Source organism: Panthera onca, chromosome B4 (genome assembly GCF_046562875.1).
Source record: "Panthera onca isolate mPanOnc1 chromosome B4, mPanOnc1 haplotype 2, whole genome shotgun sequence".
NCBI classification, from domain to species: Eukaryota; Metazoa; Chordata; class Mammalia; order Carnivora; family Felidae; genus Panthera; species Panthera onca.
The window spans coordinates 49308105-49596462 of record NC_138345.1 but is presented as its reverse complement, the minus strand read 5'-3'; the positions used below and the strand labels follow the sequence as shown (position 1 = coordinate 49596462).

The window sequence follows — 288358 nt, the reverse complement described above, 5'->3', positions numbered from 1 at the left end:
AGTTTCTATGTCTGCATAATAGGGTAAGAACATATTCTTCACAGTACTTCACAATACTTTCTATGACCAACAAAAATTAGTTACCTACTATTTTTTCCTCCTCTTTAACCAGCAATTATTTACTGGACATCTCCTATACTCCCCAAACCATTCACAGATATGTATTAATTAATATGATATTCCTCACTATTATTTCAGGAAAATTAAAAGGATTCCACCTTTCCTATTTATTTTATTGAAAATAAAATTATTAATACCAATCACCTTGATACCAGACCCTGAATTCTTCCAATTTGGGAGCTAGAAGAGATGGAGAAGTAGAAATCTCATTTATCAGAACAAAAAGGCCCTGTTGATTCATCATAACAAGACTGCATGGAATTTGGAATTTCTCCAGATACACAATTAACATGTCTTCACTTCCTCAGTACTCATAATTGAATTATAAATGGAGTTGGAATGTCATACAGATAATCAGTATATAAGATGGAAAGAAACTGTGATGGTTAATTTTATGTGTCAACTTGACTGGGTCACAAAATGCCCAGATTGAACATTATTTCTAGGCGTGTCTATGAGGATGTTTTCAGATGAGATTAACATTTAAACCAGTGGACTTAGTAAAGTAGATTGTCTTCCCTGATGTGAATAGACATCATTCAATCCATCGAGGGCCTACATTAAACACAAAAGGAGAAGGGGAGGATTCCTTCCCTTCCTACTTGCCTACTGAGCTGGAACATTGGTCCTGCCTCCAGACTGAGATATACACCATTGCACCTCTGGTTCTTGGGCCTTTGGACTTGGACTGGAATCACACCACTGGCTTTCATGGGTCTCCAACTTATAGACAACAGGTTGTGGGATTTCTCAGCCTCCATAATTGTGCGAGCCAGTTCTTCATAACAAATCTCCATATGTATATCTTATTGGCTCTGTTTCTCTACAGAACCCTGACGAATAAAGATTTTAGTACTGAAAGTGATTCTAGAGAAACAGAATGTTAAGAATGAGTTTCTTGAATTGATCCCAGGTTTTCTGGAATTGGTTCTCTAACCTGACTAGATTTAAAGATGCAAATGACTCTGTTTCCAATAGTAAAGAGAACACTGATAGTCCACAGCATGACCTACCCAAAACACCTGCACAGGATACACCTAATCAACCACTTATAAGAATCAAGAAGTGAGGTAACTCTGTAACGATATTTTTTAGTATTTTTGAAAAACTAATGAATATAATGATGTTGGTTGGTTACTCCTAATGTTGCTGGACAAAGTAGTACAAGAAAAAGATGAGCTAAGAGGTTCGAATTCCCAATTAAAGCATCCAATAAATGACCTAAGAGTTTCTTTATGTCCCCCAAAGGAGTCCTCTATATTCTGCAGCTGCAGAGCTGAAATTGCTGAAAATCAAATGCAGAACCATCCTGTGATTTTGATGATTGAGTTACAAAGCAAGTGGAACTCAGAGCCTCACAGGGTGTCTACTATTAATGTGAGGTCATTTATTGGGAAAGAATGAGATCCTGTAGATTGAAATGGGGACATGTGGGAAGACTTTGATGAAACTGGGGACATTGAAACAAAGTCTGAAGTCTTTGCCAGTGGAAGAGGGCTTCTCCCCACCCTCAGTGGAATCAACCTCTTCAGCATAAGAGCATTGACGTTTCCCATTCAGTCTGCATTGCCTGAAGAAACTGCAATGGCCTCCCCTGAGGCAGTTTCTTTGCAAGCTAATGCTGAGCATCCTCGAGACCTGCCCAACCGCCCCTCTCTACTTCTAGATCTATAAGCATATCAAGTACCAGTAGACCCCTTAAGATGAGGTATAATATGTATCCCATGAAGAGATTCACTACATTCCAGAAGGACTACATGAGTTTTCTAATTTATACAGACAGAAAATCAGGACACATCTGTGGCTATGGACACTAAGGATATGAGACAATGATAGAAGGAATATAAAGTCGGGTTAGGTAGAATTTATTGATATGGGTTCACTCAGCCAAGATTCTGCATACATCTCAGAAAGTTGCACCTCAGAAAGTTGCATCTCAGAAAGTTAGAAAAGGCTTTATAACAGTTTCTTCAGTTAGTTGGCTGAAACACAAACCAAATATGGCCCATAATGAACAAACTGGAGAAGTACAGCCTGCTTTGGCTTAATGTGTAAGAAGGGATTCAAGGGCTTAGGGAGACTGCAATATTAATGTGGATTTGTCATTTAAGACCAACTCACACACAGTGGAAGGATCCAGGATACATACCTTTCACCAATACTATGAGAAATAAGTTTATGAGGGAGCTCCAATATCCTTGAAGGGCTCTGTGATCACTCTTCTCAGTAGGTAAAAATCTACAGTGAGAACTGTCATTGGGAAACCTAAATGTGATAGGAGTGATTGGGTTTCAGCATGTCAGGGGCCAAGTGGCAGCACTCAGTGTCTATGCCACCAAAGACAAGAGGGGCATAGTTACCATAACGGACAGCAGAGTCAAAGTGACAATCGTAATAGCCTGAACAATTGGGACACTGAGTAACTGATCTCATGATGTTCTTATACATTAAATGCCAAATACATATTCAACCTCTATAATTCTAGGTCAAGTGAACAAAAATCTAACCTGGATTGTAAAACAGAGAGTCACAGCCATTCAGTCAATTTTCAGGCTTAAGCCAGTTTACGGACTCGGAAGAACTTGGATGAAGGGGAGTCCAGGTCCCCTTGAGAAAGAACCACAGTACACTACAGAAATGCAACACTGTTAATTTTCCTCCCTTCCAGCTCTCCCAAAAAGGGACTTACTGCCTTTTACCAGAGTACTTGTACATGAGGGAAAAGGAAATACTCACACGCTAGGGGGACTACTGGATACTGACTTTGAATTGATTGGTCCAAGAGACCCAAAATATCACTTTGGCCCACAAGACAGAGTAGGGACTAACAGATGCCAGATGATCAATGGAGCTTTTAATTCAGGTCTATCTCACAGTGGGAACTGTGAGTCCCCAGGCCCATCCTGTGGTATTTCTCCAGTACCAGAATGCATAATTGGAAAAGACATACTTACCAGCTGGCATAATGCCCACATTAGGTCTATGATTTGTAGAGAAAGGGTTATTACGGTGAGAAAGGCCAAGTGGAAACCATTAGAATGGCCTCTATGGAGGAAAATAGTAAACCAAAAGCAATACTACATTCCTAGAGGAACTGAAGAAATTAGAGCCACAATCAAGAACTTGAAAGACACAGTGTGGTGATTACCAACACATCCTCATTCAACTATCTTATTTGTCCTGTGCAAAAGACAGATATCAATATAAAAAAATCAACAAGACACAAAAGAATATGGCAAGAGAAGAACAAGGAGACAAAGAACTAAAAGACTGACAGAAAAAAAAATTAAATGACAGTAACAAATCCTTCCTACTCAATAATTACTTTAAATGTAAATAGATTAAATTCTCCAAACAAAAGACATAGAGAAGCTGAATGGATAAAGAACAAGATGCAACTGTATGCTGTCTATTAGAAAAAGATATTACATGCAAATGGTAAGCAAAATAAAACAGAGATGGCTATACATATATCAGTCAAATTAGATTTTAAGACAAAAACTGTCACAAGAAACAAAGAATGACATTTCATAGTGAAAAAAGGGTCAATTCAACATAGAGATATAACAACTATAAATATATATGCACCCAACATCAGAGCACTTAAATATATCAAACAAACAATGACAGAACTGAAAAGAAAAACAGACATCAATACAATAATAGTAGGATACTTCAATACCTTACTTCCAATACTGGATAGAATATCCAAACAGAAGATCAATAAGGAAACAAAGTAGTTGAGTAACCCTATTGACTAACTGGACCTATACAGAACATTGAACCCAAAAGCAGCAAAATACACATTTTTCTCAAGTGCACATGTGGATCTTTTTACAGGATAGATCACGTTAGGTCACAAAATAAGTCTTAACAAATTTAAAAATGATTACAGTTTTGCCATATGTTTTCTGACTGCATGGAATTAAACTAGATATCAATAGCTGAAGGAAAACTGGAAAACTCACAAACATGTAAAAATTAAACAACAAGGTCCTTTTTTGTTAAAGTATAGTTGACACACAATGTTACATTAATTTAAGGTGTGCAACATAGTGATTTGACAATTTTATACATCATGTTATACAAACAACACAATCTTGAACAACCATTGGGTCAAAGAAAAAAAATTTTTAATTAGAAACTATATCGAGACAAATGAAAGCAAAAACACAACATACCCAAACTTAGGGAATGCAACAAAAGCAGCACAAAGGGGAATTCATAGCAACAAATGCCTACAGTAAGGCAGATGCCTCTGCCAGGGAAAATAATGAAGACACATTACCAATGGGGTCACATAAATAAAGACAAAATAAGAGATTATCATGTATAATTATGCACCAACAAACTGGATGACCTAGAGGAAATGGATACATTTCTAGAAACATACAACCCACCAAGACTAAGTCATACAGAAACAGAAAGTCTGAAGAGACCTATAACTGGTATGGAGGTTGAATCAGTAATCAAAAATTTCCCAACAAAGAAAAGCTCAGGACCAGATGGTTTCACTGGTGAAATCCACCAAACATTTAAAGAATTAACACCAATGCTTCTTATACTTTCAAATACTTGCAGAGGAGAGAATACGTCAAACTCATTTCATGGAGCCAAATTACCCTGTCAACAAAGCCAAAGAGCACAGAAAAATTTATAGGCCAATATTCCAAATAAATGTACATGCAAAAATCCTCAGTAAAATACTAGCAAGACAAATCCAAGAGCAACATTAAAAAGGTCACCATAACAAAGTGATATTTATCCCTGGGATACAAGGATACTTTAACATATGAAAATGAATTAATTTGATATATCACATTAGCATAATAAAGGATGAAAATGACATGATTGTCTCAAAAGAAGCAGCAAAAGCATTTGAAAAAAATTCAACATCCTTTCATGATAAAAATTCTCAACAAACTAGGAATAGAAAGGAATTACTTCAACAAAATAAAAGCCATATATGAAAAGTCCACAGATAACATCAATTCATGGTGAAACACAGAAAACTTTTCCTCTAAGATCAAGAACGAGACAAGGATGCTCACTTTCACCATTTCTATTCAATGTAATATTAGAAATTGTAGCCAGACCAAATAGGAAAGAATGAGTAATAAAATTATCTAAATCAAAAAAGAAGATGTAAAACTGTTTTTGTTTGCAGATGGAATGCTCTTACATATGGAAAATCCCAAAGACTCCACAAAAAAACTTTTAGAATAAACCAATTCAATAAATTTGCAGGATACAAAATCAACAAATAAAAATTAGTTCTGTTTCCATATGCTAACAACAAACTATCTGAAAAGGAAATTTGAAAAACAGTCCCATTTACAATAACAAAAAAAGAATAAGATACTTTTAGTAATAAACTTAATTAAGGAAGGGAAAGACTTGTATACTAAAAACAAGACATTGATGAAAAAATTAAACAAAAAATAAACAAATGGAAAGAAATACCATATTCATGGATTGGAAAACTTAATATTATTGAATGTAATGCCTATCAAAATCCCAATAGCAATTTTTACAGCAATAGAAAAAAAAATCTAAAATTTACTGGAACACAAAATACCATCAATAGCCAAATCAAACTAAAAAAAAGAACAAACCTGGAGGCATCACACTTCCTGGTTTCAAAATATGTCACAAAACCACAGTATTCCCACCCATGAAATTGAGTACAGTGCCCAGAAATAAATCCACACATCTAGGGTCAGCTGATCCTTGACGAGGGTGCCAATAGCAAACAATGAGAAAAGGATAGTCTCTTCAACAAATGGGTATCCACATGCAAAAGAATGAAGTTGGATTTTTAGCTTACAGTAAACACAAAAATCAACTCAGAATGAATTAAACACTTAAATGTAAGACCTCTATCTGTGAAACATCCTAAGAAAAAACATGGGAACAGTTTAATGACATTTGTTTTGGCAATAATTGTATGGAAATGACATCAAAAACACAGGTAACAAAAACAAAAATAAACAAATGGGACCATATTAAACTAAATTTCTACACACCAAAGGAAACTATACACAAAATGAAAAAGCAACCTACAGAATGGGATAGAGTATCAAAAATAGTCAAACTCATAGAATACAAAGAATGGAATGGTGATTACCAGGGATGGAGGGAAGTGGAAGTGGGGAGTTATTAATCAGCATAAAATTTCAGTTAAACAGATGAATATTCTCTAGAGATCTGCTGTCAAACACTGCACCAATTATCAACAATAATGTATTGTACACTTAATTTGTTAAGAGGATAGGTCCCATGTTAGTGTTCTTACTACAACAAAAGTTTTAAAAAGAAAGTTAAAAATCATATCAATTCCAGTGTTTGCACTTACTTAGATCCCGATTCAATACACAAATATAAAGAAATGAGGTAAACTGAACACTGACAATATTTGATAATATAAGAAATATTGTTAATTTTTAGGTATAATATTGACATGATGTGATTTTTAAAAAATAATTCTTATCTTTTTAAATATCCACATAGAAATACAGATGGATGAAATGCCATATTGTCTAGTATTTGCTTCAAAATAACTTAAGGTGAGGGGAAATGGTGAGAATTTAGATCAATCAAATTTGGTTATCAGTTGATATATATTGGAGCTGGGATTATGTGCATAAGAGTTCATTACACCATCCTCACTATTTTTGTGTATGTTTAAAATATTCCAAACTAAAACTTTTGTTTATTTTTTTAATTTTTTTTTTAACGTTTTATTTATTTTTGAGACAGAGAGAGACAGAGCATGAACGGGGGAGGGTCAGAGAGAGAGGGAGACACAGAATCTGAAGCAGGCTCCAGGCTCTGAGCTGTCAGCACAGAGCCCGACGCGGGGCTCGAACTCGTGGACTGCGAGATCATGACCTGAGCCAAAGTCGGACGCTTAACCGACTGAGCCACCCAGGCGCCCCCTAAAACTTTTGTTTAAAGTGTGCTATAAATATTATCAGTATGTCAGCAACATGTACAATTAGTAGCCTAAAGGTGCTTCTTGATAATCCAGGTTTTTGGGTTTTTTTTCATCTCCTTGGTAGATCCTCTGTCAAAAAGAAATAGAAAAAAGAAATAAGAAAAGAAATAAGAAAAAATAAGAAATAAGAAAAAAAAATTGAATGCATGTCTGCCCCAGTGAAAGAAGCTCCAGATTTCAAAACTATAGTTCAATAATCTTTCCCAAATCTAAGATAAAGGACTGACATCTAATTCCCATCCTTCATGTTGACTGTGCTGTGTCATTGTGATTGACCCAAATTAATCAAGATGGAATATTGCATGCCAATAATAAATTTTTGTCTTTACTCTGAGGATACATAATAACTCTCTGACTTTGGTAACTGATAAAAGGAAGAAAATCCCAGACAACAGTTATCTTCCTTGAAATATAATCTTTATCCTTAAAAAAATTTAGCTCCCATGTATAGCTGAGTTGAATATGGATGTGGTTTAAACAAGTGGATATAAGCACTATTCTCTCCCCATCATATGCCAATCACGTAGAATTACTTCTGTGCAAATCTTGTTAACTAGGCTAAAGACACAGTGGCTACAAGTATGATAGGGAAAATAAAAATAAAGAAGAAAGGAACAAATGAAAGAAAAACTAGAGGGAGGAAAGGAGGGAGGGAGAAAGAAAAGAAGAAACCGAGGAAGGAAGAAAGACAAAAGTTGACCCTTCTTAGCAAAATGCAGAACATTTCAATTTAGTAAGCGTGGTGCAGCTGTTCTTCATAAACCCATGAAGAGTGCAGCCAATTGCCCATTAAAGATTTACCAGCCATTCCTAATCTTCACTGTGCAAAGTGTCCATTGGAGATTTCCCTGTACTAGTTGGTGAGGATTACTCTTCCTTTCAAAGTCATTTATTGTCACTGAGGAATCTGGACTGTAAGAAATGGATTGTTGGTTATATAACCAAAAATTTACATATGATTACTGACTTTATCAGATCTCAAGTTGTCCCAGAGCACTCTAATAAGACCTTAAATGTATGCAAAAATAAATTTGTTAACTAACTACCTGAAAAGTTAAATAAATGGCATCTTAAAACCGGATCATGTCCCTGAGTTTTGAGCTCAATAAGGGGTATTAACTTGGGAATAGTAACACTTCCCTCTTAATCCACTATCTCCAGATTTGCAAAGATGTAGCCAGGACTAAGACAATAATTCCAGTCTTCTTATATAACTGAACTACCAAATCTAGAAAATACCACCAACCTCTGAAATGTCCAAATATACTGGTTCAAATAGTTCAGTTATTCATATTTACATTAATTATTTCAAAGATGTGTATTGGCTGCTCATATGCCAAGTACAGTACCTGGTAATACAAAGGTGATAAGAACAGAAAAGTCTCATGGAACATACAGTCTAGAGGGGAACTAAGGGATAGGCCTCATCTAGACCTTAAAAGGTAAGTATCCTTTAAGCAAACAAGATGGGACTCTTGGCAGCCTCCTCAAATGACTACATTGATCCAGAGAGTCCTTGGAGATCTAGAATTATTCTTTCCAGGTTTCTTAGAAGGGCCCTCATCCTCTTCCCTCTATTCCCATTTCAGAAATAGTTACAAAGAGAATGCAGAAAAGAATAGAACCTGTGTTTAGTTTGGGGAATCCAAAAGAAGAGAAAACATATTCCCTACTTCCCTTCTGGAACTCTGGGAAACAACATCTGCATTCATTCAGTCAGTGGTTTCATAGGGATCCTTGCTTTGGGGCAGGCACATCTTTATATGGCTTTTTCCTCCCCACACCACTAAAGCAAGACAGCAGTGGAGCTAAATGGTTTCATGGGATGCCTGGGGTAGAGGGTCCCAGATTTCTCCAAGTCTGCAACACTCCAAAAGGTGTGGGAGGTACACTGACTCTTGCTTCTTCCTTACCTTTTCAGGATACTGATGTTAGCTCTGAAAGAGAGAAGAGAATGTGAGAGAGAGAGAAAGAGAGAGAACAAGGGTCCCCAAATGGATCCTGCAGTCTGATGGTAGGGCACAGAAGTATGAAGCAGCATGGAAGACGGAATAGGACAACTGCATATTTCAGGAGAGACCAGTGCAGGACAGGTAAAGACCAACACGTAAATAGCATCTCTATCGCTATCAGACTGTTGAAACATCACAGCTTAGATTAGCCCCAGGGAAAAACAGAAATTATGACTGGATGGCGCTTAGACTAGAAATGGAGAAAACTCAGAATTGACTTAGCTTGTAATGTTTATAACCAGGGAGTAATGGTGTCCTTGAATGTATATTTAGTCGAATCATATAAACTTACATTTTTTTACACAACTAAGACAATTGAAAATGGTACAACCTGTATGCAAGCTCTGTGTGTATTTGTATATATATGTGTGTGTTTGCAAAAATAACCAAATGTACTTGAATATTAGACCCTTCGTAATAGCCACCTTCAGAAGTTCTATTTTTGCTGTTGTCATCGTTCAACTCTTTCTTAAGCTTTCAGCATCGTTTTGTGAACCATATAAGAATATCAATTCCATTAGTTTACATTGACTTTCCATGTTTAATTAGCAATTGTACAATAAAAAAAACAAGAAAAAATATGATTTGCTTAAATCATGACTTTATTCACCAAACTTGGCATTTGTAAGCTTGTGGCAGTTTCCAGAAATCAACAGACACATGTTTATTAGTTCTGAATATATTCAAGGAATAAAGACAATCCCAAAGATGTTTTAAGCAATGGCTACTATGTTATCATGCACACATTGTTAAGGTGACTATTTTGAATTAAAACATTAATTTGGATGTATTAACATATTTGTGGAAAACCAGACCTAAGCCAAAAAAAAAAAAAAAAAAAAAAGATTACTTTATAGTCAGACGTATTTAGGACAATGACAAATATCTCAACTTTGACCAAATGGTCATTTCCCTTGAAATCACATTCCATCACTGTCTCACTTTCCACAATGCCATATATTATTCTGTACTTTAGAAAGAGCTCCTTTAAGGAGTCCACAGCATTAGTGCCATCATGCAAGAAGTGAGGGAGCTTGAAAGAGTCAGTCACGCAGCCTCCACTGTCTCTCAAGCAGCTATCTTAGTATTTTTACAAACATTACTCTTAATCTCATTTTTCATTCCCATCTTGCAACTTTATGCCTTCCTATTGATCTAAGTGCTGCTGCTTAGAGACACCAATGAGAAATGCTGAGAACATTCAATAAATAAAAAATATCCATCCACCCTGTACGTGATTCCTCTTTAAAAATTGTGCAAGTAAAATAGTGTTTTTCTGCTCCCTGTTCGTTCTTGAGACCAAAGTCTATGCCCTGCATGTGGAATTAACTCCAGGGGATGAGTAGAGGGTGTTCTAAATTTCAAATCTCAATCCTAGTTCTGAAGCCCAATATTGCCTTAGAGAAGTTGCCTTCTATAATTATTGATTACCTTGCACATACTGTAATTGAAGTCACATCTACAAAGATCTCAGTTTAGATTGTAGCTCTTATGATTTTTCCTCGATGAGAAATTCATTTATTTGCATTACTTCTATAAAAGAAGTTGTTTTTTTAAAAAAATGAGAAAAAACTCTTTTATTGCACATATTTAGCTAGTTAGAATTTAGCCGGAGATCTTGGTACATTTTTGTACACTTGACACATTTTTTCATTCAAATGATTGTTTGTTTTAAAAATTTCCAAAGGCCACCTGGGAGGTGAGGTTTTTATCAAGTAGGTGAGCCAATTCAGGCAGGGATCAGAGTTATATGCTTCATCTCTGTTTATAGACGTTGAAGGTGAGTATCACTGAGCAGGATGGAAAGAATCCTGACCTAGGCATCAGGAGATGTGGGTTCTAGTATTCGCTTACCAAGCTATCTGGATTTAATTTGACTTCCACAAACTCTGATTCTACTATCTATGAAAATGAAGGAGCTGATACCTGATCTCCACTACCATTAGTCTTTTCTGGGCTTCATGCACGAAGTGTGAAGGTGTATTTTCATAAACAGCTGGTTGCACTTTATGGCAACATTATCTGTCTCTGCTCCCTCATTTCCAAGTCCCTTAAGAACACTAAAATTATTTTGTCCACGGAGAACAGAATACTGAGGAGAAGGACCCGAGAGTTTGCACTGGGAAGCAGTCTCAATTAGGCTCTCTTAAGTTCTTAGTGACCAAAAAAACAAAACAAAACAACAACAACAACAAAACCTAACTTGATGTGATGAGCAAACAGCTACTTTGAGGTGCTGCCTTGGCATTTACTGTATGACCAGCTCATACCCAGAGTCTGGACATTTGGATAAGTATCTGAGCTTAGGATTCCCGCCACAAGTTCCTGCTTTGGTTTTCCCAGGACATCTGTTCAAATAATCACTATGGTTGAGCCCACGAAAAGCTGACCTCTGCCCTGACCACCTTAGAAGTAATGGGTGCTTGCTTCTCTGCTCTCTATCCCCTGCTTGCTCATGACCTGGGATGGAGGCCTGCTCTTCCCCAGGCTCATGCGCTCTGCTCCTCTTCTGGGATTTCTGTATAACAAATCTTGTGACTTTATTTCTTTTGAGTGAGTATATGGAAACTGAACCTTCAATCAAAATGACTCTGGGGTTTTTACTTCCCTTAAGTGGGAGCTCAGATGCTGAGGAAGCTACCTGCGACCCCCATGTGTGAAGCCGATCTCTCCTCATTCAGCAGGCCATAATCTACGTATTCTTAATTTAATATACTGGCTCCAAGCACCCTCCAGCACACTTGACATAAAAAAAAACGGGGGGGTGGTGGTGGAATTTATTGCTCATGTCATTGAAAAGTCTAGCTCTGGATTGAATTGTAGCCTTTCAAAATTCATACACTGAAGCCTTGACCCTCAGCATCTCAGAATGTGACTATATTTGGAGAGGTGGTTTACAGGGGTCTTTAAGGTTAAATGAGGTCATTAGGTTAATGGGCCTTAATCCAACTTGACTGGTGTCTTTATAAGAAGAGGAAATTTGGATACACAAAGAGACACCAGGACGACACATGCACAGAGGGCCAATCACATGAAGAGGCAGCAAGAGGGTGGCCATCTGCAAACCAAGGGAAAAGGCCTCAGAGGAAACCAACCATAATAACACCTTGACCTTGGACTTTCAGACTCCAGAACTGTAAGAAAATAATTTCTGTAGTTTAAGCCACCAAATCCAGTGTTTTGTTACAGCAGCCCTAGCTAACTAATACCAGTCTCTTGCAGGGCTGGATATATCATTTGCAAATCCTCGTGAGAAAAAAAATGTGGTGCCCCGGGTTCAAAAAGCAAGAAAAAAAAGTGTCACTAATGATACTAAACATGAGGCTTTTTTTCCCTTCTCTAGTGTCCCTCTGACTTGTCATAGTTGTTTTGTTGTTTAGGTTTGGGGGGTATTTTTGTTCCTACTTTTTGCTATTTCAGTAATTCTAAGCAGAGGAAAATCGAAATGTTAAATTATTAGCATGAATTTTACCATTCATCTCTGTATTGTGCAATGCCAGTTTTAAATGCAAATGTAAGAGCACTTATCTCACATGCAGGATCACCAAAATTGCACAACTCCTATTTCGTAGCCTATACACACATAGACACATCAATCTTAGGTGAATAGTGGAAACATGACAGAAACTAACTCAACTGTTTTTATTTCACTTCTTGAGACACATAAATTCTACCAACACTCTATCCTACATTTATTGATAAGTATGGAAGAACTGAAAGGAAAAGCAACTAAAAGTTGCTCTTTCTTTCCCTTTCCTTCTAGTGATTATTTTCAAAGTGGTTAACTAATATGGGGAAGTAACAACACAAGCAAGAAAAGTTCTGACGGAGTCGTTTGGTTGTTTGTGGGGTTTTTTTCTTTTCTTTCTTTCTTTCTTTCTTTCTTTCTTTCTTTCTTTCTTTCTTTTCCTTCCTTCTTTCTTTCTTTTTTTTTAGAATGCTCTTGTTTACTTTCTGCATTCCAAGCCAGTTCTGATTCAGAGGGAAGACATGGCCTCCCTGGACGGTCAGCGCCCCTGCTTACTCAGTCAGAGACATGTCAGGCTTACCTTGTACTCACTTTGAGTCTCACTGAGCCTCTACACATTGTGGAGTTCACTGGAACTCTGTGCTTCTGGCTCATCGTGAATGCTGTATGCAAGTGGGGGGCAAGGGAAGCAGACAGGTGTACAAGCACTCCTGTGTTCACACATATGTTCCATTGTTCCACTGGACTTTACTCACAGAATACAAGTTCAAGAACAAAATGAATTTTTTCAAGGCAACAGCAGTGCATTAAATCAAGCTCATCATCCTTCTGAGCATGGGGCCCTGTGCACCTGCACAGGACATATGCCCATAAAACTAGTCCTAGTCCTTTGATATGATGCTATAGAAAGCTCAAGATAGCATCAAAAGTCAATGTCTCTTCTTCCATTATCTGCTTCTACTTGCCCCCATGTTGGCTTTACTCTCAGCCAGGCTCTTATTTCATTCATGGTTACTAGATGGCTGCAGAAAACAAGCCAGATAGAGTTCTTTCTCAAATACTCCAACGATTTTTCTCAGTACATCTCATTGATTCCATTGGATCATATGCCCATTTCTGAGCCAATCACTGCAACTAGAGTAATACAATTGTCTAATTACCTGAGCTCTATCCCATTCCCCATCGCTGAAGCTGGAGATTGAGACCACTCAATTAGAATGAAGGACATGTACAGAAAGTCAAGAATAGAGTAGTCTGTCAGAGGAAAATTGGGGTACGGTCACCAAAAGAAGGATAAATGGATTCAAAAAAGCAAAAATAAAATAAAGGTCAGAGACCATTCTAGTGGTCCTGATCTAGGATGTCAGTGTAGAAAGCTCAGTGCAATTAAGAAACCATACTTGATTTTGAAACTGGAAGTCACAGAACCTAGGTTGATTATTTTTCTGTTGCAAGCTAGGACCACCAGGTAAGGTTGTATAGCACACCACATATTATGGTTCTTTTCCAAGAAGCTATGATGTGTACAAGTTCTATTCTAGGATATTCCATTTGGATGCTTCTTTCAGCATTCTCCCTGCATTCTACCATTATCATCCAAAACTTACAATCAAATTATCTTATACTCCCCAAAAGCATTTCTATTTCTCACTATTATATAAGAAATGCCTTCATACATGCAGTAACCAACAATGCAACTACTTTAACTCGGTTCTCTTCAGACTTCCGACCGAGTGGTTTTCAGCTCGGAGAATAGGAGGTGGTTAGAAGGAGGAGGCTGGTGTGGAGGGGTGCTATTGGAGGGAAAGGAGGGAGAATGAAAACAGGGGGGCACATTTACAGTTATACACTACGTTGTCCAATCGCCCCCTGGACCTGTGATTGTTGGAGCTTCTTCCCTATTCAAAGTCCCCCCCGCCAAGGGGCCTGACAGATTATCCACCTTATGTGGAGTACACATTGTTGTGTAACATCTCTTCCGTACACACATACCCCTTAAAAGGCCACTCAAGAAGATCTCACTGGCACAGCTGCAGCATGTACCCACAGAGAGGCCACCAACCACAAAGGTCCTCCTTCCCAGAGTACCGAAGATCACTCCAGGTATCACCACTGCCAGATCCCCTTGTCAGAGCCCCTGGGTGTCTTGACAGCTCCTGAGAGTGTAACTGCTAGAGCCTGTATTCTGACTCCCTCGATTCACAGAAATCCCACTTCAGTTCCCTACCAAAGGCCTTGCGCATTTTGTGTTACACTCTGCCACACAAATACCAAAGCAGAGCAGTCAGGCATTCTTAGTTCTCATGGAGTTGTTAGTGGGAACAGAAGAGAAAAAATAATGAACACCATTAGGTACTCAAAACCTTTTCAACTACCAAGGCTAATAAAACAAGCGTGGGTGCCTAGAGCTCTCTTCTCCAAGAATTTTCTCCCTAGACAGAGAATACATAGAGTTTACAGGTCTCTATGCAAATAGGCTTCTAATGAGTGGGTGACCTCACTGGCTACGTTTCGCCAAAAGGAGCGGATGTGTCCTACTGTCTTGGAGTGACAGCAGCTTGGACTTAAGCTTGGAACTCACTAGCAGTAGATTAATTCTGATGATGAATTCAGCCAAAAGAAGGTCCAAGCTCAAAATTGGGGAGTCCCAGAGGTATGGATTACAGAAATGTTACTCTATTTCTCACAGAAATTTCTGTCACAGAAAGTTGTTTGGGATTCTTCTTGGCATATGAAGAACCTTTTTTTTTTCCAGCTAGCGAGTGGCAAAGCTGGAGCTAGAATCCAGATAATTCTTTCTTTAGTCTCCTCATGGAAAAATCACAAAACAACAGGGCAAAGATTACTGACACTCTTATAGCCTTGGCATCTACCACATTTGTCCCAGATTATGGAAAACTTGCCCTCATACAATCCAGATGACTTCTTATTCTGTACTCTCATGAGAAATGTTAGAGAGAAACTGTCAAAATTCTGTGAACTTTGATTGGCATCTATTCCCTAGCTTTATATGACAAAGCCAAAGTCTTACATCTTATTTTCCATAGCAGGTACCCTGGCTCTTGCAAGCTTTTTTCACTGAATTTTTTCTCATCTGTGATCCATCTAAAAGGAATGTTCTCATCATCTAAATGACTTTCTCTCCCATACTTTATTTCCCCCAGAAAACCAGGATAGAACTCTAGAAAGCTAATGAACTCATGTCTCTTTAAACTTCACAGTTCTCTCTAATGTTAGCCTCCCCTCAAAATGTAGTTCTGCAGAGGTATGGGAGAGTTTTCACAGAACAGAAAACAATAAAGGCTTAGGTCATTTTAATAATGGAGAAACTGAAGAAAAGTTAAGTAAGAGTCACACAAAAACACTCTAGGGACCCAACTGAGACACATGTGATCTTGTCCCCAGGCTACTAAACAGAACCTATATATTATTCAAAGAATAATCCTGCTGACCCTCTGATCTCTGTGTATAATTAGGTAGAGCTCAGATTCTCCTTAAGAGAAGTGTGTGTGTGTGTGTGTGTGTGTGTGTGTGTGTGTGTGTTTGGCTCATGGCATTTAGCCCAGATAAATAGTTTTCCAACTGCTTACAACAAATGTAATGCTTCCTGAAAACTAATAATAATCTCATTCAATTCTGCCTCCCTCTTCTTCATTCATAAGACTAAACAAGGACCTGTGAGACTAGTCCCCAGGTCACCACCATGAGTGATTGAGTTGTCAGCCTTTCTACTAAAGCTCCTACCTGGATCTCAATTAGTGCTAATTATTATAGGGACTCCATTACCCAAGTGAGGAAATGTCTCCCCTGATAAAATCCATGCTATAAAAAAGAAATTTAAACTTTCCTGCTTCTGAATCAAACATCCAAATTTTTAGTGATCCTAACACCTGACCTATGAGCGGAGTAAATAGTAAGACAACATGGCGGGAGTGTACCCCGATAGCACCAAGTCTCCGAAGACCCAAAGACAGTGTTGACAGGAGTATTCTATACATAAACAAATATTAGCTGCCATTGGCATCTAGCATTGTGCTGACAGGAACCCCATACTATTGTTAAAGGAACAGCCCAAAAGGAAACGAACTTGTCCTCAACTCTGCTGCTTCTCACTAAGTACCCAGCTCCACCAGATCTGCCTCCAGTCCCCAGCTGGGCTTCCTTTGATCTTAACTCTAAGACAATGTTTCTCAACCTTGACATTATTGACACTTCAGATTGGATAATTCTTTGTTGTGAGTGGCTGTCCTATTCAGTTAGGATATTTTGTAGCATCCCTGGTCTCTACCCACTGCATGCTAGTAGCACCCACTACTTGTAAAACCAAAACTATCTCAAGATATTGCCACCAGGCAGAGGGAGCAAAGCTACCCTTGGTTGACAACCACTCATCTAGAGTCACAGAAAGTGGGGTGAGGAAGAAGTCACAGGTAAGCTGACTCTCAGAGGATTATTGTTAACCTTTCTGGCATCCTAGTACTCTCCCTGAATTTGATAGGGGAAAATTTCTTACCTGGAATCCACCAAAGCATATAAGTACATATAGGTAAAATTTTACTTCAGAGACCCCCTCAAGCCCAAGAACTAAAGCTGTAGGGCATTAATTTCTTTACATCAATGTTAAAATTATTTCATGCCGGACTTTGCCAAGAAGCAAAATAAAAAATTTAAAAAACCCAAATACTTCAAATGTAGTTCAAACACAGACAAGTTTACAAGATAGAGATATCTTAAAATAACTGAAATCTAGTCACAAAATGGTTTGGCACAATTTAAGAGTTCACAAGCTCTATACTTTTTTCTTCTATTCTGAGTAACCTCATTTTCCCAGCTCTACCTGCATCCCCTTTCCTTCCCAAAGAAGCACTGAGTTGGAAGTAAGAGTAGTAAGAGCTAACTTCTATCTGGCACTGACTAAGGGCCAGGCCTTAATTCTGGGCACTGTTCTGAACGCTTTTACTTACACTCTCCCATGTCTTCCTCATAGCAGCTCTATGGCATAGATATTATTATTCCCACTTTACAGATAAGGAGACATTAAGAGAGTAAGTAACTTTCTCAAAGTCACACAGCTAAAACGTGGCAGAACCAAGAGTCAAACTCAGACAGGCTGGTGTCAGAGCTCATGCTCTTTGACCCCTTTACCATCCAAACTATGTGTGGTCCACAGTCCTAACCAGACAATGGGTAGTAGTCATTTCCCATAGAAAGTCATACATTTCCAAGATGTATGATTTTCACAGTCAATACTAGAGACATCTAACCAACTACCTTAACTCCGTGTCCCCCTTTCTCCCTCAGTTGCCATGTCCCTTATCACCTCCTTTCTCTTAGGAGGAAGGTAAAGCTTTGTTTCTTTATTACATCCTGACTAGTTTTCAGTGAATTCAAATGATTCGGGTATCATTTGAATTTTAGGCCCTCGAAGTTTGGCCCAAGAGCCACCTGAGGATGAATCACCAGTAGTACTTACTAAAAATGCAGATTCTTAGGTCCTACCATAGATCCGCTGAATTACAATTTTGAAGGATGATGCCCAAAGCTGTACTTTAAACAGCTCCTTAGATGATTCTGATACATACAAAAGTTCGAGTTTAGTTTAGGCATCTATGATTGGTTAGCTCAGCTAGTTAGAGCTAATTAGACTGCAGTTCAGTTCTCAGAGACAAGAGCCAACTTTGCTCCACGGTTCTACTTCTATCCTTTCCTTATTTAGTCAGCATTCCAGCTGAATAAAAAAATTCCCAGCTACAAACAGCTAAACAATATGGGGAAACAGGAAACAGTCTGGATAGATTATTACCCAAACTTACTACCTCAAGCTTATAACCCCAACTGGAAAACTAATTTCAAGGGCATCATTTTTATTCACAATGGGCAATATTTTTTTCCATGGGTATTTCGTGAATGAGTAACAATGCCCAACTAATAATCAAGACATAGTTTCCAAAAAATAAACAAGAAAAAAACCATCAGTAAGACTTATCCCAGTTCTTGGCTAATTCATGTCTGGGGCTTAGGTCCAAAGATCTTGAGCATCTCGTATAGTTACATTGTGGGTGGATTTTTATAAATATGGTCAGTAAAAGCTCTCAAAGGGCTAAACAAAGCCAATTTACAAAGTTACATCTTGGCGGTAAACACTGGGTAGTAGTATTTCTTCATCCGCCTAACTCCTGAACTAGCGAACCTCTCAGCAGTTCAGAAGCACTTTCAACCAAGCCAAAGTTAATAAAAGCCCTTGAATCTTACTCTCAGTCATTCAAATCAGACAGTATCTCTGAAATAACTTTTACTTAAGCTGCCAATGCCAGAAATACTATCGGATTTTTTTTTTTTTTTTTGGCTTCACTACATAGAAACACTGGTACTATTGTAAAGAATATATAACAAAAAAAAAAAAAAAAAGAGTCCATTTCCTCCTTTGAGAAATCCTAATTAGTAGCCTGGTAGTCAGTGCTTGGAAGTGAGCACAAGAAAGTGTCTCCCAGTAGATGAGCTCCGATACTGTTTTCCCAGCAGGAACCGTGTGCCAGGACTGCTCTTTAGTTACAAGCAAGTTTTATTGTTTTCCCTAAACGAAAATAAAATAGTCTGGTGGTAGAATGGAATTAGAGAAATGGAACTTCGTTGGGGAGCCTTTCCAAACCCAGTTCAGAGAGGAAAGTTCCCGATGTTCCATAGTATTCTCTGGACGTTTCAGACCGTGGTTCCAGAACAAACGTTCATAAATTCTACCGCACTTCATTCCCTCAATTTGACTTTGACACAGTCGTGTGATTAATGGTGCAAAAGCATGCCTCAATTTTGCACAGCATTCTGTGCTTCAGCTTCTTACCGTTAAAAAAAAAAAAAAAAAAAAAAAAAACTCATTTCATTTTCACTCCCCTTCTCTCTCTATAGAATCCTAAGAATTAACTAAGTATCTACAGCAGTTTTTTAAAAAGAGGGTTCTACTTTCCAAGGACTTTTTCTAGGTGAAACATTAAGTAGTTTGCATGATTCTCCTTCCCTGACACTTTAAAGGGAGAGCTGATGTGGTTAAACAAATTTTCATTAATTCCAAGTAGATAATAAAATGTATTGTAAGTAAAACTAAATCCTTCTGTTTTCCATTTTAACTCAACCTAGATCTTTTGAAGATTTAAAGTCCCTTTTTAACTTTCAATTGCATCTCAAATTTCTAATATATTTGACATTTATTCTGTAACCACCATGTCCTAGGCTCCTTCATATATATAACATATCATTTAAGCTTCTCAACAAATCTGAGGACAGTACTATTATCTCCATTTTACAAACAAAATCCTGGGGTTCAGAAAAATAAAGCATACTTGTCTAATGTCATTGAGCTAGTAAGTAATAGAAATAAGATTCAAATCCTGGTCTCCTAACTCCAAATTTAAAGTTCAGGCAGTTGTCCCATAGCTATACCTGGTTAAGTACAACTGCTCCGAATAAATGAGTGATCAAAATTTAGAGTTTCTAGCGTGCCAAAGAATCTCATATGCTTTATATCTTGCACTCCCATGAGGCAGTTTTTCATGTATTTTGCAAGGTGGGCATGCCCCCATGTTCTCACCCTTCCCAAGTCATACTTGTTTCACCTGCAGGAATTATAATAGAAGTATCCATAGACTTACTTCCTTTTTAAGGCTTTTTAGAAAAACAAGTCATTGGAGAGGATATGGAAGTAAATATGCATGACACAGAGTGACATGACCCAAAGAATTCCTTCTACTCAACTCAGTCTCTTAAGTCACCATTTCTAGTCCACCTTGCTGTTGCCTGGGGCAAACAATGCTACTAAGCACACCAGAACTCTTGCAGGATCTTTCTAAAGGTTCCCTGCAAAATACATTGTTTTTATAACTGCCAGTTAAGTGATGCCTTGGCTGCATTTGAGGAGGACTGGGGACATCCAGTGGCCACCTACGTTGATAACAACTGAATTATCACTACAACGACACGTTATGATGAATTTGATATAAACTCTTGTGCTGCAAAGACTGTTAAAAGATTTCTGGTTTTAACAATTTTTAAACTATTATGAATGGGATCCTTTGGTAGTCAGCTACTTGTATATTTCCCCCAAATAAATTTAGTTTTGTATACCTGGGTCATAGGCCACCGCCCAAATTATCTACCACATTAAGCCAAAGTACATGATTACGTTAACTTCCAAAAAATAAAAAAGATTCCGAACATAAGAAACCGTTTGACTCAGTCCATTTCCATGGATGGCCTTCTGGCCTCGGGGTATGCATGGTATACCTATACTGACGAAGTCTTCTTTTTGGCAGTCGGAAGAAAAATTAAAAAGTTGGAGGGATCAAGAGGTCTCATTGACCAGCTAGTGCAATTTGGGAATTGAAATTTTTTCAGAGAGGAAAGAACACATGTGTCTTTTAACCTCGCTAGAATAATATTATTGAAAGTTACTTGGCGTTGTCCTGACATGAGATGAAAGAGTTTGGCCGATAAAAAATACCAAATAATATTGTTCTCCTAGAATGCAATTTAATTATTATGCTTGTAATTTTTCTTCCCATCACATGGAAAATTTTAAACCCACTTAAAACTCAACATTCATATTCTTATCTGAATAGAACAGGTAAAGGTGGAGGACAAGGTGTACAGATCAAGGACAAGTACAAGTGAATTCCTAAGATGGAATCTTTGGATCGTGCATTGTTATAACTGTCCCCCAAGCTGCTTAACTCAGCAGAAGTCACCCTCAAAAAAGTTGCATATGGGTGCATCTAGCTTTGAGGCTTCCTCAGTCCTGGTCTATGTCCTGGCTTTCTACAATAGTCACTGCAGGTCTGTAAGCTGTTCTCCAACCTTCCTTAACTTTTCCATCAATCATCAACAAACCATGGTATACCATCGCAGGAACCTGCTCCAGGTGAGATGCTCCTAAGAAGAAAGGAAATTAATGCCTCTTTGGTAATTTAAGGGTAAAAGGCAGAGATGCTAGTTCACAGTGTTACTATTCCCAAAGAATTTTTCCCTAACAGAAGACAATGCCTTATCTATAAAAATAACTTGCAAAGTTGAAATTTCAAACATAATGGCAGGTGTTCAAGCTGTCCATCTCAGAGTTTTGTAAATCCTACCATGTAGAATCTCAGCTATAAATAAAACCAATCCTGATTTTTATCCATTAAAAGTAATCAGAAGAAATGAAATCCTGCATTCTGGCATCCTCATAAATCTCTAGATTGTTGTTTGACAACCAAAAAATATACATACATACACTGTGTTTAACCATACGTCACTCACATTTACCTTGAATACAAAGCTCATGTACACAGTTGATCACCTAATGATTCTCCCTAGTATTCCCTTTTTGAACTCTGTCATCTGTTTTGTAGTAACATAGTGTTATATTCTGGGGTTGCTTTGGAAGGACGAACATCAAGAGACCAGTGTTCCAGCTCTGATTCTCTCACTTACAAATCATCTGAGCCCACATTAGTCAATGCACACTTCAAGTCTGGCTTTCCCATCTGTGAAATGAGTGAAAATTTCCTCATACCATTTCGTTGTTTGTAATTGATCTGTTCATCCAGTGTTATGACCAGGCAAAAGTCATCTGACACCTTGAGGTTTTTGTAGCTGATTCTCTCCTTCCAGAAGAAACAACCACCCAAAGTTTCACTAACACAAAAAAACTCTGTACTTAGTTAATTATATGCCAACATTTAGGCTGGATGACGCGTGGCACAGAAATGCCCCAGATCCTACCTCTAAACTCCCAAAGTACTTTATTTTCCCTCCTATTTCTGTGAGATGTAGAAAAGGGGAGGATGAAATGCGAACCCAGGAATCTTACATCTCATTTTCTGCTCTAAAAAGTAATTATAATGCTTTCTGAAGACAGCAGAAAAAATGAGCAAATGAGCGGCGCTGCCGCTCACGCCATGGTTCTCCACAGTGCGCCATCATATGCATTTGAAGATCTTTCCTTATTTTTTTTTTCCTGCCGACACAGGAATAGGAGGCAGATCAGCAAGGAGGGCTATCACAGGAATTTGCTTTCTCTGTTTTAAGAAGAACCATTCCATTTCTTGCCTGAAGTTTAACTTGATTATGCATTCATTAAAGGCGAGTGATGGCAATGATTAAACAAAAACATCTTTAAAATGCAGAGTTCATTCCAGCCCATTTGGTTGTGTTACACACAAATTGGATTTGCATTGCATCCTGCACAGCAGGTACTCCACTTGAAATCAAAGACAGATGCTTTTATGGGATTAAAAAGAAAACCGAGGGGGAGGGGGAGAGGGAGAGATATTGAGATATTTTGCATTTCAGTAATAATGGCTCCGAAATGAAATAGTGATCGTCCTGCCGCTTTATCCATGTAAGTGTTTGGGCTATAATTAAAAGGAAACAAGAACCCCCCCATCATAACTTGAATCGTTGTCACAGAAGAACATTTAATTTGCAGGGGAAAAATGATTTTTCCCATAAATGTCTAATAATACCTTAGCATATTTGAAATTTAATCATAAGTGGCTTAGAATTAAACCATTTGAATTATTACTGAAACATTTCAAGTGGTGACATTAAATGCTTTGTTTGAAATTAGCCATTAATTCAAAAGTCTTCTCTAGTGCTGCTGTGAGAGTTTAACTCTTTGTCTGTAAACAGAGGTCCCTGGTTCTCACGCTATATAATTAATCGGCACACCTCTAGAACATTCACATTGCTGGCTATTTACTCTGGCACCTCCGGTTAAATTACTCTGGGCACTATAATTCTACAGTTGATATCATCTGCTGTTTTAAAATTTTTATATATTTGTCAGCTTCTTGGACATCTCTCAGAAGCACTGTATGAGTAAAAAAACAATCAGACTGGAAGAGCCCCAGTGTGACTTACCTTTCCATTGCTTCCGAGAAGCTTTGTACAGTGAATATGGCTAATCTCTTACAATGTCTTGCAGTGTCTGACTCTATAACAGGTCATGTTATATGAGCATTTCTTATCTATTTGATGATGGCATCTTCTGGTGGACCGAATGTACTGATGGCCCCAATCATTGGCTTCGCTCGTATCTATGCCGTTTTCGATGTGAATTTGCAGATCTTCCCATGAAGTGGTGGAATCTGTTTCTCCATGTCTTGAATCTGGGCCGGGCTTGTGATTTGATTTGGTCAACAGAGTCTGGTGAAAAGAATGATGTGTCAGTTCTAAGCCTAGGCTCTGGAGGTCCTTCTCATGAACTCTGATTCTGCAGAGCTGAAAGCCCAGGCTGGTCTGATGTAAAATGAGAGATATGTGACTCTGTCACCCATAACTCCTATCGACAGTCCAACTACATCCAGAAGCAGAGCTTCCTAGCCAAGATAAAGCTAACCCCAACTGACACAAGAAGAACTGCCTGAGTACAAAACAAATCATTAATTTGAGGGTGCTTTGTTATACCACAATGGGTAATGATACATTTCTGGATTCGGTTTTGTTTTGTTTTGTTTTGTTTTGTTTTTAGTATTTAACTCGGACTTTAAATGAGGAGTAGGTTTCCAATGCTTTGCACAATGTTCATGTCAGCATGCATCCTACAAGTATTTACTAAGTCATAGTTGAGTGGAGATTTCTTTATTTTAGACTGTTAGTCAATATATCCTAATAAACTGTCATAGCATGTAGCTATGCTTTTTTGTACAATGCTTGGGAAACAACAACAACAAAAAGGTATTGTGTCCCACTCTTTTTCTCACTGAGAATAGCACACATGAAAAGTAACCCAGGAACAATGGATAAAGGACTTGTTGGAGAGAAAAGCCAACCTCATCTGTAAGTATTTTAGCCTGAAGAGTCATGTGAAATCAGACCCACGTGAGACTTATGATTTCAAAATCTTCATGGAAGAGAATTCCATTTCAAGGCCAGATGTCACTTTCCAATGATCTGTAAACCTCTAAAAAGAAGGTTGTTTCCCCACTATGGTGAATCTATGAAATACAGGATTGGAAGAAATTGTAGAGATCATCTTGTCCAGCCTCCTACTTCACACAGAAATCTCCACCTCAGTTCCCCAGAAAGGTAATAATTGTAACTAGTAGCTACCATTTAACATACATTTACTAAGTGCTAGATCCTGTTCTAAGTACCATCTGTGAATTAGTTCTTCACAAAAATATTATAAGGTAAGTGCAATTCGAAAGTTGGGGGAAATGAGCTTCAGGTTAAGCAACATGTCCGAAGTCATGTAGCTAGCAGTACATGACAGAGACAGAATTCAAACTCTACAGTCTACTCTCTTAACTATGAACCAGTACTCCCTGTTAATAATTAGATCCATTCATTGAAGATTGAGCTACCCTATGGTGAGGTGAGTTCTCCCTCTTCCCCAGAAATACTCCAGCAGAAGCAAAACATCTGAAAACCCACATAACATAATGGGTTAAGCCCAAACCCCCCACACTGTAATTTCTACCCATTGGCTTTGTTTCTAGCATGAGGGCTGCAAAGAAAAATTCTGTATTCTTTTCTACATGACAAACTTTCAAATATTTAACCATTTTCTCTTCGCATTCATTCTTCAGTCAGTATACTTTTGATGTTCTTCACTAATCTGATCAGCCTCCTAATGAAATCTCCACAACCTCCCCAGTCCCTACCTCACCATTTTAGTTCAGAGACTATTATCTTTGCAATGTAAGATAGCATCTAGTTTTTATGGTGTGGTTGGTTGGTGTGTGGTTGATTGATTATATGACTTTAACTAGAAAAATTAATACTGAAAATATATCAAACATTGAATTACAAAAACTACAAATATTTTTCAAGTCATCCAACCCTATAAACATTTTGTAGAGTTTTGTTCTTTACCTAAGTGTAAGACCTCAGTAGTACTTGGAAAGGCACATGAGTCAAGTCTGTTACCAGATTCAGAATAATGTCATTGTTAGCCTATCATAAACATTTAGAACCCAGAAGATGGTAGGAATCCATAATGCTATTTTTTTGGATGGATTGCCTTCTAATTCATTCCAAGTCTGCCTCAGAAAGCTGTCCAGCATCACTTCTTACCACTGGCCCACTCCCAAGTTTCTACCTCCATTTTGGTAATACCTCTGTACCTGAGGTCATAATAATCATACTCATAGTATGGATATGGCACCAGTACATAGTAAAGGATGTCTTCCAGATTCTTCAAAATGAAGCATCTGAAGGAAAAGTAATATAGTCAATTAATCTTTGACAAAGCAGGAAAGAATATTCCATGGAAAAAAGACAGTTTTAAACAAATGGTGTTGGGAAAACTGGTCAGCAACATGCAAAACAATGAAACTGACCCACTTTCTTACACCCTACACAAAAATAAATTCAGAATGGATTAAAGACCTAAATCTGAGACCTGCAATCATGAAAAGCCTAGAAGAGAGCATAGGCAAAAATGTCTCTGACATTAGCTATACACAACATTTTTCTGGATATGTTTCTTGAGGCAAGGGAAATAAAAGCTATTTTATTTATCTCCAAACTATAATGAGATATCACCTCACACCTGTCAGAATGGCTAAAATAAAAAATACAAGAAACAATAAGTGTTGGCAAGGATGTAGAGAAAAAGGAACCCTCTTACACTATTGGTAGAAATGCAAACTGGTACAGCCACTGTGGGAAATAATATGGAGATCTCTCAAAAAGCTAAAAACAATACTACTCTGTGATCTGATAATCATACTCCTGGATATTTAACGAAAGAAAGAAAGAAAGAAAGAAAGAAAGAAAGAAAGAAAGAAAGGAAAAAAAACCACTAATTCAAAGGGATACATGTACCCTATATTTATAGCAGCATTACTTACAATAGCCAAGATATAGAAGCAGCCCAAGAATCTATCAATAGATGAATGGATAAAGAAGATGTGATATGTACACACACACACACGCACACACACACACACATGGAAAAACATGGAATATTATTCAGCCATAAAAAAAGAATGAAATCTTGCCATTTGCAACAATATGGATGGATCTAGAGATTACAATGCTAAGTGAAATAAATCAGTCAGAGAAAGACAAATACCATAAGATTTCCCTTATATGTGGAATTTAAGAAATAAAACAAATGAGCAAATGAAAAAAGAAAGAGAGACAAACTAAGAAACTGGCTCTCAACTATAGAGAACAAAATGATGGTTACCAAAGGGGAGGTAGGCGGGGAGATGGGTTAATTAGGCCATTGGGATTAAGGAGTGCGATTGTGATGAGCACGGGGTAATATATGGAATTGTTGATTTACTATATTGCACATCTGAAACTAATATAACACTGTATGTTAACTACACTGGAATAAAATAAAATTTAAAAAGGACAGATAAACCTCTTTTTTTGCTAATGTTGACCAGCTTTCTGTGAAGAACTTAAATATTGTTATGCTAACAAAATATATGTTTGTTCATTTATGTGGGGGTTTGTTTGTTTTAACCAAAGTCTGTCCATAATTGCTGGCATTTTATAATGATCATTGCTCATATTCTTGTATTTCATTCAAAGTGCCCTAATGATAACTGTAAGAAATGACAAAATACACATTTCATTCATTTATTTGTATTTTGTTGCTATATGCAAGACACTTGCTATATATTTATATAATATATACTTATACTGCATGTGTGTATAATTATTATCTCACAGCAGTTATAAGAGGCAGGATTTTTTTGAAGTTAACTATATTGAGAGATAATTTCAAACAATAATATGTATTCATTTTAAGTGTAGAGTTTGATGAGTGTTGATAAATGAATGCATCAGGTGGCCACCATCTAAATCAAAGTATAAAACATATCAAAATATTCCCTTGGACCCCGCTTAACTCAATTTCACATCCAGGCAATCGCTGATCTGATTTCTGTCACATAGATTATGTTTGCTGGTTCTAGAATTTCACTTAAACGGAATTATACAATTCCAAACTCTTTTGTGTCTGTTTTCTTTTTCTCAGTATTATTTTTAAGAGTCATCAATGTTGCTGTATGAGTACTTTAGTCCTTTCACCTGTTGGGTACTTGCTCATTGTATGGCTATAACACAATTACTTTTTTCATTTATCTGTGGATAGATATTTGAGTTTTTTCCCAGGTGAGGGCTATTACCAAAAAAGGTTCTTATGAGCACTTGTGTATGAACATTTTGTGGACATCTGTTTTTATTTCTCTTGGACATATACCTAAGGTGTGGTATTTTAGGGTATATGGTTAGTGTATATTTAACTTTATACAAAACTGTCAAACTGTTTTCCAAAGTGGTTGTACCATTTTACATTCCCACAAAACAGGTTTGGGTTTTTGAGGTTTTCTTTGTTTTCGTTTTCAGTTTTTGTTTTTTCTGTTGCTGCACATCCTTACCAACACTAGGAATTATCAGTCTTTTTCATTTTAACCACTCAGATGGGTGTGAAATCATATTAATTTCAGTTTTAATTTGAATTTCCCTAATAAATAATGATGCCAGTATATTTGCATGTGTTTATTAACCATTATATATCTTCTTTAAAAAAAAAAAAAAACATTTGTTCAAGTCTTTGCTCATTTTGAAGGGTTGTTTGTCTCTTAGTGAGTTATAAGAGTAATCAATCTATTCTGGATTCTAGTTCTTTGTTAGAAATTGCAAATATTTTTCCTTCTTTTGTTGCTTTCCTTTTCATTCACTCAGTGATGTCTTTTGAAGAGCAGAAACTTTTACTTTTGATGCAGTCCAATTTATTATATATTTTCTTGTATGTTTTTTGTGTCCTAAGAAATCTTTGTCTACTCAATGTTTAAAAGATTTTTTTGTATGTTTTCCTCTAGGTGTTTTATAGTTTTATTACTTGTCTTTAGATCTATGCTCCATCTCCAGTTTATTTCAGTATATGTTGCAAAATAAGGGAGGAGCTTCATTTTTCTCTCCATACAGATAACCACTCTTCCAGCACCATTTGTTAAAAAGACTGATTTTTTTTCTCCCTTGAATTATCTTGGCACCTTTGTCAAAAATCAATTGACAATATATGTCTGGACTCTATGTTGCTCCGTTGATCTATATATCTATCCTTACACCAATATCACAGTGTATGGATTACTACAGTTTTATAGTAAGTCTTAAAACCAGGTGGTGTAAGTTGTCTGTCTTCCTTTCTGTTTTTCAAAATTGTTTTTATCTAGTCCAGATCTTTTGCATCTCCTTATAAATTTTAGAATCAATTTGTCATTTTCTATAAAAATCATAGAGTAAGATTTTTATTAACACTGGATTGACTCTATATATCAATTTAAGGAGAATTGCTCCTAACTACATTAAATCTTCCAATCTATAAATGTGATATATCTTTCCTCTTATTCAGGTTTTCTTTAATATCTTTTATCAGTGTTCTTTGATTTTTACCAAACAGGCCTAGTACATATTTCATCAAATTTTGTCTAAGTATTGCAGAAATTATTAACTAAACTTTTGCAAATGAGAGAACGAGATGATCAAAGAGGTTATGCAGTTCATCCAAAGTCACAGATCTAGCAACTGGTTGAATCGAGAAGTGACTGAATCTAAAGACGATGTTCTTAACCACTAGGCCAGCAATTTTCAGAACAAAGATAGGAGTTGGGCCAACCAGGAAGCTTTTTCAAACCTTACATGCCCATTGCCCCGCTAGACATCCTGATAACTCATTAGAGAAAGGAAAAGTGGGCCCGGATAGGTTAAAAATCTCCCAAGATGCTTTCTGTTAGAACCTGCTGGTTGAGAACTACTGAGTAAGGCTTTTTTGCATTCTTCAGTCTCAGCATGGTCAATCTCAGCTGGCCACCATTTGAATCCCATCCGATTTGGTTTCTCTCCTGGCCTACTTGATTAGGCCAGGAGAGAACGATTCTGTATGACTGGAGAGCCAGACAGATCTTACACTATGTAGCTTCATAAACAGCAAAATAGGTGTTGCTCCCACATTCTGGTCTCACCTAAGCTTCTATTCTGTGAATAAGTTTATAGTCTAGTCATTAGAGATGAGACATGCAATCTAATTTTAAATACACGCAATGTTTTAAAATCTAACAATTATTTAATTTATTTCACTTCACTCATTCCACTTTAACCTACTTTATTTTGCCTCCAGTCTCTCCTTTCTTTAATAAGCTAAATATTTAGTTTTGAAATACAAAGTTTGAAGAATATGAAGAGTGGGGAAGGTAACAAGAAAAAGAAATGGGATAGTGAATTGCAGATTAGAGGCGCCATGTGCTAATTCGAGAGAAAAGAGGATCATGGTCCTGGGTGACAAGTCAGCAAGGAGCCATGCTCAGGAATTTCCATGCCTGCAGAGTTTTGCCATGATGTGCTGGTCATAGGATACAGCAGAGGAATCTAGCAGCATGGAAAAGAAATGAGCTTTGTAATGAAACCTGCATATATCTGTTAGAGAGAGAAGGAATGACAGCCATTCATGAATAAGCTATTTGAATGGAAAGCAAATCTTAGTAGATACTTTTATTATAGTACTAATAATTACTAAAATGTATTTATCTAGTCTACCAGGTACAAATACTGCCCTTGGAGCTGTATCAATGAAAAGGGAGAATAATAAGATCATGTTTATTGCTCTCAAGGAGGGTTCACTTCATAAGGAAGAAAACACACACGTGCAAAACAACAATTCAAAGCATCCTGTAGCAAATGCTGTTGATTACCCAGAAACAATTTCTGCCCCCCAGTCCACTCTGCACAGCACCCTGCTATCCTGGGACGCTGACTAAAGGGTTAATCATCTTGTACAAAATGACAGAGGATGTGGATTTTACAGGAGCTAAGTCAATTTATTTGTAATCATGGCCTTAGACTAGTGACTAGATTTAACTGAATGTATACTTTTTATCTGTAAAATGGAGTAAGTGCTTTACAACTTTTTAATGAGTATTAACAGAGATAATGGGGAATACTTGGTAAACTGTCAACATATAGTTATTGGTGCTGTTGGTAATGGTAGTTGTAGTAATAGTATCATAATTATCATCTTTGTCACCCAGCCCTTTGTCTATGTGCCCTACCTCAAATCAATTACTTCTGTCTTCACATGGTTTTAGCAACAACCATGATAACACTTTATCTATAAACTCATCCTGTTCCTTAGCTCCCATTCAGTGAAACTCCAACTATTGTCAGAACACCAGAACAAAGATTCAGATGCCTGCATGGTGACTGCTAGGACCGTTCATTGACCTTGGAACAAGTTTATTTGTTGCTGGTCAGATTCAGAACCCCGTACCTTGGGGATTCTTACAATCGCTTGGGATCTGCACTGCCTCCAAGCCAAAACACTTCCAGTCTTCTTTGGTCTGTCCAACTATACAGAGACTTCTGTCTTGACCTCTGATTCAAATCATTGATGTAATTTCCCTCAGGGTAGCTGGCATTTTGCCATGACTAGCACTCTTGATTTACCCATTCTGGAAAGGCTACGTTGCTTTGTTCCTGACAGAGCCACTTACCTTTAAATGTTGCTGTATAATGAGGAATATTGGGATCATATTTGTAATAATGACTAACATCTAAATAGTATTTCAGATTAGAAAGCACTTTCACATCCATCCTAATAGCAACCTTATAAGAAAGATATTTTATGCCCATGGTGAGAAAAATTGAGACTGGAAAAGGTTAAGTGAATTTTCAGTATCATATTATATATCTAAGCTAAAACTTAAAACCAGGGCTTCTGACCCCCGCACCTATGGATTTATCATACCCAAACTTCTATTTGGTAAAAGAATCCTTTATTTGCCAACTTGACCAAAACACACATTTATTTATTCATTCAGAAAACGTTTAGTGAGTACCTATATGCTATAAATACCTTTCCCTTCAAAGATGTTCACCGTATAGCAAGAACACAATTCTATAAACATAGGAGCTGTTTCTTATTCATCTTGGAATTATCAACTCCTGATACAGTATCTGGCACAGAGCATATCTTTTGAGTGAATGAATGGTATATGAATGAATATATTAAATATTGAGTTACTTTTTAAGGCAAATGCTAATACAATGAGAAATTACTCTGTAAAGCACAAAGTGCTACCTAAATTTTAAGCATTATAACGGTAGTCAATTTTAGGTGGAATTTTAATTTCAATTAGAATGCCACAGTGAGTTCTTAGATAATCTTAATACTGTCCTTTTTTATCCTATTTAACATTATTTCCTTCATATTCAACATACCATCAGTAGGAAGACTGTTTTAAGTCTCTACTTCAAGAGTTCTTTAATTCTCTGACCTGATTGCAATCACTTCAGTAAATTCACCCACACCCTGATTCTGTCATTGCCAAAATTCCCATATGGAAGGGGAGGAGTCCTCTCAGAGGACTTGGCACAAATCCTTATAATAGCACTTATCACATTTTATTGTAATTATCTGTTGACATGTCTTTTTCACCCTCAAATCAATGCCACTTGATTATTCACCTACTAAAAGTTTTCAAGATCTCAAAACACAACTCAGATTCCTTTTAAGTAAAATTTTCTCCCGAAAGAATTAACCCAAAACAAAGTTCCTTAATATTTAGAAATATTTAATAATGTTTCACCATTTGATTCCATTTCCTTAATATACGTCTTTCACTAAAGTCTTAAATCAATATGTAACATCGTAAAATGAATATTCAATTTTTGAAACACACACAAGCTGATTTGAGAGGCTAGTTTTGAACTAGAAGGCCCTCTGCTTCCAACTGGTGGTAATGATGCCCAGGCTAATATATTTCACTATAAAAGGTCAGTCTACTCAGTAATTACCGAGTTGCTAGTTAAAATTGGTATTGTATGGCTAAGAATTCCACAAGGCACTTTCAAACAGAAGTCATGGACCTTCTGCTGATTTTTTTTTCTACAAGACGTAAATACTTTAAATAAAGTAACTTCTTTTAATTTAAGAAAAATAGTGAAAGATTGGGTAAAACCCACTGTTTTAATAAGAGATGGCCATTAGTTCAAGTTCATTTTCTTATGTGCTGGATTTGCTTATCGTTTTATGTAATATTTGTGTACATATGCTCAGAGACTCCAAATTTTGTTAGGATCTGATTACTGCCGATTCCTCAGAAAAAGAGAAGGAGCAATATCTCGGAAGCTCGGGATCTGAAATAGTTGGAATATTTCCTAGAGTGATCTGCTACTCAGACCCTTGCAAGGCCAAGATTTTTCTGCTTTACATAAATACACCACAAGCAGATGTTTAGAGTTTATGCTGAGTACTGGCATCTCTAGACATTTGGATTTGCTTGGGGCTTATGAGAGGGACAAGCCCAGAAACAATATTTGACTCTCCGAATTGAGCTAAGTAAACTTGTAGTTAATTTGAAGTAAAACTTGGAACAAAGTATTACATAATTAGGATAGTATGTGGCATTCATTGTTTCGTTGTGCGCTACCTTTGTACAATTTCTGAACAGAAATTCTCAAGTCTATCACTTCCATTCATTACTCCCCAAAACTATTTTCAAAAGGGAAATGATAATTCCAGGCTATGAGGTTTGGAAAGTGAATGTTAATCGTAAATACAGTCACAGGCATAAAAGGTTCACAAACAAGCTAAAGACAAAATTTAGAGTAGGAATATTCTGTCAAAAGAATTCCAGCCACATTGGCAGTAGCTCAGTGACAGCGGTTACTCCTGATAGCCTACTGTCGAAGGCAGGGTTGCTGGAAAATGACTGACACATTTCATCAAAGCTTCCACTCAGCTGCCTTAGCCAACTGTCGCTGGTAAATGACTTAATCTTTGCTAAACTTTCATGCAGGAAAAGCGGAGTCGTTGAAATGCACCCACATATAGACCTGAAACTCTAATGAGATCATTTGACATTCTGATTGATACGAAATCTACACTGTGTTTTGACTTGCCTGCCACCATTGATATGGTGTATTTCCAGTTTGAAAGGTTCCAAAGTGATAGTAAATCATCCTGACTGTAACTGAGAATGAAGAAATGTGGAAATGAATTAGTTAATTGCCAGTTATTTGTTACAAGGTAAATTTTTAATCACATTTCATACGTACTATTTTTTTTCTAAGGGAAAGTAATTGGTTAGGAGGACAGTGGGACATAAATATTTTATGTAATCTCCTAAAAATAAAAAGTCGTGTGGGTTCTTTCATGAATGTGTGTTTATATGCCTTAGGTTGAGGGAATGTATTCACGAATGTTGAAATGCAAGAGAATACCGGTTCCAACATCTGCCACCCTAAGACATCCATAACTTTCTTACTAGGATTTCAGATTGGTTTGTATTTTATGGTAAACCCACATACTTTCCAAAAGCGTTAGTGTGGCTGTAACTTTCTCTGCTTAATACTGATCTTTTTTACAAACCTATGTAGTAGTCTCCGTGAGCAGGGATGGGAACCAAAATGAATTCTGGGCACCTCCACTATACTGTACTGCTAAGTCAGGTAAATCCTATTATAACATTTACATAGGAGGTGGGCAGAGAGGTCTGGCATCTGCATTCATGTACATTCCTCCGTTTCCACCACTGCTTGAAAAAGATAAATTGCTATTACCAGGAGAATTAAGAGGAAAAATGTTTGGCTTATGTCATCCAAAGCTTCTTTACCAGGGGAAATCGGCCTAAGCTTGTTAGTCACCCAACACACTAAGGCTCTTTGATCAAAGGCAACAACCTCCAAATTGCATTCTGCCAATCACTGTTTTCCCTTTGTTTTCCCTTCCACCTCTTAAGACATCAGTCCATCTGTTTCTGATTCTTTACAGTTAACTCCGCACATTGGCGCGCGCTCCATTTCCCCTCCTCCCTCCCTCTCCCCTCCTCCTTCCCTCTCCCCTCCTCCTTCCCTCTCCCCTCCTCCTTCCCTCTCCCCTCCTCCTTCCCTCTCCCCTCCTCCTTCCCTCTCCCCTCCCCCCACCCCAGCTTTCTTCCTCCTTCTCTCAAGTCTTAAGAACTGATTTTCCTTTAACTGGGAAATTTTATCTTGCCAGCAATCAGAGCTCAAATACAGACATACACAAGTTTCAGTCGAAACTCTCAATACGTAAAATTTGAATTGCTTCTAAATTTGGCAAAATGCCTTGCTTTCTCCAAATTCATAAGACAGATGAGACACAAAAGTGAGATAAGTGACACAGTCCTGCTATTTCAAGTGCCATATTGATATAGTCATTATTTGTGCCAATAAGGCTCACTGTCATCTAATTTTAACCTGTGTCTGTGTTAATTATGCTCAATTTTTGTCTTTCCTTTCTTTGGACATATTATGTGCCTCATTTAATAGAATCTAAGTTTGTGAACGACTGTATCTTCCAAACAACTTACTGAGTGTCTGTTAGGTGCAAAGCACTATACTTGTTATCTTAGGTGGGGGCAGGGAAGTACTAAAAGATGAACCAGACATACCTGGCATATAGTATCGGCTCAATAAAATGTGTGAAGAAAGGAAAGAAGAAAAGGACAGCAAGAGAAAGGGAGGGAGAAAAAATAAAACTGTCTAATAATTCATTCTATATGGGAAAGTGTCTACTCTGTCCCAACAGTCCACTGTAATCTCTTTATAGCAGAGGTTATTTCCTCACATTGCCTTGGTTATTTGCGTGATTATCTTTCTCCTTAACCAAAAAGTAAGGATGATGAGAGAAGCAAACTTGTTGGTCTGACTCACAATTTTGAAAGAGTGGTTTTGCCTAGAACCTGTGAAATACCAAAGAAATGTGAAATTAAAGAAAAATGAATAAATCCCCTGCCTTTAGAAGGACAAGAACACTTTTCCACTTTGCACAATTATCCAGAACAAACAGACTTCCTTCCAGAATTTTTACTCCCACCACAGTAAGGCAGCCTACTCTGAGTATATCCTGTTTGCCCAGTAATCAACTGAGGTGTAAAACAACCTAAAAGCTGAATTTCTCCCCATTGAGTGAAGGATTTTCTAGTGAAGTCCATGTTGGAAATTGATTGCTTTTGACTGGACTTCCCCTACCAGGTTGGTGATATAATCCTTATCCCTCCTTTTTTTTTTTTTTTTAAGCATTTTTTTTAAGTTTATTTATTTAGTTAGTTTGAGAGAGAGAGAGAGAGAGAGAGAGAGCACAAGCATGAGCCAGAGAGGGGCAGAGAGAGCACAGAGCCAGACGTGGGGCTCGATCTCACAAACGAAACTGAGATCATGACCTGAGCCGAAACCAAGAGTCAGATGCTTAACCTACTGCTCCATCCAGGCACCCCTCCTAGCTCTCCTTTTCAGCGCTGATTCTCTATCTACCCCTTCCTCTCATTTCACATTTATTTGGGTCTTTCTTTTCTCTTTTTATTTTTTTTTAATTTTATTTTTTATTTATTTTGAGAAAGAGATACAGAGCAAACTAGGGAGGGGCAGAGACAGAAACAGAATCCCAAGCACACTTCGCTCTACCAGCACAGAGCCCAAAGTGGGGCTCAAACTTATTCATGAACCGTGAGTTCAAGACCTGAGCCGAAGTCAAGAGTCGGATGCTTAACTGACTGAGCCACCCAGGCACCCCAGGTCTTTCTTTTATTTAGTTCTTCTTCCAAAATTCCCCCACCTTTTCCTGACTCGGGAATCCTTACAGCAACTTTCTTGGAGTCTTATCTCCCTTCTTTCCCACTTTGTTGTATACCCTTTTTTTTTCATACACAAGTTGATTTACCACAAACAGTAATCTATTTCCTCCTGGGAAAAGTGTGGTTGCCTCAGAGAACACACTGCTAAAATAATGGAAAGTTCATAGTTGATTATTTGTACTTAATTATAGTTCAGCTACTCATGAAAAATTCTTTACTCCTCTTTGCAATTAGGTGTAGTGATTAGAAAACCTTATATATCACTCTCCAGTTATCCTTTAAAAGCCCTCCTCTGTTTGACGGTGCTGTAATTGGCTCTTAATTTTATATTGCATAGGTAGATTAAAAAGAGGCAGCTTACCCTCGAGAGATCTGGATGAATAGGTTTAAAAAAAAAAAAGGGAGATAAAGGAATTAAGACCATACTGCCTGTTGCCCCAAATAGGTCTGGGGTCTCCTCATGATGAGTAAATCAATAGCTCTAAACCAAACTTGAGCAAATGCCTTCAGCTGTGTTCCTGACTCTGCAAGTTCATTAATTAAAGCCTCATTTATAGTCCTATAGGTGGAGAATAACTTTTATTTATTTATTTATTTATTTATTTACTTACTTACTTACTTACTTAAATAAGATCCTCTACCTTCCTGAAAACTGTCATTTTGTAAAAATCTTGCCGTAGGGCCGGCCCCTCCTGAGAAATGTAAGACATGTGCACTTCACACATCCTTGTGAGAAGCAAATGCCTGTGAACTCTGACAGGCTATAATTACTGGCAGGCAGCATTGACTGTCAGTTACTAGTATGATTTTAGTGGGGTAAAATGCTTCATGCCTGCGATTTCTTCCTGTGTTGCTTTTAGCAGACACCTGAAATTCCCCTATGAGACATTTATATGTTTAGGTCAATGATTCTCAAGAAGGTGGGAAGGGGGACCTCAGGAGGCAATGAGGGAGAAAGACAATATGAACATCTTCATGTAGTTTGGAAAGCACAGCTAATAGTTCATTGTTTGGTTGCACAAGTACTAGAACTAAATCTCTTGGTTTTATCTTTCTTAGCTTAGAAAATATAGGAGAAAAGCACTGAAAGACACCAGAGTTTTGCATTGTTGAATGATAATAATTTAGGTAGAAATTTGCCTTCTCCGTGGTCCCACGAACGAATGGAAATGCCTCAGGAGTAATTAGTTGATCTACTTAACTTTCTTCAACAGGATCACCCTAGTGGAGCTCTATGATGATTCGGAAAAGTGGCAGAGCAAGATCGCATTTGCTCACGCCTAGAACCTTCCCCCAACCTTTCTTTGGTTCCAGTGGATCCTGCAGTGCATTCCTGGGCCTTGGCAAACAGTTGTGCAGGTCATGCCCCGCACACCTCCAGAGAGTGTCATTCACATGGACTACAGTATATGGTGGCCTTCATCCTACTTCTTTTTACTCCCCTCACTTCCTTTTTCCTCTCTTCCCTCCTTTTCCAGATGAGATTCCATGATTCATTATTAAAATTACCTCTGACATACACCCTCAACTTTCTTGCCCCCTTCCGTCTACCTTGGGCTCACTTGGGATTGTTGTGCCAATTACTGTTGTTGACTTTCAGCTCCAAACCCACCCTTCTTTGCTTTGCTTTGTGATACTGGAGCTGGATTCTGCGGACATCATTTCCTCTTCGCCTCTTACTCCAGGATGGGCTCTGCCAATGGAGGGTGCTGGAGGGAGACTGCAGGGTTGGAGGAGAAGGGAGGCACTTTTTCTTCTTTTGGGGCTGTGTCGACACCCAGATACAAGTGTATTGGCATGTTGGCCTCCCAGCAGCCTCCATCACATGGCATGGTTCGCCAGCAGGCGTCACTTTTCAGCACATAACTCCTCCAGTGGCCACGTGCCTTCCCAGAGATTGGAATCTCCCTCATGTGTGTGGCCTTCCTCCAGGTTTCCAGATCGCTTCCACCTTCACTTTTCCTTCTTCCAGAGAACTGGAAGCCACTCTCTGCAGATGCTAACTCTGTATAGAATGATCCTTTTACTCCTTTGTAATAGTTAGCCATTGTTCACCTAAGTATTGGTGTTTATATTAACTTTTCTATGTTCTAGTTCCTGGTGTGGTTCGTCTTCTGACTGAACCCTGCCTCCAGTGCTAATTAAACCAACTCTGTCTAATTTGCACCTAGAACCTCAAAGCTGAACAAAGTTGTTGAAAGCATTGAATTCTTTTTACTATCTCACTCTAAATCCATAATCACCTATATCAAGAAACAATTCTACATTGGGTGACTCCCTTTATAGCCTCATCTTCTAGATGCCTATTTTAAGTCTTGCCATCTCTCCACAACCCCAATGCCTTTCTCCTGGTCCTCACTCTCAGATGATGATCCTGCTTTCTATGTTGATAAAGCAGAAGCCATCAGAAGAGAATGCCCACACTTCTACTCTCAATGTCTGTCAACTTACTTCCATCTAATTCCATTTATCCTGCAGTTGTCTCTGTTATGATGGATGAACTGTCTTCCTATTTAAGACCAAGATCCACACTTGAACACGAGGTCTCATTTTCTATGGCCACACTAACAATTATCTTTCCTTCTTATACATCATGATATTTTTTTTCTACCAAAACATTCCTGTCAACGTAAGACCTGTTTTGATATCTCTCACCTTACAAGACCCTTCTCATGTTCCTACAGTCTCCCTCCAGTTACAACCCCAGTTCACCACTCCCCTTTATATTCCAACTGTATTTGAAGTTAGGGCTTTTAAGGAAGTAAAATTTAAATGAGGTCATAAGAGCGGGTGCTGTGGACTAGTGTCCTTATCAGAAGGACAAGGGGTTTAGGGAAACTTTGTCTGTTTAGTCTTTACTTTCACTTTTCCCATTCTCTCTTCAACTCACCCCAGTCCAATGAAACAGCTTTGTCAAGGTCACCAGTGACCAATCACCACATTGCCAGTCAGTGTCAGTTTCAACTTCATTGATATATCAGCAACATCTGACATAGTCTGCCACTTCTTCCCTTTGCTTTAGCAGCTGACATTACCTCTTGCATCAGCCTACTAGGGCTACCATGATAAAATACCACACTGTGGCTTAAACCACAGAAATTTCTTTTCTCATAGTTCTGGAGGCTAGAAGTTCAAGATCAAGGTGGTATTAGAGTTGATTTTTGGTGAGGCATCTTTTCCTGGCTTGTTGAAGCCTGCCTTCTTGCTGTGTCATCATATAGTCTTTCCACAATGCCTACAAGGAGAAAGAGGTTTGTTTTGTCTCTTCCTCTTCCCATCAGGACACTAGTCCACAGCAACCACTCTTATGACCTCATTTAACTTTAATTACCTCCTTAAAAGCCCTAACTCCAAATACAGTCATTTAAGGCTTCAATGTATAAGTTTGGATGATACAATTCAGTACATAACAACCCTAAAACTATCATCTACTTTCCACAGAGTTTTCAGAGTATTCCTTTTAATCTGTCAGTCAATCTTTGGTTGGAAGCTCTCTAATGGATTTTTATCTCCATAAAAGCCAAAACTTTACAATGCTCTCCCCTGAGCTGATCCTACCCTACCCCCATTATTTCCTCTGATCTCATTTTCTACCATTATGTCCCTTGTTCCCACCACTCTAGCAGCAAGGGACTCCTTATTCTTTGTACATATTCTCACCTCTCTACTTTCTGCTATTCCATTAAACTTAATCTCATTTTACCCAAATATCCACACTGCTGGTTCCTTCCCTTCCTTAAACTCAATGATCAAATATTATTTTATTAAAGAAACTTTCCATGACTACCATACAGAAAAAAGTAATGCCCCACTCCCAGCTTTCTATCTACCCTTTACCTGTCTTATTGACATTTCTTTATATGTACAGTTTCTCTCTAAAGACTAAAATATAGTCTTTATAAAAGAAAGACATTTGTTTTATTCACTCTAGTATCCTCAGCACCCAAAAGAGACCTGGCACTTTGTAGATTTGAAAGTTAGGCACATGAAATGTTATTTGAATGAGTAAATGAATATTCCAGGCTCATGTATCATGGAGAAATAGAACTCCATTCACTAAATAGACTAGACACAAATTTTGGGACTCTCATCAGCCCAGATAGGGTCATAAGCTCACTTCCAAATGAAACACTGTGACCAGGAGTATGGCCCTATAACAGATGGTTTAAAAGATGGAAGGAAGTCATCAGGAGGAAAGGAGTTTATGACTTGGGTAATTGGGTTAATGATGATGATACAGTAAACCAAGATAGAGAACACAGTAAGTGGAACAGGACCAGAGATAATGAGTATAGTATTAAATATAATGGGTTTGAGATGCCAGTAAGAATTAAATTATAGCTTGGATCTAGAAAATAAATCTCTTGTGGAGAAACATGTGAATAGCATCTCTCCACATATGACTTTATTCAAAGTTTTAGAAGTGGATGATCTCCTGTCACACAAAGACCAAGAAAGACCATAAGAAACCAACCATTTACTGATATTGGTGCCAGATTAATGATGTCCCTTGTGCCTAAAACTATCCTTATGGTGGTATCATGTTTATCTTAGGTCCAACTCTGACTCTGAAACCAGGATAACTCCCCAATGGACAACATCCCAATAAGCTGATACCAGGCCTTCAACTTTCTTGATGGCTACAAAACAAAAAAGAAAAAGGAAAGTGTAGTATAGGAAATGATAGCGTTTCATACATTTATATATTTTCAGGTTAGCAGCTCATTTCACAGAGTTGAAATTTCTATTCTCCAAGGAGCTGACAAGAAAAGGTCTTCCAATTAGTGCAATTAGACCCGGTATGGCACACTGGGTCTTTCAATGAATAACTTAGTGAGTTAATTCCTATTCCAATTAAATCTATGTCTTTAGTCTTTGGAGGGAGCTGGGCTTCATGATCTCTTCAATAAGCCTACACAACTGTGTATTAGACATTGTGGTCTTTTGGCCATGCATCTTCCACTATGCCTCTGTGGTATCAGTGTTTGCTCATTTCTTTTACTTCACTCCCTTCTCCATTCTCCTAGTATTAAATTCTTATGTAGTTGACATCACCCGGCCCAGGGATGAGCATGTGATTCAGACTACACAAGAAGAAAATTCCATCCGTTGGTCCCAAAACTTGTGTCTAGTCTATTTAGTGAATGGAGTTCTATTTCTCTGTGAGACATGAGCTTTAGAAGATGCTGATCTATGGGAATGCAAGCTGGTGCAGCCACCCTGGAAAACAGTATGGAGGTTCCTCAAAAAACTAAAAATGGAACTACGCTATGACCCAGCAATTGCACTACTAGACATTTATCCATGGGATACAGGTGTGCTGTTTCAAAGGGACACATGTACCCCAATGTTTATAGCAGCACTATCAACAATAGCCAAAGTTGGAAAAAGCCCAAATGTCCATTTATGGATGAATGGATAAAGAAGATGTTGTGTGTGTGTGTGTGTGTGTGTGTGTGTGTGTGTATATATATATATGGAGTATTACTCCATAATATGGAGTAATACAATGGAGTATTACTCGGCAGTCAAAAAGAATGAAATCTTGCCATTTACAACTGTGTGGATGGAACTGGAGGGTATTATGCTAAGTGAAATTAGTCAGAGAAAGACAAATACCATATGACTTCACTCATATGAAGACTTTAAGAGACAAAACAGGTTAACAGAAGGGAAGGGAAACAAAAATAATGTCAAAACAGAGAGGGGGACAAAACATAAGAGACTCATAAATACGGAGAACAAACAGAGGGTTAATGGAGAGGATGTGGGAGGGGGGATGGGCTAAATGGTTAAGGGGCATTAAGGAATCTATTCATGAAATCATTGTTGCACTATATGCTAACTAATTTGGATGTAAATTAAAAAATAAATAAATAAAAAGAAGAAGAAGCAGCAGCAGGAACAGGAGGAGGAGGAGGAGGAGGAGGAGAAGAAGTAGGAGTTGATCTGGAGCTACAAGTTTCCCACTGGCTTTTAAAAAGAGCTATGAATGAAGCTAATAAAGAAGGCAGAATGAAGAAATGATGGGAATATTGGTAGCATCATTTTAGCCTCTGGATCAAGGTATATCAAAAGTTAGTTCTAGTCTGACATTTTTCAGTTCCCAGGCCAATAAATTCTTTTCCCTCTGTTTAAGTTGACTTGAATTGGGTTTTCTGTTATTTATAAATCAAAGAATCTAATACAGAGAAGATAATCAGAATTAAGATACTCATAGGAAGAAAATTCCAGACCACAATCAATCTGTAGATGGTCTGTGGGGAGATAAAACTCTTGCATCGTGCCCATAGCCCCATCTAGAACAGGGCTACACATGAACTCTGAATCTGCCTCTCAGTTTCTTTATTGTTTTCAGGTGCAATTGACACTTAAATCTGCCCCATCTAGTAGAGGCGAGATTTGTTCAGCTCTCACGGTTCCAGGGAGTACAATCTCAGGATTTCCTTAGAGATGGGAAGACGATTTGAATCGGGTTGTCCAGCTCTATTTTACTTCTTAGAATAATTTGTGGCTATGAGCAATGCCATTGCAATTCCAGGACCTAGGGTTTATTTAAGCAAACTTAATAAACTTTTCCCCAGGTTTCCTGCTTTCCAGCTTGGAGGTTTGATTAGTGTCATAATCAATTTATCAACGATCTGGGACCAAAGGGATTTTGATCTCAATCTTATCCTGCTTCAGCTTCCTCTCATTTAAGCAGAAAATTAAGGAAATGTGTTGATTAAATAGGTTTTTCAAATAAATCTGTTATCTTTTTATACAGATCAATTAATAGCAGGTCAGCTAAAATTTCACTATACATATATGACAAACTACTGGAAGAGGTAACTTTGTGGGGTTTTTTTTGTGGTTTGTTTATTTGTTTTTTGTTTTGTTTTTGTTTTTGTTTTTTTGAAGGAAATAGAAGCTGGGCACTGCCTACATCAACCTTGTTCTTTTCATCCTCTGACAAGGATTCCCAAAGGAAGATCCTGTGGGACACTATCTATCCCAGCAGGAAAACACACAAAAGCCCATCCTGCTTTTGAAGTTTATCACTTTTAAAATATTGCTATTATGCTGATAAGCCCTTTTGAGATTGGCTTTTTTTTTTTCTCTCATGGATATTCTGATAGTGTTCAAATCAGAAGCAAAACAAAGTCACCTTTGGATTTCTTTTTTTGAGAAGTGTATTTCACTGAAAACTAAACACCTCAGTTCAAGAAGAGACCAACAAGGTAGTCTGGCATTTAGCTCCAAAATCAGGTAGCCCTAGTGGTACAGCTTGATGGTCTCCATAAGAAAGTCTGTCCAAACTTTAGTGTATGCCATTGGACACAGTCCCAAGCATTGTCTAATCTACCAGCAGTGCTTTTCCTCCACTCCTGCTCTCTAGAAAAATGTATGTTATAGCTCAGCCTATTGAGAAAATGTTTGTTTTATTTCCTAACCCTCGTGACTAATTTGAAAATAAGAGATAATGCTTCAGGAGGAAGTGGGTAGAGAAAGAATTTCTTGCTGCTATTGGAATATAAGTGGGATATTCCTAGCCTTTCCATAGCAAGAGGCATTCAGCAGAATCGAAGTAGTGTTCTTACACATTTAACAAGTAACTGTTGGAGACCCATAATTGTACAGACATTCATTAGCCCTCAGACTTAAGAAAGAACATCAGGAACAGTATTATTGACTGAATATTATTTACCACTTATAAATCCTGTTCTGGTGTTTACAGGAGAAAAGTTTGCTTTGTCCTGTTCCCATATAGCCCAGTTGCAATATTTTCATGTAAGTTGTGAATGCCAGTGGAACAGGATCTGAGTAGATAATTCACGGAAGAAAATTGAACAGCCAAAAAAATTAAAAACCGTATGAAAAAAATGTTCAGCCTCATAACTAATAAAAAAATCCAACTTTGAGCATCAATGATATATAACCCAATTTAGTCTTCACAGGGGAAAGCCTAAATCCTTCCTAATGCCTTTGAATTTCTTCAGAATCACTTACAATTCTTTATAAATCTCATTCCACTTTGCCTCCACGAATTCAGTGCATGAATGGAGCATCTTGCCATTTCATAATGCTGTCTTTTTTTGCAAACAATGTGCCACAGGCATGGACCATATCCTCTTTTCTTAATTTTCACATAAAGAACAGATTTACTGAAGATTCGTAGGGACAGAGAGGTTGTGAGTCACTATTTTTCTAAGCCCTACATACTCCATCTATTTTCCGAATCCCTATCCTCAAACTCAACCCAACCCCCACTCCTTAACCCATACCCCTCCTCCCCTGCCCTGAATCTTCTACCTACATACATTAAAACTCAACTTCCCCCAATTTTTCCTGCAGTTGTTCACCCCCTACTTGGCTCAAGGCATCCTGAGTCACTGATTTTTTCCTAAATAATAAATCTCTATTCTGTGTCCCACCTTCACAGAAAAACCAACTGACAGAGACTTTACAATTTCCTGCCATGCCTTTCTGTCAACTCCACAAGGTTCTCTGAAAAGAATGGAAGGGTTAGATGTTTGTTTTCTCATCCATTTGAATTATGCCACTTCCTTTAAAAAGCAGGATCTGGTGCGATTAGTTCTGACTTTAAGTAACACTTTTTTCTCCTTTATATTAAATTAAGTAAGATTTTCACAGTAATAATACTCAATGCCACTGAGGGCATAGTAATATAGTCACATTCACACATAAGTACTAGGTGCACAAACTGATAAAAAAAAATTTCTGGAAAGCAACATAAAAAGAGTATTAAAGTCAAGACATTTTAAAGAATCTATACTTTCAAGGCTAGTAATTCACTTCTAGAAGTTTATGCTAGAAATAGCAATTAATGAATTAAGTCTTATCTGTAGGGGTGTTTCTTGCAGTATAGTTTATAATAAAAAATTAAAACATCCAATGATAAAAGAATAATTGAATAAATCATGGTATATTCATACAAAATACAACCATTAAAACTTGTTGTTTTGAGGAAACGGTAAGGCATGGGAAAATGTGTTATTCCTTGTTGCTGGACTTCAGCTCTCTAACAACATGGTTAGTTGATGACTGATTTATATTTGTACCTCCCAGAGTTCCAGCACAGAATCTTCCATGTGATAACTGCACAACAGATATTTGTTGAATGATGAATAAATAAATGAATGAACAAGTGAGTTTTGGCTTGGTGAAATCCCCTTTCTTTTCTTCTAATGCTCTGTGATTCTACACGATCTTTTCTCTTTCAGAGTATATAATTTAAATGGGGAGACAAGGTAAACACAGATAGTAACAGTGAACAAAAGAACACTCTACAGTGAAGTACTGACTTCTGGTTTCCGGTTCTGCATGTAAACAGCTTGAAAGTTGCCTGTCTATCCTAACAAAAAGTAAAAAAGCTGAACAGACTGAAACATCAACAACTCTTCTCAAATCTGTTAGAGAGGGGAGGACACAGGGCAAACAGCTGCCCCAAGATTACAAAGACAGATAGGTAAACAGAGGGAGTCAGAGCTTCCCAGAGCACAGACTCACAAGCAGAAATCATGGGAACAAGCGCCAGAAAGGAAAATCTGAACTGTAATTGACAAATTGCTGGAGGCTCAGTGCAGACAACCCTGAAAGTTACAATAAAGTACTGAATTATGTTCATACTATGGGGAAACGAGGGAGGGGGTGCGCAAGAAAATGTCTTGATGAAAACTCATAAACCCATCTCCACTGTTTGAGTAAACAGACCTAAGAATATTAACCACTAATCTTCCAACAGTTACATAGCATTTACAATAAAAGGACAGCACATTTGTCCAAAAAGATGAACATCTTCCACTCATACTCTTATTCACTCCAGCAGTTTGAGGAGAGGAACATAGCTAAGTAATCCATGAAGAATTCTGACTTACACCTTCAAGCCTATACACACTCTTCTTTTGTTGAGTTGTTAGTCTTGAAACCAAGGTTTTCAACAGAGCACAGTCTTTGTAAAATTACCTGGTGGAATATCCTGCAATATGACATATTCAACAAAGAAAAATTTCAATAGTTAAGGTGAAATTAAAATAAAAGACACTGTATATCTATATATGTACCATAGCCCTTTGAAGAATCATAAACTATAATATCCGATATTATTTTTGCTCCCCCCCAAGACAATTTTTACTCCCTTGGGGACAATATCATCCCCACTGAGAATGAATAGTCTGCACTATTCCTATGGGGGGGGGGGGAAGCAATTTAAAGTGCAATGGTCTTAAAATGGAGCACTGGATATGTAGGGTTATCTTTGTATGAAAGATTTACAGAGCATGTAAAAGGCAGCACATGATTTTCTTAAGCATTTGATCCAGTCAGTTCATTATTTTTCCCCCTAATCGTTCCTATTTCTTTGAAACTTTGAGGAGGCAGAGTGAGAAGTAACATTTACAAAGGAAACAAAACTTTGAGAACAGAAAAACAACAAATGATTAAATTAGAGATGAAATTTGCCATCTATTCTAGCACTCCCGACATGCCTTTGATAGATTGCTATTGGCAGTTCTATACATAGTCTCTTGCATTTCTCACTCTGCCCCCTCCCCATTCTCTCTCAATCATTCATTCTGCATATAACATACACAGCCACATATCTATATTACTGAGAAAGGATCAATCATTTTTTTCCCCTATGCTGCAGAGACATACAATATTTATCACAGGTTATAGAAGAGAAGAAAAGAAAAATCTAAGAATATTCCCTTCAGCTGTATTTCTGTTGTGGAACCAGGAGCATCCCAGTCCTCTTCGTTTTGCTTCGTTGTCAGCTTGGTCCAGAACAATCTGTAGTGCAACAGGGCTGATAAAGTTAGGTACCCACTGGCCATTGGAAAGAAACACAGACCTGGTTATTGGTGATCTTCCTCACTGTATTAAATACATCTCCCATTAGGCAAACTCCCTTCCATTCCTTTAAACCTCTCAATACCTTGTAAATCAAATATTTATCAACTGAGAACCTCTTTTCTAGCTGTCTGATGTTTCAGCTCTGACAAAGTTGGACACTAGCCAATTGGTAAAGAAACCTGTGAAAGGGAATCAGCCACAATAAAAAAGAAAACTCTATTTCATTTTTATTTAACAGGAACAAACTGCCAACAACCCTCTGCCCTGATTTTTTCTTTCAAATTTCCCTTATAAAAACACTTGCCTGAAATGAGCAGGACTGGCCATTCATTTACTCAACACATATTTACTGAACCTTCATCAGCCGGCCATACATCTCTGAGCCCCTGTCATCCCTATTAAAAAGTTGCTGAGCTGCTGTAAAGGCAGCCGTGGTGACTAGTAAGCGACTCATAAAAGTATGTGCACAAGACATTGCAATTGACAAAGGTGGACCAGAATCAGTTTGACAAACCGTATGCTTAGAGAGCTATTTATGGAAATCTTTCTGAAGGAGACAAGTCCTGAACCCTGACTTACAACAGGAGAAGAAATCCATATGGTGAGTGGGCAGAGAGAGGGGACAAATCTACATGAAGGCACAATTGGCATACTTCCAGGAAAAGTCATCGCTGCAACAAAATTACCACGTAGATGGACCACGTTTAAAATAAGTCAGAACCATTTCTGGTTAAGAGAAATTTTAGACAGTTCTGACATAAGTCAGAAACGTTAGAGCTGTTCTGACTATAACCTATCATCCAGACGGTAGCCGAAAGTAATACTATCAGCGATTTTCTACAAAATATCTTCAGTTAAACAATGGGCATAATCCTGTGTTCACTGCAGTTACTGGCTTATTGACTTTCAAAAGGACATGCTTAACACCTTGAACACAAATTTGGTTATCCAGGACCAAAGTTCTTTCCCTATTTTTTTCTAAATTCTGGTATACAACAAATGACAAGTGGCAATTTTTAAACATATGTACTCCCAGAAACCACCCCTGGAGTTTCTTTCTTTCTTTTTTTGTATGTTTATTTATTTTTTTTTAATCTTTTTTTCTAAATGTTTATTTTATTTTTGAAAGAGAGAGAGAGAGAGAGAGAGAGAGACAGCGTGAGCAGGGTAGGGGCAGAGAGGGAGGGAGACACAGAATCGGAAGCAGGGTCCAGGCTCTGAGCTGTCAGCACAGAGCCCGACGCGGGGCTCGAACTCACGAACTGTGAGATCATGACCTGAGCCAAAGTCAGATGCCTAACCAACTGAGCCACCCAGGCATCCCTATGTTTATTTATTTTTGAGAGAGAGAGACAGGGTGTGAGCGGGGGAGGGGCAGAGAGAGAGGAAGACACAGAATCTGAAACAGGCTCCAGGCTCTGAGCTGGCAGCACAGAGCCTGACACGGGGCTCAAACTCACAGACAGTAAGATCATGACCTAAGCCAGTCAGATGCTTGACCAACTGAGCCACCCAAGTGCCCCTCACCACGGAGTTTCTCCTCCGACAGATCCAGGGGTAGAACCAGGACATCTGTGTTTTTCAAAAACTCTGCAGACGATCCTAAATTGCACCACAATTGCGGACTATGGCTCAGCACAGTCTCTTATCACAACCAAGATCCAAAATACCCAGCTTCAGCTTACTACATGAGCCATGTTCACATACTGTTTTGAAAGTTGGTTCTTTAGCTTACCATCAGTTTTCCATTTTCAGAATCTACATTCCCCATCAGGAAAGGAAAAATAGTGACCGCTCCACTTCCCAGATGCTACAGCTAATGATTTCTGCATAAGTGTATCAGTCCCTTGCAAATAACACTAACGTGAGAACCCCTATGTGGTCTGAGTATATAACACTATTTGCAAAAGCCTAATGGCAGTCACATGACCAAGAATTTTAGATAAACAATGTTGCTAGTTTATATCAGGAATGTGTGAAGGGGGAGCCAAAAAAAGAATGTGTGTGTGTGCACGCATGCACATGTGTGTGTGCACGCATGCACATGTGTGTGCACGCATGCACATGTGTGTGTAACTAAAGAAGAGACAAGAGAAAGTTCTGGTTGAAGCTCTTATATCAAATGCCCACACAGCATCAGGCACCTTGCTGAGCACTGGGTGATGGCTGGTTCTATTACCAACCTTGCCCTCATGAATCTTACAGTGTAGCAGAAAAGGCAGAAAATGAAGTAGTTCACAGCATATTCTGACTCATACAACAAGGGCTGGGAAGAAAATCAAGAATGTACCCTGATGGGGAAGGACAAAGGGCCTTCCCAGAAAGGAGAGTCAGAGAATGTCTTTTTTTTTTTTTAATTTTTTTTTTTTAACTTTTATTTATTTTTGAGAGACAAAGAGAGACAGTGTGAGCAGGGAAGGGGCAGAGAAAGAGGGAGACACAGAATCCGAAGCAGGCTCCAGGCACCCAGCTGTCAGCACAGAGCCCCACGTGGGGCTCGAACTCACGAACCGCGAGATCATGACACAATCCAAAGCCGGATGCTTAACCGACAAAGCCACCCAGGTTCCCCAGAGAACGTCTTTTTAAAGTGATGACATTTAACATCTAAGCTATCAGCTAAAGGTAAGAAGACAATAGCCATATAAAGAATGAGGAGGAAAGTGCTTCAGGCATGTAAGAAAACCTGAATCTGGAAAGAACCTAACCATCCTGGGCCATCTGTAAAATGATGAAATTGAGCTACATGGTTTTAAATGATACTTCCTGCTCTCAAATTCTATAAAGAACAGACTCGAGTAATTAGTGGGTAAGTAGGGAAATGAAAAGCATTAAGCAAAGCATTTTACTCCAATCTGATAGACATTCTAAAGTTAGAGATGGAAAAGATCTGTTTGTCTAATTCCAATTCCACCAATTGGTTTAATGACCCAGAAATAAGGTTACTCACCCTTTCATATTAGTATAACCAGGAACTTCTATTCACAGATCATCTATATGGCATTTTTTGCAAACATCACTTTAAAAGAGAAAGCTTAATGGACAAAAAATACATAATGTATAAAGAAGACAGGAATCAATTATTCTCATTAGTCAAAAAGACAGAACAAGAAGTAATGGCTTTTAAGCTATAGTAGAAAAACTTGGGTTAAATAGAGCAGAACCTCACTAATTCTCACTTCAATAATTTTCAACCCTATAATTTCCAGAAAGAAAACTGGTAGTCTTAGTTATGTTTCAATAAACATTTAAAAGCGCAAAGGTAGATGGAGAGCTCTGGTGAATTAGGTTCCATTACTCTCCAAATTATACTACATGAACATTTGCTAGATAGAGTCCTATGTAATGTGTCTAGTAAAGGAAGTCCTATATCAAAAGTAATAAGATGAACATAAATTTGGTTATGGCAGTCTTCTGTTCTTATAGAACTTTCCCTCTCGTTGAGCTCTTATTCTCAAAAATCAATAAATCATCGGGCAGGTTTCCATATCGCAGTATGAATTAAAAATCAGATATCAAAGTATCCTCTTTCCATCAGGAAGGATAAGGTTTGTTTTGTAACATTTTCCATTATATGTATTTGACACTGATATATAGATCATATAGAAAGATGAAAATTGCCCTACAATATCATCTTTCCTATATATTCAGAATACAAATGAAAACACCAGTTAAATATAAAACAAAAAGTAAATGATGTCAAAAAATAATAAATGATGTCACGTCTATTTTAGCATTTAAGAGGCTAACCATTTGTCCTCTTCAGCTAGAAAGTTCATGCCTACGTTTGGGCATGGGGTTATCCATCACTGGATCAGTGCTTCTTTTTTTTTTAATTCTTTAATGTTTATTTATTTTTGAGAGAGAGACAGAGTGTGAGCAGGGGAGGGGCAGAGAGAGAGAGGGAGAGAGGGAGAGAGAGAGAGACATAGAATCCAAAGCAGGCTCCAGGCTCTCAGCTGTCAGCACAGAGCCCGGCTTGGGGCTCGAACTCACGAACTGCAAGATCATGACCTGAGCCGGAGTCGGCTGTGTAACCTAACTGAGCCACCCATGCATCCCTGGATCAGTGCTTCTTAATCGGTCTTTCACCACATGCTGATGGACTGCCAACCCTCCATGGGCATAACAGCAATATGTGATCCAAATGTGAGAAGCATCTGTATTAAAACTGAAGATATATACTATTGTGTGACAGGCAATGTCTTGTCAGATAAAATGCCGTAGAGAACTGCAATTTACTGGGAGTAAAAAAAAAAAAAAAAGTAAAAGGTATAGAATAATAACAAAGCAGGTTATGCCACACAAATGCTACTAGTAATGTCTGACAACATTTACTGAGCAATCACTATGTGCCTGGTGCTCTTGAAACACTTTGACTACTTCCTTAAATCTTCACAAGAACCCTCTGGGAGGTATTTATATTATTCTTATTTTCAAGATCAGGAAATAGAGGCTCAGAAAGATTAAGTAACTTTCCCAATTTCAAACAGAAAATGGTAGAGCTAAGGATTGAACCCAGGCTAGCTCACTCCAAAGCCCATTCTCTTAACTTATACATTGCAATTCAAGTTATTAGGGCATAAGATAGCATTTCTTGTCATATGAAACCAATCTACTTGGTTATGTTTGGTTATGCTCCATTTAAAGACATCTTGTGGCCCCCATATTAAACCCATGCCTGGGGGACACAAATCACAGGGATTCCTTCCAAACTGAAAAGGGCATACCCCTTCCTCCGTGATCATCAGGCAATGGGGTTTATTGCCCACTAAGGTAGAAGGCCTATTTGACACATAGGGAAAAAAGGTCCATCCCTTTCAGACTAAGGAATTGTGGAAAGAATTCGGAAGACTGAGGTAGAAAAGGACAGCAGATAACAGAACCCTTTATTATTTTCTTCTCCTACCTCTGCCTTCTCAAAACCTTCTGGAGAAACCCATAGTTAGTTATGTAAGAGCCCAAGAGTAGAGAGGTTTTTTACTCTGCCTCCTATTTATGAGTCTGGGAAGAAACTGCCTTATGCATTGCCTTTTGTCTGTGAGTGCCTGCGGTAATGTAATGTCAATGACTCATCACAGCTAGCCAAAAGGAAAGCCAGAATTCAGTTCTCCTGAGAGAACCCTCAGTCTCATCAGAGAACCCTCAGTCTCTGATGATAGAGATGGGATTGAGAAGCTGGACTGCAAATGTTCCACATGGTCCCAAAGGAAAACCAGGATATTAGTTGAGTTTTACCCAAACAGAGAGAGAATGGGTCAAACCAATACCACATTTCAGCAGAGGACACCATTAGGACAAGAAAATAGGAAAAGCTGTACTTTAGCACACAGGCCCAAAGGCAACTGTGAACAGCCACCCCTCAGCCGACACCAGCAAGGATGCAAAAGATAGTGACCCACCGTCAGGTAAGCAATTACCCTCTTTCATGTACCTCAATTCCATCTTCAAGAAAAGATGGGTATTGTGGTTTCAGTTGTGTCTCCCCCAAGAAAGATATGTTGAATTCCTACCCCCCCACCCAGTACCTCTGAATATGACCTTTTTTGGAAATAAAGTCATTGCATAGTAATTGTTTAAGTTGAAGTGATGTTGGAATAGGTTGAACCCCTACTATAATTTGAATGGTGTCCTTATAAGAAGACAGCCCTGTGAGGACAGAGACACACAGGTAGAACACCATGTGATGACGAAGCACAGATTGGAATTATGAGCTGCAAGCTGAGGAATGCCAAAAGGCTGCTAACATATGACCAGAAATTAGGAATAAGCCTGGAAGGAGTCCCCTAAAGTTACAGATGGAGCATGGCCCTGCTAGCACCTTGATTTGGGCCTTCAGAACCGTGACCCAATACATTTCTTTAAAAAAAAAGTTTATGTATTTATTTTGAGGAAAGAGAGATGGAGTATGGGAGGGGCAGAGAGAGAGGGAGGGAGAGGATCCCAAGCAAGCTCTGCACTGTCAATACAGAGCCCAGTGAGGGGCTCTATATCACAAACCATGAGATCATGACCTGAGCCTAAATCAAGAGACAGCCCGGTGCCCCAAGTGAACCAATACCTTTCTATGTTTTAAAGCACCCAGTTTGTGGCGCATTGTCATGGTGGTCCTAGAAAACTAAAATAACGGGTATAGAGATGGAATTCCAAAAGATGGGGCATTTTATTTGAGTCATCTATACAGAGGTCAATTTCCATGGAGACTCTAAACACTAGACTAAAATATAGGTGGGTTTTTCCCTGCCACAATCCAGTGGACAGAAAGCTTGTGAAGAACAGATTACTATCGTAAATTTAAGAATTTATGTTTTCTTTGCATATCTAAATATATTTGTGACTTCACATCATGTGACTCCCAAAATTGTCAGAACTTTCCTTGCTTCATACGTAAATAAGAAAACACAGTAAGGGCAGGAAACAGTCCTGTTGTTGAATGGCACCAAGTGAATAGCATGATAACGATGAGCATTTTTTTTTCTCAGTTTTCCCAATTTGCTTATTTGAACAACTTTTTGTTTTAATCCCTTTCAGTGCATTGCCAGAAATTCTTGTATTGCAAAGGGTGTTGACACACAGATGTCTGACAACCTCTGCTCATTATTCTCTCCTTTGGACACACTGTCACCAGACTCACTTATTAAACACACATGATTGGGCACCACAGATATGAAATCAGAATGTTATAATCACTCTGTTTAAGAAACAGTCAAGTAAATCATGGACTATGAAGAGTGTGTTAATCATGTGGCAGGATGTTATTTGTTAAATAACTTTGCCAAACTGAAGGACAGTGCAGAAGGAGAAAAGGGAGACAGTGAGAGCCTACAGAAACCAGAAAGATTTCCTATCTAGCAAGGCCTGGTAGTAGCAGGGGCCTGAAGGGTCCATGTGGATGATGGAGTAGATTCATTTCCTGGGGATCCCGTAACTACACACCACAGACAAGGTGACTTACAACAACAGAAATGCATTCTATCATGGTTCTGGACACCAGAAGTCTAAAATCAGAGTCTCAGCAGGGCCATGCTTCCTCTGAAGGCTCTAAGGAAGATCTGGTCCATGCTCTCTCCTAGCTTCTGATGGTTGCCGGCAATCTTTGGCATATCTTCGTTTGTAGACACTTCACTCCAAAATCTGCCCCTATTTTCACATGGCTTTCTTCCCTGTGTCTTCAAATTTCTCTCTTTTTGTAAGGATTTAGGTCCCACCCTAATCCAGTATGACCCCATTTTAATTTGACTTGTATCTGTAAAGATCCTATTTCCAAATTAGGTCACGCTCACAGCTACTATGGGTTATGACTTTAACATATCTTTTGGGGGGGCACAATTCAACCCAGAACACAGGGTGATAGATGTTTAGTAGATGCTGGTTTTTAGAGAGAACATCAGGGATCCTTTTTTGTCCCTCTCCAGACCCTCCCCTCTGATCAAGCTTTAGTACCATATAAGCCCCTAAAAGTCAGCCTCTACTCCAGGGACAATAGAATAAATCTCAAGTTGACTGACATTAATTGTCTGTCTTCCTTGGGAGGATGGGTCTTAATATATAAATTAAGGTGCACCATATGTATACTTTTTCCTTTCTTAGGAAAGGAAATTCAGACAATGCAATACATTTGAGGAGGTGTAAAAAGTATTTTTGGACCCCAGAGAATATCAGGGAAACCAGAGTGATGGGCTTGGGACTGTTTATCAGAAGCAGTCTTGACTCAAACCCCATAAGAAGAATAATAATTAAATACATAGCAATGAGGGATTTAAAAAAATACAAGAGGCTTCCAGGCAGAGGACATGACCTTGGACACAGAGGCAAGAAAGAGCATCCAGGGCACTGACATTCTTTTAGTAAGACTGATGGAAGAGCTGTATGAGAAGTAGAAGGAGTAGAAGGAAGTGGGGCCAGAGAAGTGAGCTGGGGCCAGAGAAGTGCGCTGCAGCTAAACCATTCATGTCAGCAGGATGGCTCCAGCAAATACATGAAGGAGGGTGTGAGAAAGACACTCCAGGAGACAGAGATTAGTGAGCATATTACTGCAATTAATCTCACTAAAACAATGGAGACCTGAATGAAAGCAGTGGTGGAAGGGATGGAAAGGAAATGTAGCTAATCAGAAGAAGAAAGTTAATGGGACTCCCAGATTTCTCAGCTGGATAACAAAGAACAGAAGCTTTCAAAAAAAAATTTTTTTATTGTGACCCACTAAAAATATTTTACATTGAGACCCAGTGTACACACACATATACACACCCATGTAGGACAGATACAGGGGTTTCATGGAACAACATTTAACCTTACTATATGCAAGGCACTGTGGTGTGTTTGTTCTTCTCTAGTTTTGTTTTAAATTCACATCACAACCCACCAAATTGATTTTTTTTTGTTGTTTACTTATTATTGAGAGAGAGAGAAAGACAGCGTGTGAGTGGGGGGGGGGGGGGACAGAGAGAGAGGGAGACACAGAATCCAAAGTAGGCTCCAGGCTCTGAGCTGTCAGCATAGAGCCTGATGTGGGTCTCGAGCTCACAAACCGTGAGATCATGACCTGAGCCGAAGTTGGACACTTAACCGACTGAGCCATCCCCTGCCAAATTGATTTTACAGCCATTAATGGGTCACAACTGAAGAAGCACTTAGAAAATCACTCACTGAGGGGTGGTGATGCTATCATAGAGAAGTAAATACAAGATGAGAAGTTGAAAGGAAGGAGGAATGATGAAGAATCAAGTTTCAGATATGTTGCTTGTAGGGGACTAAAACTTGCCGAGGCTGTTTTTGTTGCAATACAATTGCCTGATGGCCTGACTTTGGCTCCTATAGCTGACCTTCCAGGGAGGTTTATCTATAGAGGATTTGCTGGATCCACAAGAGGCAGCTCCACACTTCTCACTGGTGTGACCTCGCTGCCCCACAAGAGGAGGAAATACTTTTCCCTGATCTTGTATATGTGTTTATGCAAGAGTTGGACAAACAGTGAAGTCGATAAATGTTTGATGGAAAATTAATAAATGAACCCAAAGAAGGAAATGTACTCTCATGTGTTAAATTTCTCAAATTTTAAATGCATACTGATGGTGAAGAGAAACGTTGGAGGTATAATTTTAAACTTCATAGTAATGCTTTTACTAGGTGGATGATGCATGTGATCAAAGAATCAAGTCCATAACCAGTTATTTTTGGAGTATATTTCTGTTCACTGTATTAGTTTGTTTATAAATGACTGCTAAGTATAAGGGATACTCACTGAATATTCTGCAGCTCCAAATGCATACACACACACACACACACACACACACACACCTCTATCTTTCCCTCCTTTTCAGCATATTTTTCTCTTTCATTTTCCCACAGTCTGGTCCCCTGACTCCCTCACACACAAATTTCTAAGCAATCTTGGACTCTGAAATATTCCCTATTTTGCCACCGACCACCACTAATTGAACCGTCTGTCTTAGAGTATAATTTATGAAGATGGCTGAAATGTTATCATGGCTTAGACCAGCAGGAAGTTTCTATCTCAATTGCAGTGGGGAACCATGTGTTCTGGTGGTGAATTTCTTGTACTGATTTTCGTGTGAACACCACCACAAGAACTTGGTGCATTATTGGTCATATAATGTCAACTGCCATCTACACCCATAAGAGCCAAGTCTCTGTCTTCAGCTTATACCTCTCTTCTGAGTTCCCGGAGCTATTTCTTAACCCATCTACTAGATATCTCCTCATGGAGCACTTCAATTTCAGGATGTCCAGACAGAATTCATTTTTCATGCGCCTCTCCCAATGTACCACCCTAAAATTGTTCCATCTTTTGCATTCTTAATCTTAGTTAATTGGAGGGGAGAGGTGTTTTACAGTAAAGAGATAGAAGTCAAAATAGCCACCGTCCCAGAATTGCCCTAACAGAAACTGCTCATCCTCATGTGAGAGGGGGAGATTTAGGACTTTTGATCCAGAGAGCAGGTTGTATCAGACCCTTTCAATAGCAGACCATGTCGACCACCAAGCAAAAGCACCTCGCATGCTTACTGGAAAAAATCCTTTGGACTACCACATTCAGCACAATCCCTCTCTTTGTTTCCCTTGTTTTGCTATGAATTCTATGAATTCCAGCATGCCAGATGAGTCAAGTCTATCTAAAATGTGGAAACATAAAGTTTCGCTGAAGACCTCAAATCCCTTTCACCCAAAGATAAGACTCTTAAAAAAAAAAAAACCAATCCCGGAAAAATCAGATCTGTAATCCCAGTGTGTTCACCTAACATCCAGGTGCTCATTTTAAGCATCTGTGTTCTTCACAAAACACCTTCTAGGCAGGCACTCAAGGAAAGCTTTTGTTTGACTGTCACAGTCTGATTAGATAAGACACATCTAGCCTGTTAATTGGTCTCTAGGCTTTATTCATCTATCTCTTATCACTAAACTTGCTGTTCCTAAGAAGGAAAAACAGAAAAAATTCTCAAGAGCTGGTGAGTAGCTGCATCAGGTCTTTTAGCATTCTGTCCAAGCCTTTGATACTCAGCTGCTGGGCTAAACTGTAGAGTACCAAACTTTGATTTAAAAGTATGGGATGATGCTGAATCTCTTTAGTGAGGCAGAAGGCATTTCTTTTCCCGTCTGTTATAGACTGAATGTTTGTGTCTCCCCCTCTCCCAGTCATATGCTGAAATCCTAACCCCCAACGTAATGGTATTAGGAAGTAGGGCTTTGGGGAGATGATTCGGTCAAGAGGAGCCCTCACAAATGGGTTTACTGCTCTAATAGAAGAGACCCCAGTGAGCTTTCCCACTGCTCCCACCTGTGAGGACACAGTGTAAAGATGGGTGTCTATGAGCCAGGAAACAGGCCCTCATCAGATACCAAAGCCGCCGCCTCCTTGATCTTAGACCTCTCAGCCTCCAGAACTGTAAGAAACATGTTTGCTGTTTAAGCCATCCATTCTTTGGTGCTTTTGTTATAGCAGCCCAAAATGACTACAATACCACCGAAAGATATCGCCCAGCTCAGAGAAATACAAAGTGATTTTTAAAATTATTACCACTTAATCTGAAAACAATAAATTAATCTCAATGTCCAGCAATCACTGGAGTTGGAAAAGAAAGAACCAGACTATACGGTTTAATTTTCTAAAATGTAAAATGTCTGAGGCAGTGTTTGACAAACAGCAGATGTCCAATAAATGTTACTGTCTTTTCTCTCACCTTCCATCCCTTCCTTCTCTGTCCCCTCCCTTTCCTTCCCTTCCCATCTGTTTCTATTACCACCTTATTGTACATGTACTGTACATATACAGGAATAAAAAATAGGCAGATGTGTATCTTATAAACCCAATTACTTTAGTCAAATAGGAAATCCTATTCAAGACATGAATAGTTAGAAGTCTCCATGTTTTTTTCCAGAAATGTTGGAAGGCTAAAGGAAGGAATATGGTTTTCTGCCCAGGTAGTCTTTTATACATCCCATGGAAGAAAATATTTCTACATCTCAAATAGGTGCCACTCCCCAAATCTGAAAACTCTAAAATCACTTTTTTCTTCAGTAGACTAAATGCGACTGGCCCTATCAGGTGAGAGGAATTAAACACTAGACAAAGACTGAGCAAAACTGGAAGTGCGGAAAACTTATATGTTGCCTTTTTACCCCTCCTGTTAGAGGTATAACCTTACCCTTTCCACCTGCCTGATCCCAGGAGTCTATCCTGAGCAATTTGTTCGCCATCAAATAACAACTGTCCTACTTCATTCTTTAAAACCACTGATGTTTGCCACAGTACTACTGCCTTGCATCAGCATAAAGCTTTGGAGTTTGACCAGCATTATAACTGATATTTACCACTTGTAGGCTTCACAGCTCTGCAAAGCAAGTAAAGTGGTTGTATCATTTTACAAATAGATGAACTGAAGCTCAGAGTTTCAAGGTCATGTGGCCATAAAGAAAAAAATAATGTAAAGCAGCCTTCCTATTGGCCTCAACGAAGATGACAACATGACAGGGGTGCTATTTGGAAGTGTCTCTATTGAACAGAGAGAAATACTGAGACATGGCTCCAAAATGAAAGTTCTACTCTCTTGGCATTAATCTTTTCTGGATATTTCTGGTTGACCTTCATGATTTATCTATATAGCACTAGTATACTGAATTTTGAGAATTCTTTATAATACTCCAAAAAATAGACTATCCCATGGGGTGCCAGGGTGGCTCAGTCAGTTAAGTGTCTGACTCTTGATTTCAACTCAGCTCATAACCTCACAGTTCGTAGGATTGAGCCTCACATTGGGCTCTGAGCTGACAGTGTGGAGCCTATTGGGATTGTCTCTCTCTCCCTCTCTCTCTGCCCATTCCCCACTCAGGCTCTCTCTTTCTCTCAAAATAAATACATAAAACTTAAAAAAAAAAAAAAATTCTAAAAATATACTAGCCCATGATTTAAGTTGGGAACTTGGATTTGTTTTGTTAAAACTTCTCAATTTTCCCTGAGGTGTATGCCCAGATTCTACTAATTGAGGAAGTTAATGAATAGATAAGAGAAATTTAGTGACTATTTCAACAATATAGAAGGCAATCTAGAAAGGAAGAAAAGAAGGAGGGAGGGAGAGAGGGAAAAGGAAGGAAAGAATGAGGGCCGAAGGGAGGGAGAGGAAAGAAGGAAGGAAGGAAGGAAGGTAGGAAGGAAGGAAGGAAGGAAAGAAATCTCCAACCTTTATCTAAATACTCAGTATTAAATAAGTCATTTTGAGAACTAGATAGCAGAGTCAAATCGCTTTTTTGAATCTTGAAGTAAATTATCAGCCTAGTACAGACCCAGGCTAAGACAGATATAGCATTTAACTTCACGGGTGGCTATAATTTCTGGATTTGTGAGAGAGTGATTCCTGCTTAGTATATTCCAAAAAGGACATGAAGTTTCTTAAAGGCCCTGTATAAATCAATTCACAATCATACTGAGGTAGTTTGACTGTGACTCCAAAATGTCTGAGTTTCATTTTCTCCCTGTTAGAGATGAAACCACTGACATTCATCTTTTATGGACATTTCCAGCTAAAGACTTTTTTTGGTAAGTTAAAATTTGAAGAGCATGAAAGAGAAATTATTCTGATTTATGATGGCTTCCAATCAGGACCAATTAAGAGAAAATGAACCAGGGAAATTGGAGTGGGGAAGGGAAATAAGATCCAGCAAAGTGAAAGAATTTAAACCTAAGTTTTCTTTCACTGTGATCCCCTGGGTAGAATCGAGCAAAGACAGTCAGGATCAAGGGTCCCCATGCCCCCAGGCCTCGCCCACATCAGGCTTTTTCACTTCTAAGCTTGCTCTAGGCACAAACAACTTTGCCTGGGATTAGTCTACACATGCTCTACCCTGTATTCAGGAGTCTGTCAGATGTACAGAAATGTTTGCCTTTATTACAATATTCAAGTAGAAATGTAAACCAAATTCTTCTAATATTACCATATGCTCCATTCATTTCTGACTTGGTTCGCACCTAAACACCTTGTGGTTTCAAGCTGAGAATCCAAGGCCTCAAATTTTACACTTTTTTTTTTTTTTAAGTATTTATTTCAGTACTGCCTTTAGATGTGAGCTAGGGGCTTCTGTGCTGGGTAGGTGCATTAGAGAGTCCCCATAGCACACTGTGCTCACGTACAAATAAATGTTTTAAGGGCTGCGTGGGTGCCTTTCTGTCCCTTGGGATCTGGCATGGGCATAGCACCTCTTATATCCTAAACTTCCACCTGCATGACCAACACTTTTAAGACCCCAGAGAAACACCCTTCATCCACCATATCTGCCACACATACAGTAACTTCGTTCACTTGCTATAAAAGTTTGTGGGTTGGGGCATCTGGATGGCTCAGTCAGTGAAGCGTCTGACTCTTGATTTCAGCTCAGGTCATGATCTTACCATCGTGGGATCGAGCCCTGCATCAGGCTCTGTGCTGACAATGTGGAGGCTGCTTGGGATTCTCTCCCTCTCTCTCTGCCCTTCCCCCACTTGTGTGCTCTCTCTCTCTCTCTCTCTCTCTCTATGTGTCTCTCTCTCTCAATATAAATAAACATTAAATAAATAAATAAATAAATAAATAGGGGCACCTGGGTGGCTCAGTCAGTTAAGCATCCAACTTTGGCTCAGATCGTGATCTCACCGTTGGTGAATTCGAACCCCACGTCAGGCTCTGTGCTGACAGCTCAGAGCCTGGAGCCTGTTTCCTCTTCTCTCCGCCCCTCCCCTGCTCACACTCTCTGTCTCTCTGTCTCTCAAAAATAAATAAAGATTTAAAAAAATTTTTTAATAAATAAATAAATGAAGTTTGTGGGTTATGCCACTGCTGATGAATAGGCTTTGCTTTGGAGTATGAAGATTTCAGTGGCAGAGGTGCTGACAAGACAAGACAAATTAATTAACCTGTCAGATGTTTCCTCTGAGGTAGTGTGAACACCAAAGATTATTGCATAACAAAGTATTATTTCTCAGTAATGCTAAGTGTTTTCTTGATTTTCTTTGTGTTCCAATTCATGGTTCCAGAGGTACTCACAAATTAGTACAATATAGGCAACCATTGTACATGATAGCTGAGAAACAGTCTTAAACGATGCATATTACTCTTCCATCTGTGTGTGTATAATTAATATAAACATACACACACACACAGCTGTAGAAATAGACATACACCAAGATTTCTCAACCCTTGAGCTATTTACATTTGGGATAGGATATTTCTTTTAGTTGTTTTTAGTCTTTTATTTATTTATTTATTTATTAACAGAGAAGGGGTTACTTTTCTGTGCATTGTAAGATATCTAGATTTAGCAGCATCTCAAGTTTCCATCCACTAGAAGCCAGTAGTTTCTCTCTAGCCCCACACCAAAAATGTCTACAGATACTGCCAAATCTCCCCAGTTGAGAACCCCTAGGCTAGACATTATGCACATGCAACATGACGTTGTTTCATTACATTTGCAACCTGAAGGATATTGAACTCCAGGATTGGGAATAGTTCTGTCTAAAAATACTTAATAATATTTAATTAAATATTTTAAAAATTAAATTTAAAATGTCAGCACTACTAAGTAACATTTTAAATTTTGATATCCATTCATTATAATTTGTGTTTTGTCTTTTGATTTTAATAGGTTTTTAATATTTTAGGAGAATATAGTTTTTTGCAAGCATATATGAAAAAAGTTTTAATTTTTGTTTTATACATTCACTTGAATTTATATTTTTTGATAAAAATATATTGAAGTGTGCCTTATATGGATTACATTTTATTGTTAATCTTTTAAGTTAATTGAAAAAATGATAAAAATAGAAAATACCAAAGCAAATCTCAGAAAATGAAACAAAAGCCTAAAAACATAAAGAGAAAATCTTTAAAAGGTAGACTGCTTAAATTTTTTACAACGAGGAACAATGAAAGTGAGTAGACGTCTGTTAAATATCACTCACCGTTTTAACCTTACCATTTTGAGTGAGGTATGGTAAGGCCAGATGCAGATTAAGAGAGATAAACCAAGAAGAGTTTACAGTTTTGCTACACAGTTCCCTGGGGAGAGTGCAGCATGCCACAGAGGACCCCAGAGGAGAACTAACCAGGTCAATCATGTGGTCTAAGGGGGATATTGGAAACGAGCACCTTCTTGTGGTTTCTGTGGGAAGGAAAGCATGAGGAGGGACAAGCTGATTTCGGATTTGCTAATTTGAATAAATTCTTCAGGCTCTGGGGCAGATAGGCTATCTCTGGTTATGTGGCATCCAGCCTTGGGGCAATTAAACCACGTATATAGTGGTCTAGAGTGTGACAGACCCATATACAGCAGGTGATTGTGGATGTGAACTTAGCCACTCAAGATGGGGAACTTCCAGCCTCTAGCCAGGGGCTCAAAACTAGGCCTAAACAGAATTTTTAAAAACTATATTACACCACACATAGAATTCAGAAACAGGATCCTACAAATTCTTTATTTGATAAAGATGTAATTACTGACAATAACAATTAAATGAGCAAGAAAGTATTTTTTTTTTTTTTGTCTTCAAAAGACAGTAAATGGGGGGTGGCACCTTGGTGACTCAGTCAGTTAAGCATCCGACTTTGTCTGAGGTCATGATCTCATGGCTCATGGGTTTGAGCCCTGCATTGGGCTCTGTGCTGACAGCTGAGAGCCTGGAGCCTGCTTCGGATTCTTTGTCTCCCTCTCTCTCTGCCCCTCCCCCTCTCATGCTCTCTCTCTCTCAAAAATAAATAAATATTTAAAAAAATTTTTGTAAGACAGTAAATGGAACAGACCATATGAAATCCTTGCAACTTCATCTTCTTCAATAAGTGATGATTTTATTACTGGATCTAGACAGGCTCTAGACACAGAAAATGGCCTCTATGTTGGCTTCTATATGTTAACAGGCATCCTATCATTGAACAAATGATGTTATAGTCAGAAATTAGAGAAAGAGCCATGACATGTATACATTTCAAATCACATATTTTTGCTCAATAAAATTAAATGCTTCTATTATCTCTAGAGCAAACATCACAAAATAACAAACCCAGTGGGAGAACAGAGAGTGTATTACATTATCATTCTTTTCAGAACCACACTTTTATATCCAGTTAAACTCATTGCAGGTGAATATTCTAACAATTCTCACCAATGCACATTTCAAGTTACCACTTCAGTACAATTTGTTTAAATTATTGGTATTACAAAGGGCCTTCCAAATCATGTCCTGGGGAGGACTGACAAAGTTTTCTGTCAAGTACATACTGGCCCGGTAGGCAATTTCCAATTTGGCCTCACAACACTACAGGAAGTCAATTTCCTAGTGATACTGGTTGGGGAAGAAGACATTCCTATGCTCTTCAAGATCCTTCTAGCTGGACTTAGACTCAAGTTGACATGAGACAGATTAACAGAAAAAAAGTCAAATTTAATAGGCATATGTGTGGGGAATCCACACAGACACAGAAATTCTAAAGACAATGAGGCAACCTGCAGCTAATATGAGCTAAGGAGAGGGGTAGAGTCTGAGGATACAAAGAGGAGAATGCTCACTCATTAGCAAGAAGGTGAAAGGAATGGTTTAGAAAAACAAAGTTTGCCTTATTGAACAGATAAGTTTCTTAGGTAAAGGTTCCCTATTAGTTGCTCTCTTCCTGGTACAGGCTCTCTTTTCCAATGCAAATTTAGGCAGTTTGAGGACCAGGAAGAGAGCTTTTCCTGCATCTGCTGGGTTTTGATTACTTTTAATTCAAAATAATGTTCATGGCAAAGTGGCCTGTCTTGGGGCAGCCTGCCCTTGATTCCTACAAACCAAATATATGAACCCTACATGCTTTTTAGGTTCTGTATGAGCTGCATGTCCACACTGGACCACCTACTCTAGGCTACTTGCTGTAACTCTTGTTTTTCCCCGTTGTGAAAAATTTTTTAAAGGCATTCATTGATCTTTGATAAGTCTTCTAAAAATCTCAACTCTAAAACAAACAAAAGAGTGATCTATCTCTAAAAGCCTTGGTATTATACAAAATTTATTTTCAGGATGGCTATAATCCTCCATCTATTTCCCCTAAGTCTAATTTATTTATTGCTTTTGTTGTGTTTAACAACTATTCATATTTAGTGAATGCCTAGTCTTTCTGGTCCCTGTCTTGAGTGCTTTGTTTCACATGCATTATGTCATTTTATATTCAGGAAAACCCTATAAAATGATCTCTATTTTATAAATAAGGAAACTGAATTTTGAATGAGCTGAAAAATTTGGACAAGGTAACCAAAATAAGATCTAGAATTCAAATTGAAGTTTATCTTGAACACAGACCCTCCATCTTTGACCATTATGCATCTAAACAATTAAGCCAAATCTTAGTATTGCAGATGCATGGTTCACTGCTTTAATCAAATGTGTGTATGTATACATACTTATATATTTATATATACATGCATACACATATTTGTACTGTATTTCCGGTACATCATGGGTTAAATAAACTTTTCTTTAATGTTTATTTTTTTTGAGAGGGAGAGACAGAGTGCGAGGAGAGGAGAGGCAGAGAGAGAGGAAGACACAGAACCCGAAGCAGGCTCCAGGCTCCAAGTTGTCAGCACAGAGCCCAATGCAGGGCTTGAACTCACGGACCATGAGATCACGACCTGAGCCGAAGTCAGATGCTTAACATATTGAGCCACCCAGGTGCCCCTAAATTTTTGACACTAGCCAAGGAATCTTTCAACTATGCTCGCATTAATTTTTAAAATAGGGTGTATTGGAGTTTTCAATTTGAATATAACATATATTCATTAGAGAAATTTGGGAATGTGCACCAAAGAAAAACATCATCTAATTCTTATGTTTAAAGATGAACATTTTCTGGGGTGCCTGTGTGGCTGTCACTCAAGCCTCTGTCTCTGGCTCAGCTCACGATCTCACAGTTCATGAGTTGGAGGCCCCGCATCAGGCTCTATGCTGACAGCTCAGAGCCTGGAGCCTGCTTTGGGTTCTATGTCTCCCTCTCTCTCTGCACCTCCCTTGCTTGCACTCTGTCTCTCAAAAATAAATAAACATGAAATAAAATTCAAAGATGAACATTTTCTGATATTTTTTTTACCATTAATTACAACCATTTGGTTAGGAAAACATTCTGTAGGAATGCATATTTTAAAGAATTGATTTTTAAAATTTTTTTATTTTTTTATTGTTTATTTATTTTTGAGAGAGAGAAACAGAGTGCAAGCATGGGAGGGACAGAGAGATAGGGGGACACAGAATCCAAAGCAGGCTCCAGGCTCCAAGCTATCAGCACAGAGCCCCACGCAGGGCTCAAACTAACAAACCGTGAGATCATGACCTGAGCCAAAGTTGGCCACTTAACCAACTGAGCCACCCAGATGCCCCATGATTTTAAAATATTTTTTACATAAAGGTTACCTGACTTAGGAATCAAGCAGACATAGGTCTAAATTCTAACACTACCAGTTGCTGATCAGGGGACCTTACAAAACCATTTGACACCTTGACCCTGAGTTTTCTTGTATGCGAAATAAGAATAATTATTCCTATGCCACTGGAACATCCTGAAAATGGAATGAGACGATATATGTAGAGTGCTTGGCAAATATTTAGTGCTAGGGAGAAGAGGATGGCAGTTGACATGGTCTACTTTTTTTTTTTAATTTTATTTTTCTTAACGTTTATTTATTATTGAGAGACAGAAAGAGACAGAGCATGAGCAGGGGAGGGGCAGAGAGAGAAGGAGACACAGAATCTGAAGCAGGCTCCAGGCTCTGAGCTGGCAGCACAGAGCCCGACGCGCCTGAACTCACAAACTGCGATATCATAACCTGAGCCAAAGTCGGACGCTCAACAGACCCAGGTGCCCCTCTACTTTTCTTTTATATCTACATTAAAACAGATAAATCAATTAAACAGCAAACCGAAACGCAAACCAAAATTCAATATTTACAATGAAACTAGATAATTACATTTCTTTACAAACCTCAGAATACCAGCTGGTAGGGATAAACTACCACAGTCGCAACACCAGTAAGTATGGTATCAGGGTCTGTGCAGAAGAAAGTAGATATAAGCAAAGACAAAACACTGTGAACACATTTGGCGATAGCCACCGAATCCAAGAGAGTTTTATCCAATCCAGTAATCGGGTGAGTGCAAAGAGCGCTCTCTGTGAGGACTAGAGACCCTGGAGGAATCTAGCACTTTTAAGCTTTCTTCCATGACAAGGTTCACTTTCAGGAAAGAGACCTGCAATAAGGAAACGTTGCTGGAATGTAATCAAATTGAACGGAATAGGCCCGATAGAGACAAAAGAAAGAAAAGATACAAATAAAAGTGGAGGAGGAGAACAGAAGCATTGGAAAAGCCTTGGAAGTCTTGGAAAAAACAACAGAAGAGTGAACTTTCTGAGCCAGAAAATCGACTCCAAGCCAGGCCTTTAAAATTTCAGAAATCTGATTTCACACAAAAAGGAGCAGCAGAAAAGTATCGAAGTCAAGTCCTATGCAAAGTTATTATAAGATAAAAGAGAATAAAGAGCAGAATAACATCACTACAGATAATAAAAGCATATCAGAAAGACAGGGACAGATCAAAACTGTAACTTATTTCAAAATGAGCTAAAACATTAAGAAATGATACAAGATGTAAAAGAACAATATAAGTCAGAATTAGAAAAACTCGGAAATTAGGTGACAGAGCATAGGAAAGTATTATAAATAAATGAAAAGACATTTCAGAAATGAAGACTACATTAGAAGGAACACAAAAGCAAATAAGCACAAAATATGCCTCAAGAAAATAGAAGGTGAAAAGGAGAAAGATTTTAAAAATCAAAAAGAAATAAAGAGATAAAAAGGATGAAAAAAGACATGACAAAAAGATAGACAAAGAAGATTCAAATTCCGTAATACAGAAATCCCTGAGGAAGAAAAACCAAAACAAGGAAGAGAACAAACACTAAAATAGTAATTCAAGAAACTTTCTTACAATTAAAAAAGGAATTGAGACTATGTATTGAAAGAACACACCACACATTTGCGATTATCAACTCAGCATGACAAATGCCAAGGCATATTCTAATAAAATCATAGGGTTTTAAAGAAAAAAAAATATTTGAGCATCTAGGGGCTAAAGGCAAGTGACTTATAAGGGGGAAAATTAAACTACTATCATACTTTACAACAGCAATGTTTTATGACAAAAGAAAAACACAGCAACCTAATTAATGTACTCAAGAAATGTCTAAAGGAAATATAAAGAAAAGGATTTTTTATCCAGCAAAACTGACTTTCAGATATGAAGAGAATAAGCAAATTGCTATCAACACGTAAGAACTGAAGGAACATTACTCCCATGAGCCCTTCCTGAGGAATATACTGTAAATGAGCTGCAGAATATACTATAAGTGAGAATAAAAATCACTAGAAAGACAGAGACACAAAGGCTGATGGTGAGGACTAAATATATAAATATAGTATAAAATATTACAGAACTAAGATCAAATGAGCTTTAACAGGAGAAAGTATAGGATTAACGGCTATCTGCTTCGGCAATGTAGATATGATGTAACTAAAAATTCAAGTGAGATGGCAATAGTGTATGCCAAAAAAAAAACATTTTAGTTACTCTCAGTGATCATATTGCCAGTGGTAGTATGTGCATATATATCAGAATTGAGTAAATGAACAATGGTGCAGTATTCTGATTCTGTCATCCCCTGTGTCTTGAAGAACTAAGATTTGGGGTATGGAAGAAAAGAAATAGAGGAATAACAGAAGTTAAGAAAAAAAAACCCCTGTGTTCCTGAATCCAAATTAGACCTATCAGTATGAATTCATAAAGTAACTCTGTCCACTGAAGAGACCTAGAAACAATCACCACCCCTAGTAAACAGATGGTGGTTTTCAAGTACTACTATCCCTTACTCCCCCGCCCCACCCCAACCCCCCCACGACCCCAAAACACTCAATGCTCCCTAGAGAAGTGACTATTTTCATGTCTGGGACTGGAAATGTACAAGATGAGCCTGGAAACCTTGTTATACCAAAGAGCAAAGAAGTTATCAAAGAGTAGGTTGAGGGGCGCCTGGGTGGCTCGGTCGGTTAAGTGTCCAACTTCGGCTCAGGTCATGATCTCGGGGTCCGTGAGTTCGAGCCCCACGTGGGGCCCTGTGTTGACAGCTCAGAGCCTGGAGCCTGTTTCAGATTCTGTGTCTCCTTCTCTCTCTGACCCTCCCCCCGTTCATGCTCTGTCTCTGTCTCAAAAATAAATAAACGTTTAAAAAAAAAAGAGTAGGTTGAAAGGACTCAGAAGTGGAAGCTCCCACTAGCCAAATACAGGACAATTTGAGCTTCAATAAAGACATTCAAATGGACAAATTGGGGTTGAGTTTCCTTTCTTTGCAGAAGGGATCAAATCTAGCTGCCTATTCATAGGGACTATAGAAGAGACAAGAAAGTATTAAAGTGAAAAATCTAGATTGTGAGAAACTGGAGATCTGATACCTCGGGTTCTTCAGCAGAGAATTTGTGAGGAAAAGAAAGGGATGCAAGGCGAACTGTAGATTAAAAGAGATTTGGAGGAGCCTGGGTAGCTCGGTCAATTAAGAGTCCGATTCCCGATTTCCGCTCAGGTCATGATCTCACAGTTTTTGGGACTGAGCTCCTCGGAGCCTGCTTGAGATTCTGTCTGGCCCTCTCTCTCTCTTTGCCCTTCTCCCGCTTGAGAGCACAAGTGCTCTCTCTCTCTCTCTCTCTCTCTCTCTCTCAAAATAAGTAAACTTTAAAAAACAAAAAGGAGAGATTGAAAGGACTTAGATTTTTTAAATAGGCAAGACAAAATTACAGTTTAGAGATGCATACTCTTTGAGAAAACTATAAAGAAATGCAAAGAAGCCATTATATAGACTCAGATTGGTGACTACTTTGGGGAGGAGGCCTGCTGAAATTGGGTTGGGGTCCATGGAGGGGCTTGTGGGGTAGCCAGAAAAGTCCTATTCCTAAACCCAAGTAGGGGTTACAAAAACAAACACACAAGCTCACTAATGTACGCATTTTTGTGGGATTTTTGTATCAGGGTTTTATTTTTTTTTTAATTTTTTTTAACGTTTTATTTATTTTTGAGACAGAGAGAGACAGAGCATGAACGGGGGAGGGGCAGAGAGAGAGGGAGACACAGAATCGGAAGCAGGCTCCAGGCTCTGAGCCATCAGCCCAGAGCCCGACGCGGGGCTCGAACTCATGGACCGCGAGATCGTGACCTGAGCCAAAGTCGGACGCTTAACCGACTGAGCTACCCAGGCGCCCCTCAGGGTTTTATTTTAAATAGAAATGCCACACAAATAAATAATAAGTGCTAAATAAATATTGTCAATACTTAAAATTAAACAGAAAATATCTTTAAATGTTTGTTTTTTTGATGTTGGGGCATCATAATAAGCAATAAGGTGGTAGTAATGAGAGATTCAAAATTAAGACATGCTAAGAGTCTCAGAAAATACCTAGATTCGGATCTAGTCTTGAGAATGGACCCCAGCGAAGATATGAAATTCAAGAGTTTTGGTTTTCTCCTGGGTCAGAAAGAGAAGTTGCCTAATACTCAGAATTAGAGCTCGCGTAAGAATAAAAAAATTAACTCTAAGTGCTCAGAACAACAGAAACAAAAGGGGAATAATCTTTGGGAGAACTAGGATAAGAACATGAGAACATTAGCAAGGTATGTTTGGTGCCAGATGGCGGAGACATGCAGCATTCAGCAGTCGTGTGCTACAAGAGCAAGGAAGCAGCCTCTTCTGTGTGACAGGACAAAGACACTCGTTCTGATCTATACAAGCCACTCCAGCCCTCTGTGACTCCATTTTTAATTTTTTGGAATACATGGGAACCTAGCACTGAGCTGGAATGGAACCAAGGCCCTTAGCCCAATTCTCCCTGGAAAGTTTTAGCTCTTAAAAGAATGTCCTCTTGTCTCTCTGGAAATAATAAGTGGCACAGAACGTCTCTGGACAGGCTCCATAGCAGGCCAACTCAGACAGAGGACTGCATGTTGTAAGGTTTCTATGGTTTGCTCATGGGGACCAACGTCTGTGAAGGAGTGAAAGAATTGGGCAAAGCAAAGAATGGAACTGCAGTACAGGCAAAACACAGACCTCAGACAATCCTAGGGAAATCCCTGAAGCTAGAATAGCCATTCAGAGTGGTTTCCCATTGAGGCACGGGGCGTGGGGCGTGACCCCTGTCACTGGATGTGGGCTGCTCCTGGGGAAGCAGCGTGGCCTTCGGCTAAATAGCTCTCTCTTCCTTTGAGGGTAATTCCCTGAGAATCACTCAGCTAAGAGCTGTCAGCCACCAATATTCCCAAGTGTTAGGACATTAGGGCCTCAGTCTTAAGGGGAACTGGACAGTGTACCACAGCATCCACTATAGAGAGCAATTCAACCACCTCACTTCTCGTTAGTCAAGCCATGTTTCAGGCACACTTTGTTTCCGTAAGCCTGCATCTCACTTTGCCCCTTTGGTACCTTTTGGACTTAGGTTCTGAAGAAGAGTTTTCCTTCAAAGTTCCAAATACATCTAGGCACTTGGCCTTCAAAGAATTTTCTTTGTACGTTGAAATTCAATGTAAGTAAAGACTTGCAATGCATTCCTAACAGCACAACACTCTCATTCACTCATTCAACCAATACTTACTGAACGCTTTCTAGGTGCCAAGTCCTGGTAGCTAAGCAATAGGAAGACAGTAATGATTAGAAGAGAGTCCTCTTTTGGCTAAAGCTTACTATGATTCAATGTTGTTCAATCCTGCATAATAATGACATTCTGCATATACGTTCAGTAATCTTACAATTCACTTCCATTCTGGGGTTGAATGCTACATAAGATAATTATGTCATTCTTGAAAAATCTATCACACTTCGAGATTTTTCTGTGACATTTCTTCTCCGAGCTAAGTAGCTTCTTTGACTTGATATCTGTTTGAGATTGTAGCCAGACGAATTAGGCAGGGGCTTTAGATAGCAATTCAAGATAGTGTTCCTGACACCTTTATAATGATCAGGTTTCACACTCTGGGCAGTTGAACACAAAATCACACCACCTGTGTTTGTAATCACTTGATATTATTCATTTTCTTGCATAAATGCATAGAACATGTGTTGGGAGATAATTCTCCATGGATCTTTCACATCTCTGAATGTTTGAAGCCTAAATCTAATACTTGGACAATGGAACATATTTCTTACTTTACATTATTATCGTTATTATTATTATCATTAGGCTGCTTTATTTTCTAGTTATTTGCATATAAACCTCATTCTTTCTGGCCTCCCTCAATATCCTGTCCTAGTCAATTATTTCTTCTTTTCATGTTTCACTTCAATCACTTATTCTTCACAAGTGCCTGTCTCAGCCAATAAATATTAAACATACTCAAATTTCCTTCACCTTAAAGAAAAAATTCCTCCTCAACTTATGTTCCTCCTGAATTTATTGCTTTATCTTTTCTTTCTGGGACAGTCAACTAACTTTCTTTGAATGAGAAGCCTTCCCCTACTGTCTCCACTTATTCACCTCCTTGTTTATTTCTCAATCCTTTGATATCTGGATATCACCAGAACTCATGCTGAGTTTGCTGGTCATTAATGAGTTTTCACTGCTGTCATAGTACATGCTATATATTAGCTTCCCTGGATCATGGGTTGCCCAGCTATTTGGTTAAACATTATTCTGGGTATGTTGGTGAGGTTGTTTCTGGATAAGATTAACTTTTGAATTGGTAGATGGAGTAAAGCAGATTGCCCTCCCCGAGTGGGTGGGCCTCATCCAACCCAGGGAAGGCCTAAACAGAACAAAAAGACTGAGTGAAAAAGAGTTCTCTCAGGGTGCCTGGGTGGCTCAGTCAGTTGAGCGTCTGACTTCAGCTCAGGTCATGATCTCACGGTTTGTGAGTTTGAGCCCCGCATCAGGCTCACTATTGTCAGAGTGGAGCCTGCTCTGGGTCCTCTGTCCACCTCTCTCTGTCCCTACCCCACTTATGCTCTCTCTCTCTCAAAAATAAATTTTAAAAATACTTTAAAAACTTGAACATTTAGCAAAAATAGTAGATACTTATTTAGGTTACCTATGGCTTTTAGTTTGTGTGTGTGTGTGTGTGTGTGTGTGTGTGTGTGTGTGTGTGTGTGTGTGTTTAAAAAGAGAGAGAGAGAGTATGCATGCACATACTCATGCATGCACAAGCGAGAAAGAGGCAGAGGAAGAGAGAGAGGGAGAATCTTAAGCAGGCTCCAAGCTCAAGGCAGAGTCCAATGCAGGGATCAGTCTCATGATGGTGAGATCATGACCTGAGCCATAATCAAGAGTTGGGTGCTTAACTGACTGAGTCACTCAGGCGTCCTCTATTGTTATTACTACACAGAGATTTTAGGAATCTTAACAAGTGTATGAATGAACACTTAATAGATGTAGTTTTGATCCATTATGACACTGTTCTCCTAATGTACCTTCCCAGCTCCTGTAGGCCCTTCCCTCCTCTAGTCACAACCTCGTTATTTGGTCTGTATATCTGTTGGGAGACAATGTTCGTTCTCTTTAATTAGAAGCAAAAATTTTACCAGATTTTTGCAAAAATGAATGAAGTGTAGAAGACAGCCTACAATTGTTCTGCGATGCTGCTTTACTACAACAGGGTTCCATGGGGAGTGTCTCAGAACTAAGGAGGGCAAGATGGGAGATCTGGAGAAGGAGTGGACACACTGGGAATCTTGGTGTAATTTCTTGGTGGACTGTGGGTGCCTGGTGGCTGCTCTACTCTCCTAGCTGCCAACTAACTATAGAGAAGAGGATCAGCAAAGACTCTCCTAAGATTTCCTGGAATAATCCTCTCCCCCTCCTGGCTTTCTATCCAAGTGAGTGCCAACAGGGCTGTCTCTAAACATTCTGAACTTGAGTCAGGTTAAACTGTGTATCAACCCCAATCTCCATCACCACCCCCCACCAGGAGCACTCACTCTAGGCCCAGCCTATGACCAACACCACCCTTGCCTTACCCTCTGGCATGCCTGAGCCCTGGGCCTAGTGGTAGTAAGGGTGGTATTTAGCTTCACAGTCATCAGCTGCTTCCAGAAGATGAGTGTGTGAGGAGATCATCCTTAGTCTCATTTAATAGCAAATAAGTCCAAATTTGAAAATGGCTTTCTTCTGCAGAGAAGCAAATTCTTCTAAGGAGTTTATTTTAGAGCACTGTTAATCCCTGGAGCTAGGCAAGGGTGTTATTTCATGCTGTTCCTGAGAAAGAGCCTATCTCAGGGCATCAGCATTTCCTTCCTTGCCTCTGAAATATAAAAGCTCTCTGGAGGAGGCCTGTACAGTTTCACCATGGCTGCCCCCTCTGGGCAGAGCCTGGAGGAATGTCCTTTCTACTTCTCTTGAGCATATCAGCAGATCAGCCCCAAAATGGATAGGAATATAATAGGAGCAGGACAGGATGTGGATAGGACAGTTCAGGAACTCCACAGCTTGATAAAACTGAGCCATTTCATGGGCTCTGAATAAATCAATACATGTATGCCTGACTTCAATTCTATTTTCTTTAACCCATGGAATTACAGGAGGATGTTCCATAGTTACAGAGGGTACAAAATTTCAGAGTCATGGCCTTAGGGATAAGTGCACAAATTTCCGTTGTGTTTCACAATATTGCAGTACAGGGGCCACCTGTAGCTATAGAAATACTCAACGTCACTTTGGTCAGGGTCTCTTTAAGGGAGGAAAGAGAAGATAACAATCCCTTAACACAGCTATTTGTGGGAAAAGACAAGAGCATATGATGAAAACTTATAAAGACAAAAGCATCAATTCATGCAACCAATATTTGTTTTTATTTTTTTTAACGTTTATTTATTTTTGAGACAGAGAGAGACAGAGCATGAACGGGGGAGAGTCAGAGATAGAGGGAGACACAGACTCTGAAGCAGGCTCCAGGCTCTGAGCTGTCAGCACAGAGCCCGTCGCGGGGCTGGAACTCACATACCACGAGATCGTGACCTGAGCCGAAGTCGGACGCTCAACCGACTGAGCCACCCAGGCACCCCTCATGCAACCAATATTATCTGCAAGTCAGAAAAAGGGGAAGTGCTCATGGAGTTAAGTTTTGAAAGATGAATAGGTACCAAGATGAGGAAGAGCATTTGGGTCACAGAGAACAGCATGAAAGAAGTTGGGGAAGGGTGAATGAGCAAGCATGGTTCAGGAAGCCAGGGACATTCGTATTCATCTTGGTGAACAGGGATAAGTTACCTGAGAATGAGTTACCTGAGGAGACAAGCAGGGACCAAGGGGTCTTTTGGCCATACCGAAGACTTCCCTTTGCCTTCACAACTTGGGCACTGGGAACTCAGGCCATCTATTACAGGATGAACTGAAATGTAACTAGTAGTTGCAGAAATTTAAAAATAGAGAAACACAATGTGCTATAGTGGAACGGGAGAGAGCCACATCCTCACAAGGGAGAGCATAAAAACCCACCCTTCCACTGCCCTAGAACCAGCCTTGTGTAGAGGCTCCTGTTGTAGAGCCTTCATCCTTCAAAGTGGGGATATTTCTGTTTTACAACATTATCATAGCAACTAAATGAGCCTATATCATAGGTGAAAGCATTTACAACACAGTGCCTGGCATATAATTGCTCAGTAAATGCTATTTTCTTTTTTCCCTTCTTTTCTCCTTGTACATTTTTGCATGTTACCATAACACTACTGGAATGAATTTCTACTCCTCCACCTATTCAAATCTTACTTGACTTATTTATTCGCTTATTCATTAGTCCATTCATTCAGCAATGGTTATTGAGTGCTTGTCAGGTACCGAGAAATGTGATACAAGTTAAGATGAATATGGCAGTGCCTACTCTATTGGAAAGGAGAAATAAATAAATACACAAAGGCAATGTAAGAATAATATGAAATCTTCCTTGACTACTCCAGTTGTAAGTAATCAATCATTTCTCTGATTCCTTATGCCACTTTCATCACTTATGGCAAAATTACCTTGTAACCTAGTTAACTTTTCAAGTGGCTATGATTCATCTCCCCAACCAGACGTAAGTTCCATAAGGATGGGCACCATATCTCATCAGTTTTGCAATCTCTTCAGTGCTTTGATCACAAGAATTTAATAAACACACATTAATGATGGTGATGAGCTAGGGAGGCAGGACCTTATTCACTCACACATTTGTGCAGGTAAATTCCAATCGACACACTAATACTCTGCTCCTCTTTTTTTTGTTTGTTTTTTTTTTTGTCTTATCATGGAATTATAGGAAAGGAAACAAGGCTTACACTGTAACTTTTCATTCATAAGACTGATGTGTCATTCCCCACCCCTTACAAGCTGTCCTGTTCCTAAACTCCAACCCTTCTCAAAAGTCTTCAGTCCCAACCATGCTCCATTTATGTTCTGTAGATGGCTGATCTAGTTTTTTTCTTTCATAGAGAAAGTAAAATGCATTGAATGAACATTTCTCAAACTTTCTCTCTCCTGTCCCTCACCTATACACTATTTATATCCCCACCTATTTCTTTCTTTCTCCATTCCACCTTCATGTTTGCTTAACATTATACTCTTCATCTCTTCACTGGACCTAATTTTCTTCCAACTTCAAATGAATTCTGCTTCCTGACTTAATCTTCTCTACCCAATGCTCAATCCTCAGTATTTTAAGCCTTTCTCTACTGCCCCCTTCCCCAAGCAAATAAGTATGTTCCAGTGCCTTCAATTAAAGAGTAAGGAGGAGAATAGAGGAGAAAGGGGAAGATGAAGAAAAAAAACAAAAACAAAAATGAAAACAAATATTCCTTGACTGATCCCCTCCACTAACTAACTGTCTTATCCCTTCCCTGCCTTCATAGCCAGGCTCAGTTTGGATATAGACAGCATTTTTAATGACTTTCCCCCAAATCCAAAAAAATGAATGCAGTCCCAATGCAGAAGTCTTAGAAAACATACTTCATAAAAATTTTTTTGTCTGTACATTTTATTCAATATAACTTTAGGGGTGGAATTTTTTTCATCACATGACTAAATCATAAATTACTTAGCTGGTGCTTTATAACTGAACATTAACAGTATTTCCAAAATTTTGTCATTATAAATAAGGCTCTGATTAGTATCTGCATATATACATTTTTGTGCATGTCTCTGATAATTTCCTTAGTAACAAAGTGCAATTTTTTGGCCAGAGACCACATTTTAGAGGGGCTTACTAGAGTCATAGCTAACTGGCCTTTGAAGATAGCATTTAGGAGTTACATTTCTTTCCCTGACATTCCCTCTTTAACCCACTGAAGTGTGACTTCCTGAATATGTTTGAATTGTTCTCCAGTTTCCAATTTCTAGATTGACCATGATTGACCACACTAACCCAATCAAAGCATTTGACATCATTGACAATCACTTCCCACCTCCCATGACATTTTCTCCTCTCTTGGTTTCTGTCACATCACTGTCCCTTTGCTTCTTTCTTGCCTTTCTGTGCCTTTATGTCCCAATTCAGGTTTTCTGCATTGGCCTGTGCTGTCCATTGAAGTTATTATACTTTCTTTGACCTTCTTTTCAATGTATTTTATCTTCTGGGTCAATCCCATCAAACAGCATATTAAACTATTACCTAGTGACAGATAAATCCAAAATCTCTACTTCTAGTTTAAAAATGTCTCTCTTTAGGGCTGCCTGGGTGGCTCAGTCTGTTGGGCATCCACTTTGGCTCACGTCATGATCTCGTGACTCGTGGGTTCAGGCCCCATGTCGGGCTCAGAACCTGGAGCCTGTTTCTGATTTTGTGTTTCCCTCTCTCTCTGCTCCTTCCTTCATTGTGCTTTGTCTTTCTCTCTCAAAAATAAATAAACATTAAACAATTTTGAGGGGGTGCCTGGGTGGCTCAGTCAGTTAAGCGTCCAACTTCGGCTCAGGTCATGATCTTGCAGTTTGTGAGTTTAGGCCCCACATCAGGCTCTGTGCTGACAGCTCAGGGCCTGGAGCCTGCTTCAGAGTCTGTGTCTCCCTCTATCTCTGCCCCTCCCTCCCTCATGCTCTGTTCTCTCTAATCTCTCTCTCTCTCTCAAGAATAAACACTAAATATATAACACTAAATATATATATTTAAACACTAAATATAAACATATAAACACTAAATATATATATTAAATTTATATATTTATTATTATTATATTACATATATTATATATATAATATATATATTATATGTAATATATATTATATATATTACATATATATTATGTATAATATATATATTATATATGTAATATATATATTATATAATATATATTATATATTATATTATTATTAAATATATATATATTATATATATATATATATATATATAATATATATATATATAATATATATATATATATATATATTAAAAAAAAAGTCTCTCTTTAGCTCCAGGCCCAGAATATCCAACCACCAAATGGACGTTACCTTCAAACTCAATAGTTCTAAAACTGACTCATTGTCTTTCCCCCAGATGTGCTTTTTTGCCTGCATTTTGTATCTCTGTTATGATGATTCTTACTTGCCCAAACTAGAAATCTTGGGGCCATCCTCACAAAATCCTACAGATTTTTCCTAGAGTTCTCCTTTCTTCTGAACTGTGCCTGTGATACATTCATTTATATAACACTTTACACTTTGAACGATCGGTCTTTCTTTCACGTTTTTCTATAACTTGTTATTCTGTAGTTTTTGGGTGTATGTCATGTCTCTGTGGAGAACTGGGTTGGTGCCACTAGTCCATAACACAATAATTCCTTTTTGGTAAGAAGAAGGATAGAAAAGAATAAATTGTTTACACTCAATAAATGTTTGTTGAGTTGAATAAATAAATGAATGAGTGATGGCATTACTTCCCCCTACCAAAATTCTAAAGCAGGAGGTATGTTTTTGATTCCTGTCTTATTTTCCTATATCCCTTCTATTATTCCTTCCTATCCCAAGGCATTCAGGCCTCTTATATTGACCATTCTTCTGTGAAAGGGGGGAAAATGATCTGATAAAAAACCCTCACTGTGAGATGTATGATATCTCTCCCAGGATTATCTGCATGTTGAGAGGTCAATGGGATGCCACAATTTAACAAAATGGATCAAAATTTGGGATTCATCAGAGGATGTTTGCAACCATGTGATGTTGGCTGTGTATAGCAGACCAGAATTTTTACATGATGTAGAAGTAATTATTTTTATTTGAAAAAATATATTAGGGTAGATTCCAGGGCTTGTCATGCTCTATATAGAAACCACAGTCTTAGCTCATCCTCTTGCCAAGTTGCCAACTTGGTGACATGGGCTATGTTATGGAAGTCAGTAGAGAAGAAGTCTCTCCCTGAGAGATAAAAGCAAAGCTATTTTCCCATTGTCTAAAATAGTCCTTGTGGTACATGGTTTTTATGTCAATAAGCCACATATCGCAATCTCAGAAACTATCATCCTTTATTCAGTAGTTTAAAGGAGAAAAAAAATTTTCAGACATGCTAATTTTATGCACAGTTCTTATATTAAGTCATTAAAATCCTTTCTTAAAGCTTTTCTGGTATTTAAGTGGATTTAAAAGAAAAGTGCAGGGCAGTTTGTATCTCAAGAATTATATAATACTACGTTGGCTTAGTCTGTGCTTTTTTAAAAACTAGCAGTGGCCCCTAGCTCTATGTGGAGAATAATGTGCTCACAGTAATGCTGGTAGGCACAGCGGTCTCCCATTTTTTCAGGCTGCAGGATTCCTCATTACACACAGCTAAAATGATGTTTTACATTGACACACTGGGCTCTCCCAAACATCCCCCACATTCATGCAATACGTTGTTTCATTGGTGAAGAAAGAAAAAAATTTCAGGGTGGGATCAGGGCTGCAAGACACTGGTCTTTGAAGTGCTGTGACATTATTTCACAAACTGCATATCTCAATCCAAAGATATTTTACACTGCAGATACTATAAATCTCATCCACTTTTTTAGTATCTGTTAAAATATTTTCTCTTATTCCTATAAAGACATTACCATGAAAAATTGAAGTGTTTGCATTCTACTAAATAGTAATGCTTCATTTCGCTGGCATCTACACCTGCCACTGTTGCTTTGAAAACCTGTATGCCTGATAAATGGCATAACTGAAGGTTTTATTTCTGTTATCCCCACCAACAAGATGTGGTGTGAAGATGGCAAACACAATCCTGCTTCTCTTTTTCCTTTTCATTTCTCCTCAGAAGTATCTCTTCCAAGCATAGTTCTTCATTTATTTACCTGTGTAACATTAAATATCAGTTGTAAGAAATAGGTATTCTTCACCATTATTCAATTCTCTGCTACGGCCTTTTTGTTTCTCTTGGTGGTGGTAGTAAAATTTGAAAGAGTGGTCAAGAATGACATAGAGACGTCCACTTCCAGCCAAAATGAATAACAGTGACCAGACACCCCTCTGCCTAAAGCAACTAAAGAAACAGACAAAATATATTAAAGAAGTGGTTTTCCAGGAATTGAACATCAGAATTTAAGGACAATGATCGCTGGAAGACAAGAAAGAAATGAGGTGAACCTTATGATTGCCCCAGCTTCCTAACAGGGGAGAGTTTCCCATCTGTAACACAGAAAAGGCGACCCTAAGGAGAGCCCAGAGATGTTCCTGAGTTGAAGAAACAGAACCAGAAGTCTGGGTAAGCCAAGGCAGCTAGAATTCTCGGGGAAGAAGGATCTGTGGGCAGCATTGTGGAGATCTACAACAGGTCTCCAAGGAGTATACAAGAATTTTCCTCCATAACAGAACTCTACCCAGAAACCACACAGATGATGGGATTAGTAGACAGGGACATTGTAACAGTTATTTTAACTATTTGATATATTTACTAAATCAGAGGAAAAATTGAACATGTTCAGTAGAGACATGAAATATATAAAAGATGCAAAGCAAACTTCTAAGAATGAAACTACAATGGCTGAAATGACAAATGCCCCTTATGGGAATAGCAACAGATCAGATACTGCAGATAAAAATATTATTGAATTTTCAGACATAGAATTATAAACTGTACAGAAGGAAACATAGGGGAAAGAAAAGACTGAAAAAAAAAGTGAACAGATCTTCCATGAGCTGTGGAACATCTTCAAGTGGCTCAATATACATCTAATTGGTATCCATAAAAGACAGGGGGCAGATAAAATATTTAAAGGTATAGTGATCAATTTTTCTTCCAAATTTGATGAAAATTATAAACCCATAAATCCTAGAAGCCCCAAGCACAGTACAAGAAATGAAGAAAACTCCAGCAAGGAACATCATAATCAAGAGACCTAAGACCAGTTGTAAATGGAAAAATTTTTTTTAAAGAGAAAAGGAAAAAAGTCACATTATGTACAGAAGAACAAAGGAAAGGAGAACAACCGACTTCTCATTGGAAACAAGACAACTGAGAAGAGGGTGGAACATCATCTTTAAAGTACTGCAAGAATAAAGCTGCCAACCTAGAATTTTATATCCAGTGAAAACTCTTTCAAAAATTAAGGTGAAATATTTTTTTTCTAAATTTTTTAATGTTTATTTATTTTTGAGAGGGAGAGAGACAGAGCGCGAGCAGGGGAGGGGCAGAGAGAGAGGGAGACACAGAATCCGAGGCAGACTCTAGGCTCTGAGTTGTCAGCATGCACAGAGCCCTATGTGGGGCTCAAACTCAGAAACAGTGAGATCATGAACTGAGCCAAAGTCGGACACTTAACCGACTAAGCCACCCAGGCGCCCCAAGGCACAATATTTTTTTAAATGCACAAGCAGAAATAATGCATTAGAAACTATGACTAATTTAAAAAAAAAAAACATTTTGTCCTATTATTTAACTCCTCTTATAAGATAATTAGTATGTAAAGCAAAAATAGTAAAAATGTATTGAACAGATTGTAATCATTAGCAGTTAGGGAAGTGTCAATTAAAACCACAATGAAATGCCATTACACACCTATTAAAATCTCTGAAATTAAAAATACTGATTGTGTGAAGCAACTGGAACTCTCATGTCCTGATGGAGGGAATGTAAAATGGAACAACCACTATGAAAAACAGTTTAAATGTTCTCAAAAAAGTTAAACATAGGGACGCCCAAGTGTCTCAGTTGAAAAACGTTCAATTTGGGCTCAGGTCATGATCTCATGGTTCGTGAGTTCAAGCCCCACATCAGGCTCTGTGCTGACAGCTCAGAGCCTGGAGCCTGTTTCAGATTCTGTGTCTCCCTCTCTCTGTTCCTCCCCTGCTTACACTCTGTCTCTTTCGATCTCTCAAAAATGAATAAATGTTTAAAAAAATTTTTTTTAAGTTAAACATATACCTGCCAGCCCCCATGAGCAGCAAATGTTTCAATAAATGAAAAGGTTTCAAACCATCATCCAGTAGACCTGCAACCATCCATAGTGGGAGGTAAGTAGTAGAAGATAAGATTTAGTCATTCTTTTTCTAACCCAAAGTAAAAGGCTTAGAGAGATACCAATTGAGAGAAATTAGTTTTGCCCATAAGCCAGATTCCATTCCACCAGACAGTACCATTACCTTGGAAGATAAGTATACATTCTCATAATAGAAAAAAGATACTATTTTGAATCCTACTGTAAAAATCTTACAGAAATAACTATAACATACCTGTATACTAATAAGCCTAAAGTAGTATGATAATCATACATTGTATAGCAGGGCTTTCAAGTTCAACAGCTGAAGCAATAATCATTTTTAATTACTATAATTTATTTTGCATCTAAATAAGCAATTTTAACAGCAAAACATTTTTTAATTATCCACATGTAGAAACTATACAAATCAGCTTAAGCCCCCATTTTCCTAAACTCAAGAGATTTCTGAAAGCCCTGCCAAAGCTCAGACATGGTCTTTGATAAGTCCAACGTTTTAACTTCCCTTTCCTCACATTGAAAAACAAATCACTGGACCCTAGCAGCAACAAGCTACTCTAAAGTATCACTTCTCTACTTTCTTTTAATTTTTTAAACACAAGATATATACAAAACATGCACAAATAATAAGTATGCAGCCCCGTGATCTATCTCAATGGGAACACACCCATGTAACCACTTCCCAAGTTAAGAATTAGTATAGGGGCGCCTGGGTGGCGCAGTTGGTTAAGCGTCCGACTTCAGCCAGGTCACAATCTCGCGGTCTGTGAGTTCGAGCCCCGCGTCAGGCTCTGGGCTGATGGCTCGGAGCCTGGAGCCTGTTTCCGATTCTGTGTCTCCCTCTCTCTCTGCCCCTCCCCCGTTCATGCTCTGTCTCTCTCTGTCCCAAAAATAAATAAAAAAAAAAAAAAAAAAAACGTTGAAAAAAAAAAAAAAAAAAGAATTAGTATAGTCTTAGACCTCAGTCCACTTGTGTCCCCTGCCAATTATAATCCCTGCAGCCCTTCCCTGAGGTTATGAATATCCTAACATCTCTTTTTGAACTTTATATAAATAGAATTATACCATATGTATTGTTTGTTCTCCCAATTTTTTAAACCTACAGAAAAGTTATGATTGTATCAAAAAATACCCATATATCATTAACCTAGATTTAGTAGATGCAAATATTTGACCATCCTTCTCAATCTATCTTTCTCTCTTCTGATAGATAGATAGATAGATTATTGATTAATAGATGATAGATAACTAGATGATAGAGAGATGAATCATTAGAAACTAAATTACAAATTATGGACATGACACCTAATTTTTAAGTACTTCACCATGCATTTCCTAAGAATAAAGCCATTCTGCCACAAACCATAATATTATAACACTTAAGAAAATTAACAATAATTCCATAATATCTAATATCCAGTTCATATTTAATTTTCTTCAATTTTGCCAAGTAAACTCTTTTTATAAGCAATATTCAGTCTAGCCTCATTTATTGTATGTGGTTGTTAATTGTCTCTTTAGTCTCTTTTAATCTAGTGCCTAGTCCCTGCTTCTTTTTTTCTCCATGACATTTCCTTTTTGGAAAGTCCAGACCAATTTGTCTTTTAGAGTATCCCACCCTCTACATTTGTCTGTTTCTCTATGGTGTCATTTAACTTGTGCCTCTATCTGTATTTCCTCTACACTACAGAATAGGTCTATAACCTTGATGAGTTCAGGTTAAATATTTGGGGCAAGAAGTCTTCAAAGAAGTATACCCTGTTTTTACATCTATCCAATATACTTTCATTTTCCTTCCTTTCATATAATCTCCCTCCGAAGTCTCTGTGGCTGTTTCCAAGAAGAGCAGCAGTTAAGCCCCAGGAACCCTCTATAGTAAAACTATAGAGGTTCACAGAAAATGTGAAGAAAAGCATGTCAGTGTGCGTGGCAGTGCGTGAATGGTTTATGTCCTAGAGTTGGGGGAAAATGCATTAGGCTGGCTAAGCTAAGTGTTTAGCAAAGAAATGAGGAAGGATTGGAGTAATAGTAACAGCATAACTGAGTAGAGAATATCTATTATATTTTAATTATTCAAGCCAGTTATCTCCTTCAGCTTTAGAATTTTATGAAGATCAACTAGAGTCAAAAAACCTGAATTTGATTCTTGCTTAACTATTTTTAGCCAGATTACCTTGAGCAGGTCCCTTAGACTTTTCTGAGATTATATTCCTCCTCTGTGAAACAAAGATAACGTCAACAAGTTCCCTGAGTTGTTGTAGAGGTTAAAGGCGAAAGGGAACGTGAAAAGGCCTAGCGCTAAGCAACAAATGAACACTGTAATATGGTTCTGAGGAGTGAGACCAAAAACCATAGCACAGATTCCCTTTTGCTTGAAGAAATCAGGTTAAGTAAATCATGTGAGCTTTTGGAATCATTTTAGAGGCGCCTCATTGCCCTGATAAACCATCACTTCTATGTTTCAGACTATCTGCTGAAGAGTAGGTCAGACGGTGAGAAGCACCGGACAAAAAAAGGATCTCAGTACATACCTAAATCCTCTCAGAGTAACACAGTTCTTGGATCAAGAAATGTTGGAAATTGGCACAAATGACCGACCAGCCCGGATGATGTGAAATTCCTGCCATGAAAATAGTAACTAAAAACCAGTAAAATGATTTAAATTTATGCTGGTTTATTCCTCTAAGCGGATGTGTCTCACTTATCATTTGTTTTAATTATTCCTGATGTGTTGCCTATCACATCACAAGCTTCTTCAAAGGGAAAGGAATAAGCAGTTGTCATAACAACAAAGCTCTTCATTACCCTGGGAACCTTCGACAGCTTTATTTAAAATGAAGGAGAAAAAAGAACCCTAACCAATTAGCTTTATCAGTCTGATTCATGTTCTTAAACTGATAACAGTGTTTCCTGAAGACTGTTACAATTTGATGGGGAATGTGTCATGAATATTTATGGTAACATAAAACTCAGGAAAAAATTGGCTAGCTAATTATCACTTGGAAGGTGTTTCTGGTCAAATTCCTGCCCAGTGATCCATTTGATTTTTTTAAATGACTTTTATTAAACAAATCAAAGAATTAGTGGGACTTTTGCCAACAACTATCCATTGGTTCGAGAACAGCAATGAGACCTATTTAGGTTTAAACTTTAAAACCAAGGCTTCACCCTCAGCTAATTTGATTTGCGTTAATTTTGCATTCAGTTAAACCAGAAATGTTCTTGCCTGCCTCTATACCCTTCCTTCTCTGTGCCAGAGATACAGCCCAAGTCCCTAGAGAGCTTTAATTCTGCCCTTCTCTGCAGAATTAAAAAAGCAGATGTTTTCTTCTGGCTGCAGGAGATAAGACTGAGAAGTAATTATTGTTCTGGTCCCAAATCCCACAGGTGTTTTCATTCCTGCCCTGTGACCACGGGAAGAATAAACAGTAAATCTGAGAAGGTCTAGTTGGGGTGCTCTTCAAGTTCAGATCTGAAGCCAAATGTTTGAATATCTCCTGCAAATGAAAAACTGCAGAAGTAGGCAAAGTTTTTTTTGTAAAGAAGTAGATACTAAATATATTTTACTTCGTGGGACCTAAGGTTTCGTTCACAACTAATCAGCATTGCCATAGTTGAGTGAAGCAGCCATAGACAATATGTAAACTAATGGGCTTGGCCCAATTGGATCCAGCCATTGTTTGCTGACTCAGAAGAGTTCCCAAGAAATTAAATATCTACCACCAAAGGAACAAGTGCACAAGTTCTTTAAATAAACAATAATGAACACTTGGAAAGCATGCTCACAAAAGGTTTTCACATACAGTATTTTCAATAATCTTAAAATAAGGATTACTCTAAGAGGTAGGCATACCATCTTTTTATCTTACACGTGAGAAAAGTAGACTCAGGGTGCTCGGGTAACTTCCTTTCTTTTCAAGATCAAATGGCGGATCTCTTGGTTTCAGTTCCAAGGATCTTTCTACCACAAACCCAACTGTCTCATAAACAATGCACTCTACACAGATCAAACAGAAGAAGTATGAACTGTAACAATTTCTAAATAATGCTCTACGGATAAGTGTAGTTAGTGCTCAAGAGAATGAGAAAAAATTCATCAACACTCCTCAAGATCTGTTGAGTCCTCCATGATACTCACTCAAGCATTAAGCCAAGCTGTGAGTAACCACAAAAGCAAGAAAATTCTGTGTCCTGAGTTCCAGGTCATTTCAGGAATTAACCATTTAGGCCCAGTTCACTTTAAACTGCCTGCCTTTCAAAAAAATGAAACCAAACAGAACTTCCCCAATTTGGGGGGGTCAGAGAAGGAAATCCACTCAGAAACAGTCCATACTGAATCAAATGCTCGTAGGAACCCTTATTGATCAGGACTTGATACTTGACTGATACTTCAAGGCCACAGAGAGAAAAGCTTCTTGTTACCAAAGCCTGCGCAGGCAGCTATTACTTAATTATGACAACTATACGCAGTCAGGATATTGCATTAGGAAACACAGATGCACCATCTGTTAAGGAAACATGATTTAACTGAGGTTTTTTTTTTTTTTCACTAGACTTTAGCATTGGAAATATTAACTCTACATTGTTCAGCTCAAATGAAAGTCTCCATGAAAAATATTGCTGATGGATTATCTCTAAATGATACCCTCCATATCCAGTTCAATTTAATTCTGCAAGCATTTACTGAATGTCTCCCAAGTGTCAAGCATAGTACAATATCTCTGCCTTCAGGGAGTTTATAGTGTTAGCAATAAGGATGAAACACATAAGATACAAGGCAGAATTTGGTGTAGAAGGGGTTTATTACTCAGATTCAGCGAAAAAAAGAGATCTGAAGATAGAGAAGAGAGGTTTCACAAAGAAGGGGATCAAGGGAAGTTTTCAAGCAAAGTGATGGGAAAAGAGGGAAGGCAGCTGTCTTGGCTCATGAACTGTCAGGAACAAAAAGATTGGGGCAGAAAATTGAATTAGGGTTGGGGATTTAGTTGGTTTAGAATTTGCCACAGAGGTTACAACTAATAGTCCATAGGCCATATTCAGCCTGGAAGCTTTTTATTGTCCTTGGGGGTTTACAGCATTTTCAAAAATATTTTTATGTTTATTTATTTTGAGAGAGAGAGAGAGAGAGAGAGAGAGAGAGATGAAAAGAGAAAGCATGGTGGGGCGGGCAGAGAGAGAGAATCAGAGAGAATCCCAAGCAGGCTCCACGCTGTCAGCACAGAGGTGGACGTGGGGCTTGAACTCAGGAACCATGAGATCATGACCTGAGCTGAAATCAAGAGTGAGACACTTAACCCGCTGAGCCACCCAGGCACCCCTACAGCATTTTTATTTGAACAAATTCTCACATTTAAAAGTTGGAAATTTCACATAAGAGTAATTTCTAGCTCCTCTTTAAAAAGTGGAACAACAGGGACGTGCCTGGGTGGCTCAGTAGGTTGAGCGTCGGACTTCAGCTCAGGTCATGATGTCGTGGTTCGTGAGTTCGAGCCCCGCGTCGGGCTCTGTGCTGACAGCTCGGAGCCTGGAGCCTGCTTCCGATTCTGTGTCTCCCTCTCTCTCTGCCCCTAACCCACTCACGTTCTGTCTCTGTCTCTCTCAAAAGAAAATAAACATTAAAAAAAATTTTTTTTTAAAAAGTGGAACAGCTGGCAATCCGGGACATCACTGCTGCAATGTGAACAGTCAAAAGTGTGTAGAGGCTGACCATTAGACAGGGTGTGTTTGCATCCATTGGTCTGGGCCTCTCCAGATTTACCGAACCTATTTATGTTAACTTGGTAGGCATCTGAATTTGGAAGAACTATCCAGAAGAAACACATGAAATAGCTTCTAAGAATCAGAAACAATGTCAACATGATTAGGAAAGTGCTTACAATTATTCTATTCACTTCAAAAAGAAGTGACCAACTATTAAGTTATAAGTCATGAATTATTGAAATAGGAAAAGTAGATTGAGTCATCTATACCATGGAGAAGACAAAAAGGTAATTGAGTTGCCCATAAGCCAAAAAATGTTAATTTAATTCAACAAACAATGGTGAGCAATCAAAGTTTTTATATAGAAGAGTGATATGATTGTAGCTAATTCTGGCTTTTTCAAAAGATGTTAATTCTAACTAAGATAAATTTCAAAACGTATATGCTTTGTTTCAGCAAGTAAACAGGTTATTTTATGAACTACGTTGGAAATAAATGTACTGTGAAGTACATTTATGTTTTGATTTATAACTTGGTTGACCTCAATTTGAATCATTTGTCCTATAACTTTTTTTTTCAGTGCTCTGCATGAATTTCAAAACACTTCCCATAAACTCAAGCATAAATATATGTGGAACCACAGCCATTAAAATACTTTAGTTTTATTATAAGTTGTGTGTTTGCCTATAATTTTCCTTTTCTTTATATCGCTTATAGGCAATTATTTCCAAATGGAAAATAATTCATCTTGAATATATTCTAAAGTCCATTTATAAATAAAAGGTAATCGTTTCCAAGCTCTGTGTTTTCTAAAATTCTCCACGTTTGCTGTTGACTTTTGGGCAATACACTGTAAAATGCCAAAATGTCAGTTGATTACATAAAGAATGTAAAGTTATTTCTTTCATAACATTTATATGTGCATAGTCAGCCTTTTGAATAAACGGGATTTTTGTAAAAAGGACTATTTTTGTCCTATATTTAAAACAGTCATGTTTTGTAATATAGTCACACAATAAATTCAGTAATTTGTGCCTTATAATATAGTTCTCATTTTTTAAATGAACAAGGTAAATTTATGCACTTCCTGATGATAATTAAATTAGTTCACACTCTTTCACCTTTTCTAAGAAACCATGTCACTGAATGGACACATCTCATCCTTTGGCCTTTTTATTTTCCCCCAATTTCTTTTTTCCATTCTATTACCTCTCCTTTCCTAAGGTTGTTAGTCACCTTTGCCTTTAAGATAATATATTTATAAAATTTCAAACTCTGCACATGGGCTATTGGCCAGGAATAAGTTCAGCAACAACTACTAGTTATCTATCAGCCAGGGTTATTTTTCATTTCTATTGCCACCAGAACCATTTGTTTTTAGAACTATAGTCTCTTTAGTTTATTACAAATGAGCTTGAATTTGACAATTGTATGTGAATTGCACACATTTTTATATCCTGGATAGGGCCTGCCTGATGACACATTTTAAAATAATCTCCTTCTCAAGGTAAGGGATTTTACTTAAGCCAACAAATGCTTATCCCTAAAAATAGAACTGAGAAAGGAGACTATAATTATTTTGATAATCATTGGCTTTCTGTAAGAGATACTCACATATATGCACATATTTAGGTGGTCATTCTGCCATTCATACCTCATAAATCAATCTGGCAGGTCCTTATAATCACTTGTGCTTTTCACATCTGAATCTTCTTTGTTTTTCAACATCTTTCTTATGCTGAAATCCTGAGATCATTTGTATTATTCCAAAAGTGTTCCACTAAGAAGATATAAACAGACTTGTCTATATTTTTCTTGATCTATAATATGATTCCTTTGTGTAGTTTACCTAAAGTCATGCTACCTTTTTTTTCTGCACCCTCTTGCATTACATGTTTATAAAAATTTGCTGCTGGTTATCACCCCAGTCCATTTAGCATTACTACTTTCCAAGTTTTTCTTCCTATATGAGTATCTGTGTTTCATTTTACATTTCCCAAATACATTAGCCCCATTTATCAAAACATCACTATTTGGAACAATTCTGTGTGTGTCATTAGTCAGCAAATTTTCTTTTAACATTTTATGCTCAGACATGCCCCAGTAGAAATTTGGTGATGATTTTGACAGCCCCTCTAACAAATAACTGCATCCAATTTCAAAAATGTTACTGATACTGAATTTCTTTTATATCATTTGGATCTATAACTTATTCTTGCTTAAGGTACTAAGTTCACCTAGTATCACTGAAATTACATGATTTCAACATCTTCATGATCTATAGACTAAAGCTATCTCTATGTGAAAGAAGGAATCAAAAACTAAATTATTCACAGCAGAGATTAATAATGTGATGTGCTAAATGCGTAAGGAATATCATTGAATGCATATTATAAACAGCTTGAATATGTATCTTATGATGGTGTCTTCTATTGCCATTCAACTCTGACATTTAATTTTTTATGTCTTGTCCCTCAAATGGATTCTAAATGCTTGAGAACACGGAGTGAGTGAGTGTGTTTGTGTGTGTGTGCGTGTGTGTGTGTGTGTTTCTTGGGATTTTCCACAGGTTCTAGCACCATACAATACACATAATAAAGACTTAGAAATAAATTAGGAAGGAAAGAAGAGAGGGAAAGGGGGGACGAAGTAGGCAGTGAGCCTAAGAACCCTAAAACAGCATTCCTAAGATGGGAAAAGCAAGAGACCCAAGGCTTATTGACTGTCCCAGCAACTCACCTGTCACTAAAAATTTATAGGCAGTGGGAGAGGTAGTCCAATCATATACTGCTTATGCTTTTTGGAATGAAAAGTTACTATTACTGCAAAGTAAGGGAAAACATCAGCTTTTAAATAGACTGAAGTTAACATGAAATATAACACACAGTAAGATAGCTACAGCAGGATATTCAGTGCATTTTAGACAGGCACTTAGTACACAGCAGGGACCCGACACACGTTTGCAGGGTCTGTTAATAGTAATAACTCATCATTTGTATAAACTCCATCATATGCCAGTCACTACACAAGAGCTTTTTATGTGAATAATCTATTTTTGAAAACTCATTAAATTTATGCAAAGAGGTAATAATTCATTTCATATGGATACTTATTTACTGTGTTATGATTCACCTTACTGAATTCTTGCTACAGCTCTATGATATAAGTACTATTACAGTTTATCTATATTTGTACCTTTCTACAGATGAGGAAGCTGAAGCTAAAAATGATGAGTAACTAACCCAAGCCTTTACAACTAGCTAATAAATGGCCTGGCAGAGTTCAAAACGAGGTGCTCCAACCACAGTGCCTGCATTTTGGCATCACTCCAGAACTCCAGGGACTCTGTTACTTAAGTAACATGCCTTATTAAGACAGGATTATGCAAATCGGTTTGCATATTCTTTATTTTAATGTTTATTTTTGAGAGAGAGAATGAAGCATGCCAGCAAGGGAGGGACAGAGAAGGAGACAGAGAATCCCAAACAGGCTCCATGTTGTCAGCACAAAACCATACAAGGGGCTCCAACCCACTAACCATGAGATCATGATCTGAGCAGAAGTCAGATTCTCAACTGACTGAGCCACCCACGTGTCCCTCTTTGCATGTTCTTACCCATGTTAGGCACCGTGATCCTAACACTAATACCCAGAAGAACAGCAAAGCCTATGGGCTTCATTAAGAGATTCCTGGGGAATGCTTGAATCGACACATGGGAATGAGACCTATGTACATTTTGCTCTTCTTAGGTCTGATTATAGACAACAAATTATAAGCACTGTTAACTGGAGATGACACACCAGTTCCTCTTTGGAACCTTAACCTAGTGTGAGATAAAGAACAGCTTCTCTGTTTTGTTCTAGTCCTGATTCTTTTTCTCTGCGTGTTGCCCCAGTTCTTCTACACTCTTGTGCTCTAGGAGTGTCTTCTCTTTGTGTTGAGGTATCTGGGATCAAATCTTGGTCTTTTCATTTGCAAATACCTGTAGTTCTTGTCAGGTACTCCTATAGCTTCCCCAGATGCCTCCATTCCTCATTTGTGTTTGGCCAGTGTCTGTCCTCCTAGAGGTCTGTCTGCCAGTCACCGTCTGTTTGACAGAGAGGATCAAAGTGTAGATTTTAAACTACACTCTGGTTGGCAACGAGAATGGTTTCCTGCTTTGAAAACATATTTCCCAGTGTCAGTCTCTACATCCTGTTATAAACAGTGGCTCAGAGGTATTACTCTTGATTATTTCATATCCAGTGTTGTGTGAGCTCCTTACCTACTCTACGATCCACCTTTCACATACTCAAATCCTTTCCTTGTGTTCCTTAGGACTAGTTTTTACTACTGGCCCACATCAGAGTCCTTTGTTCCTTTTCCATCCTTTGAGATTTCTTAGGACTGTGGTCCTAGGCCAGAGAACAAGCCTTAGATAAGCCTGAATTCAAATCTGTGGCACAGCATGCTGTCAGTCTCTGCTGTGAATAATTCAATGATTCTGCAGTGGTTCCAGTCCTTTCATTTACACTGAGATCATCTTTCATTAATCTTTTGGGTGTTTGAAAAATATGAAGTGCCCCAAATGCTTTATTCTAAGATGTGAGTGAGAGCATTTGTGATCTGAACTAGAGAAGCTGTAACTTCAGTCATTCAACAGATGTTTCTAAGAACCTCTGTGTACCAGAGAAATGGCAGTGAATGAGACGAACAAGGACTCCACTCTGATGGAATTTACATCCTATGACTTTGTCATTATTTAATATTTATCAACTACACTTGATATGGAAAACATATGTTAGGTGTTTCGGCCAGCCAATAAATAACATCTCTCTTTCCCAATTGAACTCAGAACCAATTTAAAGATAGAAGAGATAGACAGATGGAGATCAAACCAACAGCTTTATTACTGTTAAAGCTGATTGGAGAATGTGACTTTAGATCTGCCTTTATCACTGAATTTAAAAGACTTGTTTCCTTATTCACTGGTGTAGTTTGACAGCCGCAGGCCATTTCCCCCTAGAAACAGAGCCCTTAGCACATGGAAGAGGGCTCATGGGAATGCACGAATCCTGTGGACATGTTCATTTTGAAAAAGAAAAGTCCAGAAGGGGCTGGGTCCAGCATATTTGATTTCTTCTCTTGAATTCACAAATCAGGTAGCTGAACACAGAGGCTAGGAGTATCATTCTAGCAGAAATCCCATCACATGGAAACAGGAAAGCAGAGTGACTATTAATACAAATAAGAATTGAGACTCTGGGGGCACTTGGGTGGCTCAGTTGGTTGAGCATCCAACTCTTGATTTCGGTTCAGGTCATGATCTCATGATGGTGAGATCAAGCCCCACATTGGGCTCCATGCTGAGCATAGAGCCTGCTTCAGATTCTCTCTCCCTCTCCCTCTATCTCTCTCTCTCTGTCCCTCCCTGGATTGTGCACTCTCCACCCCACCCCCCCTTTCTCTCAAAAAAAAAAAAAAATTGAGACCCTGAAAACTATTTGAGTTAGGGAAAACTTATTTGTCCTTGGAACACTAAAGATTTATGGAAACTTAGAAAAAGCTCCCTAAGAGTCATGGGCCCATGGGTTAATTAACACTGATTTTGAGAGTTTGTGCCATGTAATGGTTTCAGTAAATGGTCCTAATACTAATGGTGACTTTCATTTTGAAAGCAAAAATTGCAGGTGAGATCAGGAGTTGCAAGCTTTCCATCCACATCTGAATTAAAATAAACAGCAATTTAAAATACAGTCTATATAATAATGAAGAGTAATTATGACAGTAATTGGAAGAAATATTTTTAAAGAAGCATTACATGCGGAGTCAAGTTGCTTGAATAAGCCTATCATTGAAAATTCAGTATCACCCTCTTGCAGGTTTGGACTTATTAAACTATTGTCCATTATAATCTTAAAAGAGACAAATGGTTTTCAACCATAACAACTTGAGTAATCACCAATAAGACCTCAAGTAACTTTGGATGATGACTCTCTCACTCCAGAGGCTACTGAAAACACAAGAGTCAGTCATATTCCAAAGCTGTTGCTTGTTCCTAAGAGATCAGGTCACACTGTTGAGTCCCCCAATTTATTTAAATCTGTTATTTTATTTCAAGTGCTAATTGTCTCTCACAACAAACAGAGACTCCTCTCAGCTGCAATTATTGGCATTACAATAGATAATCAACAGGAAAGCCTGAACGCAGAGCAGGAGAAGTTGCCTTGGTTACAAACCTGAGATGCTTTGGGTATTACAGTTCTAGCTATGTTTCAAAATTTCCTAAAACACCCCAAGAGCAAAGTGTTCCATCTTTTCTTCTTTGTGGCTCATCTAAATTAGTTTTAGCCAATATAGAGTCTTAGTCTTATACAGATATTTTTATGAGGTCTTTTCAATAAATAACCTTGAAAAACAGGGCTTTCATTTAGAACATTTGTATTGCGTGTTCATGCACTTAAAGAATAATGAGAAGGAATCAGTTATTATTTTGTGTTAGAGAAACATATTATTATATTTGTTCTATCCACAAGCACACAATGCAGCCATTACTCTACATTATGCTCTCATCTCTCTCTCTCTTTTTTTAAAGCAAACAGAAAAATAAATCACCTTACAGCCCATCAGAATTCCAGTACCAAAGTGGTATTTTCCTTCCTGAGTATGGATTGAGTAGGGCCACTAAAGTTAGAGCTCCATAACAGAGCTCTTTTAGTAATTGCTTTGTTTTGTTGCTTCCTCATTTATTTAGGAGATTGAGATTTTAAAAGTTAAGATGATTTTTCTGATAATGATCTTAATATAACTAGCCATTTAGAAAGCACATCATAAAATCCATGCTATCCTTCATAGAACAGCTTGTTGTTTATCAGGCAGTATGACATCCCCTTTCACTCATTCATCTTGGTTACAGGAGATATATTTGCTTATTTCCAAAATATCACATGCACCCACAGATGACTTACATTTCACCTATCTCAGTAATGTGTTCAGATACATGACAGACTGTACTCGTACTTTTTACAAATACTGTATTATCTAAACTTTACAACAATCCCATCATGAAGGAATTATTAGCCATATTTATAAAGAAAGAAACTAAGGCGTTTAATTCAACTTGAAGGGGTTTTTTAAATCCAACAATGCTTTTTTTTTTTTTTTTTCCTCAACAATGTAGAGTGGAATGCTTAAGAAAATACTGGAGTAAAATCCTAGTTCTGCCTCTTAGGGCTGTGTTATTATTGGCAAATTACTTAACTTCTCTGTGTCATGGGTTTTTTTTTTTTTTATTAATCTATAAAATGGGAAAATAAAAGAAATAATTACAGTGAGAACTAAGTGAGTTAATACATGTAAAACACTTAAAACACTGCCAGATACATATAATTATCCAATGTTAACTCTAAATATTTGAAAATTGTATAATTCCCCAAGAGATATGTTTTAATGTTTCAGTTATATTACTATAGCTATTTCTTGTATCTATAATAATTTAATCATTTTTACAAAGTTATTAAAGATTACAAAATAACCATGTGGCTATAAAGTATTTCTATACCATGCTTAGCTTAGTTGGATGGGCAATACAGATTGTAAGCATAAATATACATTATTATTTTGTTATTTATATACCTGCTAATATTTACAACTAGCTTTAACCTTTCTTTGTGAACATTATTACCTAGAGGCATCAAATATCTCAAAGCTGACACTGTGCAAAAGGCTAGCTTCCCGTTCTCTGTTTACCCTCCTAGTAATTTCATTCATGTTCCCCTCTAATTCCATTAGAATCTATCTCCCTAGGTTTTCTTCTCTGTCAAAACCAGTTTTCAAATTTTTCCATTCATAATAAGCTTGCTGGTTGTTAAGGAAATTAAAAAAAATATTTTTTAATGTTTGCTTATTTTTGAGAGAGAGACAGATAGAGAAGGAGACACCATCTGAAGCAAGCTCCAGGCTCTGAGCGTCAGCACAGAGCCTGATGTGGGGCTCAAACTCACAAACTGAGATCATAACCTAAGCCGAAGTTAGACGCTTAACCGACTGAGCCACCCAGGTGCTCCAAGGAACTGTCTTTTAGATCAAAACCCATCCTTCTCTACTCTGTATTGCTAGGGCTCAGATGAAGCAAAAACTATGGTAGTTGCCCATTTTTTCCAAGATGTTCCAAGACCCCCAGAGGATGCCTGAAACCATGGATAGGACTGAATCCAAATGTACTATGTTTTATACATACATACCTATGATAAAGTTTAATTTGTAAATTAGGCACAGTAAGAGACTAGCAACAAAAATAACAAACTAAAGCAATTATAACAATATACTGTAATGAAAGTTACATAATGTGGCCTCTCACTCTCTCTATAAATACTGTACTGAACTGTACTCATCTCTTTGTGATGATGTAAGATAGTAAAATGCCTACATCACTAGATGAAGTGAGGTGAAAGACGTAAGCATTGTGACACAGCTTTAGGCTACTAGTGACCTTCTGACAATAAGTCACAAGAAAATTATCTACTTCCAGACCAAGGTTGACCACAGGTAACTGAAACCACAGAAAGTGAAACCAAAACCACAGATAATGGAGGACAAGTACTATATTTCTCCTTCGTCTGTAGAGATGACCGATAGAAGGCAGTGGAGAGAGAGAATAGAGACGTGCTTTTTCTATGCCAATTGTTCACTTCTTGCCAACAATAGCCTAGTGATAGTGTTCCTTTCTCCAGCTAGCTTCCTCACTCCCAGATACCACCAGCTGGGAAATGTCTTTCCACCAAGTTCTCAGTCCAAAATCCATGGGGCCTCTCTGACTTTCTGAGATACCAGAAGCTGCTGGATAGCTCTCCCTTCTGAGAAGCCCGAATTCTAACTTGGCAGGGCCTCTTCTGTAAGCTTCTAGGTTTGGACAACTCCAGCCTCTTTCCTTTGTTCCAGAGCCCAGAATGGTGGCTACCTACTGTAATTACTATCTCTGTGTTACTTAATGTTGTTCACATTTGGCTTTTTCTCTTTTTCAGTGTTTGTTTAAGCAATACTTTATTTTAAATTCCCTCTGTTGAAATACCTAATGTGGTTTCTGATGTCCTATCTGGATCCCAACAGATCCAAAAATGCTATAAATCACTGTTTGAAATGTTATATTCTTAGAAGTTTGGGAAATGTATCAAGAAAAAAAAAGAATGAAGAACTTTGAGCACCTTTCAGTGGATAGAGACAAGTTTATGAGGTTAGAAAGAGAGAAGTTTTTCCTGTCCCACTCCACCCTCAAAATAATTACATTCTACCTAGGCAGCCAGTACTGCCCACAGGCAGAAGGAATTTTCTCTTACTTAGGGGAGAGTAAGTCTTTTTGTTCTAGTCAGGCCCTCAACTGACTGGATGAGGCCCACCCACATTAGGGGAGACAATCTTCTTTATTCATTGTACCAACTTAAATGTTAATCTCATCCAAAAACATCCTTCTAGAAATATGCAGAATAATGTTTGACCACCTCTCTGTGCCGGTCAAGTCAACACATAAAATTAACTGTCATATTTGCTAACGAACTACATGACCAATTGAGATTTTGCCCACAGTCAACTCAAATAGCTGTAATTGAGGAAGAGAACTTCGGGGTAATTTAGTGTCCTTCAGAGCGTTCACCCTCCCCCCAACCCTGCCTTGTGAACTCCTCTGCATCTTTCCTGTGTAGGAGTTTTGCCCATCAGCCAGGGCTTCCTATATCTCTCTCAGCTGCTGGAAAGGCTCCTCAGTGCTTAGGTCTCTACAGATCATGAGTAAAAGTCAGTAGCAAAGCACTGAGAAAACATTTAAGAAACCAAGAAATGTCTGGGGCACCTGGGTGGCTCAGTCAGTTAAGTGTCTGACTTCAGCTCAGCTCATGTGAGTTTGAGCCCAGCATCAGGCTCTGTGCTGACAGCTAAGAGCCTGGAGCTGCTTCAGATTGTGTGTCTCCCTCTGTCTCTCTGCCCCTCCACTGTTTGCATTCTCTCTCTCTTTCTCAAAAATAAATAAACATTAAAAAAATTTTTTTAAAGAAACCAAGAAATATCTTAGAAAGAGTAGACTGAATAAGGAGGCAGAAGACCCCAAGGTAACTTTTAAAAAGAATTTTTTTTAATGGACAGTGTATTTTAAATGTGTCTTTGCATTTTCTAAGAGCTATACTAGTCCAGTTAGAGTACTTCTGGAAAAAAAATTAGACCAGGGATCAGCAATAAGGACTTCCTCTTCGTTAAGAGTTTTTTGATGACTCTTCCCTTTGTTATCTGAATCATGTCAATAGCAAGTAAAACACAGAGTCTAGTAGCACACGAAATTTTAAATTATTCAGAGACTGATTATATGGCTTGTAAATTACTGAATCGCTTTTCATATCTCACACTTCCCACATCCATTAGCATCTCCAATAAGAGTATGGCTTTGAAAAATGAAATTTATAAAATGGGATCTTTTCAATCTGAAAGAGACATAAAGGCTCACCATGCCTATTCCTTAGCTTCGTGGGTTAGCCAAGTGTCTTAAGAAGGGAAGGCAAATTAGCAAGGCACGTGAATGAGTTAGTGGGAGAGACTGAAATTAGGCAATTTGCTCCTTGTAAACTGACTTGCTTACACCTCTGAAGTGCTTCAAGAGAAGAAAATGACAATAGTAATGAAAGTAAGTTTGGAGGGTCATGTAAGGATTTTAATTTTCTGTCTTATGCCTACTCCTTCTTCTGTGGAAAACTAGAAATTGACTTTAATGGATTGTTTCTGTTTCTAGAAGAGACAGATAATGTTTCCTAGTCCCGGGTCCCAGGCCTAACTGATGTGTGTGTGTGTGTGTGTGTGTGTGTGTGTGTGTGTGTGTGTGTGTAGTTGTCCTCCAACTTTTAAAATGCTAATGCTGACAGTATTATTTTTCTTGCTTATGATTATAGCTGAAAAGCCTGAAGCATTCCCAGCTGACCTGCCACATTGACACATGTATAAAGGTCCTTTCAGAGCGATGATGTCCCTTGACTCAAGCACTGTCACTGACTAAGGCTGATATCATTTGGTCATTTTCGACCAGTGTCTCCACAACACCCACAGCTAGGCAGCAGGCCTTTAAAGGGGATTTTTTCAGTACTATTGAAATCTGGAACATAACTTCTCAGTTTTCTCTGGCCATGCCCCTTACGCTTCAGATGTGTTTAAAGAGAAGAAAACTGGAGAAAGAACAAAGAAGAAAAGCAGGAAGTCCACAATGAAGGCATTTGACCCTGCTTCTAAGAAGAGTTGGAGGGGTGTCTGGATGACTCAGTCAGTTAAGTGTCTGACTTCAGCTGAGGTCATGATCTCACGTCCATGAGTTTGAGCCCCAAACCAGGCTCTGTGCTGACAGCTCAGAGCCTGGAGCTTGCTTCAGATTCTGTGTCTTCCTCTCCCTCTGCTACTCCCCCTTCACACTCTGTCTCTGAAAAATGAATAAACTTTAAGAAAAAAATTTTTTTAAAGAAGAGTTGGAAATTAATACTGTAATAGGTACACTGAATCTGGGTGGCTTCCTTTTGAGATGCAAGTATGGTAAAATCTTGGATTGCGAGTAACTTGTTCTGCAAGTGTTCTGAAAGATGAGCAAACATTTCTAATAAATTTTAACTTGATAAACGAGCAATTTCTTGCAATACGAGTAGTGCGTGATGATGAACATCACATGATCACAACTGAGCCAATGGTTCTTCTCTCTCTCTCTCTCTCTCTCTCTCTCTCTCTGCGGGGTTGTGGGTGATCGTCTCCCATGGTCAGATGCTCAGTCTCAGGCCACAGTGTTTGGCAGAAATCAGTGATTTTTCAGAACGTTGGAAGATGCCCACAACTGGCACTGGTGTATTTTTTGTCACTTCAAAGCACCTATGCACGGTCCTTTGCTTTTCCATACAAGAATAAGCCTAGTAATGTTTTGCTTCATTCCAGGTCAGGCTCCTGACAGATACAGACCCTTTCTTCTGCTGCCTTATTGCTGGTTACATTAAATAGAATATATGCAGGAGTTTATTAATACTGTACTGAAGTCAACATTGTGCGAGCATATACAATGGCTCCCATGCAGAAAAAGATTTCATTGAGCCAATAGATAGCAGTGATTCTGGGGCGCCTGGGTGGCTCAATCGGTTAAGTGTCCAACTTTGGCTCAGGTCATGATCTCATGGTTCGTGAGTTCAAGCCCCACATCGGGCTCTGTGCTGACAGCTCAGAGCCTGGAGGCTGCTTCAGATTCTGTGTCTCCCTCTCTTTTCCCCTCCCCCACTTGTGCTCTGTCTCTCTCTCAAAAATAAACATTTTTAAAAACACTTTTAAATAAATAAAAATAAAAATAGATAGCAGTGACTCCATGAGTGATAGTGAAAGTCATCCTACACAATAACCCTCCCTTCTTGTCTCCCTCACACCAGCCATGAAGGCTTTCATAGGTAAGTATAGGTTAATTTATTTATTTTTCTTTATATTTTGAATTTTCTTTATTATTTATTGTATTACAGTATTGTAATCGTTTTTATATGAATACTTTTGGGTTGTAGAATGAATCTTCCGAGTTTCCGTTATTTCTTCTGGGGAAATTCACTCTGATATACAAGTGCTTTGAATTACAAGCATGTTTCTAGAATGAATTATGTTCGCACACCAAGGTTTTACTGTATTTGGAAATATTATCCTGATTAAAATCAGTTCATAACTACCCGTATCCTCTAAGCAAAATGCCAAACAAGGTGCTTTCTGATTTTACCTGATGATTTATACAGAATCGTTTCTCAGTGCATTTGCCCAGCACCACCCTGCTACCTCAAAACACTGAATCCTACAACAAAGCGGCATTAAAACACTTTACCTTTTCCTCTTCCCGTACCTTTCCACATACCTCTGCTTGGAACACCTTCCCCCTCTACATCCCTTGCTACCACAGCCCCCTAAACTCAGCTCCAGTGTTCTCTCCTGCAGGAAGATTTCTTCCTTCTGGCTTGTTCTGGGGAATCTGCAGTAGCTGGGCTTTATGATGGCCCACAATGATCTTGCCTCCTGTGATCTCCTCCTAAGCTGAATAAAGTTGAACTGTGTAACCTATAAGAAATTGTCAAATTTGTGACTTTTGAGGCTAGCTCATAATAAAACCAGTAAATCCTTCCTTGCTCTTTTTCATCACTTACTCTGGCCAAAGCCTACTGCCACATTTTGAAATCAAGGTCAATGTGGTGAGGACTTGTGCCAACAGCTGGAGCCAACTTGCCAGCTACGTGACTGAGCCATCAGAGCAGCATTTCCTGTAGCCCTAGCTGCCCCTTCAAACTGATGGGGTTTTGGAGTGGTGGTGGTCCGGAGTCAACAGCCAAGAAAGAATTCTTGAGACGTCTTTGGAGCAAAAAGTTGATTTTATTAAAGCACGGGGACTGCACTGGGGTTGTGAAGAGTGTCTGGTTATATACCATGGAGTTGGGGGAGGTAAAGACAAAAGGGAGGCCTCCAAAAGGGGTTTTCATATGCAAAGGAGACTCTTAAAGATGCCTAGCTGTTGTCAAGCTAAGGTTGTTTTTCCCTCCAGGAAAGCATTAACATTAAGACCCTAGGGAGTTCCTGGAGAAATGTTATACTCTGCCTGCCTCAAGTATTTGTCAATGGGCTGCATGTTATGAGGAAATGTAATTTTCTCTGCCATTTCCTTTTGTCTTTGCTGCCCATATCACTATGGAGATCAGGGTGATGTTGGGACCATAGGTTTCTGGAGATCAGGCTATTGATAAGATTGCCTTTTTCTTATAATTTACGAAGACATTTGTAAACTGATGGAGACTCATGTCCTGCATGACTGTGATCTCTATCAGTTAACCATGTGTTTTCTTTCCTTTCCTTTGTCTTTGGGCAGCCAGGAGTGCCAAAGGAGTGTCACACACATCCCACCTGAGGGGGTGGTGTCTACTTGGTGTCAGCTTGCTTTATGCTCCCTCATCAAAATGACTGCATCCTGGCTGACACCTTGACTATAACCTAGGAGATCCCAAGCCAGAATCATTCCACGAAGCTACTCCCAAATTCCTGACTCATAGAAGCTGTGTAAGATAATACTTATTGTTGTTTTAAGCCTCTATGTTTTGGAGTAATTTGTTATGCGGCAATAAAAACAAGGTCCCTCTCCTATACTTTTCCACAGTACCCTGTGTTTCTCTCCATCAAAGCCTATTCCCCATTGTCTATTTACTTGTCGGTCTCTTCCACTATGCTGAGGCCATCTTGAGAGCAGAGCCTTCGCATTTCATCTTCTTCTCAAGTTCCAGTCTAGCAGGGCAGTGAAGCGGGGGTCTGTGGTTGAGAGGCCATAGGTTGATAACTGGCACATCCAACTAGAAAGCAGCCTTTTTCTATTTTATCCATCTCCAGGAATGTTTCTTTCAGACTCTCACAAAGTCACTCGATGGACCTGGTGGTTTGTTGGGGTCATGGAAACATGGTTTGAGATACCTACCTAGTGTTCAAGAGTTGTTCTTAGCTTGGTTTGCTCTCAACAACTGTCCCGCTCAGATGGCTGCTTCTCAGAGACAAATTTGTATTATTATAATCTCTTAGTTATTTGTATTGGCCATGCCTTCAAACTGAATGTAGTAGCCTTCTGGCACTCCTTCGTGTCTCACATTTGACTGGGTTCACCTATATGGCCATTGATGTCCTATCCTGGTGACTTCCTTTCCCATGTCACAGTAGCCTATATCCTCTGAGTATTATGTCAGTAGAATACCTAGACATCTTGTTATTACAAATGTGGGCCTTGAAATTGATGTTATGTCCATCAAGTAAGAGTGACAGATGAAAGATGAAACTTCTCTTAACACCGAATCTGATGAGGATACAGGACTTTTGTCATTTTGAGGCTGACTGGCTCTTATAAGCAGTTTGGCTTATAATATCTGTCAGAGAGGAGTAATGTTATGTGACATCAAATCACAATAGCATCTCTACTAATAAGGATATAATAGTAATAGATAATTGCATTGAGTTACACAGCATGAAGCTATGACTTATCATCTCTTCCTATTTGTATTATTTCTCTATAAAATGAAATGATAGCATTGCTATAAACACCTCGCAGTCTCTGTTTATCCTGCTGCTCTGAAGAAATACACTAATTATATGTTGAAGGAAAAGTTCTGTTTCTAATGTATTAAGGGCAGAATCAATGTCAGTTAGTTCAGTCAACATTTATTAAGTCTGGGGAAGCTACAAAGAAAGAAGAACATATTATAACCTTGCCCTAAAGTAACATACAATCTAATATTTCCTGTCATGGCTTTCTGTTGGATTCTGTATTCTGCACTTTTTTTTTACATTATTTCTCCTTTTTTCTATGATACTTTGATATTAAATGAAAGAAGAACACTGGAGAGCTGCACCATAAGACTATCCAGAGTTTGTTGAGCATTACTATAAAAAACCATCTCCTTTATCTTGAGATGTACATCCTCATTTACTAAAGAAACTTGGAAAAGGTAAACAGTTGGAAAGTAAATTTAAATCTAGTTCTATTAAAATGTCTTTGGTAAGCAATTCTTTATATGCTAGGAAAGTGTCACACAAAACAAAAATCTATAGAAAAGCTTTGAGTGTTTCGCTATATTTCTTGGAGAAATACAGAAAAAAATAAGATTTGCAAGCAAATAAGATGTACTGGGCCTAATAACCATTACTTTTAAGGAAAGAAACAAATCAAATTTACTCACCAATGATGTCTTTCTACAGAATTTTTAAAATAAGCTTGGTTAGTACTAATCCAAAGAACGTAGGAATGATGCCATTGATAAAGAAAAGGGGTCAGAGGTATAACAACAATAGTAAGAATTATAATTAATATGAACATTCCCTGAATTCTTTTGGTGAGCCAGGTACTGTTCTAAGCCTCTAGGTAGTATATTCAGTCAGAATTCCCTATAGAAACAGAACTAATGTGATGACAGATAAATAGGTAGGGAGGGAAGTAGGAAGGTAGGTAGGTAGAATGGTATGTAGGTAGATAGGTAGAGATTATTCTAGGCATTAGCTCACATAATTAATGAGGCTAAGAAGTCCCATGCTCTGCTGTCTGCAAGTTGGAGACCCAGAAAAGCTGGTGGTATAGTTCAGTCCTCATCTGGAGACCTCAGAACCCAGAGAGCCAATGTCTGAGGTAAGGAGGAACTAGATCTCAGCTCAAGCAGAGTGAATTTGCCCTTCTACCACCTTTTCATTCTATTCAGGCTCCCAACATATTGGATGATGTCTACCCACACTGGTGAGGGTGATTTTCTTTATTCAGCCTACCCATTTAAATGCCAGTCTCTTTTAGAAAACCCTATGGACACACACAGAAATAATGTGTTACCAGTTATCTGGGCATCCCTGAACCAGGTTAAGTAGACATAAAATTAACCATCACAGGCAGGTACTGTTATTATCAGCCAGTCTGACTCCCCTTTTAACCATTGCTCTTCTGCTTATTTCCCTAGTTGAGAATAGACACACTTTAACATGTGTTAACATATTACAGAACAACATGGTCACTGAATAAGTGGAAATTAAAATAAAACAAACATTTTTTAGGAGACTCTGATGTGCCTAAGCACCATGGTAGGTGATTTGACATACACTGACTTGTTCAAATTTATCCCCAGTCTTGTCAGTAGTAAGCAGTACCTGGCATCTTTATTTTCACCCTTTGTTAATTCTGTCTTCTGATGACAGTATCAATACTGGGGGAGTAAAACAGATGTTTTAGAAACCCCTGAAGAACACATATTTTGGTATAGCAATTCAGAGTGGTTTGGGGTGAAGCAGAGGAGAAGACTCTCAAAGAAGAAATGCAGTTTTCTTAAGAATCATTTGGTTGTAAGGGCACCTGGGTGGCTCAGTCAGTTGAGCATCTGACTTCAACTCAGATCATGATCTCAGGGTTTGTGAGTTCGAGCCCTGCATCGGGCTCACTGTTGTCAGCACAGAGCCTGCTTCGGATCCTGTGTCCCCCTCTCTCTGCCCCTCCCCTGCTTGTTCTCTCTCAAAAATAAATAAAAATTTAAAAAGTTATTTGGTTGTGTATTGCAGAAACCCACTCAAACATGGTTAAGAAAAATAAAAACGGTTTTAGTAGGAAGCCACAGGATTCTGCCATGGAACTCTATTGCAAGAAGTACATTGAGCTTTCCTGCAGATAAGAATTGGGGAGTAAAATATTGGTAACAGAATTGCACTTTCTTTCTCACCAAGGGTCCCTCACAACTTCACTGCTCCCTACAGTGGTTTTCTCTCTTTCAGCCTACTGCCCTCTTCACCTCACTCAGGTGTCCTGGGCCACTCAGACCCTAAGAACAGTCCAACAGCCTCAGGAGAAAGGAAATGCTTGGCCCAGCCTTTGGATGATCCACTCTTACATCCAACCATCTATAACCTGAAAGAGAGAGACAGTCAGAGTCTAACATAAGTATAAATGTGGGGCTATAATGGTTTAACCTCGGGCTGATGAGTGTATGGCGGCAGAGGAGGAGCTGAAGGTTTTGCAAGCAAATTAACCAACATCTATTCTACATGAGTACTAGAAGGACATTACTGCTATACTACTTACCAGGGGGACTTGAGTAAAATACTTGACCTCCGTGCACTTCAATGTCCTCATTTGTTAAATGCAGATAGTAAGTTTTTTTGTGAGGATTATATGATTTAATTTACATGACGCTGCTTATATGCAATACATTTTACCTATCATTATTATTATTTATTGTTATTTCTGGAGTCAACTCCCAACACCTGTAAGTTCAATATCTAGAGATTCAACATGAATCAGCACACTCCTTCTTTCACTGGATGTTTCTCCTTTCCTACATGAAAATCTGTATTCCATAGATTTGGGGGGTAAAAATACAGAAAAGTTCCAGAATAAGAGAAAATGAGAAGTTCAGCTCTTTTTTTTTTAATTTTTTTAAATGTTTATTTACTTTTGAAAGAGAGACAGAGACAGAGAGACAGAGGATGAGCGGGGGAAGGGCAGAGAGAGGGGGACACCGAATTTGAGGCAGACTCCAGGCTCCAAGCTGTCAGCACGAGGGGCTCGAACCCACAAACCATGAGATCATGACCTGAGCCAAAGTGGGCGCTTAACCAACTGAGCCACCCAGGAGCCCTGAGGTTCAGCTCTTTTTAAAAACACATCATTTTAAGTCAGTTAGACTTCTTCTGCATCCTTTAGGCATACAGTTCCACTAAAAATTTTTGTGGTTGAGGGGTGCCTGAGTGGCTCAGTCAGTTAAGCCTACAACTCTTGATTTTGGCTCAGGTCATGATATCACAGTTGGTGAGACTGAGCCGCTCGTCAGGCTCTGCACTGACAGTGTGGAGCCTGCTTGGGATTCTCTCCCTGGCTCTCTGCCCCTCCCCCAGTCGTATGAGTGTACACACTCTCTCTGTCAAAGATAAATAAATAAACTTGAAAAAAATTTGTGGTTGATAAATATGAAAAGTTTTTAGATTCCAAGGAGTCTTGGGCAGCTTTTTACAGCAATTGGCTGAACTGCTGTGATGGGACTGGCCAGTCAATTGGTTCCAGCAACCAATTCCTCTGGCTTTCCATGTAATTGACTGCTGGCTTGACCACTGTAGGGAAACTCTCTGCAGTGTGTCATTTTTGAACACAGCAAAACCAAGTGACCCATTAATTTAGGTTGCAACGAAAGAAATTTGGTTCTGTTACGAGCTGGTTTTAAATAAGCTGCCCCACTTTAAATACTAGAGGCTTTCTTTTCAAGTCTTTATTATTTGGAGATATTTTGTGATTTCTGATGTAGATAAAATTTTGGCACTATTCTCTAACCCATGAAACAATCTCCCCTCCATTTCTAAGCTTCTGTGTAACAGACTTGACAATTCTAATTCCAGTCAGTTTCTTAATTCTTATTCTTTCTCTGACATTGTACACTCTGTTTTAAGAATTTAGATAACTTCCTGGTTTGTTCTATAAAAGGGAAAACTTCTTTTTTTTTTTCCTTTGCTAGATTGGTGTCTTTGCCCCTCCACCTCCCTGAATTAACTTATCATTCACTTTGTACTGCCTTCTCACTGTCAAAAAAAAAAAAAACCAACTATTTTTTTTAGTCATTTCCCTCTGTACTGTCACTTCAAATTCACAGTTGCTAAGTGTTCCAGGAGCCCACCAGAGGGACTTTCTCATGGTGTGATTTGCAAACTTTGAAATAACACCCACCAGCAGAAGCACCATATGCTATGGAGTTACACAGTAAACTGACAGGAGCATCTCATTTGTCATTTGAAATTCAGAAAATGTCAGCAATTTTCATACCCAGCAATTGCCTAAATGCCTCTCTGGTTAGCAAAGAGTAACATTTACTATAAATGTACATGAAAATATGGAATTTTATATTGTGGTTCTAAGGGAACAATAATGGCACAGCCAGTATTAAGACCTATGCAACCCAATGAGCATATGGACAGACATATCAAATTTCTACACTCATTTTATATCATGTACGTGCATCTCTAGGTGAATGGCTTTATCTATAAGGTTTATAGCATTTGTCTTATTCACATTCTATAACATTGGTGATTCAAATGTGCCTTTTTATGATAAAATGTAATACCAAAGAATATTTTTTAATCCATTGAAGGCAAATTTCACATAAACCACATGATATTCCCTTTGTGATTAAGCAGAATTTTCATCCAGCTGCCCTTAGCTACAACAAAGCCAAGAGAGAAAACTACTTGGCAATTCTTCTTAATTAAGGGATGTTAATTACTGCTAAATACTACATACTTTTGATGTTATAAAGGTTCATCTAAATCAATGTTATTACAGTATTAAAGAAATTAATAATGATTTCAAATCTAGCAAGTGTAGCCAAACTACCCATTAGTGTGTACCCATTCATATTTTTAAATGACTTCACAGTGAAATTTCTGAACTTGTATCGTATAAAGACTGAATGTCCACGGCTTTGCACATTTAGCACATCTTTTATACATTAAACATAGTACATGATGGCATGTCCTCCTCATACCTAAATACTGATAACATGATAGATTCAGAGTCAGAGATCATAGGAAGATGAAGAATGGAACATAAGACTCTAGGTGTTTCCTTCACTCTGAACTCTCCTTTCGCCAGAATGGCCTTCTTGGAATAAAGAATGTTAGACTGAGTTCTCCAGTATCTGTAGAGCAGTAGATCACAAGTAGGAACAGAAAAAGTAACAGTTACTGAGCCCTAAGCCCCAGAAGTTTCCTTATTTAATACAATAATGATTTGGGGTCAGTATAAATACCCCTTATTCAGAGGCTCAGAAGTGAAAATTCCCAAGTTTCTCCAATTAAGTGATAGCCGTAAAGTCCAGTCTCTCTGAACTCAATTCACCAGTTTTGCCCACTAAATTATGCTCTCCGTCATGTAAAGGAAATCTGAAAACCTCATTTTGCATTTTGAGCCAATATTCCCTTATCACCTGTCCACAAGTCCTGCTGTGTTTGAGTTTTGGCTCAAGAGTTGACTTGTAAAGGTAGAACAACAGACTTCGCCCCAACCTTGATGGAAATAGTAGCCTAGAGAAGTCACTCCATACATTTGAGCCCCAATTTCCTCACCTAAAAATGAGTAGCAACTCCCAGTCCCTCCTGGAATTGTGATATGATCAAATAAGGTCATGTATTAGGAAAGAAAGTATTTAGAAAAATATAAAACACACTGCAAGGTAGGGTACTTCGGCCAAGTGCTACATGGGAGAATGAGTAGAAAGGGTGAACCATTTGGACTTTTTATGACCCACACAGTGATCATTATTTTTAGATTTCTAAAGTCCGCCAATCGTTATGGGCAGTTGCATAGCAGAGTTATTACAGTACTGAATTGTTAGGAATGTGAGTTCTGGGATCAGACAAACAAACCAGAGCTCAAAACCTAGCTCCTCCCATTTCTGTTTATTTGAGCTTACATATGTTATTTCTTCTCCCATCATCACTACCTCATCTGAAAATAAAAAAGTAAGTATTACTTCAAACCCAGGGCCAACTTCATAAACCTGCAACCTGGGCACTAACACAGAAGGGCCCAATACTTGGTTTAGCGCTCTGCTGTCACTAACTTGAAATTCTTAATCATTTTATCTTTGCCTTTGTGCTTTGTAAGTGAAGTGCAATGTGACAGTTGGAGCCTGCACGTGGGCAGAGGAGATATGATATGTACAGCGTATGTGCCTGCGTGAATTCCTTGTTTGGTCCACAAGCACATGACGTTCAGGATGCCCCAGGAGCACAGGGTTCCAGTGGACCCACCATGAATGGGAGTTCAGTGAGATTCAAAGCAAGAATAAGATAAGTGTGTTAGGTCTATAACTGGATAAATGGATATTTTTAAGGAAAAATACCTTTAAGGAAAGAATACCTTTCCTTTCTGAACCAGAACTGGTTTGAAATTAAAAAAAAAAAAACAAAAAACAAAAAACAAAAAACAGATGTTCTTGTCACAAGAAAAAAAAACTGTAATTACGTATGGTGAAGGATGTTACCTAGACTTATTGTGGTGATCATTTCACAATATATACAAATATAGAATCATATGTTATACATCTGAAACTAATATAGTGTTATATGTCAATTACACCTCAATTAAAGAAAAGAAGGCAGGGCATACAAAAAACAGGAACAACCAAGGAACCCTATCATATCTTTCCTTGCCTGGATGTCACTTTCCTGTGTTAGGCAACCACTTATGCTGAAAATTATAAGGCTAAGGAAAGGGAAAGATAGAGCAGCTCATAATTCCTCTTCTTTCAGCCCTTCGTTACTCAACAGTAAACCAAATATGGAGAGTGTTGGTAGGATGTACACATCTCAAGAAGTGAAATAACAACACTTGAACTAGTTTTGCACAGCATTCTACTATTCTGATAAGAACAAAAACAGTAAAATAAAAGATAATACAACAAAATCCATAGGCAATACAAGTTGTGTAATTTTGGTGGTTCCGCATATGAGTTAAATATTCTCTTGTTTTAGAGAGAGAGAGAGAGAGAGAGAGAGAGAAGAAGCGGGGGAGAGGGAATGGGGGAGGAGAGAGAGAGAGAGAGAGAGAGAGAGAGAGAGAGAGAGAGAATCTCAGAAAGTCTCCATACTCAGCACAGAGCCTGACACAGGGCTCAACCCCACAAACCCCACAGAGCCTGACACAGGGCTCAACCCCACAAATCATGACCTCAGCTGAAATCAAGAGTCAGACGCTCAGCCGACTGAGCCACCCAGGCACCCCAAGTGTTAAACATTCTTATGTTTGCACTTAAAATTGGCACACATAAATATGAAGATAAATGGTACATTTATGCTATTAATTAATAAATATTTTTAGCCACAGTGACATTCTGTAGCAAAGGAAAGAATACCATGACCAAGTCAGGAAGAGACCATGGAAAAAAAGGATAAAGCTTTATATTTTAGTGCCTTTTTGAATAAAGGACTCCCAATTTCATTTTACACTCAGTTCCACAAATTGTGTAGCCATCCCTGCACTTAGCATTTGTGATTGTGAAACCACAAATTGTGATCATGTATTTAATACATACTCCTTACCCATTAGAAGTTGGCGACTAAAGTTGTAATCATCCCTGAAGTTTTATGCTGTTAAAAGTGTAAACGAGATGCAGTAGAGGGTTCAGGTTAAGAATGTATGCTCTAGGGTCTCCTGGGTGGCTCAGTTGGTTAAACGTCTGATGACTTCAGCTCACGAGTTTGAGCCCCGCGTTGGGCTCTGTGCTGATGACTCAGAGCCTGGAGCTTGCTTTAGATTTTGTTTCTCCCTCTCTCTCTCTGCCCCTCCCTTGCTTGTACTCTGCCTCTTGTCTCTCAAAAATAAATAATCATTAAAAAAAATTTTTTTAAGAATGCATGCTCTAAATATTGTCATAACTTTGGTGACAGATGGTAACATAGACTTATTGTGAGGATCATTTCATAACGTATAAGAATATCGAATCACTACAAGGTACACCTGAAACTAATAAGATATTGCATGTCATTAACAAATAATCACAATAAAAATAATTCACGCTCTAGAGTTACCCTACTTGTGTATAGGTTAAAAATCATGTTCTACTGGGGCGCCTGGGTGGCGCAGTCGGTTAAGCGTCCGACTTCAGCCAGGTCACGATCTCGCGGTCCGTGAGTTCGAGCCCCGCGTCGGGCTCTGGGCTGATGGCTCAGAGCCTGGAGCCTGTTTCCGATTCTGTGTCTCCCTCTCTCTGCCCCTCCCCCGTTCATGCTCTGTCTCTCTCTGTCCCAAAAATAAATAAAAAACGTTGAAAAAAAAAAAATTAAAAAAAAAAAAAAATCATGTTCTACTTTTAGCTGTGTGATCTTGGGCAAGTCACTTAACTATTCTGGGCCTCAGAAAATGACAGTGCAGACATCACAGGGTTGTTGTAGAGAATCAGTGGGTCAGTGAGCATAGAATAATGCTTATTGAACATGTAAGTGTTCATTAAAATTTTGCAACTATTTTGTTGCTGTTGCTGTTGCTCCTGCTGTTGGGATACAGAAGAGGGAGAAATGAATTCAGTCTTGTGGAAATTAAGGGAAGCTTTACAGAAGACATATTTGAGCTTTCCTTTATGAACTTTACATTCATAAGTAAAACAAATAGAAATGAAAGGTCAGCCACATAAACAACTTGAAAGGGTCTACGCTACTTACTGACTTTGATGGCCACACCACATTAATCAGAGTCATCTCCGAACTTTCAAACAACTTTTGTAGAACTATTTAGGCTAGCATGCTATTCTTTCTACGTGTTGATTTATGCTCTTAGGAAGACCATTATATAAAAAAATAAAACTCTTTAAAAACACATAGTTGTCAGAAACAATCCAAGATTCCCTCACTGGAAGACTGCATAAGAGAACCTCTTAGCAGAATAAAATTGCTCCTAATGTACAGGCGTACACGGGAATCAATCAGCCCTTCCCGCAGCTCTTGTCTGTTCATTTTATACAGTTGCCCAGTTTGACAAGAAATCCAGAGAAGGGCTGAGGAGTGTTGTCAGCATAAAGATGGGAGAGAAGTGATGTACTAGGCTAATAAAAGGACTCACAAAGGTCCCCGAAGTCATAAATCCTTCTTGCGGCTTTTAAAATCTGTTTCCTTTGTAGGATTTCGATGATGGAGCTTTGACAGAGTGCCCTTTCTATCCTCTCCCCTGCATGTCGAACCGAGCTAAGTGCGTGGAGAGAAGACAAAATGCAATATAACTTCCTACCTTAACTCTTTTGCTCTTCTTCCATGACGGTATGTTGCAGCCTTGCTGATGGAGACCAGAGCAGTGTTGCCCGGCTACACTGCCCTCCCTGTAAACTCATGACTGCTCCCTTCCCACATGCACTTAGAGAATGACCTGATTCTCTTATGCATCAGTAAACCCCGACACTAATCCATAGCACTTTCCTTAAGTGGGTAGGTTTCTTTTTGGTTTTAAGTCAGATTCTTCAGGTGGATCAGGCATGGAAACATTGCAAATCATGCACTGGGTTTTGACTTACCCCAACATATGAGCAGTGTCCAGGGATTCCACAAACAGGTCATCTTTGAACACGAACAACGACCACAGTGTTGGAGGAGGTCCTTGAAGGGGACGTGATCTCTGGCTGACCTGGGAGCTGGACCTGGGAAGTTAGAGGCTCCCCACCCCTTCTCTGTCTTTGGAATGTTTGTTCCGCCCACCATTCCCAGAGCCTGAGCAGGTTCAAGGATGCAACCTTGAGAGTAAGATGTTGCTGAGTCCACCTGAGCCACTTATGTGACTGAGCCTCATTAAGGTCTCCATGTAAAGTTAAGATTCTGAAAGTTGGGTGTGGAGATTTACTTGTCTTGCAGCCACTGGATGCAAGGCTTCTGTGTAAATTCCCTTGCTTATTATTAAAACTGCCACTTAGCAATCAGGAATGGTCTGCCTCTTTGATCTCTCCTTGCCCTCCAGGTCTGGGTCCAGTTTGATTTCCCTCTGGGGAATTCCTGAGGTTGCCAACAAACACACAGCTTCCATTTTTCTATATTTGGGATAATCCGCTTTCCTGCACTTGGAAAATACAACCCATGTTTATATTAATTAAGGTAAAATGCAATTAGGAAAATAACTTGGTAAATGTCATTATAAAAATGTACTATCTAAAAGAAAATACTAACGTATTTTTTTAAGTTTATTTATTTATTTTGAGAGAGAGAGAGAGAGAGAACACAAGTGGGGGAGGGACAGAGAGAGACTCCCAAGCAGGCTCTGCACTGTCACTGCAGAGCCTAATGCGGGGCTTGAACTCACAAACTGTAAGATCATGACCTGAGCCAAAGTCGGATGCTTAACAAGCTGAGCCAACCAGGTGCCCCGCTAATGTATTTTTATGGGTGGCATTATTATTTACTCATCCATTAGTTTTCCTTATACAGAATAAGTATTTCAATTGCTGATGATATATAGGAACATAAATGTGCTCCACACAATGAAGATATTTAAAACAAAACCAACAAAAATCTACCCTTAAAAAATAAATCTGCAGGGCACCTCGGTGGCTCAGTCAGTTGAGCATTCAATTTGGGCTCAGGTCATGATCTCAAGGTTTGTGAACTTGAGCCCCACATCGGGCTCACTGCTGTCAGCATAGAGCCTGTTTCAGATTCTCTGTCTCCCTCTCTCTGCTCCTCCCCTGCTTGCTCTCTGTCTCTCAAAAATAAACAAAGCATGCTTAAAATGTTTAAATAAATGAATCTAGGGGCACCTGGGTGACTCAGTCAGTTGAACGACCAACTCTTGATTTCGTCTCAGGTCATGATCCCAGGGTCATGAGATCGAGTCCCACATCAGGCTCCACACTAAGCGTGGAGCTTTCTTGAGATTCTTTCTCTCTCTCTTTCTCTCTCTCACTCTCTCTCTCTCTCTCTCTCTCTCTCTCCCTCCCACCCTCCCTCCCTCTCTCCATCCCTCCCTCCCCCTTTCCCCCACTCCTTCTCTAAAAAAATAAAATAATAAATAAATAATAAATAAATAAATGTTTTCCCTTCAAATAACTATTACAAGCAGTATATTTATTCCAATTCTGCCGTCAGTGCCCTGAATGTGAGGGTGTGTTTCACTGTGTTTCACTTTCCTCTATCAAGAGACAGGTCCCATCAGGGTGGGTCCCAGAGAGAAGGCACGGAGCAGAGCCATAGCTCAACCAAATCTAGTGAGAGCCAAGACATGAACCTTCTGTACCTGAGAGGAGCATTCCTTCAGCAACTGTGAGTCAGTGCAGCATTCAGAGCCATAGGATAAATCCAGTCCCACCACCTTATAGCCATTTCTCAACCTTTATTTTCCTGTTGTGGCTTAAACCTACATGTCATTCACTACATGGCAGTCATCGGTACCAAATGAGTTGGGTTCATTTTTAACAAGTTGACTTTGCTCCGAGAGGACAAGAATTACTGCCACTGAGTCTTTACTGCGCTTGGGGATGATGGGCGCACTGGATGATGTGTAGCCCTGTACCTTGGGGTTGGGCAGGATAATTGCTCCTGGCATCAGGCTGGACCAAGAGAGTTTTCACCTGGAGCTACCGAGAGCATCTCAGACAAAAAAAAAAAAAAAAAAATCAAGATTCTGGTCAAGAAGAAAAGTGAGGGTTGCAGCTAAGACTGTGGAGCTAATTGTCGTGCCTGAATTATAAGATGAGTAAGAAGAGACCCAAGATAAGGAGCCTAAGACTTAAGACAATAAAATGGTGAGAGAATATTTGAAGCATACTTTTTATATGGAGCCACAGAATCCCAAAGATATTCAAACGAATGTTCCTGAGGCTCTGAAGGCAATTCCAAAAATGTTTTCATCAGTGACAAAGTGACATGGAGGTAAGTGTATAAACATCCCTAGATGCCTACTTTGGAGAAAAAAGCACCTATTTGGGTGTGTGGATTCTGGCATATTTGTTAAACATCACACATATTACTTGAGAGTGACTCTTTAAATATGCAATATGTTCAGATGCAGGAAAAAAACCAACCTGGAACACTGGTGTGTTTTATTTCTTTATTGCTAGAGGTCCTATCTTTTTCTTTGTTGTTTTTTTCAAAACACAGCCTTCTTATTTGAAAATATTTATGTGTGTATGAGAGGATAGGAGATTTTTGTACATTGTTCTTTGAAACTTTTTTCCCCTACATTACTGCATTCTCACACATCTTTTTCCATGGGGCAGAATGACTCTGTTTTTCTTTATAACTATCAGTTCACAAATCCACAGGGACTCTACATGGCACGGCTTATGATAACTTTCCAGTTCTGAAAGATTTGGGGGAAAACTATATTAACTTTATATCAGCAGATGAAGCAACCTAACTTTATTTGAAACCTTTATCAGTCTGACCCCATAAGGAGACCTACCGTGGTTTACCAGGTGGCAGTAGGTCTGGTGACATATCTGACGACGGTGAGTCAAGTTACAGTCTGGATTTCACCATTTCTCTTTGAGATTTGGACTAAGTCTCTTGGCCTCCTGAAATTTCAGTTTCTTTTTCCAGTGCTTCCCACCCACTTCACAAAGACGTGGTGAATATTAACTTCAAAGGGCTTTGAGTGCTCCTGAAGAAAGACATGCCCCCAAATCCAAGGCATTAGGTAATCTGAAAGGCTCCACTTCATGATTATCATATACGTAATCAGGAGGATTTTACCAAGAGAGCAGTTACTTTATGCTAAATCCAGCTAGATTATAATAGTGATAATAAAATGCGCAGAAAAGGCAGAAACTACCGTATGTCCTAAAGGTGTATGCAAGATAGCACTTCAACTGGGGTGTGAATAAAAGTAAACCAATAAGCAAACCGTAGGAGGCTCTTTACACTGTTGATGTGCCTGATTTTTGGTTATTGTCATCCCCATTTGATTGAGGACACAGGGTTAGTGCAGAGGACAAAAATCTGACAAAATGCTCAATACTATTGGTCACCAGAGCAACGCAAATTAAACCCCAATGAATTAAGTACACACCCAGTTGAATGGATAAAAGTAAAAAGATCACTGTTACCAAAGACTGGTGGAGAGGTAAAGCAATCAGAACACAAATAAATTGCTGGTGGGAATGTTTAATGGTACAACTGCTCTGAAATGGGTGTGGGGTTTCTTATAAAATTAAATCTAACCTATACAATGACCCCACAATTCCACTTCTAAGTATTTACTCAATAAAAATGAAAATGTATGTCCACAAAAAGACTTGTTGTACAAGAAAGTTCATAGCAAATTTATTCATAAAAGTTTACACTGGAGGGGTGTCTGGGTGGCTCAGTCGGTTAAGCATTCGACTTCGCTCAGGTCACGATCTCGCAGTTCATGGGTTTGAGCCCCGGGTCAGGATCAGTGCTGACAGCTCAGAGCCCAGAGACTGCTTCAGATTCTGTGTCTCCCTCTGTCTGTGTCCCTCCTGGGCCTGTACTCTGTCTCTCTCTCACTCTCTCTCAAAAATGAATAAACATTAAAAAAATATTTTTTTAAGTTTACACTGGAAATAACCCAAATGTCCATCCACAGGTGAATAAATTGTGGTACAGTCATACAATTGAATACTATTGCTCAATAGAAAGAAGGAAACTCCTAATACAGCAACAATATGGATTTATCTCACAGACATTATCTTTTGTGAATGAAACCAGATAACAGAGCCTATCATCAGCTTGGCAATAACCATTCTGCTATTATATCCACAAAGATTGGTTCTCCTTTCGATAGCATATTTATTGTCTCACCACACACACATGCATGTACACGCACACACACAATCTGTGGCATGCAAGAATATAAAGTCATTACATTAAGGTTAAATCCATAAAAATAATTTTAAAGTTTTGAGTGGTTTGTATATGTGGTACGTGTTTTATATGCATTGTATCATTTAATGGATATGTTACTATTATTATCCCCATTTTATAGACAAGGAAACTGAGGGTTAGCACAGGCAACTGCTATCACATGGCTGAAAATGAAGAGTTGGGACTCACACTTGTAGAGTCTAAATGTGATGTCTCTCCCAATCAGATCAGATGGGGGCCCCCAAATGTGGGGGTAGGAGCCAATAGCATGGCCTTGCAAAAAGAATTCACCTGAGGCAGAGCCAAGGAGATAGAAATGTATTGAATACGCCACAAGGGAGCAGTAGGCAGGACAGCAGAGACACTGTCTGCAAGGAGGCAGTGGGTGGGGACTGTCCTTAAAGACAAAGGGTGAGGAGATGTGGGGATGTATGGAATGTTCCCTTTTTTGGTAACTGTGCCTGGTTGTAACTAACCTGATGGTTAGTGCCTATGAATATTCTGAAGTGGGTCGCCTGATGGACCAGTCTGTATTCAGCCAGGGGGTCACCGTGGGCCTTTTGCCTTGATCAAGCTTCCATTGCTCAAGCCTGTTCTCTAAAATTAGCCTCTACAACACTCACATCCATCTCAGTCAAAGACTATAGGAAAAACAGTGCCCTCAGCTGGTCCTCAATGTTAAGTGCTACCCTTGTTTTTACAAAATACGAAACCTAATCTATCAGCACTTACTAACCTATGGTGATTTATCACATTGTGATAGAGAAGAAATGAATCACAGTGCATGGATTATTTACTACATTTCTACATTCATCAGGACCTAGTTGTCAAGAAGGAAGAGAAAGCCCTATCCAATCTGAAAACAAAGAACACAGGTCGCTTGCAAGGAAAGGTCTAGGCATAGACATGGCATAGGAGAGGGCATAGGAGAATTTACTGTGGCGGTCACATATATGAGCTGGATTCAGTTGGGTTTCAGATTTCATACACCTACTTTAGTTCTTCACTTTCTGCCTCCCCCAGAATCTCAGAGTTAAATCAGCTCGTCTTCATTTTCACACCGCACTGCCAAGTCAGATGATCTTTGTGCCCACATAACACACAAAGACTCACACTTCAGTTCCTTTGGGAATTAAGGCAAGACGTAAGGAGAATTTAAATAGTCGCAACTCCATTCCCCCTACAACATACTTATGCACACATGCATACATGTATACATGCATACATGTATATTTAGGAGGACTTAATATCAGTCATTCTCCCATGTACTCTGATACTGACCAAGGGGCTTCATGTGTCCCTCTTTTGGCCCTAAGTCCTCAAATCTGGTGGCCTAGGGGCAATCACTGGCATCCCCTATGGGTGAAGTTCTCCTTGCCCCCATGTTTGAGGTCTCAGGAATGGGTTACCACCTTGATCACCTCTGCCCTGTTCTTCTCTTCCTGGTCCCCCTTCTTTGGGGATGAAAGTCTTGCCTCTTAGCCTCATAAAGTGGCTCAAGTCTGCTGTACCATAGAGATACCCCTAGTTAACCATACTTTCTGCCTACCTGGCCATAAATCCCACAAACCAGATTATTTCCCAGGGATCTCTATGTATGGGAAGACACTCTCTTTTTGAGAGCAGTGGTGTTCTCATAATGTTTAAAAATGGATTCTCCTGGTGGTGCCTGGGTGACTCACTCAATGGAGCATGCAATTGTTGATTTCAGGGTTGTGGGTTCAAGCCCAACGTTGGGTGTAGAGATTACTTAAAAATAAAATCTGGGACACCTGAGTAGCTCAGTCGGTTAAGCATCCAACTCTTAATCTCGACTTAGGTCACGATCTCACAGTTCATGAGATTGAGTCGCACATCGGGCTCTGTGCTGACAGCACAGGGCCTGCTTGGGATTCTCTCTCCCTCTGTCTCTGCCCCTCCCCTGCTTGTGCTCTCTGTCTCAAAATAAATAAACTTTAAAATAAATAAATAAATAAATAAATAAATAAATAAATAATCTTAAAAAATAAACAAATTTTAAGAATTTAAAAATAAACATAGATTCTCCTGGAGAAAAAAAACACAACCTGATTTACAACATTCATCAATTTCTGTGGTATAGATAATTCCACCACAACCAAACTCACACTACCAACATGACATCATTATCATGAAGTTGGGAACAGATGAGCAGTGATACTCATTATATAGTATTGCTGCTCTACAGACACAATGGAATAAAGAACCTCAAAAGCATCAGTGATAGTAAAATGTAACTGAACTGGGAAGTAAGATGTTTGAGAGTTTATTACCTTTATTTATAATATACTATATTTGTAAAGTCATGTAATTTAATTTTTTACAATGGCTCTTTTTAATGAAATTCCTCCAAATCGAACAGTTGACTCTCACGAGTAAGTGCAAGCTGGTTCCAACACACCACTGCTTGAGGACACGGCTCACCTTGTTATTTGTTACTTTAAGCTTTACTTTAAGGTACACGTAGGCATTCAATAAATCTATTACCGTCAATGAATGAACAAATGAATAAATAAAGCACTTCTGACTAGGGCAATAAAAAGAAGTTGTATTAATAAACATTCCACATGAATAAATACTATAATTTAACATTTGTTCATTCCATAAATATTCAGTGAGTACCTACCAGGTGCAATGCACTGTTCTAGGAGCTGAGGTACAAGACTGAACTGGACAGACAGGTGCCTTCCCTCAAGAAGCATAAATCCAGGGGCACCTGGGTGGCTCAGTTGGTTAAGCATCCAACTTCAGCTCAGGTTTGATCTTGCAGTTGTGAGTTCGAGCCCACATCGGGCTCTGTGCTGACAGCTCAGAGACTGGAGCCTGCTTCAGATTCTGTGTCTCCCTCTTCCTCTGCCCCTCCCCACTCCCACTCTGTCTCTCAAAAATAAATAAATGAAAAAAAAAATGTTTTTAATTATATTAAAAAAAGGAAGCATAAATCCAGTGGGACAGTAATAAGTATTTTAGCAGGTTTCCGATTTCTCTTCCTACCACAATCCCTCCCCACCCCACAATCAGAAGCTCTACTTCACTCAGATGGCAGCTCTTTTGCATTTCAGTCTTTGTTGGTACACTTCTTTCTCCCCCACAACAGCCACCCCACCCTACCTGACTCCACCAGAATAAACTATGACCTCTTACCTCTTGTGTTTTTATTTTTCTCTTTCCAAACTTCCCAAGATGTACTTCCTTTATTACCACAACTCTCTTTAGGAAAGGAAACTTACAATTATTGAACATATTTTGTATATTAGGCATTTATATACCTATTTCATTTACTTCTCATTATAGCTCAGATGATGTAATATTATCCCCATTCTTAGATGAGAAAACTGAGTTGTTGTTTTTTTTAATCAGTAAAGGTAGGATTTGGGGCCAGACCTGATTGTCTGCCAAGTTCATGTTCTTCATTTACAGATTTTGTCTTCACTCTCCTATAGCACTTTCCTTGATTCCTGCCTGTTAGATGTTCCTACCATCTTATGTTAGTTTATCTTTGAGATTATAAGCTCTAAAAATATAAAACAGTATTGTTGCTGTATCACCAAGACTAATGGGAGTTTAATAAATTTGTTGACAGATTTTATTTAAGTTTGTTTTATTTGTTGCTGTTATAAAAGTAATACCTGATCAGCGCACCTGGCTGGCTCAGTCAGTACAGCATGTGACTCTTCATCCCCCAGTTGTGAGTTTGAGCCCCATGTGGGGTGTAGAGATTGCTTAAAAATAAAATCTTAAAAAAAATAAAAAGTAATACATGATCAATGCTTTAAAACAAAACTTAGACAACTGTAGGGAAGAAAATAAATCATACATGATCCTGCTACCCCAGGACATCCAATCATTGCTATTTTGTTATTTCCATGTTTTCTATGTATAACCTTTGCAGATAAAATTGACATCATACTTTGTATAGCCTTTCATTTTTTTTACACTATTAAGAGTACAAACGGGGGCGCCTGGGTGGCTCAGTCAGTTAAGCGTCCGACTTCAGCTCAGGTCATGATCTCCCAGTTCACGAGTTTGAGCTCCGCATCAGGCTCTGGAGTGACAGCTCAGAACCTGGAGCCTGCTTCGGATTCTGTGTCTCCCTCTTTCTCTGCTCTTCCCCTGCTCATGCTCTGTCTCTCTTTGTCTCTCAAAAATAAGTGAAACGTTAAAAAGAAAAAAAAAGAGTACCAAAATAATCACAGTACAAATATATGGATAATATATTTTCCTATATGCATGTAATTGAATACTCTACAGCTATGAAAATATATTATTGTTGCATGAAACATGGATAAAATACAAAATTATAAAACTGAATGACAAAAACCATACATTGTTATATATATACTGTATGAATGCATTTCAAGTTTAGCAAAACTAAGCTATACTATTAGAAGTCAAGATAGTGGTTGCATTTGTGGAAGAGGTGTTGTGTAGTGAACTATTGGAGGCATGAAGAGAGCTTTTGGAATACATCCTTTCGTATTTTTCAAATTTGATTTTTTTATAGCGGACATCATTTTTCCATACCATTTAATATTCTTCTACAGTGATGATCTCTTGTATTTAATCATTTTCCTATTACTATTCCTTAAGATTCCTTTTTATAAATAACGCTTGATGAACATTCTCATAGAGGTATTTGTACCATCCTTATTTCTTTAAATACCTGTATATTAATTTTGCAACTTTTTGACTTTGTGTGTTACCAAATTGGCTTCCTACAAAATTGTGCCAACTTACTTTTCTACTAGCACTAGATGGAGTGTCCAACTACCCATACACTTGGCCAATTTGGTATTTATTATGTTCATTGTTAACCATTATCAGGCTGATAAATAGATAGAGGTAAGTCTTCTATTTGCTGTTTCTTGACTATTAGTGAGTTTAAACAACTTTTCATAAATTTAGCTATGTTTTGCAAAATACTTATTTATGACTTTTGCCCACTTTTCTACTATTATGTATTTTTCTTACCTTACCTTTGGTAAGGTTTTTATATATGAAGTCTTTGAATTTTTCCCTTCTTGAGCTGTGAATGTTTTTTCTAACTGTATTTACTTTAAAAAAAATTTATTTTTAAGTAGTTATAGATTCACAAAATGTTGCAAAATATACTACAGAAATCCTGTGTGCCAAGGTTCCTGCACTGTTAACGTCTTACATTAAATGTAGTATATTATCAAAACCAAGAAACTAAGGCACCTGAGTGGCTCAGTTGGATGAACGTCTGACTCTTAATTTTGTCTCAGGTCATGATCTCACGGTCCTGAGATCAAGCCCCAAGTTGGTCTCCACACTGGGCATGGAGCCTACTTAAGATTCTCTCTTCTTCTTCCTCTGCCCCTTCCCTGCTCATGTGTATGCACTGCCCATACACACACTCTCTGTCTCTCTCTCTCTCTCAAAACAAAACAAAAAAACACCAAGGAACTAACATTGATAAAAAGTGATTACATAGATTAGAGACCTATATGAATTTCTTCATTTATTTTTAAATGTACTCGTGGAGATCTTTAACATAAATTTTAATGCATTTATTCTTATCTTTTTAAAGCCTTTACAGTTCTGGTTTCTGGTTTCCAATAGAAGAAGCTTGGAAGTCGCCCTCCATCTTAACAACAAGTAAGAAGCTGAAAAGAATGAAAAATCAACAACTCTTCTTGGATCTGTAAGAGAAAGGACGACCCAAGGCAAACCACTGCCCTTAAGAGTGGAGAGACAAACAGGCAAATACAAAGACTTGTGGTACAGAACAGAAACTCCCAAACAGGAACCATTGTGGGAACAAGTGCCAGGGTAGGAAAATATGAACTATCACTGATGAATCCTAAAGGTTCAGTGCAGACAAATCTGACTACAAGTTAAAAATTCCAAAGGGACTCAGTCATAGGGGAGCCCTAACAATATTGTGAGATTTACCCCCAGGAGCACAACCAGATTCCCACAGTAAATATGGGAGAAAAATCCCCTTGGGCTTCCATAGCGTACATAGCGTAAGGGGGAAAGGAATTACGTACTTTGAAATACCTCAGAGGATTCTCCTTTTAACAAAACCTACCCTCAGGAGAAATAGTTAACTGGATTCTAACCTAGTCAAGTATTAACAAAGCATAACTGACCTGAGGAAAGGAAATACCCAACTCCAGCCTGCCCTAGCCATCCTATCCCACCTAAGGAGAGAAAGCAAAACTTAGAAACACTTGTGAAATTCACAGTACAGAGGCATAGTCTCACTAAAAGCCTGAGACCTAAAAGAAGTCCATTCCTAAGACTATGGAAATCTTTCCCTGCCCCCACACTTCACCTCTACATCACTACAGGCCTGTTTATGATAGTTCATCTTACCCAATATATTAGGTCTGGCTCTCAAGAAACAATACGAAGCCATATCAAAAGGCAAAAAAACACAATTTGAAGGGACATATTAAGCATGAGAAGCAGACATGACAGAGATGTTGGAATTATTAGATAGGAAATTTAAAATAATTATGATTAAGAATAAGTAAATGAATAAATTAATTAACTAAATAAAACAATGATGATTAGTATGCTAAGGGTGCTAACAGATAAAATAGACAATATGCAAGAATAGATGGGCAATGTAGGGGCGCCTGGGTGGCTCAGTCGGTTGAGCGACCGACTTCAGCTCAGGTCACGGTCTCGTGGTCCGTGAGTTCGAGCCCTGCGTCGGGCTCTGGGCTGATAGCTCAGAGCCTGGAGACTGCTTCCGATTCTGTGTCTCCCTCTCTCTCTGCCCCTCCCCCATTCATGCTCTGTCTCTCTCTGCCTCAAAAATAAATAAATGTTAAAAAAATTAAAAAAAAAGAAAACATCTTAAAAAAAAGAATAGATGGGCAATGTAAGCAGAGGGATAGAAGTTCCAAGGGAAAAAACAAAACAAAATAAAACGCTAGAGATAAAAAAAAAACCACAGAAATGTAACAGAAATGATGGATGTCTTTGAGGGTCTTCTTCTGGACACAGCTGAAGAAATAACCTCTATGTATCTGAGTACTATTGATATATATTGATATATCCTCTAATATTCATGACATTTTGCGGAATAAAATGCTGAAAAACATATTAAACCAATAAAAAACCAACAACTTGATTTTAATGTTCAGTGTGTTGTGATGAAGAGACAAAAATCAAAGTATTTCTAAGCCACCTGTCACAACATGTAAAAATGGTAGAAGAAAAATTGGGCTACAGTTAGAAATCTGAAATGTTCACTTTCCCAGAAAAGATAGTTACAAATGTGGATTTCTTATTGTAATAGGGAGGTAACACTTGGGCACTGCGATATTCCATGCTTTCCTTTCTATATGGGAGTGAAAAAATTACAAATTTGAATTAGAGGGAAATATTAAATCTACTAACCATCTGCAAAAGGATCAGGATAAGGGAAAAAAAAAAAAAAAAGGTTACCCTATCTCCCATCTGTATCATGGGGCGGTAACCTGGGCTGCATAAGACTTGGGAATACATACATTTGTTTGCACACTGTCCACCCACCTTCACCATCACAGCCACCCCCTACACCCAAGCACTATTATTTCTTGGCAGCCAAGTGATATGGCCCCCTAACCAACCACCCCTTCTCCCGCCAGCCCCACTACAATTTATTCTCAGTCCAGGAAAAGTAATCATTTTAAAACCTGATTTGGATCATGTCACTCCTCTGCTTGTTCTTGCAATGGCTTCCTATTGCCTTACCTACTTAGAATTAGGTAGAAAAGACCAGCACCCTTACCATGGCCTACAAGGCCCTCCACCCACCTCTTCAATCTCCTCTCTCTCAAAACCCTTTTCTCATTTATCCTCTTGCTCCAGTCAACCCCTCCAGGTAGCCTTTGCTTGCTGTTCTTTCTGGAACACTTTTCCTGTGGATCTTCCCAGGCCACCTCCTTTTCATCATCCAGGTCTTTAGGTAATATACCTATAGTATCTTTGAAAACCAAAAAGCAAAGAGAACAAAGTCTGAGAAAAACAACAGACTATCCAAGGACTTGGAGACAACTGCACAAGGTGTAACATACTCATAATGAGAATACCTGAGGAGAAGAAAGACAGGAAGGAACAGAAGAAATATTTGAAACAATAATGACTGAAAATATCCTCAAATAATTATCAGACACCAAACCACAGATCCAGGAATCTCAGAAAATACCAGAACAGTACACCTAGGCATATCATTTTCAAACCAGAGAAAATCAAAGATAAAGAAAAAAATCCTGAAAGAAACAGGAAGGTGAAAAAAATCTTACCTATAGAGGCACAAAGTTAAGAATTACATCTTTCTTCATCTTGACATTACTAGTAGCCTTTCCATACCAGAAATTTGCTAATTCCCTATTGTTGGATTATTGCTGGGTTTCTTAGAAAAATATTAAATGGCCTTGAAAATTCTGGTGCCAACCATGTACATTTCCTTTTCTTCTTGTGGGAACATATCTAATATTGTCAAGGGTCACTGTACTCTTACACTAAGAAATTTGTGTATTTGCACTGTGGTAAAATGAGTCACTTCAGCAAATCCTTTGACTAGAGCTTGTGCAGTTTATGAACTGTGTTCCTTTTTAAAAAAATATGTCTTCATAAGAAGTCATATGAGTGACAAACTCATATGTTTACCTCCTAAATAGGGCAATAAGAAGGTGTAAAAGAATTTTATCGTTTTACCCCAGGAAAGTTTTATCCCAGTTTTATCCCAGGAAAGGTAGCCTGGTCACATCTGCAGATGTAGAACTGTGTCATCTTTCTATCTCTGCTGTCTTGCAGGCCATGGAGGAACAATGCCAGCTCTGCATGTCTGGATCCTTTGGACTTTTAAGTCTCTCACCTTGAAGCAGATGGCTAAAGGCAGTGAAGTCTGGAGCATTATTTGGGCACTGAGTTGGATAAAGAATAAAGGGCACATGGAAACCTTTCATGAGCCTCTGTCTCTTGAAAGATGGAAGTCTCTGTCTCATTACAATTAAAAGAAAGAATCAAGGCTCAGTGTGGTTCATGCAGTGGAGTGATATCCAAAACCAGCAGAACCTAAAACGTGAGCATTTAGGATTTTTTTTTTAATATTTACTTATTTTTGTGTGTGTGAGAGAGAGAGACAGAGCATGAGTGGGGGAGGGGTAGAGAGAGAGAGGCAGACACAGAATCCAAACCAGGCTCCAGGCTCTAAGCTGTCAGCACAGAGCCCAACACAGGGCTTGAACTTGTGAACCACGAGATCATGATCTGAGCTGAAGTCAGATGCTTAACCGACTGAGCAACCCAGGTGCCCCTATGTTGTTTTTTAATCTTTTAATCATTATAAACAATACGACAATAAATATTAATATGTGGTGTTTATATCTTTAACATTTGTTCAGTTATTTCCTTAGGATAAATCCCTAAAAGTGGAATTTCTAAGCCAAAGAAAATGCTCTTTTACAATCATTTGGCACACATTGCCAAAACACCCATTTGAAGGCTATACCAGTTCATATTCCTACCAGTGGAACATAAGAATGCTCATTTCCTACATCTTTACCAACAGTGGGCATGGACATTCTTTGTAACTTTTGAAGAATTAAATGTCTAATATGAAACAGATCATGTTGCTCCTCTACTTTCAAATCTCCAGTTTCCCCATTGTCCATAGGAGTCAATTTCAAACTTTCAGGTAGCAGGACCTCTTCACGGTCTTAAAAATTATTAAGTGCCCTGGGTGGCTCAGTTGGTTAAGCGTCCAACTTCGGCTCAGGTCATGATCTCACAGTTCAGGGGTTCGAGCCCCATATTGGGCTCTGTGCTGACAGCTGAGAGCCTGGAGCCTGCTTTGAATTCTGTGTCTCCCTCTCTCTCTCTGTCCCTTCCCTGATCATGTTTTGTCTCTCTCTATATCAAAAATAAACACTAAAATTTTTTTAAAAATAAAAAATAATAATAAAAAAATTATTAAGGGCCCCAAAGAGGTTTTATTTACATGGGTTATATATATTAATATTTGCTATGTTATAAATTAATATTATATTTAAAGTTAATATAAACAAAAATTCGAATTTTTTAAGTCATTAAAAATAAACCCATTATGTGTTAACATAAATAATATGTTTATGAGATAACTATTTTTAAAAAATCCACTAGTAAGACATATGGTATTGCTTTACATTTTTGCAGATCTTTTTAATCACTGGCTTGAAAGATATTCTATTATAGTAGAAGCAGAAGTCTCATATCTGTTTCGGCATTCAGTTGGTTGCAATATTGCACATCATGTAGCCTTTAGAAAACTCTCCTGTACACTCATGAGAAAATGAAAATGATACAAGTAAACAATGTCTTAGTATTATTGTGAATGTATTTTTGGCTTCATGGACCCCCTGAAAGGTTCTTAGAGACCCTAGACAGTACTTAGAGAACCATAAAGTCGAAAGGATCAACTCTAACTCTTTAGCATGCCCCAAGTCCTTTCCTCACTCAACCCTAAACTTTCCTCAATTATTCTCTCTGTCACGCTCATTCTTACCACGATACAGAATTCTGACTCTTTCCCAAACACATGAAGCATTTTCAGTTCTATACGCTTTCATAAATACTGTTCTCTCTTCTAGGAATGCCCGTCCCTAGTAGTTATGTTGAGATTCGAGGGAACCCAATAAATTATAACCCTCCCCAAGCTCTTAATAAACTAAGACATAAAAGAAAAAATCAAGCAGAAAGAGGACCAAGTATCACTTTTATTACCAATAGGGCTGATTGCAAAGAAAACAGCTAGCTTACTATATGGCAGCAATGAGCTTCTTGATATCTACCCCCAGAACTTTACAGATACACCTGCCCAGATGCAGACAGGGCGGGGCAAAACTTCAAGCCTCCAACAGTCCCCCTGCTCCATTATTACATTTTGAGAAAGGAGAAAAGGCTCACTTCTAAGAGGAGAAAGGAGAAAGGTGTGAACTACAAGCAACGTGCAGTTCCTTATCTCAGAGCCAACAAGTAGCTACGTCACTCTGTCTTAACTGAAGGAAGAGGACTGAGGGAGAAACTGGGAGAAACTAGGGGGAGTGGTGTGGCTTTCTTTCTGTGAAAGAAAATAGTGGGGAAGAAACTTGCCCCACTCCACTTCCGCACACACACCCCACAAACAAGCTCTATCTACAAAACCCCTTCTCACACTCAAACGTTACCAAATGGGTGACATTTTACCTTCCTGACATATTCTCCTATCTGCTTACATAACATTTTGTGCACATAAATAAATTCAACAAGTGGTATTAAGACTATTACACGCAAGGCACAAAGAATACAAATACAAGGTACTATTTCTGCCTTCAAGAACGTTGGGGAAATGATACCCATGACAGCATCTCTCATGTAGCTCTCAGATTCTTATCCCCTGCATTTATTCTGTCAGTATATTCGGAAGTACCAAGTACCCAGGCACCCTTTCTCTATGAAATAATTCACACGTGTCATCGCACCATCTGAAATCTGTCTCCATCATTTGACCCTGACAAATCTGTACTCAACTTTCATGATGCCCCTGAAATCTTTCCAAACTACTCTTGCTTCTTATCAAGTTCTAGCCAGACCAGTGTCACCAGTAATTACCCCTCAAACCTAACAATCCATTTTTTTTATCCTTCCCATTTCCATGGTAATTCTATACTTGGGTGGATGCCTTCGTGTGTTTGTGTGTTTTGTATTTATAGCTATAATGGCAGAAATGTGCAGTAGCACAGCTCATTATATAAGGATTTGGAAAGAACATGGGTCAAATCCGAGATCCTAAGACCCAGCAATAAATATAATAAAAGCCTGATATAATATGTTTAACCTATAAGGAGGGCATCATTTCTGTCCCTGAGCAGCTCATTAAAGAGATTCCACTACTTTGCTGTTTCTCCCCATCGCTATGACAGCCTGCAGACTCCTTGGGAGCACGATCATAGGCAGGATGGTTAGAGTAAATGACTCTTGGGGGGCCTGTTTCACCCCCTGAAATCCTATAATTCTGGTGAGTTTCCTCTTCTTGGAAGTATGGCACAAAAATGTCATTTTACCAAAGTACCCAGCACGCAGTCTGTCACAGTAGTTAAAAGTAGAGGTGCTGAAACCATGAGTAACTGGCTTCAAATCCCAGCTCTATGTGTGACTTTAAAACAAACCATTTCTCTATGTTTCCATCAAATCATCTGTAAAATGATAATCATAATCATACCTGCCTCATAGGCATGCTGTGAGCATTAAATAGTTAATATATATAAAGCCCTCAGAACAGTGCCTACAACTTACTAAGTGTACAATTAACTATCAATTACTCGTTAGTATGAGCAGATATGTGTTCGGAGAATTCTACAATTCCATGAATTCCCAGTAACTTAAAATATACATTTAATGGGCACTCAGGAAGTTCTGTAGACTGATCTTGGGGCTGAATTTTATAGTCTTATCCAAATTCTTTTAAATACCCTGTCTCACTAAAATTAAAAAAGAAAAAGTTCAGGGGCGCCTGGGTGGCTCAGTCGGTTGAGCGGCTGACTTCGGCTCAGGTCATGATCTCACCGTCCGTGGGTTCGAGCCCCGCGTCGGGCCCTGTGCTGACAGCTCAGAGCCTGGAGCCTGTTTCGGATTCTGTGTCTCCCTCTCTCTGACCCTCCCCCATTCATGCTCTGTCTTTCTCTGTATCAAAAATAAATAAACGTTAAAAAAAAAAAAAAAAGTTGGGGCGCCTGGGTGGCGCAGTCGGTTAAGCGTCCGACTTCAGCCAGGTCACGATCTCGCGGTCCGTGAGTTCGAGCCCCGCGTCAGGCTCTGGGCTGATGGCTCGGAGCCTGGAGCCTGTTTCCGATTCTGTGTCTCCCTCTCTCTCTGCCCCTCCCCCGTTCATGCTCTGTCTCTCTGTCCCAAAAATAAATAAAAAACGTTGAAAAAAAAAAAATTAAAAAAAAAAAAAAAAAAAGAAAGAAAGAAAAAGTTCAAATTAGAAAGGCAGTTTGTCTTTTCTGAAAACTGATTCCCAGCATATAGACCAGGTATATATATGCTCAATCTACCAATGAAATCCTATTATAAGACCATGTTTGCATAATTCTATTTGAAAATATTCATATCCATTTTTAGAGCTTCAATCAAGCATTTACACAATATCTGTAATATCTCTTCTTTGCAAATCTTGCTGTAGGTGTGTCAAATGTTCTAATCATACCACCAGGTACAGACACTGACTGCAGTTTAACAGATATAATCAAAGAACATATTAAATAGTTCCATAAAGCTTAAAAAGTGAAGCTAACTGTCAACCATGGAATGGCTTAAAAAGTGGGTACATTTGGCACATTTGCTCTTAAGTCATTTTAAAAGCATTAAAACATATTTCAAAGATTTCAAACACACAATTATTTTTCTGCCACTCGAAACATGAAATAAACATCGCTTTAAAAAGATATGTGTTTTTTTTACCTATCAAAACAAACAACTTAATGAATAAAAATTGTTTTCCCAAACCATTTTTCATACATTTGCAACTCATCCAGTAAATCCCAGGTCTGAAATTACAGAATGGCAAAATGTATCACTGTCTCTCCAAATTAAAATGCAAGAAACTCAAGGTGTGGTTATTCTATGAAAAACTACTCTAAAAATATGTATCACTTTGGAACTGCATTCACTAGCAAAACTGCACTTTTGCCTGCGTGGATGGCATTATTTTATGCTTATTTTGGGGATCGGTGTTATTTTAAATCATATCTTCCCTGTATTTATCCAAAGTTATAATTATCTTTTAAATTAAAAAATAACTCTGGATCACCTACTCTTTATAAGGTATTTAGCTGGATAGCATAAGGAGAGTTCAGCTGGTTACAATAAGCTTACCCTTCAGGGTCCCCACTTAGGGAGGTCAGAAAGGTAATGCAAATAAATAAATCAAGTACAAGACTATCTGCTCTGTCCCTGTCCCTTTACAAGTTCCAGGCCTAGTGTGTAATCATGATGAAGGCTTAGACCTCTGTCCTAGACAACTCCTGTTTGAGTTGTTTGCCGTTGCCTCCAACTTCTTATTCTGCAATCTCTTAGTTTAAAATCTGTTTCCCTATACCTACCCCAGGCTGGTGCATTTGGTAAAAGACATACTTAAAGCCTCTTTGTTGACTTGGATTTTTCTCCACTCTTGAGTCCCAGACTTGCAAAGCTCCAGGTAAGAGCTGTGCTGCTCATTCTGCATTGTAGGACTGACACTACTTAGCCTAGACCTCTCCCCATTCCTTCCTTCCCCCTCTCCTTACAATCTGCCTGGCATAGAAGGGAACTCAGAAAAAAATACTAGACAATAATTTTATTATAAAAACTACATACAGAATGATAGAAACCAGGCATTACGGTAAGTCACAAGCTTGAGAAATGGCTGCTCATGTGGCATCTTTTTTGATGCTGCTTAGTGATGGCTTCAGTGATGCCCCATAGGAAGAACTAGAGCAGAAGCATGTTTATACTTATAAAAAAGATTAGATTTTTATTACCAAAATAGGATATGTTTAAATGTGTGATTTTCTACCTTTTTTTAAATAGTGTAATGATGATGGTAGAGAGAAGAACTGGATCTTTTTTTAACAGTTTTCTACATGCCAGACACTTTCCAAGTTCAGTTTCATCTATTATCTCCTTCCATATTCCAACTGGAAAGATGTTTTATCTGAGAGGGAATACTAAATAAATGCTAGCTGCCGCAGGCACTATAGCTTCAACCCCCCATTTGTTGGCACTGTCCGGTTTAAAATTATTATTGCTTTTGCTAATAATTTCAAAGTGACTCAGAATTTAATTCACCCCAATGAATAAAGAAGATATGAGATTTATATATATATTATATGATATATATGTATATATAATGAAATATTACTCAGCAATCAAAGAATGAAATCTTGCCATTTGCAACAACATGGATGGAACTATATAGTGCGTTATACCAAGTGAAATCAGTCAGAGAAACAAATACGCGATTTCACTCATATGTGGAATTTAAGAAACCCAACAAATGAACATAGGGCAAGGAAAGAACTAAGATGAAAACACAGAGGGAAGCAAACCATGGAGACTCTAAAATACAGAGAACAGGGAGGAGCCAAGATGGCAGAACAGCATGAAAGTTTTTTGTGTGTCTCGCGTCCATGAAATACAGCCAGACCAACACTAAACCATCCTGCACACCTAGAAAACTGATCTGAGGATGAACGCAACAATCTGCACAACCTGAACCACAGAATTCGGCAGGTATGCGGCACAGAGAGGTGAACTTAGGGAGCGAGAAGGCGCGGGAAGGGAGGTGCTTTTGCGAGCAGAGAGAGGACGGAGACTGGGAGTGGGGGGGCAGAATACGGGGAAAGCACCCCTCCCCAAAAGCAGCTGGAGAGAAAGTGGAAAATTAGAAACAGCCACAGGGACGAAAAAGGGAAAAAGGAGAAATTTTAAATTCCATTAAGACCGTAAACAAGGGGAGTGCAAAGTCTCCAACTACGCAGCTCCATACCTGGCAGTGCTCTGGTAGGAAGGGCCAATCCCCAGGAACAGAGTAGGGTCCGGGAGGTTCTCAGGCCACACGCGGAAAAGCAGTTCCACTGCTGGAAGAATGTTTGGTAGACTGTTGAAGGCACCTGGTCCCAGCAGACCCCAGAGAACGGCCACATTCACTGGTGCTGGAACAAGGGTGTTAAGGGTGAAGCCTGGTGCCAGATGTGTGTGGTGATTTTCCATAATCCCTGAAACGCTGCTGCTACAGTGTTTCCCAAACTTTCTCAGGCAGGCTGGCACCTGGCCGCAGTCTCAGGGCACTGGCAGCAGCAGAATCCAGCAAGTGTTCCTGGGTGCAGCCGACATCCGGCCATTGTTCGTCCATTGCTCGGTGAGACCCTCCCGCAGAGGGGCGGAACGGGTCAAAGCCACAGTCCTTTGGAAGGGGCCAGAGAAAACAGCCGCATGTGACACAAAACTCGGGAAAGAGGTTCTGCCTGGGGCCAGGTCACAGACAGTGAAAAAGCAGGGAGTGGACGAGAGCTGAAGACAGAGTATGGGTGCTCGATTGCTGATCTGGGAGAACAGACTGGGTCTGTTTTCACCGCTGGCATCATTTTCACCGCTCCCGCGCATGCTCCCGCGCATGCTCCCGCACATGCACACCTACACGCACCTCAACACTCCAGCCCAGTAGACTAGCAGCACCATCTAGTGGAGAATGGAGCTGTTACACTGAGCCCCGCCCAAATGGGCCAACCTCGCTCTTCAAGGACACAAGTCTCACCACCTAATTAGTTTATGGACTATAAAGCACTACATAGTCTGACTTCTAGGGGAAAACGAAGTAATTTCAGTCCTATTTCAATCTGTTACCAGGTCCATCTATTCAATTTTCTTTCTTTTTTTTTTTCTCTTTTATACTTCTTTTCTTGAAAACAGAGAGAAAAAATTCATTTTTATTTTCAATTTTTATTAAAAATATTTTTCTTTAATTTTTTTACTATATTTTTTAATGTTGTGTAAATTTTTTCAAATTCTATTTTACTTCCATCATTTTATTTTAGTCTACTACAGTGTATTCACTTTTCAAATTTTCAAACAATTTCTTTTTTTTCTCTTTTTTGTTTCTTTTCTTTTTCTTGAGCACAGAAAGAGAAAAAATTCATTTTTATTTTTAATTTTTATTAAAAATATTTTTAATTTTTTTCTACTATATTCTTTACTTTTGTGTAAATTTTTTCAAACTCTATTTTACTCCCATCATCTCATTTTAGTCTACTTCAGTGTATTCATTTTTTAAAATTCTCAAACAATTTCCTCCCGCCCCCCCTTTTTTTCTCTAATCTGTCAAACCACTTTCAACACCCAGACCAAAACACACCTAGGATCTAGCATCATTTATTCGATTTGTGTGTGTGTGTGTGTGTGTTTAATTTTTTAACTTTAATATTTTTTCATTTTAGTATTTTTAATTTTAATTTTTCTACCTCATTAATTCCTTTTCTCCCTTCAAAATGACAAAACGAAGGAATTCACTCCAAAAATAAGAGCATGAAGAAATGACAAGCAGGGATTTAACACAGATACAAGCAACATGTCTGAACCAGAATTTTGAATCACGATAATAAGAATACTAGCTGGAGTTGAAAATAGATTAGAATCCCTTTCTGCAGAGATAAAAGAAGTAAAAAATAGTAAGAATGAAATTTAAAATGCTATAACTGAGCTGCAATCACAGATGGATGCAGCGGCGCCAAGGATGGATGAGGCAGAACAGCAAATCAGCGATACAGAGGACAAACTTATAGAGAATAATGAAGCAGAAAAAAAGAGGGAGATTAAGGCAAAAGAGCACAATTTAAGAATTACAGAAATCAGTGACTCATTAAAAAGGAACAACATCAGAATCATAGGGGTTCCAGAAGAGGAAGAGAGAGAAACAGGGGTAGAAGGGTTGTGTGAGCAAATCATAGCAGAAAACTTTCCTAACCTGGGGAAAGACACAGACATCAAAATCCAGGAAGCACAGAGGACCCCCATTAGATTCAACAAAAACCGACCATCAACAAGGCATATCATAGTCAAATTCACAAAATACTCAGGCAAGAAGAGAATCATGAAAGCAGCAAGGGAAAAAGAGTCCCTAACCTACAAGGGACGACAGATCAGGTTTGCAGCAGACCTATGCACAGAAACTTGGCAGGCCAGAAAGGAGTGGCAGGATATATTCAGTGTGCTGAATCAGAAAAATATGCAGCCAAGAATTCTTTATCCAGCAAGGCTGTCATTCAAAATATGAAGGAGAGATAAAAAGTTTCCCAGACAAACAAAAATTAAAGGAGTTTGTGACCACTAAACCAGCCCTGCAAGAAATTTTAAGGGGGACTCAATGAGGGGAGAAAAAATGAATACACACACACACACACACACACAGAAATAAATAAATAAATAAATAAATAAATAAATAAATAAATACCAGAAGAAACAAAATTTACAAAGGACCGGAGAACACCACCAGAAACTCCAACTCTACAAGCATCATAATGGCAATTAATTCATCTTTCAGTACTCACTCTAAACATCAATGGACTCAATGCTCCAATCAAAAGACACAGGGTAACAGAATGGATGAGAAAACAAGATCCATCTATATGCTGTTTACAAGAGACCCACTTTAGACCTAAAGACACCTTCAGATTGAAAATAAGGGGATGGAGAACCATCTATCATGCTAATGGTCAACAAAAGAAAGCCAGAGTAGACATTCTTATATCAGACAATCTAGACTTTAAAATAAAGACTGTATCAAGAGATGCAGAAGGGCATTATATCATAATCAAGGGGTCTATTCACAAAGAAGACCTAACAACTGTAAACATTTACACACCAAATGTGGAAACACCCAAATATATAACTCAATGAATCACAAACATAAAGAAACTCATCCATAGTAATATCATAATAGTAGGAGACTTCAACACCCCACTCACAGCAATGGACAGATCATCTAATCAAAAAATCAACAAGGAAACAATGGCTTTGAATGACACACTGGACCAGGTGGACTTAACAGACATATTCAGAATATTTCATTCTAAAGCAGCAGAATATACATTCTTCTCCAGTGCACAAGGAACGTTCTCCAGAATAGACCATATACTGGGACACAAATCAGCCCTAATAAGTACAAAAAGATCGAGATCATACCGTGCATGTTTTCAGACACAACACTATGAAACTCGAAATCAACTACAAGAAAAAATTTGGAAAGGGAACAAATACTTGCAGACTGAAGAACATCCTACTAAAGAACAAATGGGCCAACCAAGAAGTTAAAGAGGAAATTAAAAAGTGTATGGAAGTCAATGAAAATGATAACATCACAACCCAAAACTTCTGGGACACAGCAAAGGAGGTCATAAGAGGAAAGTATATAGCAATCCAGGCCTTCCTAAAGAAGGAAGAAAGATCTCAGATACACAACCTAACATTATGCCTAAAGAAGCTGGAAAAAGAACAGCAAATAAAACCCCCAACCAGCAGAAGAAAAAAAATAATAAATATTAGAGCAGAAATTAATGCTATCAAAACCAAAAAACAAACAAACAAACAAAAACAAACAAACAAAACAGTAGAACAGATCAATGAAACCAGAAGCTAGTTCCTTGAAAGAATTAACAAAATTGATAAAGCACTAGCCAGTCTGATCAAAAAGAAAAAGGAAAGGATCCAAATAAATAAAATCAAGAATGAAAGAGGAGAGATCACAACCAACACAGCAGAAATAAAAACAATAATAAGAGAATATTATGAGCAATTATATGCCAATGAAATGGGTAATCTGAAAGAAATGGACGAATTCCTAGAAACATACACACTACCAAAACTGAAACAGGAAGAAATAAAAAATTCAACAGACCCATAACCAGTAAGGAAATCGAATTAGTAATCAAAAATCTGCCAAAAAACAAGAGTCCCGGGCCAGATAGCTTTCCAGGAGAATTCTACCAAACATTTAAGGAAGAGTTAACACCTATTTTCTTGAAGCTGTTCCAAAAAAATACAAATGGAAGGAAAACTTCCAAACTCATTCTATAAAGTCAGTATTACCGTGATTCCAAAACCAGACAGAGACCCCACTAAAAAGGAGATCTATAGACCAACTTCCCTGATGAACATGGATACAAAAATCCTAAACAAGATATTAGCCAACCGGATCCAACAATACATTAAAAAAATTATTCACCATGACCAAGTGGGATTTATACCTGTGATGCAGGGCTGATTCAATATCTGCAAAACAATTAACATAATCTATCACATCAATAAAAGAAAGGACAAGAACCATATGATCCTCTCAATAGATGCAGAGAAAACATTTGAGAAAGCAATACAACATCCTTTCTTGATAAAAACCCTCAAGAAAGTAGGGATAGAAGGAGCATACCTCGAGATCATAAAAGCCGTATATGAACAACCCAATGCTAATATCATCCGCAACGGGGAAAAACTGACAGCTTTCCCCCTAAGGTCAGGAACAAGACAGGGGTGTCCACTCTCGCCACTGTTATTCAACATAGTATTAGAAGTCTTAGTCTCTGCAATCAGACAACACAAAGAAATAAAAGGCATCCAAATTGGCCAGGAGGGGGTCAAACTTTCACTCTTTACAGATGACATGATACTGTAAATGGAAAACCCAAAAGATTCCACCAAAAAACTGCTGGTATTGACTCATGAATTCAGCAAAGTTGCAGGATATAAAATCAACACACAGAAATCAGTTGCATTCCTATACAACAACAATGAAGCGACAGAAAGAGAAATCAAGGAATCGATCCCATTTACAGTTGCACAAAAAAATGGGATCGTAAAATACCTAGGAATAAATACCTAGGAATAAATCGAACCAGATAGGTGAAAAATCTATACATTGAAAACTATAAAAAGCTTAAGAAAGAAATTGAAGAAGCCACAAAAAATGGAAAAAAAGATTCCATGCTCCTGGATAGGAAGAACAAATATTGTTAAAATGTCGATATTACCCAAAGCAATCTACATATCCAATGCAATCCCTATCAAAATAACACCAGCATTCTTCACAGAGCTAGAACAAACAATCCTAAAATTTGTATGGAAAAGACCCTGAACTGCCAAACAATCTTGAAAAAGAAAACCAAAGCAGGAGACATCACAATCCCAGACTTCAAGCTATACTACAAAGCTGTAATCATCAAGACAGAATGTTACCTGAACAAAAACAGACACTCAGATCAATGGAACAGAATACAGAAACCAGAAATGGACCCACAAACGTATGGCCAACTAATCTTTGAAAAAGCAGGAAAGAATACCAATGGAATAAAGACAGTCTCTTCAGCAAGTGGTGCTGGGAAAACTGGACAGCAACATGCAGAAGAATGAACCTGGACCACTTTCTTACACCATACACAAAAATAAACTCAAAATGGATGAAAAACCTCAATGTAAGACAAGAAGCCATCAAAATCCTCAAGGAGAAAGCAGGCAAAAACCTCTTTGATATTGCCCACAGCAACTTCTTACTCAAAACATCTCCATAGGCAAGGGAAACAAAAACAGAAATGAACTATTGGGACCTCATCAAAATAAAAAGCTTCTGCACAGCGAAGGAAACAATCAGCAAAACTAAAAGGCAACCAAAGGAATGGGAGAAGATATTTGCAAATGACATATCAGATAAAGGGTTAGGATCCAAAATCTATCAAGAACTTCTCAAACTCCACCCAAAAAAACAAATAATCCAGTGAAGAAATGGGCAAAAGACATGAATAGACACTTCTCCAAAGAAGACATCCAGATGGCCAACCGACACATGAAAAAAAAAATGCTCAACATCCCTCATCATCAGGGAAATACAAATCAAAACCACAATGAGATACTACTTCACACCTATCAGAATGGCTAACATTAAGGACTCAGGCAACAACAGATGTTGGCGAGGACGCGCAGAAAGAGGATCTCTTTTGCATTGCTGGTGGGAATGCAAGCTGGTGCAGCCACTCTGGAAAACAGTATGGAGGTTTCTCAAAAAACTAAAAATAGGGGCACCTGGGTGGCTCAGTTAGTTGGGCGTCTGACTTCGGCTCGAGTCATGGTCTCATGGTCTGTGGGTTTGAGCCCCACATCGGGCTCTGTGCTGATATCTCAGAGCCTGGAGCCTGCTTCGGATTCTGTGTCTCCCTCTCTCTCTGCCCCTCCCCTGCTCATGCTCTGTCTCTCTGTGTCTCAAAAATAAATAAAACATTAAAAAAAACCCCTAAAAATAGAACTACCCTACGACCCAGCAATTGCACTACTAGGCATTTATCGTGCAAGGGATACAGGTGTGCTGTTTCGAAGGGACACATGCACCCCCATGTGTAAAGCAGCACTATCAACAATAGCCAAAGTATGGAAAGAGCCCAAATGTCCTTTGATGGATGAATGGATAAAAAAGATGTGGTATACATGTACGATGGAGTATTACTCGGCAATCAAAAAGAATGAAATCTTGCCATTTGCAACTACGTGGATGGAACTGGAGTGTATTATGCTAAGTGAAATTAGTTAGAGAAAGACAAAAATCACATGACATCACTCATATGAAGACTTTAAGAGATAAAACAGATGAACATAAGGGAAGGGAAACAAAAATAATATAAAAACAGGGAGGGGGACAAAACAGTAGAGACTCATAAATATGGAGAACAAACTGAGGGTTACTGGGGGGGGGGGTTGTGAGAGGGGGGTTGGGCTAAATGGGTAAGGGGCACTGAGGAATCTACTCCTGAAATCATTGTTGCACTATATGCTAATTTGGATGTAAATTTAAAGCAATAAAATTTAAAAAAATAAAAAATAAAATACAGAGAACAAACTGAGGGTTGCTGGGGGGGGGGGGGTGGTGAGTTAAGTGGGTGATGGTCATTAAGGAGGGCACTTGTTGATATGAGCAGTGGGTATTATAAGTAATGAGTCGCTGGGTTCTACTCCTGAAACCAATACTATAATGTATGTTAACTACCTTGAATTTAAATAAATAAGTTAAAAAAGAATTTATATTTACCCCAAACACGGTTAAGAACTCTCCTTATTTAAATGTAATTGTTTTAAATGTAACATTGTTACAAATTCCAACTCATGGCCTCAGTCAAAGGCAGCAGATCAAAACAGGTGGTCCACTTGGGGCGCCTGGGTGGCGCAGTCGGTTAAGCGTCTGACTTCAGCCAGGTCACGATCTCGCGGTCTGTGAGTTCGAGCCCCGCGTCAGGCTCTGGGCTGATGGCTCGGAGCCTGGAGCCTGTTTCCGATTCTGTGTCTCCCTCTCTCTCTGCCCCTCCCCCGTTCATGCTCTGTCTCTCTCTGTCCCAAAAAAAAAAAAAAAAAAAAAAAAAAAGTTGAAAAAAAAACAGGTGGTCCACTCAAGGGAGGCAGATCCAGAACTTCTAAGGATTGATGGAGATAGGTGGTGTATGGACTCACAGCAGGCGTTTCCCTGGACCCAGTATGGCATCAAAGAAAAGCAGAGAAGATAAGGCTAAAAGAAAAATCATACAGCAACCCACAATTTGCAAGAAGCAGCCTATAGTTGAGACAGGGCCGGACGACAGGACTGCATTGTGAATAGCCCTAAAGCCACTGATCTCTGGTAGCTAGGGAGAAAAATTCATTCAAACACAGATTTTGTGACATAAGGAACTTATGTGTCTTAAAACATCAAGAATCCCTGCCAGCATAGAAAATGGACATGCCATCTCTCCCACACAAACATCTGGCAAGTACCTGGTCTAGAAAAAACCCAAAAACCAAAAACCAAAACCAAACAAACAAAAAAAAAAAAACTTATCTCATTCAAAAATAAACATCCATGCAAAGCTACACCAGGAAAAAAAGAGATCAAACAAAGATAAAATGGAAGGCAAAGAACACACAACAGAAAAAAAATTTTCCATAGAACAAACAAAAATTTGGAGCCAAAAATATTGCCATAAACTTGAAAGAAAAAAGACCTAAACAAAGCTCCCATACCTATAAAGCAAGAGCCCATATTGGATATACAAGAGCTCAGGGAAGATACTGCAAGACAACAGAAAATGAAATATGATTTGGCAGAGTACAGGAATCAAACATTTCACTGGAAGCAGCCAGAGTTTGCTAAAAACATGGAAAGAAACAAGTATGGCAGGAAAAGAAAAAGTGAAATTCAATGAAGTAGAAAAAAGAATTCAGAATTATAAAATATTAATAGCTAGACAAGACAGTTAAAAAAGTCCTTAACATATGCAATAAGTAAAAACCTAAAGAGGTTAAAAATAATAAAATAGGAAAAAAGTTAAAGATATACTTCAAAGGAACTTTTCAGAAATAGAACTCATGCCTCTGTAGACTGAAAGGACTCACTCTGGGAAAAATTTACATAACACATTCAACCCTGAATCATGTTTTAATAAAGTTGCTGGAACTCAAAGAAAAAAGCTGTTGTGCATTAAGGCAACAAGTTCAAGTCGGATTATTATTTTCCACAGCAATGTTCAATGCTAGAAGGCATTGGGGCAATAGCATAATAGCAAAGTCCTCAGGAAATAAAGTATGCAATCCAAGAATTATACACAGCCAAAGACTCATTAAAGTATAATGAAAATGAACATTTTTTGAGCTTGCAAAAACTCAGGGAATATACCCTACGCCCTTCCTGAAGAAACTACTACAGGCCAAGTTTTGAAAAGCAAACAGAGAAGTGGAGTACTGATCCTAAGTACCGACCTCATTTAACTGTAGGACTGAAACTAAAATAATTGTAGAAATTATGGTCACAGAACAGAATTTCAATGTTATGAACTCTAATGGTGTAGAAATAATATAGTCAAGATTTGGAGGGGGAGAGGACAGATGGTGGGTAGTAATGTCAATATGCTGATTTTCTCATCTGGTAGAGCAGAGGATAGAAAGATTATTGAAGCTGATAAATCATGGAATAGAGCGGTAAGTACATTTCAAAGTCTAAAGAATATGATATGAAAAATTATATGATCAGCAAGAATCAGGTGAGTTTGGGAAGATAGGGGGAGGAAGTGGAAAACCTGATTTCCTCATTACCCATGATAGGAAGTCAATAGATAGCTGTCTAGAGATATAGAAGGGTCGCTGTCATATATTGCTAGTGAGAGTGACTATAGGAAGGTTTTCGTAGGGCTTCTCTAGCTCTGTTGTGTGGGACCAAAAGACAAGGGGCAGCTTTTGCAGAATTCAACTCACAAGAAATGGAAAGACCGCTGAGGCACAATGAATCCTTTCCTAGCACAAAATATGAACTGTGTTTCAAGTACTACCTTGTTATATTGTAGTTGACAACTGTCATGATTAGTGACCATCCAACATCTTTTTTTCCCAAATGTTTTTATCTGTTTTTGAGGGGGAGGGGACAAGGGCAGAGAGAGGTGGGTGTGTGTGTGTGTGGGGGGGGGGGGGGGGCAAAGGATCCAAAGCAGGCTCTGCACTGACAGCAGGAGCCCAATATAGTGCTCAAACTCACGAACTGTGAGATCATGACCTGAGCTGAAGTCAGATGCTTAACCGACTGAGACACCCAGGTGCCCGCCATCCAATATCCTTTGAATACCATGTGCCACTTTCCCCAAGAAGACCAAACTTGCTTTCCCAGCTAAAGTACAGGCATATGACTGAGGCTCCAACAATAGACACAACCACATAGGTCTTTGACGCCCAAGAAAGTAATGTGAGGAATCCCTCTTGGGCCACTGGGATAAAATAGGGCTCCATCTTCCAGAGACAGCAAAGGCAGAAGGTTCCAGTAATCCAGTGCCCAGGGGTGGTAGCAGTGTCTTCACCAGAGCAGTTCTGAAGAGTGATTTGGGCATTATTCCTAGCTGGCGGCCTTCTAGGTAAAGGGGAGTTCTGTTATTTGCAACTATGAACCTTGCCTGATAATGCAGAACACACACTTAAAAGCAAAAAACAAATTTAAAACATCCTTTAGTTTTAAGAAGACCAAGGACCTAATGTTTTCATTAGCTCCTAGTCCAGAGATCACTTACCCAGTAGCTTCAAATTAAGAAGCCAAGTATCTGTGAAATGTCCCTTCCGTAGAACATTTTATCTATTTTAAATATAAGTTAAAGAATGAGCTCTGTTAAAACAGGTCTTAGTTTTATGTGCAATTACACTGGAAATCACCAAAGTCAAAGCATTCCAAATGGGTAAAATCAAATACAGCTGAATCTTACTACCCTGGCTTGCTGAAATCCTTTGGAAGATTTTGTGGATAATGATTCTAAACTCATCTAAAATGTTTATCCTAGGCTCCAAAGCTTGCGTTTAAGCCCAAAGTAGAGTCAAGTTCACTGCCTACTGTGAAAGGATTAAGGGATAATGTCATTTCCATTGCTCCCTCCTTGTTCTTGGCTACAAAAAGCAGAAAAATATACACATTTATCCTGCAGTTTCATGATTAAGAAGCACTGCAGCTGGTGGATATTACTATTGAAAACATGCATTTACTTTGGAATCTAGGTATTGAATACGAGGCTTTCTAGTCCAGTGGTTCTCAGAGTGTGGTTCCTGGGCAGTAACATTACTTGGGAACTTCCTGGAATTACAAATTCTTAGGCCCCACAGCCAATGCATTGAATTGGTAATTCTGGGGGTGGGGCCCAGAATTCCATGTTTTATAAACTGTCTTGGTGATTTTCATGCATACTAAAGTCTGAGAACCACTTTCTTTGGAAGAACAACTAAACCACACCAATCAAAGGAGAATCTACTTCTGAGAAGGGAAGAGAAAGATGTGCCTCCTTAAGAACACATTTCAGAGTATTAGAGTTCTCCCTAGAACTCTCATGTAGCATAAACTTACTTCTCATGTAGCATCAACTCATTTCTTCTTCTGCAGAGGGGATATAGGACTTTCTGTTACTATGAGCAAATATACAACTTTTCCTGGGACCATTAGACATCAAGTACTCTTCTATTTTCTCCTTGGGCTAAATAATCCTAGTTCCTTTCACCTTTATTTATAACCACTTATCACTTAAAACTCTTCATCATCCTTCTCAAACTCCAGAAAAAAGTAAAACCTCATTTTACCATTCAAGTGGATTAAAACACATTTTCTGTCATTGAACCATAGAAAATAATGCCACAAAACCTAGGTTTCTATTCTACCTATATTTTAAAGTAGAAGATGTACTTCTAAAAAAGAAATCAAATTTTAGGTCTATCATTTCAAGATATTCTGATTCCTCCCCCTCACTCTATTCTTCCTAAAAAAAATTAAAAAAAAAGTTTTAGTTCATTGTAAGGTCACTAAGTATTTCACATATATTACATTAAACATTCTGATCCTCATTTGCCCTATTAAATAAGAATTGACCAGATGGATATTCCTCTGACTCTCTCTCCTGAGCAGGTTTTAGTTAATTAAAAATGATTATTTTTACTACATATTTTATATATTGGCCAGATGTTACCTGTGGTCATTTCTGGAAAGGATCATTTGGTGGTGGTTATAAAATATATATTTTCCTTTGGGAAGCAAGCCTCTTGAGCACGATCAGGAAAACAAATGTAGAAATTGATTTCACCTCATACCTTTTTCTTAGTGCCAAAATGGGCATAATGTTTCATTTCCTTAGAAAGTACGATCTATGCAAATTCTTTCTTCTATCTCCACTCTGGCCCTATTTATGTTGGGTCAAAAAATTATCAGGTTAGTAGAAGAAAAATTAATATTGGTTTCTGTCTGTACTGGAAGTGTAAGTTATTTTTTCCAAAGAAACTGATTTGGTTTCTATAGATTTGGTTTATGTAAGACATCTATATATGGCATAGCAAACTGTTCTGCTCCAACAGGACAGAGACTGTTAGATCTCTGTGTATAGAAGATGGGACTTTCAGATAGTATATCCAACAGTTTTGGATTTTCTACAGGTCTCCTTAGAAGCTATTTTTCATGCAAACTCATTTGCCTAAATTTCCCGTTAGTGCTGAAATAATCTAGAATGAGGCAGAGATACTGTAATTATGAGATTGTTTTGTGATTGCACTAGTCATTTTCTCCCCATTTGTAGACAAACCAGAATCAAAACAAGCCCCTCTCTTTTTTGTCCTTAAAAAAATAATAATAAACACAATAAAGCAACATTCAACTGTTTTTTTTTTTCAACTTTCTTTTTTAGAAAAAATTTCAGTGCTTGAGGTCACCCAAAGTTCAGAAAGCCTACTGGATGAAATTAACCACACCATCATTTGGGCTAAATGTAGATGGGTGGTCTTCTCAAAAACACCATTTAGAAGATTATTAAGAGTCAAAAGTGAGTCTTTTTAAAGTCTGAATTTCACACACTGACAAAATATGTTAGGTGTGGCAGGGTGTATAAACAAGAAAGAAACTTTCAATTCCAATGCCCTGGCTATGTTTTATAAAATATTTCATGGCACAATATGGACCTAAGGGGGCACCTGGGGGCTCAGTCAGTTGAGTGTCTGACTCTTGATTTCAGCTCCGATCAAGATCCAAGGGTCATGGGATCCAGCCCACCCTGGGCATGGAGCCTGCTTAAGACTTTCTTTCTTTCTCTCTCTCTCTCTCTCTCTCTCTCTCTCTCTCTCTCAATCTCTCTCTCTCTCTCTCCCTCTGCTCCTCTCTCCAATTTACAAGTTCTCTCTCTCAAAAAAAAAAAAAAAAAAGAATAAGAACTGAAATAAATAACAACAATATGGACTGAAGGTCTAGTCTCAGCTCTGACTTTCTACATGGTCTTACTTATTAAGTGACTCCCCCACATTGTTTCTTTTCTTACATAAAAAATGACAGAAATACATATACTCTAAAGTCTCTTGAAGCCAACAGATTATATGATTCGTTGTTTAAAAAGTAACTTTAAGGCCTAATATGGTTTACTGAACAACTGGGACAATTAGGGTGGGGGTTGTTTTATTAACTTAGAGGCTTTAAACACAAGACCTGGCCCTCACTTCCTGATTGTTACAAAGCATCTGCTACCTATGTTCTGAAGTACACAAATCTGCTCGTAGTAAATCACAGTCACCTCGAAAATGACCTCTTCCTCTTATGTTTTCATAGCAATCAACATTTACTAGGGTCTTTGCATTAAAGTCATCTGTGTTACATTTGATTTCAAGAGCCAGGTAAGGGGCAGACATTCCTGATGAAGAGCCTGATAGTCCTTGGAATAAATTGTCCCCCAAAATATTAGATTATGAACCTTTAGATCAGGCCATGCTCATCAGCCTCTAATAGGTTTGAGGGACTCACAGTCTTAATTTCCTATGTGAATCTATAATTGTCCGCAGGGGTCAATTTCAGCGGACGCCTCATATAAATTAGAATTGAAGATAATGATGCCTGTTCACTTGATCAACTAAAATGACCAGCTGGGTTTAATGGGAGGAAAACAGAAACCCCTGTGAAATTGGAATAGCTTCAAAGGTGATAGAATGTAATTATTTTTCTGCAAAGTTTCTTCTCTAAAGGTGACTGGCCATTGTGCTGTGGGCACCTGGGCTGGTATGTTATGAAGGTGGATATGGTATTCAGAGCAACCAACCGTATCCAAAGGCGTTAAGTTAAGAGTTAGCTTTCTGCTAAGGCAAGGGGGAAAGCGGATTTCTTCTCCGTTCTTATTTTAGTCATTTCATTTACGGTTGGAGAGGGGCCGTGGGGACTTGCCTAATTGATTCCCGAGAGGCAAATCCTAATTTAGATTGCTCCAAAAGTGTTTTCTCTTTATAGCCATAAAACATTTTCTAGAATTTGTTGTAATTACCCTCAGGGTAATATAATTTTAGGTCTGAAAGAACCTTGATGTCACCTGCCCAACCCCTTTCTTTTATAGATGAAGAAGCTGAGGTCCAGAGATGTGAACTGACTGAACCAAGGTCATAGAGCTAGAAAGAGGAAGAGGCTGGCTAGAATTCAGCAATGGGATGAAACCGAGACGGGTGCCCAGTGGGGGGTTTCCCACTTACGAGTAGCTGGAGACTCGTTCAGGGAGCATAAAAGATTCTCTCTATGAAAATCCCCATTTAAGAAGACGTAGGCACTATAATTCGGTAGAGGTGCCAGCAAGCAAAAATGGCAGAGATGGAAACCTGGAAGAGACAAAGAGCAAAGGACCGAGTAGACCACAAAGTAGATAACCATCCCCAGAGTGGACAGTGAGCTCTGTGTGTGCTGAGGGACAGCGATACATGGCATGACTGCACAGACTCAGGAGCCAGACTGTCTGTCCGGGCTTGATTCCTGACTCTGCTAATTTTGAGCTCTGTGATCTCTGACAAGTTGCTTAAGCTCTCTGTGCCTCAGTCCCTCATCTGTATAAAAGGATGATAATATCAGTTCTGTTTTCGGGATGAAATAAGGATTAAATACATTGATCTATGTAAAGAGCTTACTTAGCACATATTAAATGCTCCGTTAGTGTTTGCTGCTTTTTCTCCAATCACGATGCCAGAAAATCTTAAAAGTTTCAGAATATATACATAAGTTGTACTCACTAATAATGTTACTAAGGTGCTTTATGATATAAATATACAAAGGCTCTACTAGAGACATTCACAAAGTCATGGATAAAACCTTTTTGTATGTTTAACGGATTACTTGTTCAGTATGTACTATTAGAATTTATAGTTCCTTTCCAAAACAATAAACTACAGAGATTTTTTAAAAAGGCAATAGCCATAATGTCATATAACAATGACAGACGTTTCGTTAGCAAAACAATTAATAAAAGAGCGTATCTGTTGTAAAAATTAAAGACAGATTTTCATGGCAGGAAATTAGTGTCAAGTCAGTGAGTCCTGAAGTCATTAGAGTACGGCTGGCAGCTCTGGAATGCTCCATTTTCTTTGGCTAAAGCACATTTCTTGGGCAGTTTAGCATTTTTTTTCCCCTTAGAATTTAATGTCATCAAAGTTATCATTAATATTTTACTCAGAATTTTTTAAGAGGAAATCTTCACAAAATTAACAATGCAGATCATTAAGTAATTAGAACCATTTCAGATGTGCCTGAAAAGAATACCACGTATGGATTAGTTGTTTTTTCCTTTTATTTTTTGAATTAAATTCAGTGAAAGCTTGAAGGGAAAAAAAACAAACAAACCGTCAGTTACCTATTCGTTCCCTCATACTTTAACTAAATAATTTTAGCAGTTATGTAGAAAAACACATTTTAAACATCGTTGTAAAGAACTTTTCTGGAATCGGTCTGATTTAGGACATAGGAAGATCATGATAGGCTGCATATCTTCCAGTCACATGATGGTAAATCTGTGAGGAAAATCAGAATTCAGTTAATTAATAATGATTATATAGCATATATATCAGTTAATATTTACACTTTTAAATAATAATTAATAATTTAATTGATGTTTCATTCTAAAGCCCTACATTATTATGCACTTCAGCAGACTCTGCAGTCAGCCTACTTCAGGTGCAGGTTTGCTTGGAAGAAAACAGAACTTTGGGTACGATGAGGTAAATCCGATGAATTCTTATCTCTAGTTCTCATAGCCCAGTAGGGGTTATTCATTTCTTTCTCAAAAACACACTTGCCAATTTGTGCCAAGGACAACGGATTATTACTCACCTGCCTCTCGATGTCAGAAAGCAGAGTACTGGCACCTATTCGAAAGAGTTCTGGCGTCAGCCATTCGTCTCCTAGCTCTTCTTTTATGAGAGAGAGCCAGGCAAGGGAATCCTTTGCACTGCGGATGCCTCCTGCTGGTTTAAAGCCGATCTAAAAGGGAAGGTGGGAAAGAGAACAATGTTTGTTACTGGAGTACTTTAAAAACTGGTAGCGCATTAATACAGGGTCTCGATTCTCTTTCTCTCTTTCTCTCCTTCTCTTTTTTAAAGTCTATTTCACTTTACCCAGCAAAAGAGCTTAGATCGCTGGCTCACGCCCATTCACAGTACAAAATGACTTCTCTAAGATTAATGGGAAGAATGTCACTGCTTCTGAGGAGACACTAATGAGCGTTAATAACCCTCATTAACATTGCACTTATTGGAAAGTCATAAACCTCAACCATCTAAACTATAGCTGTGAACTGGGGATAAACAAGAGAGGTGTCAATAAACAAGGAAAACAGATATCACAAAAGCCCATTCATTCTGCATTTCTACCAGTGAGCCTGGCTAGTCACCTTTCAGCCCTTCATCCTGAGGTGCAAAAGACACACACATGTATTCAAAATAAGAAGAGGGAATCAGTGAGGCCACACTAACCAAACTGGCAGCAATCAGGAAGGAGTGTTGACAGTTGTTTTCATCAATGTAACTGCAGGGACTTTCTTCTAAGTTGTAAGTAGAAAGAGTTATATAAAGCAGCCAGACCACTTAAATAAGTGCAGCAGAAAAAGACAGTGTAGGAACTCTTCACAGTTCAGTAGTCTTTGCAGGTGAACATAAAACAGCACAAGTCAGCCAGTATCTGATGTTTACAAATGATGTCCCCAAATCCATTAGAAATGGATAAATGTGTTCTATAAACAGTAAAACCTGCTTATCTGGATTTACTGGTCTCCAGAACTCGAATCCAGTAGTGTAGAGTATCTATAGATGGGAACAATCAAGAAAACACTCTATGGCCAAGTACTAAAGCTCAGGCATTTAAACACTAAGAGCTGTTGATTCGATAGGTAGCACCAACACAGGGTTAACTGCTAAAAGAATGCTAGAGAAGGGAGATGATAAATGCAAGGTCCCATAATTTACCCAAACTAGAAGCCTCAGAGTTAACCTAGACTCCGCCATTTTCCTCACCACACCAAACCCAATCAATCAATGGTCAAGTCCTTAATCTTCTCTCCTTAACTTCCATATCTACCACACACACTTCCTCTCTGCTTTCACTTCTGCCGTATTAGTTTAGACCCTCATTCATTCTCATACGGAATATATCGGTCGGTCTCCTTACTGGTTTCCCTGCCTCAGGCACACATGGCCACATGACTAAGCAGCAGCTATACACTGATCCTAACCCTATCTGTCTATTCCTCTGGAGCCCAACTGGCTCTGAAAGAGTGCAGGGACATGAGGCGAGTGGGGGAGATAAATAGGATGAGATTATTTCTTGAGAAGAAGCCCCCAAAATCAATTAGCTTATATTAGCATACATGTTAATCATAGGAGCATTTTTGTCAATTAGGCAGTGCTGCATATAGATTTTTCCATATAGTTCAGTTGTGTCAGCAAGTCTGTTTGGCAATGTTTCTAAAGAGAGGTTCTAGCATAAGTTTATCCTTTTTTTTTTAAGGGAGAGAATATGGAAAACATAAATCTGCAATGAAATCAGTTATGAAATATTAAACCTCTGCTGCTCAGAGTGACACTAATCATGGTCTGGAAGACGGCCCATCACATTTTAAAACTCCCCTTAAATCAATGATGTAGAAAGTTTACAGTCTAACGGCTGCCCAGGCAACTTGTCAACAACCTGAAAGGATGCACCTGATTTGTAGACCGAGACACAGATCCTCACCGTGTGAAATCAAACGTGATTATAATGACTATGATTTGACTTGTATCGGTCCACTGTTGATAAAACTGGGGTGAACTTTGTTTGTTAGCTGAGGAAAGGGTCAATACAAGTAAAAGAAAAGTACTGGAAGACAGTGAAGTGTCCCTTCTACTGTACACTGACCTAGAATATTGAGCACTTAAAACTTCTACTGAAATTCTTTGCTTGTTGTCTAAGAGATCTCCTGGGAAGGGACTTGTTCATTTTGTATCCCTGTTAACACAGGTTAACATGGCACATAGTTAACCACTCAATCAATGTTTATTGAGAACACAACAGGATTGGGTCTGTAATGGTGAGTTTTAATCCTGACTCTGGAGTTTATGAGACACACAGATGCCTGAGGATTACTCCTGATCTAGAAGTTCTAGGGATGAGGGCCCAGGCATCGAACAACTTATTTTGTTGTACTTTGGCACAAAATAGGAACTACTGGTCTAAATGAATAGTAGTGGTCTCAGGTGGGAGGGCCAAAGAGAGAATTCTCTTTTTTAGAGCTAAACATTTTTTTTTTTTTAATTTGGATCAATGCAGAAAGGCTACCAAGTAGAGGTTACTCAAATTGAGTCAACTATCATAAGTAAGGTCACAGTAGACAGCATTCTTATTTGTACTTTTTTAAGATATGAAGTTATTCTGAAGGAGAAAATTCTGGAAGAAGTTCATTTCCTCTGAAACCCAGAACATTCTGAAAAGGGGCTCCAGTTCCAAAATGAACTGAAGGTACAGTGACATATACAGTCATCACATCCAGTTGGCACAGGATTAAAGGTCTTTTTTGGGGGGGTTTCCATTCAGCAGTAATCCAGAGATCAGCTTTTAAAGATGTCTTCTGAGGAAGGGACAGTCTCATTACAAAACAAAACAAAATAAAACAAAACAACCTTTCTCTCCAGTGATATAAAAAAAAAAAAAATCCTTTGAGATAATTTGCAGCTAAACAAGCAACTTGAAGCTAAAAGGAAAATCCAAACTCATTTTAAAAAAACACCTCATACGCATTTTTCTTTTTAACTTCCTATGTTTCAAAAAAATATGTATTATTTTTCGAAAAGCTGACAAAAGCTAGCACATACCCTCCTCAGCTTAACAGTCTTCCAAAGAGCACATCCAACTGCCATAAAACGCAAAAATGGATATTTAATTCAAGAGCTATATAACGTCTAGCTACCTTTTCCCTGCTGTTTCACAGCATTTCATTATTTTGTTTAATAAGTTCATCTCCTCGAGAATTTTCTCTTCACCTCATATTATTAAAAGTAATAAGTTTTTCTGGACCGGGGGTTTCCCAACAGAAAAACCAATTTATGTGTGTCCTTCAATAATGACAGGAAAAGATTATTTCCCATTATATTGCATACTTTTCATATCACCACCACAGCTTATCATTCAATAAATGTTACTCTGCAATTCTTTCCATTCCTCAAGGAAGTTTAATTTCTGCATTAACCTGTTTTCGCTGGCCAACGCCTTACCAGAAAGCCTCTGTGTTGCAGCAGAATTAGTTCGTTAAAGAACCCATTTAGGAATCTCTTGTCAGTGATAAAATTGTCTTCAGTTAATAAAAGGACATAAAGTGAGTTTACATCTTGATCACACATACTTACTCCCACACTCACACTCACTTTCTGCTAATCGCACATTTTTCTCCATGAATGTGTTCTTTTGTAATGAAAGGTAAATTAAACATTTATCTTAATAAAGGTAACTCATTCACACCTTCTGCATATAAAGACAGTTTTTGTGGCTGTAACTAGTATTATAAATAACATTATCTTTACTCCGAAGAAAGATTTGCTGGCAATAATATACCTTGTTTCCAGTTTTCCAGAAGAAATCTCTAATGGCCCGTAGCATTACTATAGCTACCGGGAAAGTGGCATTTACTGTTTCTTTTCCAGTAGAGGTCTTAATAAAATCTGATCCTAAAACAAAAGGAAAAAAAAACCTCCATGTTAATTAAAATTTTATTTTTTACACATCTTAGTCAGCGGAAGAAATGAGTTGTGTACATTTTTTTCCTGAGGAACACAACTTTATTTTTCATTAGCTATCTGAAAAATTAAGAAGAAAATCCCTCTTTAAAATAATTCTATCCATACTTTCCACCCCTCCCCCCCTTACTAGAAGATGCATGGAATTAAGTACCGAATGGATTCTGATTTCTAGGGCCCTTGCCTCCATCTTTCCATATCATCAATTAAAATCAAGTTGGTTTATTTAATGCATAACTAAGATGAATAAAAACAATTTTATGCCCTGTGCTTAATATCATTTATCACAACACTTTACTACAAAACTGCAGTGCCCACTCATTTTCCCCTCATTTTCTTATGCTCGACAGAAAGTACTCAGTACGGCTCTGACCACGCAAGAAGAATCACCACTAGCTTATCTGTACCGCGCTGTTCAGTAATGAAAGCTGTGTATCTTCCAACGAGATTAGGAATTTCACGAAAGACATCAACTATTTCATAACCTACAAATACTTTAAACAACTTTCTGTCTCTCAAATGCATCCTAAACCTATTGATGTAGTTTAACAGAATAGCCTAGGAGACAAAGAAATGATAATAACAGTTAAGATTCACTGTGTGTTATGCACTATTCTTTATTCTAGGTGCTTTACAAGTAATAACTCAGTCATTCCTCACAACACCTGCATAAGTTAAGTACTAATATGATCCCCATTTTAAAGGACAAAATTGAGATACAGAAAGGTTAAAATGGGGCTCCTGGGTGGCTTAGTTGGTTGAGCGTCTGACTTCGGCTCAGGTCAAGATCTTAAGGTTCATGAATTCAAGCCCCATGTCGGGCTCTGTGTTGACAGCTCAGAACCTAGAGCCTGCTTCAGATTCTGTGTCTCCCTCCCTCCCTGCCCCATCCCTTCTCGCACCCTGTCTCTGTCTCTCAAAAAAGAAAACGTTGAAAAACAATTTTTTTTAAAAAAAGAAGACGAAATGTTAAATAACCTGCTTGGGGTCACACAGTTAGTAAGGGGACGGGGTAGAATTCTAACCAAAAAAACACAGCTTAACCAATATTATAGTGTCTCCAAGAAACTTACCTAGGGTCACAAAGTCAGGTAGCCAAATAGGGATTCCATCTTTAATGTGGTTATCTAACCTTGAAATACTCAACATGCCCACAGACCAGCAGCATGGGTACCATGGGGGTGCTTGCTAAAAATGCAGACTCTCAGGTCCTACACTAGATCAACTGAATCAGAATCTGAATATAAACAAGGTTCCTAGGGGATTCCTGTGCAAATTCATGGCTCTAGCCCACTGAGTCTGTGGGACCACAGGTAAGGCTAATGTCTGGGATTCTCCCAAGGTGCATCAAAGAAGTGGTCAATGGAAATGTTGGAAAGAAATGGCTAAAACTTTCCCCTTTAGTTTCAAATGGAAAGATACTTCCACAACTATTCTGTGGATGGAAAGGTTCAAATTGACACACCTTTGTAAACACACTGTGTGTGCGGCACAGTGGAAAATATAACAACAAATAATTCAAGCCCTTGCCCTCAAAAGCATACATTCTAGGTGCAGGTGGAAATGAAACATAAATCCTGGGTAATTACTTGATAGGCTAGAAGTCAGAAGACCTGGTTTTACCTCCTGAACCATCTTGCCTATAAAATACGCCTGAAAATTCTTACTTGCTTCACAGTGTTCGTTATACAAGGAATTAAAAGAGACAATCTATATGAAAGCGCTTTGAAAACTCTCAAGCATTATACAAATATAAATGAATCAAAGACTTAGGTAGGGTTTCAATGCGTAAAAATGTGATAGAAATTCTGATTTATGAAAACAGGTCATCAGAAGCCTTTTTTTTTCCTGTGGGTCTATAGACCCACTGGAAGAAATGGAGATATATCTGTCATGCATGCATTTATCTAACGAATATCCACTAAGCACTTACTATGTGCCAGACTCTGTTCTAGATGCGGAAGACAGACCACAAAACAAAATAATAAAGTTCCTACCCTTGTAAGCAGATTTTCTAGAGGAGAAAGACAATAAACAAATGAATATAGAACAAATGTCAGTGGAGGTAAGTGCTATGAAGAAAAAAGCAATGTAATGAGGTAGAGAGTGATGGAGTTGGGGAGAGGTAGCCATATTTAAATAAAGTTATCATAAAGGCATCGCTCAGGAGTGATATTCAAATACAGACTGAATGAAAGGTATCACTGAAAAGAACATCACAAGCAGGGAAACAGCAAGTGCAAAGAAAGGCCCTTAGGTAGGCATGAGCTGAGTTGATTAATAAATGAACAAATGAATAGGACTACAGAACCAACGTGTGGTCACTACCACCCCAGAAAAAAGACAACCAAGGAGAAGAGATTAAAGCCTCCAAAAAATAGATGTAAGAGGTGAGGGGAACATCTCCAAAGAATTCACAATGAGACCAAGACCAAGATGTGATTTCCTAAAGTGTGACATTGTCTTCTGATTCACTAGAAAGCTTTTGGGTACAACACTGGATATCATGTAAATTCTTTCAAGCATCTTAAAAGATTATTAAGATAAAAGTCCAAGGCCACATTTGGAGGCCTAAAAAAAGCTATGGTCACTTAAAAATCACACAATTTAAAGTTAACCAAAAAAGCCAAACTCCTTTGAAAGAGTCTGGAGGTAGGATAAGGGAGAAGACTCTCCTCCTAACATATTTGGGAGGAGCAGAGCAGAATACCTATCATGATAGCAACAAAAGTCCAGGAGTAGTAACAGTGGCCTACACATAGTGTCTGTCTCTCATTCTTGGTTGTACGGTAAGCACATTTGAGGGCAGGTGCTATATCTTTCTATGCACTCTGTATCCCCAGAGAATGACACACAAGCAAGGCTCAATAAATGAATTTTGGATGGATGGATAGATGGATGGATGGAAGGAAGGAAGGAAGGAAGGAAGGAAGGAAGGAAGGAAGGAAGGATACATGGAGGGATGGAGGGATGGATGGATGGATGGAAGGATGGATGGATGGATGGATGGATGGATCAAGCGGTAAATAGAGGGCCACAGCTACCAAGAAAAAGCAATCTACAATATTTCCTACCTTTAACTGACTAATGGGAAAGGAAAGACAGTTTTGAGTTTCATCCCAGTTCAGGTAACAAAACTGGACAGGTGACTCAGAAGAATACATTATTTTATTTATTTTTAAATGAATTTTAAATTTTAGAACAGATCTAAATCTACAGAAACATTGTAAAGCTAGTACAGAGAATCCCCATAAACCCTACACCCAGTTTCCCCTATTATTAAAAACTTTTATCCATATGGTACATTTGTTACAATTAATGAAGCAATATAGACATATTGCTATTAACCCAAATCCCTATTTTATTTAGATTTCCTTAGTTTTACTTAGAATCCAATTGCACCCAGGATAGTATGATGTGTACATCTGTCATATCTCCATGGTTTCCTCGTGGCTGTGACAGCTTCTTGGACTTGCCTTGTTTTGATGACTGTTAACAGTTTTGAGGAGCACTGGTCAGGTATTTTGTAAAATGTCCCCATTTGGGACTTGTCTGACATATCTCTCATTTTGATTAAACTGGGGTGATGGGTTTTTGGGGAGGAAGACCACAGAGGTAAAGTGCCATTCTCACAGTATCACATCAAGCGTACCTACCATTGACATGATTTACCACTGTTGATGTCGACTGTAAACACTTGGGAGGTAGGATTTGCCACGTTTGTCCACTGCAAAGTCACTCTCTTTTCTCTACTTTCCATACTGTACCCCTTGGAAAGAAGCCCTTATGTGAATCCCACACTTGCATGGGAGACTCGCCTGCTCCCATGTACATATTTATGATCATTTCTAGCAGTACAGACTCGGAGATATTATACTTGGGTTTATAATCCAGTTCATTATTTTCTTGCTCAAATGGTTCTACCTTTGGCCACTGGGAGCTCTTTCAGTTGCTTCCTATATACCTTTGACACACCTCCACCATGGAGCATTTTTATTTTTTAAGCACTTACTCTGGTATTGCCAAACGCTCCAAGCTCATCTTTTATGTTTTCTGCCCCAGTCTGAGAATAAGCCCTAGTTACTTTTATTAGAGAATGGTATTAGAACCCCAAATCTTGGTGCTAGGCATACTCACTGTTACTGCAGGGGCTTGTTTCTGGCTCTCTCAGCTGCCTAGCAAAGAAATATACATGTGTATACTAACCCACTTATATATACACATCTATTAATAATTCCATGTTTAACTATATTACACTACATATGCATAATACTGATGTCTCCAACTCAAGACTCATCACCACATGGATCATTCTAGCCCCTTCCCCCTCTGGAAACTGCCATTTCAACAGTGAGGAACCTGGCACCTACCATCTGTCATTCATTTATTTAACTGCGCACATCCAGTATCCATGTGGAGCACTATCAGAATTGTTACCCACACCATGGGAAATAACTTTATCAACTACTCCACGGTGCTAATGTGCAGTTTCATTTGCCTTTAGCCTTACAGCCCACCCTCATTTATAGTGTTATGTGGGTCAGCACCTTTCTTCCCACCTCCTTTAGTAAGGCTGTTTCATACATGTGTAACATAGATTCTTTGCTCAGAGCCAGCATTCTATCCTGGAATCCCCTAATCTCCTAAATTATATATGTATATTTTTATCTGTATACATTAAGGGTCACATTTTGTGAAGCTTCTAGTGGTTCTGACAAAAGTGCAGGGTCATGCATCAACCATTACAGTATCACACACAACACATTCACAACTCTGCTTCACATTTTCATCTTCCCCCACACGCACTGGCAACCACTGATCATAAACTATTGGAACAGTTCTGCCTTTTCCAGAATGTCATGTATTGGAATCATCCAGCCTTTCAGACTGGCTTTTTCACTTAGCAATATGCATTAATAAAATGTTTTAATGTTTATTTATTTTTGAGAGAGGGAGAGAGAGAGAGAGAGAGAGAGAGAGAGACAGAGACAGAGACAGAGAGAGTGAGGGAGGGGAAGAGAGAGAGGGAGACACAGAATCCAAAGCAGGTTCCAGGCTCTGAGCTGTCAGCACAGAGCCTGATGTGAGGCTTGAACCCACAAACTGTGTCATCACGACCTGAGCCAAGTCTGACTCTCAACTGACTGAGCCACCCAGGTGCCCCAGCAATATGCATTTAAGATTCACTGGTGTCTTTTCATGGCTTGATAGTTCATTTCTTTTTATTGATAAATAATATTCCATTGTATTCATGTACCACAATTATATTCATCCACTCACTTATTAAAGGATATCTTGGTTGCTTCAGTTTTGGGCAACGATGAATAAAACTGCTACAAACACTCATATGCAGGATTTTGTGTAGACATAAATTTTCAAATAAGTTGGGCAAATACAGAGAGGGCAACTGCTAGATTACATGGTAAAACCACATTTTGCTTTGAAAGAAACTGCCAAATTATTTTTCAAAGTAGCTGTATCATTTTGCACTCCCAATAGCAGTGAATGAGAGTTCCTGATGCTCTATATCCTCACGAGCAATTAGTGTCATCAGTTTTTGAATTTTATCCAGTCTAACAGGTGCACGTATAGATTACATACATATTTTTGTCAGATTATACCTAAGTATTCAATTTATGGATTGCTGTTATAAGTGATAGTTTTTTTGAGTTTCAAATTCCAACTGTTCACACTGCTGGTGGATAGGAAAGCAATAGACTTTTTATATTAACCTTGTACCATGAAGCCTTGGTAAACTCACTTAGTAGTTTCAAGAGTTTGTTAGCCTGGGGGGGGATTTTCTCCACAAATGATGATGTCATCTGCAAACAAAGACAGCTTTATATCGTTCTTCCTGTAAATTTTTTCTTGTGGTTGTCGTCACAAATTATAACAAACTTGGTATCTTAAAACAATAGAGATTTATTTTCTCGCAGTTCTGTATGGCAGAAGTCCAAAATCAAGTTGTCCGCAGGGCTGAACACCTTGTGGAGGCTCTAGGGCAAATCTGTTCCCGAACTCGCCCCGCTTCTTCTAGCTGCCAGCATTCCTTGGTTGCATCACTTTGACCTCTGCCGCCGTCTTCTCATGGCCTTCTTTTCTGGGTATAAACCTAATCACCCTCTACTTCTCTCTGATAATAACATTTGTGATGGTATTTAGGTCCCACTTGGATAATCCTGAATAATCACTTCATCTCCAGACTCTTAATCATGTCTGCAAAGGCTTTTTTGTTTTTCCCCAAAAAAGGTAATAGGTTCTGGAGATGTGGTTAGACCTCTAGGAGCCATTATTAGCCTACCACACCTCCCAATTTGTATTTATCTAATTTCCTTCTCTTATCTTCTTGCAGTAGGTAGGGCTTTCCAGTACAGTGTTGAATAGGAATAGTGGGGGAGAACACTCTTGCCTTCTTCTTAGAGAGACCTTTGGGGATAGTGTCTAGTTGCTCATACATGTGTTAGCTAAAGTTTGTTTGTAGATTTTCTTTACCAAGCTAAGAACATTCCCCACTATTCCTAGTTTGATGAGAGCTCTTATTATAAACAGATGTTACAATCTGTCATATGCCTTATCTGTGATAATTGATATGACCATATGATGTTTCCTCTTTAGTGTATTGATATGGTCAATTACATTACCCTGAACCAGGCTTGCATATCTGGAGTAAATCCCCCTGTGTCGTGGCATATAATTCTTTCTATACATTGTTGAGTTCATTTTACTAACATGTTGTTGAATATTATTTTTTTGCATTATATTCAAGAGTGATACTGATTTATGGTTTTCCTTTCTTGCAATGTCTCTATCTGGTTTTGGTATTGGGGTAATGATGGTCTCACAAAGTGAGCATTTTCTCTTCTTCTATTTTCTGGAAGACATTGTAAAGAATTGATATTCTTTCTTCCTTAAATGTTTGGTAGAATTCATCAGTGAAACCATCTTTAGTCAGTGCTTTCCTTTTTGGAAGAGTTTAATTTTTCTCTAATAATTTATTAAATTATTAAATAATAAAATTATTTTATAATATTCTAGAATTAAAATACAGTTTTATGACATAGCTTATAACATAGTTTATATAAATATATACTTACATATTTACTATTATATATAATATTTACAAAATAAATTAAAATTAAAATTACTTCTTTGATAGATACAGGCTTATTTGGGATTATTTCTCCTCGCAGGTATCAATCCAACTAAATCAATAATCACTTTAAATGTTAGTGGTCGAAATGCACCAGTTGAAATCAGAGATTGATATGAAACAAGACCCTTCTATATGTTGTTTATAAGAAATCCACTTGAAAAATAAAGAATCAGGGGACACCTGGGTGGCTCAGTAGGTTAAGCTCAGGTCATAATCTTGCAGTTTATGAGTTCGAGCCCCTCGTCGGGCTCCATGCTGACAGTATGAAGCCTTCTTGGGATTCTCTCTCTCTCCCTCTCTCTGTCCCTGCCCTGTTTAAGTAGGCTCTCTCTCTCTCAAAAAAATAAATAAACATTAAAAAAAATATGAAGATTCAGAAGGTTAAAAATAAAGGGATGGAAGAAGATATAACATTAATCAAAGTAAAGCAGAAGAACCTATATTAATTTCAGACAAAGCAGACTTAAGAAAAAGGAACATTATCAGGGATAAAAAAAAGGGTTTTACAGAATGATAAAGGGGCCATTTCTCCAACGAAACATAACAATCCTAAACATGTATACACCTGACAATACAGCATCAAAATACATGAGGCATAATCTGGAAAGAACTAAAGAGAGAAACAGACAAATCTACTATTATAGCTGGAGACTTCAAAACCCCTCTTTCAGTAATTGATAACTCAAACAAGTAGAATATGAGCAAAGATGTATTTCACTTGAATAGCTTTATCAGTCAGTTATCAATTATCATGATCAAACTGACATGTATAGGAAACTAAAAACAAAAACAACAGTAGACTACATATTCTAAAATTCAGAGAAAACATTCATCAAGATAGGGCTTTTTGTCTTACTTTTGTCTTTATTTTTACATCTCTTTTTCTGCCTTCTCTAGCTTTAATTGAACATTTTCTATAGTTCCATTTTATCTCCTCTCAGCATATCAATTATACTTTCTATTATACATTCTTTTAGTGTTGCCCTAGAGTTTTCAATATACATTTTTAATGAATTTAAGTCTATCTTCAATACTATACTGCTACTTCAATACCATACCGCTAGATACTGGGAGGTATCTTTTAACAAAGTATTCCTAATTCCTCCTTTCTATCCCATCCATACAGGATTAAATGCCCAGTACATTCTTACTATTATTTTAAACAGTTATCTTTTAGATTAGTTGAGAAAGAAAAGTAATTTTATTTTTCATATATTCTCTTCTGATGTTCCTTTTTTTATATATAGATCAGAATTTCTGACATATATCATTTTCTGTCTCCTTGAAGAACTTCTTTCAGCATTTCTTATAGGGCAGGTCTGCTTGGCAGTGAATTCCCTCAGTTATACATGTCTGAGCTCCTTCACTTCTGAAGGATAATTTCACTGGATATCGATTTCTTGCTTGGGTTTTTTTTCTTCGAACACTATGAGTGTTCATTCTATAAGTACTTTATTTTACTCACTTCTTGCTGACATGGTTTCCAATGAGAAGTCTACTGTAATTATTTCCTTTTTCTTCTATAGGTAAGGTGTTTTCTTTCTCTGGCCTTTTTCAAGATTTTCAATTTGTCTTTGGTTTCCTTTGGTTTGAATATGATATATTTAGGTATAGTTTTTTGGGTTCCCCCCCCCCATATTTATCCTTTTAGGTGTTATCTGAGCTTCCTGGATCTGTGGTTTGATATCTGTCATTAATTTTGGAAAATTCTTGGCCATTAATTCAAATATGTTGTCTGCTCCATTTTCTCTTTCTTCTTCTAGTATCCCAATTATATATGTATTATACGTTAGAAATTGTCCCTCAGTTTTTATTGTTTTTCTAAATCTTTTTTTTTAAGTTTATTTATTCATTTTTGAGAGAGAGAGAGAGAACACACAAGTGGTGGGGGGACAGAGAGAGAGGGAGAGAGAATCCCAAGTAGGCTCCCCACTGTCAGCACAAAGATGGATGCAGGGCTTGAACTCATGAAACATATCATGACCTGAGCCAAAACCAAGAGTCAAATGCTTAACTGACTGAACCACCCAGGACCCCACTGTTTTCTGTTCTGTTTGTTTGTTGTTGTTGTTTTCTTACCCTTTTATCTCTTTATGCTTCAGTTTAGGAGGTTTCTTTGGATCTATCTTCAATGGTCACTCATTGTATCCAGTCTTCTCATGAGCTCCTCAATGCAGTCCTCATTTCTGTTCCAGTGTTTCTGATTTCTAGCTTTTCCTTTTGAATATTTCTTAGAGTTTCTATCTCCCTGCTTACATTACTATCCTTTCATGTTGTCTATTTTCTCCATTAGAATTATTAACATATTAGTCAAAATTATCTTAAATATCTCTGATAATTTCAATATCTATATCATGTCTGAAGCTGGTTCTGATGTTTGTTTTGTCTCTACAGACTGTGTTTTCTCTTGGGTTTTAGCATCTCTTGTAATTTTTTGTTGAAAGTCAGTAGGACATTAGGAACAGGCCTTTTGTGTCAGATTTTATGCTAATCTAATCAGGAACCAAGCTGTATTTTATGTTTGCTGTAGTCACCAGTGCCACAGTCTTCAAGCGCCATCATATCCTTGTTGTGGTCCATCCTGTTTACTTTGGGTTTCCTAAGTGTTCCTCCTCAGAGAGAGTCTCTGTCTTTTAACTCTGTTATCTACAATCCACTAATTACTGGAACCCTGTTGGTATAGTGATAATGTATAGGGGAGAACAAGTATTTCATAATCCTATGGTTAAACTTTTAGTGGACCAATGTGCCTAGATAGTACCCTTCACAAATGTTTCTCTCCTACTTTGATGAGGCAGGAAGAGTGAAAGGGAAATGCCCTCCCAGGTGAGATAAAACTCGAGCAAATTCTTTTGTCCTGGAGAGCAGGTCTTTGTTAAGGAGAATGCTCTGTGTATATTTTGCAAAGATTATCTTCCCCTTACCCTGTGATAGCCAAGAGAAGAAACTTCTTGGCTCTTCACTGTGAGAACCTGGGGTTCCATGAGGTAAAACCCATAAATATGCCAGCACCCTATGCAGCTTCTAACAAGTGGTCAAAAAATTACCACTTAAAGAGGACCTGGGTGGCTCGGTCGTTTGAGTGTCTGACTTCAACCAGGTCATGATCTCATGGTTCTGGAGTTTGAGCCCCACATTGGGCTCTGTGCTGACAGCTCAGGGTCTGGCATCTGCTTTGGATTCTGTGTGTCCCTCTCTTTCTGCCCCTCCCCAAGTCATCCTCTGTCTCTATCTCTCGAGAATAAATAAACATTAAAAAAATTTTTTTTAATTACCACTTAAGCGTTCTTGCCAGTTTATGGCTCTTGCAGGTAAGTAAGCAGATCTTAGTTGACTCTCAGGAGTCGCTTCCTCCATATATCAGAGTGGGAGTTTGCCCTGAGGCCTAAGTTCTTTGCAAGGTCTGGGAAAAGCCACTGATTTTCAGTGTATTCATCTTTTTTTTTTCTCCTCCAAGAGCAGAAATGACAACTTCCAAGCTCTTTACATGTCAGGAAGTTCTTAAATATCAAGACAAGCCTTTATTGTCTAGATATCAGGTATAGATAAAGATACAAATTATATATAGTATTTAAGGTGTTTCAGGTACATGCCAAGTAACTTATGGTCAACAAAAATTGGAAAGGCCTGCAGAAATTCACTTTAGCTAAAATGATAAATGAAGGCTTCACGGAACAGATAGAATTTGGTATGAACCTTGAAGAAGACATAAAATGTAAAGACGAGAGGGCAGAAGAAAGAGTACAGCCATCAGAAGAAACACTGGAAGCACAGAAGGATGAGACACATCCTTAAACGATAATAAATGGATCCATCTAAGGAAACTCTGTGAGGGACAGGAAGCATGACAGATGGCAGTAGTGATATTTGGGGGTAGGGGGTGTCGATGTGTGTTTTAGAACGTGTAACTTTTAGAGTCTGGGGTGTGTTGGATCTCGTGACAACAACTGAGAGCCAGAGACCACACAAGAGATTAAAATTGCAGTTCGGGCATACAGCTATTTCTTTATATCCAGGACTATGACCTAGCTTTAATTATACAAAATACTTCAGAAAGTACATTAGTATTTTACTACTGTCAAAAGAACAATGGATTTTCCAGTGGGACTAAGTGGGCACACACTTTTGTTTTGCTCCTTATTTTAATATTGCTTCCCTTGCCCCTCTGCTAAAACAAAAAATTACCATAGAGAAATAAATGCTACATTTCAAATTATCCACATCACAGAGCACCATAAACTCTCCTCAGGGCTCATGTAAATCCAACATTAACCAAGCTCACCTCTGCTCAGCTTTGGGGGAAAACCCTTATGAGAAAATATCTCACAATTAAAATAGCTATCCATATAAATGTTCCTCCATCAGTGCCCACAATTTCAAGGAAATGACTAAACTAGGAGATAAAAGGCCTGAAAAGTCAAAAGCAACACATTAAATAGACTAGAATTCAACTGTGGTTAGTTGAAATTAACATTAATAATAAATTCATAGAATTACATTCAATTGTATTTTTTTATTTTCTTAATCTGAAATCTCTAGCACAATACTTTTTTTTGTGGTCTAAAGCAACTCAAAGCTTTTCTAAGGCCTATAATTACAAGTCTCCATGGTACAGTTTCATTAAAAACTTTCATTAAACAACAGCTGCCCTTGTATATGGTCTTCTAATCAATTTGGTCAAACAGAATGACTTCTAATCAGCTGTTGATAAAAATAGAAGATGAAATTTTAATTCTAATAGATTAACCACAAACTCAAGACAGTCTTCAAAATCCATCTAGCTCTATTCTCCAGTGGATTTAATGACTATTCAGCAACTCATTACTAAATAGAACAAGATGAACATTTTCCAGTTCATTAAAGAAATGTACTATGTATTTTTGCATTGTCCTCATGATTCGTTACAGGGAGTCTTAATTACAAGATAATGGATAATGGTTATTAAATGCAGACTGCAGTAATGAAGCTCTATTCATTTGCGAACCTCAGAGACTGCAAAGAGAGGAAAATAAAATTACTAGCTTCAAAAGATTAACGGATCAAATTATTATTCAATTTTGAAAATCTCATTCAGACTTCATAGAAACAAGAAGAGATTAAAAACTAGTATTAAGACCACAGTAGTACATTAAAAAAAATAATATCTTAAGGCTATTACTGCATAATAAGCTTCAGATGTGATTATTAGAAAAACATATAGCTAACAATGGGAAAACATACATTTTTATTTCCTGAACAAATCTTATTTATGAGATAGGAAGTTACTAGTAGGATCTTAAAGACAGTCTTGGTGAACACAGAAGATACATGCTCCTGTGTTACAAAAGAACAGCACAATGGAAGGTATTATTAACATTTTATACTTCGTTAATGAAAAATAGGATTTAAAATCAACTGCTGCTTGAGAAAGCTTGTCATTAAGTGGAATTCATGCCAACCCTATAATAAGAGCTTCTGGGCACATTATTCATTAGCACCATGTTTTCTATCGCTCTCTAAGAAACTACCTTAAAGTTAGCAAGAGAGTTTTGTATGGTAATTCTGGTAATTCTGACACTAATTTATACTTGCAATCTGCAATAGGACTTTTTTTTTTAAACAAATATAATGTACAAAAATATGAAGCCCCAAATTAAAACACATTCTTTGATACTGTATTCTTTTGATCAACATAGGCTTGAAAATAATTTGGGGTGAGATATCAAGATCCAGTGTTATGACTTAAGAACTTGCCAGAGTAAAGATGGAAGCAGAAAGCCTCTGGGGAGGTATCAATATGATGCTAATACTCAGTCTGGAGACAATTAAACCCACAAAGACAGCCTTACAAGATCCAGGGATAATAGCTAACTTTATGAAAAAGGGGGTCGGGGGTGTTTCCTAAAAGAGAGAGGAAAAGCTGAAGAAGGAAAGAAAAATAAGTAACACCTGCTTTCTCAGTTCTTTCCTTTGATCTAAATAGTGAGCTCTGAAAATACTCCTCAGTTGGTCTAGTCCGTCACGTGAGAAATGCAACAGAACATCGTAATTAAGCAGTAAGGCATGTTCAAGCAGAATGGCAATCAGAAAGCAATCACAATCTCGGAGTTAAGAAATATCTCAAATACCCCAAGGGTAAGATTAGTTCATGATAACCACATTCCTCGCAGTTGCCTTCTCCTCAATAAAAATAAAAATGTGGCCATTTAAAATAATGCAGAACAGTATGATTCAAATGGAATACAAGGTGGGGACTCTGACTATATAATCCTTGGTAATTGACAGTAATGTCCCTGGGAGAATTTTCTAAACCATTATGTTAACCATACAAAGATATGTGTTAGAACTGCTTGACACAAACAAGAGTCCCTGAGTTATGTCTAATATGACAAGAAGTTTCCTTTCACTTCTAAAACTTAGGTTATTTGAAATGAGTTTCATAACTGTAATAATGCTGCAGATGACGTTCCAATCAATGCAAACAGCATCTCTTTTAGAGTGAATTCAAATTGTTTAATCTTTCAAACAACTCTAAATGGTTTTTGTTTATTGTTTTGTTTTTTTATTTTACAAGTTCAGAAAAAGAAAAGGATTATTTAACTCAACTGTTTATGAGACCATATTGTCAGCATTTTGGACTAAGAGTCAAACTGAGACACAACAGAATGTTTTCTAAACCTAGCTCTATGCCTCCTCTAATTTTTAATATTGCATTAGTGCTCCTGAGGATATCTATAAATATCTACATGAGTTAACAGTTCAGACAGGAGCTCCCCATGGGGTGCCTGGGGGGCTCAGTCAGTTGAGTGTCCGATTTCAGCTCAGGTCATGATCTTACATTTGAGGGATCAAGCCTGGTGTCAGGCTCACACAGAGCCCGCCTGAGATTCTCTTTCCCTCTCTGTCTCCCTCTCTGCCTGCCCCTCCCTTCTCAAAATAAATAAATAAACATTTATAAAAAAGAAAAAAAAGAGCTCCCCCAAATCATGCTACACTTCTGAGTTCTCATCTCTCCTCTTCCCACTCCCCCTTTTGAGTAAGGGTATCAGGGAAGGAGAGCTGGGACAGGTGAGCCCCAGAAGGTCTGAAACTAAAACAAAGGTTCTCGGAATTAAGATAGTGGGGATGGTTGCAAAACTTTGTGAACATACTAAAAATCCCTGAACTGTATACTTTCAAGGTGTTTATCTTATGGAAATTTTATCTCAGCTTAAAATAAAAAACAAAAGGCAATGTGTTCATGAGAGAAAACGGGGGAAGGCAAAAAACTAATAAAGCTAACTCTACATAAAATTATCAATTAGTTGACAAATCAAGTATATATAATCAACTGTACCCTTACCCTTTTCTTGAACACATTTTAACACTATTCCTAGTCCTCTCTGTAAGTGGTTCCTATTAGCTGCCAAGTAGGACATCCACAATCCAAGCCTCCTAACTGTCATCAACGATTACAATATAACTGTAAGCTGTTATTAGTCTAAATAAATATGGCATCCATTGATAATGCTTCAGCCCGTAGGTAAAGTTAACCAAAAAATACAGCATTTATATTCAAAAGCCTTAAACAATCTAAAGCATTACTTTTAAAGGAGAATACTTCAACAAACACATCATTACAATTCCTTAAAAATATTTTTGAAGAGTGGTATCAACACGGAGAGTATCATGCTGGCCAAAGAGAGAGAGAACTTTAACGAAAGGACGTTTCAGGACGAGTTCAATGATACCTGGTGGGGGCAAGGTGGGGGATGCTGAGACTCTGCCCTTGCACAGTCTGGAGTTGCACTGTCTAATACAGTACTCACTCACCGATGTGGCTACTGAATACTGCAAAATGGTTAATCCAAACTGGAATGTGTTAGAAGAGTAAAATGCACAAAGGGTTTCAAAGCTTTAGCATACAAAAATGGAATGGAATGTAAAATATTTCTTAATTTTTATATTGATTATACATTGAAATGAGATATTGTGGATTTACTGGGTTAAACACAATATATTAAAATTACTTTCACCTATTTTTTTACTTTATTAATGTAGCTATTAAAATTTTTTTAAATTATGCATCTCTATTAGACAGCACTGGTCTAGAGCCTCAATGAGACACCAAAGTCTGTAATCACTCTGAGTAGGCTACAATTTGATGTCCTTTTATACTAATATCCTTTACATGTTGGTTTACATTTATCTGGGGGGTGGGGGGAAGGCTTACTTCTGCATAGGGGTAGAACAAGAAGATTTCTGGTGACAGCACTTAACTATTCTCTCTCATCCAAGCAATTCAGCTCAGCCCCCAAATTTGAATCCTCCCTCAGCCAAACAAAAGCTCTGTAATTAACTAAACCCACCTTTATTAAAAAGTGTACACTATCCATTTGGAGAACATAAGAGCATGTCCCTGGAATGTCTTATACTCAATCCTGGTCACATAATGTACAGGAATGCTAGCACATGCAATTTGCTCTGCCTGGAACATTTTCAGTGGTTTCAAGGCTTCTTGTGGATTAGCACCCAAGGAAACTGGCCAGCTGGCCGGCCCTTCATCCTGTCTGTGATTGACCTTGCTTTCAGTTTTCAAACACAGGACTAACTCTAAAACTACACTTACAGACTCATGACTATTTATGACTTGTGCTCACAGCTCTGTGTTCAAATCGACCCAGCCGTTCTCTTTCCCAACCCTTCAATATCCTATTTATCTACCGAGTGCCTACTATGTGCCAGTACAGTGGTATATCTATAGACACAGCAGCGTGTACAAGCCAAGGCTTTTCTCTACAGGACTCTGTACCATCAGAGGTGACACTGACTTAGCTATATAAGTTACATTTGCTTTCTCTTAGTCTGGCTACTTAAATTAAAAAAGAAAAAATCTTTATCTGTCTCCATCACCTTACCCTCTGTTTTTCAGAGAGCTTGTGGCATTGCCGAGAAGACAAAAATAAGATTCGTGAGATGAGGCTAGCACCCTATGATCAAACAAAAACACCAGAAATACCCACAGGCATTGTTATTGTGTAGGTATGATGGTTTGGATAAAATAGTAAAGTGTTTTAGAGTCAATATAAAGTGAAAACATCGATCTGTAAACCAAGTTACTGATGACAAATGCCTCAAAATCACAATGCTTTCCTTTTTAGCCAGCCCCTGCAGCCGAACGTACTGATGTAGGGATTTACTATGTTAAGCAAATGTCCTCTGTTGATATGGTCGTTTTAAAGTCATCTTATCTTAAAATGACACAAGCATATCTAACATACTCTTTTTTCCTTCACATTTGCGGGGAGGGAAGGGGGAGATGGAACTGCAATACAGGGTAAAATGTGATTTGGTATCACTATACTCTGGCAAAGAAGAGTAAAATGAAGAAGCATTTTAACAAAATAACAAGCTAGATATGCTTCAAACAACTGAATTTCATTTTGATTGTGCTTTCTATTGTCACTAGCAAGTTTGGAATGTATAGTATATATTAACATTAAAAGTCAGGTATGCTTGTGTGGAATCTATTAACTTGAGAGAAAATTACTCAAATTGAAGAAATAGCTGCTTAAAATGGATTTAGAAATACATTTTACTGAACAAAGCAAGCTAGAAAATTAGTCTACTTTATCAGGATTAGAAAGTGCTATGAATTTTAAACACAAAGCTTTTAAAAACAATGCAGAGCATATTTGAGATTATCATACCTCAATGTCATCATAAATCTTTTTTTTTTTCCAACAGTTGATGATAAGTATGTAGAGTTACTTTTTACAGTGACCTGTCTTTCATAAAAGAAGTTGTGTTAATTTTTCTGTGGGGAGTTTTATCTCTTGGTGATTGTTTCTCTGTACCTGGAGACTCGTATCACATGCATCCCATTAGCAGATCTATAGATGGACACACCTTGAAAGGCTCTGAACAGAAAGTATTTACTGTGTGGAGCTCTCAGGCTGGCCATCTGGGTTACTGCACTTACCACTTACCAACCACTTACAAAGACAATGCTGCCCTCTCTCCTACTGTTCACAGTTTTCACGTTAAAATTCTGTCTCTATTTTTCAACCAGTCCTGCCTTCATTTTTATCTTTATTCCCCCTTTTCATTCAGCCACCACCAGAGGCCTTGATTCCTCAACAAAAGAGGTATGTACTGGCAAAAGAGAAAGTGTTAGAGCCCCCGCAAATCTCACCAATGGGTAAGGGTCTATAATCAGAGAGGGTCACCGCAAACTTTTCCCAGGTCGTGTGCATCACTGGGATATTAGAATCATTCACAATTCCTGAAAACACTTGAGGCAAGGAGAAAGGAAGGAAAAAGAGGTTTGTCAACGAGGCAGGAAGAACAGTCCTGAGCTAGACTCTGCAAAAGCCATGAACTAATGCAACATGCTTGCAAGCTGGATCCATCTTGAATATTAACTAGAACTCATCTAGGATCTCCCCGGATGTCACACTTTTTTTTTTTAAAGCACTGCCTTGCCGATGAATATATATGCCTGTATTTCCCTCATAGCAGAAAGGTTGTGAGTTCCTTTTCCAAAAGTAAATAGAAATAGAAATAACATATAACCATACAGTAATGATGTATATTTCAGACAAATAGCTTACACTACACACTTAATACGGAGGTTTTATCTGTCTCTCGCAGAACTTCCTATTACAAAACTAATAGGTTTGATTAAAAGGCTATTCATTTTTAGGAGATTTCCCCCCCATCAGAAAACAGAATATAAATAGTTTCTTAACATGTATAAGTTAGGTCTTTACCTACCTTCCTTTTAAGCCTACATTTAAAATTTTTGATACATATTTAATGTTTTTAATATTACCTATATAATTGCTTTAAGTGTGGCATTTATTTCCTCCCTCTAAAGTACATGTTATATCATAGATATAATTTCTCCCTGGTATTTCAGGAAGCTATTAAATGTCAAAATCCAAAGTGAATACATAGGTAACTCAAAAATGTAAAACCTCATGAAGACAAAAATTCAGCTGTTAAGTTTATTACCAAAAATAGGAAATGGGATTCACAATGATAACCTATAAGGTAAAATGGCATTTAAAAAACTGGGTTAGAGACAGTTCACAGTGTCAACTTATGTTGGAGATCCATTTACTTGTGTTTCTGTCAGAAATATCACAAATTTACTCTTGATAAAGAAGATTTTCTGGGTTGACCTGGCCTAGTTATTTTTTTTTTATATCCTATACATGGAAACTAAAGAGCACAAAAATTTAAAATTTTTTAAGCATGAGGAGCTAAAAAGTGTTGTAATACGGAATGGGCAGATAAGACAGGTTTAATCATGGCATTTTTCATCTCAAAACCTCCAACTGGTTAAAGAATAAAACTTTAGGATCCATTCGCCAGGATCTGCATCTAATCTAATATTCCACTGTTCTCTTCTGCTGTTCACTCTAAAGTATCACAGACTCTAGCTAACTCTTATGATGATGATGGTGCTGATGACAGTAATTACCAGTGGTAGTGGTAACAGAATAGGCCCCCCTTTCTGAGAACTCACCAGGTGCTTGGTTCCAGAGAACACTTTATACATCTACACTCATTCCATCTTCATGATAACTTAAAGATCAGTACTCTTTTATTTTTTTATTTTAGAGGGAGAGAGAGAGAGAGAGACCAGGGGGAGGGACAGAGGGGGAGAGAGAGAGAGAGACAGAGAGACAGAGAGACAGAGAGACAGAGAGGAAGAATCTTAAACAGGCTCCACGTTCAGCATGAAGCCTGATGCAGGGCTCGATCTCATAACCCTGAGATCATGACCTGAGCCCAAATCAAGAGTTGGATGTTCAAGTAACTGAGTCACCAGATACCCCTAAAGACAGGTTCTCTTATCATCTCCAATTACAAATGAAAAAAACAGAGGGTGCAGACATTGAGGCACTCATCTATGACAATTTGTAAGTGTCATGAATGGAATTTGACACAGCCTTTTCTAACCCCAGGCCATACTCCTGTCCTCCCAACCAAGACTAGTTACTGTTTTGCAAAAACACCCTCTACCGTATCAACTTTGTACTCTCTATTCTTTCTCTCCCTCTCAAAATCTTATCTGGCCCAGTTCCCTCCAATATGAAGTGGCATTGGGGCACCTGGGTGGCTCAGTCAGTTGAGCTTCTGACTTTGGCTCAGGTTATGGTCTCACAGTTTGTGGGTTTGAGCCCCGCATCAGGCTCTGTGCTGACCACTTGCTCAGAGCCTGGAGCCTGCTTCAGATTCTGTGTCTCCTTCTTTCTCTGCCCCTCCCCCGCTCATGCTTTGTCTCACTCTGTTTCTCAAAAATAAATAAATGTAAAAATAAAAAAAAAATTATAATATGAGTGGCATTAACACTGCTTTCTTTCTGTTTTTTGAATATAACATGATGACTGGGGCTATGGCAGCCATTTTTCAACCATGAGGGAAATGCCAAGAGAATAACAGGTATCAATCCTGACACTGATGATGAACTAACTAGACTTCTCATTATGTAAGAAAAATAATGCCTTATTTATTTAAGTCACTGTTGTCAAGTTCAGTGCTATTTGCCGCCATCCAGAATCCTAACTGATGCAGCCTCTGGACTATTTACTTTTGCTCTGTTGACCTAGAAATCCAATGGTACACTATATCTGTTAATTTCCCAGAGGCATCACTCTCCACAACCATGACACAAAGTATCACATCCCCATACACTCTGCTTTGCAGGGCTGAGACTCTTTGTACTGCTTTGCAGTACTATATACTGCCAGCTATGCTCATCCAAGCCTCTAACTTCCCACTCCATCTACACTGGTTAATCAGACAGAAGTCAGAATCCAGTGGAATAAAATGTGGAAGGAAAAACAGCAAGTAAAAGGGGATTCAAGAGGGGCATGTGGGTGTCTTGGTCAGTTAAGCATCTGACTTTGGCTCAGATCATGATCTTGTCATTTGTGAGTTTAAGCCCCACGTCAGCCTCTGGGCTGACAGCTCAGAGCCTGGAGCCTGCTTCGGATTCTGTGTCTCCCTCTCTCTCTGCCCTTCCCCTGCTTGCACTCTGTCTCTCTCTCTCTCCCTCGTTCTTTGCCCCTCTCCCCCTTTTGCGCTCTCTTAAAAATAAATAAACACTAAACAAATTTTTTTAATTATAAAAAAGGGGGGATTCAAGAAAGCTGTTAGGAATTACTAGGAAAAGCCGAAAGTGAAAAGCCACAGAACAGCAGAGATTTCTTAGAGAAGCAACCATCCGAGAGACTAGTGCATGAAGCATCTATATACACCAATCTGTGTGAACAAGTTATTGAAGAAACAGGAAGGAACTGTTTTACCAACAGAAAATATAAGAAGCTCTACCAGTAGTAGAAAATGGAGGAAGAAACTAAGGCACAAGTCTTTCTTTTTTTTTTTAAGCTAAGCAAAGAAGCTACAAGGCCAGAATAAGTTGAGATGGTTCTACACATGTCTGCCCCTCACTCCTCGGCCCAGTCCCTCACTTTGAGGGCCATGACTATCTCATTCATCATCGTGATATTGACCACGTGAGCTAGCACAGTGGTCATAGCATGAACTTAATAATTACACAATCCAAATGAATTCCGTATTAGTCAAGCTTTAGTGAAACATAATGTCCACGTTGAACACAAATGAACTCTTCAATGATTCCACAGCTGACTACTTGTATAAACAAGCGGGTTTTTACTTAATTAATTCCTTTAATCAACACTTACACAGCACATACCAGGTGCTGGCCATTGCCCTAAGAGCTTTAAAAATAACCTGACAAATCTTTAAAAATAAAGCAGTTATCTGATGCTTCAGGATCCAAATGAGGCTATCTTGCTGAGAAAGTCTGAGAGTAACATAGGGAGAAAACCATATTTTTAAGGCTCAAGTACTCAAGAAGGAATCTTGAGAAATCCTTGATGGCAGCACGGGCTTATGCTTCCTGACTCTGGGACTCTTTCCTCGACCTATTCTGTCCCAACTCAAGTATTTGTGGCTGGCTGCTGTGTGCTCAGCAATAACTAATAAGCTTCCCTGACTGGAAATGGCTCCATTTTGAGAGAGGCAGACATATGTGCTAAGTAGCATGTACAAAGCGCTAGAGAGGGGAAGGAGAGTTAGGAAATACCATCAAGGGGCAATGACAGAATGGAGTTCCCAGGAGGGTATGATGGAAAGATGTGAGTGGCTGAGGAGAAACCTCAGAGGAACAGTGATTGGAGAGAGCAATTTAGTTCCAGGACATTCTAAACTAGGGCTCCTCACTAATTGGTAAAATTTGGGTTTTGATTACCCAATTTTAGTCCTAGATTCAGTCAGTTCAACTGAGCAAATTTATATTAAATTTCTTCTACTCTCCTTTTCTAAGTTATTTAGTCAAAATATTAACACAAAATATTTTGATTGGCAACACTGCTCTCAGCCCAGGGAGAAAATTTTCTCTTTTCTTGGAAGAGTTTCTGATTTTGGTTGGACAAATGACCTGACTTCTCTTCACTGGGAGGGAGGGGAGGACAGGGTGAGGAAGGGTTTGTAACCTATGGTTTCAATTCAATGAATTTTCTTTAATCAAATATTTTCACAAAGTCCATATCTAGTTCTCTTCACCTGTCAACTAGTTTTGTGCAAGTAATGTTACACAGTTACTAAATGTATTACTTCTTTCACATAGATTTAAATTTTAACAGGCTTAAACTAAGGACTAAGCATCTAATCATGGAATTTCATACATTAGCCCCAGGAACAGGAAGGGGGCAATGTTGCAGAGACTGCAAGGGAGGTGTTCTGTACTTGGACCCTTACAATGGCATGGCTATGCTTCTACAGCTACGTGTTAACTGTAATACTGTCTGCTTAAAAATTTATATTTCTAGGGGTGCCTGGGTGGCTCAGTCGGTTAAGCATCCGACTTCGGCTCAGGTCATGATCTCGCGGTCCATGGGTTCGAGCCCCGCATCGGGCTCTGTGCTGATAGCTCAGAGCCTGGAGCCTGTTTCAGATTCTGTGTCTCCCTCTTTCTCTGACCCTCCCCTGTTCATGCTCTCTCTCTGTCTCAAAAATAAATAAATAAATGCTAAAAAAAATTAAAAAAAAAATTTATATTTCTACAGACCATAATCTTCTATGTCTACAGGACTTGACAGAACCTAATGAGTATTCTTTGGTTCAAAATTAATAATGATACATGAGGAAAACTTTGCCATATTTTCAAATGTTTGATGTAATGGACTTAAACAAAAATACACAATTTTCCTTTTTGTAAACATACAGGGTCTTTTCTAAACACATGTGTGCTATGAATGTCTTGCTGGGATATCTATTACACGGTATCCCCAAAGCTGTGTGGCCATGAGACCCTTTTGTAAGAAAGGTTTTCATTGGCATACTGTGCCAAGGAACACAATTTGAAATCACTGTTTTAGCTGAAAAACTGTCCCCAAATACACAACCTTTCTTTATTCATCTGGTTAGGGGCAACCTGGTCTTTAGAATAACCTTTCAATTCTGGCTGTACTTTTCCAGTATTCCAAATCATCCAAGGCCATGTATTGTTGAGTTCATTACACTGGCTACCTAATGAAAATGTGTTATGAAGCAAACTGCATGAAAAGGAAGAACACAATCTTTTAACTTCTAAAACTCTTTATTTTAGCAAAATTTTATTTGAACTTTATAGGACATGAAATCAAATCCTCATTGCTGTTTCTTCTTTAGTCTAGTTATTCACAGACCAAGTCTTAAAATAGGTTCATTTCAAATTGTCAAATTATCAAAAGGTTTCTAACCCCTTGCACTAAGATGCACACATACAGAGATGATCTTTATAAATCTTGATTTTGAAAGCTCCCACGGTATCTCCATCTTAATTTATAGTAGGATTTCCCTTAGTTCTTAAAAAACATTTTTCATTAACATAATCCCGGTTAATTTTTGAAAAAAAGACTGTAACAAAGAACTGAAGTCCCACTAAGTCATTTGTTGCTGTTATACAGAGAATACATCTGCAAATGCCCTCATTCTTAAGAGGGGACACACAGTTGCAACAACATGGATGGAACTAGAGAGTACAATGCAAGGTAAAATCAGTCAGAGAAAGACAAATATCACAATTTCACTCATATGTGGAATTTAAGAAACAAAACAGATGAACATAGGGGAAGGGAAGGAGAAGTAAAATAAAAACAGAGAGGGAGGCAAACCATAAGAGACTCTTAAATACAGAGAACAAACTGAGGGTTGCTGGAGGGATGTTGGGTGAGGGGATGGGCTAAATGGGCAAAGGGCATTAAGGAAGGCATTTGTTGTGATGAGCACTGGGTGTTATATGTAAGTGATAAATCACTAAATTCTACCCCTGAAATCATTATTACACTATGTCACTAACTTGGATTTATATAAATAAAAAAAGAGGGCATTGTATGAAGAGGGCATACAATTTAACAAATTACAGCGATTACTAATAAAAATTTAGGAAGACGGCCAGTTCTCTTCCTATGTCAGAGAATACAGCCTCCCCTTTCCTCACTAGCTTCATTTTTTTCCCCAATTGATTAACAAAAATTGAGAATTGTGGCATTTAAAAGCTATTTTTTATTAAAGATTCCATGAGGCATGAGACTTCTAGATTTACACATTAAAGAAAAGAAACATGGTTTCGTAAGGGAACAAGGTTGTCAGCAGTTAAAGCTCTTTTAGTTTAGTGTTGCCTTATGTAAGGTCTCTGGGGGAATTACGTGTGCTTTTAATTTTTTCTCTGTATTTATATTTTGAATACTTGGTTTTAGATTCAGATTTAAATGATCTACATATATGAAACTGCTAGTTGACTACAGCAATAAACCAGTTATATTTTTCTACCTTCAATTATTAAATTGAACGGTTTAATAGCCAAGTCTCCAACCTAGAAGTGGACTGCATTCCAAAAGTTTATAAATTCATGGCTGCCTGGAAATCAAAATGTACTTCTCCAGATAAACAATATTTCACCTGATAGTAAGTCCCAGGCCAGCACCCCAAAGCATGTTTTACCTTTACTGAACCTGAGTTCTACTAACCTTCCTAAGCATTATGCATAGCAATTCCCCTAAGAAAAGAGAGGAAGGGCCAGCCTACATCTGACCGTCCATCTCTACAACCCAACACCTCTATCATCTGCCAGGTTGGGGATGAATCACTCTGACCTTCAAATTATCAATGGGGTAATTTGGACAAGCAATCTCTAGATGATGAGGCAGAGAAGGGCGGTATCCAGGTTTGTGGGGGAGTGGGTGGTGAGGGCAGCTCTGAGGAGCAGGGGCATTTCCAAGTTCTCTGGCAACATTCTTGCTAGTCCCTGGTCATGAAGAAGAGCCACATTTATGTCAAGGTTATTAACACTAGGTACCACCTAGTATTTCTTTCTACATCCATAATTCCTCTAGCAAATAACCTAGTATTTCTTTCTTTTTTCTAAAATTTTTTAATGTTTTTATTTATTTTTGAGAAAGAGAGACAGAGCATGAGAGGGCGAGGGGCAGAGAGAGAGGGAGACACAGAATCCGAAGCAGACTCCAGGCTCTGAGCTGTCAGCACAGAGCCTGACGTGGGGCTCAAACTCACAAACTGCGAGATCATGACCTGAGCCGAAGTCAGATGCTTAACGAACTGAGCCACCCAGGTGCCGCCCTAGTATTTCCTTCTACATCTATAATTTCTCTAGCAAACAGTTTAGAGTTTATAACCTTGTTGTTTAATGTGCCCCGTAATCAACCTAACTTTATTTAATTGGAGCTATTTGAGGCACTAAGGAAAGGGATGTTTAGTTCAAAAAGCCCACACTGGGATCTCCTTTCTAAGCTCCCAGAACACCCAAACTCTCAAGAACTTTGCTGCCAAATGCTTCCCTCTCCAATATCCCAGCTGTGGTTGTCTCTGGGGAGGAGGCAGGGTGGTCACCCTCAGTGTTCTCTCAACTCATTATATTGCCCTCTTAGGAAATTCTTCCTCCAATACCATTTACTCTTTTCTTGGCCTTCCTAGTTGCATTCCCCACTTACTACTCTACTAACACAGGGACTACCATGTGATAGACACAAACTCAGGCAGATCCTCTGGAAATTGATGAGGTCCAGGGATCCCATACATGTCTAGATTACTCAGCCATGGCACACCTTTAATAGCAACAAATACATCACACAAGACCAACACCACAAGACTATGGCTTTACAAGCACCTGTCTCCCTCTCTTTGTTTCTTAGCATGAATCTCTTTCCCATCTCTATGGGAGTCCCTCTTGTCTCGGAGCAAATTGTCTTGAATTAAAACCCTGAACTTTTCCAGTCTACCCCTGAAGGAACAACTAAAGAAAACAGTTAGTGGAAAGGGATGGGTATAAGTGAAAATTATATTCAACTATAGGAAGTACCTAATCACCTCTTGGGAATCTGGTTAAAAAGCAAGGTGGGAAGAAATATAGCATCAGCCAGGCCTGGGTGTGTGCTTATGGACAGGAGATGAAAATGAGAAACGTACTTCAAAAATAATTTCAGCAGAAGAATATATTTAATAACTATTCAATTTAGAGAATACCATCTATAATGAAAATGTCTCAGCTGTTTCAAGGATTTTTTATTTTAAATTTTTGAAAGGCATTATAGTAATGAATACTATAACATGCAAACACCAAGAAAGGTCGAAGAAAATCTGCTTTTTAATTGCCTCAATGATCTAATCGATACTCCTAGGCAGAAACCTCAACGTCTGTGAATGCAACTATAGGTAACACTACAAACTCTGAGGTAATTTATATGCTTTTGCTTTTTATTAAAAAATAAACAGGAAAATTTTAATTATTCACTAGAATGTTAATATCAAACCAGTGTGATAGCAGCTAACATTCTACAAACAGCCTTTTGCAGGCTTTGTGTGACATGGGTGATCTAAATTCTTTCCAATTTCATTGACTATTCAGCGCCTCTTCTGCTGTCCCTGCCCAATTTAGCAGCTTTGTAGCATCGGAAACTGACTTTTGACGCCCCAGTTGATGATAAATTTTTTACAAAATGCATCCTATAACATTCATTCTTAGGCCACTAGCAAAGCAAAGCATCACCCCGATAATTCAAGTAAAAGCATGGATTTCCTTTTCCTCTTCTCCATTTTGCTTTATATGCGTTGTCTTGTTCATGTGTTCTAAACAGAAAAATAGACTCTCTCTCTCTCTCTTTCACCACCATAATAACCTTAATCAGATTTCCTTAAGAACACTATTTCTTTTTCCTTGTTACAAGAACAAAAAAGTAGACGAAAAGTGATGAGACTCTAGCACATTCTGCAGTAAGCCAGCAATGGAATGAACAGGTGGAGGTCTTCTAAGGGGCAGCAGAGACTTGGTTCCTGGGCTGGAAGGGAGCCTTGCTCGTCTTGAACTCCCTACCCCGGGGAAATGGCACCATTATGAGTTATTGCAGTGACGGTGCAGAACGACACTATTAAGAGTTGTTTTGTTCTATCCCTCCCCTGCTCAGCACAGAAGCACTCGCAAAACACTACTCATTCTGCCCCGAGTGTCTCCCCCCAGCCGTCTACCCCTCTTCATGCTCACTGCACTATCTCAATTCAGTGCCATGTGATGATCAACTAGACGGTTATAACAGCTTCCTAACGGGTTCCCTGTCTCCAGCCTAAACACAGGGCCCAAAGGCCATGTTCCTAAAATGAAAATCTGAGTACTGCTCCACTACTACAAAGTGTCTGGAGTAAGAGTGTCTTACTGATCTTTATCCCTGGTCACAGGGATGTGTCACCTGACACATAGGGGACTTCAATAAAGCCTTCAATAAAGTAAGAGTGTCTTACTGATCTTTATCCCTGGTCACAGGGATGTGTCACCTGACACATAGGGGACTTCAATAAAGCCTACCGAATGAATAATTGGATGGATAAATTACTCAACCATTCATTTCTCAGGCTAGAAACTTTCCAAGGGTAAAACTTACCCTATTTGCAACAGAAAACCCCAACTCTTTAGCATGACATTAAGCCCTGAGCAACTCACCAACTGTATCCTCTCCTATCCTGCCACTTCTCCATTAACTCTTCATCCCAACCATACTAGCTTTCTCACCACGACATGCCTTGCACATGTCTGTGTATAAAAAAGCATGTGCTGTCTGCCTGAAGTGCCTTTCCTCTACATCTATCTGCCCTTGGCAACACCTACACAATGTCACTTGCTTTGCAAACCCTTCTATGACTCTCCAGAGGTTAGCTCAGCTTGTGCAGTGCTTGGCCGAAGTGTTCCTATGGCTCCCAACCTGTTCCCAATGAGGCAATCATAAACCCTACCTTTCACTCCCTCATCAGACTAAAAGATACTGTCAGTGTTTTGAAGGGATGGGGTTATATCTAATTTTTCTCTCCCCTTTCTCTCTTATCATTCTCCCATGTGCAGAACAGCACCTGATAAACATTACTGTGCTCACCAAATACTTATCTCCAGGATAGGCCAATTCAAGAGAAAGAAATGTCCCCAGGCACCAAGACGGCAGAAAACCTTAGCCCTTCTCTTCTTGACTAGCCTCCGTCCCTCTCCCCTGCTTGCTCAGTCCTCCCTGCAGACCTCACCATCCCTCAGCCCTTGGTCTCCTTCAACTCTCTGGCACAGCTTAGAATTGGGGAGTCCCCAGTCAAATCCTACACCTAATACATTAAAGGTGGAAGGAGGAGAAGCCATGCGACTACTATCGAGGTGGTGAAAGGAATAAAAATGTTCTTGGAGTCTTAATTAAAAACATAAATTCAGGGGCGCCTGAGTGGCTCGGTCAGTTAAGCATCCAACTCTTGATCTAAGCTCAAGTCATGATCTCACGGTTCAGGACCCGCACTGGGCTCTGCGCTGGCAGTGCAGAGCCTGCTTGGGATTCTCTCTCCCTCTCTCTCTCTCTCAAAATAAATAAATAAACTTTAAAAAAATATATAAATTCATGTCCTTCCACAACCACTGTTTCATGTTTTAGTTAGGACCTATAGAACTATTGATACAGGGCTGACCACTTATAATCTTGTTTCTATGGGAGTGCAGGCTTAGGGTTCCAAACAAGCAATCTGCAAAGTAGCCAGCTGCTAGGACAATAGATTTAATTGTGGGCTCTCTATGCTCAAGGATATTCCCACTCTAGAATTTGAATTTCTCTCTCTAAATAATTTCTAAACTACCAGGGCGAGTAGAAAGAACTCGTCTTAACATCGGGGAACCCCGATTTCAGATAGAGGTTCTCATTCCTGCCTAGACAGTAGGAACACTCAAGAAAGTTTTAGAAAGTACTAATTCTTTTGGCTCCATTCAATACCAACTAAAATCAGGATCTCTGGTGGTAGGATCTTTTAAATGGTTTATTTAAAAAGCCCTTCAGGAAATCCTAACATACAGACTGGGTTGAGAACCTCCTTCAGGACTATTTTGCCTTTAGGATATTTGTCCCTGGATAAATTCCTTGTGAATTTGACCTTTCTGGGTCTCGGTTTTCTCACCTGTAAAATGAAAGCTTTGAAGTTAATGAAGCTTCTTTATACTTTATAATCCTTTCCAGTTTTCAAAGCACTTACAACTCTTATGAGTTAACTTTTAAATGTTTAGTTGCTCTATTCCTCTCAGCTTATCTGACAATGTACAAATCAAGGAAAAACAGAGATGAATTTGTAAAGACCTTTCTGTGACTTAGACAAAAGGAGTTGCAAGCAAAATTCCAGTTTTACAAGTGCGTTTCCCACATACTTAACCGGAGAGGACACAACTTATATATACAATTACTGAATTTTATGGATTGTTTCGAGCCATTATGTTAAATTTTTTAAAACAGAAGGGAGAAAAGTTCCATACTATAATATTTCACTGCCTCAGATACATAGCTACATCATTCTAAACAATGACTTTTTTTTGTATATGCTTCCATTAAAGTCATGACTGCAGAATAAGCTGATGATTTCAAGAACGCCCCCTCACTCCTTAAGTCTTTTTACTGAATAGCTTGCTGAGCAATTTAACACACAGGGTCCCTAATTTCTTCATTCTAGTGATGGCAATATAACCTTTGTCTTGCTTCAACTGATTTTTCTCTCAGCCAGCACATCTTCCCAAGTTTAAAAAGAATATTTTTCCCATTTATTTGGCTTATAAAGTAAACCTAGAAACCTGCAAATACTTTTTAAAAAGCAAATAGAGAAATATTCACCCATGCAGAAGAAAACAGAACGCAGGAGAATCGCTTGCTCCATTTTATAATATTATGGTACATTGTGTAGTCTTGTGTCAGTATTTATTATCAGTCATTTAGTTTATGATAGAGAATAACTTTTGATTACTGATGCTTGTAGTATTACTCACTCTGTCTTGGACTGTTTGAAGATCTGTATTTTTATTACAAAGTCCAATAAAAATAAAGTGAAAAACCCATAGGTCCCAAAACTGATTCCTGGCTTGTGCTGTATGTCACTCCTTTCCAATCTAAAAAGTATTTCCTTCTACTGTTAGTCTCTGTCTCTTGCTCATAAGCAAATTTATCTCCTAATGCCTCATTCTTTATTTTAGCCATTAATCTCCCATTGAGAATCTTACCAAATGCTTTTTGCAGATAAAAATATTTAATATCTACTAGATTTCCCCTATCCACAAAACCATCCAACATTGCTTAGAGGGAAAAATCAATCTTTTGTACCTGAATTTAAGTTTGCTGGTTTGACTCAAAAGTATTTTTTTTCTAACTTCTTCAGGTCTTTACAGGAAATAACAGAATCAGAATCACAGCACAAGAACCCTATTTCTCTTTGTGATGGGTCGAGTCTTGTCCCCTAAAAGAATATGATGAAATTCCAACCTCTGGTACTTTAGAAAGTGACCTATTTGGAAATAGGGTCATTGCAGACATAATTCATTAAGTAAAGATCAGGTCTTGTTGCGCAAGGTGGGGCCTTTAAATGAGTGGTGTCCTTATAAAAAAGGAAGAGACACAGACAGAAATACACATGGCCATGTGATGATGGAGGCGGAGAATGGAGCGATGCATCTCAAGGATTGCCAGCAAACACCAGAAGCTACAAGAGGCAAGCAAGGATTCTACCCAGCAGATTACAAAGGGAGCATGGCCCTGCAGATACCCTGATTTCAGACTTCTACCCTCCAGAATCGTGATAACAAATTTCTGTTTTTTAAGCCACCCAGTTTGAAGTGGAAACCCAGGAAACCAATACACTCCTCTTTCATTTTTGCATTTGGGGCCCTGTCTATACTGGATTGTAATCTACACTGAAATTTCTCACACACATGTAACAGTTGTGTGTGTGTGTGTGTGTGTGTGTGTGTGTGTGTGTGTACACAATATGTTTTTCTCTTCTGCACAGGATCATACTGAACTCTGAAACAGCAAGCATCTCTAATCATCACTGAGCATCACATATGTTAACAGTAGTTTCATCACAATGCCATCCAGCCTCTGTGCTTTGAACATCTCCTACCTCCTGATGTGGCCCCTCCAAGTTCTGGAAAATCTGGGCGTTACAAAACTCTGCCTTACACAAGGTCAAAATCCATCCTTCCATAACTTCTAAAAGTTGGCCCCAATCCTCCTATCTTGGGATAATCGAGAACAATTATCCTTTTCCATCCTTTTTGTATGGACATATATAAGTATTTGAATACAGTATCACAACCCAGTAATTGCATCTTCCTAAATAAGATGCCCACTTTCCTTTCAATCACTCTTCACGGGATGTTTTCAATGCCCCTCATCCTATGCTAGGACATCCCCCCACCTATGCTCCAATACCACTGCCATTATCCCATACCCTTTAATGTCACGCCCTCCGCTCCCTCATTCCCAGACCATCCCCAGCTTTGGCATCTCTCCTCCTTCTTCATCGGGTGGATAAGAGAAAGGTCCACTTTCTCAGCCACTCCCTAGCTGTCCTCTCGACACCCAGGTAGGGGAATCTGAAAATAACCAAGAACTTTAGTGCAGAACTCGAGTAGAAGTCATTAAATCACGACTCTATTAATGTTCCCAGGGCATCATCATGGGACCATCAGCAGAGCAGGTAAACACGAAAAAACTGCAAACTGCCTGAGGTGAGGGTGTTCTTGGCACCCTTCCTTTCCACTCCAACAAGGATTTACTGTGGGCCTATGGGGCATGGGTTCCTGGGCTTTCTTTCATTTCTCTCTTTTAGGTTTATTTCATGTCCACCACCCCCTATAATTTTTCGCCAAATACTGTGCCTCTCTATTGTCCTTACTTCCTCTCTGTTGTCCTTTGCTTGTCAATAAAAAAGTGTAGCTCAGCATATAAATCTCATTCAGGGACTCTAGACATACCTCTTGCCCCCAAAGATTAAACATGGCTTATATATAGTATCTTACATACAGAACAATTGCGGGGTTGAGAACGGGATTGTGCAGTAACACCTGGAATCTAGAGTCAAGAGTCCAGAATTCTGCCACTTCCTCAATGTGTGGCCTTGGTCTAGTCACTTAACTCCTGGGCTTTAGGTTTTCAGTCACTGAAAGATGATAAGGTACCTTCCCTAGTTCCCTCTTAAGACAATTGTGAAAAGAATCTGTAAACTAGTGAGGTGCCTGGGTGGCTCAGTCGGTTGAGCATTCAACTTTGGCTCAGGTCATGATCTCACAGTTCATGAGTTCAAGCCCTGCATCAGGCTCACTGCTGTCAGCACAAAGCCTGCTTTGGATCCTCTGTGCCCCCTCTCTCTCTGTCCCTCCCATGCTTGTTCTCTCTCTCAAAAATAAATACACGTTAAAAAAAAAAAAAAAAGAATCTGTAAACTAGTAACTTCACATGATTTATTAATCTTTAAATCATTTGCTCCTTCAATAAAATGTGTATCAAGTACCTACCTGGTGCAATATGCTGAGAGACCCATTCAAGGATTCCAATTGCCCAGCATTTAAGAGTTTGCTAATAGATCAGTCACTACCTGACAAAGATATTAAAGAATAAATAACAAAGGTGAATGTGGTAAGGAGTAGACAAATGAGTAACAGAATCTCAGAGACATGAGCCAAATAGCTACAGGCCTCTATGTCATGTACCAGAATTTCACCAAGACACGAAAAAAAAGCCCCTTAATGTTTGTTTTAATGCAAAATATAGATTTATTTAAACACTGAGTTTTTATACATGTTGCTTACAAACGTCTATTGATGCCCCCATGCCTGACAGCTGAACCTATTAACAAGCACTTCTGAGGCACTTACTATGCACTAGCTTCTGTGCCCAGGAATTTTCTCTGGGTAAGCTAGGTCTGGAGAAGGCAGTTATAGGATTTTGGAATAAGGTGCGCTACATTTTTAAAAATCTCACACAGTAAAATTTTACACAGACTACTATACAGCACATAAAAAACAAAGCTTACAGGATTTTTTTTTTTTTTTCCCTAGAAGCCCAGCCATGAAGAGGCAAAGAAATACTTCATGGTTAAATGTATTCTTCATTTCTTTAAAACAATACATGTATACCAAAATGGACCATCAGAAGTTCCCGAGCTTCTGGGAGGTCAGAAAACATGGCAGTTTCTCCCTCCTGCTGAGCTCTCTACTTTGCACTCAACAAAGTGCAAAGGGGATGCATGAATACCGAAGGTGGGTGGGTGGGTAGATTTGAGGGGGTAACCTTTCTGAAAGCTTTGCTCTAGGGGAGCTGAATTTAAATTTGCTCCCTGGGGGCACCTGGGTGGCTCCGTCAGTTAAGTGGCTGACAGTGTGGAGCCTACTTGGGATTCTCCTTCTCCCTTTTTCTCGGCCCCTCCCCCACTCTCTGCCTCCCTCTCTCTCCCTCCCCCCCCCCCCCCCGCCCCCATCTGACCTTGGCTCAGGTCATGATCTCTGGGCTCCTGGGTTCCAGCCCCACACTGGGCTCTGTGCTGACAGCTCAGAGCCTGGACCCTGATTTGGATTCTGTGTCTTCCTCTCTCTCTGCCCCTCCCCTGCTCAAGCTCTGTCTCTCTCTCAAAAAAAAAAAAAAGAAAAGAAAACATTAAAAAATTTATTAAAAAATAATAAAAAATGAAATGAAATGAAATGAAATGAAATGAAATTTTAAAAATATATGCTCCCTGAATGAGATGGCAAGTTAATTGGTTTTAACCCTATAAGTGGTTTAATATTCAGGGCTACTTTAAGGAACTGTAAATCAATTTATATTTTAAATCCATGAACTCTTAACCAAATACACGTTTATATTCTTATGCCTTCCCCAGTGACTAACTTTCAATTGTAGCATACCTTTCATAAATTAAATGTTTTTCCTGTGAAAGGCAAGATCTTATTTAAAAAAAAAAAAAAAAACCCAAACAAGAAAACCAGGCTGGATCACCACAGGAGTCTAGATGTGCCATCTGGATCGATACTCCTTGAGTATACAGAGATTTGCAGCCCAAGATGAAGGACTCAGGGTGACTTGTGACAGTCTTTAGAAAGCTCAATCCACACTGCCCTTTACTCTATTTGATTCTTATGTAAATTTTTAAAAACGGTTTTTAAAAAGTTTTATATGTTACTTTGCTACTAATCACAGCATTTTTTTAGGGCTTTGGTTTCCTTCAGTCATAACAAGTTTCCCACTGTCTATTTTCTCCCCTTCATTTTATTTTTTTAATGGCTTCCCTTCTATTTTCTTTTATTTCTCTGCTTCACCTTATTGTTTCTGATTTACTCTGATCTTATTGGGTTGAATTTCAAATATCCCCTCCCTTGGTTCCTACTTTTTTCGTTTTTGATTTCCTATACATTACAAAATTCCAGCCAAGTTCAAAACTCATTTTGCATTCCTTCACGGTCTGCTTTTTCTTGAGCCCCATATTTTTGTGTTAGTACTCTTCCCACAGATCTTCATCAGCAATTCAAACCTGATGACATTATGATTGCATCTTTAGTGCTTTTCTACTCCAACCTTATTTATCATGCCTGCATTATTTCCAAAGATAAGGTCTAGAATAACTTCAGAGCGGGGCTTGTTAGCTGTTGCATGTGTGTGAACAGTCCACCGCTACTGAAAGATAAAGCCACTTTTCTACACTCTGGCATTATTCTTAATGTGTACGTTTTCAGGGCTGAAATCCCTTAGCAGTAGATTGACCTGCTTTAGACTTCTCTTTTCTATAAGCATGTTTCCCTTTCTATCTTACTTCCTATCACTTGTTCTTGGATTGTTTGATGAAAAACTATGGCTCTCGTTTCTCTTTCCTGATTATATTCCCTTCAAATTGTTTACTCCTACCTCTCCTCCTCCTTTATTTGTATCTCTCTCACCACATTTCCAGTAATGTCAAAGGAAGATCCATTTTCTTTGACCAAAAAGCCAAGGCAGGAAGTTTTTTTTAGTCCTTTCTTAGCCCTCGAGCTGCCTTAGAATGCTCACAAACCTTTTATAGGTCATACCACTGCTTAGATCATCTGAACAATACTCAAATACATAATCTCTTTGTCAAAGGTATAAATTATCTATCTTTTTGTTCAATTAAAACAAGATTTTGAGCTCAAAATAACATGTCCAAACTCTACAAGGTCGTGGCACGTGTAGAAAGAGGAGCCTAAATCTTCAATTTCTATTTTGCATGTTTTTCCTTTTCCTTCTTTCTTTTTTTTTTTTTTTTTTTTAAATGTTTATTTATTTATCTTTGAGAGAGAGAGAGCAAGCCTGGGAGGCGCAGAGACACAGAGACACACACACACACAGAGTCCGAAGCAGGCTCCAGGCTCTAAGCGGTCAGCACAGAGCCCAATGTAGGGCTCGAACCCAGGAGCTGTGAGATCATGACCTGAGCCGAAGTCAGACAGACGCTTAACTGACTGAGCCACCCAGGCGCCCCTACTTTTCTTTACCTCTATCTTTCTTTCCCATCCATTCATTCGTGTATTTCAAAAATTTTTTTAGGCTCTCCTAGATGCCTGGAATGGTAGTAATCACAGAGGAATATAAATAAGTACGATACAGCCCCTGGCTCAGAGGGGTTCATAGTTTTGCAAAAAACTCAACAGGTGAAACAAGTGATGATGATACTGTGTGACAAATGCTACTAGTATTTACAACTGTCCTAGGAGCACAATGATATGAACAATTAAGTAATTCTGCCCCTAGAGGATCATGGAGAGATTTGACAAAGTATGGAAATTTTATTTAAATCTTTAAAAACACCTAAGGGAAGGAGAGAAAGCTGTAACAGACAGAGGAAATGATGTAACCAAGACAGAAGTATCTGGAATGTTTCCAAATATCAATAATGACCACACAGCATCAGCATAAAAAATCCTTTTTAACTGATGTTTTCATTTTTCCATGGAAAAGTACCTACCTCATAGAATTGGTGTGAAGGTTAAGTGTAAATATACATAAAGCCCTTAAAATAGTACCTGTTACACAGTAAATGTTCAAGAAATGTTATCATCTATTATTGTTGTTGTATTGTAGATTATATTACATATATTTCATCTCTTTGAAAGGTTTTCTTTCTTTTTCCCCTGGTTCCTGGTTTGGTTCTGGATCATTGTGGCTGCTGAGGAATCGATCCCTAGTTAAATAACATTTTATTACGAATCACATCTGAGAGCTAAGGTGGCTGCTATAGTTTCCAGAGTAAAAGAATTAGGAAATATGACAAATAGCCATAACTGAGAAATGTAGCATAAAAAAATTAACTGGACCACATCTAATGGTGATTCTCAACTAATCAGATTCTTTTCACACCTTTCTTTTTTAAGACAGAGCCAAAGTTGACAAAACAAGTTCCTATCTAACAGTCACTGAACAATCCTACAAACATATTAATAAGCTTTAAGATCAGTACAGAATGGAATCCAGCTCAATACATTATATCTCCTACAGCTACGCCAAATGGTTCTGAAAAAGGGGTAGTCTGAAGAATGCCTTGTGATAGTCTAGGGGGAAAAAAATGCCATTATATTTCCTCCCTGACTGAGGTAGTATGTCATAAGAAGGTACGCTGGTATTTTTTAATAACCTGCAAAGTACTTACTTTATAATGCAGCCATACACACTACTTAATCTGAATTAATAATCAGATTAATTTATTCACTTAAGGTTATAAACTGTGCAAAAAAAGAACAGGAGTCCGGGTCTTCTAACTCCCATGACCCATGGTGCCTTCCTCTAAAACATTTAAAAGACTCTTAAGCAAAATTAAACTAAAAGTAGGCTACTAAGCATTTAGTTGACCAAAAATGTGAACACTTTGGTTAACTAACTTTTTATTTACAATGATATGTGATACCAGACTTACACAGTTACATATCTGTAGCCTAGTCTCCAGAGAATTCTGCAATAATCTAAATGGCTATCCATATTACAAGATAATTATTATGAATGTAAATGATAAAATGCCTTTCCTTTTGAGATTTCCATGCTAAATTAACGAGAAAACAAAAGCCATGAAGAATTACAAACACGACAGAATAGATGTTACCAGATTTTGGAATAAAATATAAAAGGCAACTATTTTCAGGCACTGGAAAACTGGCAGTTCAAGATATAAACCCTGAGATAATCCAGACATACAAATTAGCTGATAAAGACTTGTAATCAACTGTTAAAAAAATGTTCACAAGGACTTATAGGAAAACATGACCCCAATGAGTCAAAAAATGTTGAACATCAGCAGAGAAATGAAAATCCTAAAAAAGAATTAAATGGGATTTATAAAACTAAAAATGTACAATAGCATAAATTTCACTGGATGGGCTTAAAAGCAAATTTGAGATAGAAAATAAAGGTCAATGAACTTGAAGTTCCATGTAAATTAGCCAATCAAAAGTACAGAGGGAGGAAAAAAGATTAAAATTAAAATTAAAATTAACAGGACCTCAATAACCTGTGGGATAAAATCTAACACTCATGTACTTAGAGTCCTAGAAAGGAAAGAGACAAAATGGGTAGAAAATATATTTGAAAAAATAATTATAAAATGTCCAAAAACGGGTGGAAAACATCAACCTACAAATCCAAGAAGCTCAGCAAACTAAAAACATGATAAATACAAAGAAGACCACATTTAGGCACATCATGGTCAAATCAGTGAAAAACAGATTAAGAGAAAATATTGATTGACCGTAGCCAGAGTAAGATGAAACATTACAGGAAAACAAGAAAAAATGGACTTCCAAGAAATGGAACGACGTGTTTAAAGCACTGAAATAAAAGTAAAACTGTAACCTAGAACTCTATATTCAGCAAATGATCCTTGAAACTTGAGTGTGAAATGAAGACATTTTCAGCTGAACAAAACCTAAGAGAATTAGTCACTGGCCGACTTACAGGAAGGAATAAAGACAGAAATGATATATGTGTGAGAAAATATAAAAGATTGGTTTGGTTAGTTTTCTTTTGATTTAATTAAAAGCAAAGGACTGTTAAAACAAAAATTGCATCATTTTAAGGAGGCATTTATAAATAGGTGGATGAAGAAGAACACCAAAATAATTCAAAGGACTAATGAGGGTGTAAATGGGACTGTTATTAAGGTTCTTACATGAAGTATAAAGTAGAATATCAATTTTAAGTAAACTGTCATTAAGGGATGCATATTGTAAGTGCTAGAGCAACTACTTGAAAAGTACAAAAAGGCTGTAGGTAAAAAGCCAATAGAAAAAAATAAGATGAAATGCTATCAAATATTTCATGAACCCAAAAGGTAGCAGGAAAAAAAATGGATCAGAACAAATAGGAAACTAATTGCAAGATGACAGACTTAAATCCTATCATGTCAAAAATTATGTGAAGTGAAAATGAGTAAAACACTCGAATTAAAAAGCACAGATTCTCAAAATGGATTAAAAAAAAAGACTGCCTATAAAAGAGAGTTTAAATATATAAATATATATAAGACAGGACTAGTAGCAGGGACATACTAGTAGCAGGGACATAAGAGGGACATACCTTAATGAATGCACTAATTCAAAACCTAAACATAACAATCTTAAAAGTGTATATGCTTAATAACAAAGCTTCAAAATACATTTAGAAAAAACTGACAAAACTAAAGAGATAAGTAGACAAATCCACAATCATATTTAGAGACTTTAACACCCTTATCTTGGTAATAAATAGAACAAGTAGACCAAAACAAAATAAAACAAAACCAGACCTGAAAAATACAATCAACCAACTTGACCAACTTGATATTTACAGAACACTACCACTAATACCTGCAATATTATATATAATATATAATGTCATGTATATGACATTATTTTCAAGTGCACTTGAAGCATATGCTTAACTACACCATAAAATGGCCTATAAATTTCTTTAATTTCAAAAGACAAAAGATTCTTTCAGATTCTCTCAGAGCATAACATAATTTTAAGTTATAAGTCAATAACAGTAAGATATCTAGAAAAGCATAGAATACTTGGAGGTTAAACATTCTGTTGATTTCTCTCTTTATGTCCGTTAATATTTGCTTAATGTATTTAGGTGCTCCACTGTAAACATTTATTCTAGATAACACTCCAATAACATTCTAAATAACAAGAGAAATCATAAGGGAAATTAGAATTATTTTTAACTGAATGACAATGAAAAAAAAACAAAGCAAAAAGGTGGCTCTTTGAAAGATTAATAAAATTGGCAGACCCCCAGCAAGACTCTTTTCTATCAAAGAAAGAAAGAAAGAAAGAAAGAAAGAAAGAAAGAAAGAAAGAAAGAAAAGGAAAAGAACAACAGGAAAGAAAACAAAATTGACAACACCAGCAGTAAAAAATGAGGTATAACTACAGACCCTATAGACATAGGGATATTATACACTTGATGTCAATAAATTTGGCAACTCACTTTATTTATACAATGGAATACCCCTAAGCAAACTCCTTACACACAGAACAACATAGATAGATCTCACAGCTATTATCTTGGGGATGGAGGGATAAAAAGCACAAAAGAGTGTATACTGTAGAACTATATGATGTTCTTAAACTGGCAAAGCCAATCTATGATGATAAAATCAGAGCACTGATAGCAGCTGGGACAGAAGGTAAAAAGGCTGGAATCTGAAAGCAAAGGGGCACAAAGAATATTTCTGAGATGATGGAAACTACAGATTGTAAAAAGTCATCATATCATACACTTAAGAACTCAACGTGCATAAATTTACCTCAATGAAGTTGATTTTTAAGGAAAAAATAAATAAAAAATACCAAAGAAGTAGAGCTGTAACTTATATAAATGTAAATTTAGTCCAAATTTTTTAATAATTCTTCAAAACATACTTTCTATCATATACCTTCTTAAGACAAGAGGAACCATAAACTATGGGCCAGGAAGTATGCTGGATGTTTTCACTTGCTATTACCTTGCAAAGGTCCTAAATGGTACCTTGAGAGACAGCAGTGTTACAGCTGATAAAGCAGTAACCCTGGAGCCAGAAGACCTGGGTTCAAATAATGACTATATGTTATCTGTTAGACAGATATATGACCTAAAATATGTATAATATGTGACCTAAAACAAGTTACTTTTTAAGTTTCTTCATTACCACAGGGTTGATGTGAAGATGAGGGAATATTATTTTAAAGTATCTGGTAAAGCACAACACAAATACAAGTCTTATTACCAACAGTAAGTGCTCAACAGACACCGATTAAAAGAAGAAATGAAAGAGATAAATAACAATGTGGGCAGGGATATAAGCAGACAGGAAAAGACAGGTGAGAGCATGTTCCTACTCACACTTTTTTCTGTGGATGGGTAGGGTGGAGAGTAGAAGAGGAGCTTTCAGACATGTTCCCATCGTGAGCAGCACTGAGTAGGGTAGGGTTGGAATGAATGAATGAATACACTTTTGTTGTGATCTGGATCACAGCATTCTAGGCTAGCAATCCATTGTCTTGGCAGGGAGCATGAGTCACTGACCAGGACTCCAAGGGGCTTCATCCAGGATCATAAGGGTTGCAGTGACTCATCTCTTATTGTGGACCTCTGAAATGCCAGTATAACAGATAAAGTGTTCCAATCCTCCTTATCCTTAGATTTTCATTTTGCTCTAAATGAGACAACCAGAGCAGACGTCATACAAAAAGACTGGCAATGAGCAGAGCAACAGCTTCACGAACACCTAGCTGGCTGATTTTCAGTAGAGTTCCAAGGAACAATGCTAGGTCTGACAGTACTCAAAAAGTACCTGAGTATAAAAATCTAGAGGGTGACTACAAAAGAGGCCCAGATTGAAAACCTGAGAAGTCACGTATCTTCACCCAAACATGGAGCCACTGGTAAGGCACTTAGAAATTCAATACTGTACTCAATTAGGATATGTCATCTGACTGAGGTTTCCACGGAATGCTATGGGGGCAAACAGAGGAGGTAATGAACCAAGTGGTAGGGGAGGAAGCAGTATTAGGGGAAACACTCTTGAAAAAAAGTGACACCTCTGCTGAATCCAAAGATGTTAAGGAATTACTTGGGCAAAAGGCATTCCGGGCAGGAGGCACAGCACGTATAAAGACTTGAAAGGTCTGGATGGTGCCATCTGAAGGGCACAAGGAATTGCATACAACTGGAGAATATGTTATGAAGGGAAAATGAGGAGACTATAGAGGCACAGGCAGGGTCTTAAGAAGGACCTTTTCTTAAAAGCAGCCTGAAGCAATTTATATTTTACCTTGAAGATGAAGGGAAGCCACTGAAGGATTTTTTTTTTTCAAGTGAGCAGGCCAGGTGCCCCTGGTGGTGACCCTGGCCCTCAGAAAGTGATGTGAGAGTGGAGGGGGGCAGTGTAGAACACAGTGTCTAGTGAAGGCCTGGTGTGTGTGTTGTTTCTCATTTGTATAAGTGAACTACATTTCCTTCACATCTTGCTGAAGAGAAGGCTGCTCCCTCCATCACCTCTTCTCCTCATATACCCTACACCTTCACATTGTCTTATGTTGTAAAAGAATCATTTGGTGGCAAGATTACATTAAACCCACTGGATTCTCAGGTGCCCTGCTGGCAAATATTAGCTCAAGTCTACAGGTGCACAAGTATCTTTCTTTGTCTCCGATAGGGTTCGGAGACAGCGTAAGCCACGGAAGGATTTTAAGCAGGCAATACCAAAATTGAATTAACATCTTTAAGAGATCATTCTGGCAACAGTGTGGAACACAGATTGGAAGGGGACAAACACGGAGAAAAGGGCAAGTATTTAGGAGACTGGAGTGATCCATGTGGGGGATGGCAATGGCTGAAGACAGCAGAACGCAGGATGGAGTGAAGATGTATTAGACATGGTGAAGAGGCAGAGTTCTCAAGACTTGTCCACTGGTTTACGTGAAGATGAGGAAAAGAAGGAATCAAGCTGGACTCCCAGGATTCAAGCTTGGATGTACGAATGGACAGGCCTGCTGTTCATGGAGATGAAGAATAAGTTCAACCTGCACTTGAAAGTATAAAAAGCAACGATACTGCACTACATTTAAAAAGAAAAATTAACGCAAACAAAAGCACATGCTGCCTTAGACAGTATAGATATACATCTCTGGGAAAAATCAAACACTTAAATTCACAGAGAGGAATAAGTCAGAGTTAAAGAAATTCCTGTCTAACATATGTTGATGAATGAATAATCAAAGAATAACAAGAAGGCAATTCACTAACAAGAGAGCCATCTACTGCCTTCCAAGGATAGTGCAGCGATGAAATGCCACAAAAAAATGTGGAAGAAAGCCAAGTTTGTGACCACTTCACACTGTACATGTATTCACAAAATATCTGACCCTTCCCACAAAAATTTCCAAGCAGTTAGCACTTTTTAGCTAACAGCCAAATCTTTTCACTTACTTATTTCTCCTAAAAACATCAATTCAACATATATCATCCTTTGAATATAGAACACTTACCTGCCATCATTGCTATCATACTGGCTTTATAGACATTAGTAAGAGATCCAAGTTCTCCTGTTGCTAAGATGGTTTTGAGATGAGCCTCCCCACAGGTCTTGCGAAACTGACGAATCTCATCATACAGGGCTGGGGAAGGAAATAATTGAGGCAGTTACAAAGCAGGCAAGTGATAACATAACTTGGCAGCCATTTGGAGCTGGTAGAACCCATCTCAGATTTAGGAAACATAAAACATTTGTCACTTTCTAAAAATCACCCCAATTTAATATCGCCTAGAGCATTCTGTTGCCATTCACATCCTGTTACAAGAAATGTTTAGTTTGCTACCATGAAACTTTCTAAGCCCCTGCCCGAGGTCCAGAACCATGCCGCTTTTTAAATTATCATTATAATGACATGCAAATTACAAATAATTTCTACCTCTCCCATATGTTGGTTACTTACAAGAAAAAAAGACATTTATCCACCATACATATGGGGGTGTACCCCTCTGCAAACTGAGGAAACCTCAGGTCCTTATTAATTCTTCCATTCACACATAATAAGTTCTCCTGTTAGAATATAAAGCAGGCCTTTCCTGAGAGCTCTGCTAATGACAATGAAGACATAACACCTTTCCCCACTCGCTGCCAGGACATGTATCTATATATCTGACTAAAAAGCACTGAGCCTAGCCAGGTATGCTGGATGTATGTGCACAGAGCCAGTTGTAGAGGGGCTCCCAGGTGCAGCCTTGAATCTATTAACCCCTGACCCCAGTACCAAATCTGGCTTTTGAGGGCTCCACTTGATACCCTGAAAGCAGATTTTTGAAAAATACACATGTAAAAAAAAAAAAAAAAAACTATCCTCATAACAAAAAGAAAATCAAGGGGGAGAACATTTCATATTCAAAAAGAATTGACAGAATTTTAGTAAACAAAATCAGTATAATGAGTATTAAATTTTTGAAAAATTATTTAACATCATCTTCTGTCATGACAGCAGTGGGTTTTGGCTCTTATCCTGTATCACGTTGGCTGCATTCATTCCTTGAACTTGGGCTATTACTACACGATCAGGACCACCAGCACTTTTTTTGTTCCTTTGCGTGTGTGTGTTTCATAGGAAGTAGTTCTACGAGCGCATGGACTACACTGAGCAGGAAAGAAAAATTCGTACTAAGGTTAGGGTTAGGGGAAGTGGTTTTTAATGTGGAGATGAGACTTCCGTAATTCACTGGTTTACTAAAGTACATGTAAAACACTAAAAATTGGTCACAAGTCACCAAACTCAGTCAAAATCGTGCAAGTTATAACACAATGAAGAAAACTTGCCTTCCCGATCCTAGAAAATCTGAACTGAACTTGAAGCTCCAAGTGAAAAGTGAACACAAATAAAAGCAAAAATTCCACTACAGGATGCTTGGTAAATGTTAGAGTTTGTCCCCGTCAAAAGATGGCACCCACAGAAGGTTTTTCAAGAAAGGGCTAAATACTTTCACAAATCCCTAATAATCAGTGGTTTTGAGCATTAGAGACGATCTGAGATGCCACACCGCCTACCTCACCCTGCCCATCCTACCCAAATTGTGAGAAATCATCTCACCCACACATCCCATATGACAACATGTGTGAGAATGGCATAGACAACAACGACTACGTGGCAATAAAAATTTATATTCTTTTAACTCAGGGAATGAATCTTGGATGGAATGACATTTCCCGAGTTACTGAATCTGAAAACAGGAAGTTGTTCTCTAAGAATTACTGACAAGGAAATCTCTTGATCTAAAAATTCAAGAATGGTACCCCAGAGTTAACTTGCGATTTAATTAATGACTTTTCTTCCACAGTGCAGCGTTGCCATCAAAAGCAGGCTGGCGAGTCAGACAAATGTGGATTTAAAACCCAACTGCATCTCTTCTTGCGTGACCTTGGGCAAGTAATTCTCAGCCTCAGTTCCATCCTTGAAGTGTCAATAATAATACTTACATTATAGAGTTATTATGAGGATTAAAAGGGAAGATATATACAAAGTACTCTGCACATTGTCTGGCTGATTGCAAGCACTCAAAAAGTGTAACCATTATTCTTAAGCTCAGAAACCTAGTGAAATGAGTTTTAATTAAGTGTTGTGTGATAAAAGCCAAATCTTATTCATGGCCTGACCCAACTCCTTGTACTGCACCAAAATCTTGTTATATGGATTAGTGCTTAAAATCAGTGAGTCATCAGATAAGGCTTGAAATGTTTTATTACAACATTTGTTAAAGTAAAGTTTGATCTGTACAACAAAATTCTTAAAACGTTGATCCCAATCATATTTAAGAACAAAACTATCAGCCTTTTTCTAAAGAGTATTACCTTTTGATATCCAGTCCATTTCTTTACCTACAGTTAAAGTTAATCAGAAAAAAAAAAACAAAAAAAAACCATGTACTTTACGACTCAATTATCAGCCACCTGGAAGTTATTATGCCCTGTAATCCATGATCCAAACAGAATGAACCCAAAATAGTCATCAGCACATAACTGGATTTAAACAAATAAGTAACCAGTGCCTTCTCATTCTTTAACCACCAACTCCTCAAATCATTTAACTGACCTATCTCACCACATAACAGGGTCAAGTTTTTCTGAGAAAGTATCTTAATCTTTAGAGTTCAACTACTGAAGTTGCTTATCATTTTTTTCTTGTTACTATTCTGCCCAGAGTAGTAATTCAATCAAAAAGCACCCTGGACCTGTCCTTTGGAAAATGTGGCCTGGACTCCGAACAAGCAAATGCTTCTATCTGGGCCTCTGAATCTTACTGAGTTACGCAAAGATGACAGAGCATTCAAGATGTTCATTAGTATTACTACTGCGACATCCTCAATGGCAGCAGATCCGAGAGTCCCGTGGCCCCGTGGCCCCGTGGCCCCGTGCCAGCAGCACGGTACCTGTGCTGGCCAGTGACGGCAGCATCAGAAGTGGCCCCGTAACCACACTTCCCCCGGCACATCCAGCTGTATTCTCTGCTCCCCAGTCTTTCATGGACCTGCCTGTTTTCCAAGCCTGGTTCCCCAGGCTTCTTACTGACTCAGTGAGCTATTCCATGTCCTCCTAACAGATGCCTTTTCAGTTTAACCTAATCTGAACTGGTTTCATTAGTTTCAACTCGTAATTCTAGTATAACAAGTATTTACTGAGAAGTCTGGTATGGTGTGGGACAATAGCATTGGTGCCACACTGCCTGGGGTTCATATTCTAGCTTCAACACGAATTTGTTGTGTGATTTGGGCGATTAACTCTTAAACTCTCAGTTTCCTTTCTATAAAATGAGGATAATTGAGGTATGCACACCTCATGGAGTTATTTCAAGTATCAAATAGACTAATATGTATAAAGTGCTAAGGATGGTGTCTGGGACATGTATCAATGCTCAAAAACTGTCAGCTACTTGTTTCCCTGTTGCTGGCTTTGGTGGTGGTGCTGTTGCAGTCGTTGCTGAGTGCTTATCAGGTTCAGACTTATAGCAACTTATAAAAGCAGAGGACACCATGATCTAGGTTTCTTAAAGAACATAAACACAACCTCTTTGGGGCCTAGAAAGCAGGCTGGTGGGGAAATGTTTATTACATCATGAACATTTTTTTTTAACTTGGAGCCCATGCTCCCAGACTCCTGGGATAAGAGTTCTATTACTTGCTGGTTACGTAAATTTACAGGAATCATTCAATTTTCCTAAGCTTGATCACTTAGGGAGCCTCAGTTTGCTCCCATATTTTTGTGATGATGAGATAAAACAGTATATACGTTTAGAATGGAACAAGGCAATTAGTAGGCGTTTAATCATCCAATACTAGATTTCCATATTTTTTCTTACATACTTCCAGAAATGCAAAAGTAACTTTGAAAAACAAAACAAAGTAAGCACTGTCTTAGTAGTTATAGAATTTAAAAATTTAACATATAAGGAAAACAGACCACTTCACTCCAACACAAACGACAGAAGCCACAAATAAGCATTATTAGTGTCCAGGTGTTCTAAGCACCTTGGCATCACAGTGACAGATGACATATGCAAATCAGAGTAACATGATGGAGGGGCCTCTGGGTGGCTCAGTTGGTTAAGTGTCCAACTTCGGCTCAGGTCATGATCTTGCAGCTCATGGGTTCGAGCCCCGTGTCGGGCTCTGTGCTGACAGCCCAGAGCCTGGAGCCTGCTTTGGATTCTGTGTCTCCCCCTCTCTCTGCCTCTCCCGCACTTGTGCTCCGTCTTTCTCAAAAATAAATAAACATTTAAAAAAATTTTTTCTTTAAAGTAACATGATGGCTGAGGTGTAACTGTCAATCCCAAATCATAATGTCGTTCAACATACTCAACGGTCACTTACCTTTCAGTATAAATGAGCAAAACAATGGAAAACCTAATGGGTGGATTTTCCTCCACATTAGCGGGAAAGGACAGCAGGATGTGGATTTATATGATTGCTAGTGGAATACACATGTGGAGGAAGAAATCACAGTGGAATTAACAAGTTCAATAGATCCTCTTTCCAAAAAAAACTCTTCAGGAGGAGTAGCTACTCAAAAGAATGAGAAACCCCATAAGTTTTCAAAGCATCTTCCTGCAAAAATGCTCAGTGTTTTCTACACATCATTTAAACATCCCTGTGGGGTAGCTGGTAGTTAGCTTCACATTTCATATACAAAAAGTGAAATGTAGAGAGATGAATGAGTTGCCTAAAATTTCCTCACACTTTGCTGCCTTTATCCCCCCACATGCATACACACAGGCAGCTACATGCATGCTGTCCTTACAATACGTTCTCAAGGACATGAACTGAAGAACTTAGCACAATATAGTAATCAACACCTAGAACCTAAAGGGATGTCAACTCTCATTTACTTCAAATTACTAACATTATAGATGAACATTATAAACCCAAAAGCTGATTTTCATTTTTCTAGGGAAAACAAAGTTGAGGAAACTGAAAAGTTCTAGGATAATTCAGAAACATAAAACAGTTAATTCTGTACGATTTAATATGCTAAAAAGACCTATAACTTGCTCTATAAGCCTTCTGGTTAAGATCAGAACAGCACATTCTGACATTATGTCGTAGAGAAGTTCACGTGTCTGAATCCGGACTTTTCCGCACTTGCTTGCCCACTGATTAGCCATGTCACTTGGGAAAGTTACGAAACCTCTCCAAGCATCATGTTTCTACTCAAGATTGGATAGAAGATCTTTACTTTGAGAGCTCAAACACATCTTAAATCCTAGAAATAAATGTAAAAAAAAATTATTTAAATAATCATGAAGATAATAGATTATTTTTCTCTTGGTTCCACCTTTAATAATAAGCAGATATAAAAATGAAGACAAACTTTAATTTGCTCTAAAATGTTACACTGTTGTAATTACAACAGCTTCTTGCTATTGGGTTAGAAAGAGGATTTGGATCTCTACTTTGTGGGAGCTCTCGGCCAGAGAGAGATGGGGAGCAGAGTAGTCTCATTTGGTCACTACCATGAAGGGTGGGGGAAACTTGAGACTGGCACATCACTGGGGCCTTGAGAAACTCCAGGTTAACATGCTGCCAGATCAGGGTTGGGGGGTGGACATCCTCATCAGTGAGGACTGGGAATTCTGGAGGACTTGGTGAGCTCAACCACCCTGGGTGCACAGTACTAGACGAGGGAGACAGCCTATGTGGTCAAGAGACTGTTCCACACATGGAAATTGATCAACTAAATAAATATACTTAGGATAATGGGAACAAGATTTCTCATGACAAGAAAGAGGGACACAAATATAGAAAGGGGAGTGGGCAAGAATAGCCATTTGATGTTGGCTTGTGAGGAAATCATCAGTGTGAACCCATAGTTTCTGATACAGATAGATTATAGATAGATGGACAGACAAATAGATATAAATGCACGGTATTTATATGTGCGCATTGTGTATATGTGAAAATTCATGCATTTCCTACATCTGTCCACTGAGAAGACCTAGAAACAACAGCCTTACAGCAGTGAGCACACCTAGCACCCAGATCTTGGTTTCTAAAAATCAATCTTCACTAAAAGAAAGCAGACCTCCTTGGAAAAATGGCCGATTCCAGGGCTAGCACAGAAAAAAAGTTAAAGATAAGCCTGAAATATCCATGATAAGAATTCAAGGAACTTCTTGAACATGTCAAAGAATAATATGAACATGTCAAAAGGACAGAAGAACAATCTAACACAGCGCCTACTGGCCAAATCTGGGATAATCTGAATATCAATAATAAATAATGACAGTAATGGATTATAACCAATTGAGTCCAATAGGACTCCATGAGCTCTTATAAACAGAAAGGAAAAAAAAAAAGTAGGAGAGGAGAAAGTAATGCTAACTAGTAAGTATAGAAGAAATGATGGAATTAGAAAACCACCATTTGACAAATATCAGAGTAATAACTGAAGAATTATGAATGAATGCTAAAACTACCGAATAAAGTTAGATGAGGAACAGGATATTAATACAATCTCAAAATATCTCCATTCATTTCTGTATTAATTACTTGTTAAAACACAAAATACTGGGGCACCTGGGTGGCTCGGTCAGTTAAGTGTCCAACTCTTGGTTTGAGCTCATAGTCCATGAGATCAAGCCCTGCATCAGCCTCTGCGCTGACAGCATGGAGCCTGCTTGGGATCCTCTCTCTCCCTTGCTCTCTGCCCTTCCCTGTGCTTGCATGCACTCTCTTCTCTCTCTCTCTCTCTCTTTCTCAAATACATAAACTTTAACAAAAAACACAAAATACTTATTAATTTTATAATGGAGAAACTTGCCAGAAAGCATCTTAGCCAATTAAAACTTAACATCCTCAATAATGGGACAAATGCACATCTTAGGACTCCCGACATAATGCACTGAGAAGAACTGAGCAAAACTTCTGTGGTATTTCTCCCCAAAATATATAACTTGAATCTAATCATGAGAAAAACATCAAACAAACCCAACTGAAGCACATTTTGCAAAATAACAGGCACCTATTCTTCACACTCAAGGGAAGATTGAGGACTGTTCCAGAGTGAAGAAGACTAGAGAGACATGTAACCATTGATCCCAAAACTAAGACCATTTTTGAGACAATCTGCAAAATTTGAACAAAGTCTATGGATTTAATGGTAGTATGCTATCAGTGTTAATTTCCTGATTTTGATGGTATACTGTGGCTTGGTACAAGTGTTCTTGTTTTTAGAAAATATACACTGAAATATTCATGACTAATGGACCAATAGGTCTGCAACTTAATCTCAAAAAATTGAAATAATTACACATATATAATTTAATAAACACACACATGTATACACACAAAGATAATGAGAAGACAAAAGGCAAATGGGGCAAAATTTAATAACTGTGGAATCTCAGTGAAGAGTAAATAGTTCTGTGTACGATTTTTGCAACTTTTCTGTAAATTTAAAATTACTCAAAAATAAAAGTTAAAAAGATATTTCATATACTATTGTGATTTATTTAGATATTTTTTTCTTATGGAAGGGTTTTCAAGATTATCAACTATTCTATTTTTTAAACAAAAAATATTTGATTATATATGGTACATATTGCCTGCTTTTTCCCCTTGAAATATCATAGACATCTTTCCATATTAATAAATATAGGTTTGTAGCACAGTTTTTAATGGCTACACAATCTTCCCCTACATGGTCATAAATAATTTATACAATCATTTTTCTATTATTGGATACTTAAGGTTTCAGATTTTTTGCTATTAGGAACAATACTTCAGTAAACGTCCTTATGGTTACATCTTTGCATACATCGTGACCTTATTCCCTAGAGCTTTCATTAATTTTTTTTCTGCTCACCTACTCACATGTAATCCATGTTCACTGTTAAAAAATTCAAACAGTATGGAAACTAAAACTTCTCCATTTAAAAAAAAAAAGAAAGAATAATTCTTGCATGTAACAGAAAAATAATAATCTGGAAGACTATTATAAAAGATGACTGACAAATGAAAATGGAATTCAAACACCACAACTGCAAATTAGTCAGAATAATGCAAAATATAACAAAACACATACACCAGAGAAGTGGCTGGCATAGTGATGTCACATTAAAAACCTGATAATAAATGTTTTGACTTATAATGAGGTTTTCAGGAGTAGCAAAAGTGGGTGTACTAGAAACCCAGGATATATTACATTGTAGATGCGTAATCAATATAGTAGCAAAACCAGCGGAGGAGTTGTCTCCTGTCTGTCCCCCCACATCCCTCCCACTACTGCCACACTGAGGAGGAGAAATGGAGGTCGTAACCTGACCTTCTGCTCATCATTCCCAGCTGAAAAACAAGTGAGGCTGTGTTGATGGAGCGTGTTCACTGACAGGAGTCAGAGAACTTAGCCACACTGGGAAAGGCCTGTGTGATGAGAATGTAGATCCAAGGAGCAGAGGGGGTCACACTGCATCTGTTTCAAGCAGCATCCAAAAACGGTTGACAACTGGCTCTCCCTTCTGCCTCCCTGTGTCAGCAGGAACTTGCGTCTACAGTATTTTACTTTTCTCTATTCAAAAGTATCTTGTTTCTCTCCAGCTTCCACCCATAAGGGAAGTATATTCTTAATCTTGGGGCACCTGGAAATCCATAAAGTTTTCTGGGAAAGCACTGCTATAGACAAAGAAAACTGTGTTAGTAAAGCTTTTGTGAGTAGAAATTATGATTTAAGTAAAAACCCAAGTGTTTAAAGCCTATGCTTCCTATCTAAAAGTCATAAAGTAGTTTCCTTTTATATTTCATGCTACTCAAAGGCACTTAAAAAATAATTGTTAACGAATTATATCTAAGCAATTATTTTTTGAGTACCAGAAAAGATGTTCAACACTGCACATGAATGGCCTGAAAATATCTCTTAAGATAATTATATGTATAGTAAAACACTTAATATAAAGTGTACAGCAACCTTTTAAATTAAAAAAGTCACAAAATGTTCAAGAACAGTTTTCATCCACCAAGGCAACTAATTAATCTTGTAAGACTAAAACAGAGATGAGCTAAAATGCCAGGTAGTAAAATAACCTATAAGAGATAAAACACACACATTTTGGTCAATACTATTTGAAGTTTCAAAGAATCATAGCCTAAAAACAAAAACCATAAAAGCATACAGCTGCTATAAGTATCTCCAGCATTTTTCTGTTATAAACAACCCCCAAAACAGAGAAAACACAGACTATAGATTATGTGATTCCTCCTCAAACAGTGTCTATAGATTTAGAAATGGCTTTTCTCATAAGATATTCTGATTAACAACTCTACAAAACAAAGAACAATTCCAATTTCTTTTAAGAGATGTTCTTTCTACCATCCTTCTTGTGTATAAATCAGCAAATAAGAAAAATAAATTGCTGCCAAGATTCAAGATGTTCAGGATCCACTTCATAAGACAGAATGATAGACACTGTGGCATTGGCCCCAATATTTCATTCTCTCCCCCCAAAACTCTTGATGGCCTGAGACATGTACTCCACAAACCAGGTTTAGGAGAACAAATCAGGACTGACGAACTGAAGAAGATACAAGGGGGATCTAGATACAGGACACAAACAACATTTCCAAGTACGACACTGAACACACTATGCTGAAAAATGTTACAGAAGAAGCCACCTTTGGGGCGATGTCTGACAGTGCTCTAGTATGGAATAGAAAGTCAGCTGTAGGTCTTGAGCTCAGAGAACTGGAAGATTCTTGAACAAGGCAGAATCTGATACCATTTCAATGTCACTGGTAATATATTAAGGTAAATACATGCGGCAGAGAGAGGTCATAAAAAAAGTAAAAAATGAACACCTCTATATTTACAGAGCATGGAATGCATTTAATTTTCAAAACCTGTTCAGTAAGATTTATGAGATGATGAACCCCTTCTGGTGAATGCTTTCTTCAAAGAACTGTTTAAGAAATGCAACTTCGATGTCGACTTTAATATCATCATGAAAAAATACCGTATTATAGGTCCTTATCTAGGGAATAATACTCCCAGACAATGAAAACGCCAAATATAAAATCACAGGCCATTATAGCTCTAAAGGACTGTAGAAATCATTAAGTTTTATCCCCTCATTGGTAGCTTATTTAAGTGGAGGCAGAGAGAAGTGAAGTGTTTGCCCAAGGACTAGGTATAAATTAGCGAAATTACAAAGACTAAACTCCAAGTCTTTTAGAGTTCTACTTCATTTACTCAATACGTGTACTATTACGGTTACTTCCCTTGACAACATACTATGAGCATCAAAAGGAGGAGAGGGAAAGAGAAGAAACTGCAGCTGGCATGGAGGCACTGATTCATCTGGGCCAGGCAATGGATGGTCAATTTACATTCATTATCTAATTTAATCCCCATTACAACCCTGTGAAATAGATGCCATTATTCCTACTTTACAGAGAAGGAACAGAAGACACAGAAAAGCAATGTGGCCAAAAGCTACTAATGGTAGTGCCAGGATTCCAACCACAGTCTATCCAGTGCAAAGACTCTGCTCTCAACCCTTCCTGGTCTCCCAGAGTTATCCTCCCTTCTTGTTCCATGGTATATTTGTTCTGGGTAAGCTCTGGGTCTGACCACCTCCAGTGATGACTGGCTTATATGCTGGCTGGCTGGCTGGGTGCCCCTGCCTGTCTCCTAGTCCAGCACAACATTCCAGGGAGAGGAAAGCCATCCTTTTCCCGAGAGCATAAGAGGTAGATGTACTTTTTGGCTAATCTTGACAGAGAAAGAAACTCTTTATCCATTAAGCCTTCTATTATAGCCAACTGCAGATCCAGACTAAATAGAAACACACAGGGAATACTATTTGTATTAACTAACCAATATATGAATTCAACAATGCTTCAATCATCCTGCACCCAAACTATGTGGAACCAAGAACAAGAAATATTTTTTTTAAAAATAGATGTGGGGCGCCTGGGTGGTTCAGTCAGTTAAGTGTCTAACTCTTGATTTCAGCTCAGGTCATGATCTCACAGTTCGTGAGTTCAAACCCTGCATCGGGCTCTGCATTCACAGCACAGAATCACAGGGATTCTGTCTCCCTTTCTCTCTGCCCCTCCCCCTGCCTCTCTTTCTCTCAAAATAAGGAAAAATAAACTTAAAAAAAAAATAGATGTTTCAAGTTAGTGATTCTCTACAACTATGGGATGGTAGGGGAGAGGGTGGAACCAAAATCACCTGGGGCAATTTTCACAGTAAAGAAGCCTATCCCCTCAGTCCAACACCCAACCCCAATAGTACATATACTCAGGAGGGATATTCTAGGTTCCAGGAAGAGAGGAGTTCGGGCAAGTAATCTGAAAGCATTTTGTCAGGTAATTCTAAGAACCAGCATAACATACCATATATACCCTATATCCAAGTAAAACTACTGTCCTGAGGGATAAGTGAGATGGTGTACGTTTCTATGCCCGGACAGGAAGGACTAAAGGAAGTACAGGCAGGGAAAGACAGAGTACTATAAAGAGCAAAACAGGATCTGACAGTAAAAAGCTTACCAGAAAAGGGCCAGGCGAAACAACAAGAACAAAACTTTTTAAATAGAAGATATATGAAGTCAAAAGGCACAGGGGTCTCAAGTGTTAGCTGTGGGGAGGATCACCTCCAGGGTTTTCAGCAGCCAGAGAGCATCACTGTGCTCCAGAACAATCCAATCACTAACACCACAGTTTGGAAACTAACCTGTATTTAAGAGAAAGTGTTCAAATCAAATACTTTTTAATGGATTTCTTTCTAAAATGGCTAGATTCTCTGATCTGATCAAGATTCAACTGTTCTACTTACATAAAAATGACGCATGAAAAGCAGCATGGTTTAGTGGGGAAACTGAGCATGAGTTCTGGAGTCAAGCAGATGTAGGTTCCAGTACTTGGGAGGTTTTGTGGTCTTCAGTATAGGGAATGTGGCTGAAATCGGAGAGGTCAGGAGGTTTTCAAGGAGGAGTGTGCAAAGTGTGAGAAGTTTGAGAGCTTGTTGGGACCTAACCTGAAGACCGCCAACACTTCAGGGATGACGGAGGAGAGAGAGGACCTTGCATACAAGACACAAGGACACAGGAGTCATCAGAAACTTGAAGGAAAACCTGAAGAATTTAGGATTACCAAAGCCAGGCAAAAAGAGTGTTTCCAGAAGGACTGTGCACTGTGTCAAATGCTGAACAGTAGAGCTAAACAAACAACTGCAGAATATTCCCTGGGCATGGGAAAATAAGAGGACATTGGCATCTTGATTAGTACAGATCCAAGGGAAACAAGTAAATATAACTCTTTTAAGAATTGTAGCCATGAGGGAAAGAACAGAAAGGTAGACTTAGCTGGAGATGAGGGGGAAGGTTGACATGTGAGCATTTTTTTAATGGATAAGAAAAGCTTACATTATGTTTAGGTGTTGATGGGAATAGATCGTAGAGACAGATGAAAGATACAGGAGAAAAAAATGGTCAACAAATGGAGTAAGGCCTCTGAAAATGTGGGAGGATATGAGAGCCACTGCACAGAGGAGGGACTGGACTTAGGAGGAAGGAAAAGGAGGAACAAAGGAAAGCAGAGCTGATGCAAGGACCTCAAGGGAGACCCTGTCTACTGGTTTCTATTTTCTCTAGAAAGGAGCAGGTAGGTCTTCTGCTGAGAGTGAAGGAGCCTCAAGATGGGAAGAAGAATTAGAAGCTTGAGGAGAAAGAAACGTTAAATTGTCACCAAAGAGAATTAAAGAAGAGGAATACAGGCCTCCCTCCAGTCTCTTTGAGTTCATGCCCGAAACTGTGGACCCTGTGACCATGAGCACTGATTAGGATACAGTCTGAATGGCCAGGTTTAAAAATGGGACTCTTTTGTGCTTTAACCAGGGTCCTACACACCTCAGCGCACAGAGAGGAGAGGAATCTAGACTTGAACGTTTGAACGTATAATAGCCTCACAGACATTTCCATCAGCAAATTCCAAGAAATCAACTCTAGGGGCGCCTGGGTGGCTCAGTCGGTTAAACGTCCGACTTCGACTCAGGTCACGATCTCGCGGTCCATGAGTTTGAGCCCCGCATCGGGCTCTGGGCTGATGGCTCGGAGCCTGGAGCCTGCTTCCGATTCTGTGTCTCCCTCTCTCTCTGCCCCTCCCCCGTTCATGCTCTGTCTCTCTCTGTCTCAAAAATAAGTAAACGTTAAAAAAAATGTAAAAAGAAAAAGAAATCAATTCTAGGCTCATATTTTAGTAAACAGCTAATATCAAAGCATGACACTGAAAAATACAGTACATAATCAAATTGAGGCAAATTAAGACAAAATACCGCAGTGAAAAAAAGGCCTCAGTCATTGCAGGTTTCTATTTAGAATTAAATTTCCAGTATTAAATGTTCCTTTTCAATTTGTTTTGGGTCAAGAGGTTATTAACACCATAAAAAAGTTAATAGGAAAGTATGGTCTAGGACAAAGATGTGTTACTATATTTTACATGAATGCCTGTTATTAGGAAATTATCAGTTCCTAAAAACAACCATTCCTAGTTCATTAAGGGACAATTACATCAAAACTCATCTCCTATTATATTTTATTCCTCAATTAGTATTCTAGAGACAAGAGCACAAGTTATAATAGAAACCATACTTCTATGTCTACAACTGTTAAATAAAAGATATAGGACATACAGTTTTTTTTTATCTAACCAAATCATATAGTTTATTTCCAAATTTGTTTTAAATATTATGTTTATTCATTTTTCTCCTCTTACCCTGGCCCAAAATCTTAATTGAAATCTATGACTAGAAGGAAACAAGAATTAATATATAGGGACAAGAGACATCTATTTAAAAGCCTGGGTGGCTTAGTTGGTTAAGCATCCGACTCTTGATTTCGGTTCAGGTCATGATCTCACCTCTCCACAGTTCATAAGATATTGCCCTGCACTGGGCGCCATGCTAACGGCACAGAGCCTACTTGGGATTCTCTCTCCATTTTTCTGCCGCTCTCCTGTTCACATGCATGTGCACTTTCTCTCAAAAAAAAAAAAAAAAAAAAGAACTTAAAAAAAAATGTTTGCAATTGGTCAAAGCTCACATGAACCATAGGAAAAGGAACAAAAATCAAAAGCACAAAAAGACATTTGTGAACTGTCAAGAATTTAAACCTGGCAAGGATTAAAAATGTTGATGAAGTATAGTTGGGAGTACAGGGCAACAGGAATGGCTTTAACATTTGTTCTAGATCATTCAGAACTGTGGTATCAGTGACTGCATCACAGTGATACTCTCAGTGCTGCTAAGATCTCTGAGATGACCTGCCCCACAGCTAATGGCACTGTGCCTTTTGACTTCATGTATCTTTTTATTTAAATATTTGTGTTACTGTTGTTTCACCTGGCCCTTTGCTGTTAAGCTTTTTACTGTCAGACCCCGTTTAGCTCCCTATGGCTAAACTGTCCTTCTCTGCCTTCTGTCCTTCTCTGCCAGAACTTCCCTCAGTCCTTTCCGTCTGGGCACAGAAATGTACACCATCTAACTTATTGGGAATGTTAATATTCTAAGCTAAAAGACTACATTTCCCCAGCTTCACTTGCAGCCAAGATGGCCACTGACTCAATTTGAGCCACGGAGGTGTAAGCAAAAATGGTGTATGAGATTTTTAGGATAGGACAGCCCTTCTTTGCTATTATCTAGGAAATGAGTGGAAAGACAGGAGCTTCAGGAGCCATCTTAGAGAATGGCGTGCCCTTAAGCATGAGAGCAGAAGCCAGACACTTTGGAAGTAGAAGAAAAAAGTAGCACAGGTCACCCCTGAAATACCTACCTCTAGACTTTGTACAAGAAAATAAATCCTGACGTATTTAAACTACTGACTGAATCTTTGCCTACTCCATAACCAAAGCAATTCTTAATGAATAAACAATGGAATTAGGATTTATAGATGTTAGGGGCACCTGGGTGGCTCAGTTGGTTAAGCGCCCGACTTTGGCTCAGGTCGTGATCTCACAGTTTGCAGATTTTGGACCCCGCATCGGGCTCTGTGCTAACAGCTCAGAGCCTGGGGCCTGCTTCAGATTCTGTGTGTGTCTCTCTCTCTCTGCCCCTCCCCTGCTCATGCTCTCTCTCTCTCTTTCTCACACACACACACAAATACATAAACATTAAAAAAAAAAAAAGGATTTATAGATGTTAAGTTAGATGGACTGATGGAGAGAAAGAAGAGTACCTGGGTGGCCCAGTCAGTTAAGTGTTCAACTTGGCTCAGGTCATGATCTCACGGTTCATGAGTTCGAGCCCCATGTCAGGCTCTGTGCTGACAGCTCAGAGCCTAGAGCCTGTTTTAGATTCCGTGTCTCCTTCTCTCTCTTCCCCTCCCCTGTTTGCATTTTGTCTCCCTCCCAAAAATAAATACACATCAAAAAAAAAATTTTTTTTAAAGACTCACAGAAAGATATCCAAGAGATACTGGCAAGTCCAATAAGTAGGTTAAGAAAAAATACATTAAATATAATCCTACTGTTTACTTAAACTTTGAAAAAGGGTGTCAGTTGCAGGACGTCTGGGTAGCTTTGTTGATTAAGGATCTGACTCTTGACTACAGTTCAGGTCGTGATCTCATGGTTCACAAGTTGGAGCCCCGTGTCGGGCTCAGTACCGACAGTGCAGAGCCCGCTTGGGATTCTCTCTCTCTTCTTCTCTTTCTGCCCTTCCCCTGCTTGTGCGCTATCCCTGTCTCTCTCAAGATAGATAAACTTAAAAAAAAAAAAAAGCTTTAAAAAAATTTTTAGTTGAACTACTTTTATGATTCTTTTGAAATAGAAAATTGTACTTATTTTAGCTATCAACCATCTCTAGTATACAAAATATACTTAAGGCACAGGTCAAATCTATTTTTTAATATTTAATTATAAAAAGTTTGTTATTGAAATGGGTGATGTTTTTCATAATTGGTGCGATAGTAAATTATGAATCTCAAAGGTAAATATAATAACCCCTAGGAACTATGTGTAAGAATAGCAGGAATAAAGCAGACTTCGCAGACTTACTACTAATCCCACCTCCACAAAATCCACAAAGATTAACATAAAAAAGGGAAGTTTCCTCCACATATTAAACTCTGCATAAATGACTTGCCTAGAGTGATTTATGTATTGAGTAATAAAATACTGGAGGACAGAATAAAAGTTAACAGTCTACTGCATAGAAATAACCACTCACCTAAGCACTCAAAGGGATCTAAAAAGTTCACATAGGTGGGCAACTGTCTAGGATTTGTGATGGGAACAAGGATGAGCAATACCAGCCGTGTTTTCTCTGAAATTCGCCTTCTGATCTAGTGACTTGTAATCTAGAACAATGACTTCCAAAACATGCTGCCTCTTTTCCAATCGTCTCCATTTCATTCACTAGGACAGAACTAGGCCTCCCTCTTAGGTAAGGACTTGCACATACCTTCCCACTGGCCTGTCAGCACCAAGGTCCTGTTAATTACCACATCAATTTCCGTAGCTCCATCTTCCACAGCCAATCTGATCTCTTCCAATCGTGTTTTTAAATGAGTCTGTCCAGCCGGAAAGCCAGTGGCCACTAGTAAAGAGAGGGAAAAAGAAGGAAGGAAGGGAGGGAGGGAGGAAGGAAGGAAGCAAAGAGAGAGGGAAGGGAGGAAAAAAGGAAGGAGGGGAGGAAGGAAAGAAGACAAATTTTAGTTGGTTTCTCAACAAGGAATTTGATACAAAAACACAAAAAACAACAACAAACAGCATTTAGACTAAAGCATTAATGACACTAAAGAGCTTCACGCTTATGTTGCAAAGTGAAGTGTGAAGAAATAGAAGGTCATCTCATATAGCGTTATTGGTATTAGGATAAATATTAGTATTGCATCGTCTGGAAAACCTGAAAGTAAGTTGCTACAGTGATGCTCATGAGGGGGCTCTAAGTAAATAGATACTAAGAGAATATGTTATCATCACACCGAGTCATAAAACAGTAGCTGTCGCCCTGTCTTGATGGACCCTGGTTAATTATGGATCCTACTCCTAATCAAGTTGGCTATCATTGTATTCTTGATTTACTCACTCACACTTACAGCTGTGGTAACCAAATTGCAGTATAGTTTTTTCCCACTGCCTATCTTAAAATGAATAGCTAAGCAGATGAGAATAAAGGGAAGAGACAGCAGGAGGGAAAGGTACCTAATTTGTCCACAAAATCGGGACAGGGGTGAGGTGGGAAGAACAGGACCAAGTACAAAACAAAAAACAAAAAACAAAAACGAAAAGAAAATACAGCCACACTTCTGAAAACCTATTATATTTTTTACATGTGCATCATTAATTCCATTTCTATGACTAAAGATAACCTTTTGTATTTCCTTGATGTTATTAAATTCCTTGGGTCTGCTATCTTACAGGAGAGCACGTTTCCCTGTTGTATAAAAGAAAAGCTGAATTGACAGAAGCTGATGAAAAATTAAGGCAGCTGCCAAATACTGTGGGAATCCTCACAAATGGCTTGTATATCAATACTGTATACTATGTTTCTTTTGATGTATCCCTAATAAAATAAATTAATCATCTTTTTAGACTCCTTTTTCAAGGCCCCAGGATATTCCTCTTAACATCTTCTAAAAGTACAATCTAATTTTATATCTGTCCATCCATATACTCACACACACTCAGCTACACAGAAGCTTTTAAGACTCTTCTTTCCTTCATGCCAAGTCCTACTGAGTCTCTCTTAAGCCAATAACTCCTGAACATACCCTCTCTACTTTATCTCCCAGGCTTTGGAGTGACTCTCCTCACCTCCCACAGGGACTGTGATAAGTCCCCCTAACATCCTGTCACCCCTCCTTAATGTGTCCAGTACCATCTCCTGACCCACTACAGCATAAAGCTGATCATGACATAACCTCTTCTCAAAACCTTGCAGTATGTGCCCCATCACCAGAATGAGCCCAAAGGCCACTGCCGAGCCTAGTTTCCCTATGGGATCCGGCCCTGATCTACCTCTCCAGCTTCAACTCCCAGAGCCCCTTGCCCCCTTGCCCCAATTTAGACCCAACAACTGCAAGCCATGTACAGTTCCCTGAACACGCTCCTGTGCCTTCACACACGCTAGTTCCTCTGTCTAAAATCATTCGCTAACTCACCAACACGCCTCCTTACCCTTTAAGACCCTATGCAGCTATTAGCTCCTCTATGAAGAATCCTCTTACTCTCTGTCACCAACCTCTGCAAAATAAATCACTCCCTGCTCAGAGTTACAAGTGTAGCTTCTGCATATCTCTATTAGCATATTTTGCATACATATAATACTATATATCCTGCATGATGATGTTTTAAACTTGATTATTCCTCCTAAACAACTAAGTTTCCTTAAGGACCGCGAAACACTTCTGTATTCTTGGGAATTCACATGGTCAGCTACTTAGCAGGCAAGCAGATACTGAGAGAATGAGTAAATACAAATAATTAAATATATAAAACTAATTAAAATAATATAAAATTATATATAAAGCCTCCAGGTGTTTTGAGGTGAAGAACCGGAAACAGGTTGAGAGACAACAGCAAAGCCAAAACAATTTTACCCGAAGCCACGGGGATGGTGGAGCCGGCTGCCTTCAGTGCTTTCACAGCATCACACACTCGTGCGGGATAAACACAAACGGCGGCTGTAGTAAGGCCTATGAAGAAAGAAATCATAACAGCCTACTTTAGCGGCAGTTCAATTTGTACAATATGCTTTTAATTATTATTTATACCACCACACTGGCAGAAATCAAAATGGCAGGAAAAATAACTCCCCCATGACGCTGCACTGAATGAAAAAGTTTTAGGGGCGCCTGGGTGGCTCAGTTGGTTAAGCCTCTGACTTTGGCTCAGGTCATGATCTCACGGTTCGTGGGTTCGAGCCCCGCGTCGTGCTCTGTGCTGACAGCTCAGAGCCTGGAGCCTGCTTGGATTCTGTGTCCCCCTCTCTCTCTGCCCCTCCCCTGATCTCTCTCTCTCTCTCTCAAGAATAAATAAACATTAAAAAATTTTTTTAATAAAGAAAAAGCTTTGACTTTCCACATTCCCTTCCAGGTCTTGACAATATGGGTCATTTTCTAACTGTTAAAGTCATGGAATAAAATAATCATGATGCTGCTCTTTGAGGATAATATAATACCACTTTTTAAAAATTCCTAGGGGCGCCTGGGTGGCTCAGTCGGTTAAGCGTCCGACTTCAGCTCAGGTCACGATCTCACAGTCCGTGAGTTCGAGTCCCGCGTCGGGCTCTGGGCCGATGGCTCAGAGCCTGGAGCCTGCTTCCGATTCTGTGTCTCCCTCTCTCTCTGCCCCTCCCCCGTTCATGCTCTGTCTCTCTCTGTCTCAAAAATAAATAAACGTTAAAAAAAAAAAAATTAAAAATTCCTAAATGGTAAACATAATGGTCTTGACTCAGTGACAATATTTTATTTCATGTAGATAACAAAATCCAGATTTCTACAGCAAACAGACAGTGGATGAAAAAAAAAAATGGACATGAACCTTACAAGGTAATAATAGCAAAATGACATTTAATTGATCCTATTCCCTGTTGCAAGAAATAATAATATCTGAATCTGGAGCCCTTATTTGGAAGAATAAGCTCTTAAATCTAAAAAAAATCAAATAAAAATCAAATAGCCAATATAAAACAAAACAAGAGCATAAGACTCATATGAAGTTGTTACTTTTTTCAGCCCCTCCCTCAAGGCTGTTACTTTTAATAACTTTGTATAACAACACCTACAAATAGGTGGTGTTTTTATTGTCAACTCAAAAGAAACATCATAAATATTTTTCAAAAGCTGTGGCGTTATAGGTCTACAAATTATCTACAAATTACTTGGGATAAAACACCAGCATTGGACCAAAGCAGCATCTCTAGCTACATTCATTACAGATAGGCACTCAGGGATCATGAAACATCTCTCCATGAAAAGCTCCTAAAACCAGCCCAGTGAGTGATACGCACATCATCCCGGAAATGCTGTTAGCCTTCCAGATCTTGGTTTCCTCATTTAGATACAGAGGATCAACTCTCAAAGAAAGGTCTCCTCCTTTCCTAAAATGTTAACATTCTAAACTTACGGCAACTTTAGAAAGTCCTTTCTTTCATGTATACTAAGAGAGTGAATATAACTTTTTTCAAAAGATCTAACCTAATATACGAGCATGCAATATTCCCCATTTGCATTTTATTCTCAAAAGTATTTCATTTACTCACAGAAAATACTTTATGTATGAGATGTGATTATTAAGTAATGAGACTGGCTTTTGCACATGTGGCTAGGGAATGAGAATCAGTATTTTAGAGTCACTAGATAGAAAATTTCCCACACTGAAGAAGTAGAAAGAAAAATAAAGAAACTCTCTACCAGCAACTTTAATCCATGATGGGAAGAACTGACCTAAAAAAGAGATTCAGATTCTCTCCCTGTTGTTTTTTAGAGAAGAATCTCAATTATATGCTATGTACACAAATCTACCAGTGGATCTTACTGCTATTATCATTTAAGCAGCTGAATCTTGTCTTAAGTCCTCTTAGATTTAGTAATTAGTACTGTAAAGGGGTAAACACAGACAGATTATACACAACATTACCTTTATCATGCACATTTAAAGCTTTTAAGAGATCTTCCCGGATTGGATACTTGGCTTTATAACAAAGCCTTTGAACGTTAGAAGATGTGTCATCACCTGAGAGTGTAGTAAGATCTATAAAGGTAACAGCTTTCAGGAGCCAAGCAGCCTGGTTTAAGAAAAGTAAAAAACAAAATTAAAAAAAAAATCGTCAACAACCCAGTTAGTTAGCAGGAAATCATTAGACAAACATTTGTGCTAAAATCTGACATCTACACTGTTCTCAGGCATGTCATTCTCTATATGATATAGACATTGCTCAACAGGGACCAAAAAGATGAACACTGCAGAGAACAAAATAAAAGAGGGGTACGGAGTTGTCTTAAAACTATTTTTCCTTCCGTAGCTATCTCAAAATGAAATCCCTAATAGAGCAAGCCTCCCCACATCACACCTCCCCATCTTATCCACCAGGAGCCCTGATGGCTACCATGATATGAGAGAACTTGGGAATAAGAGGATCTCTATCTGATATTTCTACCTCCACCCTTGAGATCTAGGATGAGACATTAAAAAAGAAGTCTCTAATTTCTTTGCTGTTTTTTTTTTTCACTGTATTCCAACCCCATTTTTAAAACAATATTCATAGTTTGTAATTCATTCTAATGAATTTCCTTTTATCTTTCAATTAGAATATTTCCAAGGATGAGTCAAATGAGAAATGCCACCCTAAAGGATTCAATGGCAATATTTTGCCTCACTTGAGAAATGAATTCTGAATTCCTTCTAGTCCTGTGATCCACAGCACATCTTTGGTCAGTATCCACTGAAGGATATGCTGACCACAAGTACCCCATGAAACATCACTTTTTGAATTTTGGAAAATGATTTATGAAAATTAATAGTGAGGTAAACACGGTGGTCAAAGAAGGTCAACTTTTATGCCTAAGGGCCTCAACAGCAGACACACCAGGTTTAGACGTTATGGTTTAAAAATTAAAATAGAAGACAACCAAAGAAGGTATGTCTAAGGAACTGAATAAATGTGTTGAGGAAATACGCCATTTAATTCACTCATGAATAAAGATGCCTCAAATTCATTTGCGGCTTTGCCACTCAAGAGTGGTAAGATGTTTAACTTGTTCGGATAATGTGCTATCTTTCTCCAACCCATCATCATCATATATGAATTATTAAAATAAGTCATGGACAGCTGCAATCTTTTAAGTTTAGATGCATCTTGAGCAAAATTCAATATTGTGGCCTTGAGGGAAGAGACCAGGCATTGTAAACTACAGGAATAGAATGCTCAAGAAGAAACCTTACTTGCCACTCCTTTTTCACCACTCTGCGAGCCTGGATTTGCTCTGCACGCCTCAGAACTGCTGGTTGATTCACTTGTATTTTGGAGATCCAGCTAAGGTCTAAAGGGGAAAGAAGAACACTTCTTTATCAAATATATTCACCTATTTTCACGCAGTCCTTGAAAGGATATATCATTTTGCATCGAAGCTCTTATAAAGCTTCTGTTTCCTTTTTGCACAATTACAAATCAATAGCCTTGTTGAAAGAAGCTTGGTCATGAAAAGGCATACTTCATGTAAAATCAAGTACAGGAGGAACCGGAAGAACTTGTATTGATTCATTACACAGACATATCTAACAGAGGAAAATGTTACATTACTCCTGCCATGTGCCTCACATCTGACGGCAAAGGCTTATTTGTAAGTGCCCCGTCCAGGAGAACAAATGATTAATAAACTACCTAATGAATTAATGTTGGGGCTTAAAGGAACCCTTGATCACTACCCCCTACTGACAAGATTAGTCTCTACTAGATGCTGATATGATATATCCCATTCTTTCGTCAAAGGAGACTATTTCAAAATGTATTAGAAATTACAACATTGATAGAACAGAAGTTTCAAAAAGGGAAAGAAAGAAACAAGCTGTTCAAAAGTCTGGGAGACATCTTTATTGCTTCAGTTTTGAAATGCTCTTTCTTACCTCGATCCTACCCTCCATCTTAGTTAACTGTAACTCCTATTTTGAACCCAGCCTACATGTTAGCTTTTGTGAAAACACTGCCGAGCTCCTCAGATAGAGCTAACATTTTGGATACAGCTGTACTGTACAACTTGTATTCAGTTCAGCCAGGAGTCATGGTAAATTGGTCTCCTATGCTCACTGTACTGTGAGTCATGATCTTATCTTTGAGTATCTAACACCAAACACAGGATGGTGCACATGTATTTCACTTTTATCCACCAGCACTCTGTATAACAGAGGTGACCTTAGAGTAAATTGAGCACACACCCATTTACCTTCTGTAAATAACCTCACTTTTATATCCCTCCAGCATCTTCTACCTTCTATAAATAACTTCATTTTTATATCCCTCCAGCAACTTCTTCTTAGAAGAGGCTTAAAAAAAAACACAGTGGGAAAGGTTATTCATTAGGAAATATGTCCCAATTATCCGTGATTTTGCTTCCTGCAGTATCAGTTACCTGTGGTCAACTGCAGTCCAAAAACCAAAGATCCTCCTTCTGAGGTACCAGAAGGTCAATAGTAGCCTAACACTAGCTCACAATGTCTGCATCATCACCACATTTCCTCTCATCAGATAGGTATTTTATCATCTCACATCATCACTAGGGTGACTACAGTACAATAAAATATTCTGAGAGAGACCACATCCACATGACTTGTATTATAGCATATTGTCATAATTGTTCTATTTTACTATTACTTATTGCCGTTAATCTCTTAGTGTACCTAATTTATAAATTAAAAATTCTCATAGGTGTGTATGTATAGGAAAAAATATGGTATATATGTAGGGTCAAACACTGTCCACAGTTTCAGGCATCGACTAGCGGTGGTCTTGGAACATATTCTCCATGGATAAGAGGGGACTACGGTACACAATTCTCTACAATGTGATGGGGAAAACCGCTGATTGCATACTGCACCACATAACAACACAAATAATAATAATAAAGCATTTGCATCTACCACAGAGATAAGACTATGTTTCTACAAAAAAAAATTCTCTCATTTCCAATTGATTCCTCTTATCAATATTAATGTTGTAGAAATTCGAAGTGCGAGTTTGAGCGATTAATAATGATATACTTATTTAAATATCACTGAATAAAGAGCAGAGTCTGGGTGCTTTTTTTTTTCAATTAAACTATTTTGTTAGCCGAAATCATTTAACAAAACAGATTTTTAACATTTCACTCCATCTGCTCCTCAAAGACACTGTGTGTTTTCCTCCTTGTCTACTGAGCCAACATCACAGAGAAAATGGGAGTCTAAGGTCAAGCAAATGAAATCTGCCTCTTCTTCCCTACACAGAGATGGGTTCTAGGTAAAGCCCAAAGAAATAAGACCAGACTGACACATCAGACTCATCCTAATCATAAGACCTATAAGAACCCCTCTATACCCAAAAACAGGGGAGATTCTTAAAAAAACAAAAACAACAACTAGTAACGGTGATTAGGTTTGTGGTAAAGATCGTTTCAGGCAGATAGTAAAACCAATGAGGCAAAGAGTTGTGTGAAATACAGGGCTCACCACCAAGCCACTGTTGGCAGTGGCCAAAAGAGGGAAGCCTATGCTGGTGGGGCAAGGCTTTGAGGGGCCGTCCTTTATCAGTCATGTGACACTTCTGGAAGCCCCTCCCCACCTCTTCTCTACCACTACCACCAATGGAAGCACTGCTACTGGAGAGAGGTCCAGGACGCTCCATCGCCTGGCTGCCTCTGTCCTCATATGACCCTCTTCTCCCTCTCTGCTCCTCCAACCCTGTGGTACAGCGTTTCTAAACTATCAGGAGTTCACTGGCAAGCCTGTCACGTTCTGTCTCTGGACCTGTGCATGCTGTCTGCTCCTTCTGCCCTTCATTATCTTGCCAATACAGTGAACTCCTACCCAACCTTTAGGACTCAGTTCGAATGCTACTGTCTCTGTGAACCTTCTCCGAACCATACCAGTTGAGCTACTCCTTTGTTCCTTTGCACTTAAGGCTACTCTCTAGTCTACCGTTAGCGCAGACCCCTTCATTCTGAATACACTGATTTGCCGAAATGTTCACATTCCCCACAGATTTTTAAAACTCCAAGCCAAGTGCCTGACACATGGCGGCATTCAATAAATAAGCCGAATGGTTCCCCGACACCAGCCATGATCGAATTCTGAGCAACACCATTCCCAGTTGCTTTAAAACAAAATGAGTGTTTACTTTTTCCCCCCCACCACTTTACTGAGGTATAAGTGACAAATAAAAATTGTGTATGTTTAAGATACACATCTTGATGTTTTGATATGCATATGCACTGCGAAATAACCACCACAATCAAGCTAATTAACCTATCTATCACTTCACACCATTTTCTCTTTTTCCCTTTTTTGTGTGTGCTGAGAACAATTAAGATCTGCTCTCTGGGCAGATTTCAAGCACACGATAAAGTATTGTTAACAATGGTCACATTACCGTACACTAGATCTCTGGAACTTATTCACCTTGTATAATGGAACTTTGCACCCCAACTGTTTCCAATAAAGGAACTTGGGAATCTCCACAAGAGAAGTTGGGATTGAGGCATGCATGGAATACCTGAGGACATCCACCTTAAAAACTAATTTTTAGTAATATTCCCCACCAAAGGTTAGAACCCACAGGGCCTGCTCTCATACTTCACAGACATCACTTGCCAGAGGTCCCTGCAAACCACCTACTGGAGAATGTAATAGGCTAACTTCTCTTGCAGTATCAGCCTCCACTGTTAAAAATATCATTAGTGGTCATAAAATTATCTGGCCCCATATTTAATCCAGCCACAGAATTTGCCTCTGTGACCTCCCGTGGTAATGAATTATATAAGTGACTATCTCATTTTATTAGCACTTAATTTGCTACTCTTTAATTTCATCAAATAACCCTTGTTCTCATATTATGGGGTCTGGGGAAAAGAAAGGACTGATTGGCCTTTGTTATGTCCTTCATAATTTTTAATATTTTATTCGAGTACCCTTTAGCGTCTCCTTTCCGGGAGAAGTGATTCTAATGCACACAATCTCATCAGTACCATAGAATCTTCTCTTACGGGGCCAGGAGGGGTTTCAAGTGCACGTGCCTTTGGGGAGAATCGACATGAAGCCATAATTGGAAGGCGATAATACTCTTTTCTTAAAACTCTCCCATGAAAAAATGCCCTACTGTGTCTCTTAGTATGTCATTTGGGTGGCTTTCAGGCCCTTCTGTCAGTTATAAATTTATTCTCAGATACTCTTCTCACAATTTTTTATTATTGTTATCTTTCCTGTGTGAAGTCTCAATGGAGACCAATCATTTTCCTTACAACTCTACCATGTGGTCTGTCACTTCCACAAGTGCTTCCCTGGATGTTCTCGCACTTCTTCAGAGTATTTCAAATGGTAACTCTGTGAAAGGAGGTTTATTTGTATTTTGATTTGACCTTTGTTCCTAATAGAGAAAAATACATTGTGATAGCTTAGTAGAGATTTTTTTTCCCCCAAATTTGGGAAAAGGAAGAAAGACTAAATTTCCCATGCTTTCTTTTCATTCTTTTCTGTTTATTTCCAGTTCTAATTTGCAACTTCCCAGGAATCAGCCAGACCTTTCCATATGCACAAGTGCCTAGCACAAAAATAGTTGCTCAATAAGGCTCTTGCATCACAGTAAATTTATAAAATTTTTAAAAATGTTTATTTATTTTGAGAGAGAGAGAGAGAGAGAGAGAGAGAGAGAAGGAGAAGCAGAGAGAGAGGGAGATAGATAATCCCAAGCAGGCTCCACGCTGTCAACACAGAGCCCAACAGGGTTCAGTCTCACAAACTGTGAGATCATGATGTGAGCCATAATCAGGAGTCGGTTACTTAACCAATTAAACCATCCAGGCGCTCCACAGTAAATTTATTGTTTACCACAGACCCTGTAACTGGTGAAATATCAACTTGACCATGTCTAGTCCTTTTTTTTTTTTAATGTTTATTTTTGAGAGACAGACACAGAGCATGAGCAGGGGAGGGGCAGAGAGAGGGAGACACAGAATACGAAGCAGGCTCCAGGCTCTGAGCTTTCAGCACAAAGCTCAACACAGGGCTCAAACTCACAAATCATGAGGTCATGACTTGAGCCGAAGTCGGACGCCCAACTGACTGAACTACCCAGCAGCCCCAACCAGGTAGGGTCTTTTAAACTCAGCCTTGGAAAAGGGCAGCTTGGCTAGAAAAAAAAAGAGCTTTGGATGTTAGTGCATGCCTGATCCATCCAAGCTCATAAGATACTCAACTTATATAAATGAGCAGACTCAGCCTTGCCCACTTCCTAAGCCAAAAATATACAAGAAAGACTGGAAGCCCCATCCTTACTAGCAGGTAGGAATAAGAATTAGCTTTCTTCACAAAGTCTACTACCATCCAATAAGCCCCCGGTAAGCTCTCTGGGGCATCCACGCCCCCACTGGACATGAGCCAACTTTTCCAACATCCTACTGTGTAAACCCAATTCTCAGAGCCCAGATAGATGATCTAAAAACTAAGACACCCGGGCTCAGTTGGTTTAGTGTCCAACTCTTGATCTCAGCTCAGGTCTTAATCTCAGGGTCATGAGTTTAAGCGCCACACTGGGCTCCATGCTAGGGGTGAAGTTTATTTAAAAAAAAAAAAATAGAAACCAAGACACCAGCAACTTAGAACATATATTACTACTAGTCACAGAGCCTTACTACTATGACATCTCCCCAGAGCCACTCTGACCCTAATCTTCAACTCCTATCCCACATACATTCTCCATTAAGACCACTCTTTAGGTTATTAATCCAAGTCCAGGTGAATATTAAGTTTACTACACCCTCTAAAATATTTCAACTTAGGGGCACATAGGCAGCTCAGTCGATTAAGCATCTGACTTCAGCTCAGGTCAAGATCTCACGGTTCATGGGTTCGAGCCCCACATCAGGCTTTGTGCTGACAGGTCAGAGCCTGGAGCCTGCTTCTGATTCTATGTCTCCCTCTCTCTCTGCCCCTCCCCTGCTTATGCTTTGTCTTTCTCTCTCACTCTCTCTCTCTCTCTCAAAAATAGATAAATATATTATTTTAATTTTTAAATAAATAAAATACTTCAACTTAGGTTTCTGGCATCAATCTGACATGATCTGCTAACTTGTTCCTTCTTTACCAATCTAGAATATTCTCTGCTTACCCTCCTGTTCCCTCTGGCTTTCATTTCTAGTATGTATTGTATCCATAGCCATGTGGGTTATAATATTCTTTCAGAACACATCACAGTGGAAGAAAGTCTGGGCTCACATTATAAGATACATGTGCTCTTGTACTGGCTTCACATAGCAGCATCCCATTGTGATTTTAAGGTCTCCCCATTTTCTCTTATCCTTCATCCCTCCTTAAGACATGAGCCCTTTCCCAGCTATTGCTGCTCTTTACTAAGTAATTTCTCCCAATTATTCTTCTTCTCGATTCATCAGCTATTGCCTGTAGGTTAATCTAGACACCAAAAGGAGAACCTAGTCACTTGCTCTGGCATCAAAAGTACTGTTTGTTGCGGTCTCCAGGCTCCCTGTTTCAGATCCACTTGTTCCAAGGATGCCCATAACCACTCAGTGACTAGCCTCAAAGGTTCAACAGCTAGGGGTGGCTGCAATTATGTAGCCAGAGAGCCAGAAGCCCTTAGAGGAGTGAAGCACCCAAATGCAAGTCCTACTACCTCTCCATTTAGCCTGTCTGGCCTGTAAGCACTGTGCTACACGGGGTGAGAAATGCAGTGGCATGAAACAGGTTGCTGCTATCCTGAAAGAGCTTAGGGAATAAAGTTACAGACTGGCAAGATCTGAATAATATAAAAAATATGGGGACATACATTGGCTTTTAACCAACATTTCCAAAGAACCAGTTAGGAATCTTTCAGTTTTTAAAAATGACAAAAAACTGACTTTGGTGACTGGAACAAAAAGGGAAGGATGGTAAAAACTCAGATAACTGAGAAGAGATTGGAGGAACAAGCTCAGAAAAGAGACAGGAACCAAAGACAACAATACAGAGCCAAAACCAGAACAACGCCAGCATTTAACAGCAATAGCCTGGCCAAGATGTCACAGCAGCTGCTGCGGACAATGACACCACCACTTAATCTAAGTCACTCGGAGCCTCAAGTTCCATATAAAAGCATCCAAAGCCTGAACTATGCATGACTGTGGGCGGCAGGGAAGAGGAGAGATCCATTCCTTCCTCTTTGTGCCTCCCTGATGGAATTGCCCAACACTAAGAGGACAGGAGTTAGTTGCTGGAAACTCAAAAAAATTATAAATTTCTATGACAATGGTCAGTAAGTTTGGGACATGCTACATGGGTTAGTTAGTTTCTCTTAGAGATACATAAAGCATTTAGCACATTAGCCTCTACAACAAAGTCCCACAGGAAAGAAAGACTCTTGGATTTTCTTTAATTCAGCATTTCTCAAACATTTGACCACAAAAGGCATTTTCCCTGTAACATACACCTACCACAATGGCTGGGCAATAAGTCAAGTTCAGAGGAAGGGAAGGTCAGAGCCAGTTCATCCAGCTGGCTAAAAAAAAACTCTTAGTAAATAAGTAGAGATGAGAGATTGACCCTAAAGCAGAGGTTTTCAGTCTGGAGACATTTTTGGTTGTCGCAGCTGGTGGTAGGAAAGTGACACTTGCATCTAGTAGGCAGAGAGGCCAGGGATGCTGCTAAGCATCCTACAACGTACAGGACAGTCTCTCTCAGTAGTATAAGTGCCTGACACTAAGCTTTTGATTGCTTAGGCATCCATTTCAGGACATCTGTCCTGAATAAACACATCAGCAGCTGTATGACACTGCTACTAACAAACCAAGCAACAAGGAGCTAGACAGCCCCCCCACACGAAGGTCCCTCTCTCAGAGAGCCCTGGGTAACCTAGACAACCACCTGAGTCACCTTGCTTCCCCTTCTCATGCTCCAATTCTTGCTCTTTTGCTTTAAATTAGCCAATAGAGAGAGAGCCCACAAAACCCTAGACACCCACCTTGAGACCCTAAATAAAGACACAGGTCATCGCTTGTGCACGCACACTTGCTCTCTCTCTACCTGAAACTACACAGTGCGGCCCTCAGGTGTGCCGTGTACTCTCCAGGACCTGTGAGTAATAAGTCTTGATCCTCAAAGTTCCCTGATGATTTTTGCTGAAATGTGCCCTGCAGCTGTGACAAGAACAGGAAGAGGTGGCCCACCCACAAATAGGAGCCCCAGTAGGGGAACTGTCTATGGAATTTGCCACAAATGATGTAACCAGGTGGGCACTGCGGGCATTCCTAACCAAGGCCACTACCAGTAACAGGCTCAGGACCAACAGCACGGTCCAATAACAGAGAGTAACTGGCCCCAAACGTCAATAGTGCCAACATTGAGAAAGCCTACCCGAAGGATGGGCAGGATCAAGAAGAAAAAAGTGGAACCACTGAAGGTTTAAGGGAAATAGAGTGTCAGGAGTAAAAGCAAGTTGGCTCTACATGATTCACTGTGGCTTATTTATAAAGCTTCTTAAGTACCAGGCTAAGGAGTCTAGAGCTGTGCTATCCAATCAGTAGCCACTGGCCACATGTGGCCATCCGAGCATCTGAAATGTGGAACAGTCCAATTTGAGATATGCTTTAAGTATAAAATACTCAGCAGATTTCAAAGATTTAGCACCAAAATGAATGCAAAACATCTCTGTAATTATGTTTTGGTATTGATTATACACTGACAATATAATATTTGGGTTAAATAAATATTTGGTTAAATAAAAAGTTATTAAAACAATTTTCACCTGTTTTTTACCTTTTATAATGTGGATTCTAGAAGACCTTAAATTACTTTGTGTTGCCCGTTGTATTTTTTTTTTTAAGTTTATTTACTTTGAGAGAGAGTGTGTGGAAAAGAGGAGCAGAGAGAGAAGAGAGATAGAATCCCAAGCAGGCTCTGTGCTGTCTGCACAGAGCCCAATGCAGGGCTCGATCTCATAAGCAGCAAGATCACAACCTGAGCCAAAATCAAGAGTCATACACTTAACCAACTGAGCCACCCAAGCACCCTGCACATTGTATTTCTATTAGACAGCACTGGTCTAGACTTTCTCCTGTAAGTGATCAGAGCCTCTGAAGATTTCCAAACTGGGCTGTAACAGAATCAAAGAAGTATTTTTTAAAAATAATCAGCATACAGAATATGTCCCATAGAAACGCTTACACAAATACACAAATACAAGTATGAAAAGGTATTTATGATAGTATTGTTACAAGGGGTACCAAGATCCATGACTGGTTCAATCAAATATAGCAGATCCATAATACAGAATATGATCCAGCCATTAAAAAGAATGAGGTAGATCAGTAAGTACTGTCACGGAAAACCGATCATGGTGCATTACTCCGTGAAAATAAGCGACCCACACAGCAGTGATTTTCTAAAATAAAAATGTTTACAAAAACAACAATACAAGTATAAAACATATCTCTGTTGGTACATGTGCAAAAAAAGTAGAATATATACCAAATTGATAGGAGGGTCTGTTCTCTTCAGAGCTAGAATTATATAAAATTTCTACTTTCTCATGTTGCAGTTCCATAAAACTGAAAATCTTTACCAAGTGCAAGCTTTATCTTACTGAGCAGTAAAAACAAACTACATTAAACTCTTTTGAATTACGAGGCACACAAGCAGGAGTGTGCAGGACAGGTGGAGAGAGACTACAGTAGGTAAATCAGTAAGGTATCTGTCGCTGTAGTCCAGACATCAGCATCGTAGGACGCCTCCCTGGGGCATTTCACACTCCAAACCTGTCGTGACCTACCTTGCCACTGAGCTCTTCCACAAACCCAGCCTGACACGGCTGTATGATGCCAGGTGGAAGGGATAACATCAGAATGCCACCATTACTGCTCCCATAGAAAAGATCACCAAAACATTAGCACCATAGGCCACCAGACAGAACCTGATTATTATATAAATCCTATATGATACTAATATCACACCTGGGTGAGACAGGCCCACACCGGCCCACCCATAGCAATGCCCTTCTGCATAGTTAAGGAGTTTATGGGGCCAAAGATCCAGACTTTCCCTGATACCACATTCTCTTTCCAGTCCATGTGCAGGTACACAGGACCCCAGAATTCCTGGACCAAATGGCATTAGGCCTGCTCACAGCGTGTTATATAGGGGTCTCCGTGCCAAAGTCGATAGCTTAAACTTAAGATATGAGACAGATCAGGGACTTTGCTCCTAGAAAGTCTGGTCGATACAAATCCATCAATGGATTACATTTATTCTTTCATTCAACTAATAAAAAGGGAGTACACACGATGGTGCCAGCACTGCTTGAGGCTCTGTGGATTCAGCAGTGAATGAAAAAACAAAATCCATACTCTCACAAAGCTTCTTCTAATGAGATAAGACAAATAAACGTATAAATATATGTTGAACACATTATGGACCGTATATTACATAGGATAAGAGAAAGGAGAATGCAGGGATGGGCATGCTCAGGGAGAATTTCTGGTATGAAAACAACGGAGCAGAGCCCCATATTAAATAAGGAGGTGAGCAAAGAGACCATCAACCAGGGGAAACAGTGTTGTAGGCAGAGAGCGGAGCAAATGCAAAAGCCCTAAAGCAAGAGCGAACATGTCATATTTGAGGCAAAGCAGGGACACAGGTGTAACTGGGGGATGGTAAACAAGAGGACTGGGAGTGGTAGAGATAGTAGTCAAAGAGGCAGGCATGGACCAGGTCATAGAGTAAAATGTTCTCCACACTGAGAGCCATGACCCATGGACATGTCATGAAATCAACTTTGTCAGCTACAACCAGTATTTTTTAAAAAGAAGAAACAAAATGGAAGACATCAGGACACCTTATATACAATACAGATAAGGGTCATGTACAGACATTTTGTTTCAACATATGTACATATGTAGGCATGTACTACATGGCTGTAATATAAAGTACATGGCCTGTTGTGAAGCATGGCCCGTAAGGTTTGAAAGCCCCTTAAGAAGGACTTTTTCAGCACAGAAAAGACTTTAGATGTGAGACAGGAAGTCTTCAGAGAACTCTGTGTGGAGGAATGAAATGATCTGATTTAGATTTACATTTTAGGAGGTCCCTCTGGCTGCTGTGGGGAAGCTAATAGGAGGCTCATGCAACAGCAGGAAGTAGCTTGAACCAGAACAATGGTAGCGGGGAGGAGAGAGTGGTCATAACCTCATCAGTCCACTGACTGTACCATTTCAGTCTTCACACTTTGCCTTCGGACAAATAAGAGCTGCCTATTCTCTGGTGCCATCTGGAGAGTAAACAGTCCAAGAAGAGTTAGTATTCTAGAAGTGGCTGGAAGGTTCACAGAGCACAAAAATCAAGGAAGAATTCCTTCTGCGCAGTACCCACAAATATCCTCAGCTAAGTGTCTGTGTGGAAAGTTCACAGACTGGAACAAACCATCAGAGCTGATCCCTCTGCATCCACGCTCTGACCACTGGAGTAAAATCAAATACTCAGCACAATCAGGTCCATCTGCTGAGCTTCTGGTCCTCACTAGAGTCAACCCGTCATCCTAATTGGCTCAGGACACACTCAGTTGACACTCCCTGTCCCATCCGGTTTAGCATTGTTTCCATATTTCATTTTTTTAATAAATAAAATATGGGCATGTGGGTGGCTCAGTTGGTTGAGTTTCCAACGTTTCAGTTGGTTGAGTTTCCAACGTTTGATTTTGGCTGAGGTCATGTTTCCAGGGTCGTGGGATGGAGGCCCATGCAAGGTTCCGCACTGAGCATAGGGCCGCCTTGGGATTCTCTCTCTCTCTCTCTCTCTCTCTCTCTCTGCCCCTCCCCCCTGCTCACATACACTCTTTCTCTCAAATAAAAACATAAAATAAAATTTTTAATGAGCAAAATAAACCAGGCTGGGTTTCAGAGACCCCAGCTTCTACCGTATTCTCCAGTAATCATGTAAGAGGAAAGTGTAATGAACAGAGATCTCACTCGAATATGTACTTCACTCTGTAAAGAGACCACAATTCGACTCTTCCCCCATCTTCCAGACATAACAAAACTAACACTCCTGGAATTCAGGACATTCACTGAAAACTGAGGGTACTTGGGACATCTGTGGCTACCAACAGCTAACTCCTTCCAGTCTTGGGTGGTGGTAGGAGAAATACACAACACTCTTGTGTCTCTGCAGTCATTTGAATCTAACCGACCAGTTGTGCCCTGGCCTGGGCCCAAACCCACAAGAGACACAGACACACCATACCACCAGTCAGTAGGGCATGAGAAGTGTGAGAAACTGTACGTTAGGCAAATAAGGAACGTGTATGGGGAATATCTAGATTCCTGGAGGAGAACTAACTGAAAGCAATGTTTTTGTCATTTTTTACATTTTGTAAATCTAAAACTATTTAGGGTTAGTCCTTTTTAGTTTGAAAAAATCTATTAGCAACAATGAGCTCAAAAAAAGTATGCTTAATGAAATATTAAATTCTGAACTTCCATTTCTCCGAAAAGCCGATGATCTGTAATTTGCACAAAATGCTTTTCAACGTTTACAGTGTGCCAACATAGCTCTACAGAGATGTCACTCACTCTAAGACCCAAATCTGCTAAAAAGCATCTTTATACATACTTCAAAAATTAGCTTATGTTAAGAAGCCTGTGCTTAAAGATGGCTTTTTAACACGGCCTCAGAAGATGCAGTTCCATAAAGTTCTGAAGCATGACTTTCCTTTTAGATAAAATGAGTATGGATGGTCCCCAAGTTACAAGGGTTCAATTTACAATTTTTCAATTTTACAGTGATGCAAAAGCAATATGCATTCAGTAGAAACCATACTTTGAATTTTGAATGTTGACCTTTTCCCAGGATAGCGGTATGTGGTAGGATCCTCTCTCATCATGTTGGGCAGCAACAGCCACAGCTCCCAGTCCGCCACGAGATCAGGAGGGTAAACCACCCATACGCTGACAACCCCCCTGCACCCATAACAACCATTCTGTTTCTCGCTGTCAGTACAGGATTTAATACATTCTATGACTACTTGAGGGGCACCAAGGGCCCTGAGGGGCACCTGGGTGGCTCAGTGGGTTGAGCATCTGACTCTTGATCTCAGCTCAGGTCACGATCCCAGTGTCGTGGGATCGAGCTCTACATATGGCCCCATGCATGGAGCTTAAGATTCATTCATTCATTCATTCATTCTCTCTCTCTCTCTCTCTCCCCCCCTGCACCTCCCCTGCTCACTCACTCTCTCTCTCTTTCAATAAAACACAATAAAATAAAATTAAATTAAATTAAAATAAAATAAAATAAATAAAACAGGCTTTGTGTCAGATAATCCTGCCCACTTGCTAATGTAAGTGTTCTGAGCATGTTTAAGGTAAACTAGGCTAAGCTATGATGTTTGTTGGATTCGGTGTATTAAACGGATTTTCCACTTACAATATGTCCAACGTATGATGCGTTCGTCAGGGCGTGACCCCACCATATGCTGAGGCAGATCTGTACTCTAAATACTGCTCATTTTTAATCCAAATTTCCCAGCGTGTGTATAAGAAGTAGAGCAGTGGTTACTAAGTTGTTGGCTCTAGAAGCCTGACTTCACAAACAACTAGAAAATACCAGTTTTATATCAGAGTCACGGGTGCTTCAAAGAGAAAATGTGTTAAATTAATTCAAGTATTGGCTCATTTTAAAAATCATATTTATCAAATCCAAGAAAAAAAATTGAGAAGTCTATTTTGTTGAAGGTAAAACATCTGACATCATGGTGACCCCCACTGTAAATTCAGTTAAAGAGGATGGTGTTGAACACATCATTATTTGATTTTGCAACGATAACATGGGTACAAATTTTGTTGGAATATACTATTATGATAAAGACAATTTTCTCATTAAATTAAGAAATCTATGGAGCAGAAAGATACCTGGATATGGATGTGACAGACACATAATTTACAGTTTCATCCAAATAAACTTCCACATTGTAACAAAGTACAAGCTGTAGCTGTCAAATTTTAAATATTTCATATACACACAGAATAAGTGAACTACCTGATCTTTCTGAGAAAGCTGATGTTTAATTAAAAATAAATACTTCTTCCCGGCAGTATGCACATTCTCTTTACTGATCATCATCCGATGAATATTAGAAATATTCATCTTACTCTTGGAAGAGCAAGAACTATTTTGTCAGTCAACTAAGCTGATGTACAACTAGCCCTAAACTATTCTATAAACAAGACCTTTGCATGGTTTTTGGCTTTACTGTTTTTCAAAATCAGTTGAAAATCTTTATAAAAAAAAAACCCGTTAAATAAATAAAACACCAAAAGCCTCCAGCTTTTGAAACTTGGTGAACCACTAGCATGGGTGACAATTGTTTGTAAATATTGCACCCAGGAAGACACTAAGATTTATCACTACAAAAGTAAAGACAAAATTTCAACAAATTAAATGAGGGCATTTCAAGTAGTAAATAAGGTGCTTAGTTTTAAAATTCTAAAGCTGCACTTTGGAATACCACAACTTAATCTGTTTTGAGTATCTACTGCTGTAAAACAAATCACAACAAAATGCCATGGCTAAAATCAGCAACTCTTTTATTATTTCTCCTGATTCTGTGGGTCAAGTGGAGCTGGGATGTGCAAAGTGGTTTCACTCATATACCCAGTGCCTTACAGAAGGCAGCTAGAAGACTGGGCTCTGCTGGGACACTAGATGGCCTTCTCTTTCTCCATGTAGAGCCGGAACCTCTCCCTCTCCAAATGCCTTCTCCAACAGGGTAGCTGAACCTCTTACAAGGCAGCTCAGGGCTCCCAGAATCATAGAAACAGCCAGTAAAGCATCACTTCTGAAAAACTATTGGTTAAATTGAGTCAAGGGCAGCCTGAATCAATGCTGTAGGTGACATGAATCCCAGAAACCTCGTCCATATTTGGAGACTAGTTACCACAAATTCCTATTTTAAGTTGGTTACACTTATATTCTGTACTGGAAGGAAATGAAATTGAGAAGGTTTGAGATTTTACAGTATTTAGATTTAGCAACACATTCCAAAGAATCTTAAGCAGAGACATCTTATTTGACAAGTTCTGTCTTATCAAATTACATATTATTTTGTTTGCGATGGAGGCCAAAAATACATTAGCTGTGAAACTATTTGTGCCAAAATATTTATGCATTTCAGTTTTTAAAAAATGAGAACTGAGAACACCCTCGACTTACAGAATTTGCTCTAAGCTTACCAGATATCTCACCATCTGTAGAGAAAGGATGTTCTCAATTAGAAATAATATGTTCTACAGAGAAGAATCAATTGAAGGTGTCAAGAATTTCAAATTTAAGAAAAAATAAAATGCAACTTTAAAAAAATTAGTGAACATTGTAATTATTTAAAAAAAATTTCAATGTTCTTCAAAAAACATTTTCAATGTTCTTCAAAAAAATATCAATGATAGGGGCACCAAGGTGGCTCAGTTGGTTAAGCGTCTGACTCTTGCTCAGGTCATGATCTCACTGTTTGTGAGTTCAAGCCCCACATCGCTGTCAGTGCAGAGCCTGCCCAGGATTCTCTTCTCTCTGCCCCTCCCTCCACCTCTCAAAATTAAAAAAAAAAAAAACTTAAAAAAAAATACCAATGACATAATAGATTGATACAGTTAAGAAACTGGTTAAAGCAGGGCAATAACTCAACTTATGTTGCTTTATAATGCTGAGGTAATTAAAACGAATACATTTTTTGGCTTTTTTTAAAATTTTTTTTTAACGTTTATTTATTTTTGAGACAGAGAGAGACAGAGCATGAACAGGGGAGGGTCAGAGAGAGGGAGACACAGAATCTGAAACAGGCTCCAGGCTCTGAGCTGTCAGCATAGAGCCCGACGCGGGGCTCGAACTCACGGACCGCGAGATCATGACCTGAGCCGAAGTCGGCCGCTTAACCAACTGAGCCACCCAGGTGCCCCCATTTTTTGGCTTTGATGTACATTAATATATTTTGCTTTAGAATGAATTGTTTTTTAAAAGTTTTTGAAAAGAGCTATTTACTCTTGAATAGAAGATCCACTAAAATATAAAAACAAAGTCAGTTGATAAATATTTTTTAATTATATATCATTTAAAGTATTTTAGCACCCCTTTTCACTGTCTAAAGTATCTAGCTTGCATGCCAGGTCACCCCAATCAAAAATCCTACTCTACGTCGTCAGCCTGGGAACTTTCCCAAGCCTTTCAATCACAAAAGCTCCCTCTGGACTCCACTGGAACCTTAACAAATAATATACGAATACAATTCTTACCTAAATCAGTCACTAAGTATTTAGGTGTTTACTATGCATCAGGCACAGGCATGTAATCTAGTGGTTATGTTGGATTGTTTGTTGAATTGTCTATTCAGATGCTGTCAACAGGAGAAGCTTCCCCAAAGCCAAGAGACTCAGACCATTTCATTAGTATACAAATTTCTACCTCCCCCCACCCAGCTCCCCATCACTGCACTTAAGTGACACACAGCCAATCATCAATAACATTTGAGGAATCAATCAATGATAAACACAGAGATTATAGAGAAAGGGGACTGGCAGTTTGGGGAAGCCTTGATACACTAGAACACAGTATTTCAGCCATTCACTTAACCAAGATTCATCGCATAGCTACTATCTGATGAGAAATCTTTTGTGGAAAAAGTGTTAGCATCTGAGGGGAAGGAAGAAGAAAACTGTAGGACTCAACAACACAAAGAACCAAATTATAAACTACACCACTTTGCCACACTTAACGAAATAATTGATACAGGCAAGCTCTGCTGGGACACTTGGTGTCCTTCTCATTCTCCATGTAGGGCCAGAACCTCTCCCTTTCCAAGTGCCTTCTCTAACAGAGTAGCTGAACCCTCACAAGGCAGCTGAGGGCTCCCAGAATCATAGAAACAGCTAGGAAAGCATCACTTCAGCTGCACTCTATTGGCTAACGTGAGCCAAGGGCAGTCCGAATCAATGCTGTAGGAGACATCAATCCGAGACCAGGATACAAAAGACACTGATTGAAAAGTTTGTGGCGAACTAGATGTTCACATGGTATGAAAGTATCACCTCATACATTACTTGCAGATCAAAAGGGCAAGCTAGAAGCACAGAATTGGCCAATGCAGCTGCAATCTCCTTAAACAAATGATCAAACTTAGTATCACTGACAGCAGGATTACCAGGCATTCATTATGAGCCTCATGATATGACACAATATATTAGCATCACTTATGAAGTAATCTTACCAGAACTGTTTAATCTCAATCTAATCAGATTTTAAATAAGTGATTGCTAATTTTATATATCAACTTTGGGCCATGGGGTGCCCAGGTATTTGTTCAAACATTATTTCTGGGTGTGTCTTCTAAGGGTGTTTCTGGATGGGATCGACATTTGAATCAGTAGCTTGAGTACAGGAGGTTGCCTTCCCCAATGTGGCTGGGCCTCATCTGATTCGCTGAGTAGAATAAAAGGCTGAGTAAGAAAGAATTCTGTCCACCCCTCTGTCTTTGAGCTGGAACACTGATCTTCTCTTGCCTCCGGACTTAGACTTAGACCAGAACTTACACCACTGGCTCTTCTGGGTCCCAGGCTCTCAGATTCAGACTGGAACTTACACCATCTACTCACCTGTCTTGGACCTTTGGACTAGGACTAGAAGTTACAGCATCGGTTCTTCTGGTTCTCAGCCCTTTATACTTGGACTGGAACTGTACCTTGGCTCTCCTAGGTCTCTAGCTCACTAATTGCAGATCTTAGATTTCTCAGACCCCATAATCATGTGAGCCAGTTCCTTATATTAAATCTCTTAATCTGTATCTGTATCTATATTCATATACCTACTACTGATTCTGTTTTTCAAAAGAACCCAAACTAATGTATGACTTCAAGTTAAAGGAAATACAGAAGAGAGAAAAATAAGTTAAATGACATCAGGAGGAAATAATCAGATAAACAAGTTAGATAATCTCAAATCATCAAACTCACGGCAGTAAAAGAAACAAGCGCTGCTCCAGATGAAGGGAGACAAATACAACAACGGAATATAATGCATGGTCCTTATTTAGATTCTGGCTTGAGGGGCGCCTGGGTGGCTCAGTCGGTTAAGCGTCCGACTTCAACTCAGGTCATGATCTCACGGTCCGTGAGTTCGAGCCCCGCGTCGGGCTCTGGGCTGATGGCTCAGAGCCTGGAGCCTGCTTCGGATTCTGTGTCTCCCTCTCTCTCTGCCCCTCCCCCATTCATGATCTGTCTCTCTCTGTCTCAAAAATAAATAAACGTTAAAAAAAAAAATTTAGATTCTGGCTTGAACACATCAGTTACAAAATACATTTGGGTCCAACCGGAGAAATTTAAATAAAGACCTGGTATTAGATAGTATCAGGGAATTATTTCAAATTTGGTTATTGACAATGATATTATGATAGTGTAAGAAAGTACCTTTATTCCTTAAAGACATAAACGAGTATTCACAAATGAAATGTCATGATGTCTACAATTTTAATTTAAAATATTTCAGAAAAACATTGCCAAAGCACACTGTAAACCATTAATGACAGTTGCGTCTAGGTGACTTGTATCTATGGGTGATTTTACATTAGTCCTACTTTTCAGAATGTTTGAAATTTTTAGTAATTAAAGGAAACTATAAACAAAACCAAGCTAAAATAAATAACATAATGAATAAGGGAAACCATGATGGTCAGCCTCCAAAATTGCCCCCAGTGATTCTTGTCTCCTGCTATTCATGCTTCTTCCACAATGAATAGGACTGACCAATAAGATACTGTGGAAATATCAGTGTGTATTTTCCAATATTTGGCAATAAAAGACATTGTGGCTCTTGCCTTACTATCTTGGATCACTCTCTCTGGGAGAAGACAGATGCCACATCACAAGGACACTCAGGCAGCCCTAGGGTGAAGTCCACATTAACAAAAAGCTGAGGGCTCTCACCAGCTGCCAGCACGAACTTGCCAACCATGGGAGGGAGCCACCTTGAAACTAGATCCCAAGCTCCAGTCAACATTTAGGTGACTGCAGCCTTGGCCGATAACTTGACTGCAATCTCATGAGAGACCCCAAACCAAAACCACACAGCTAAACCACTCCCAAGTTTCTGACGCACAAAAATTATGAGCTAATAAATGTCTATTGTTTTAGGTTGTTAAGTTTTGGAGCCATTTATTTCATAGCAATACATAACATACAAAAACCAATATGAAAAGTTACCAATAGTAAACAGTGTCACAAGTATAAAATGGCAAACTAAAAGTTTTTTTTTCCACACAACTTTAAAACGTAAATATTTCACACTCCACCAATATAAACATATAAATCAAACCATACTAAAACTCATTTGTATGTGTCTATAAAAACTATACATTTAAGACTAATACATCTCACTGTGTGTGTATATATATAATATATATATTATATATATATAATATATATTATATATATTATATATAATATATATAATATATATTATATATATATATGGTGTCTCACAGTCTGCATGCATGTTTGCATCATCTTCACACACACACACACACACACACACACACACACACACAAATTCATATGTTGAAACCTACTCTCCAGTGTGACAGCATTTGGAGGTAGGACCCTTAGGAGTTGATTAGTCATGAGAATGAAGCCCTTATGAATGGGATTAGTGCTCTTATAAAAGAGGCCCCAGAAAGATCCCTTGGCCCTTTGCCATGTGAAGTTAACAGTGAAAAGACAGCCATTGATAGAGAAGCCAGTCTTCATCAGACTCCAGATTTGCTGGCACCTTGATTTTGGACTCCCCAGCCTCCAGAACTGTGAGAAATAAATTTCTGTTGTTTATAAGCTGCCCAGTCTGTGGTGTTTTTGTTATAGCAGCCTGGACAGACAGAGACATATTTCCATTAAATTTATTTTTTTATTTATTATTTTTTTAATGTTTATTTTTGAGAGAGACAGAGACAGTGTGAGTGGGCAAGGCATAGACAGAGAGGGAGACAAAGAATCTGAAGCAGGCTCCAGGCTCCAAGCTGTCAGCACAGAGCCCAACGTGGGGCTTGAACTCACAAACCGTGAGATCACGACCTGAGCTGAAGTCGGACACTTAACCGACTGAGCCACCCACATGCCCCTCCATTAAATTTATTTTTTAAAAAATTAGTGAAACTCTGGGAGTCAAACAGCATAGTGACAGACACCCATGTTTTTAAATTCAGCCTAATTTATTTACAAAGCTTATCTATTTTTTGGCTTTTCAAAACTTGGTGTCCATCAGTTGTGTTTCTAAACTGTCTTCCAAAGAGCTCCGTTAGCATTGAAAATATCATGTGCTATAATAAAACTGGTGTCAACCAATGACTGACCTCTCTGGGGGGTCAGCTTTTCACCATGCACTGTTTTTACTATTGTTTAAATATGTTCAAAACTATGAAAAAAGCAATACGTTTTACTCTATTGGCATTTTCTTAAACTCTTAAGGGAAGCATTATGAAAAGGTTTTTCAGAAACCAAGTATTTCTACCAGGTTCCCAGTATGAAGCATTTCATTAACTATTTCAAAGAACTCTTAACCTGCCAGATTGGAACTATACAGTTTTCCTCAGCAATCCGCATATCAAAGCTGTTTGAGAAATGTATTCTTGGCTTGAATCGAGAAGTCAAAGAAAGAGGCAGTTAAAATATCCAGCAGTTTCCCACCTATTTCATTTTTAATTTACTATAGTTCCAAGTGAGTTTACTGTAAAACTTCAACAGTACGATGGTAATAATCCAAACCCAGAAGCTATCTACTGGGGCCTAATACTAGATTGGCAATGATGGAAATTCATAAGCACATGGGGTATCAGCTCTGGGTACACAGCACTACCCTGGAAAAAAGGAAATCCCCATTCTGGCTCTGTGATATGGGTCATCATTGGATTTGAAAATGGGAAAACAGTTTTTAAGAGAACAAACAGAGGGCTGATGGGGGTGGGAGGGAGGGGAGGGGAGGTGATGGGCATTGAAGAGGGCATCTTTTGGGATGAGCACTGGGTGTTGTATGGAAACCAATTTGACAATAAATTTCATATATTAAAAAAAAAAAGAAAATGGGAAAACATGGACAACTGTTTATGAAGCATTTACTCTATGACAGGCCCTCAACAGGTATCTTATAATGTTTTATCATAGTATAGCTGATTAGACGATGTGTCTTCTGTGATAAACTTATCCACAGGCATCATTCAATTAATCTGAACAGCAGGCATGACAGTGCAGAACAAGGCAAGAGACTGGGTTCCAGCTCCAACTCTGTCATAAGAAGAAGACTAGGCAGCCAGAGAAGGGTTCAACAAGCCAGCTCATCCTAACAGATTAGCAGAAACTAACTACAGGTCCAAGAGAAGGAAGACATTTCAAATACTGTGTATAATGTGAATGAAGAACAATCACAAAGGCAAAGAGGTGTGGTTGGGAATAAATAAGTGGTTGCATAGGTAAGGTCACGTCATAGACACAAGACACTGAAATTCAGACACAAGACACTCCAGACTTAAAATACTGGACCACTGTTAATTTATTTAATCAGTTGGTATATATGATAGAATGGAAAAAGGGGAAAACTACAGTCAAATTTCTCCCAGTTCTGTAGAATAAACACTTACTTCTTTAAAAACCTGGGAGGGAAAAACTAAAGCTTAGTTTAAAATGGTTAAAAGAGGGGTGCCTGGCTGGCTCAGTCAGTACAGTGTGTGACTCTTGATCTCGGGGTCATGAGTTTGAGCCTCACACTGGGTGTAGAGAGTACTTAAATAAATAAAACTTTTTTAAAAATTAATTAATTAAATAAAATGGTTAAAAGAAAAAGGTAAACGGGGAAAAAACAGGGCCAAATGGGTAGGCTCTTTTGCTTTCGATGTCAAATTATAATGTCAAATGCAGACGTAAATCAAATGGGGATATTCTGAAGGGATATTCTGAACAAGTATAACTTAGAACACTTACATGCATTATCTGGGTGGGGCGGAGCGAGGTGGCTGAGAAGGCAGGAGAAGCATTCTAAGAAAGACCCTGAGGTGAAAGAACTCAAATTTAGTTCAGGAATAATCAAACGTTTTTTTAATTTTTATTTTGTCTGGAGAATCAAGTACAGAGAGACAGAAACAAAGGCTGAAAGACAGGCTGGGAATGTATCATGAAAGGTGAAGATGGGCAGATGAATACTAGATTGAATCTAATGCAACAGACAAATGGAAGACACTGAAAGTTTTAAACCCAGGAAGTGTAATACTAGTGCCCTAGTATTCTAAAGGCAAATTCAAAAGTTCTTCAAGCCATCTACTTAGGTATAAGCAATAGCTAATCTAAGTTTCAGTATCTCCTTAAAACTACTCTAGTTGGCCAGATTACCATTACAAAACAAAAAACTAAAATGGTACCTGGAAGGCAAAGTCAACAAAGAACACAGATTAACAAGAAAATTTATGACTAATGTAAATATTCAACTTTTCATAACAAGTCAAACTTCACATACCCAAGTTAACAAATTTAAATCCTGACTCCTAAACAAAACTTTCATTTGGGCCCTCAATGCCTTAATACATATCTGAAAAAGACATGGTATCGATTAACCACCATCAGAGGTATTCCCTTCAATCTACAAATTCCCTTAGGTATTATATCCCTGGTCCTATTTTTCTGATTACAACAGACTGACACCTTACTTGCTCCCCCTCTCCAAATAATACTGACACATCTATTCAAATAAATTTATAAGCCCTCTACCTAGAACACTATTCCTTCTATTCTCACAGAGCTAGCTCCCACTACCCATCCATGGGTATCAGTTTAAATATTCTCTATGAATCTCTCCTTGATGCCCCATATACATTATGTGTCCCTGTTAATGTGTTCCCTCAACATCCTGTACTGCTTCTGCTGTCAAGAGTAGCACAGAGAAAAATAGAAGGAATAAATGAAATTTGATATTCAGTGTTACTAACCTTCCCTACTCAATTCTGAAAACACCAGCAGTTAGTTTTATGTTCACCTATGCAAAAGACAAGATGATTCAATTCTGCAGAAACTGCTCAGGCCAAGAAAAAAGACCCCCAGACACTGAACTTGGAGTATCGGTGAAATGGCCCAGCAATATCACCCTATGGCTTATGAGTCCCATCCATGTCCAGAACGCTTCTAATAAGCTTTTTACTGCTACAAAGCTTGGAGGAAATGCACAAGACAACCCTCACTTCTGAAACCAATTATAAGCTCATGGGGAATGGATCCCCAAAACCACCTCAGATTTGATAATTTACTAGAAGGCTTACAGAACTCGCTGAAAGCTACAAAGCTGTTATACTCATGGTGATGGTTTATCACAACAAAAAGATATGGATTAAATTCCACCAAAGGAAGAGACAGAGGGTCCAGGAGGGTTCCAAACACAGAGCTTCCAGTTGAACAAAGGACAAATTTGCTCTCAGTGGAGCAAAAGACAGTGTTAATACCTCCTGGTAGTGACATGTGAGAATATGTACAGAGTACTGCCAACCAAGGAAGCTCACCTAAGCTTTGACGTCCAGAGTTTTTATCGGGGGATGGTCACAGAGATGTGGTTAATTCTCAGGGGCTGATCTCAGTCTCCAGCCCCTCTGGGAGTAGAGCTGATACCACTTGACCCAAAGTACTCAACATGAACCACATTGTTAGACTATCTGTCATGGCCCAAAGCCCCAAGTAAATACACTATGAGGCAGGACATTCCAGGGCTTAGGGTGAAAGAGAAACCTCTTTGGACAAGACTAAATTCTTTACTACACAAATGTCTCATTCATAAATATGAATGGACAAAAAAAGATTATCTGATATATGAGGAAAGCTTCAAACACAAAAGATACAGCATAAAAACAACTGGAGGGGAGTAGAGAGGAGCGAGTGGAGGGCACTCAGAAGAAAACATTGCAGGAAGCAGGAGAAAACTTGAAATTAGAAAGCTAAGGAGCTCTTAGAAATTAAAAATGTTATGTCAGAAATGAAAAGTCCACACCACCAAAGCACATCGCTATGAAATTTCAGAATGCTAAAGACAATGAGAATATTTTTTCACCTTCCAAAAAGAAAAATGAAGGAGATCACATTACATAATGGGGACAAGAACAGCAGCAAATTTGTCAACGAGAACACGGCATAGAATCTAGAATACAGGAGACTGCTGGCGAAGACAATGGAATAGGAAGATCCTAAGCTCATCTTGTCCCATGGATACAACCAGATAACGTCCACATCAGTGTAAATAACCCAGAAAACGACCTGAAGATGGGCAGAACAGACTCTCCACAGCTAAATGTAGAGAAGAGGCCACATCAAAGAGGGTAGGCAGACTGCTGGACTGTCCTGAGGAAGGAGAGACATGCAGGTGCAGACAGGGGAGAGAAGCAGATCTGCACACCACGCACATATGGGGAATCCCAACCAGGAAGATGAATCCCCATAACATTCGGCTTTGGAAGCCAGAGAGGCCTAATTTCATGAGTTCTTACAATCAGCAGGGCTTAATGTCTGGAACTTTAAAAATCTGTGGGGTCAGCTCTGGGAGAGTCAGAGAGCAGGGTGTGGGAGGAAATGGAGTCCTGCCCCTAGAGACACAACACAACAAACAGCCCCTGGGGAAATACAACACGGAAGTAGCAGTATGAAAATGACTAGGACATGTGAGAGGGAAATTTCTTTACTAATCTGAATGTGTGCTGGAGAGGCTTCTCCAAGAACTACAGACTTCTTGAAAGACTTCTCTAAGAACTAAAGAGCTGACGGTCACCATTTCCCTCCCTCACCCCCCAGCCTAGACACATGGACACCCGTAGGAACCAGGCCCAGCCACTACTCTCCACCTAACTTGCTGCCCTCACATACCCCTGTGCACACACCTCCTGCAGCCAGGTCTCTCCTCCAGGTTCCCTCCCACAGCAGACCCCTGCAAACCTTGCTAACATTGTGCACCCCACCCCCATATTCTCCCGGGGACTCGCCCTTCTAGCCTCGTGGCAGTTTTCTAAAGTGAATCTAGGTCCCCTTCCAGCAGGCCTGTACAAACCTTGCTAACACTGTGCACCACAGGCCAGCTTTCTCCTGTAGACCTGCCCCTTCCAATACATCCTTGGCCACGGCCCATTAAAAGTGGTGCCATAAGCAGGGTGAGAAATGGTGCCTGGAAATGTGTGAGCAGCCCCGACAGGAGCCAGCACCACTCCAAAGTGAATCCTGCCCTGGAAAGAAGGGAACATAACCATACACACCTGTCTGACTGTGAACCCAGAAGTGGGCTGGGGCAGGCATCTGGTCTGAATGCAGGCCCTGCCCACCAGTGAATGCTTCTCAAGAGACACCACAGGAAAAGCACCCTACAGTTCAGTGCTATTGCATTTCTGGAAAATGCCGGGTCTGACTCAACTCAAGCCCAAGGTGGTCCCAGACTGGCCCACTAACACCACAGGGATAAAACCTGCCCACAAGAGGCAAAGACAGCCACTGCAGACAACTGGACTAAAGGCAAAAGTGGCTTAGCCAAAACAGCAGGGTGCACACTACATGAGAGACACCCCTATGCCACGTTCCGGTGAACAAGGGACACTGCACTCCAGGGTACTACAGGATCTCTTCTTCATAAGGCCACTACTTTCAAGAGCAGAAGACGTAGCTGACTTCTTGAGGAGAAGAGAAATGAGAAGACAGAGGAATATGTCCTACATGAAAGAACAGGACAAAAATCACAGCAAGAGAGCTAAATGAAACAGATAATATGCCTGAAAGAGAATTTAAAGTAATGGTCATAAAGATACTCACTGGACTTGAGAAAAGAGTGGAAGACCTCAGTGAGACTCTCTACAGAGTCAGAAAATGTAAAGAAGAACCAATCATAGACAAATAACTCAATAACTGAAACTAAAAATATGCTAGATGGAATACATAGTAGACTAGAGGAAGTAGAACAGATCAATGACCTAGAGGACAGAAAGTCATCAAGCTGAGCAGGTGAGAGAGAAAAAATAATAAAAAATGAAAGTAGACTTAAGGAACTCAGCAACACCATGAAGCATAATAATATTTGCATTACAGGAATCCCAAAAGGGGAAGAGAGAGAAAAGGGGGCAGAAAAATTATCTGAAAAAATAACAGCTGAAAAAATTATCTGAAAAAATAACATGAGTCTGGGAAAGGAAACAGAAATCCAGATCCAAGAAGCACAACAAAATCAACCCAACGAGGGCCACACCAACTCACACAATAATTAAAATGGCAAAAAGTACTGATAAAGAGAGAATTTTAGAAGCAACAAGAGAAAAGAAAATAGTTACATACAAGAGAAACCCCATACAGCTATATGCTGATTTTCAGCAGGAATTTTGCAGGCCAGAGGCAGAGTGGCATGATATATTCAAACTACTGAAAGAAAAAAAAAAAAAAGAAAAAAAAAAAAACCTGCAGCCAAGAATACTCTATCCAGCAAGACTATCATTCAGAATAGGAGAGATAAAGTTCCTAGACGAACAGAAGTTAAAGGAATCATGACCTACAAGAAATGTTAAAGGGGATTTTGTGAGTAGAAGACCATAAGTAGGAGTATGAAAAGTAGGAAGCACAAAAGCAGTAAAATTAGGCATATTTATAAAAATAAGTCAAGGGGCACCTGGGTGGCTCAGTTGGTTGAGCGTCTGACTTCGGCTCAGGTCAGGATTCCATAATTCATATATTCGAGCCCTGCATCAGGCTCTGTGCTGACAGCTCAGAGCCTGGAGCCTGCTTCAGATTCTGTGTTTCCCTCTCTCTGCCCCTTCCCTGCTCATGCTCTGTCTCTCTCTCTCAAGAATGAATAAATGTTAAAAATTTTTTAAAAATCAGTCAAAAGATTCACAAAATAAAGGGATGTAAATAAAGTATGACACCATATATCTAAAATGTGGGGGGAGAGGAGTAAAGAATGAGTTCAAGCTTAAGTGACCACTAACTTAATATAGATTGCTATAGCATAACATTATATACCTAATTCTAACCACAAATCAAAAACCAGTAATAGATACGCAAAAAATAAAAAGAAAAGAATCCAAGTATATCACTAAAGAAAGCCAGTGAACCATGACAGAGAAGAGCAAGATAAGAAAGGAACAAAGAACTACAAAAACTACCATAAAATAAGTAACAGAATAAATACATACCTGCCAATAATTCCTTCGAATGGAAATGGACTAAACATTCCAATCAAAAGACACAGGGTGACAGAATGAATAAAAAAGCAAGACTCCTCTATAAGCTGCCTACAAGAGTATTGTTTCAGACCTAAAGACATAAATAGATTGAAAGTGAGGGAATGGAAAACCATTTACATTGCAAATGGAAGTGAAAAGAAAGCTGAGGTAGCAATACATATATATATCAGACAAAATAGACTTTAAAACCAAGACTGTAACAAGAGACAAAGAAGGACACTATATAATCATACAGGGAACAATCCAACAAGAAGATATAGCAATTGCAAATATTTATGCACCAAACATGGTAACACCCAAATACATGAAGCAGCTAGTAACAAACCTAAAGGAACTAATCAATAGCAATACAATAATACTACGGGACTTTAACATCCCACTTACATCAATGGATAGATCATCCAAACAAGAAAAGAGTGGCTTTGAATTACACATTGGACCAGATGGATCTAACAGACATATACTGAACAATCAATCCTAAAACAGCAGAAACAAATTCTTTCAAGTACATATGGAACATTCTCTAGAATATATCACATATCAGCCCACAAAACAAGTCTCAACAAATTCAAAAAGACTGAAGTCACACCAGGCAACTTTTCCTACCACAAAGCCATGAAACTAGAAATCAACCATAAGAAAAAAACTGGAAAGAGCACAAATACATGGAGGTTAAATAACATGCTAATGAACAATGAATAGGTCAACCAAGAAATCAAAGAGGAAATTAAAAAATCTATGGAGTCAAATGAAAATGAAAACACATGGTCCAAAATCTTTGGGATATAATAACAAAAGCTGTTCTAAGAGAGGTTTATAACAATACAGACCTGGCTCAAAAAGCAAGAAAAATCTCAAGTAAACAACCTAACCTTACACCAAGGAGCTAGAAAAAGAAAAAGACAAAATCCAAAACCAGTAGAAGGAAGGAAATAATAACATCGGGGGGGGGGGGGGGTGGGGAATGAAACTAAAAAACAACAGTTCACTGAAACCAGGAACTGATTATTTGAAATGATAAACAAAATTGATAAACCCTTAAACAGACTCAATAAAAAAATGGGGGGGGGGGACTCAAATAAATAAAATCAGAACTCAAAGAGGAGAATAACAACACCACAGAAATACAAAGGATTATGGGGCGCCTAGGTGGCTCAGTTGGGTGAGTGTCCAACTTCAGCTCAGGTCACAATCTCGCTGTTTGTAGGTTCGAGCTCTGTTTCAGGCTCTGTGCTGTCAGCTCAAACCCTGGAGCCTGCTTCAGATTCTGTGTCTCTCTCTGCCTCTCTCCCATTTGTGCTCTATCTCTGTCTCTCAAAAATGAATAAATGTCAAAAAAAAGAAAGAAATACAAAGGATTATGAGAGAATATTATGAAAAATTATATGTCAACAAACTGGACAACCTAAAAGAAATGGATAAATTCCTAGAAACATATAATCCCCCAAAACTGAAGCAGGGAAAAATAGACAATTTGAACAGACCAATTAGCAGCAATTAAAAAAAGGGTAATCAAACCAGTAATCAAAAATCTCCGAACAAACAAAAGTTCAGGACGAGAAGATTCACATGTGAATTCTACCAAATATTTAAAGAAAAGGTAGTATCTGTTCTTTTACTTTTTTATTTTTTTTTCTTAACGTTTATTTATTGAGAGACAGAGAGAGACAGACCATGAGCATGGGAGGGGCAGAGAGAGGAGGAGACACAGAATCTGAAGCAGGCTCCAGGCTTTGAGCTGTCAGCACAGAGCCCGATGCGGGGCTTGAACTCACAAACCACGAGATCATGACCTGAGCCGAAGTCAGACGCTCAACCAACTGAGCAACCCAGATACCCCTATTCTTTTAAAGAAAGCTCCCAAATTGATTCTATGAGGTCAATACTACCTTAGTACCAAAAGCAGATAAGGACACTACCAAAAAAGAGAACTATAAACCAATATCTCTGATGAATATAGATGCAAAAATTGTCAACAAAATATTAACAAACAAAATCCAACGATACCTTAAAAACATCACTCTGCATGATCAAGTAAGATTTATTCGTAATCAATCAATGTGATACATCACATCTACAAAAAGGACAGAAACCATAGGATCACTTCAATAGATGCAGAAAAAGCATTTGATAAACTACAATATCCATCTATAATGAAAGCCTTCAACAAAGCAGGCTTAGAAGGAACATACCTCAACATAGCAAAGGCCATATATGAAAAATCCTCAACTAACATCATGCTCAAAACTGAGAGATTTCCCTGAAAATCAGGAACAAGACAAGGATTTCCACTCTCATCACTTTTATTCACCATAGTACTAGAAGTCCTAGCCATAGCAATCAGATAAGAAAAGTAAATACAAGGCATCCAAATTCATAAGGAAGAAGTAAAACTTTCACTATTTGCAGATGACATACAGAAAACCCTAAAGACTGCATCAAAAACTACTAGACCTGATAAATGAATTCAGCAAAGTCACAGAATATAAAATCAATTTACAGAAATCTGTTGTATTTCTATACACTAATCATGAAGCAGGAGAAAGAGATATTAAGAAAACAACTCAAATTACAACTGCACCAAAAATAATAAAATACCTAGGAATAAGCTTAACCAAAAAGGGGAAATATCTGTACTCCATGAACTATAAAACACTGATAAAAGAAACTGAAAATGATACAAATAAGTAGAAAGATATCCAATGCTCATGGACTGGAAGAATAAATATTGTTAAAATGTCCATGCTACCTAAAGCAATCTACAGATTTAATGCAATCCCTCTCAAAATACCAATAGCATTTTTCACAGAACTAGAACAAACAATCCTAAAACCTGTATGGAACCACAAATAGCCAAAGCATCTTTAAAAACAAGAATAAAAATGGAGGTATCACAATTTCAAATTCCAAGATACACTACAAAGCTGTAGTAATCAAAAGAGTATGGTACTAGCAGAAAAACGGACACATAGATTAATGGAACTGGATAGATAGCCCAGAGATAAATCCACAATTATATGGTCAACTAGTTTCAATTTAATTTCAAAGGAAACAAGAATATGCAATAGGAGAAAAGACAGTCTCTTCAAATAAATGCTGCTGGGAAAACTGGACAGCTACATGCAAAAGAATGAAACTGAACCGCTTTCTCACATCATAAGTACACACACACACAAAAAAAACTCATAGCAACATTTCTCTAGATATGTCTCATGAGGCAGGGGAAGCAAAAGCAAAAATAAACTATTGGGACAACATCAAAATAAAAAGCTTTTGCACAGCAAAGAAAACAACAGATAAAATTAAAAGAAACCTACTGAATGGGAGAAGATATTTGCAAATAACATACCTGAAAAAGAATTATTATCCAAAGTATATAAAGAACTTACACAATTCAACATCAAAAAAAAATCCAATTAAAAATGGGCAGGAGAGGTGCGCCTTGCTGGCTCAGTCAATTGAGCATTTGACTCTTGATTTCAGCTCAGGTCATGATCCCAGAGTCATGGGATCAAGCTCCATGTCAGGCTCTGTGCTGAGCATGGAGCCTGCCCGATATTCTCTCTCTCTCTCTCTCTCTCTCTCTCTCTCTCTCTCTCTCTGTCCCTCTGCTCCTCTCCCCTATTCACTCTCTCTAAAATAAAATTTTTAAAAAATGGGCAGAAGACATGAACAGACTTTTCTCCAAAGAACACACACAGATGGCCAACACACACACGAAACGTCACTGAGTGATGCTCAGTATCACTCACCATAAGGGAAATAAAAATAAAAACCAGGATGAGATACCACCTCACATCTGCCAGAATGACCACAATCAAAAGCAAAAGAAACAACAAATGTTGTCTAGAATGTGAAGAAAAAGGAACACTTGGCCTCTGCTGGTGTGTCCACTGTGGAAAACAGTATGGAGTTCCTCAAAAAATTAAAAAAAGAATTACTGTATGATCCAGTAATTCCACTATTGGGTATTTACCCAAATAATATAGAAACACTAATTCAAAAAGATATACGCACCTCTACATTTATAGCAGCATTATTTACCAAGCCAAATTATGGAAGCAGACCAAGTATCTTTCTCTAGACAATGGAAAAAGAAGATGTCAGGGCAGCTGGGTGGCTCAGGCAGTTAAGTGTCCAACTTCAGCTCAGGTCATGATCTCAGAGTTTGTGGGTTGGAGGCCCACATCAGGCTCTCTGCTGTTAGCACAGAACCTGCTTCAGATTCTGTCTCCCTTTCTCTCTGACCCTCCCCCACCCATGCTCGTTCTCTCTCAAAAATAAATATGTTTTTAAAAAGATGTGATACAACACACACACACACACACACACACACACACATACTGGACTATTATTCAGCCATAAACAAGAATGAAAATCTTGCCATCCTCAACAAAATGGATGGAGCTAGAGAGTATAACGCTATGGTCGATAAAAATGTATACAGCTATATACACATAGACATATGGTCAATAAAAATAAAATAATATTTTAGGAGTGCCTGAGTGGCTCATTTGGTTAAGCATCCAACTCTTGAATTCGGCTCAGGTCGTGATCCCAGTGTCGTGGGATAGAGCCCCACATTGGGCTCTGTGCTGAGTGTGGAGCTTGCTTAAGATTCTCCCTCTCCCTCCCTCTCCCTCTCCCTCTCCCTCTTTTTCTCTTTCTCTTTCTCTTTCTCTTTCTCTTTCTCTTTCTCTTTCTTTCTCTTTCTCTCTCTCTCTCTTTCTCTCTCTCTCTCTCCCCCCTTGGCCCCTGCTTGTACTCTTTCTCTGTCTCTCTAAAATAAAACAATCAATAAAAATAAGATAATACTTTAAACAAGAGAAGAGGTGAAGCATTTTATAATTAATCAGGATGAATACCAGCAGGCTTTATATTGTGTGACAAAAGGGTATGGGGAATATTGTTTACATTTCTCTTGTTTTCTCAAAGGAATCTTCTCAAAGCATTAGCTGACCAAAAAACTCAGGTGTGAGAGTTTGAGCCCAAGATTGAAACCAAAGAGCCAACCTCACCTCAATGCTTATAAACTACTGGTTATTTATAAATTCCTTTTCACTCTAATAATTCTCCCAAGAGATGTGCTATCAGGGGCACATCCCACATCAAGGATCACTGTTTGTCTCCCAGTAATTCTCTATGTTGAATCCTGCTATTTCTTTTTCCCTCTATTTCAGAAATGTCATTAGCAACCATTATACTCCTAAATGAGGCAGCTTTTCCTTTCTTACAGACCATCAGGACTTACATTCTAGGCTTAACATATGGACTTATACCATGACTGAAATATCACTGTATCCCAGATGCTCTGCTTTATAAGGATAAGAGAAAATATCTCAGAAACAAGATGACAAAAAGTTCTTTACAGTTTCTTTTACTTTCTACCTGGCCTATCCTTCACCTTTATGAAATGGATGCACTCTATCCACCTAAATCAATTATTGGCTGTTCAGCCTCTATCTATGCTTATGACCGTGTCAGGCAAAGCAAGTGAGGGATCTACATGGGTTTCGTCTGTGCTTGTCAAATTCAGAACACACACACGTGCGCGTGCGCGCGCGCGCACACACACACACACACACACACACACACAATTTACCAAACATTGCTGTGCATTAATCCTTAAACTGACAATACCCTTTAAAAACTGTCCTCTAAAAAATCACTTCCTTCATGCTTTTCAGCCAAATTAACATCTTAAACAAAATTGCTGAGAGAGAAAAATCTCCCATATCACAAGACATTTCATTGCCAAGATCTTGGTTTTACTCCTATACACTCTCATGAATGTACACCATAAGTTACTAAACCATGTCCGGATTTCCAAATATACAGTCTTTCAATTTAACATACTCTGGGAAAACTTCTGATAAGAGTTTCTCCAAACCCCTAAATGTGCCTAGTGTTCAGAATGAATCATTAGACCTTAGAGAAATTCACCAAGAAGCTAGACAACTGTGGCCCCCTGTTGGGTAAAGATTCAACTCTCAGTTCTTTGAGAAGATTTGATCAATTATTCCAGGAGCTAAGAGCTGCCAAGAAAATCTATTTAACACTTTCCTCTCAGTGAGAGAGTAGATGACACACTTTCCTAAATTAAAATTTGAAAATGTGCAAAAAAGCCCTGCTACTTATTGAGTTCATATTGTAAGTCAATAAAAAAGACGCATAAAGCAACTACCCGTGCTGCGTGTTGTGCTAGTCTTACAAGAGTCTGGGGGATACTTACGTGTTAAAACAAACCTGTAGACAATCTGTCCCATCAAAAATGTAACTGGAATGCTACAGAATGGAACTACAAATAATAAGATTGATTTCATTTAAATTTAAATAAGCATGTTAAGCTCAAGAAAACATAGAATAAATATGTTAATGGAACCTAGAATTTATATAAAACCTATTCTTATTTTTCCTGAGACCGATTTCACCATTTGCACTGCCTTCCACTCTCACCACACACTCAACGTCCTTCCACTCTCACCACACACTACTCATGAATTTAAGGTACTATGTGACCTCTCCCAGGAACATTTAAGTTTTACCTCTATGGTAAGATATAGCAAATTATGAATGACAAATTTTATAAAGGGTATTAAATTATTTCAAAAATTTATGAATTTATATTATTCCTACTTAATCTCTTATGCAAATATTTTTAAATGACCTACTGAGAACCACTATAATCTCGCTATTGAAATTTGTATGTTTGAATTTTGAAGCCCATGTCTACTTTTACAAAAAAAAAAAATATTGCTATTCTTAGGTGAATGGCATATAAGTACTTGTCTATGATTATTTACCTAAAATGGTCATAGAGTGGTACCAAGGGGACTTACTGAACAAACACCTACTCCATAGTCTGGGTATTGATCAATTTCCAAAGATTCTGATTACAGGAGAAAAAAATAGAAAAATAAAAGAATTTGGGATGAATAAATTACCATCTGGGTGAAAAAAACCCAGTGATAACTACCTTTTGTCACATTTCCATATGGAGGAAAGCAAATCACTATGAAGGTATTGAGTACACATGTAGTTTCAACCCCGTTACGTGCCAGCACACTTGGGCTCCAGCTGCCCGAGACCCTTTGAATCTCTCCCTCACAACCCCTTGTTATATTCCAGTCAACATATACCCTTGTTCACAATGAGTTATTCTTTAGCTTTAGGGCCAGAACTTTCCAACACCTCTACTGTATCTGTGTAAAAGGAAAAGTACTTAATTCCTATTGTGGCTCACTTTGTTCCAGGCACCATGCCAGTTGCTATACGTGTAATACCTCATTTAATCTCCACAATTATTCTATGCCCTAGCTATTACCCACCATCACTTTTATGCACTTTTATTTTAGGTGTGCAAACTCAGAAATCACAGGTGGACAAATCAGAATTTGAATCCCAGGCATTCTGACTCCAAAGTCTAACTTCCTTTCCCCAAAACAGCTCTATTTAATGAAATGGGTAACCATCAAGCATATGTTTATTTGCAAAAAAATTTTAATCTGAGCTACATCTAGAGCTACAGAACCAAATTCTCAAACTTGAACAAGAGATCACCCTTTGAACTAAATGAACTAAGTGAACATTCAAAGTGAAGTACGTTTTGAAAGGAAAATAAAAACTAAAACAAGAGAAACATTTCTGGTGGAGCTATCATATGTATTAAACAAGCCTTATATCATCTCCTCCCTACCTTTTGATTTGCAGGAAATACCAAATGTTTTCCAGATCCCTACTTACCACAGTCTCCTGCTCTCTGGTAATGCCTGTATCTGTGTTCAAAAAAATATTTAAACACGCAGAAGGAGCTTGGCATGTAGGTGTACCCCTTAAACAGCAGGCATCTAACATGTGCTAAAACACCCTGACTGTAAGCAGACAGGGCTTGAGTTGATATTGTCTTCCAAAACAAACAAACAAACCCCCGCTACATTACGGAGCACAATGATTGCCAACACTGCCTGGGCATATCTGTTCAAAACTGAATTTGAGCGGTATTCACCACCTGCTGGGTGCTGATTCAAAAAACTCCGCTTCCCCCAGCACCTCATCTCCTTCTGTAATTTCTCCTCAGGAAGTTCTTTCGTGGCACAGGTTTTGACAAGGTGGCTGATTTTCCCCGTGCTTTCAGATGCTCTGTGACAAGTCACCAAAAACTTTACAGCACCACCACCCCTCCTTTTACAAAGTCATTAGACGTGCCAACTCAGAAGTTGGTCTGAGTTCGCTCTACAGTAACAACTTGGCGGCCACGTTCATCTGGAAGCATTCCCCCTGGTGGTGCACCACAGGAACATGGGCTTCCTGCAGCCTGCTCCTGGGGGGCAGGGGAAACCTGAAGCTGTCATGGGTGTCACGTGCCTGTGGAAGTCACATGCCTGTGTCAGCTCTCTAGGGAAGCTGATTCCCGTCCAATTCTCACAGAGAAGGCTACTCCTGTCTGCAGGCAGGGTTTCACAGCAGCACATCTAGAAGACTGGAGATTTTACTTAAGGTCAACTGTACAAAACACAGAGCAGCCGGAAGACAAAACAGTGAGATCTCAGGTACGCAAGAAGGCTCCCCGTCACCCAATATTCCCTATGGGTAAATAATTCAAATTGCACAATTAAAGTATCATTCCTTGGCATTCATTAAAGCTACCTTTCCCGGGGAAATGTAGCCCTTTATCTCTCACACATTAGCAGGAAGTGAATTTTCTGTTCTCCTCCCAGACAGCGTGTGAACAAGGGGAAAGGCACCCTCAAAGTACACACCTCAGGGGTGGGAAAGGTGTGCAGCAAGAGGCTGTTGCACCCAGAGGCAAGATTTCCCCTGCCTCATAAGGACTGTCCCTTATGCCAGCTGACTCTGCTGATGATCCAAAGAGGCTGCTGTAGGCCCCTGGCCTTTTCCTGTTCTCACTGCTTGCCCACCGCATATCCAGCATACAGTACAAAATGCAAATAGACAGACTTGAATTTCAAAGTAATCATTTTTGTTTTAAAATCCCTCAAAGAGGAAGAATAAACAAGACATTTTAAAATTATTAATTAAAATAACATTTGAAAATTAGCTATAGATTTCCCATCTCCCTTCAATTTGGGTTTCCAGTTAAGACAGGTCACGAGCAAGTGGTCATATACGGAAGGCGTGGTGTTATCAACAACAAAAAATATAAGTGGAAAAAAATGTTAAATAAGTCTATACAGAAATAGTGTAGTTTTCAGGCTAAGAGGAGTTTCTCAAGTCACACAGACCAGGGTTGAGTTCTAAGTCACCACTCTGTTGCTACACGTATGGCTACAGGCAAGATGCCTTACCTCTTAAAATTCAGACCCCTCATTTGTAAAATCAGGGTGAAAACAATACTGACTACATAAAATTGTTGGGGAAAGTAAAGTACAGGCTACTCCATGTACTTAGCGCAATGTCTTGCATATGAAATACTCTGCTCTGAATGATACTATTTTCTGAAATAGTATTTTCTGAAAATACTATTTTCATTTCCCTTTGAAAATCTTTTAAGTAAATCAATTTTAATTTTGTTAGCATGACAACGATCAAGTAATTTTGTAACAACAGAATGTTTTTCAAGAGATAAATATCAAAGTAGTGGGGGTAAAATGGCATGATGTCATTTTGAATTTTAAGATACTACAGCTAAAGATGAAGGCTAGTAAAGGAAGTGTGACAAAACTGATTTCTATCGAAACTGGGGGACAGGTAGATGAGTTCATCACACTAACCTCTCCACTTCTGTGCATGTTTGAAAACCTTCATAATTAAAAGGTTAAAAAGAACGGACTGGTCCATCAATACATATTTATTAAGAATCCTCCAGGAGCCCAATATAGAACTGATGATGTAAGATAACAGTTAACTATTACTTTAAACAAAATCACACAGGCAGGCATCAACTTTACCTTTCTGGTATGATGCCAAGAATCAAAGACTGAGTAAAGGAAAAGGTTTTGATCTGTGAATAGGGATTCTACAGCATCCACAGATGGTGTTTATGCCCACTCATCAGCAGAGCCCCAACAGCATTTCTCCGACAGGGTTCCTCATCTGAACCAGAGAATAAAAAAATGATTTGAATGACTATTTTCTCATTCCTCCCAATGGAGAATTAGTACCCTTCTAGAGACACCAGAGAGAAGTTAATTCATGATATATAATTGATGCCTTAGGTCAGTAAGACTTCATTCTGTTGCAGAATCCCAACTACAGAAAGCTGCTGGCACCCCCACTCAGAGGTTTGCTCTTAGTTTATTCACATTTCCGCTAACCTTGATGCTCTTGTTTTGAGCATACTGGAAACAGCAAATCAGAAGGTGGAAATCTCTATAGCAGAAGACTGATCACAGGAGAGAAATTTAAAAGTTTATCAAAAATGCATTCAGGAAACCAAAACAGCAGAGCAGCCTGGCCACCTATCTAGAGGGAATTGCTCTAAAAGCCCCACAAGTCCATAATATTTACCGAGTACTTACAATATTGAGTACTTACAAGGAGTTACATGCTTGTAACAGTAATACTCCAAGTCACAAAAACTATTAAATTCTACTCCGTGTACTTTTCCTCAGACAGGGACTAAACCTTCAGAGTTCTGCTGCTCCATGGGACATTACTGGGCAATTTTTATTTCCTTCTTCATATTTATAAATTTTCAAAAACGTCTGTAATGATTGTGCATTACATTTATAATTAGACAAGAACATATTTTTAAAAAATATTTATTTATTCTGAGAGAGCGTGTGCGCATGGCAGGGAGGGGCTGAGAGAGGGAGAGAGAGGGGATCCCAAGCAGGCTCCATCCACACTGTCAGCATGGGCCCAATGTGGGGCTTGAACTAATGAACCATGAGATCATGACCTGAGATCAAGAGTCGGATACTTAACTGACTGAGCCACCCAGGCGCCCCTAGATAAAAACATCTTTTAAAGATACTTAATTTGGGGGCACCTGGGTGGCTCAGTCAGTTGAGCTTCTGACTTCAGCTGGCTGGAGCCTGCTTCGGATTCTGGGTCTCAGTCTCTCTCTCTCTCTCTCTCTCTCTCTGCCCTTGCCCTGCTTTCTCTCTGTCTCTCTCAAAAATAAACAAACATTAAAAAGGTTTTAAAAAACTGATTAAAAAAAATAAAGATACTTAATTTTAGGAAAATTTCACTCCAGGTGACCTGAGTTTTAAACTTTTTAAGTCATTCCACAGTGATCCATTCTCCAAAATTCACAGATAGGTATGCATCTTAGGTATTGCCCTTGGTATTAAGGAAAATGTGATCGAAATGGTGAGAAGAAAACTTGTAGAGAAAAAATCAAAATAATTAAGTGTTAACAGACATCTATTAAACACGATGGACAAGTTTTCAAGAAGCGGGTAGGGGGTCAAGCTTGACCTCGAAGGGCAGAGGTGGGTAGAGGTAACAGGAACAGGCCAAATGACCCAGGACCCTTAAAGAAAGAAAGAGCAGAAGTGTTGGACTTGGCACAGTAGGGAATAAAAAGCCACTGTAAGTTCCTAGAAAAGGCAACAGTGCTTCTTCTTCATTCATTCATTTAATAAACAATGATAATAATAAATTACTTACATCACGAAAAATACTCTTGCACATGAAAGGAGGGATCCAGAGACCTAACAAACACAGATCCTACCCTCAGGCAGGTTATTAACAAAGTATCACTACGACATACAAACACAAGAAGGATATCAGTAGGTACGTAAGAGAAGGAGAGGACCTTGGCAGGTGAGTGATGAACAGTCCAGCAGAGGAGACAAAGAGTCTTCACAGAGGAGATAAAATAATGAAAGCAGTATTTGGGGAAGATTACTGGAATAATCTATTCCATCTATTAGTCACTCCTCAAGTTAAGGTGATCTAACTACATTTCTCATTGAATACTGACACTAACTCTGCCACATAGGCATCAGGTCCATTTTACAGATGAGGAAAACTGAAACTCAAAGAGATGGAACTACTTGTCAGGGCTAAGATTCAAACACAGGTGTCTATGATTCCAAACCCAAATTACTTCTAGAATGCCGTACATATAATCGTTAGAGTGAAAAACATTTACTTAATTCAACTATATGACATATAATTTTTACAGAATTTAACAGACATTTCTATTTCCAGTTCTTGTGAGAATTCCCACCTGGCTAAACCATCCACTACTTCCTGACAGAACTATTTGGCTATCCCCAGTAAGTCTTTCCTTTGACTAAAGACAGTGATTGCATTAATTTAAGTAAGAGTATATACTTCTCTTGAAATGGAAGTACATCTTAAGGAAACCAAATAACCCAAATAGCAAATCTGAGAAAATAAATATAATTTGTGCTGTGTGCAAAAACAAAGAAAAGGTTTGACCAAATAGAGATTTTCCTGGGGCAGATAAGACAGACCAGAGGTGGAGAAATCAGCAAGGAGGCCACTATTGTGATTTAGGTGTGTAATAGAACAAGCCAAGCTTAGGAATAAAAGAGAAAGGGGTGAATCCACAAGACATTTTTTATGGAAGAAACAGTGAGACTATAATCAATACTCTGCCATGCAGAGGAATAAGTACAAAATAAAAGGCTCTGTACATAAAGATTTATGAAGTCAAGATGTACGCTCATGAAACATCTAGAGAGAAAGAAAATATATAGTTATTATGCAACCATGTTCAATCATCAGAGAAAGGGGAAGGAGGAATGCACACCAATAACTGGAACTTAGAGCCTCAGAAGCCAGAGAGGACTGTGATGGCCAGAGGAGCCATAAAAAGGTATGAATTCCAAGCACAGGGAATATCATGGACCTACAATTCCACAGAACAGTAATTCTAAGTAATGATCAGAAGACTCAAAGAAGTCTTGTTAGCATCGATGCCTATTGTCTAGACTCTACATGCTAATCACTATGTCTCACAGTTTCTCTATATTACGTAATCATTAAGGCACTATGACAACCAAACATAGTATTCATCTACAGACTGAAGTTTTTTTTCTCCCTGGACTCAGATCTATGGAAATGTTTTCACTCATAGAAATCCATTAGATCTTTGCCGATATGAAGATATTTCCCACAGTATTTTTAAATGATTATCTAAAGGTTAAGAATGTGATGTTGACTGGTTCATCCTTTGAAACAGAGCAGCTACATACCCTGATGATGAGCAAAGTTTGCTTTGTGTACAGCAGTGTGCTTCCCCAGGGATGTTTTAGTTTGATTAAGGGAAGTTTCTCAAGGGCAGAGCCTCCTAACTTCATTGCCCTTGTCTCTTTCACAAAGACAGGGAAAGTACGGAGAAGGTACTCTACATGTATATATATATATGCCTGCTGAATGAAAGAATTTGAAATTATAATAAAGATCGCATCCTGAAGAGTCAACAGTAGAAAAAAAAAAAAAAAAAGGAAAATAAACTCCGCTTATAAAGATGGAAGGCTAAACTATGTTTCTTGTTTCAACTTTGGAAAACTATCAGAAACATTGAGGTTTCTCTCTGCATACTGAAGGGAAAGAAAAATCTCCCCCAAAACATCAAAATGTACACAGCTCGAGCTACTTTGCCAAAACAAATATGAAAATCATCACAACCTACCTTCCCACCGAATCCACAACACAAACTTAATAATCTTAAAGGAAACATGAATGTGTTCTTTTTTGTTCCACTAGAAAATTAACTAAATCACTCTTTCTGTTAGACCACCTCGCATCTGTACGCAATGAGAAATCTTTAGGCTCTGTCCCCTCCAGTGTTGGAGACCATGGAGAAGATAAACTCATGTCAATTTCCAAAAATCGCCATGAAGAGTGCTTTTAATTCCCATTAGTCACTGGCATTGTTTGAATAAAATAGGCTCCTCTTTAGACACAATGCACTTTTCAGTTACCTACCACCTACCACCCACTTTACTGCCTAACCCTCTTGATTTTTCCGATATGCTTTCATTCTCATTTTAATACATTTCTTCACTTCCTGAATCAAAACATAAAAGGCTAATTTCTCCTAAAATCTGCTAACAAAATGTTAGCAGAAATGTTGCTAACAAAATATAAAAAATATCATAAAGAAATTAATTAGGGGCGCCTGGGTGGCTCAGTCAGTTAAGCGGCCGACTTCGGCTCAGGTCACGATCTCGCGGTCCATGAGTTTGAGCCCCACGTCGGGTTCTGTGCTGACAGCTCAGAGTCTGGAGCCTGTTCCAGATTCTGTGTCTCCCTCTCTCTCTGACCCTCCCCTGTTCATGCTCTGTCTCTCCCTGTCTCAAAAATAAATAAAACATTAAAAAAATTTAAAAAAAAAGAAATTAATTAAATATAAAAGTGACAGGATTTGTCAAAAATAATATATAATAATTAAAGATTCTCTGAATCTCTAGTTAATCTGGGTCACTCTATAATTTACTGCAGGGTTCTGAATTTGAAATGTCCTTAGGAACCCTCTGAGGAGCTTGTGAAAATGAAGAGTCCTGGACTCCTCCCCCTACAATGGACAGTTAAAGCTACTGAGCAGCTCAGAAACGTTCATCCAAGGATCTCTACGTTGGAGACATGGGGTGCATACCTTAAGCATGCCAGATACCTAGTTTAGTGTCAAATGTTAGGCACTTGAATGAAATCACACACACACACACACACACACACACACACACACACACACACACTCCTACCTAGTGGCCATGGGGGCAAGAATGTGACCACTAGGTGTTCAGTTGAAAAGCTTATCCAAATCTGGATTACAAAAGTAGTTAAATTGGATATTTTTACCAGCCATTAAAGACCACAATCTTGACATCATTAGCCACATTCCAAAAGAACCAAAGCACCCGTTAAGTGGCACCTTTTTAGGAAGTAATTACCAGAAGCCACTCTTATATCAGACTTTGCTTTAGGGGAGGAAGGCCTGACTCTACAAAGAGAGTCAGAAGTTGCAGCCAGTGTCTCAACATTTTAAAAATTCTGTATAGTTTGCTGGAGCGGAGATGAAACATTTATCCTTCTCTTGCAACCACTTTGGTTTCCAGGGGACTGACTCACAGCTGAGGCAGGCGGATGAGAGGTACATCCGTAGACACACACACAACACACACCAAAGTTAACTGAAAAATTTCAAAGTGCCTTTTTATGCCTTTAACTCAAAGATGAACACATTTCAAGGTGACCCAATCCTCAAGTGACAGACAGTGTTTTAAAAGGGCCAGAGCTCTCCACTTAAACAATTTCTAGTGACATGTTTAAATCGTATCCTCAAGGGCTCTATCTGCTGTCCTATTTACTAGTCTTTCTTTCCCAGCAGAGGCATCCCATTTTAAGTGAGCGCTTGAAGTTCGTCTTCCTTCCTAACAATTAAAATCTATGGGGCTTAGATGCTTTAAAAAAAATTTTTTTAAGAGGCACCATGGAGAACTTTTAATTATTTAACTATACGACCAACCCAAATTATTACTTTGTAGGTTTTTTCTATTTATCAGAACAGTATCAGAATAATAAAAGATAGCCTCATCATCATGCTTACAAGCAAACAGTAAAAGAACTTATAAGGTAAAATCAAAGTTAGCATTCATAAAAGGATAATCATAACATTCACTGTGTATGTATTTTATATATAGAATAGGAAGGATTGTTTTCATCTTTCTTCACTAAAATATTACCCTTAGCCATTACAAAATGAGAAGATTACACTAGAAATCTAAAAATTGGGTTCCTATAGTTAATGAAACATGACAAGCTGGTCTTACTCAGTTCCTTCACAGAAACTACTCCCTGTCAAAAATACCCTTCACCAAAAAACCTCCCCTGAATTGTTCTGTATCTTTCCAATCTGACTACTTCTCTGTAATGATTTACGTGACTAACTCCCTTAGCTGACTGTGAGCTACAGGGAGAGCAGAGAACAGGTAATATTCACTTTGGTATCCCAGCTATTCCCATAAGCATCCAGAACCAAGTGCCAGGAACAGTGGGCACTCCACAGTTTGTTTTTTAAAAGACAGACTGGGTGGCTCAGTCTGTTGAGCACCTGGCTCTTGATTTTGGCTCAGGTCATGATCCCAGGGTCGTGGATGAAGCCCCACATCAGACTCTACGCTGACTGTGGAGCCTGCTGGAGATTCTTTCTTCCTCTGCTCCCTCCCCCACTTATACTCTCGCTGTCTCTAAAATAACAAAAAATAAAAAAATACAAAGAGACAAGAAAAAGAAATTTAAAAAACTAAAACCCCTTTACTCTGATCACTTGGAGATCACTTCCAGGTCCCCACCCCGAGACACTCTGAGGCACATCAGCACATCTACATAAGGAACTTCCAGAGGAAGGCTGGTTTTAACATGTCATCCCATAAAATTTCTAATGCAATGACATCTAAACCTACTCTCCAATCTACCAAAGATTGGATATTTCCATTCTCTCCCAAGATAAACTTCTTCTCTGAAACAAACTGCCATGGTTGAGATGTGGACCATGGGGCTGCCTGGCTGGCTCAATTGATACAGGCTGCGACTCTTCACGTCGGGGTCACGAGTCCAAGCCCCATGTTGGGTGTAGAGCATACTTTAAAAAAAAAAAAAGAAGAAGAAGAAGAAGAAGAGGAAAAGAGAAAAAGGTAAAAAAAAAAAAAAAAAAAAAAGTGGATGAATATAAGAAAACAAAAAGCGCTTTGCCTAACTTTAAGATTTAAACTTTCATTCCAGGGTTGCCCAGGTGGCTGAGTTGGTTAAGCATCCAATTCTTAGCTTCAGCTCAGGTCATAATCTCACAGTTGGTGAGTTCCAGCCCCACATCAGGCTCTGACAGCGTGGAGCCTGCTTGGGATTCTCTCTCTCCCTCTCTCTCTCTCTCTCAATGCCCTTCTCACTCTCTCTCAAAATAAATAAATAAACTTTAATAAATAAATAAATAAATAAATAAATAAATAAAATTTCATTCCAAATACTTAAAAAATTTTAAAATAACTTTGCAGTGGAAAACCACCATTACCAAAATCTACATTCTCCACCAAAGTTATGCTTTAGCAGGAGTGGCAAAAATGAGCTCCCTACATCCCTGATTCTTATCTAAGTTCTTAAAGGGAAAATAAAAATTGCAATGCAAGAGGGCACTTGGTTATCACAATCCATTTAAGGTACAGTTTAGGTACATCTATCTAATTTCTTAAATAGACAAAAAAGTAACTGCTTATCACATTCGCAATTATTTTAATTGTAGACTTGGCTTGATGCCCAGCTCCTGAATCAGATGTAGGTCTTTGAAAGCAGGAACTATCTTTGTCCATCTTGTATCCAGGGTAATATTACCCAGTACACAATTCGTACTCAATAACTAACTATTTTTTGAATGAATAAATATGCTTCATAAAATACAAAATCCCATCATGGTTCTTGGTTTGACAACTAGCCAAAACTAATCTCCTTTATCTGTGTTTTAAATAAGTAAGTTGCCCTTTCTGTTTGTTCTGACTTGCACTACAGTAAAGTCTCCACAGAGAAAAATAATCTCTACATTCCTCAGTAATCACAGCCCCTGATCATTCTAATTGCGGATATATGCCTAAAACAACCTCTTATTAATGCGCTACAGAAAATCCATAGACTTGTCCCCATTCCTCCAAATTAAAAATCAGTTTTGTTACTTTTTTTCCTATTGTTTTTCAGATATAAGCTATTTGAAATTTTTCTTTCTGTACACAAAAGCTGACAGATACACAGATACAGAGTGGAAAGGTCTTAGAAGTCACCTAATGCAATATCCCTACTTTCCAGATGTCTCCAAAGAAAATCACAATTGAAATAAAGTCACACTGTCAACATGGTTCCTAAGCCTCTTGGGACAAAACAAATATCAACTTTAATGATATTCAGAAAAGAGGGAGGTGTACATCCACCAGCTCCTGTCTACAAAGAAAGGCCAAGGCAGAAGCCCCAGTTCTCCCAAGCAAGTAGTTCTAAATTCACTTGTTCATTCAACAGTTACGTTTGAGGGCTTTCTGGCGTGGTAGACGCTATTCTAGGTGCCTGAGATACATCAATGAACAAAAAGAAAGATCACTGCCCATGCTGTACCTACACGTTAGGTAGAACTTTGGAGGCATCCAGGAGAATAAAGAAAAGAACATAGGTTCATTTTAAGAGAATGCGCAAGGCCAGAAGCAAACCTTAGCACCACTAGTGGTTCTCAAACTTGAATGTGTTTCAGAACCATCCAGAGGAATTATTAAAAACTCGGAAGGCCCTGCGCCACCCCAGAGCTTCTGATTCATTAAGATCTCAATGGGGCCTCAAATGTCCATTGACAGATGAAGGGATAAAGGTGTGGTATATATATACAATTGAGTATTACTCAGCAAAAAGAATCAAATCTTGCCATTTGCAGCTACGTGGATGGAACTAGAGGATATTATGCTAAGTGAAATTAGTCAGTTAGACAAAGATAAATATCATATGACTTCACTCATATGTGGAATTTAAGATATAAAACAGATGAACATAAGGGAAGGGAAGCAAAAATAATATAAAAACAGGGAGGGGGACAAAACATAAGAGATTCTTAAATATAGAAAACAAACTGAGGGTTGCCGGGGGGGCTGTGGGTGCAGGGATGGGCTAAATGGATAAGGGGCATTAAGGAGGGCACTTGGGATGAGCACTGGGTGTTATACATAGGGGATGAATCAAAGGAATCTACTCCTGAAATCATTATTGCACTATATGCTAACTCGAATGTAAACTAAAAAATATATATACATATACAATATATACATATACATATATACATATATATATGGCAAAAAAAAAAGTAGAAAAAAATATCTCAGTGGGGCCTTAGAATTTACATTTCTAATAAGCTCTCATCTAATGTAGACACTGCTAATCTAGGAAGCAAACTTTGAGAACCACTGACCTAGCTGGAAACAAAACGAGTAACCTGGCCAGAACCATAGGCTGCTTGACACCAGACCCAGATTTAGGGGTTTCTCCCTTCTAACTCCAAAATGGTCAAGTCTTTATGAAGATATACTTGCCCGCTTAGGGCAAACACTGCCCAAAGAAAAACGTTCTTTTAGCTCTATGTTTCAGTTGGAGAAAATCAGAAATAAATGCTTTAAGTATAAAAGACCTTAAGCAGATTGCACTGACCACTAAACACTGACATAAAAACTAACATTAAAGTTAGAGAATTTGTTCTTTCTTTCATGTGTCTAAATGCCATGATAAAAGCATGTTTTCCCTAAAGGGCTTTATATCATAAGGGCCAGGTTCAGTCTCAAATGAGCCTATTAATTAAAAAAAAAAAAAATCTATTAACTAAAAGTATATACACTAAAATATAAATAAGTGATTGGATTAGTAACAATTTTAGTTTTTTTGTGCTAATTGTATTTTCTAAAATTTTTACAATAAACATGCATTTCTTTTGTAATAGGAAAGAGAATAAAAGTTACTTTCTTTAAAAAAGTGACAGTGTTCATTTAAAAAGACCTTTAATTAGAAAACTATAAAAGGCATTAGTTAATATGCAGCATAAATTAATACTAAATGATTTTTTTTCTTAGTACATAAATTCAAATAACTTATTTTACATTTTAAGTTAAATCTCTGTCTGGATTAATGATTAATATCAGTGAAGGAAAAAAATCCTTGAAATATATCTGATTTTATTTAAACAAAGAGAATAAAACAAAACCATGATCCTTTAAATAACTGCATAAAAATTACATTTACTATTATTCTACATAGCAATTGTGGGGTTTTTTTGTCATTTAGGATTTTTTTTAAGTTTATTTATTTTGATGGGAGGAGACAGAAGAGAGAGAAAGCAGAAGCGAACATGTGAGGGAGGGGCAGAGAGAAAGGGAGAGAGAATCCCAAGCAGGCTCCACACTGTAACCACATAGTTGGACGTGGGGCTCAAACTCATGAACCCCAAGTTCATGACCTGAGCCAAAATCAAAAGTCAAATGCTTAACCAACGGAGCTATCCAGGTGCCCCACAGCAATTTTTTGTCATTACTATTACTTTTCAACAAATGTATGGAAGTGATGGGAAATCTTCCAAGTTAAGAAAGCTTTGATTATATTTCTTGAAAGAAAAATAAACATGTAAGTTTTGGAAAAATAATGTTGTATCCTTGATGTGTACAAAGTTAAGACATCCATATCCCTGAAGATACCAAGGTAAGACCTACACTCCATCTCATACCCCATCCACCATCTATGTGGATCTTCTAATCTAGGGGTATTCCTTATTACTAAAGTCCACATTCCATAGATACAACTAGAGTTTATTTTATTTATTTATTTATTTATTTATTTATTTATTTATTTATTTTTAGAGTTTAAAACATAATCTTCTGGGGCACCTGGGTGGCTCAGTCAGTTAAGCATGGGACTTCGGCTCAGGTCATGATCTCAGGATTCATGAGTTTGAACCCCACGTCGGACTCTGTGCTGACAGCTCAGAGCCTCCTTTGGATTCTGTGTCTCCCTCTCTTTCTGTGCCTCTCCCTTACTGCTCTCATGCTCTGCCTCTCTTTCTCTCTCTCAAAAATAAATAAATACATAAGTACATAAATAAATAAATACATAAATACATAAATATATAAATAAGGCATAATCTTCTAAACAGCAATGACTAAAAGAGAATAAATTTGATGAAGAAATCAAGTGTCTTTATAAATCACACGCTAATGATTTAACAAAATTTCTGGACTACTTTTAGTCTAGAGTACTTAGAACAGTCACTTTTAAAGAAAATAAAGCACCTTATGTGTTATATACAATCATAGCTAATTTTCTGAAAATTAACCTCTAAAAATGTAATTCTATACAATATTACTATTCATTAACACTTATTAGGTACCCACAATGTACCAAACACTTTACATCCTCTCATTTGATCTCCAAACTACCCTATGAAGTACTATTACAACCATTTTACAGATTAAGAAATTTAAGCACAAGTGATTAAGTAATTTGCCCAAAGTCACACAGCTAAAGTGAAGAACCAGGATACAGATACCCCAGCTATGATACTTAAACTGAGATCCTTGACCTTCGGCTCCGATCATGGTTTTGCTACGTTTTGAATTATAAATTTTTCACATTTTAGGAAATCAGAACTAAACTTTTCACCCAGTAATATTTAATAATATCAGTTAAATGAAAAATACTGACATAATTCAGGCACTCTTACAAATCTCTGTACCTCTAAAATCATACACAATTTACAGTAAGTTCTACAGTACAGAGATCTGGCAACTTTTCCACCAGCATGCCTTTTTGGGATACAGCTGTGTTAAAATTATCTACAGAAATCCAGCATGCACAGGGACTCTACTGAGTGGGTACAGAGGTTTTTATCTTGTTTTGTTTGGGTTGCTTTCTGTTTTGGTTTTTTTAGTATTTTGGTTTGGTTTTTGGTTTGGTTTTGTTCTTTGCAACCAGAAAGCTAGAAGGTGAACGCATTAAGTTGGAAGATGAAAGTCGAATCCTTTGCTGTCTTCCGCTTACAACATAAGGCCTGGGTGCCAATGTGCACAAGAGTTCCTAAGTCTCGGAGGATCGGCCTTTGCTCAGGGTGCGTGCGGACCCGGCGCCACCCTTTCCCGCCCCGTCGAGCACTCCCGGCGGCCGACGCCAGGGCACCGGGTGGCGGCAAGCCCCGCGTTCGGCGGAGGGCGGGGGACGGAAGGCGATGGAGACGGGCGAGGACAACCCGCGGGGGCCTTACCCAGCTCCGTGCCCAAGTTGCGAGCGGACATGGCGCGGGCCACAGCAGCAGTCGCAGGCTCCTCAACGCCCAGCTCACCTCCTCCCAGCCCTTCCTGCGTCCCACCCCCTCGGCTCCGGCGCGCTCGCCCCGCCCCTGTCCCTCTGGGGGCGGAGCCGGCGACCTCTGCCCCCGGGCCCTCTGCCCGCCCCCCCCCCCGGCCCTCTGCCCCCGGGCCCTCTGCCCCCGGGCCCTCTGCCCCCGTCTGCTGCGCCGCGTAGGAGTCCTGCCGCCCATCGCCCTGGCTCCTTCCCGCAGGTATGCGACTCGAGCCCTAGCTCCCGAAACAATGCCACCAAAACCCGTTTTAAAATGCTTGAGTTGCCAACTGCACTGAACAAAGACATTTCGAAACTTTTAACTGTAAGATTAAGTAACCAGAGGGGAGAGCATTCCTCCTAGTTACTGTCCGAGAGCAGAGCTCTGCAGCCCCATGCCTGAAGGGCAGCAGTGGTCCCTTAGCCTCGTAAGGGCGGCCAGCGAACAAACAAGGGTCCAGAGCACACTGGGACTTCTAACCTAGACCTCGTGAAAAAAAAGCAGATCAGTTGCCTGAAAAAAAGGGGGGTGGGGCTAGGAGTGAGAAGTCGGCTTTCTCAGCATAGCACTTGCAGTAATTAAGTGGGACAGTGGGCACATCAACTGCCTTTCTAAGGTTCATTTTCCTCGTCTCTAAGAAAAGACTTTGACGATTTCTTGGAGCTCTAAACTCTGAATCTGTAATACTAAGATTTTTTTCAGCCTAACTTTTCTGTAACCAGGAGGTTAAAATTGTCTAGAGTCATTCAACATAGACTACTAGTCAGCTCATCTCTACTCACCATAAAAGGCACCTCCTCTCTGCTGGAAGAAAGAAAACTCCTAGTCGTGGCTTGTCCATCAGGAGCTAGTTACTGTGCTAGGTGCCTTTAGATGTATGATAGCATTTGAGTTTCAGAACAATCCTGCCAAGTATGTATTACATCTCATTGCTATACCTGCAGACACCAAGGTTCTGCGTAAAGAGGCATCCTGGGATACTGGAAACTGAGAAGGCTGGCAAAAGGCACACAAACCCCTTAATATACCAGCAATTCCACTAACAACTCATCTGTAAAATGGGGATGATCAAAATATATATGCCTTGCAAAGCTGTGTGTGTGGAGCACCTAGGAAATATTATGGCATATAATAGGTGCTCAACAAATGGAAGCTGTTAATGTTATTGTCAAGTTCACAAAACAATTATAGGACTCAACAGGAAAAGTAACCCCAGTCTTACTCCCTTACACTGAGCTGCCTCTCAGCTTTGTCAAGACATAGCTATTGCTCAGTAGTTTGAATGTGTCTAGATTCTAATCCATGTATAACAGCATGTTTTCCTTTATTTTTATTTTAACCCTCAAAAAGAGAAGAGCAAACCCTGAAAGTCTGGAGCACTTGCAGCTAGACCATCTGCTCTCAGGTAGAACATAAACAATGTCACAGAAAATCAACATCAGCCAAGGCCATTGTAACCATGATGAAACAACAAAAACAAGACCACTCGTACTCCTGTTTGAACACAAAAAAACCATGAGCATGTCCAAAACACAAAAATGACAAAATGGCCCTTTTCCTGCCTAATGTAAGTGTCACTTCTTTATCTAGCAACTTTAACCTCACCCCCTTCTTCTTGTATTCTAAATGAGAATTAAGATGCTCTGTCATAGAACACTTGGGGCAGCTGGCCGGCTCAGTCAGAAAAGCATGCAACTCTTGATCTCAGAGTCGTGAGTTTGAGCCCCACATGGAGTGGAGAGACTACTAAAAAAATTTTTTTTAATTAAAAAAAACACAGAATTTTCACCACTTCCTTCCAGCATCCAACCCAGAGTAATGCTCTGCTTCCTTGAACCTTCCCCAAATCATGGAACACAAGCCCATTTCTAACACTCTCTGACACACCTCAGAGTCCTGCATGGTGAGTGTTCTTCCTTGTTTCAATAAATTAATAAATCCAAATTTATCCAACCACAGGTGTGTTCCTGTGATCTTCAGCTAGAGAGCACTGACATCCATACAAAGACAATAAATGGAATTCTGCTTTTAGGGGCAGACACAACTCTAAGCCAGATTCTAAGCCACTTATATACACCCACATGCAACACAAATTTATTAAAACAAACAAAAACTGTGAGATCCTAACTTAGTTAAAACACAAGAATCAGGGAAGCCTCCTACAGCTGACATTTCAGCAATGTATCTGACAAAAACTTCTCAAGGACTTTTTCTAAAATTGACATGTTGCTAATACTAATCTGGAATTAATCTCTACAGTTTGAAAGTATGTTAAACTTTCAGGATTCAGAAGGATAGTAGGGATAGAAGGCAAAAAAAATGAGTTTCATTTAACTTTTTCTTTTAAATGTTTATTTATTGAGAGAAATAGAGAGAGAAGGAGTAGGGGGAGGCGCAAAGAGAGAGGGAAAGAGAGAGAATCCCAAGCAGGCTCTGAGCTGTCAAATCAGAGGCCAACTAGGGACTCCATCTCATTAACCATGAGATCATGCCCTGAGCTGAAATCCAGAGTCAGATGCTTAACCAATTTCCAGATGCCTTTTATTTTATTTTATTTTATTTTATTTTATTTTATTTTATTATTATATTTTTTGGAGATGGGGAGAGATAGAGCATATGAGTGAGGGAGAGCAGAGGGAGAGAGAGAATCCCAAGCAGTCCGCACACTCAGCATGGAGCCCGTCAGAGAGCTCGATCCCACGACCTGGAATCATGACCTGAGCTGAAATCAAGAGTGAGATGTTCAACCAACTGAGCCACCCAGGCACCCCAATTTTTTAAGTAAGCTCTATGCCTATGCCCAACATGGTCCTTGAACTGACGACCCTAAGATGAAGAGTTGCATGCTTTACAGACTGAGCCAGCTAGGCACCACACAAAATAAGTTTAATGGGGGAAAATATTGCCAAGTTTCACTTTGTGAATATCATTTTTAAACTTACTGCCTTCTGAAACTTTTGAAGTATCCCTAGGCAAGGCTTCTCCAAGAAAGATCTGTAAACCACTATTATGACACTGGAATCTCCCAGGAGTTTTTCCTAAAGCAAATTCTAGGCTTTACCACAGCCCTACTGAATCATAATCTCTAGGATCATGGAATCCATATATTTTTTTTTAAGTTTATTTATTTATTTTGTGAGACAGAGAGAGGAGGGAGAAAGAGAATCCCAAGCAGGCTCCTGCTCAGTGCAGAGCCCAGCATGGGGCATGGTCTCACAACCATGAAATCACAACCTGAGCTGAAATCAAGAGTCAGCCACTTAACTGACTGAGCCACCCACACACCCCTGGAACCTATGATGTTTATGCAACCTAAATGTAAAGAATCATCAACCTAGGGGCAGAGAAAGCTATACATGTCACCCTGAAGCTTCAGCCCAAATTGGCTCTTACATGAATAATTTCAAGTATAGTATTTTTTTAATCCATGCAAATTTTGTCATTCTTTTTTTTAATATAAACTTTAAATTGCCAGGTAAATTACTTGTCTTCCCATCCCCACTCCTTCTTCAATTAAAAGTAAAGCTCTAGGACTATGTCATATTTATTCTTGAAGCCTCAAGAACCTACGATGCCTGGGACATAAGAGTAATCCAATTGTTAACCTTCAAAGGGCATGGACCATTTGTGTTTGGCTGTTCACATGCCTAAGGTTTAGTGGCATCATTGGTACACGGTAAACCGTGTATATTTGTTAAATGAATAACTGTATATTACTGGCGGGGCTATTTTTTTTATAATGCCCATGGTTTTATCCAGTCCAATTCCATTTGACTGTAGTCTCTATCCTATGATTTCTAAGAGCATTCACAGATTCCTTAGGTAAATATTCACTTGGAATATATGGATTGTAACCAGATTTTCTAAATCAAAAGAGGAAAGAAATAGAAGCAAGGAGGACCAGACAAGAGTAGGAATGGCAGAATCGAAATCTTTCAGAACTGAAGGGACACTTATAGGACATCTAATTTCTATTTCATGGTGAAATAAAAGAAATAAGAAGTATATTCAGTCTTTTATAGAAGATAAATTTATTCCATTTAAATAACAGTTCTTTATTCTGATACTAGGTCTTTACTACCAACTTGGATTTGTAAAAATGTCTCTTTTATGAAGACTGCAGTGGTAGAAAGAAAAAATTTAACAGCCTCACTTGGCAAGACTAAAAGCAAACCATTCTTTCTTGCCCCTCACCCCTCCTTTTTCTTTAATCTATTGGTCCACAAAATCCCAAAGTTAGAGAATCATTGGTAGAATAAATCTATAATACTAGCTAATACTAAGTGCTTCCTATGAGTTAAGTTCTTTACATTATTCAAGATTTCAGAAAAAAAAAAAAAAACCGTGTTAGATATTTCCAAAAAGATGTATGTGTGAACTATCAATTTCTTTTACAGATAAAGAAACTAAGGCACAGAGAAATTTGTTTATGTGCTAGAGGATGATTTAAAACCCAGGCAATAGGGGCACCTGGGTGGCTCAGTCAGACTCTTGACTGAGTGTCAGACTCTTGACTTCTGCTCAGGTCATGATCTCAGAATCGTGGGATCAAGCCCCATGTCAGGCTTCACCCTCAGCATGGAGCCTGCTTCGGATTTTCTCTCTCTCTCTCTCCCTCTGCCCCTTTCCCTTGCTCATGCTCTCTTTCTAAAGTAAAAAAATAAATGAGTATTCTCCTTCTCCCTCTCCTTCTGCCCTTCCCCTGCCTACAGACCACACACATACTGTTCCCACTATCTTGTTGAACCCAAACTCATTAGATCGGCCATTTAACCTCTGAAAGTCAGGTTTTCCATATATAAAATAGGGATACTATCTTCATTGGGTTATGGATATATTCTGCCTAAGTTCTTTTCTCTCATTAATTATATAAGGTGACTCAACCTATAAAGTATTAGCTATCATGGCTAATGATAATAGGCTTTGGCCTTATTTCCACAGGTACTTTTGTTAGATGCCTCCTTTGTTTCGTCAGGAACTTTATCGATCTATAGTCACACTGTTGTAGGTGACACTATCTCACTGGCAATGGTGCATTCCTATAGATAAACAAAGAAAAGCTAAAACTCCTGAGAATGCTCTTGTTCCAGTAATTCTTTTTACCTAAGAATTCCCCTAGTATAAGAACCAACATGTACAGTAATGCATATGGTAACCCAGTAAGAATCACTTTTTGTTTCAAAATATTAATCCTCCTTGTGTAAAACATAGGTAGCTACTACAGAAATATTTTCCCCGTCTGCATTTTCCAACTCTCATTTTGTTGTTGCTCCTTCCGGAAAATTACATCTCTCTACCTCAACCCCCCTGCCCTTAGTCTCAAAGAAGAAAAGACAGCTCAATTAATAATACCATGAATTTGAACTACTAAAAATGTCTTGTCATTATGAATTATGGTACATACTTACCATACTATTTCACAGCCTGAAAAAGAATGTGTTGAGCTTAATTTACTGGTAGGACAAAGCCTCAAGACAATTAATTTACTGACCACACTCAATTCTGGTTTCTTGGAAGAAACCTCTGGATGATACCAAAACTGAGAAGTAAGGATTCAGAAGTGAAGTTACTAAAAACTAGGTGGGAATTCAATCACTATGACCTACTGCCCATTAGGACATAGACAGGAGGCTCCATGGGAAGAATGGAACGGGAAACAGTGGGTGGAGACGAGACTATCCTATAAGCTGGACTGCTCCTAGGTAATTGGGCCTCAGGTTGCCTTTGGCTGTACATGGGCAAGGGCTTTGAGGGGACCGCTCCATGTCAGATTCTTCCATGAACAGGATGATCTGCTACATGGGGGATAACCAGAAAATTATCTTCCTGGTCTGATAAATTTGGTGCTAATTTAGGGCCTTGTTTCAACAACATATTTATTTATTTATATATTTTGAGAGAGAGGGAGGAGAGGGCCAGCAGGGGAGGAGAGAGAGAGAGAGAGAGAGAGAGAGAGAGAGAGAGAGAGAGAGAAATCCCAAGCAGGTTCCACGCTGTCAGCACAGAGCCCAATGCTGGGCTCAAACTCACAAACTGTGAGATCATGACCTGAGCCAAAGTCAAGAGTCAGACACTTAACCGACTAAGCCACCCAGGTGCCCCTCAACACCTTTTGAACACTTGCTAGTATACCAGCCTCTTTTCTAGGCAAAAAAAGATAGTATTGTTGAAGATGAAAAAGACTCAAGATAATTTCAGATAGTGTAAGGACTATGAATGAAAAAGCAAAATATAACTTGGACGTAAATTTAAAAAGAAAAAAAGAAAAAGAAGAAAGAAAAAAGAAAAGCAAAATAAGTGACAACAGAAGGGATACAGGACTTGAGACCTGAATCACAAGAAAGGGTTAGCCTTGCAAATATTTAGGTTAAGAGCGGACCAAGCAGCAGATATAGCAAGCCAAGCGAAAAGGCCTTGAGATAGAAACAAAACCACCATGGCCACAGCAGCGTAAGCAAAGGAAAAATGAAACGGTCACAAGAAGGCAGAAGTCTGATCATAATAAAAAATTGGTAAAGTGGGAGGCCACTATGGGTTTAAATAAGGCAGTCCCTGGTCTCTTCAAATCCTAAAGTAATCACCTTTCCTGCCATGTTGAGGATGGATGGGATGAGGGCAGGGTGGGGGAGGCAGGGGCAGAGAGGCTCCACAATAGTCAAGCGAGAAATAGAGCCTGGCCTAGGAGAGTAACAGTGGAGAGAAGAGGCAAGGTACAGATTCAGAAGAGCCCACAGGACTTGCGTAGAGATTAGAAATGGGGATGGGAGAATGGGCTCCAGGACTTCTTTCATTTAGACAAATGTTAGGTAGTGCCGGTAGAGCTGGTAATGGAAATAAGTAGCTGAGTGCTGAGAGCAACCGGTTTGGTTGAAACAGTGAGATTTGTTTTAGTTAGGTAGGTCTGTAATACTTATAAAGGTGAAGGTGCAACACTCAGGTGCTCAGGGAGGCAGGCTGGATATACAAATTTAGAAGATATCAGAAAATACTGAATGCCATATGGATGATGCTTTTTGTCCCCCTTTGGAGAGGCAGAGCTAGGAAGTACAGCCCAGACCAGAGGTCAGAAAAGGAAGATTTGGCAACTATATGAGCAGTTGGAAAAGTAGAAGGAAAACCAGGAGTGTGGTTTCATAGACAGTGGGGAAAAAAAGTGTTTCAAAAACAATGAAGTAGACAACTACTGAATCTGCTGAAGGTTTAGTAAAATGAGGACGGAAAAGTGACTAGGTTAGAACCATGGCAAACACTGAAGACTTTGACAAGTGCAACTTAAATAAGATATATTCTCGAACTTTTTGCTTAAGTTAATTCTACTAGAAGATTCTACCATTACAAAGTGTGGTAGGCAGACTAATGGCCTCCAAAAGATGGCCATGCACCCCCACCCCCTGCTCCAGTCCAAAAGATGTCCATGTCCAAATCCCTGGAACCTGTAAATATGACCTTACATGGCAAAAAAGAGTTTGTAGAGGTCATTAAGGATATTGAACTGGGGAAATTATCCACAAAGGTCCAATGTAGTCACACATGTCCTTTTAAGTGAAGGACAGTGACAGGAGAGTCTGAGATTTGAAGATTACACTACTGGCATTGAAGACAGATGAAAGGATGATGACCCAAGGTCAGTGGCTTCTAGAAGCAGGAAAATGCAAGGAAACAGATGCCCCCCTGGAGTCTTCAGAAGGAATGCAACCCTGCCAACACGTGGACTTTTAGATCAGTGAGACTCATTCTGGATTTTTGACCTCCTTAACTTCAAGACAAATTTGTATTGTTTTAAGCCACAAATCTGTGGTAATTTATTACAGCATTACAGCAGCAATAGAAAATCAATACACAAAGGATACCAAACTGGTTGTTTCCACAGCCTGGTCTGTATAGTCAGTATATATGACTACAAAGAAAAACAAGGTTAGCCTTAAGAATTAAAAAGTAAAGTCTCTGAAAACATGCCTTTTCTTATTAAAAACAAAAGCAGTGGGTGCCTGGCGGGCTCAGTTGGTGGAACATGACACTCTTGATCTTGGGGTTGTAGGTTTGAGACTCACGTTAGGTATAGAGATGACTTAAAATTTTTAAAAACTCTGGGGCACCTGGGTGGCTCAGTCAGTTGAGCATCTGACTTCAGCTCAGGTCATGATCTCATGGTCCATGAGTTCAGCCCTCATCGGGTTCTGTGCTGACAGCTCAGAGCCTGGAGCCTGCTTCAGATTCTGTGTCTCCCTCTCTGCCCCTCCCTGGGTCACACTTTGTCTCTCTCAAAAATAAACATTAAAAACATTTTTCAAAATAAATTTAAAAACCTCTTTAAAAATACAGAAAAACAAAATAAAAACAAAAGTAGCTATCAAAAGCAACATTAATCTGGCAAAAGCTGACAACTAAAATGACTTACCTGAGTAACCAGTATGTAAAAACATGCTAAAAGCTTAAGAACTTGACACTTTATTCAACACGGTCAACCAGAAACCTGACCAACATGAATAGCCTAGTTACAAAAGAATTATAAGGCATGGTATGACAGAACTTCACGCCTGAAATCCTTCAACTTACAAACTTAGCTCGAAACAACTTTTATAGATTCCAAGCTATATGCCACCCAATGATGTGGAAGCATGTATCTGTGTTATTGTCTTTAGATTTTTCTAACCCCTAAGGAGAAGAAATCCCCTTGAATCATAAATTTCATGATTCCAATCTGACATCTATAAATCTCAACTTATTGAAGGTCAGTCAGACTCTTACTAGAGTCTAAGCAACCCACGGTACATTGATAATATTGCTGCAGCTGAGCGGAGAAGCAGGCGCGGAACAAGCGGTCACAAAACCACCATCCTGAGACCGTGGGGATTATCAGCGGCTCTCCCCGTGCCATGCCTCTCTTGGCCTTCAGAGGACGTCATGGCCTACAGGGCTTTCTTCTGAATACCACAAATCCCCCCAAACGTATTCTCTGGTTGGTTATTTCTTTTAAGGAAAGTTATCAAGGGTCATTCACAAGATGAATACGGAGAGAAAAAGCAATTTGGCAGTGATGTTATTCATTGGTCTAAAGTATTTTCCAAATTACTGGTTTAACAGACTCCTCATACTTAAAAAAATAAGTACAAGTCTAAATCCAGTTGACCCATTTTATTATAAGGTTGGTAACAAGGCTTTTTGAATGCCATCTGAACTTAAAGTAAAATAAAACATTGCAGGTGTACAATTATCCCACGTTTATAAAATATTTGCTATCTGTATATACACATATAGGTACACAAATGCGCATTAACGCTCAGTATATTTTAACAGATTTTGGGGGGATGGTGAGATTTTAAGTGATTTTCCTGCTTTCCGCCAATTTTGATTTACTATTTTTTTTCTTATAACTAGCATATATCATTTAAATAAGTCATTATTCTGAATTTCTTTTAAAAAGCAAGTCAAGCATTTCCATCCAAAGGAGGAAGAAGGAAGGTAAATGCAAACCCAGCAAAAAACATGGAAATTTTAAAAATTTAGTACAAATAATTGAATTTCAAATTCAGGAAACATGTTTACTACAAATTCTTTAACCACATTGTCTTTTTGATATAGTTATGATGTAGAAAAGCTTTCTGGCAACTTCCATTTATAAACTCAAATCTCCCAAGAAACAAACATTGTTTTGTTTAGAGGCATTTTATTTAGACAACTAAAACAATTAGATGTTCAGAAGCAGTGTACAATGAAAGAGAAATCAAACCAGTTACTTTATCATGAATTCCCTCTTCTTTACAACTAAAGCAAAAGGAAAAAAAAAAAGGCTTTCTGCTTTTAAGGGAAACGTCAGAAAAATAGGCCAATATATTTTTCTTCTCCATAATAACATAAACGGCTACAAGAAATCTAATTATAATAAGAGAAATTGGATGTTGGCTTGCACATACTCATTAAAAAGACAACAGGCCATCATACCACAAGAGCCTACTTCCACCTGCCTTCATGTGAGACTCTTGCGTTTTCATGTACAGGTAACAAACACCAAGTTAGTTCCAGCACTGGAGCTAAGTCATATTCCCCATAATTTACTGCTCATGTTTGCCTTAAGCAGAGAGTAACTCCGGGAGGCTGATGCTTTTCTCTGCTTGCTTGTTTTAGTCCATAAGTTGTACATTATCTGCAGCATATGCCCAACGCTCAGGCCTTAACTTCAGGAGTTGAACTATAGATAGAATCTGAGTTCTCTGAAGCAATTTCTTCTGCAATGAAAAAAATAACAATGAAAAACACCCCACATTAGTCAACTTAATAAAGAAAATTTCTGTGTAAATTTCTGTGTTAACCACATTTCTGTGTAATAAAGGAATGAAAATTTTTTTGGTAAGTGTGCTGGTGACGCGAGGCAAAAGAGAACAAGGGCACAAACCATTAATGACTAGACTCATGTCACTGAAAATGCAATGAAGAAAGAGTTCATGTATTTCACCCATTACACTCTTACACTGTAACTTAACTTCCCAGGGGACCCTCTGCTGGGCTACACTTTCAGTGACTCCAACTATTGAGTAAACACTGAATTAAAGTCTTATCTTTGGAAGACCTGGCCGCCTCCTTTATTCATTCAAAATCAAACAATACTTTATGATCAGTATACCTTCCAATCTGTAATTCTACATTTGGGAAGTAGTATGTCCTTAATAAATGTTACAAAACAATTACAACTGCAACAGCTTGTATTTTTATTTTAGCAACTGCCTCATAAGTTAGACTCCACTATAAGAGTAACTACCTCGAATCCACACTACATCTCCATGCCTACCACTATGCTATAGATACTTAAATATTTGTTTTATGAACATGTGTATAAAATTACATACATATAATAAACTTTCCATTACTTAAGTATGTCCATATTTAGTAAGTGTCCTTTGTCAATCAATAAAACTCATCTAACCCTTTAATTTACATCCCCCAGGACTCAACGAAAGTTCATTCATCAGTATTTACCTAGCTCCTCTTCTGTTGTCTCTGGAAAACTGATCTTTGGCTTTGCCAGCTCACCACTATCTTCTTCTATGGAAAGAAAAGCACTTCATGATTATGTGAATAACTTCCAATAACTTCCAATATTTAAAGAAGAGTACGCATTATTCTAAGCAACGAGCTACAACATAGGAACCTCTTTCTTAATAATTAAAATTCTAAAATATTATGTGTCTCCTCAAAGTTCGCTTTTAAATTCATACTACAACTATTTTGGGATCAATAACTAAGTATTTTTATTAAAAACATGTCTACCTTATTAATAAGGATCTGTGAGTAATACCATTCAGAGATTAAATACATTTACTTATAAATTCTTTATACTGCCCTCTAGCAAAATTTGAATTAGGTCCATTCCATTCACCAAATGATCAAGTATAAAAACAAACAAAAGAACAAAAAACACAACAAAAAACTTTAACCAAACAAAATAACACAGTAGCCAATTTATAATCATGGGCTTCTCTGCTTCAACCATATTATAGAATTTAAAATCTATAGGCGACAGAAACATAGAAATAAAACTAGTGATGAAAAATGACACAAAATTATGAAGTTTAACTTGATAACTTTGTGGGCTTTTTAAAGTACAGGGCTTCAACTTCCAACCCCTAGATTAAGATTCACATGCTCCACCAAGTGAGCCAGCCGGGGGCCCCATAAACTTGACAACTTTGAATACAAATTCTTACCAGGAAGCACACATTTCCAAAGGCCGTATGTTTTTCCTACCACAGTCTGCCATAGTCTCAATGTTCCATCTTCAGAACCACTGGCATAAAGTTCTCCATCAGGACTAAATCTCACACAGTGAATAGGACCAAAGTGTCCTTTGTAGGATTCTGAAAAAGAGGAGAAGGGCTATTAGATAATTTAAGACTTAAATAGTGGCTAAGTATTGATACACTAAAGAAAATACTGTCTTTTATTATTGGGAAGATGCAAAATTCTCAAGTCCAAATTCAAAGAGCTAAACCTCACTAAAAAAAATGAAGTGATTCTGGTTCGCCTGGTTGACTCAGTTGGTTAAACGTCCAACGTCAGCTCAAGTCATGATCTCATGGTTCATAAGTCTGAGCTCTGTACTGACAGCTCGGAGCCTGGGGCCTGTTTCAGATTCTGTGTCTCCCCCTCTCTCTGCCCCTTCCCTGATCATGCTCTGTCTCTGTCTCTCTCTCTCTCAAAAATAAATAAACATAATAAAAAAAAAATGAAGGGCACCTGGGTGGCTCAGTCAGTTAAGCATCTGACTTCAGCTCAGGTCATGATCTCACAGTTTGTGAGTTCGAGCCCCACGTCAGGCTCTGTGCTGACAGAGCAGAGCCTGGAGTCTGCTTCAGATTCTGTGTCTCCCTCCCTCTCTGACCCTTCCCCACTTCCACTCTCTCTCTCTCTCTCTAAAATAAATTAAAAAAAAAACATTTTTCAAAAATCAAAGTGATTCTTCTCACAAAGTGGTACATAATGTCTACCATTTCTCAATAAAATTACCCTCTTAGAATTTTAGCGCACATTATGGTTTCGTATTATCCCTCAAAAAAAAAAAAAAAAAAAAAAAGAGGCTTCATGTCCCAATAAGGACGAAGGAAGGGAGTAAATTCTACAGAAAACAGGTCTAAAGTCTCAGTTCAATCCCAATTTCCACATCCTAAACTCACTGCCTATTTACCAGGAAACCAATTCCTATTATGACTACGGAGAGCCACCAGATGGAGCTCTTTTATACACGTTGCCTCTTAATTTCCTACCAGACTATCTGGATTCTACTATTCATTCTGTCACATGGAACATTAAGATACAAGCTCAATGCTGATCCTTAAATATTTTAATCTGTGGAATTTAATGAGAAAATGTACAGATCAGTAGTGGTGCTGTTCTGTTTAAAGCATATCCTTGTTTATGAACTTTTCTCATCTACTTTCTAAATGCTAATCATCTTATTAGTTTTCAAAGTCTTTATCAGACCAATGCTCCTGTTCTGTCTCCATCCATTCAACTCAAGGACCCTCATCTTCCCCCATCTCTGTCCAACCAGAGAATATCATGAGAGTATTATCACAAGAGAAAAGTTTTCATGAGAGTAGAAAGAATATGAGAGGTTTGTAATGAGAATAGCTGGATCAAAGGTCCAGAGTTCACTAACTGTAACCTCAGATCTCAGGCAAATAATTTACTTCTTTTTCAAAAAGAATAAAATACACGGCCAAAACATTCTGAAACCTTGGAAACTGACATTAAATAAAGATAATGAAAAAAAGAATCTTAATTGGGGCATCTGGCTGGCTCGGTAGAGCACCTGACTCACGATCTTGGGGTCATAAATTCAAGCCCCCACTTTGAGTGTAGAGATTACTTTAAGAATAAAAGAATCTCTTATTTAAAAGTCATTTATACTCAAATAATAAAGAGTGAACCATAAGCAATTATATGGTCCCTTCACCAAACTTCCACTTATCCAACCCAAATCCATTAGCTTCCCCAAAGAAACAAAACATAAAGTTGTCTTTTGCTCTCGTGTATAATTCTAACAAGCTTAATATCATTGGGTGGTAAAGCAGGAGAGTTAGAAGAAATAAAGTAGCAGCTTATGGAAAAAGGGATTATAAAAACTGAACACACTAGCTCAAAAAGCAAAAACTATTTTGGGAAGGCTAAAAGTAGATACTGAGAGCAATGATTATGAAATACCTACATAAATGTAAACCTAGATCACTTCTCGGCCTTTTGGCTAAGATCAAGTGTAGTATCTGTTCTTATCAGTTTAATAAATGTAAACCTAGATAAATGATTATTAAACCTAGATAAATGTAAAGTTAGGATGTATGTCAACTTCAAATTAACTTTACATGTCCCTCCCCCTCCTTTACTAAGGACTATTATTATGAAAATGGAAGCAAAAGTCAGACTCCAAAAAAACCCCAAAATCTCCTCCAATTCAGATCCCAAAGGTATCCCTATAATAGGTCACAGCTGTTTCCCCCCCCCCCCCCCCCCCACACACACACACACTATTCTCTACAAACCTTAGAGATTCTTACGCTGGCAAAACAGAGGAGCCAGATAGACGGGCTACATACTAGCACTATACTTCACAAAGAACAAACACCCTTACAGCTGCTTAACGGAATTTTGATATAAGACTGCCTTGTTGTATCCTCAGATAAATATACTGCACTACTGTATAGAATATCAGAATACAATGAACTTAGGTTAAAAGGAAAAGGTAAAATTTAGAGTTCAGTATACTTTGTTTGTAGTTCTACAAATACTTCTACCAAAAATGGAAAAAAGTCCTTTATTTTTTCGCTTGGAAATAGCAAGCTTTAGTTAGCCATAAAATTTGCTAACTGAGGTGTTAACTACTAAAACCTAGCATTTGACAAATGTAAACACATCATTTTAAGGGAAGAAAAAAAGGACAACTCACCTAATTCTTCTCCACTATTATAATCATACTTATAAAGTTTAAAGTCTTCACCACCTGCAACAAGAAATTCTTTCTCAGGATGAAGAGATGCAGAATTGATGGTTGCAGGAGCTTCAAAGGATTTAATTGGGTCCAAACTGGAAAATAATTTAAATAATATTTATAAACGTTGAATACTGCATAATAATACCAAAAAATAATTCAGTTTCTTTTAAACTGTTCCTAATTTCTGAAACACAAGGAATAATTACATCTTCATTTAGTCAAACATAAATAGAGATGTTAAAAAAAAAACAACAAACCTCTAAATAATATTAGCAAAAAAAGTTCAGAAAGATACTATGCCCAAGCGGAGCTCATACCAGAAATACAAGGCACTTTGGGCAGCGAATGCCTTCTTGGAAATGACTGTTAGCTAATTAAAACAGCATGGCTAATCTATTTGGATTTTTACACTGAACAAAATGTAATTCTGTATTGTTTGATTTTTCCATGATAACCATGCATTATCTTTGTAAACAGAAAAAGGTTTTACAGTAAGTAACATAATGGATTATTTGTACATTATTCTCAATTGCTGAAAATGTATGAGCTTCTGCAACAACAAAAAACCTTCAGTGCCATAAAAATATAAAACTGCTAAAGATGGCTCAGTTTTTAATATCAAGCTTTAAAAGAATAACCAAATTTAAAACTACAGCTATATAATAAAAATCAATGCACAACAACAGCTTCACCTGAGTATCAATGAGTTTGGACATCGGCTCTTTTCCAGTCTAATCCTAAAAGTCCTGAAAGGCTCCAACATAAAACATCAAGAGCATTCCTGCTCCGAAATGCCACCACCCTATTCCCATCATCACACACTACATACAGAAATTCAAGTTAGTCATGACTGGTGCAGGATCACTGAAGAGCAACCTTCTGCCTTGAATGGTAGAACGTTCAGTAGGCCAGCAAACCTCTGCCACTGAAACAGGATCCGAGGTGCTGATCTAAGCAGGGCTATGTGCTGCCTAAATCCACAAGGGACCAATGAACACAGTCATACAAATTAATGGCTCCGGGCAATTGTATTCTATTACTACCACTTCACTGTGGGTGCATGAACTCCTTTACATTCTTAACTGCTTTTCTCCGTTTTTACTACCTCCTCTTTCCTTTTGCCCTCCAGTAAAGCTCAACTGTGCAAGTGGCCCTTCTGACAAAAGGTAAAAGACTGCTGGTTGGAGCATAATGTGGTATAATCTTTACAGAAATCATGTATGCAAAGAACTTTATTTATTTATTTACTTACTTATCAAAGTTTTTATTTATTTATTTTGGGAAAGAGAACAAGCAGGTAGGAGCAAAGACAGAGAAAGAGAAAGAGAATCCCAAGCAGGTTTTGTGCTGTCAGTACAGAGCCCAAATATGGGGCTTGAACTCAAACCAAGAGATTAGGACCTGAGCTGAAATTGAGTTGGACACTTAACTGACTGAGCCACCCAGCCGCCCCTACAAAGAACTTTCCTACCCTTTGAACTGCTAATTCATATAAGGAAATACTCAGGTTTCTCTTACAAGGAAATATCAGAGATGTACCATAAATCACTGCAGCGTTAAAACAGGGAAACTGACACATGATTAACACCTATTATGTAATACACCTACCAAAAATATTTTCAAACAATTTTTAATAGCTGAGAATAATTTAAAATAAAAAATCTGAATTACACTCATAGGACCCTAGTAACTAAAGACAAATGCCCACATGAACACACACATATAATGTTATAAAAGACTAAGACAGAAAATAAAACTACCATTAACATTCTGGCATCTATAGTTGAAGAACTGTGGGTAAATTTTTTTTTCTATTTCCCAAATTTACAACAGAGGTATTAACCATATTTATGGTCACAAAAAAAAGAGGTCTGTTTTTGGAAAACATCACTAGGTCTACACAAACTTCAAAGAAAAAAAAAAAAACAGTTTCTCTAAAATTTTAAAGGGAAAATTAATAAGAGAATCAAGATCACAGTGGTTTTATACAGTAATGAATGTTAATTATAGCACCAGTCTAGCAATCCTTTTAAGAAAATTATCATTTAAAAGTTGTTAAGTTTTACCAATGTCCTAAATATCTGGAAATTAATATGATTAATTCATCAATATTCCAAATTCTTAAAAAACATATTGTTAATGGTATGGAAATATTTCCTCCTATATTATGTAGTATAGGCTAAGATTTGTTTTGTAAAGAGTTAAATACCTTTCACATTTGCCTTCTAATTTTTAAGTTACCAACAAAAAAAAAAAAAAAAAAAGAGAGAGACAGAAAAGAAAAGAAAGAAAAATTAAGGTATTTCTTGGACATACCTTACTGCACTATGAAAAGCAATAGATCGTCCATAAGTTATTACCAAGATCTCTCCCTCAGGAATATATTCCATACTGCTAACAGACATATTAAAATTTAGAGACTTCACTTCTGTCATAGTAGCATGATCCCAAAGGCTGCAAAAAAGGAAGAGGAAAACAGTGGTATTTACTCATTTAAGAGAAGTGCGTAATTCCCAATTATACCTACAGATTAATCAATGAGAGAATAATCACAATTGTGGTACAACAACCTTCATTCCAATTCACAAATTATAGATGATACAGAGAATGTTTGGGTTCCTATACAATGATAAATTACTTGGTATCTGGTTGGTGAGGTCAACTTTAACACTTACACATACCTCCCAAGCAATTTAGCAAAATTACACTGTTAAGACATATAAATCTTAATTTTGCCATTCTAGTGTCACTCTAAATAATGGTTCTTATACTCTGTATTTGTGAATATGATGACAGCTATTATATATTACTACGGGAGAAAACAATCAGCACAAAGAATTGTGTATAGAATTTCAGGACTTTCATGGACTCCCTACACCCAGCCTGTCCACTGACTCAGGTTAAGAGTACGTGCTTATAAAGATATCAGTAGTTTTAATTAAGTGTCTTGTGGATTCTGCTCTAGGTTTATAATAGTAAACAGACAGCTCCAGAAAAATGTTATCTATGTACAGCTTAAGTTTTAAATTATTAAAGAAAAATTACTTACCGGACAGTTTTATCATCAGCTGAAAGAATCTGTTTATCCTCACTGCACCATAAAGCTTTTTTAATACCAGAAGTGTGACCACTGATTTCCTTAGGTTCTTAAGATAAAACAATTTAAAATTGTTAATATTTCATTTTCTTAACTGAGCAACATTGAAACAAATATGTAAAAAGAAAAGAAAAAATAAATTTTAAGTAAGACTGCCAACTTTTCAAAGCCCAACACAATACAAAGTTACAGTTTATAAAAGAACACATTTAGTTTTTCTGCACTGGATGGAAAACTTATTCGCATAACAAAGAACCCAAGAACTATGCTGTTTTTTATCCTCACTTGGGACTGAATATATCACTCCCTCCAGGCTACTTTCTGCTTTCAAAAGCATTACCATTACTGTACCACAATGAAATAAAAGAAGCTAATCCAACATCATCACTAACACTGGGACCTTCATCCAAGTCACTGTTGGTAGTAACTAACAGGAAAAAAGAGGGAAATAGAGGCTGACAGAAGAAAAGGAGAATAAAAAGCAATGTGGCAATTCCCAAGAATATTTTTTTTTAACTTTATTTATTTTGAGAGAGAGGGAGAGAGAGAATCCCAAGCAGGCTCCACACTGTCAGTGCAGAGCCTGATGCAAGAGTTTAAACTCAGGAACCACGAGATCATGACCTGAGCCACCCATGTGCCCCTCCCAAGAATATTTCTACGCTGAGAGCAAAGCACCCAAAAAATAGGAACCTGTCTCCATTGGGAGACTTTCCCTTCAAAAGATTAAAAAACAACAACAAAACTACTCAGTGTTATCTTTGGACAAAAACATGCTGGAGGCAAAGCTAGTCAACACTACTTTGATTTGGGGCAAGTTACTTAATCTGTCGAAGTAAAGGTTACTTAACCCTTTCATTTCTTCATCTGTATGATGGGATAACGACAGTTACTGTACCTCATAATTTGAGTATAAGGACCAAATGAGAATATTCATCTGAAGCTTCTAACCCGGTGTCTGACATACAGTAAAACTTCAGTTAATTGCTGTTATTTCTATTGCCAGTACAGTGCAAGAACCACTTTCAAAAATCAGCTTTGAGAAAGGTAAAAGATGAAAAATATCCACCAAAGGCCTGAACTACCTTGCAGAGTCAGATAGACATGCTGATTGTAAGAGGTCCAAGTACTTTGCTATGTTTTGGCTTCAAGTTATCAAAGAGAATGAAGAGAAATACTTCCAGATGCTAATGAAGAATCACCTATAAATGTAGTCTGTTTGGTCACCTTAAAAATGCTTTTAGGAAAGAGAGTATCTTGAGAATAATTATTTAATATCCAATGTAGCTTTGACTTTCACACAAACTTTGGAAGTTCACAGATTTATGAATAAATAATAAATACCCATGATACAAAATTTAAGAGACCAACTTATATAAAACAAAATCTTGTTCATCATAATTTCATAGCTTTTGAAATATATTATAATGTGGCTAGAAAAGCATTAAACTACTACAAAATAGACTACTACAAAATGAATATCTGTACCAGAAAAGAAAAGGTATCTTTTACAACTTCGATGCAATAGAGAATTCATTAGGGAAATGATCAATTTCACCACCAAAAACTTTACAATGTGTATACCATAAACCTATTTATTTGAGAGACAGAGAGAGAGAGAGAGGAAAAGAGAGAGAGAGAGGAAAAGAGAGAGAGCATGCATGCATGAACAGGGGAGAGGGGTAGAGGGAGAGATAGAATCTCAAATAGGCTCCACACTCAGCATGGAGCCTGATGCAGGGCTTGATTCCACAACCCTGGGATCATGACCTGAGCCAAAATCTCAAATAACTGAGCCACCCAGACACCCCTATACCATAAACCTTAACTAATAAAATTTAAGGGGCACCTGGGTGCCTTAGTCTGTTAAGTTTCCTACTTTGATTCAGATCATGATCTCATGGTTTGCTGAGTTCCAGCCCCACAATGGGCTCTACTACCCTGACAGTGCAGAACCTACCTGGAATTCTCTCTCTCTCTCAAAATAAATTAACTTTTTTAAAAAATGTAAAAGCAAGCAACAAATTAGAATACAATAAAGAACCTTAAAACCAATAAAAAAAGATGAACACCACAACAGATAAATTGGCAAAAAGTACGAACAGGCTATTCACCAACAAATACATTAAAATGGCACTCCATAGTTCTTTAATCTCATGAATAATTTTTTTCAAGTTTACATTAATACCACAGAAACATTTTTCTTCTACTGAATTGAGAAAGATACAGTTAGTTATCAGTGTTTGCTAGAACAGGTTAACTATAGATATATTTTTTACACTTCTGTAGAACACACTTTAGTAATTCCTACCAACAGTTTCCAAGTATACCTCCTTTTTGTCCCAACAATTCTATTTCTATGTAGTTATTCTACAGAAACAATTGCGGAAATATTTGCAATTAAAAGGATGTTAAGCATAACACTACTTATAAAAAGATTTTTTTAATGTTTTTATCTCATTTTTGAGAGAGAGAGAAACAGAGCACGAGCAGGGAAGGGGCAGAGAGCGAGGGAGACACAGAATCTGAAGCAGGCTCCAGGCTCCCAGCTTTCGGCACAGAGCCCGACGCGGGGCTCAAACTCACGGATGGTGAGATCATGACCTGAGCCAAAGTTGGATGCCCCACCAACTGAACGGCCCAGGCACCCCAAGCATAACACTACTTATGATATTTAAAATCTGTAAGTAGCCCAAACAGGTCACATAGTAAGAGATTTTTTAATCCACTTATCCATAGGATGAAAATGATACAGTCATTAAAAACAGTGGATAGAATATTTCAAAACATGAAAAAATTGTGAATTGCAATTTTTAAAATTTTTTTAAATTCAAAAAAAAATTTAAAAATCCTATTAATACATTCACATGGTTCAAAAATCTGAATATATGTACACACTAAGAACTTGCACCCTTCTTACCTTCTACAGATAACCACTCATTCTTACCAAAAAGTAGTAACAATGCTATGCATCTTTTTAAACTTAATATGATAAAAATTTAGCAAAATAAGATTTTAGGTTGTAAGAAAAAGATACAAGTACAATGTAGCAAATAAATGGACATTATAAAAAAGAGATTTGCATAGAAAAAAAAAACCTGGAAGAATATGAACCAAAAACTAAAGATATTAACAATGATTAATACTGGATTATGAATTATGTTTTCATTTTTTTCTTTGTGACTATCTTTAACTTCCAAATTTGAGCACTGAACATGATTCTTTTTAATCAAGAAAACTTATTTAAATTACAACAAAATATAATACAGGTATAAATTATGCTTACCTGCTTCAGGTTTGTTCAAATCATATATGCGTAACAGTTTATCCTGTCCCCCGGTTAATAAGTAATTACTATCCTGAAAACACACACAAGGAAAATGTTAACAGATTAGCCATTTTAACAGCTATATCTTTCTGAAACTTCTTCAACACCAACTAAAATCTAAATAAAGTTCACCGACATCGGGGCGCCTGGGTGGCTCAGTCGGTTGAACATTTGACTTCAGCTCAGGTCACAATCTCAGAGTTCATAAATTTGAGCCCCACATCGGGCTCCGTGCTGACAGCTCAGAGCCTGGAGCGTGCTTTGGATTCTGTGTCTCCCTCTCCTCTGCCCCTCCCCTGCTCACGCTCTCTCTCAAAAATAACCTTGAAATAAATAAAGTTCGCAGGCATCACAAAGAGATGTAAAACGTACCAATTCTGAGAAGATACTGTAGAACATTTATTCTTTTCGTAATTGCCTAAATTTCGTAAAACCCTTTAAGCTCTCCAGTTCAAGTGTATTACACCACCTACCACATGAATCTTCTCCATCTGCCTTATCCTGCTCCCCTCCCCACTAACAAACACTTCTTTGGTGATCTCAACTTTATCCTCTCCCCTCTGAAAGTAGTTAGGAAACATTATTGGCACATTTTAGATATTTGTTGCTACCGACGGAGAATTCATCCAAGAGTTCCAGGGTATCTCAGGATTAACCAAATAAATAAATAAATCTCTATAGCTTAATATGCAATTATATTATCAAATATAAGGCAATATACACCTAATATCGCCCCAAATATACAAACCAATCAAATATACAATGTCACTACATCCTATAGTAACAGCAATTTCACTCCCTAAAATAAATTCTATTTTCTGATACCTGCGTAAAATCCACAGTCTTGACAATGTGTTTATGAGCCAGCGTCATCAATTCATCTCCTGAGACAGCATCCCACACTTTGCTAAAAGTAAAAAGAGTGAAATTAGAAGAGAAATATAATGGTAATTTTGATGATTACCAAGTAAGTTAGATACATGAAATGTTATATAAATGTATTACGTATCTCTCATTATCTTTAGTATCCCTCACTGTTAAGAGTTCATTTGATTAAATAATTTAAATGATTCTAAAGAAAAATATACCTGTAGAAGCCATGTAGCGAATCTAATTTTGACAATGAAAAAGATCTACAAATTTAAGTAAATGATATCCATGAACCAACCCATCCTTACCTTTAGCCTACAGCCATAATATCCTTTTAGCAAGACTACAAAACATTTTAACCAATTTTAAGTTTCATCTTTCCAATTTGTTTCTCTAGTCACTAGTCTCACTTACGTGCAAAACAAACAAGCGAAAAACAAAAAATCCTAGAAAAAATTTGCAGAAGAATGAAAAGGCCACATAAAATTTTATATCAAGACAGTAGAGAAGAAAATATTCTCTTCCTCAAAGCTGACTCTTAAATTCTCAAATTCTAGTCCAATTAACTTCCCCCAAAGTATCAGCCTTTGATTATATAATGCTAAAACAGGATTTTTAATCTCTCAACTGCCTGTTTCCCTGACCCACTCCAACCCAAAGTATATGTGTGGTTGTGTGTCTATACAAATATATATGTATGTATGCACACTATAAGAGGTTCCCCAGGGCGCCTGGGTGGCTCAGTTGGTTAAGCGTCCGACTTCAGCTCAGGTCACGATCTTGCGGTCCGTGGGTTCAAGCCCCGTGTCGGGCTCTGGGCTGATGGCTCAGAGCCTGGAGCCTGCTTCCGATTCTGTGTCTCCCTCTCTCTCTGCCCCTCCCCCATTCATGCTCTGTCTCTGTCTCAAAAACAAACGTTAAAAAAAAATTAAAAAAAAAAAAAAAGAGGTTCCCCAAATAAAAAAGCTTAGAGAAGAAAAAAACTCATTTTCTATCAGAAGTGATTATTGAAAAATAAACAAGAAAACCTTGCTTACTGGGAAAAGAACTGTTAAGAGTGAACAAACTATGCTCCAAAAAGATATTCATTTTAATGTAACTGACATTTATTTTTAAAAATAAAGGGAACCATATACAGTGGGGGGCAGAGTGGGGGGTGTGGGGGAAGCATGACCAAAGCAGCAGCATCCAGGGTGCCAATATATCTATAGTCTTTTCCATCCTATTTAGAAACACTACTAAAATTGAAGATGACCCCTTCTGACAGTGTGTTCTAATAATCACTTCTACTAACTTTGGCATATTTCCATTATTCACAGTAACAATCCTAAAAAGGGTTTATAGCCCTAAAAATAATCTAGAATAACCTAAATGTTTTCTAATGTATTTTTCAATCACCAGATGTGAAACTGATATTAACTAGCTGGCTGAGGGGTTCAAATGAAAACAGTGAAGGATCATTAAAACAATACCCTTTCATCAGCGAATCATGCAGCATTTACATTCTGCACAACTCATGAAGTACCCGTCATCTCCCTAAACTACTGATTCACCTTACATCCCCTGTTTCGTGCATATAATATTGTTATCTGTTCAATACTTTTCTTATCCTTGGAACAGACTTACCATATGTCTCAAAAGAGGGGTTGCTTAAAGTTTAACAACAAAAAAAATTAAGTTATTTTAGGTGGAAAAAACTGCCCAGCTATCTTAACATGACCAAGTCATCAAAAAGGAGATAATTCCACCTTCAATTTATTGGCAACCTTATTCAGAGAAAAATCGATCTTTCTATTGTCTTTTACAAGTGAGAAAAGTGACCATACACTGTTTACCAATGGATTGCTGGGCCTAACTCCAGATCCATTTAATCACCCTCTGGAACAGAGCACAGTAACCTTCTCCACTTTAGGCACCCTCTCCAAATGATTTTAAGAGGAAAGTGGAGATGCTAAGAAAAGGATCATGGGAAGTAAAGCTTACATTAGCTTCATGAATTAAAAGATATAAAGAGGATAGAGTTTCAGGAAATAGTGTACTTATCACCTGACTCAATTGCCCGAATTATCTCAAGATAGCATTCCAACTGACCCACAGACCAGCTCTGCTGAATACATTTTCTCCACAAGAACAAAATACACCTCTAGATACACATGACATTAATGAATTTTATGAGAAACATAGGAAGGGTGAGTGCTTCCCAAAAA

At 38.5% G+C, this 288358-nt stretch overlaps 2 protein-coding genes, 1 long non-coding RNA gene and 1 pseudogene across 4 annotated transcripts in view; 1 reads left to right on the top strand and 3 right to left on the bottom strand.

Annotated features, from left to right (window-relative positions):
* Window positions 1-21098: 21098 nt before the first annotated feature.
* LOC132660361 (uncharacterized) lies at window positions 21099-25512 on the bottom strand. The gene is made up of 3 exons (XR_009601738.3): window positions 25445-25512; window positions 23489-23773; window positions 21099-21517 (listed from the first exon to the last, which is right to left on the bottom strand). It is a non-coding gene; the product is annotated as an uncharacterized LOC132660361 (long non-coding RNA).
* A 121637-nt stretch (window positions 25513-147149) lies between these two features.
* Window positions 147150-264453, bottom strand: DERA (deoxyribose-phosphate aldolase). Its single transcript, XM_060658266.2, has 9 exons — window positions 264297-264453; window positions 215545-215642; window positions 214240-214387; window positions 212199-212294; window positions 210059-210193; window positions 193617-193745; window positions 151454-151566; window positions 147707-147856; window positions 147150-147387 (listed from the first exon to the last, which is right to left on the bottom strand). The coding sequence occupies exons 1-9, from the start codon at window positions 264325-264327 to the stop codon at window positions 147331-147333; spliced, it is 957 nt and encodes a 318-aa protein (XP_060514249.1). The 5' UTR covers window positions 264328-264453; the 3' UTR covers window positions 147150-147330.
* Window positions 264454-273494: 9041 nt separating this feature from the next.
* STRAP (serine/threonine kinase receptor associated protein) overlaps window positions 273495-288358 on the bottom strand; it is a 20482-nt gene continuing 5618 nt past the window's right edge. The window contains exons 3-10 of one of the 2 annotated variants that reach the window (XM_060658268.3): window positions 286107-286188; window positions 285240-285312; window positions 281906-282002; window positions 281173-281310; window positions 278812-278948; window positions 276077-276226; window positions 275349-275411; window positions 273495-274600 (exon numbers count right to left, since the gene is read on the bottom strand). In XM_060658268.3, coding sequence (XP_060514251.1) covers window positions 274539-274600; window positions 275349-275411; window positions 276077-276226; window positions 278812-278948; window positions 281173-281310; window positions 281906-282002; window positions 285240-285312; window positions 286107-286188 — 802 coding nt within the window. In that variant the 3' untranslated portion in view covers window positions 273495-274538. Of the gene's footprint in view, window positions 274601-275348; window positions 275415-276076; window positions 276227-278811; window positions 278949-281172; window positions 281311-281905; window positions 282003-285239; window positions 285313-286106; window positions 286189-288358 lie in introns of both variants that reach the window. The other variant, XM_060658267.3, reaches the window with a different exon arrangement.
* On the top strand, window positions 278093-278265 carry LOC132660517 (U2 spliceosomal RNA; annotated as a pseudogene).

Excerpts from the sequence above, each read along its gene's own strand:
- DERA (XM_060658266.2), bottom strand. The coding sequence starts at position 264,327 with ATGTCCGCTCGCAACTTGGGCACGGAGCTGG. Across the intron at positions 210,194-212,198 it reads CACCATCCCCGTGGCTTCGG|TGGCCACTGGCTTTCCGGCT; the intron begins GTAAAATTGTTT and ends TCTCTTTACTAG. Across the intron at positions 193,746-210,058 it reads GCTGACAGGCCAGTGGGAAG|CCCTGTATGATGAGATTCGT; the intron begins GTATGTGCAAGT and ends TTCCTTCCCCAG.